The sequence below is a fragment of the Molossus molossus genome, unplaced genomic scaffold (assembly GCF_014108415.1).
Source record: "Molossus molossus isolate mMolMol1 unplaced genomic scaffold, mMolMol1.p scaffold_m16_p_21, whole genome shotgun sequence".
In the NCBI taxonomy this organism is placed as follows: domain Eukaryota; kingdom Metazoa; phylum Chordata; class Mammalia; order Chiroptera; family Molossidae; genus Molossus; species Molossus molossus.
Genome location: NW_023425357.1, coordinates 10,558,348 through 10,837,303, shown reverse-complemented (window position 1 = coordinate 10,837,303; position 278,956 = coordinate 10,558,348). Strand labels below are relative to the sequence as shown.

Here is a 278,956-nt window from a genome sequence, read left to right as displayed (position 1 = left end):
GCAGGTCCCAGATCCAGGGACGTGCCAGGAAAGATAGGCGCCCAAGACAGTGGGGGAGGAACGGAGTCAGAGAGAAGGTGGGGAGGCGAGGGACAGTGAAAAACGGAGCCCCAGGCAGACAGAGCAGAGGCGAAGGTGCAAGTTTGTACTGTTCATTAGTACCCCAGATTGTCTGGAGCGCCTGGTATACGGTGCTCGAGGGGCTCCCATTCTGTGGCACACACAACAGACAGCACTTAAGTCAGAAGCACGAGGACAAAAGCAAGCAAGCGGGGTGCTAGGGCGCACAGGGGGTGGGTGGGGTGAGACGGGGCGGTCGGGCAGGCCTTGCTGAGGTTTGAGCAGAGACCTGAAGGAGTGAGCCTTAAGGACCTGGGGCAAGAGTGTTCCAGACAGGGAACAGCCCGTGCAAAGGCCCTGGGGTGAGAGCCTGTACCCAAGGAAGCTGATGTGAAGGAGGGGTAACAGGTGGCTAGTGTGGCTGAAGCCAAGTGGTGGGGGTGGGAGGTGGTCAGAGGAAAGAGTGGTGATGGTGTGGGGGAGACAGGAGAGCCCCATGAGGCATCGTGAGGATTTTAGCTTTTCAAAACATTTTTTTCTTTATTGATTTTAGACAGAGAGGAAAAGAGAGGGAGAGATAGGAACATCAATGAGAGAGAACATAGATTGACCGCCTCCTGCATGCCCAGCACTGGGGATCGGGCCCACAACCTGGGCATGTGTCCTGACCAGGAATCGAACCAGCGACCTCTTGGTGCATGGGTTGACGCTCAACCACTGAGCCACACCGGCTGGGTGGATTTTAGCTTAAAATTTTTTTTTTAACATATGAGTAAGAGGGAAGCGGGAGAGGCAAGCCCAGGGTCAGGGTGTGCGGGGCTGGACGACAGCAGCGTCTGGAGGAGGGAACGCCAGCAAGGGGACCAGCCGGAAGCGAGCTGGAGACCCAGGAACAGGCGGGCAGTCTGGGGGCAGGGGGAGGGGCAGACTGGCAGGAGAAGCCACCTGCTCCAATCCAGTCACATTCTTTGCTCCACAGTCCCTAACACCTGCTCTGCTTGCGGCCCTGGGCCGGCTGATGTTGGGGCTTTGGTGGTGACCCGAAACCCTTTCCTGACCCCCGCGGCTTCCAGTCCAGGGGCAGCAGCCCCGAGTGGCTGGGGTGGGGGTGGGGAGGTCCAGGGAGCTGTGGGATCTAGGAGGGCTTCCTGAGTGTGAGGAGGAGGAGTGCCCCGGGCCGCGAGGGTAGGGGTGTCTGGGCAGAGGGAACGGCCATGTGGCGCAGGAAGCCCAAGGTCCAAGGGGAGCACGAGGGGGGTGGAGGTGGGGTTTGGTCTGTGAGGGCCACCTTGTGCTTGGGACAATGGGGCCCTGGGGAGGGGCAGCCAGGAGGTCATGGTCACTAAGGAGTGAGGCTGGGTAACCAGGTGGGGGACTCCACACGTACCCGGGGACCCTGGGCAGGAGCCCCCAGGCACCAGAGGACAGACCGTGAAAGTGGCCAGAGAAAGCCAAGTTCCCATGAAAGGGTAACAGGAATCCCAGAGGGGGCCGCTGAGGGCTCCTGGCCCTGTCCACGCCCTCTGCCTGGGGTTCCCCAAGGTCCTGGGCACAGGAGCGCTATGCCACGGGCCCGGGCCCACGACAACCGAAGGCTGAGGTCACCCCACCAGGATGAGGGGCCCCAGCACCAGGCGCAGGATGTGAGGGCAGGACTGTGAGGTGAATGCAGAGCGGGGGACGAGGGGCTTCAGGAAGCAGGCCCGTGACACTGCCCTCGAACTGTTTATCGGGACCGTGGGACACGGAGGAGGGGAAGTCACCCTGCAGCCTCGCGGCCCAGAGCCTTATCTGTGACCTGGGACAACCAGTGCTTGTGGCTTTTAGAAGCCTGTTTGGATTCCCACCAGAGATGTTTTCCAAACTTGAGAAGAAACCGACTCCATATGGAACTGACCATGTTTTGCTACACAGAGCAGTTCCCCAGGGCCCACTGCAGACAGGCTGCAGTCTGCAGGGGTAACACCGACAGTGGGGTGTGCAGACACTGTCCGCAGCTCTGCACGAAACATCCTCCCCCAGCCCCGTGGCCAGGGCTGCCGTACTGCCCATTTGACAGTCGAGGAAACAGGCCCATAGCAACACAGCTGGGACTCGAGAGGCGAGGACAGGTCCCCGTGGTGTCTCGGTGTCTCCCTGGGGAGTCAGGTGGGGTGCCACACGGAGGTGGGGCTCATGGCGGCCAGGCTCAGAGGTGGCCTCCCCTAGGCTTCCACCTCAACAACCAGCTGACCCAGGCCCTTACTTGCCGCTACCGGGACTACCGTCTGCGCGTGGACTTCGAGCACTTTGTGTCCTGTGTGGCCCAGCTAACCTGCATCTTCCGTGAGTGCCACCCCGGTCGGGGGGTGGGGTGGGGGCACAGGGATGTTCCCCAAGGCAGGGGACTGGGTGGTGGGCACTCACCCACCCTCTGCACAGGCCACTGCAGCCAGCATCTGGACGGGGGCGAGGGGGTCATCTGCCTGACCCACAGACAGGTGAGCCGGGGCTGGAGGGAGAGGGTGGCCCAGGGCGGCTGAGGCAGGAGCCCCGCCTCAAACCCACTTCTCTCACTTAGTGGATGGAAGTGGCCACCTTCTCCTAGGACCCGGGCCCTGCCTTTCCTGCAGCCTGGACCAGGGTTTATGCCACAGCCGAGCCAGCCTCCCTGCGACCCCTCCACCCCCCGCCCGGCAGGGGGCGCTGACATTAGGCAGTGGCTCGGCCTCAGGAGCCGGCCTGCCTGGGCTGGATTTCTGGCCCCACCACTCACCCGCGGGTGACACTGGGCCAGTCACTGCCCGCTGTGCTTTGCTGTCTGCGCCCGTCAACAGGAGTGACGCCGCCACCCTTCCCGCTACATGGCTCAGTCGGCAGGGCCCGGCCCTGACAGGGTCCCCAGCGGCATTCTTGACACACACGGGAGGGGCTGTGGCACCCCAGGCCCAGCCCCGCTCGGAGAAGAGGCGCTGTATCACCTCTGCTCCACAGTGGGGAGCGGAAATGGGAGAAAAAGAGAGGATGCAGTACACTCCTTAAAAATATTACATGTTTTATTATCCTGTCCCCAGAAGGGTGGTTTATCCAGAAACCAGAAAAAATAATCAGAATAAAACAAAAGAGAAGGGGAGTGGGGAAATGGAACAGAACCATCAACTAACAGGCAGCCAGGCCAGCAGCCCCCCCTCGGAGGGTCCCGAGACCATGCCCTACAGACAACGGGAAACCAGGAAGGGGCCGGGGAGGGGCAGATCAGCTAGGTCTTCATTCTGAGAGCGAGAGGCGGCAAAGACAGGTTGCTAGGTGAATATATATTTATATAATAAATCCGAAAGTTAATAATAAAGTAAACAGTAATTCTCTGAAAGTTTTAAATTTTTTTATAGCTTTTTTTGTGATTTTTTTTTTTTTTTTTTTTTGGTTTTGGTCCTTAGAAAATCTGAGAGACACAAGTCCAGACAAAGCAAGGTGGGAGCTGGTTGTTGGCAGGGGTACAAGGCCGGGCTGCCCAACCCCACGCTTCTGTTGCAGAAAGGGGGGCACTGAGCTACACCCGGCGTCTCCTGGTAACTGCAGAGGGGAGGGGTGAAGGGAGCAGGGTGGTGCCCTCTGCTGGGCCATCGCAGGTGTGAGCAGTTCCTGGACAAGGCACTGTAGGGCTTTGGCCTGGACACGGAGGCCTGGAAAGGACCTCGGGAGCAGAGGACAGGGCCGGTGGTGGCGGGTATGCCTCGGCGGGGAGGGGGCTGTTTTCTGTGGGGATCTGCCATCCCCTTCACATAGTTAAAAAAAAAATTAATACATCATATATATTTACCAGACCAGAAGAGCTGATCTCAACGTCTCCTGTACCCCTATCCAGGGGGAGGGAGAGAGAACCTTCCGGCCAACTGACAGAGAGAGAGGAGAGAGCCTGCCCCAGCCCCTCCCTGCCCCCACCCCCCAGAAAGGACTGACAGAGTGCTTTGCATAGATAGAGCCAGAGGAACAGGACCAGGGAGGCCCGGCAGCAGGGAGAGGGCTCCCCCAGCCCTCCTGGAGGCCGAGGAGGGGCTCACAGGTCGCTCTCGCCGTACAGGGCCGTAGAGAAGGACTTGTAGTCAAGGGCGCCGGGCACCGCGTCGGAGCCCTGGTAGGGCGCCATGCGAGCAATGCAGTACTCGGCTTGGTCTGGGGGCAGCTCTCTCCGAAGCTCCTCGGCTGTGATGAAGTTCTGGGGACGGCAAGGTGGGACTGTGGGCCACCTGCACCCCACACTGGTCTCCCAGCCCTGGCTGCAAAGGCCCTTCCTGCTGGCCCCGCGTGCTCAAAGGGGTCCTGCTTACCTTGTCCCCAGCCAGGACCTTGAAGGAGGCGATGACCTGGTCGGCTGTGTCTGTGTCGGTGGTTTCCCTGGACATGAAGTCAATGAAGGCTTGGAAGGTCACGAGGCCACTGTGGTTGGGGTCAACCACGCTCATGATGCGGTTGAACTCGGCATCGCCCTGCAGGGTGGGTGGGTGGGGACAGGAGCACGTGAGCTGGCAGGATGGCTGGGCCGGGGCGGCAGAACCCAGTGAGGAGGGCAGGGCCCGACCCCAGCGCACACACCATGTGATCAGTCTGCCTCCGAGGGTCTTGACTCCCCGGGCAACTACCCCACGTGCCCCAGACCCTCTACAGTTTTGGGAAGTGGGGAGTGGGTGTAGATCAGACAGGTCTGCTGCTCCAGCCCTAGGCTCATAAGGTAGCTCTGGAGGTTGGGGAAGAAAGAGAGAAAGGAGAAAGCAAAGGGGGAGAGAGCTGGAGGCCTGACCTCCTCTCTCTGCAGACTTCCAAGAAAGGGGATGGAGGCTCAGGGAGTCATCGGAGGGACCCCAGCCCAGCAGATGCAGCAGGAGCAGGGAGGTGAGGCTGCACTGATCTGGTGGAGGGGTGTCCCCGAGGCCCTGGACACTCTGGATGGGGGGGGCCACAAAAATGAGGAGGAAGGGGGAGGAGGAGCAGGGCAGGGGCAAGAAGAAGGGGAGGCTAAGGAGCAGGGCAGGGGCAGGAGGAGGGGGAGGCTACGGAGGGGGAGGGGAGGAGCAGGAGCAGGAGGAGGTGCAGCAGCAAGGGAGGCAGAGGCCGCATACCAGGCTGTATCCTGTGGAGATAAGCAGAGCCCTGAAGTCATCGGGGTCCATGCTGCCTGTCTGTTTCTGCTCCAGGCCGCAGGGACAGCAGAGGAGGCCAGGCCCACAGTAGGCAAGAGGGGCAGCCCCATGTGCACAGCGGGGAAACAGGACAGTGGCAGGAGCGGGGGAGACAGAGGCGGCCCCGAGAGACCAGGTAAGGGGAGGGGTCCAGAAAGACACGGGAGGAAGGAGGCGGCAAGAGAGCCGGTGAGATGGCACACACACGGAGAGGGCGAGGCGGCGAGGGGGGAGACAGAGGAGGAGAGAAAGAAGAGCAGTTAATGCCATGGTCTGCCGGGGCCCAGGGCGCGTACCTGCCGGTCATTCTCCACGTCGTAGCCCAGGCTGATGAGGCAGGCCTTGAATTCCTCTGGCCCCAGCGCCCCGCCGTGGTCCTGCCGTGTGTCCGCAGGCAGGTGTGCAAGGGGCGGTGTGGAAACCAGGCCGGCACAGAGGTGGGGAGAGGGGCCAGGGTTACATGCAGAGGGCGGGGGGAGGAGAACACATGGAGGGAAACACAGAGTTAGAGGCGATGTGGACAAGGTGATGGCCAGGGACAACGGGGCAGGTGGAGGGGTGCTGGTGGCCTGGAGGGCCGTCAGAGGCCTCCCCCACTTCCTCGGGGGTGCAGATGAAGAACTGAGTCCCAGTTCTGCCTCCAGGGTCTGTCCCCAGCCTGCGGTGCCAGGGCCCGGCCTCACAGCAGGCCCACAGTGGGGGTGGGGACTGGGGCGAACTCTGGCCTCACGCCCTTCCAAAGGCGCTGCCAGACCAAATCTGTGTACGTGTGAGCCAGACTCACAGGCCAGGTCGGTGAGGAAGAGCAGCCTGAAGCAGGGCTCAGGACCCCTCTCCTCCCAAGGGAAACTGCTGAGGACGGGGGTCAAGGTGACACATGTCTGCACCACCTTCCGAGGCGGAGGCCTGAAAGCCGGGAGCAGCGGCTTGTACGGAGTGACGGATGGGAATGAACCGACAGATGCAAAGATAGAGGGGGCAAGACGGGACAGTGACAATGGTGACAGCGGGGAGGGGAGATGCCAGGGCGCAGAGAGCGCTGCCCACCTTGTCGAAGTGGTTGAAGGATGCCCGGAACTCCTGCATCTGCTCCTGGCTGATGCCCTTGGCATCTCGGGTGAGGATCTGGTTCTCCACCTCGTTGATGGTGCGGGCGATGGTGGTGAGCAGCTGCTCCCAGCCCACGCGGATGTGCTGGGGGAGGAGGGCGGGCGTGACTGCAGGCCGGCTGGCGGGGGTGCCAGGACCACCAGAGCCACTGCTGAGGGGTGCTCGGAACCGGGTTCTCCCCACTTGGGGGCAGGGCGGGGAGCATGGAGTGAGGCTCATCCTAACTCTCCCAAACCCCAGTCCAGGCTCACTGCTCCCTTGCGCACCTCATCTGCACACAGGGACAGGCGTGGCACCACCCGCGGCCTCTGCCCACCAGCAGAGTTCATGCCACTCAGCATAATCTGGTAAACAGAGGTGGCAGAGGGCCAGGGCCCAGGACCTGTGCTGGGCCACGTGGAGACTCTGCAGAGCATGCTGGGCAATGCTTAACTGGCTTTCTGGGGAGAACACCCCTCTGTGTCGCATCTCTGGTGTGCACAGTGTAAACACTGTCACTGTGGGTGATTTTAAGCTGCCAATATGATGATGCCCAGCCCTGACTCGTAACGGGCCAGAGCCGGGGGGCATGGGCAGGCATGGCCGGGTCGGTGCCAGCGCCGAGGCCAAGTGGGGCAGGTGCTGCACTCCCAGCTTCTCAAAAGCTTGTCTTGAGATGTGTTGTCATGGTGATGGGAACGGTGTTAAGGAAGCAGTGGCTTTTTAAAGAGTGTAAACATTTTTATCTAATCTTTCCAATCAGAGTAAAAGAGGAGACAGAGGAGGCAGCAGATGCCTTCCGGGCAGGGGCAGCGGTGGCAGGCTGGGCGCCTGGCAGGACGTGGCGCAGCGTACCTCCATGGTGTAGTTGGTGTGCTTGTTGTCGAAGATGAGGGCCTCCTGGATGAGCTGGTGCTGCTGCTCGAGCAGGTCCAGGTTCGGCTTGTAGTCTACAATGCTGCGCTCATACTGCTTCAGGTGGCTCAGCTGGTCCTCCAGGGTCCCGTTCATCTCGATGGAGATGCGTCCGATTTCCTGCACACAACCAGCCACCCAGAGATCTGTTGTTGGTGGCCTCCCTGCCAGGGTCCCTCCTTCTGAAGACCCGTGGCCTGACAATGGTCCCTTCCAGCTCAGCCCAGCCCTCCAGTGTGAAAGCAGCCGCACTTTCAGTGCCAAGTGCCACACACGCCTAACCTCAGCGTCCTCGACTCACTGGGACAGGCGTCTGCAGAGGTGGAAGCTGAGGCCAAAACAGAGCAGCCTCTCACAGTAAGAGACAAAGTCAGGTCCTGGACGGGGCCTGGCTGACTTCAGAGCCTATGGCTCCTGAGCGTGGGCACCCCAATGCCTCGGCTCCCTCGGTGGCCACACTGTGTGGCTGGCACTGAGCCAGGCCGACCAGCCCACATCCCACCCAGGCCACGAGGGTCTGAGCTGGGACCACCCTGACCACAGCTACACCACAGTGCCTGCAGCAGGGCTGGCACCAAGCAGGGCACGGCATTTGCTGAGCAAATGAAGTAACTCTGTTCACCCCATTTTAGAGATGGGAAAACTGAGGAGCAAGGTTAAATTGCACCTGAACTCAGATCGTGAGTCAGGGGCAGTCAAGAGTCGAGCCCACCTACGACTCCTCAGCCAAGCAGCCCTCTGGGTGGCGCTGCCGTTTCCATCCATATCGCTTATCCAGCCTCCAGTCCACCAGGGAGAGCTGGGACCCACGCCCACTGGGCCGCCATGTCCGCTGGCCCTGGAGCACAGATGTCCCACAGGGGCCGGCGGCCTTTCCTGCTCACTGGCCTGCTTACCGGAGGTTCTTCCTCAACTCTGCCCTGGGCTCAGCAGGGCTAGGGCGACAGCCCCTCACCTCCATCTTAGTCTGGATCCAGGGGCCCACGATGTTGGCCTGGCTGGCGAACTGGCGGCGGAGGTGCTCATTGGACTGCTGTTTGCTCTGCTCCTCCAGGAGGGCGTGGTCCCGCTTGGGTACCAGCTGCTGCACCTGGGGAAGGGCATGGAGCAGGAGCGGTCAGGCTGCTGGCCCCTCACCTGGCCAGCCGTGCCCCTGGCCTGGCCCTGCTGATGGGCTCTACCTTCTCCCACTTGGAGTTGATGATCTGGGGGGTGACGGTGGTGTAGGGGTTGCTGCCGGACAGTTTGATGTGGTTGCTCTCAGCAATCCTCTGGGCCTCCTTGTGGATGGCCAGGATGGCCTCCCGTTCCCTGTCGGCATCCGGCAGTGTTGACTTGAACTGGTCATGTGCGGAGATCAGACCCTGGGGGAGAAGAAGGGGTGAGGGGCAGCCTAGCCCGTCCGAGGTCCCGCGAGAAGGGTGGGGAGGGGCGGACCTCAATCTCCTCGATGGTGTGGACGATGAACATGTCCTGCAGGTCCTCCATGGCACTCTCCATCCAGTTGTTGAAGGGGGCCGCCCGCTTGGCGTATTCCAGGTGCAGCTGGTCAATGGTCTCCAGCTGCTTCTCTGTTTTCTGGTGTGTGGGGCGGGGACAGAGGAGGGAGGTCAGTCAGCGAACAGGAGGGGGTGAATGGTAGGAAGGGGTCTGGGAGCCCAAGGGTCAGAGAACATGCCCTCTGGCAGAGTCAGGGGACCCTCGAGGGTCTGGGCACTGACAGCAGTGGAGACACCAGGCTCCAGGGTGACGTCACCCCTCCTCACCTCCAAGGCTTCCCTGCGACTGTGGGTCAGGGAGCCGAGGGCGTCCCACTGGTCGCAAATCTTCTGGCACCGGGTGTTGACGTTGTGGGAGTCGTAGTAATCCAGCTCGCTGCAGGCCGGGCAAAGGGAGGTGAGACCTGGTAGGGGCCCGTAAAGGGTGGGCCCAGACCCGCCAGCCCCCGTGTCCCAGGCCCTGGCACCAGGGGATATCGATGTACAAGGCTGTCTGTGATCCATAATGCTAGCCTATGACCCATGAACCCCAGGGTAGGAGAAATTCAGGGGTGGGATGCGGGGAGGGGGTGAGGAGGGGCTTCCTCTTGTGTGCTCACTGAGTTGCTAAGTTACGGGAAGCTGAGCGGTGGGTGGGTGGGCAGAGGCTGTATGTGGGTTGCTCTCCCAGCCGAGTAGCGCACCCTGGTTCGAGGGCACGGGCTCTGGGGCCCAGGTCCCTAAGTGTGATTGTGGCCCCATGATTTTGTACTTCGTGGCCCTGTGCGAGGGAGCCCCGTTCCCCATTCCCTGCCTGTGAAGCAGGGGTGGGGCCGAGGGGAGAGCGAGCCGCAGTGCGTGTGAAAGGCTGAGAGCAGTCCCTGGCACCCAACAGGAGGAGTAACAACAGCTGTTTCCTAAAGGCTGTGTACTTATTTCAATGGGTATTTAAGAAAAAACATAACTTGCCTGCAATCTCATTCTAAGCAATTGATAATTAAGAAAAAAGTGAGCTGATTAAGGTATAGGTATTATTACTCAAATGACTTGGGTTTGGGGAACCCTGGGCTGATAACTGTTCCTGGTCCCCAGCCCTCTTCATGCTCCCTGCCCCTCCACTTCCCCCATCAGCCCCAGGATTCCCTCTCCTATGGTCCAGATACTTGGATACTCTTAGTAGCGGGGCCCTAGGGAATCGGTGTTCAGGCAAAACCCTGATGGCCTGGTGAGGGGTGGAGGGCAGGGAACAACTCTGGGAAGGAACAGGACACGGGGCCCAGATGGTTGTGTCACCTGCCTGAATACAGGGGCCGGGGGGGGGGGGAGAGCGGAAAAGGCTAGGCGAGGGAGGGGAGCAAGGCTGTGCTCCAGAGGGCCAGGCGGCCTGGGCTCTACTCCTGCCTCGACCACTTCCTAGCTGTGTGACCTTGGGCAAGGCCCTTGGCCTCTCTGTGCCTCAGTTCCCTGCACTGTAACATGGGTGCCAGAAAAAAAAAAATCAACATGTAAGGCTCTCTACCAGTCCCCCATGCTAGGGGATTAGGGAGCTAGCACAGGCAGGGCACCGAGTGCCCTTGGAGTCTCCATTACCGCCCTTACTCAACGCTCAGCCAGGCTGTCCGTCAGGGCTCATTCTGGCTGGCTCCCGGTCCTGACTCACCTCTGGGGAAACCAATAGCACCCTAAACAGCCCTCCCTTTCTCTCCTCCGGGGCTACTGTCCGGAAAGCTGTTTCAGGGACCGACCGCCTCTCCCCTGGCTCAGGGTGATGGGTTTCACATAGCTGTTCCCCAGCACCTTTGGAGTAGGCACCTAGGAGTTATTCCAAGTCTGTTTCTTAGCAGCTTCCGGGAGCTCACCCGTCAACTAAGGAACTTGCTCACGGCTCACCTCCGACAACCCCTGCAGATACCTGCTCTCCTCAGCTTGGGTGTGCCAGGGGCAGGGACTGTATCCTAGAGCCTGCAGGACCCCAAGGGGTGCCCCCAACAGGGACCCTGTGTTCAATACAGGAAAGCCCTATGGTACTTCTGCCTTTGGGTCAGCAAATGGGGAACCCCCAAGCAACTGGGCAATGTGGAGGGAATGGGTCAGAGAGTAGACTGACGCTGCCTGGCATGGGTATCCACGGGGCATCACACTGGGTCCCAGCCACGTAGGAACAAGCAGAACTCCGGGGTTGACTGTGGCAGGGTGGGGGTATCTTTAGAAAGGGAAGTTCTAGCCAAGGATCCTATTTTTGAACAGACAGCTATTTTGGGAGACCTGCCGCCCCTCCAGGGCCTATGGATTTTCCATGAAGCAATGGACTGGGCCTCCCACACGCTGGGTCCTCCTGCTGCACTGGTGGATAAGGCCCCCATTCACTGGCTCTGGAGGTTCAGTGTACTAACTGTGCGCATAAGTTTATCTGACTGGGACAGGGAAGGGAGGGCAAAGGACCCGGCGGCCTGGAAGGCCTTACAATAGTGTGTTCTGAGCAGGAGAGGGACGGGGCCGAGCAGAACAATGAGCTCTCTGTGCACTCGGTGCAGCCGAGTCCCTCGGGGAGGAGCAGAGATGGGGGTGGGGGCTGGGCTGCCCACCCTATCAGAGGCCAGGGATCTCCTCGGTATGGCAGGCAGGGAAGTGGAGCCCAGGGACCCCTAGAGCCTGAAGAATAAGAAGGGGTCAAAGCATTTAGATTCCACTATGTTTCTCATAAAGCAAGAGATGGAAAAGGCATCACCCATAAGGCCCTGGCATCTGAAATGAGGGGTGAGGGTGGAGAGGGCAGAGACCCCGCTCCAGGCGCGGGGCAGCTGACCTCGGCTGCCGCCCGCCACTGCTCTGGGCAGGGGGCCGGAGGGGAAGCCGGCGATGGGCCCAGGAGCCCACTTACTTCAGCTCCTGGGCAATAGCCGCGATCTGCTCCACACGGTCCTGGTGGGCAGCCAGGTCGCTCTCGAAGGCCTCGTGCTTGCGGATGAGAGCTTTGATGTCCGACAGGGTGGCTGTCTCGTAGTCCCGGTGCTTCAGCATGGCTTCCTTCCCTGGGGGCGGGGTGTGAGGCAGGACACTCAGACAAGTGTGTGCCAGGAGTCACCAGAAGCCTATCCAACCAGGAGGAAGGAAATGGGGTAGACCTACATCCTGCCGAGCCGAGAATGGTGCCATGCAGACTAGAAACTTCCAGAACCTTTTCCCTTGACCTTTCCAGGGACCTCTAAGCCCAACTATATCCTAGATGGAGCTGGGAAACACTGTGGTGTTAGTGGGCCTGAGCCAGATATCCCAAGTTAACATGTGTGTCATAGACTTAGTGTCCAGCCCTGGCCGGTTTGGCTCAGCGGTTAGAGCATCTGCCCACGGACCAATGAGTCGTGGGTTTGACTCCAGTCAAGGGCATGTACCTGGGTTGCAATTTGTCCTTGGCCCTGGTCGAGGTCGTGCGGGAGACAACCAGTCAATGTAGCTCTATCACATCGATGTTTCTGTCTCTCTCTCCTTCCCTCCCACTCTATCTGATGATAAATAGGAAAATCTTGAGTGAGGAATTAAAAAAAAAAATTTTTTTTAAACTTAGTGTCCATCAGTGGTTTTGTAAGGTGGAACTGTTTTAGCATCTGTAGAGGGCTGTGTGGAGAAGAGGCTGAGGTGCTGCCCACGCTTCAGCAGGGTGGAGGATGGGACATGTTCCAGTGAGGGTGCCTCCTGGAGCCCACCCCTCTGCCTGCTCCCCGGCACGTGGAAGCCGGCTCCCTTGGGGTGGTGGTCTTATCACACACCTACAGGCTCTGCACGTCCTAAGGACTTTCCATGTGTCATCAGGCCCTTTGAAGGTAGGGAGGAACAGTCATCAGACCTGGAGCCTGGCTAATTATATGCCCCAGGACAGAAGCTCAAGCGAGCCGCGTAAGCACAGTGAGGTGCTGCGGAACTGGTGGGAAATGCCAGCCCGGGAAGGGGCACTGCTTCGGGTAAGCCCCTGCAGGCCCCCAGAGCGGCAGCTGAGATCCCCCAGCTCAGCACCTGACCAGCAGCCGCCCTCCAGGTGCAGCAGCTCCGAGCAGTGGGATGGCAGGCGGGCTCCCGGGCAGTCCCTCATCTGGGAGCCAACACCAGAGCCCCAGTCTTGGTGATGCACAGGGCCAGGGCCACTGCGGTCTCTGCCACCCCAGGACAGGGCCTGGAACTGTCAGGCAGGAGGCACAGCCTGGCAGACTGACTCCACTGGCCCTGCCGCCCCAGCCCTGGGGTAGGACGCCTAACCACAAAGGCAAGCTTGCAATTCCCTTCCCCAAATTGCTTTCTCCCAAGGGTGGGAACCCGAAATAGTAGGTTACCACTTCTCTGCCTCAGCAGTTTCAGCAAGGGCTGCACAGCCACGGCCACCTTGGATGTAGGCAGAGGGGCAGCCACGGAAGGGAATCGAGGCTCATTTTTGTTTCTTTCCCCAGATAACCCAAGACTTTCTGGAAGTATCCACATGGAACTTCACCCCTGTAGGCTGTAAGGGATACTGAGAGGGAAAGGTCAAGGAAAAAGGAACTGGAACACGTCCCCTTCCCCCACCCTGCTGGGCTGTCCTGTTTTGCACATGTGGGTGGTACAGAGGCTTCAGGCCCTAAGTCTTGGGAATGAGTGGGCAGGCCTGCCTGGGGGCTCTGGGCTGACTCACAACACAAGGCCAGATGCCAAAGCACCTGTGCACCTGTCTGTGGGGAGGCAGGGGCGGGGCAGGGGCGTGTGGAAGCCATTGAGTCAGTCTGTCCACCCTGGCACAAGTTTAGGCCAACTTTCCCTAAACACCGTCCCTCGAAGGCCAGCGGCTGCATCCCTCCCAGGGAAGGAATGCTGGTAGGCCATGAAGAGACCATTCTCCCAGGATTTCCTGGAGCCCCAGGTAAGGGACTAACGAGCTGGTAACATGGGCCAAGAAGCCCTAGAAGGGAAATCCAGAAGGATGACGCCCAGAGACTGTGGAATAACATGCAAAACATAGATAATGACAGGCATAAGGCCCTCTGATGCAAGAAATGCCAGAATTTGCTGGCCCATGAATTCCCTGGGCAGGAACCTCACCTACCTGGGAAACTACCGCGCACAGGGAAGAGGCTCCAGAGGTATTTGTGGAATGAAGGAATGAACTAATGAAGTAAATGCCAACATCCCCATCTCCAGATCAGGGACAGAGCCATGGGTGCCATGATTTCAAGGCCTGAGGGAGGTGCCTACACCCCGGGCCCAGGCCTCTTGCCTGCCTCACCTTTCAGCACCACCCCCCGCAGTCTTTCCCGGGCAGAGGAAGGTCAAGGCATTGCTCTGATCTGGCAGCTGCAGCTTCAGAACAGCTGGCCTGAGCTAATGTGAGCAGGGCATTCGCTGGGCTACAGCCAGAGACACTGATGTGGGCCCAGGTTGCAGATCACAGCATTGCGTGCTGGCATGCTGGCGGGGGGGGGGGGGGTAGGTCTTAGCATCTGGCCAGTGCTGCGGCTGCCTGACAAACAGCGGGGAGGGGACGGGAAGAGCTTCCCCAAGGAGTGAGGATCTCATGGCGGACTTTGGAGATGGAAGGGATAAAAAACCAACATGAGCAATGCAAAACTGTGTGAAATCAGCTGGGCCGAGTGGTGGCAGTGGGAAAAGCCCCGAGTCTGGTAGCAGCAGGAGGGCAGACACTTGGGAAGGAGTGGGATGCGGGAGTCCTGTGTATGGCCCTCAGCTTTCCCAGGCACTGGCTGTTTCCTGAGGCTTCTAGGCCCCTGGTCTCTGGAATCCCAACCATGGTGTGGGTCCTGACCAAGGGCCAGAGACGTGATGGAATCCCACATCCCGGGCCAAGGGAACGGGCAGCTGCAGAGCTGCCGAGAAACAGGAGCTGCTGCTGGCTTTGGGAGAAGCCGTCCTGCAGGGGTCCCGGCCCTGGAAGGAGGCCCTGGTGGCTGACAGTCAGCAAGCAATCTCTGTGGGTCAGCAGGTGGCTCTAGGCCTTGCCTTGAGGACCACGCTCGGGAACACAGACTCATCCAGTGTGAGGTCCTGGGCCACAAAGCGTGTGGAGAGGGAAGGCAGACTGCACCCAGGCTGCCAAAGAGAGGCGAGCCCGTCCCCCACCCCTGCCAACCCAAGAGACATGGCAGGTGGACAGGGACAGGGTCACTTCCTTATTGATGGGGCTTGGCTGCATTCCTGGACGACAGGCCTCTGATGACCCAGGAAGGGGCCCTCTTGTAAGTAATCTCTGAGACTGTAACAGATGGGCCACAGGAAGATGAGACTCCAAACTGTTTCTTGCTGCCCAGGGCTGGAGGAACCCAAAGCAGCATTTCTGGCCTGCTTGCCCCCAAGCAGCAGGAAGGGGGTGCGGGGTGGGGGCTGTGTGTATGTGTCTGTCTGAGAGACAGGAATGGTGCCAGGGAGGTGGGACCGTACCATCGGTCCAGGCCTCGTGGATGGAGGCCTTCTGCCGGAACTTCTCTGCGAGGTGGTCGAGCCGCTCCAGCCTGCGGATCTCATTGAGCAGCCACTCCTCGTAGCCCTTCTCGGCCTGCTCCAGGTGCTGCCAGCAGTTGTTGATGTCCTGCAGGGCAGGGGAGGGCAGGGCTATCATCGGGGCTGGGGCACCCGAAGGGCGATGTCTCCCGAGGGGACACTGCAACGGGCTGGGTCACATCTACCTCTTTCTTTGCTGTATCTGTGGACTCGGGCAGGGCCCACCACATAGCAGGTACAGTCAGTTCGTTTGGATTAAACAAATAAATGAGTTCCATGGATGGAGCTATGGAAGCCAGAAGGTGACTGTTCAAGAAATACTGTTCCTCCCTGAGAAGGGGTCTCAAGCACTTGGTGGTGGTCCTGGAGTCATGGCTGAGTGAGGTTCCAAATTTAAACAATTCCACATGAACTGGGGTGTGGTTTGAGGATGGGTGTGAAAGTCTAGGGAGTGATGGGTGGATGGGGGTGGTCGTGGTGATCAAGTGTCAATGAACTCCCACCCCACCTCTGCCCCTGAGGCTGTGCACTCTAGTTAAGACTATACTGGCAAACAATAAGACGGGGGCTTGTCTGGCAAATGTGCACTCCGGGGCCCTGGCTCCCTCTGCCCCCAGAGCCGGGCTCTCACCGAGACCATCCTGCCCTCGGAGGGCATGAAGGCGGGCCGGTTGCTGAGGCGCAGCTTGGTCTGCAGGGTGTTGAAGTTGATCTCCAGCTGGCACTTCTCCTGCACCTTGGGCGGCTTGTGGACGCGCCGGTAATCCCGGAAGTCCTCCAGCTTCTGCTGCATCTCCTGGATGGTCTTTTGGGGCACTCGGTCCTCCAGCCAGGGGATAGTGCGCCGGATCCACTCCAGAAGCTGTGGGCCCACAAGAAGCCATGTGGCCTTTGCAGGCGGCCCTCAGAGCACTGGCAGCGCCACCCCTGGCTCACGAGCCCATGGATCCAGATCTTAAAGGGTCCTGTCTTGAGGATCCTCCCTCAGGTCTCCAGCCTGACTTCTCCATGATACCCACTGGGGATCCCATGGCAGAGAATCCTGGGGATGTGTGCCCCCCTCAGGGCCACTGTGCTGTTCTTGCTGTTTGTGCCCTGGCTCTTGGTTTTCCTGTTCCTCAGATCTAATCAGGGCTTCTCCTTGGTGGTGTCCCCTATCACATCCCACCACGTGGTTCTGCTGCTGCCACCACCACTGAGCTCAGAATTATCTGAAGGTCTCACCGCTGCTCTGTTCACTGTCTGTCAGCACTGCAAGGGCAGGACCCATAGCCTGGCTCCCTCGGGGGCAGCCAGCGCCATGCACAAGGCCTGGGACATAGAATATTAGAATGTAGCCTGGCCAGTGTGGCTCAGTGGTTGAGCATGGACCCAAGGACCAAGAGGTCCCTGGTTTGATTCCCGGTCAGGGCATATGCCCAGGTTGTGGGCCAAATCCCCAGTGAGGGGCATGCAGGAGGCAACCCATCAATGTTCTCTCTCATCGATGTTTCTCTCTCTTCCCCTCTCTCTAAAATCACTAAAGAAAAAAAAAATTAGAATGTAGCCCTGACTGGTCTGGCTCAGCAGTTAGAGCGTCAGTCTGCGGACCAAAGGGTCGTAGGTTCAATTCCTGATCAAGGGCATGCAGGAGGCAACCAATCGGCGTGTCTCTCTTATATCGATGTGTCTCTCTTTCTCTCCCTCCCTCCCTCTCTCCTTATCTAAAATAAAGAAACAATAAAAAAATCAATGAAAAAATATCCTCAGGACAGGATTAACAACACATTAGAATGTAATACTGAAAAGGGTGACATGTATTTTATGAGCCACTCACTCATGTCTTGGATGGAGTAAGGACAGGGCACAAAGAAGCCAACAAACCACACGCTAGCATGATCTCAGGAGAGTAAAGTAGATTATTATGCAGCACAGATATGCTCAGAGATGTGGTTCTCAGTAACAACTAACTTCTGGCAAAATGAGGAAAGCAAGGACAAGAGTGTCCTTTTGTGTTTACGTCCGATGTGTGATGCCCACTGCCTTTTCTTGGGAAGGGCTGGGATTCTACGATACATAACCTTTCATCTTTTCTTGGTGTTAGAAATAATGATGGTAGTGGATGGTAGCCTTTTCTTTAAAAAATATCCCCTTAGCCCTGGACAGTTTAGCTAAGCGGTTAGAACGTCAGCCCGTGGACCGGAGAGTCCCGGGTTCGGTTCCTGCTAAGCCTTAGCAGCTAAGGGCATGAACCTTGGTTGCAGTTTGTCCCCGGCCCTGGTTGGGCTCGTGTGGGTGGCAGCCACTCGATGTGTCCCTCTCACATCTATGTTTCTCTTTCTCTTCCCTCTGTTCTCCCTCCCGCTCTATCTGAAGATAAATGCAAAAATGTCAGGGGAGGATTAAAAATAAATAAAAAAAATAAAATATCCCCTTAACTTGGCAAAATAAAAAGGTGGCCACTATATGTTGGCTGTCAAACACTTTTCCAATTTTCTGGTCCATGAATCTCAGTATCTGGGAACCACTCACTGGTCTAGAAGAGCAGTCCAATTGCCCTTGGGGAGCTTAAATGTTTTAATATTTTTATACGGACATTTTAAAAGTAAAGGGCAGAATCCAGAAGAGATCTGTTGAACACCCCCACTCCCCACTCCCCACTGATGCTCAGGTCAGGCTCCGGAGCAGGGCTGGCTAGTTTGAACCGCAGCTCTCTGCCCTGCCGGCCGTGTGAGAGCAGGTGTGCACCTGGCCCTCAGTCTCCTTCCCTGGGGAGAAGGGGGTGACAGGAGATGGCTTGCCCAGGACCTGCCATGACAGCCGTGGTCCTGGCCAACACTGTGCTCAGCTCTCGGCCTTTCTATCCGACTGAGCTGGTCTCTCCATGGGGAGGGTGTGGGGATGCCAATTCTTAAAAAGCCCCCCAGCCCTGGCCGGTTTGGCTCAGTGGTTGGAGTGTCAGCCCGCGGACCAGAGAGTCCAAGGTTCGGTTCCCGCTAAGGGCACGTGCCTCGGTTGCAGTTTGTCCCTGGCCCCTGGTGGGGTCATGTGGGTGGCTACCAGTCGATGTGTCCCTTTCACGTCGATGTTTCTCTCTCTCTCTCTCTCTCTTCCTTCCCCTCTATCTGAGGATAAATGCAAAGGTGTCCTCTGGTGAGGATAAAAAAAACAAACAAACCCCCAGATGATTCCAAAGCAGTGCAGTGTTCAGAAACTCTGCCCCTGAGCGTCTGTGCTGGCACCCCAAGCTCTAGACCCCAGAGGCCAGCTGGCACGGTGACACACCAGTCTGACGCTCAGCTATGTGAAACCAGCCCAAAAGACCACATCACACACCGGCATGGGCAAACTCCAGTCTGTCACTTTACCACCTTTTCTAGAAAGTCTCACTTCAATACCTGCTGTCCACTCGCAAGTGTCACGTGACTTTTGTCTGAGGATAACAACCGTGACCCAAGCTTTCAGCTCTGGTGGTGTCGCTGGGGGTGGGGTAAGTGGCACTTACGTCGCTGGCCAGCCTCTCGTAATCTTCCATCAGGTGTTCATTCTCCTGATTGACAGCCAGCACCTTGCAGATCCGGTTGGCTGCAGTCTCAGCCTGGGACGGGGGAAGAACATAGTCAGGGCTGCCTGGGGGCTGGTGACCCTCCCTCCTGACAGACATGCCCCTTGAAAGCTGGCTCAATCCATGGTCCACACAGAACTCCCCAGGGAGGGAAGGAGAGGAAATGCAGCTTCAGTTAAGATGGCGCCCTGAGTGCCTGTTTCCTGACAGCCCTCGCTGCTCCCCCCCTCCCCCAAGAGAGCCAGGCCCTGAGGCTTTCTTGGCCTGGATCCTGGGGATGCTGAGAGGGTTTGGGAAGCCCTCCTACAGAGGAGGAAATGGATTAACAGACTCTCTAGAAGCCCACAAAGAGGAGGGCTGGGTGAGGCTGGGGTGGGGTCCTGCCCTAGGCCAAGCCCTGGAGGAAGTCTCCCTCCGGGTAGGAGGGCAGGCTGCAGCACAGCCGAGTGCCAGGGTGTGGGGCGGGCAGAGGGTGGGGATGCTGGTGTCCCCTGGAGAAGTCTGGTGGGCAGTGCACAGGTGGGGCACCCTAGGCCCCTTCCTAATCCTCTCCTTAGAGGCAGGTGTTGATGGCTCATTGGGCCAAAGTCACCATCCACAGGGCAGAGGGAGCCAGGGACTCACAGAGCAGGGAGTGGTAGAGACAGTGACTATTCTCCGCCCAGAACTACCAGACACTGTCCTGCGGAGGGGAGGAGGAGGGTGAGGGGTTCCACACAGAGCGAGGAGAGACCAGGTACCTTTCAGGAAGCACAGAAAGGGTCCAAGAGGAAGAGTTGAAACGGCAACAGAACAGGAACAGAAATAGTGAGGAGGGTCTACAGAGTGGTGGGGAAGGAAAACAGAGGCTTGGGGATGGCTCCAGACCTGGCTAGCCACAGGCACTGCTGCCGGCCTCTCCCATCCACACGCTGCTTCTGGGACAAGCGGGCAGATGAGTGGGGACCAGCCAAGGTTGGTGTGTAAGCACACGCGCGCACACACGCACAGGCGCCCTGCATCATGCTGCAGGACACTTGCCCATGGCTCCAGCGGTACTCCTCAAAGAGGTTCACAAGGGCATGGCCGGGGGCGTGCAAGCAGCACAGCCAAGGCTGCAGTCTTCAGGGCAAGCTATGGGGGTTAGTCCCTGATCCCTCGCTTGGAAGAGACAATGGTTCCCCAAAGTGAAACCCACTCTGCTGTGCAGAGCCAAGAAGGTGGAGCTGCTGGTCCCAGGGTTTTGTTTCACTGCGGAATCCCTGGTCCCCAGCTCAGGGCTCGCTGTGTTTTACGTAGTCAGGTGGACGAGTGAATGAGAGAACAAGGAGCAAATGCTTTAGAGAGGAGAAAGGAACGATCAGGAGAGAATGGGCGTACCTACGCCAGGCCTGAGAGTTGAGCTTGCACTGACAAAACAAGCCCCGGAGAGCGCTCTTTTAGGAGATGGGCTTGGTGAACAGACAATACAAAATATACAGATGATGTAGTATACAATTGTACACCTGAAACCTATGCAATTTTATTAACCAATGTCATCCCAATAAATTAAAAGACAGAGAGAGACAGACAGACAGACACAGAGACGGGCCTGAGTCTGTGGGGCAGCAATACAAAAAGCATTCTATGGCTGGCCTGGAGAGCACACAGGCTGGGGGAAGGGGGACTTGGGCTAGAGAAGCCTGGATTCTACATTGCCCCTGGTGAATGGCAGCTCCCAAGGTCCAGGTCTTTATTTCCTCCTTTACAAGAGGGGCCAGGCTGCCTCAGAAACACCCAAGTGCTCTGACCTGGGCCTTCCTGCCAGTGTCCACTCCCACAAATCCCCCCAGGCCTCCTGTCCGCCACTACACGAAGTTCAGCTCTAAGCACAGGAGGGTAGCTGGGGCAGAAGAGAAAGCACTCTTGCAAGGGCAATGTGGTGGGCAGGGAGGCTGGCATGGGGTCCACTGGGGGCATACGTGCTGTTAGGTGGGGTTTGTGGCAAAAATTCTTCCACTGCTGCCCACCCCCGCCCTCCCTGCCTATACCCTCCAGCAGAACACTCCCAACACAAGCCCCAACCACATGCTGGGTTGGCGGCTATGAACACGGCTCTCTGGCCCAGGGCAGGGAAGACCCACGGAGGGCAGGGCAAGGCTGCTCTGACTGCCCAACCACACACCAGGCACAGTCCTAAGCTCTTCACCTACATGTGCCCATTTCATTCTATGAGACAGGTACTAGTGCAACCCCCATTTCACAGATGGGGGACCTGAGCAAGGTGAGGTGGCCTATCCAAGGTCACACTGCTAAGAGATGGCAGAGCCAGGGCAGGGCAGACGACTACAGGGAGGCACCTGCTGGACCCGGGCTCTGAGAAGGCGGTCCACAGGAGGCAGCAGACAGGCCCTGTCCTATGACTAGGGATGGCTCCCTCCTCCTTAAATTGAGGATAACAGCACCCCTCCCCCCCGACTACATAAGGGGTATGTAAGGGACTGAGAGTCTGTGCATAGCATGTGGCAAGTGCTCGATAAACGAGAGCTAGTTTCTTTTTCTCCTCCAAATGGTGACTTGCCAAATGGTGACTCAAACTCAGGCTGCTGGGAGTACACACTGCTGCCCACGACCAGAGACCAGAAGGCAAGCGAAGGGGACAGAGTGCCCAGGCCTCCATGTGGGACTCTCCTAAGGACAGCTGGGTCCCTCCCATGGAAGCAGAGGCCCCTGAGAGGGGCAGCAGGGCAGCAGGAGGTCAGCTAGGCTCAGGGAGAGCTGCTACTGGGAACCCACGTGTGGCTGCTGGGGCCAGGGGCCAGAGGGCTGGGTCAGCAGGAGCAGGCTCAGAGGACCGTCTGGCCTGCTCGGGCTGAGCCTTTCCTGGGCCATTGGGAGGGGAAAGGGCTGCAGAGGGAGGCTGGTGAAAGGGCACAGCCAGCGCACCGGGCAGGTGGCCCCGTGTGGATCGTGGACAGAGAGGGGCGGGCGGCTGGTCTGGAGCATAGGTCCAAACCGTAGCTCTGCTATGTAATGTGCTACAGGGACTCAGCCGCACTGTCTGAAAAACGGACACCCCTTCCCAGGGACGGGAGGCACTCAGAGCACCTGGTGTACCAGCGCCAGCTCAGGGGTGACACTGAGCCCAAGGTCACAGTACACCTGCCTGACTGGGTCCGTCCTCGTGCCGTGGCGGCCCTCGGCCGGCCAGGACCCCAACCACAGATGGACAGTGAGGACACGAGGACGGCAAGGGCAAGCCTCCAGCCACAGCAGCCAGGTGTGCTCCCATCCCAGCTCACCTTTTGAGCCCCCGAGAAAGCGTGGTAGAAGCAGGACACGTAAGTCATGATGGCTTTCTCATCTGGCCTCAGAGTGCCTACAATATCTGCGCAGAGAGAGAGAGAGGCAGGAGAGAGTGAAAGATGCAGGGAGGGCAGGGCCCAGGCCCTAGGCTCATGCAGGAGGAATAGCGCTTGTCCTGGACTGGAAGCCAAACCCTGGCTCTGGCTGTGCAGCCCGTCTTGCCGAGGTTTTAGTGAGGGGACGAAGGGTCTCCACAAATAGGTGGATTCCTCTCCTAACCAGGCCTGGGTTCGTGACATTAGCCATCGGGGCTGGAGGGACTGAACCCTAACTGATCTTTCTGAAAACCTAAGCTCATTTCGGCCACCTTGGCATAAACCACCTAAGAGTCTCCTGGGGCCCTAGAATAAAACCCAAATTCTTGATCTCAGATTATGCAAGTCCTATATGGCCTGGCTCCGTCACCTTTGACCTCCGTTTCCACTCTCCTCTCCTGGCTTCCTCCTCTCGGCCATTCCTGGAACACGCCGAGCTCGCTTCTGCCCCACAGCCGCTGCACTTGCCCTACCCTCTGCCTGGAGTGCTTCCTTACGATGGATCTTCGCCTGACAGCCCCCCCCCAGCGCTGCAAGGGCCTGTCCGTATCACCCTTCGGCGGCTCCCCAACGGCCTCAGCTGAAGCAGCCCTCGGGCATCTCCACCCACCAGCCTGTCCCATGTTCTCTACCATGCTTGTCATCACAGGAGATGACCTGACCGTGGACCTGCCTGCTGTCTGCCTCACCCACTAGAAAGGAAGCTCCACGGGAGCAGAAACCCTGCCTGACTCAGTCACCCTCTACTCTCAGTGACCAATTCAGAGCCTGGCACAGACTGGGCACTCAGCCGACAGCACGAGCACAGACTAAACGGGCAGTGGCAATGCCAAGGAGCTGGGGTGTGGCTTCCAGTCGGAGAGAGGCCACTGCCGTCTGCAAGAGAAATGAGGTGAGCACGGGAGGCGAGAGGCAGCGGTGGCATTGGGCAGTGGCAGCGAGGTGGGCCTGCCTGGCCCTGCCCGGTACCTTCTGCGCTCCCGAAAAGGCATGGTAGAAGCTGGACACATAGGTCATTATGGCCTTCTCGTCGGGCCGGGCCGTGTTCACGATGTCTGCAAGTGAAGGACAAGGGTTAAACTGCCCAAGTAGGGGCGGGGGAGGGGAGTCACTCACCGGATCCCAAGGCTCCCAAGGCCACAGCCATCCCCAGAGAAGGCCCTTAGCTGATGAAATGACCCCTGATGACTCTGGTAGGCTCAGCCACACCCTCAGCCCCTCCATCCCGCTGTCCCTAGAAAGGCCACGACTGTGGGAACTGGATTAAAATGAGGCTACTTCCTCTCTTTGAGAACAGCCTCAGGGGGCTTCTGGACAGTCAACCCCAAGGCCAGGGATCCTGGCTGGGAGTGGTGCATGGCTGGGAAAAGGCACAAAGCCAGAAATGGAACAAACAAAACACTCCAAACTGGTGGGCTCCGGACTCCGAACCTGCAGCAGGCAGAGTAGGTGTTGGCCTTGCTTTTCCACAGGAGCCAGCCTCCCGGCCACCACGCTCCCTGCCAGCCCCCGGGCGCGACTGGTCAGCAGGGCTCTGGCAGCCCCAAGAGTCGATCCTCCTCAAGCTTCCGGCCCCCACTCCTCACCCTGTTCCACCCCTGAGCGTGTCTGGCCTGCGTAGGCTGCTCCTGCTCTGGGTCCCCTGGTAACATCATCCCAGGTCCACCCAGATTCAGCCAGTCATTCTCAATGGCTCTGCCAATTTTCTACAGTTATAACAACCACAGAACAAGGTGTTGACTGAACAAAAGGATCTACTTACCCTCTGCATCCAACATTTTGGGGATGTCTAGGTATTTCTCTGCCACCTCAAAGGCATTGTTCAGGTTGGTGACCGGGTCGTCCTAGAAGGGGGGACAGGGAGAACTCAGAGAGGGGCGGGATCCAGAAGCAAAAGGGACCCAGGGCTGGCCTGGCAGGAAGGGATCTGGGGAAGGGGTAGGACTGGAAAGGGTCCTTTTAGGTCGTTCTCAGCCACCTGTGCTGCTGCGGGAGAGGAGGACACTTGGGTAAAGTCAATTCTGACCCAAAGGAACCCCTCTGAGAATCTAGGCGGACAAACCAGGGACCCTTTCTCCAGCAATAACATGCTCTTTTTCTTACAATTTTCAACTATCCACAGACCGCAGATTAAGCCCCCTGTCCTGAACCCCTGAAAGTGGGCCAGACCTGAGGCAGCATGGGCTGGGGGACAGGGACACAAACCAAGAGTCTCCGCGTTCCAGCCTCCCTGAACCATCCCTTCACACTGTCTCCCACTGGGTATGGGACAAAAGCCCACCCCACTCGGACGCTCCTTCGCGTGCCTTCACGGCTTCCCAGCTAGAGTCCAACTGCATTACTCATCGTGGCTCGAGTGAGCTCAGTGAGGTCCATGCCTCCTCCACCTGGAATGTCCCCTTTCTGCCTTTAGGCTGCCTCCTCCATAGGCCCTTCCCAATCATGCCAGTCCAGGTGTGCATCCTTCCCCTGCAGTTCTGTCTGTCCCTAGCCTCTCCCCACCCCATTCAACCTGAGCACCTGTGCGTGGCCTCATGTGGCTGACTTGCTCTGGACACACCGTCCTGCCTTCCCCGCGAAGCTGGGAGCTCCTAGGCGGCAGGGCCTGAGGCTTACAGGGTCACAAACTTCGTACAAACAAATTATAACAGTACCCTGCCCGGGCAATGTCTGCCAGCAGCAGTGGTTTGGAATTCCTTACCCCTCTTCCCCACGGACAGAGAGAAAATATTTCCAGAATCCAGGAGTTAAGGAAGGGGAGCTAGAAGGCATGGCTGGTCAGGCCCTAAACCCCTGGCAGTTGCAATGCCCGTGGAAGGAGAAGGGGACAGTCTCTGAGGAAAACAAGGGAGGCGAGAACTGAGCCAGGGGTCTGGTGACAGTTGGCACAAGGCTCTCCCAGCCTGCCCATCTGACCACAGAATCCAGCTCTGGATGGACTTGGGGGACGTGACCCAGAATCGGGGCAGGACTCGGGGTATCTGTAGGCCATTGGGAACACACGATGCATACCTTTCTCAGCTTGTCATATTCGATGAGCTCGGGCCTGTGCCGGTGGATCAGGGCATTGAAGGCAAGACCGTCCTTCCAGCTGGGGGTGGAAAGGCCAAGGTTATGAGGAGGCCCGCACTCTGTAATGGGGATGTGGAATGGCCCTGGGCACCCACAGCAAAGATCAATTCCCACTTATGGAGGCAGTTTAGGGTGTGTGCCAGGCACCGCCGGAAGATGGTATGGCAGGGTGCCTGTGACCTTGACTGCTGGAGCTGAGAGGTCTGGGGTCAAAGCCTGGCTTTTCCACTTACTGTCAGCAAGACCGTGGGCAGGTACTACAACTGCTACCTCAGTTTCCATGTCTGTAACATGGGGATAATAACAATACCTACTTCATGGGGGTTGCCAGGAGGGTTAAATAAGTAAACACGGAAACACTCAGACCACAGCCTGGCACACAAGTGCATGTGCAAGGCTCCAAGGAACTGGACAGGCCCGCCTCAGGGAGACGGCCTACCGCGGGAGGCCGGTGCCTGTGCCGCGTGACCTCTGCACCCTGGCTGGTATGACCCATGGGTTGGCTAAATGCTAGGATGTGGCTGGCATGAGGGTCTCTGTGAGGCAAAATGACAACTGGTCACAAGTTAGACTGGGCCCATTTTTCTCCCTGAGATCCTCTACGGGCTGGTTCTGTCTGGGTTAAGCTCAATGACATCTCCTCAGGAGGGCCACCCTGACCAAGGTATCCTCCTGATCACGTTCTATCGCCTCACTCCAAGCTGTGGTCTTTTTTTTTTAACCTCAACCGAGGACATTTTTTCATTTTTTGTTCAGATAGAGCGGGAGGGAGAGAGAGGAAGAGAGAGAGAGAGAGAAACATCGATGTGAAGGGACACATCGAGTGGCTGCCACCCGCACGACCAACCAGGGCCGGGGACAAACTGCAACCGAGGTACATGCCCTTAGCGGGAACCGAACCCGGGTCTCTCAGGACCGCAGGCCGATGCTCTAACCGCTGAGCCAAACTGGCCAGGGCCAAGCTGTGGTCTTAGTGTAGCACTTCTCACTATCTGAAATTATGCTGTTGGTTTATTTGCACCTTTGTCAACTATTGGTCCCTCTGCTGCAGTGTGACTTTCCAAGGGCAGGGACTCATTCTGGAGCTGTCACACCCCCACTCTTGCCACGTAGTAGGCACTGCATAGACATCACCAACTGAATAAATGAATGAACAAGAAGCAGAGAGGACCAGCCAGTTGGTGGCAGGAAAAGGAAGGAGGCGCACAGAAGAGCTGAAGGGAGGGCCCACGTGCTACTAGTGGCAGAACACAATGGAAAGGCCCCCAACACCCAGCGTGGGAGCCCCAAGAGCCTGGGACACAGAAGAATCTCTGTGGATCCCATGAGGCCCCCTTCTTCCTTCCTATGTGTGTCCCCTCCTTGGTCCATCCACCCTGCGAGGACCCCAGAGGCTCAGAGGGGTGAAGTCACAGGGCCGAGCCAGATCTGACCTCAGGACCACCCCAGGCCACGCCGGCCCTCGAGCAGCACTGACCATGCTCACCGTGTTCTGGCAACGGTGGACATGTCTCCCCTCCCTCTCGTCCAGGGGCTGAGATGTGTTCATCAGAGTGGACAAAGTACATTTTCCCAACACTCAATTCACTAGCCGCTCTAAGGACAGGTCCCTCTTGAGAGTTCAAAACAAAACAAAACAAGAGTCTTGTTGCTTATGAGAAGCGCCATGCTCGGAGAGGAAGAGTCTATCAGGCTGGCCACACACTCGGCCGTTAAAGCCTTCAGCCCAGGCCAGGGAGGCAACTGCCGCCACCGCCGCCACCTCCTCCTCCTCAGAGAGGACAGGGACCTTACAAGGTGCTCACGAGGGGACCAGTGTCAGGGGGAGGGCTGGCAACTCAGAGACCGTGACAAAAGCACAGGAAAAGAAGGCAGGTGGGAGGACAGTGCCTCAGGTGCTGGGAGGAGGTGAGGAAGCGCACTGGGCTCACCTGATGTGGAAGTTCTGCACGTTGACGTTCTTATACGGAGCCGTCTTTCTCTGGCACCAGAGAAGGAGCCCTTCCTTGGCAGAGGTCTCTGCAAAGCACACAAAGACACTGAGCACTGGCTCAGGTGGAACCGTATTTCTGGTTCAAGCAGAACCCGGGGACAGGCCTCCAGACGAACAGCAGTGGTGACAGCGACAACAGCCCCTCCCATTCCAGACATGGGCAGGCCTCTATGGATCCCAGCAGCCGAGCCACACACATGGCCCCAAGAACTAACTCACCCAGGGTCAGCCCAGGAAATGGCAGTAACAATAGAGTAATGTCAAGGTCTGAACCTGTGCCATGTTTCAGACCACAAGGCCTGTGCCTTTTACTGTCAGGACACACCATCAAAGAAGCCTTGATGCTGGCCTCGGCCTCTCCTTGAACAAAGTGACAAGTCAGTGTGCCTGGACTGATCCCAGGTCCATGGGGGCAAAGGTGGGAGGGTGGGGATGTCAAGTGGAAACAGGTAGGCACTGATGCACCTGGGAGCCAGGCCAGGCCTGACTCTCACTGATGTCTCTGGGACTCAGATTCCTCAACTGTAAAATGGGGCTGATCATGCCGTCTTCACCATCGTGATGTGAGGGTCCCCTGAGACAGAGGCTGTGAGAACAAAGCGCTCTGGATGGATAGCAGAGCTGGGTGGCTCCGAGGGGGACCCCGTCACCTGCAACCTGGACCAGAACCTCCACTCACCACTCCTGCACAGGGCCAGGCCCTGTGAGTGACACCGAGAAAGAGGGCGGAGCCTTGAAGCATGAAGACAAAATGCCCCAAACCCTAATCTAACTCTTCCCAACTCAGGTGGAACCAGGGAGGGGAGAGAAAGAGGTTCGTGGGTATCAGCGGGACTCTTGGTTCTTACCTTCCACCGAGATGTCCTGGATGGCGAACCTGAGGATGATGGTCCAGATCATCCCCAGAGTCATCTTTGCGTTGCCATCCACAATCTCTGCATGCAGGGAGGGGCAAGGGTGAGGAGGCTGTTAAACCAGAGGGAGATCCCCCTCCTGTGGGTGGCCTTCCCACCCCGTCTCAAACTGGCTCTGATCCTTCAACAGAGCTGCCCAGGCCTACCTTCCACCACCCTCACTGGGAGATGTCCCCTGAGCATTCTGGGAAGCACTGTCCCAAAAGCCTCTACACATACATGTCCTTGGCCATGCAAGCCTCTTCCCACCCCACCAGCTCCTTCTCTTGACTCAGCTTACAAGACTGCTGCTCATCCCCGAGGCCTGTTCCCAGCCCTGCTGACAGCTCTATCGTGGCTCTGTGGGCACGTCTCCCCACTAGTGGGTGCGTGCTGCATTCCTGTTTGTTCAGAGCCTGTCCTTCCAATCCTGCTGCCACCTTTATCCAAGCCATTATCGAAGCTACTGTTGTGTCCTCCAAAGCTCGACGCACTGCCTCCTACACCAGTCCCTGCAACCCACCTCCACACAGCAGCGAGGGCGGTCCCTTTAGAAGGTGAAGATGTGTCAGATCTGTGTTGCTCACCTTCTTAAAGCCCCACTGTGCCGAAAATGAGCCCCGTGTTCTGGAGTCCAGCTTACAAGGCCTGCCCTGGGTGACCTTGCCCCTTCCTCTCCCCTGCATGCTTTTTTTTTTATCCTCACCCAAGGACATTTTTGCATTTATCTTCAGATAGAGAGAGGGAGAGAGGAGGGAAGAGAGAGAAAGAAACATCGATGTGAGAGACACATCGAGTGGTTGCCACCCACACGGCCCCGGTTGGGGTGGAGGAGAAATAGCAACCGAGGTACGTGCCCTTAGCAGAAACCAAACCTGGGACTCTCTGGTCTGCGGGCTGATGCTCTAACCCTTGAGCCAAACTGGCCAGGACTCCCCAGCGCTCTTTAACTGTGTCATTTTGCAAGCCAGGATCCTTCTTGCTTTAAGGACCCTCACACCTTCTGTCCACCAACTAAATGCACCCTCAAGCCCCCTTCCTTAGATGGCTGGTCCTTCCTATCCTTCAGCCTCAGCTTACACGTCACCTCTCCAAAATGGCTTCCCTGACCACCAGTCTAGAGGTGCTCTGGCACCCACCCCAGGGCCTCTCTCCCCAGCACCCTGCTCTTCCCCTCACACTGACTGCCAACTGGAATCATGTATCTGTTGACTGGCCGGCTGGTTCACTGCCTGCCCTCAAGACCACTGCATCCCCAGTACCTGGACATGCCCTCGAGGAAGATGACGTTGCTGAAGGAAGGGGAGAGTAGGGACACAAGGTCCGAAAACCAACCACTCTCTCAGACTTCTGGGAGTGAGAGGAAGGGTCTGGACCACACCTCCTTTAGCTGCAGCAACTTGGAGAAAAGTCATCTCTGCAGCACTCAGGGCAGGGTGTCTACTGCTGGGGCCAGAAGTACCAGTGGCCTCATCCAGAGGAGTCTGTCAGCCAGACGTGCCTCTGGCAGGCCTCCGTGTCCTTTGCCCCCACACCTCCACACACGACACCAGGAGAAAGGGTGGGGAAAATGGAAGGACCCTTCAAGAGACCTTGCTCACAGACCCTAAGAACAGCAAATTCTAAGGTGGGCTTGATTTGAAAAGGAGGTGTAGTTGTCATCTAGAGGGTGGGAGCCAAACCTCCCCCAAGGACACACTCAAGAGAAAAGTTGGGGGACTCTTAGCAACTGTGGAGGTGCCCCTGAAATGAAGCCATGGGCTAATGGCTGAGGCAGCCTTGGGCTGTAGTCTCAGGATGAGAAAATATGCACAGCTGCTGTCTGACGACCGAGGAAGACGAACAGTGTCTGCGGCCCCTCCCCTGGGCCACGGACCCCAGACTTGGAAACCAGGCGGAGACTTCCAGTGCAGGGCAAAGGCAGCGATTCATCCAGGAAACCTATGCTGGTTCCTCCCAAGTGCCAGGCACCCAGAGGCGGGGGATGGGCAATCTGGAGAGGAGGTCACAGCTCCCACCCAGCTGGTTACACAGGGAAGCCGGTCACAGAGGGCTTAGAGAGTCCCCGTGAGGGAAAGAAGACGCTCCTCTCATCACACATCCACTAGCTGCTTCTCGGACCTGCAGCTGGGCCTCCAATGTGTCCCCTCTCATCACCCCCACAAGGAAGCAATGTTCCTACAACTGCCTCGATTCGGTAGAGGAACAGGGAGACAAGGGCTGGGTGGGGGCTGGGGTGCTCAGGTTCCAAGGCCCTTGGAATGTCTCTAGTAGGCTGCCCTCTAGCTTTGTCCTCAGGCCCGATGGTCACAGGATTGGGAGTGAACCAATCTGGGCATGAACAGAGAACATTTTTAGCCTGAGTTTTTCTCCAAATGAAAACCGATGACTGCCATGGGTCTCTCCTCTAACCCCTTCTGTATTTACAGACTAGCATTTGAGCAAAATAAATGCAGCTGTGAGAAGCAGAAGGCTGGCGTGCAGCCAAGAGGAAAGATCCATGCGAGGACAGAAAATCTCAGGGCCTGATTAAATTTTGGGGCTTTGATTTTTTTTTTTTAAAACAAACACCAACTACCTCAACTGTGGCATTTGAGGCTTGGCACCCCTCTCTGGAGAGGTCCCGGGGCAACAGGGCCGGGGGAGGCTGGAACACTGAACAGGCATTCTGGCCTAGAGTCTTGGCCACTCGCAGAGCACTGTCATTAATGGCAATTAGTTTTCTTTGTTTTTCTAAAAGCTGGGACAACATGGACTTCGGTGTAGGAAAAAGTCCTCTGACTAATGAGCAGAACTGTGAGCCCAGGCTGAAGGAGCGGCTGAACTCCATCAGGCCTCACCTAGTCTCCAAAAGTGCCTGTGACTGCAAGACAAGAACCCAGTGCCGAAGGGACAGCATGTTATTGCTCTGGTGGGAGGGCCTGGGGCAGAGGGTTACAGTCCTGAGTATCCCTACGGGCCACAGAAGGATCCTGGGTATGCAGTCCGAGGCCAAACTCTCCCAGACTGTGCAGCCAGCAAAATCTGGTCACTGACCTTTGGACTTGCACTCCCTGCCCAACAGCCCTGACACGGGGCCTCTAGTGCCCTTCTCCCCTCCTGCCCACAGATACCAGGCAGGGCCTAAGGGCAAATGTGCTCCTGGCACAGAGAGATGCCATGTCACAGGTCTGTTGGTGTCTCTCAGGCCCAGCAGGAGGAGGGCAAACACAGGTGTCCAGGGTCCATGCCATTCCTCCCCCTGCCCTGTGTGATCAGGGTGCTGGATTCCCCAGTCTCGGACTATATTATTCTGTGGGTGAAGGGGAGGGGACACTTGTGGGACCAATATCACATTGAGGCAATCATTATGGTCACTGCTGAGGCTATATCAGGGCTTTAGGCACCCCAATTGCTCTATCACTGATACAACTTCTGCTCAGAAGGCAGAGCGTGGCCTCAGAGCCTGCAGGTCAGAAACGGAGCTGCCCCGTCCAAGCTCACCTTCAGCCCCGATGGAGACCAGCTTGACTCCTTTGCTGGCGATGAAGTCCAGTGCTTTGTTTACGTTGTTGATTTTGTGCACTCTCATCTTGCCCCGTTCTGGCTTAGGTAACCGCTCCCCTGAGAAAGAGAAGAAAGAAAAGCTGAAAGGTCCCCACTGCTCCCCAGAACAGGCCACTATAGCACTCTGAGCCCACCCCAACAGGCCCATGCTCAGCCTACTACTGCAGCCGTATAGGCCTCATTCTCCCAGGCAGCGATGGGACAGATGGGGAGACCTTTGTGGGAGAGGGGCCTCACCTGAGATGACCTCTAGGAGGAGCATGAGCTTGAGCCCATCTCGGAAGTCCTCGTCAATGTTCTCGATCTGTGTGCCGGCCTTCCGCAGGTGGGAGTTGCACCAGGCTGTGAAGGTCTAGGGAAGCAGAGCAGAGAGTGGCCAGGAGGGTTAGCGTGGCTGCTGGGGCTTCTGGTCAAAGGGCTGGGCCAGAGCTCCGACCCCAGAACAACATGGCCACCATGGGGCCAAGCACTGGGCTCCACCACCCCCCTTTTAACTTTTTTAATCCTCACCTGAGGATATTTTTCTATTTATCTTCAGATAGAGTGGGGGGAAGAGAAACATTGACGCGAGAGGGACACATCGACTGGCTGCTTCCCACACAACCCTGACCAGGGCCAGGGATGAACCACAACTGAGGTACGTGCCCCTGACCAGAATCAAACCCGAGACTCATTGGTCTGAGGGCCGATGCTCGAACTGCCTAGCCAAACAGGCCAGGGCTGGGCTCCACCCTTTATATACACTGTTTCTAATCTTTACCACAACCCAGGCAGATCAAGCTAAGGAAACTGAGGCTCAGGGTAGTTAACAGACTCGCTGCACAATCACCTAGGTGAAAAGTGACAGAGCACAGATTGGAATCCAAGTCTGCCCCCCTAGAACAAGTGCCCTCTCCACGGTGCCCTGAGTCCGGCACACGTAGCAGACAGAGGTGACGCAGCATGTGGTCTGCTCATTCAGCCACACACACAGCTGACTGAGCGCCAGGCCTGCAAGAGGAGGGACCCTGCTCCTGTAGAGCTTGTGTTCTCCTGCACGGACACAGCAGCTCTCACTCATGGGCGGACTGACCGGACCACGAGCCCCAGCGCCACTGCTTCCGCCCGCCCACCCCTCAGGCAGAAGCTTGGGTAGCCGCTTCCCTGTCTCTGGCACACAGATGACCTGGGACAGGAAAGCAGCTGGAAAGTAAAGCCTCCTGTAAATCCAAGGTTTCCTCAAATCAAGGTTTTCCTCAGTCTCCCCTGGGGCTTTGGGTGGCACCACAGCAAGCACCTGCCCACACCCTCTGCCCTGCACACATTCCCAGTCTGCTGCCCTGCAGGCCACACAGCCTCCGCTCCCTGCGAGCATTCCACATCCCGCCCTGTCACATCTTAAGATGGATGTGTCTTAGAGAGAGCTGCATGGCAACTGTGAGGCAGCCCCCCTCCCCACTGCCCCAAGTCAGGCTGCCATTTCTGAGGACTCCTGGGCCTGAGGACGCTGGAAGATAAAAGGGAGTTTTCAAGTAGAGAGGGCCATAGACAAGCAGCCCCAATCCCAAACCTGAACACAGAACACCCAAGTACAGGGCACTTGGCACCCAGATGGTGACCGGCCACTCAGCGCCTGCTGTCTGGGGCATGTTATCAGACGTTAGTGCCAGGGAAGGACGTCACATCAGTTAAGGTGGACATGCCCAGACTCCTTCTGGGAAACCGGCCCACTCAGCCTTGCTCAGCAGGGTCTGGGAAAAGCCCCACGCCTGTTTCTCATAGGAGCCCCCACCCCCTCATTCTGCAGGGGTCAGTGTGCACGTGGGCAGACAGCCAGGAACGTGCAAGAGCACACTCCATGCCCAGACACAGAGACCACGTGGGGGTGAGGGGCTTCCAAGGAGCCTCTGGCCAAACACCATGTGTTTTGCTGAGTGTCACCAGTCCTGCTCACTCAGAGACTCAACACAGGGTCTTTCCCACATAAAGAAGCTGCCTAATTAACACACTGTGCCACAGTGGGGACCAAAAGAGGTTTCCTTACAAACCCAAGAGGGACGGGGGGCTGGGCATGGGACAGGATGGAATGGCCTGTCAGTGGCCCAGGGCTCCCCTACCTGCCTAGACAATACGACGAGTCCCTCGGCCGAGGAGACAGAGAGCCCCTTCCCGTGTGAGGCTGTTCCCACTGCCTTGCTCCTGACTCGCCTTAGCCAGCAGGTACCCTTTCCTGAAATCAGCCCAAAAGGCAGTTCCTCTGGGATGCCTGACCTGCTTGCCCTGACCTGCTTCTGACCCGGATGTCCCCTCCTCTGTACAGATCTCATCACAGCACCATCCTTTCTGGTCTCTCAATTATGCATTGTCTCCTGCCTCCCACAACTGTGAGTTCCTTTGAGGTCAAGCCACCAAGCAGGTTCTCAGTCAAGAATGTATACATTTGCCTTCCCTACTTCATTTCCCACGCTCCCCCTTTACAACTCTGAATTCAAACCAGAGCTAGAATGCTGGTTACACTGCTCATGTGGGCAGGTTACCCCATCCTAACACCCGCTTCCTCATCTGTTAATGTGGTGATGGGGATGGCACTGGGGCCTCGGCCAGAATGAGGAGTCAAGGTGACAATGCCGTATGGGCACATGGCACGTGCTCAATAAACAGCGGTTCTCGAGATGTCCCTGTGCCCCCCAGAATCTCCCCCTCTCCTGAAATCCTGCCCACCTCCTCCAGAGTGCCGTGTCCTGCCAGCCCTCGGCATCTCTGACAACCTCTTCCAGTCTTCTGTTTCCAATCAAGTGACTTGACCTGTTACACTTGAGTGTCTTTCTCTATAGGATAAATGTATCAGAATCAGCCTCTTGAAGTTGCCATAAGAATTAAATGGGAGGCTGGGCAGGGGGCCTTAACGCCTCTGACAGTGTCGCATGAAGTGCCACATGAGCTGTGTGCATGTACATGTGCACACACACCCACACTGCTGCCTCCCTCTGGCAGAGGCCCTTACCCGACCCCACAGTTTGGAGTGGAAATGAGACTGCAGAGGTCCTCTCAAGACGGTCCTCTCCAACCTGTGGAGGCTCTGAACAAACCTCGCCTTACTGGGTTCACACCATCCTTCCTCACAAGGTTGCTGTACCACCCACCCTCCAAACACATCCCATCTCTGCCCTTTGCTCATCTTCTCTGGGCAGTAAATAAGAGCTCTGGTTTGGGGCTCACACAGACCTGAGTTCAAGTGTTGCCTTTGCCATGATGGCAACCTGCCAATGGGGTAACTTCGGGCAAGCAATGAGCCTTGGCTTCCTTGTTGATGAAATAAAGACAAAAATCTCTTCACTTAAATGAAAATTAGACAAAGTAATGCAAGTAAACCACTTAGGACTGTACCTGACACAAATTAAGCAAACATATCAGGAAAGATCTACTCTTACTTAAATAAGTGGCAACTCTGCCATGTACTTCTGTCTCCTGAGCTGGAAGCAGGTGGAGTCCCAAGCAGAATACCCAGTGTCCACTCACCTGGCCTAGGAGGTGAGGAGGAAGAACTCCCTCCTGAACCTGACGGACACAGAACGGGAACCCCACCAGCAGGCCTCCCACCTCAATCCCCGCCCTGATGGGCCCTATCTCTCCTGAAGGGGAGGCCAGGTCTGCTCTAGGCAAGGAGAGCGTGACCTCATGAGGCCATCCTCAGGGAACTACAGATGGCCTCTTCTCTGTGCAGTGTGACTGGTGATCAGGAGCTGGAATTCAAATAGGACATTAAAAATTCATAGCTTTTTCTAGTTAGTTACAAAAATAACACTCTGCTTATACACTCCCCTCCCTATCCGGATTAGACTAAGATGTGTGGGGTGGTTAGTGCCGAGGGGTGGTTTCTATAAATGGAGGCCTCATGCGCCCACCGCACCCCCCTCAGCTATGCAAAATTCTCAGTATGACGACAGGTCCCACCTACTCCCAATGTCCCAGGCCACCGTGGGGTTGGTGCACATCCATTCCCTACACAAGCCTTTGCTGAGTGCTATCCCAGGGCCAGGCTCTGGACCGAGTACACCGTGAGCCAAAGCGGACAGAGACCACTCTATGGAGCTCCGTCTGATGAGGGATGGGACCTCATTAATCAAGCAAATACTCAGCCACAGAAGGAATGGCAATAAAAGTAACAATCGTAACAGACACTTCTGTAGAGCTAACTATGTGCTGGGCACTGTTCTGGCACCTTGTCATGTATTCACTTCTCTCATCCTCAGAACTATCTCCTGAGGTCAGGGTTATTATTGGCCCATTTTACAAATGAAGAAACCAAGGGTCCGAGGGGTGATGTGACTTGCCCTCTGGAAAGTCCCAGAGCTGGATTTAAGGCCAGGTACTGAGCTCCAGAGGCCATGCTCTGAGGTATGCTGCGCCTCTCCTCCTCCCTCCCACCCCCGGAAAGGGAGCTGAAGAGAGGGTTCCGTGCACTGGGGTACAACTCCTCACCTAGTGGAAGGGGTAGACACAGGGAAGTCTCCCTAAGGAGGCAACTCTCCAACTCTGCTCTGAGAACATTAATAACATAAAAATAAGGGAGACTTTTCCAGATAATGGAAAAAACGTGTACAAACAGCAGGTTGGAGAGAAGAAAGGAGTGAGGGGAGTAAGATGTGCCAGGAGGTGGGCAGGCCAACCTCCAGGGGCCTTCAAAGGGTCATGGTGGCTGCTGCTGCATGGGGATGGAGCTGAAGGGGGCAAGGGTCAGTGTGAGATAGCCAGGAAAGGGTAGAGAGCTCCGAGGGAAACTTGGCGGGAGGGGGAAGGCAGAGGAGTCATGCTGGAAATGCCAGCTCAAGGCGTCAACTTCATTTGGGAGGACCCACAGGTACTGGCCTCTGTCGGGAGGAAGGAAGGGCAAACGCATTGAGCTCATCTGGGTTTTACTGTCAAGGGTCATCTTCCAGGGGAGCACTGACTGGGCAGTGGCCGTGTCCCCACTGCCTTGCCTAAGAGGCACTCAATGCATTCACCTGGCTGACAAATCCTGACTTGGAACACCTATTTGGTACTTGCCATGGGATGAAGCCAAACAGACACAGAACTGACATGCTCACGGGGGAGAAGGCATTCTAAAGGTAACTATGTAGTAACTGCCAATTGCTAGCTCTTCCTATTTACAAACAGTAACTCTTTTTATTTATTTATTTATCCTCACCCGAGGACATTTTTGCATTCATCTTCAAACAGGGCGGGAGGGAAAGAGAGAGAGAGAAACATCGAGTGGCTGCCACCCACATGACCCAACCAGGGCCAGGGACAAACTGCAACCAAGGTACGTGCCCTTAGCGGGAACTGAACCCAGGACTCTCTGGTCCATGGGCTGATGCTCTAACCACTGATCCAAACTGGCCAGGGCCACACAGTAACTTTTAAAACCTCCAACCCCTGCCCTGGCCAGTTTTGCTCAGTGGTTAGAGCACCAGCCCGCGGGCCAGAGAGACCAGGGTTTGGTTCCCACTAAGGGCACGTACCTCGGTTGCAGTTTGTCTCCGGCCCTGGTTGGGTCATGAGGGTGGCAACCACTTGATGTGTCCCTTTCACATTGATGTTTCTCTCTCTCTCCCTCTCACTCTATCTGAACAAAATATGGAAAAATGTCCTCGGGTGAGGATTAAAAAAAATATATATATATATATAACCCCCAACCTCGAGATCATGTGAGGCAGTATCATCTCCATTTTAAGGTGAGGAAACTGAGACAGGCAGAAGTTAAGTGACTTGTCTAGGGGCCATGTAGCCAATCAGCACAAACTTGGGGCAGTCACTCATTCCACAATGTTTTGAGTGGAATGCCAGGTACCAGATGGGCAAAGCAGAGCCAGCAGAACGAAACCAGCAAGGGCTCCAGCCTCACCTCGGTTCCCGGGCTGGAGATGAGCTCACGGTGCCAGGCAGGCAGGCAGGACTATGCATCCAAGTTGGCCTGCTTCTTAGAGGGTGGTCTGGGCCCAGTGTGAGAGGCAGGCACGATGCCAATGGTGGCCCTGCTGCTCTGAGCCTACCCCTGTCATCCCGTGAAGTGAGCCTGCACCCAGCCTTTGACCTATCTAGGGAGGAAGGATGTGGACTTGTCTGTCTTTGAGAACACACGTGAATGAAACCACAAAGAGCCTCCCAAACTTGCCTCTGCACACTGGCAGCCTGTTAGAGACTTCTCTGGTTGCTGAAATAGCACTGGGTATGAGTGGGGGAGAGGGAGGGGTAAAAGAATAAAGAGGAGCTTGTTGGTTCCATTGGGATCCACTGTCACCACTCCCTGTGCTGAGGCCCCATGGTGCACCCAGGAAAGCAAGCTTCAGAGGGGCCCCAGAGCTGTTTCTGCTTTGTCACTCTGTATGTAGGGTGAGGGAGAGGACGCCTGGCATGGCTGGTCATAAAGTCCTTCCTGTGTCACAGGGACCCCTCCCAGCAGCCAGGATGTGGGGTGGCTGGGTAAATGAATGATGGACATTGTTCGGGAGGTGACCTAAGCAGCCAGGAATGTGGCAGCAGTGGGCTTTAATGAGCCATTCATCGTTGACTCCCTCTCCCAACCCAAAGAGGTAAACCCTCTCTATGCTGGCGGGGTCACTGAGTAAGAAACAAACATTTGAAAGATAATAGCAACCCAGTGGTGTTCCAGTGGGTAGAAGGATGAAATGTGCGAGAAGGATCCTGGTGGGATGCAGCTGACCCAGCTAAGAAGCTTTTCTTCCCAATAACTTAGTGCTACACAACATGCTCTTAGTACTGAAGGGGGTGGTGTCGGGGGAAATGTCTGGTGCAAGCTGGAATTCCACTAAGCCCAGAATAAAGGGAGTCTCTTGCAAAGTCAGCCTGGACTAAAAGAGCCCCGCAGCCGCCAGGCCCTAGGCTGAGGTGAGCGTGATTACCAGGGAAGGAGAGCTCTGGGACCAGAGTCGGAGGCTGCACTGTTCCTGCCCGCCTGGCGGGGCTCACACGTGGATTCCGTCGCCTCCATGCTTGACAAGGAAAGCTTGTTCACCACCCCATGCTGCACACCCCGCCTACCGCACTGTACATCATGAACCTCTTTAGCAGGAGGGCACTGGTCAATTGCTGCCCCAGAATTAGCTGCATGTCTTTCCTCCAGGCCCGAACTGACTAGAACTGGACACAACACACTCCCCCAGGGAACATGAAGGCAAGAGGACTCCTAGGATGCTAGTTTTCAAACCTCATCTCTGCAATACCGTGTAGGGTCTGCCGCTCCGCTGGGGCATCGGCTGCTTTGAGGGGGAGGGCACCGCTGCACCTCCTGAACTCCCACCTTGCCTGCTGTGGCCTCTGACGCTGCCCATAGTTCCTGCTTCCACAGGTCCTCAGGAAGGGTGTCCAGGGCTTGGACACAGGGGCGGGAGAGCTATTTATTCTGAGGGTAGGCATCCACCCTTATCACTCATCTGCCAGGCTCCTGCCAGGCCACAGGCAAAGCCTGGCCCCAGTGGAGCACCTTTTCAGTTCCTGAAAGCCGAGACTGCCCCGGGCCCTGGGCTTCACTGCCGGCTGTGGAAGTGCTCCCAGGGCCCGAAGGCCAAGCCTTCTGGAATCTGGGTTACCAGGGGCCCGGGCACAAGGGTGGCTGCCCTGGCAATATCTACATAGACTGGTCCAAGGTGTCTGTGAAGCCTCTGGAATGGTCTTGAGAAGGTACGTGTGAGCACTTGTTTGAAGACCCATTGCCTTTACCAGACCCAAAGGAGAAAAAACCAGAGATCAGGTTGAGACAGAAAACGAACCAGTTATGGTGACATGGCAACAGGAGACTCAGCCAGCCCTGCCAGCAGGGGTACTATGACGTGGGGACACAACGGGCTGCCCATCCAGGACCCAACTCCATATCTAGCCAGGGCAGAGAGGGCATGCTGCATATGCCTGTCCCATGACAACATAAGCCAATTTGAAAGCAATTACAGGGAATATGGAATGCTGTTTTTGTGCTGGCCTCACGTTGCCTTATTCGGACTTTTCTCAGCCTACATGAAAAATCCCTGACTTCCCAGTTGGAGGAGAGGTATAAATACCGAAGAGTGGAGTAGTGAGCATTCCAAAGGTCCTGCGTGTCCATCCAAAAACCAGCCCTTTCCCCCCTGCCCCTGTCCAGTAGCCAATGTTCCCGCCTCAGCCAATCCTCTGTCCTCGAGGTGCCGGAAAGCATGCAGGTCGTTGCCGTAACGGACTGATTTTGGGGTGCAGCCCCTTCCTCACGAGTAACACTGGTCTAAGGCTTTCTTCTAGCTCCTACAGGGCTGGCTCTTTCTCATCACTCATGACTTCCCTCAGAGGTCATCATACCTGGAGGCTTTCCCTGACCTTACTGTCTCCACCATGCAATCACTTTACTCTGTTTTATCTTATTCACTGTATTTATTAGTATCAGAAATGATGTTCTTTATCCATAACCAGTCTCCCTCCCAAGTGTGACATAGCTCCATGGGAGTGGGATCTTTTTTTTGCTACAGGACCCTACTGACTTGCACACAGTCGGTGCTCAGTAAATCCTAGAAGAAATGGAATGGTATTGGGGCTTCTCATGTTCACTCATTTATGACCTCATGGTTTCTAATCCCATTTTGTACTGGTGAGGGTACCTACTTCGGAATAAAACTGCTTACTTTCAGGAGCAATCCTGGAGCTACAGCTATTCCAAACACAAGCGAGGGAAGACGCTGCTCTTGGCTTGCCACTTCAGTGGAAGAGGAGTCCTCAGGCAGCCGTTTGCTTAGGCTTCTGAAGCCCCTGGACTTGCAGACATCCTGGTTCAAGGGCTAGGCCCAAATGGTGGGTAGCAGTGGGTGGGCTGGAAGAAAGCAGGCTGAGGAGGGAATAACGTGACATAGGGCTCCAGAGCAAGGGCTCTTAGATCTTAGCAAACGTGGGTTCAAATCCTCATTGTGCCACTTATTGTGTGTGGCCTCAGAAAACAAATTTCACCACTCTAAGCTTTAGCTTCCTCCTTTATAAAATGAGGACAATAGACACCATGTGAGCACTAAATAGGATAATGTAGAGAAAGCACTACATTATCACACAGCCTAGCAGAGAGCGAGTCATCAGCAGATATGTATTCATTACTATATTATTCCTGGCCAAGAAGGTGCCTCAATATTAGCATTGCAGTTGGTGAAGCCAGACCCCTCTAGGGGTCGACAAGTTGCTGGTTGCATCCTAGTGGCTGGCATAGGATCTTCCCTCAAACCTTCCCTCCCTCAGCCTGACCACCGGACTACCAAATAAGTAAAGGAATATCTTGATCAGATCTTCTGATAATGGTTCTGCTTCCTTCCAATCCAGATAATCAATATTTTTATAGTTATAAATCATATACCATAAAATTCACCCCTTTATTTATTTATTTTTTAACCCTCACCCAAGGACATTTTTCCATTTTTTGTTCAGATAGAGTGGGAAGGAGAGAGAGGAGAAAGAGAGAGAGAAACATCGATGTGAAAGGGACACATCGAGTAGTTGCCACCCGCACGACCCAACCAGGGCCGGGGACAAACTGCAACCGAGTTACATGCCCTTAGCGGGAACCGAGCCCGGGTCTCTCCGGACCGCAGGCTAACGCTCTAACTGCCGAGCCAAACCGGCCAGGGCAAAATTCACCCCTTTAAAGTAGTATAAAAATCACTGAGTTTTAGTATAATCATAAGGTTGTACAACTATCCCACTTTCTAGTTCCAGACCATTTTTATCACCCCAAAACTGTTAGCAGTACCTCCCCATTTCCCCTTCCCAACCCCTGGCCACCACTAACCTACTTTGTCTCTTATGGATTTGCCTATTCTGGACATTTCATATTAATAAAACCATCCAGTGTGTGGCCTTTGTGACTGTCTTCTTTCATTTAGCACGTACCCAAGGTTCATCCACATTGTAGCACGTGTCGGGACTTCATTCCTTTCTGTCTGAATGATATTCCATTGCATGAGTGCACCACATTCTACCCATTCATAAACTGAGAGACATTTGAATTATTCTACCTTTGCTGTTGAATAATGCTGCTACAAACATCCATGTACAAGTTTCTGTGTAGATATATGTTTCCAGTTCTCTTGGGTCTATGTCTAGGAGTGGGTCATAGGGTTACTCCGTTTTAATTATTTGAGGAACTACCAGAATGCTTGCCAAAGAGGCAATGTATGAGGGGTCTATTTTCTCCCAATCCTCACCAACACTTTTTATTATCTTACTTTTTTATTATAATCATTCCAAGAGTGAAATGGAATCTCACTGTGGTTTTCATTTGTTATTTCCCTAACAACTAATGATGGTGAGCATCTTTTCATAGATTAACCTTTCGTATATCTTCTTTGGAAAATTCTAGTCCTTTGTCCATTTTCTTTCCTGGATTGTTTATCTTTTCATCATTGCACTGCAGGAGTTTTCGATATATTCGGGACACTAGACCATTATCAGCTACATGATTTGCAGTATTTTCTCCAATTCTGAAGGCTGTCTTTTCATTTTCTTTTTTTAATCCTCACCCAAGAATATTTTCTCAAATATCTTCAGATAGAGTGTGTGTGGGGGGACACTGATGATGAGAGGGACACATCAACTGGTTGCCTCCTGCAACTGAGGTACATGCCCTTGGCCAGAATCAAACCCACAATGCTGGTCTGTGGGCCAACATTCTAATCACTGAGCCAAACCGGCCAGGGCTCATTTTCTTAATAGTGTCATTTGAAGCAAAAACGTTTTAAATTCGGTTGCTTATGTTTTAGGTGTCCTACCAAATAAACCGCTGCCTAAGCCCAAGGTTACGAAGATGTACGCCTGTTTTCTCCTACATTTTGTGGTTTTAGCTTTTACATTTAGGTCGTTGGTCCAGCTGAGCTTTCTGTACATGCTGTGAACTAAGGCTCCAACTCCATTCTTTGCATGTGGAATCTGGTTCTCTTAGCACCACTTACTGAAAAGACTACTCTTTCCCCACTGAGTATGTTTTTCATTTTTATTGAAAACCAGCTGACAATAAATGTATGGGACCTGCGGGCTTCTTCAACATGCCTAAACTTCACCCCAGGCTGAATGAATCGAATTTCCTGAAGGTGGGTCCTGAATAATGACATTTTATAAAACTTATCAAGTGAGTCTAACGTGTGGCTGGGTTGAGAGCCACCACCCTAATCTAACCCCCTCACTCTACAACTGAGAGGTCTGGGGCCCAGGTAGAACCAGGGAGCCCTTGCCACTGGATTTGTTAGACTGAACTGGACCCTTGATGCTAAAAGAAACCCCAGAGAAGCAAGGCATAGGGAGTGTAGAGTAGGGAGGTGCCCCAGTCTGAGCTTGTCTCAACCAACCATCCAACCCAAAGCCACTGAGATTACATACCACAGAAATGGGTCCTCCCCAAAGGGGAAGAGCCCCCCGCCCCCCCGCGGCAGAGTCCACAGAGATAAATGTCTGAACTAAAGGCAGGTGGGGCTCACAGGATAGAGGTAAGAGGTAGTGCTCCGCTCTCAAAGGAGAGCTTTTCAGCAGGAAGAGGAGGTGGGTGAGGCCTACTCTGAAATAGCTACCTTTAAAAGAGAAAACTTCCACTCCCCAAAGGCAATTTTTAAATTAGGGCAGCAGCAGAGGCTGGAGACCTGCCCTTCACTTCCTCTGGCCCCATCTGGCATTTTGCTGTGAAATGATCGGGCACAAGGGCCCTTCACCTGTCTGAGCTACAAAAACTCCATTTACTTTCAATGGCTTACAGCTGAGCTCAGGTTTCGGGGTGGGAGGGGAGATTAAAGATCGTCTGGTTTAAACTCTGATCCTTCAAAAAGATACCCAAGTGAGCCAATTCTGACCTTGAGGCTATGTGGCTTGGAATCCTAACAGGTGCCTAAAAGGGTCCAGTCTTTAGAATTAACATTTTAGCCTGGACAAATCGGCTCAAGGACTTCCGCATCCAGGTAACAGGAGTTTGGCATCTGAGGAGAAAACAGTCAGAAGGGGCAGTGATGGGGCGCTCCAGGCAAGCGCTACTTCTGCCCTGAGCTCCTGGGGCCACCCTGGGAACTCCACACAAAACTGCGAGGTGCAAAGAATGCTGCAGGCTAGGGGTGTCTGGAGGCTAGGCAAACACTCCCATTCTCCCTCCGCTCACCCTCTAGCAGACAGCTTTTTTTCCTGCTGGAATTAATAAGATCCATAAACTGGGCCTTGCTGGTGGAAGGGCAATGAGCCAGGCCGAGGAGGGAGCTCTAACAGCGGTGCGGGTTTCACCTGTGACAGGGAAACTCCTCCCTGCTGATCTTTCCCGTTTGGGGATGTTCTGATTCAGTGGTCCACCTGTCCGGTCAGAAGCCTTCTCCTGCTCCACTGAAAGCAAGGAGGGGTGTCTGGAGGGGGGCACCATGGCTAGGGTGAAATGGGTTGGTCTGGAAATCTATGTTCTTGAAACACTGAGGGAAACTGGAGCATGGGCCAGTGCTCACAGACATCCCCTCGGTTCACATCCGCTCTGGCTCACTGGCTTCCCACTCTCAGAGCCTGGTGTAAGACGATCCCTTTGAGGAGCAGGGTGAGTTTGGAGGCCGAGAATATAGGGCATTTATCTGCATGATCGATTCCTCTCATCTCTGAGTGGACCAGCACTGGCAGGGGGCCACAGAGGTGCTGGGTACTTGTCAGCCAGCCTGCCCTTTGCCGAGGCTCAACACGGCTCCTCTGTGCGGCCGGCCGGCAGCAAGCAGGGCTCAGTGAGTACTGGATGAGGGAGTGAACGAACCCGTCAGTCAATCTGGGAGGTGCCTCTGACCAGAAATTCCTGGCTTGGAGTCTGGAGTTTGCCAAGAAGTAACTGGTGGAGTTCAGGGTTATCTACTCTTACCCTCAGCTGCGTGTAAACAGGCACTGGCTCGACTTCCTGGCATGGCACTAGGATGGTGTTGGGGGCAGTTTTTGTGGTTTAAGAAATCATTCTGTATTTGGGATCTCTTTTTTTCTGTCATGTTTACTCCACTTTAGACCCCTTGGACACATGAGATGGACAGTATTAATAGTATCTTGGGCAAGTCTTAAAAACACAAAACAAAATAAGGTTCTATAGCCAAAGGGTAATTATAGGATTGGGAGGAACCAGTAAAAAGAGACTGAAACCTCTGACTCATAATTGCTCCATTAAAAATGGTGAAACCGTTTGCCCTGGCAGAGTGACAAGGCTAGACTCTCACCCTGGCTCGCCCTACCTACAGGCCTTCCTGGGGCTGGTACTAAGGCCGGGCTAAACCATACAGCAGTCATAAGGGGTGGCTGTCTCCGAGAACGGTGTGATGTCAGAGGAGAAAGGGGCCTACCACTTTCAGGGACAGATCTGACTCCTGGCTCTGTAACAACACAGGAGTGCTTGGCTCTGTGTATGGAGGTGGTGGGTGGGGGTGGGCTATAATGGGGTGCCATCATGAAAGTGTGGGTTGTTTTCCAGGGAGGGACTCAATATACCAGCTCAATATGCCCCATTAAAACTACTAAGGGGCTGACTGGGTGGGCGTAAGGTTTGCCCTAAGATAACTGTATAAGTGACCCATTTACAGAGCACTTTCTGTGTCCCAGGATTTGTTCTGAGTGCTCTACAGTCTATAGATAAGGCTCCACATGCTGAAGCATTTGGTAAAGAGCTGGTAGGTGTCAGGGCTGGGACCCATCTACCGTAAGCTCAGCAGGCCTAGTGCTGGGCTGCCGGGTGAGTCACGGGAGAGGGACGACAAGTCAGGTGACCCAGTGAGAATCAGAGCTATGCTGAGGTGTCCTGGTTACCTTGACATTCCTGTGATTCTGCCAAGGTAAGAAGTAACCTGAGGAGTTTGCCTTATATGGGCACAATGACAGATTTCGACACCACCACGTGTTAACTGATCCTGCATCAAATCCGTTCAGGACTGCATAGAAGATAAAGGTGCTCTGAAAGTATAGGAAATAACAATTTATGACAGGCTAATCACCGGTGACTCATAAAACAAAGGTTGCAGCCCAACTGCCATTGTGTGCTTTAGAGAAGAGGTGGGGGAAAGTTCCTGGCTCCCAGGCCAAGTGCCTATATCCCTCTCCTCCCCACACATGGCAGGGGAAGCCTGGCTTAGACATCTCCTTCTGTTCACAGGGTCAGGTTCAAGGCAAGGCCCAAGGAAAATTAATATCAGGCTGGAGCAGAACAGAAAGTCCTGTTGGGGTTCAGAGACTGGGCCTCACAGGATTCTAGAGTCATCCCAGCCTGGGCCCAACATGCTGGCACCAGACACCTCTCCCAGGCAGCCTGCAGTCCCCCCAGAGGGCAAGACTCACTGTTCTGAGCCTTCCCAAACATTATTCATACATTCCAATTTTAAAATGTATTGAGCGTCAGCCCGCAGACCAAAGAGTCTTGGGTTCGATTCTAGTCAAGGGCACGTATCTCAGTTGTGGTTTGATCCCCGACCCCGGTTGGAGTTGTTCGGGAGACAATCAATTGATGTCTCTCTCTCACATGGAGGTTTCCCTCTCTCTCTCTCTCCCTCCCACTCTACCTGAAAAATCAATGGAAAAGTATCCTCAGGTGAGGATTAAAAAAATAAAATGTATTGAGCATCTACCACATGGCACAAACATTCCTGCCCTCATAAAGCTTACGTACTGGTGGAGGAGACAATACACAAGAAAAGAAGGTATCAGACAGTAATGGTGCAGTAAGACAGGGAAATGCAGAAGAGAGTAACTAGAGGAGGGGGACAGCTGGGTAGGGGATCAAGTTTAGCCAGTCAAGGAAGACCTCTCTTTGGAGGTGACACCTGAGCCTGAACCAACAGAAGACGACAACCAAGGAGGAGGACATCATTCCAGGGGGTCTAGAGGAACAGTAGTAGGGGCTGGTGGGGGTGGCACAGAGGGAGGGTCTCACAGAGGGAGTAACATCACCAGATCTACGGTGTGGGAAAAAATCCCTGGAGGCCATGTGGATGGCAGGATTACAGCAGTGAAAATGGAGAGAACTCTGAAGATGGAGCTGCTAGGACTTGCTGTCCTTTGTCAAAGCAACCCCCCCCCCCAACACACACACACAGAGCCAGAAGGCCCCAGCATGAAGACACATCCAATGGGCAGACCCAGGACCCCACCCACCTTCTTCAGAAACACATCTGCCTGAGGGCGAACAATACACTTTTTCACAGGCAACAGCAGGGAACACTTCCTTCAGTGGAGAAGTGGAAGTTATACCAAAGTGATTCTCCAACTGCATTCCAAAAAAAAGCTCTGCCCTGAGGGGTACTGGCAGTGACAGCAGGTGCCCCCTACTCAAATTTAACCCCAGTAGCTCCTTTTTAAAATCTATTTTATTATATGGCAGATCCACATGAGACTCAACTTAAAAAACAGTTGGGCTGGTGAAAAATATCATTGCTTTAAATCGTAAATCCTCCATGCCAAATCAATTCCAAATGGCTGTGGCTCCTTACATGGCAGCCCCAACATCCCACCAGATCAGGGGAGGACAGGGCTCCGCCAGGCCGAGCTATGGAGGAGAAACGGGGAGTTTCTGGTCCCTCTCCTCCTGGCTAAAGCCTCTGATCCTCTCTGCTCTGTGGGTGGCAGACGCTGGAGGAAGGCAGACACTACCTGTGCTGCTCTTCCAGGCGAGGGGGCTGAGGCCCGCTCCCTCTGCAAGGTGGGGCAACAAACAAAGGGAAGATAGGGCCTGCGTCCCATCCCAAAGCTCCCCCAGCGCCTGGCCTCTGCCTACAGCCGGAACCTGTGGGGAGAACCAGAGAAAGGCAACCCGGATTCACAGCAGAGTGGCCCAAAGCAGGAAGCCGTTCTCCCCAGCGGGAGCAAACCCTTGCCATGACTTTCCAATTTCCACAGCATCCTCTCTTCTTGGGGGGCGGGGGCGGGACTAAGACAGAGAGAACAAGAAAGCCTCAGTTTATTTAACTAAACATCTAAGGTGAAGCTGACCTTCGTGTAGCGAGCTTCTCACCACCTCCTGTGGGAGCTGGACTTCATGACAAGTAAAGAGTCACAACCAAGAGTTTGGGGAGGCCCACAGAACCTGCCAGTCCTACCCTGGAGGAGTGCATGGTCCAGCTGCAGAGACACTGGTGAGCCGTGTGATCCGAGGACAGCGGAGGTCAGGTGACACCTGATCTGGGGCCCTGAAAGAGGAGAGCTACTCCCATAGGTGGTGACCTGGGAAGCAGGTCGTTCCATAGAGTGGAAACATCAAGAGCAAAAAAACATAAATATGCAGATGTTTGGGGACCCCCAAAAAGGGAGGTGACAGAAGATGGTGTCAATTGGGGTCAGAAGGTGGAGAGGCTAAAGAACTAAGATTTGTTCTCTGGGTACTGAGGGGACGGGAAGGTTTCTCCGAGTGACCTGGTTAGATATGCGTCTTAGAGAGATAATGTTCATGGAGACACTGAGGTGACTTAGGAAACTGGAGTGAAGCCAGTTAGGAGGCCGCTTTGGGAGACCTGAACACAGAGATGATGATGACGACGATGATGGTGGTGACGACAGTGGTAGTGGTACAAAGGGCACATGAGCACTAACACACTCACATCTCACCACAGCCTCTGGAGGCAGAGGTTATCCCCATAGAGTGGTTGAGTCACTTCCCTGAAGTCACAGCTCAAGGTAGCGAGTGGCAGCACTGTACTTTACACCCAGGCTGTCCGACGTTCGAATCTGTACTTTCTTTTTTTTTTAATCCTCTCCAGAGGATATTTTTCTATTTATCTTTTAGATAGAGTGGGAGGGGGAGAGAGAGAAACATCAATGTGAGAGGGACACATCGACTGGTTGCCTCCCGCATGACCCCGACCAGGGCCAGGGATGAACCGCAACTGAGGCACATGCCCTTGACCAGAATCAAACCCATGACTCTTTGGTCCACGAGCTGATGCTTTAATCGCTGAGCCAAACTGGCCAGGTCTTGAATCTACACTTTTAAGCACACACTATGTGGTCCTGATTTAGGATAACAGTAACAAAAGAAAGGGGAAAGGTTAGGATTCTGAGAGAAAGAAATACGTAAAACTTGATTCCCGTTAGAGACAGGGTGAGGAGAAAAGATGATTCCAAGGTTTCGGACTTGATGACTTATGGATAGGGCAGTGTCACACCTGGGTATGGAGAAGCCTGAAAAAGACTGGAAAGGGAGTTTGGTTGGGGACATGCCGAAAATGAAGTACGTGCTGCACAAGCAGCCAGCATTCAGAAACCGAAGTCTAAAACTCAGCAAGAAGGCCAATTGTTCACGTGCCTTCATTCAGTCCCTCGTGTAAACACTTCCCAAGCTTCTCCTATGGTCAGACGGTGCTGGTGCTGGGGATACAGGGAGAACTAAGACAAGGCTCCTCCATGAAAAGACCTCCCAGTCTCATGGAGGAAAGAAACATGTCAGTGAACAATCGCTCAAGAGCAGTGGTTCTCAACCTTCCTAATGCTGCGACCCTTTGGTACAGTTCCTCATGTTGTGGTGACCCCCAACCATAAAATTATTTTCATTGCTACTTCATAACTAATTTTGCTACTGTTATGTCTTAGGCGACCCCTGAAAAAGGATCGTTCGACCCTCAAAGGGGTCGCGATCCACAGGTTGAGAACCGCTGCTCTAGAGAGTGATAAGTCCATGAGGACTAGGCTCAGGGGAGTTATCCACAGAGGTGTGCGGCTTATGGCCGGGGAGGGTGGGTAAATAAAACCCTCCAGGGAAAGGACATTGTGGAATGTCCACATTTAAGAGTTGGGGAGAGAAAAATTATTCAGAGACTAGGAATAAGAAGAATCAGAGACAGGGAGGTCATGTCACGAAAGGCAAAGGGAGGCACTTTGAGTTTGAATCTGAAGAAAATGGTCAGAAGCATCATGTGTAATTGTGTAATTATATAAAAAATGTGTACATCTCTATTAACGAAACATACTGAAGTACTTATAGGTGAGGTCTGGGGTGTCTTTAAAATACTCTGAGGGGAGGGCGTGTGTTGGGAGAAGCTGAAGAAACAAGTTTGGCAAAATGCTGATAATTGCTGATGCTGGGTGATGGGCACATAAGGATTCTACTTTTGCACATGTGTGTGTGTTTTAAAAGGATCATGCACTGCAGAGGTTGAGAAGAGAGGGCAGGGACCACCGCTGGTATTTCCAGCACATGATACAGCATCTGGCACCTAAGAGATGCCAAATACATCCTGACTAAGGTGGTGCTACGCACACCCTCAGGGATGGCTGTCTCTAAAGATCTTGAGACAGCAGACTCAGGGGAGCTGTGGGGGCTGAGAAATATGTGGGAAGTGAGGAAATGGAATCAGTGAACACCAGGCCAATATCTAAGCACGTTTCTTTTTCCCAAGGTAGAACCCAGCTTGTGAGCCATCCAGCCCCATTCTATCTTCCTACAAGCGACAGATTTGACTGCTCCCACCCCCCTCTCCGGCTTCGGATTCCCACTCAGTTCCCTGTGTTCCCCTCCTTTCATTATCTAGTAAAGGCCGCTGAGGCAAATGGCCCTTTTCAAAGGCATATTGGAGCACACTTTACTATCGTCCAACGAACAAGCCATCTCTTTCTCGCTTTTCTCCTCTCCTGCAGAAGAACAAAGTTGCATTTAAAAGGAGAAACAGTCTCAGGTTTTGTCTCCCAAACAGAGAGAAGGTCCCAGGGGCTGGGACTCAGAACACAGAGTGGCTGATTCCCCAGCATCGCTCATGCCGACAGTGAAGGAGGTGTGGAGGGACATGACAGACAAAGCCCAAGGACAAGCCTGACAGCAGAGACAGGGCGGCCGTGTCGTTCTGGGTCCCATGGCCTGGAGAGCGCTGAGCAGCTATCGAATTCTGCTCAACCACACTGTGTAGCCTCTATCTTTCTCTAGAGTTTCCACGGTACTGACTTCTCTGCCAATGCCCCATAAATAACAATGGCCACCAAAGATAGCTCAGACTGTGCTTCCTTTCCCGGTATTGGCGTCTCCTGGCTCAGCTCAGGACAGGGAGATGAGTGGGCTGCCCCAGAATTCAGTACTACAGTTAAGCTGGGTTTCAGGAAGGTGGCCAGCCAGCCAAACCACAGGGCTCCATTTTTATGCTTTAAGCTATCCCTAGAAACAAAACACTTTATTGTCTCTTACGGTATAAGTTAATTTGACCTATAGGTAGCAATTTCTGTATAAAAAGGAAAAGTTAAAAAGAGAAAAAAAGGGTCTAGCCACATGTATCATTGTGCGGGCAAGGGCCTTCCTCTTGTCTTGATCACCCCTGTGTCCCTGCTGCCTAGACTTGTGCCTGGCACACAACCCATGGACACCTAGCTTGGTAAATATTTGCACAAAATAGGATGAATTCTGTTTTAACAATGACTTTCTCACCTCTCCAAGCAACAGTGATTATCTCCCCTTTTTTCCCCACTCGAAAAGCATCTTGTGTCTCACAACTGGCAGGCATGATACAGAACTCTTCAAGGACAGCTGGCTGCCTCGAAGTGTCCAGGGGAGCACCTCTCATGATCTTCCAGAGCACACAGCATAGCGTAGGGCCAGCTTTCAGATGGGATTCAACTGGCCTGCAGAGGTAGCCTGGGCCTGGAAAGTGACAGTGTCCTCTTTCTCAATGGAGGAACTATGGGTGATCAATCTCTGCTCCTAATACCCAGCAGAAGTACTGTCCATGGGAGATTCTCAAATAAATGATGGACAGATGGGTGGCAGGTTATTCTATCACCCTGAGTGGCTAGCTACTGATCTGCTCATTCAATAAATATTTATTGAACACCTCTATTTGCCAGACATTGTCCTGCATACTACGAACAGAGCAATGGAAGAAATAGATTCAATCTCTGCTCTCATGGCCTTCACAGTCTAATGGGGGAAGAGGTGGGGGATAGAGAGCAAAGGATGGTTAGAGGTAAAAAGAAAAGTGGAGGTAAGAGGCGTGCCACTAAGAGAGGGACAGATCCTAGGCCAGAGGGGTCAGGCCCAACTTCTCTACAAACAGGACTATAAACACAGATCTAAAGTGGGGATTTGGAGCCCTGGCAGGTTTGGCTCAGCGATTAGAGTGTTGGCCCATGAACCAGAGAGTCCTGGGTTCAGTACGCTAAGGGCATGTACCTAGGTTGCAGTTTGTCCCTGGCCCCGGTTGGGGTTTTGTGGGTGGCAACCAGTCGATGTGTCTCTCTCACATTGATGTTTCTCTCTCTTTTCCTTCCTCTCTCCCTCCTGCTCGAAAGAAATAAAGAAAGAAAGAAAGAAAGAAAGAAAGAAAGAAAGAAAGAAAGAAAGAAAGAAAGAAAGAAAGAAAGAAAAAAAGAAAGAAAAGAAAGTTAAAAAAATAAAAAATAAAGTGGGGATTTGGAGAGGAGAGGAGTTCCACAGGTAGGAAAGAGCATGGAGCCGAGGCAGCTGGTGTGCAGTGGTATGATGGAGGGGGGAGAGAACAGATCCTGCAGGGCCCAGTGAACCTCCAGATTCGATCCCGAGGGCAAAAGATCCAAAGCATTACTTCAAGCAGGGCTCCCTGTGGAGAGCAGATTGGAGGGGCCAGGGGTTGTTGCTCAAACTTCAGCATTGGCGCCTGGGCCACAGTGGTTCTCTGCTGGTGCCTCAGAAGCTGGAGCACTGGTTATGCTCCTGCAAACGGACAATAAGGCTGCTTCAAGAGAGTCAGGGGAACCTCAGGGCTTCCTGAGATGAAAAGCTACAGCGTGGGCCTTTCCAGGCCTGTCTGTGGTAAAGAACAGAAGGGCTGCCTGTTTACCTTCCACATCCGGCCCCAGAGGCCCCGCGTAGGTGGAAGGCTTCCCAGAGAGAAGGGCACAGTGGTGTTCCGCAGGACACATAATACCTCCTCTAGCCTCCTCAGAGGCACCATAGGCCCACTGGCCTCCCTCTGCAAAGTCTCCAGCCCACTTGCAGGACACTACTGAACAAGGCATTCAGCCTCTCCTGGCTTACCTTTATTACCCAGCAATGACCAGACTGTGCCCCTAAATCACATAGGCTCCATCCATCACCTTGTGTCTGAGATAATCAGGATGAGTAAGAGATTGCTGCCTCTCTCTAAGAAGCTTGCTTCCTAGACCCCTTAAATGTTTCAGATGTACATAACTAGCCAGTTGAACTTGCTAGAACTCAGGGTCAATATTCAAAGAGCAGCTGGCTGCAAACTTAAACATCATAAGACTCTAAGCTCTAAACATCGTAAGACTCTAAACATCTAAGCTCTAATACTTTAGTTCTTTGACTGCAATTTCCTGGTTGAAGGAAGGTTCCCAATCCTCATTCCCCCAACCAATCACTCCTATTAGGACTCCAGACCCCACAGGATGAGACCTCGTAAGACCTCTTCCCCACCCTCAGTAGACAGAGTAATAATTAAAACAGCCACCATGTACTAATCTCTGCAAAGTGCCAGATGCATCACTTCACTGAGTCCTGGCATAGATATATTTTATTTTATTATTTTTTTTGGTACGTGCCCCTAGCGGAAACCGAACCCAGGACTCTGGTCCACAGGTCGACATTCCAACTACTGAGCCAAACCGGCCAGGGCCTGGCATAGATATATCAATGACCCTGTTTTGTGATGAGGCTTTCTTGCTCAAGGTCTCTCAGGCGGTAGGTACTGGGCTAGGATCAGCACCATGAACCTCCTTGGCTTCATGATCTGTGTTCATGAGAAGCCAAGTCTACAGCCTCCATTGCAGGAGAGCCTGAGAACACATGCGGGTCCAGCTGCAGCCTCTGTGTGTCCAGGCCATGCACCTCGGCGGGTGTCCAGGCCCTTTTCTCTCCCTGCTGAGGCCTCTCTGCTGGGTGATGAAGAGCTGGGTCCATCCATCTGACCTTTCATCAGGAAACCCTCTGGTAGCGGCTGAAACCTCTGCCCAGCACCTCATCAGCCAAAGTGCACATGATAGAAAGATGGACTTGATTGAGCCCTTCTGATAGCTGGAGGCCTCTGCTGTCAGCCACAAAGAATGGGCTTGAGACTTTCACAAAGATCCTCCCTCTTGAGAGAAATTTCTAGGCTTATTAAAAAGCAACGATGTTGAGAAGGCAACACGCAAGCCAGGTTGGCCAAACTCTCACCATATGCTTTTCAGACCTGAATTCACTCCTTGGCTAGTTTCAGACCTTCAATTTCAAAAATATCTAGTTTATGCTTGTCGACAAAGGAATGTAGCTGGGCACCTCCCACCAGCAACACAGAAAACAACTCCCACTGCCATCACCTGTTCTTTGAGATGAAGCCATATATAGGCAGACTGAACCCAGAAGGTTTGGTCGGAGAGCCAAGTCAACACCCCAACTTCACAACACTGCTTAGACAGGTTCCCCCCAGAGGTGTCGCTCAGTGAGAGGAAGGTAAAATACCCATGGGCTGGCATGACTAGGCTGCTAAAGTAGGGATACCACCACCTCTGTCCCCTCCCATCCTACAGGACCCAAATCATAGGCATTAAGATGCTCTCCCATCCCTGAAGTCCAAGGAGCACTGAGAGCCCTGAGTCTTACTACTAGGGGCGGGAAGTGAGAGAGAACCAATAGCTCAGCCTTGACATAGGAGAAATAATCTAAAAGGAGAAGAGTACAGGCTGATTCTTGGTTCTGTCGTTTACTGGCTGAATGAGCTTGGGCAAGTCATATAACCTCTCTGAATCTGTTTACTCACCTGTAAGATGAGGGAGGATAAAAACACAAGGCTGATGTGAGGATAAACTGAAGGAATAGAGGGAAGAGTGCTATCGCTTTATGAGCTGTCACAGGATCTGTCCCAGCATCAGAAAAGGACACACTCCCACTGTGGTTTCACGTGACTGGGAGTGCAGTAAGGGCAAGGCTGGTTCTGTCTGTCCTCTCCACAGCTGTGTATATATACCCAGTGCCTAGAACAGTAACTGGAACAAAATAAATGTTTGTAGAATCCATGCTTTCTTGTTGCATTTAGAATAAAATCCAGTCCTCACTGGAGCTTTGCTCTGGCTGTGCTCACCTTTTTTACCTCATCTCACACCGCCCTCCCCACTCTGCACCAACTTCTAGTTCTGTCTTCCCACGCTCCTCAGGACTCCTGCCTGGGATGCTCCTCTCCCAGACCTGCTCCTGCTTACCCTCCACCAGGTCCCATTTCACTGTCACCATTTCAAAAAGAGCTCCCATAATGGCTCTTACCCAATCTACACCAAGTTCCCCACTTCACCCTCTTAAAGAGCTCTGCTCTTTTCCTTCATAATTTGGAACACTATATACTTGGGATTTTTGTTGTCATTGCTGGTTGATGCCTCTCTTCCCCTCTGGGCTGTAAGCTTCATGAAAATAGGAACACCTATTTTGTTCACATCTCTCTAATTGGTACCTTGTTTATATCACATACTGGATAACTGCTCTATAAATGTTGGATGGATGGATGACCCCATCTTCTCCGTTAATCATGCTGGGATCCCTTATTAAACAATGGTGAGAGAGCTTCTCCTCCTTATCAAACTGTTGCTCTACCTCTCCCTTCCCCTCCATAATTCATTTCCTTCCTCCTCCATTCATTCCAAATCCACCCAAAGGGATGCAGATCAAAACATAGAACCTCATGTAACAAACACCCCTGTGTAGCCCATATGGCTGGCAGTTCCCACTTATAAGAACTCCTGCTGCTCTGGTCTCTACCCTAATGAACCACAGGCTGCCAATCTGTGGAAAGACAGAAACTTTCTCATCCTAATCACTCTGGCAAAGTGCCAGCCCAGCTGGCATAAGGGGACAGGCTAGACTGATGATAGTCTCCACTGCCCAGCTGTTTTTCTGAGTGAAAGCCCTTTCCCTTGCAGAGTTTCCATCCACGAGAGGCAGTGAGCAATGCAAAGCATTACAACCATTTTTCCTCCAGCTATTTCTAGGCATAAATAACATCTAAGGACTCAAGGCCAGCTTGAGAAAACAATTGGGCCAGGAAATACTCAAACCAGTGCAGAGGCAACATAGCCCCCAAAAAGTTAAAGCTGAGGGCGATGCCTTTATGGAGAGTTTCCTAACTTTTCCCAGAGAGACAGCTCCAAATGCAAAGTTTGATAAGCACTCTTTTCTGAGACAATTAATCCCATTAATATGGGGCTCAATTAGAGCTTAGAAAAAATAAATAAATAACATGAATTTTTCAGAGTAAGTGTTGTTATTTTCCCTGAAAACAACTTGAGCCCAACTGGTGTGGCTCAGTGGTTGAGTGTCGACCCATGCACCAGGAGGTCACTGGTTGGATTCCCGGTCAGGGCACATGCCTAGATTGTAGGCTGATCCCTAGTGGGGGCATGTAGGAAGCAGCCGATCGATGTTCTCTTTCATCAATGTTTTTCTTTTTCTCTCTGTCCCGTCCTCTCTCTCTCTCTTTCTCTAAAAATCAATTTAAAAATATATATATATTTTAAAAGTCAGTAACTTTATTGCACACCTAGTATATCCCATTTTTCTGAAACCCATAAACTCTTCCCCTCATAATTAGTGCTATATTCTCACCTATCTACATAGATCTTAAAATTGGTCTCTTTCACAAAACCTGGATTACCAATATCTTCCAGAAGTCAAACTGAAGTGGCCAATCCTAAACGAGTATTTCTGTGCATCTGCCACTTGGGGGCAAATTGTGAACTGGAGTGAATTTTGAAGGCTGGCATTGTTCACTAGGTCACTACTGTGTGTGCAGAATAGCCGCCTTTGTAGAAAGTGTTCTTTGGAGCCTTCTAAAACAAAAACAAAAAAACTTTCCACTATTTTTGTTCACAGGAACATGGAGCCAGATCCTAAAAATATGTATATGTTGAGAGGAATTCTGGGGAGTCAACTCAGTTATGGTAATGCAAAAAGGGGCAAGTCCAGAGATGGAAAACCACAGATAAGGCAACCTCCTTGTCACTGCTACTCACTTCAATGAACTTTTATCAGAGCTGTCACCAAGGAGCAAAAGAATATGGATTTTCTCCTCAGTAAAAGGACAGGCAACAGCAATTCAGCAAAGAAGGAAAGAACTAAAAAGGAGAGGCAGAGACAGGATCAAAACTATATAAATATTCAAGGTCAGAGATCATAAAGGGGTAGTTCTTGGAGCCAAATAGGTTCCCATTTTGTATGGCTTGTAGGTTTTTCTAAAAATTTTTAAATCCTCACCCGAGGACATTTTTGCATTTATCTTCAGATAGAGTGGGAGGGAGAGAGAGTGAAACATCGATGTGAGAGAGACACATCGACTGGCTGCCACCCACACGACCCCAACCAGGCCTGGGGACAAACTGCAACAGAGGTACGTGCCCTCAGTGGGAACCGAACCCAGGTCCCGCTAGTCCGCGGACCAATGCTCTAACAACTGAGTCAAACTGGCCAGGGCATTTTTTTTTTAAGTTGAATTAATTGTCCCATAAAACCCTGGGTTCCAAATTCTAGGAAAAGAAGTCCCAGTCATTCATCCCTACCTGGCCATGATCAACTGAAACGGAATAGTAGTGGCTGCCCTGTCCCCACCCAGGCTACTTCAATGGTTTTTGTTACCTATAATAATCCAGGACAATAGTTCCTCAGAGCTCCAGAAGAAAACCAGGAGAGCTCCCATCCATTCCCCTCACAATGGCCAGGATTACAGGACCACCCATGGAGCTCTATTCCTCATTATTCCTGAAAGAGGAAGGAGGGTGGAGATGCCCCAACTCAGCTTCTGGCCTCTTTTGACTGCATCCCCCGATGCTCCTGTGTTCCCACATGCAGCCTAAAATCCCAGGTGGGTGTGGAAAACGTTATGTGGTCCCCAACTTCCCTGAGTGGAAACACCAAATTTCCTGGGGGACCTAGGAGACACTCTTTCCAGGCACCCTATCCAAAGGTGGGGCTGGGAAGTTGAGACAGGGCAAATGGAGGAGCAAGGCACGGTCAGGAAAACGTGAGAAACGCCAGATATACTGGCTCTGAAGGGCCCTGAAAGAACGACCCCCTTCAGCTGCCAACACTTTCCAATTTGGTGCTAAGAGTGAACAGCTATTTCCACTAAAGATCAGAAAAGCACTCAAGTTTCCACACATTGAAGACTGAGCCTAGAGATTTTTGGCTGGACTGCAACTGCCCCTCCCTCTTTCTCTCAACTCTTGCTTCAAGCTACCTAATAAGCACATGAGCCAGCATTCCAAGAACGATTTCCAAAATGTCCCCAAAAACAAAAACCCAGGACGTGTCAGCCCTGGTACTATTATCAGCCAATCAAAAGTGTTGTTAGCTCTGGCCCGTGTGGTTCAGTGGTTAGAGTGTTGGCCCGCACACCAAAAGGTCACAGGTTTGATTCCCAGTCAAGGGCATGTGAGGGAGGCAACCAATCAATGTGTGTCTCTCTCACATTAATGTATTGATGTTTGTCTTTCTCTCTCCTCCCCTCTCCTCCCTCCTTCTCTCCCTTCCACTCTCTGAAAATAAATGGAAAAATATCCTCGGGTGAGGGTTAAAAAAAAAAAAAAAGTGGTGCTAACTTCAACTTCCTGAGGCCACACAAGGCTCCACTTCCTGGCACTTACCACAAAAACATGGCTCCAAGTGCACAAACAGCTCCTTAATCAAGCAGCAGCTCGAGCAATCCAAGGGCAACCAACCATCTTTCCAGGCAATGGCGGTTCCCGAACCATGATCTCCACTAGCTCCTTCCCAGCAGATAACTACTCAATCTAAGTAAAAAGTAGCATGCTTGCAGCTTCTAGACTATCCTTTACCCATCCACTTGAGACCAGACTGAGCCACCTAAGCTTTTCCCACATGGAAATTCTAGATGCCACTGATGGGGGGTACCTGTAAGGTCTGGTGTCCTGGACCAGAAGATTCATCCTTCTTGCCTAGATCTGTCATTTCTTTCCAGCAACATGTCCCAAGCCAGGACAGTTTTAAGAAAAGCTGATCTCAAGGTGACTCTGCAGCTATGGAGAGCTTATGAAATCACACATCAAGAACCAAACACTCAGGGCTCATCTGCAAGTCGACTTATAAGAGAGACTTCTGAATACCCGAGCTCCTAGACACACAGGTCACGTTGGAAAGATCCTTTCCGAACCCAGGGAAGCAATGTCAACGGCCCTATTTTAGTTAAACTGTAAGCAGTTAACCAAAGACCATATTCACATCTACATGTCACCCTAAATATCTGGTTCACTTCCATCATTCCATCTGCATCTTCACAATGTAACTGCTGAGGACAAGAGCTACATTGGTTTTCTTTCTTACTGTATCTCTAAGACTAAGTGTCCGGGTAAATGTCAGTTGAAGGGATGGGGTGGATGCGGGGGGAATACTAACATCACAGGATGTGCACCACAGGAAACTTACAGAGCTCTCCTATTTAATCCTCACACTTCTAAAGCTATTGGGGTGCTTTTTAAGGAGAGGAGGGTGCAGGAAACACTCTCAACTGTATCCTGATCCTGCATTAGCATTTCATCAAGAAACTGGACTGTGCAAAGCATGAAATGAGACACCGCATTATACCCCATCTGAGTAAATTACCCATGATTTATTTGGAATTCTAATGAACAGGCACCTCAAAAGACATAACTCTCCTTAACCAGGCCTGGATCTTCTTATGACTGCCTTCTGTCATATAAATAGTAAGCCAGTTTGCATATTTTGCATTAATGTCTTCATGCAGGGCTGGTTCGAGTTTATTTTTGTTGCTTTCATTTTAAGACTGTGTTTATGCTTCTCTGTTAGACTTCCAGCCAGATGACAAGATGCAAAGTTTGTCCTTTTTTCAAAGATGCTCCAGACGGTTCCTGGAGGCACATGAAAAGATTAACAACTCAGAGACGCCAATTCACTGGCACTGGTAAGTTTTCCAAATGGTTTTGTGGAAGAAACAGATACATTAAACTAGTCCCGTGCCTTAGTTTCCACTCTTCTTAACGATGGGGCCTCTCATCCTCCAGAGCAGGAGGCGGCTACCTAGTGCCTAACTTAGCACCCTGCCTTGTGGGTCATAAATCCCAGACTGTAACAGCCAGTTACCCAAGAAAGTAAGTGGGAAATGTCTCAGAAAAGGCTGTCTCTGAAAAAGCAGCAGCATTTTGAGGAGCAAAAATAGTAAGAGGGAATTTTTTTAAACTTGGAAAAACAACAAAAGTTGAACCTAGCTAAGAATATTTCCAAGACCCTCAACTTATGATTTCTCTTCTGCCCAGCTTTTCAATTGAGTTGCCTCTTCCAGAGAGGACTAAACACTCGTATTCACGCTTTTTAAAAAAAAATCCCACTAACCCTCTTCCCCCAAGGCCATGCTTGGCAGTGACAGCTTTGAACAATGACATCATCCCAGGTTTGCCTCCTTGGCAGGGTCACCAATATTGTTTGCAGTGAATTTCCTGTAAAGGCTCTTAAGGCAGGAAACTAGTCCTGTGCCGAGTCCTCCGCCTGTTCTGAGCCATCCTGTCAAGTTGAAACAAAGACTTTTTGTGTTTTCCTTTTAAAAATACAAAACTTCCCTGCACTTTTAACAAGCACCTTAATTACAGCTATAGAATTAGATATATTTACGGATGACCTCATGCCTGCTGATAATTAGCAATTTGAAAAACCTGGCCCATCTTTAGATGGTTCCTTCTCCTTCACCCCCTCCCTGAGTGTTCAGGTTAATTACTAAACTCCACCTTCCAAAACAAGCAGGTCTGGCTAGTCAGCATCCCTCCCCCAGGGCTCCCCAGCTGAGAGGGGCTTGTTCCTCCTTCTCCCAAGTAGAGAATGGAGACTCCCCACAGGAGAGGGCTGATGTGCATGGGATAACGATGCAGGCAGGAGATGTGACAGGTTTCAGGGCCCCACTTTAAGTGTTGACACATTTTAATTAGCACCCGGGCTAATTTAGCCCTGTCACAATCAAAGGGAGGAACACCGATCATCTCAGAAGCAGAAAGTGTTTGGATTTGCTGGATCCCAGTTGCAAGGAAGGAAGATCTCGCCAAGCAGATTCCCAGGCGGACTCCTGATGTGTGTGCTGAGTACTCCTGGTCTGCAGAATCCCAACTGGAGGTGCAAGCAGCCTTGGGCTGTTCCTTTCCTTTCCATGCACTTTTCTTTCTGTGCGAGAGGGGTAGCAACCACAACCCCTGTAGCCCTCCCATAGGGTCCTGCCTGCTGCCGACAATGGGCAGCTCCTGAAAATGGATGCCCCCTTCAACCTCAACACCAATCAGTTGTCACTCCCTTGTAACATTTTCCAAATTTGCTTCGGCCTGCCGCATTAGGGGAGAGGCTGGGAGGTGGACATTCTCCTCATTCTTTTGCCTTATTAGGTTGTGGATTTGATTGCTTTTGGGGGGATAGAGACTAAGATGAGGAATGGCATCAGGAAGTGACCCCGGGAAGGGGGGGCGGTCAGGAGGAAGGCGGAAGAGGCTGAAGCAGTAGGCATGAGAAGTACTAGGGAAGGAGGCCTGGCTCCACAAAACCCAGAAGGTCCCCCTTTCCAGGTTAACAGCTAGGCACAGGCTCCTGCACACCTCAAGGCCCCGAATGACAGCATTTTGGAACAGTTATTCTTGGGGTTATCAGTGGGAAGGCCTTCCTGTTTCCACATCATTATCAACCGAGAGAAGGCAGTCTGGCTTGAGGCCATAGGTTGTTTCTAACTTGAATAAGTTTTTTTGTTTGCTTGTTCTTGCTTTGGGGGAAAGGAAAAGAAGGGGAACAGAGGAAGAGCCCCCCAGCTGATCCCAAATTTAATAACAGGCTGAGTTACTCATGAAAGAACTTAGCCAGCACTGCCTATGGCTCATCCAGACACAAAACTGTTCAGGGCTTGCAACTCTGAAACAAGCCACCTCCCAGGTAATGAGGCCCAGATGGATGCAGAGGCTGGGGAGAGGGCAATGTTATGTCACTTGCAGCTCAAGTGCCAGCTGCCACTCGACAAAGGCTGCTTCTTTGAAGCTGCTGGTTGAATTTGGGGTTCAGAGCTCCCTGGGGGAGGACTTCAGGAAAGGAGGATACGGTCTGGCTTTCTAGTGAGCTGCACATTTCAGCGGACCCTTTCAACTCTTCTAAGGAGAAAGCTCAAGCAGCAGATCCCAGGTGGACACGGGTTGGTGAGCTACTGAAAACATTTTGAGAAGCTACATTTATTGAGCACTGACAATGTGCCAGGCACAGTGCAAGTGCTTCACACACATCGTTTATCTCATTTAATCCCAGAATCATCCTGTGAAGTAGGATAATGGCTCTTTTCAAGGGACACTGAGAGTTAAGTCCTGCCGTGTTCCCAGGGCCAGCAGGTGGAGGAGATGAGTAAGGAGCCCAAGTCTGTCTCCCTCTAAAGGCTGTGCTCTGACTCCAGCCCTCTTCCCACAACATGCCTTTCACTACCTTCTGATTCTGTCACCAGAAGCACCCTCCCACAGGAGCTTCAGGACTCTCAACACCCCCTCCCAGGTTGCAGCTGCTTGGGCCAAGAGACAGCCTGAATCCCAGGGATATCTGAGCCGCCTCCTATCGTCTGGTGGGTAGGCTGGGTGCTATCGGCTAACCCACTGGCTGAGCAGGTGTGTCCTCCCAGCACCTTGTTCATGCAAGAAACTTTCTGACCTGAAATATTCTGCAATGTCTCCCTCAGAAACCTCTCTCAAAATGTGGGTAGAGCAATACACCTTCCTAACACCTCTACCTTTCAAAGGGGTGGAAAGAAGCAGTTCAGGATCATCATACAGACCCTGTCTGGAAGACACAACAAATTGCAAAAGGAAACAGAAACGGGCTGTGCTAATATCCTGCAGCTCTCTCCCTAACGCACAGGCAGGGCTCCAATGCCCAAGCTACGGAGACTGGTTCTTTCCAGGAAACACTTGCTATTCTCTCCATCCCCACCAAAACCTTCCAGGGCAAACCTACTGGCCTCGGGCAGCCTAAGAGATGGAGGCCAGGTTCTCCTGGATGATTTCAGCCACTACTTTACCTGCATGAGCTGAGCTATGTCATGGCTCTCAAGCATCACCTATGGGAGGAAAAAAATACCCTGAAACCACACAAAGAAAAAGGCATGAACCAGCACCCCAGCCTTATCTCACAGTAGGGCTTGAATTCAACTCAAGTATGTCAATTTTGGGAAAGTGTATCAAGGGCACTGCAGTATTTGAGTCACAAATTTGGCCAAGAGCATCTATCTGAATGAGTGTTTTTTTTTTTTTTTTTCTTTTCCAAACACACAAGCCAGCTCTAAGGCATTTATTAAGAAAAAGAATAGCACCTGAAAGCTGAACTTGGCAGGCAAGAATAAACTCTCAAGGCAGAACACTTGTAGGCTACCCTCATTCCAAGGACAGCATGTTAACTGTGGCACACCAAACCAGCCAGCCTGTTGGGAGTCAACCCCATTCATTTCTGTGATCTCAGTACAGGTCTACTGGTCTCCGCTTTGGGTGGACTAGGGGGCAGTGGCAGCTTCACACACCAGAAGAGCCATAGGCAAAAAGCTTGGAGAGACCCTTGAGCATAAGAAGGGAGTATCTCTGTTCCTCTTCCTCTGAAGCCTGTGCTTATTTTGAAGGGACCATCAGCGAGCTGAAAGCAAATGCCTTAAAAGTATCTGTCGGCGCAGACTCCCAGCCACCAAGGAAGGTGTCTGACCTTCCCACTATAGCCGTGGAAGTAAGAGGACCTATGAATGGATTTGGAGTCAGAACCTGGGGTCTTACTATTCAGAGGTTCCAAGGCATGGCTAAAAAATACCCAACATAGTGCCCTGGCCAGTTTGGCTCAGTAGTTAGAGCATCAGCCTGTGGACCAGAGAGTCCCGGGTAAGAGCATGTACCTTGGTTGCAGTTTGTCCCGACCCCGGTTGGAGTCGTGAGGGTGGCAACAACTCGATGTGTCTCTCTCACATTGATATTTCTCTCCCCTCCCTCCCTCCCTCACTCCCTTAATGCTCACAAACTTATGCAACAGAAACTGTGTTCGTGCCCATTTTACAGGTGACAGCTGAGGCTCAAAAAGATTAAGTCTCCCTCTGAGATCCCACAGAATCGAGTAAGGATAAACAAACAAACAAACACCCAACATGGTGCCTCAAACATAAAACTCCCGAAAGACAATGCTCATCAGGGGAAGGGACTGGTAGGAATGCCCATAAGAGGCAGTTAAGGAAGCTGTTCAACTGCACATACAGGACCGCCTAACACCTGCCCCCAGAAACCTGCCCGCAGCTGGGGGAAAGGCCCACCCCTCCTGCACACTCACCTCCTTTATGAAAGTTTCCATGACTGACCCCACCTGCCCTTATTCACCCCTTTCCTCTCCCAGGACACAGCTAGAGTGCTGTGGGCTTGTCGGTGTGCAGCTTAGTGTCCTTCTGAGGTCTCATGTGGCTCTGCTCTCTCCCCAACTACACCGTGAGCTCCCTGAGAGCATGGACTGGGTCTCCGGTTTCTCATACCCCCCAAAGGCTCGGTACAGAGCTCTGCTCTGCAGAGGGGCCCAGTGAGGGCTGTCGTCTGGCCCTGGCGGTCATGTTTCTAACTGAGTGCTGGACTCCAAAGCCCATGAAGCCACAACTCATGTTACACAAGATGCTGGTTGGCTATAAAATGCAGACTCATTTCAGTCAGCAGGCCCTAATTCTGCTACCCAAGTGACGACTGTTCAGGTCTTTCAAAAGACCTTCAAGTTTTTATAGTGTGACAGAAAGAGACTGCTTCCCCCAAAGAAAGCCCTTTCTAAGTGCAGGAACAGCTTGGAGCAGGTTCAGCTCAGCATAAATGCAAAAAGCCACCCACCGTGGAAACTTACAGCTGTATCCCAAACGTGGGGTAGGGCTATATAATCAGACACATTTTCCATTCGCCATATACTTTCTTCCCACTCTGAGTCAGTTTTATAAAAGGGAAGTTTTAATTTTTGTATTTAAGGGAATAAGGATACATACACACACACACGCACACATCTCCTCTCCTGTACAGCTACTTAAAAGATTTAACAAGTTCACATGGGTATGCAGCCAGGAGAATGGAAACCTCACCATCTTCTTTCCAGCTGAAGCAGCTGGGCTGGCCATTACAAGACACCTTTATATTCATTCTCTCCTTTATATTGTGTTGACAGGGATGATTTTTTGCTGCCAAATCGCATCAAGAGCAGGGCAGAGAGAATCCCAGCCCATGTTCACAATGGACACTTTATGGTCCATGAACTTAGCTGCTTGCTGAGTGCTGTGTGTATAGTCAGGAGTGTCTAGTGATAGCCCCAAGCTTTCTCTGTTCTTCCCTCTGTCAGTAAAAGCCACATAACTAGTTTGACAAGGTTGTGCATTCAAATGGGGAGCCATGGGCCAAATGAATCTACGCTTCCTAGAATGGCTTTCAGTGGGGTCTGGAAAGCTAACCGCCTCTGAGTGAATCAGCATGCATGTCTGTCTCTCTGAACTAGAACCACCCTGGATACAGCTCCCCCTGACCAAAGAAAACAAGGGGGAAATACTGAGTAAATAGAAGAGGGATTTACAGAGAAAGGGAGGACCTAGAAGAGCCAGTTTAAGGGGGAAAAAAAAAGCAAGCCCAGCCCCTGTGACTCAGTGGATTGAGCGTCGTCCTATGGACTGAGAGGTCCCAGGTTTGATTCTCAGTCAGGGCACATGCTCACATTTCAGGCTCAAGCCACAGTCGGGGGCATGAAGAAGGCAGTCGGTCGATGTTTCTCTCTCTCTCTCAAAAAATCAATATAAACATATTTTTAAAATCAAGCTTCCTGCCCTGGCTGGTTTTGCTCAGTGGTTATAGCTGCGGCATAAGGACTGAAGGGTCTCAGGTTTGACTCTGGTAAAGGGCACATGAGGGAGGCAACCAATCAATGTGTCTCTCACATCGATGTTTTTCTCTCTCTCTCCCTTTCCTCCCTCCCTCCACTCTCTCTAAAAATCAATGGAAAAAATATCCTCCGGTAAGGATTAAAAAAAAAAAAAAAAAAATCAAGCTTCCTGCCTTCCCACTTCAAAGAGGGAAACACAACACTTTACCAGAGATGCTTTGTAAATCAAGCAGCCTCTTGATGGGACAGAAGGGGGCTGGAATTTGTTCATGGGGTAAAAGTTAAGCTCTCTAAGAGACACTACAAAGCCATATGAGTACACAGTGCTGTAAAACTCCAGATTTAAAAGTTACCAAGGCTTTAATCAAACACAGGTGTCTCCTACAGCAATGATCACAGAGATAATTGAAGCTTTTGTTTGGTTTAATGTTCTACAGTCCTGGGGTTCCCACTTTAGAAGTCAGTTCTGGTTTGGCCTGTCCAGGAGGCCTGAAAGGAAAGGGTTGCAGTGACAGAGTTTTGGAAGCATGAGGTTCCTGGCCTACTGGAGTCTAACACGGACTAAATCTGCAGACTCTAGGCCTCAACGTTATTTCCACCAACAGAGCTCTAAGAGATCCGGCCATGCCCATCTTTCTACATGCCCTACCCTCGACCACTATGGCCGCTCTCCGCTCTTCGGTGTCTCCACACTCATTCCCTCTGCTTGGAACCGCCTCCGCCTAGTGCTCGCTTGGCTCCCTCTTCCTCGCCCCTTAGGAAACAGCTAAAATGCTATGCCTTCAGAGGTCCTCCTCTTGATGTCTCGATGACCGCTGCCTCGGCCATTCCCAATCACCTGACTGTGGTGTGGTGTACAAGAGCACAGGCTTGAAAGACAGAACTTTCAGGTTCAAATCCTGACACTGTCACTTGGGCAAGTGGCTTAAACGTCCATGGATTCACTCCCGCACCTGTCTTATGAAGGTAACAACACCTACCTCACAGGATTAAAGTCAGTCCATATAAAGCACCGAGAGTAGTGTCTAGCACAGAGTAATATGCTAGCTATTATTTAATTCCTAGTACATAATCCTATCCAAAAATCCTGTTTTATTTACATGCTTGCTCTCTGTCTCCCCCACCAGCCTGTGAGCAGATCAAGAATATATAGCAATGAGATGGAAGGTGGTTTCATTTGGTCATCTGATTTTCTGGGTAGCCAGTGGGCAATCCCAAAGCAGGGAGCAGGCTCCTCAAAGCCCCTTAACTGCCCACACTCCGACATAACCGAATCCAGAGCCTAAACGGCTACTCAGAGGTCTCATGTTTAAACTATGCTTGGAATGTTCAATAGGAACATGCATTTATTTTTAGGCAAGAAAGTTGTCTCCTAAGCTAACCCTATGGCCCTGGAACAGGCCGTATTTGGCAAGGACTGCTTTGTGGTTGTTTATTAAAGAGGCCCAGAACTTTCTCAAGTCCAAGGTATCTGCTAAGAGAACTCAATGCGCTGTGAGCCATCAATTTTTATGGTCAAAGCTTGTTTCTATGAATCTCTGGGATGTTTCTGTGCAGCAGGTAGGAGCTGCTCCCTGACCTTCCACAGCTTTGGGCCATGATCCATTAACCATTCATCCCTAAAATGGTTCACAGGCCTCAATGGATTAAATTCTCTTCTGTGGTTGTCCCCGAGTTGTGAGTTAATGAAAGTTTTACAAAAGAAAAGGGTAAATTTGTTTCTCAAAATGGTTAAAAAGCCATGCCTCCCTCAACTGGTTTAGTTATTCCCTTTCATCCCATCAGTAGACACAGCACTGGGAGACTACAGGCCTGACATCTCTGAAAAAGACATCTTGATATAGACATTTCTGTTTTACAGAAAGTCAAATCCTACCAGACTTGGCAGCATAGCTCAAAGGATCAAAAAAATAAAAAAATAACTGCCTCACAATACTGGTGATGTTTACCGTCTGGACACCTTCCAGGACTGGTTAGCAGGCAGCCTGTAAGAAGGGTTGATTCATCAGACTGCCCTTGAATCAGCTTGGCAAGCTGGCTGGCTGCTTCCAGACATTTTGAATTCTGAAATTGAGTTTATCTCATAGGCCAAAACTGGAAGATCATACAAACCTAATAAAATTTAACAAAACAAAACAAAAAACCAACAACTGACTCTTCCAAACACAAGTCATGTCAGCAAAAGCCAAAGAAGCACTTGCTGTAAGCATCTGATATTCTCACCAGATACTGAGTCAAATGCAAAGATGCTTATTTCCTTAAAGAAGTGGGGAATCATGGTGGGAGGAGGAGGGGGTATTTACTGTCAGAGTTGGGGCAGAAAGGAAGTGGATTTAAAAAAAAATGTTATCATGGAATGAACTGTGTTTAGGATTTGCTGGAAACTTGAGTTCTTTTTGTCAGTGTCTGTGAAAGCAAGCAAAAGATGCAGGCACATTTGCCCTGCTATTAAGAAGTCACATAGCTGAGATTCCAACTTGAAATGCCTAGAGAAAAAGCACAAGTCCCAGGCACAAAACCAACAGTGGCTTTCACAGTGCCCTCTCCTTTTTCTTCTCTCTCTCTCATGCGCAAACACATACCCTTAGTTGATAAAATGGACTGCACCAGGGAACAAAGGCCCCTCATCCCCCTACCCAGCATGGCTACCATGCATGGGAGTATTTTCCTGAGACCAGTGGGCAGCATCGAATTTCTGTCCAGTGGCCCAATATTCCACCATTAGGGCTGCCTCCCTCTGGTTTGAAGGCACTCCCCAAAACAGTAAGTAAGCAACCCAGTTCCCATGGTACTATCAACTAAACACCTTCATTCACACACCCAGATTCAGATTGATAGATGAGCGCTAATGTGTTGACTGTTAACACACTCGAGGCAGATGACTTCCAGCACTGCCCTTAGTGCTTGGTAAAGGAACGCCCATCATTTCAACAAGGAAAGCTAAAGATGCACAAACCCCCTTTTGCCAGACACCCCCCCCCACCCCCAAGCAACCTCCACAACATGGCTAGTTGTTGAATCACTTTTAAGCTTCCTCCTGTGTTTTTCCTAACCTCTAATTGGCCTTCTAAACCATCAAAATGAAGCATGTATTAAAAAAGAAATGCATCTCTTTTACTTCCTGCCTTGTCCCCATCCTGGATGGGGGCTAATTAAGAAATTCTTAAGAGCTGGAATCAGAATCATTACTCATAGGAGGTAAGATATGAAAACTCTTTACCTTGGGCTTTTTGGAGATGAAAAAAACACACACACACAAATATGTTCCTTTTACACATGGAGAACAAGGAGTAAGGAGTACTGCCTGCCTTCCCATCCACCTACACTGTGGCTTCTCTGAACAGCCGTGGGGGGTGGGGAGGGGAGATGAAAAGAAAAACCCACTAGAAAGCCAGTGGCAGACATCACTCAGCTCCACACCTTTTGGGGGGAGAACTTAAAAAAGCATAAAACAAACCACAATGTCTTCTTTATTCCTACTCGAAGCTGTAGACACAAATGCTATTATAGTGCTAGTGTTCTAGCATCCCCATTCAATCATCTCAACACCATCAACGATATTTCCCAAGATGACTTCACTGTGTTTTGCATAGTAACTGCCACTTCCAACTATTCCTGCCCCGTGTGGATAGTTCCACTGGAAGACAAAGAATCTGTTCTGCTCTGATATTTGGAAGAAAAACATTTAAATGAGCCTTTCTTAACTCTGCAGGAGGGCCCTGCTTTCCTTTCAGAATTTAGAATGCAAATACCCAGGTGGAGTAGCAGTGTAGCTTATTCAGTATAGCTTATCCAAACTTCAAGCATCTATGTGTAAGAAAGCTGGAGTCTTAAATTAAAAAGAAAAGGCTGTGTGAGGAGCAAGGAATGAACCTGCAATTCCTGTATTTACCATGTGGCCCTGTTTCCTAAAAAACAAAAATTTTAAAAATCCTAACATTTGGAAACAAAGATAAATTCATTGTCAGCCAGTCACGAGTGATATGTTCAAGTCTAGTACGGTGGGGCACTGAGCAAGCAAGACAGCTCCTGGGCACGTCACTCTGCCCTGCCAGTCATGGAATGTTTCTCAAGTCAAAGGAGATAAATTTTTTCCAAGTGTGGCATGCACACATGGGAGAGTTTATCCACATCCTACATTAAACCTTGAATCACAATGAGAAGGTTATTCCCTTTGATTCTCTTATAAACCTTCTGATTACTTCAAAGAAAAGGTCTCTGCTTGGTACGGTGGGCCTTTAGCACCTCACCAACACCTGCCAATCTTTTTTTTTTAACAAAGGGTGGCCCCAGAGCCGCAGCAGGAATACCTAACTAGAATTTAGCAACATTGTGGTTTTCAGCCTATTTTTGTCATTTCCTAGTTATGGCCAGAGAAGCTGGGTTTTCCATTTACCACACTCATACAACCTTTCCTTTTAAAACAAGTTTAAAAAGACATATTGACTAAAAGTTATAAAGTATGTAAAAGTAGAAGTGGGTATGGAAAAATCACAAGTGACTGGCTTAGGAAAAATGCATGGGGCAGAGAGGGGGTGGGGTGCACAGGACAACTGCTCTAGCTGAGCAACCACTGTCCCTTCTGAAAACAGGACAGTTCTTCAGTCTTGGGAGTATGGGACTCATCCCAGGAAGGCAGGAACCAGAAACAGGTGGCAAATAGCAAATCCCAAGGAAGCTCAATCCACTCACTTCTAAATAATGCCTCAAATTACATTTAAGAAAAAGGCCACTGGCCTCTCAACGGCTGCTCAGACTAAAGAGAAAGCAACCAAGTTACACAACCAGCTTTTAAAGACTTTCCACGGACATTCCAAGTAAAGGCATCTGTTGTTTATGAGGGAAAGGGGATGGGGGAGGACATAAAAGAACAACACAACCAAAAAAGGCACAACACCAAGGCAAATGTCTCAGGGATTTTTATAATCCCAGGGAGACCGTTATTTGGCTAGAACTTCCCAAGCACTGATGTCAGGACACTCTTGCCAGTTAGCTAAATATATGCAAAGATTTCACTTTCTGGAAGAGAGGGTCTTCTCCTCCCAGCCACTTGGTTAATCATCCCTCCTCCCCCCAAATAAGACCACTCTTTAAATAGAGGCTGGAATTTTAAATGATGTTTCTCTTGATTCACTGAACCTTACACTCCTTGATACCTGGGATACTGACTAAAATGTAACTAATAAACCTTCTCCAAGAAAAGCGAAGTGTTACTTGTGCCACTTTCAGACACTGTATAACAAATTCTGGCGCCTAGACAGCCAATAATGTAAAACTAACTTTCCTTATATGTATGCTTTGATGTTTCAAAGTTTAAACTCATCCTAGAGACTCAAACCACCCATGATAGAAAGACTTCTTTCAAACCTCATGGATGACAGGATTTGTATCTGCCCAACTAGAAACTTCCGCCTACCTTTTAGTAGGTCAGTGTTTCAGTTACCACTGCCATTGAATTACCAACTTGCTATCACTTGCCTCCTATTTCCATGAAAAAGAAAAGGGGGGAAGGAAGACTTAAGGTAACAGGAGTGCTTTTGTTATTTTGTAAAATAAATACATAAATAAAGGCAGCGGAAGGAAACTGAGGGAAGAGAGCTGAAGGTGATGATAACACAGACATCACTAAGTGAAGGAAACAGGGATAAAGGTAGGGGAAACAGGGATCTAGACTATACTAAATCTCAGGGAAGAAATAAACATGTTGACAGTTTAGCTCTTCAGAAAACTTGGAAGTCAGCTATTTGCTAATTATTTTTGCCCCCTCCGCGCCTCCTTCCCAAAATAAAAGAGCAAGGGATTTTTTTTTTTTTTTTTTGTACAGAACAACCCTTAGATCTGGTCAAAGACTTGTACAAGTCCCAGCACACTATAAACCAATACTTTATAGCAAAAGCCTAAAGTGTTCATCTCAACAGTCTCAGAAATTCTTGAGCCTTCCCAAATCAATTCTTTTTTGGCTCCATTCTCTTTGCAGTCATCTGCTAAATAACACTGCCAGATAACTGTACACCACTCATTCAGTTAACTCTGAAAATGGGCACTGTCTGGCCAAAGTCTGCCATGACTGTAGTATATGTTTAAAGGGTAGAAATCCTCACCTCAGAGGCTTGAGATTGGAATCCAGACTTGCCCCTGGTGCCCTGACATCTGATTAAGAGGACATTCTGAGAGTGCAAGCCTACTTTATTTTAAATCCTCACTCGAGGATATTTTTCCATTTATCTTTACACAGATGGGGGGGGGGGGGGGCGGCGGCACAGGGACCAAACTACAACTGAGGTATGTGTCCCTTGACTGGAATCGAACCCACAGGCTGATGCTCTAACTGCTGGGCCAAACTGGCCAGAACTGCAAGCCTACATTTTAACTGACCCTGACTGCATCTCAGGAGTTTAACAGCACCAGCAGCATCTGGATATTAAAACACTACCCTGATTTCCTGGGTTGTTTTCCTCTAAAACTTTCACCAAACTTTCCCCACACAGCAACCCACTGAAGGGCAGGCAACCGGCTGCCATTAAATGAAACCATTTGTACCATTTTCCAACTGGAGAGTGAGTCAGCTCTCTGCTGTAAAAGAGAGACCTTGTTGGTCTCTGAAGCCGGAACCAGGGAGGATGTTTCCAAAGGCAGAGGATAATCCCAGGCCTGCGCCCTGAACCACCTGGGATTAGATGAAGCAGCAGGCACCATTCCATGGCAACGACCGGATTTCAGCTCTCAGCAAAATGAGCATGAGTGGTTACAAGGGGTGCTGTAGTCCCAGGACATCTTTCCACACCTTACCACTTCTGTAGTTGTCAGAAAGCCCTGTTCTAAAACTCATCAGGGAAGAGGGAAAATATATTGTGCTAGCAGCTGAGTAGCTTCCCCTACCCCTCTCCCAAGAGGGCAGAGAATACCTGCCCTCCTCCCCCTAGTCTTATTTCTAGATGACAATTGAGTTTGGTGATGGTGGTGTTTTGCTTTTTTGTAGGTAAGAATGTTATTCAATTTGGAAAACTGCTAAGGACATGTTAGTTTTAGCCAGATCCTAACAGACAAGCAATTAGAGTAATGGAACAAAACAACAGATGGCTACTTTGGGGCCTCCATCATCAGCCTAAAATTTTTTTTAAAAAACTACTTGGAGAAAAACAAAACACCATCAGAACTTTCAAATAATTAACTCACACCTAATACAGCCAGAGCTAAAGGTCAAGGTCTAAACACTGAGCAGTGATGTTTCCACCATCATGAAAGTTTAGCAAAGGAGTCATTTCCTCTTGCTGTGGGTTAAGGTCTGGAGCAGCTGTCACCTGTCCAGGAGAGTAGGTGGTGAAAGGCTACCCAAGCCCCTTTCAGAAACTGGGAGAGGGAACGGTGGCCCAGAACTACAAATGCTTGAGAACTTACTCAAAAACCAGACCAGTCCTTCCCCCATTTCCCAGGAGAACACCTAGGGTCTCCTCGTGTCATAACTGTTACAGAGCCTACTTATCAGGAAATGCCTTGGTTACAGAGGTCCGTACAAGTCAGAGCACAGATAAAAGCTTTAGGTAAAAAAAAAGAACCACAGGAGCCACACACACCCTCTGACTTGGGCCAACCCTTGCTTAATTCCTAGAATAATTCAATTCCACAGGCTTTAAGGGTCTACAGATGTCCTGGACACAGCTTTTTAGAGTGAGCATGCACAAGGCACTTACAAAACTGTCACTCTCCCCATGTCCAGTGGCTCAGCCTTGAAGAGGCAAGAGGGCAATCTAGCATTCACTAAAGCAACACTGCAACATAGAAAAACCCAGCCATCCTGTTTGGCGGTGTGTGTATGGGGAGGATTCCTCCTAGAAGGAAGAAAATGGCACAAACTTGTGTGTGTATTTTTTTTTTTTTGCATTACTCCTTTCCCTTTTCATAAAGGATCCCTACCCCATTATCGGAAAGTACAAAGTAATAAGCAACATATTCCTCCAAAGAACAGCTATGTGTAAATATTTGCTGTAATAGGCATAAAGCAAGACATACTGGAACCTGGCCCTTATTAAGAATCGAAAGCACTGGTATTAGAGTACAGTGTGAGCCACCCCTTCCCTCAACCTTGCCTGGTCACTGAGGACGGGAGGAGGACAAGTGACACACAGCAGCAAGGCCTTGGGGTTCTGGTGAGTCCTGGTCCCCGCCCAGAGCTGGATGGTGCCCCAGCCTCACCCTGTGTGAAGGGAGACTATAACCACGAAGGAGCACACACCCTAACTCCCAGAAGAGTGTGGAACTGAGCTAGCAAAAGGAGTCACAGGGAGTGGTGGAAGACAGGAAGGAAGGGAGAAGGAAGGTCTCCCATTCCTACCACCTGAAGAAAAAGGGTCAGGGGGCTCAAGCACCTGGAGCAGAAGACATTCTCGGAGGAGAAGACATTCTCCAAGACAATCCCATGCAACCCACCCCCCAACCCCATTCCGCTCCCAACTTTCCAGGTCTCTTGGCAACTCTTAACCTTTTCCAAACCACCACTGCCTCAGGTACTAAATTATTGTTCCGACTGCAGACTAGATCTCCCTTTCCCCTCAAAAGGCATTTTTTAGGTCAGATTATCTCAACCTGCCCACCTTGAGGTAGGTGGGGCAAGGGGTAATGACGCTAGCACCAACCCGCCACCCCCACCACCGATGAGGAAATTCAAGCAGAGGTTGGTAATTTACCCAAGGTTATGCCAGGCCCCACCCCAGGGCTGGCTTGGAACAGCTGCTCCTTTCACCCTTTCCCCGCCAGACTGGGATGCCAGCACTGAGCCCCGGAACACCAACTCACACCCTCCAGAAGCTTCTAGTCACTCTCTCCGCTCTCTTTCCTCAGCTCAAATTCCTTGAGTCTGCCCCTCATATTCCTGAAAAAGCTTCACAAGGCCCACGCTCCCAAAGCCCCAACATCACACCTGTTCATCTTTGTAGAACCAGATGAGAGAACTACACTGAGAAAGCAAAGGTCTCACCCAAGACTACAGAATCTATCTGTAACAAATCTGGGGAGAAAATTCAGATCTCCAGAACACACTCAAAGCTTCTAACTCCAAGGACCTCACATCTTCCTCAGGCACAACACATGTAAACAACCCCCTCCCACATGCCTGCTCAACACACACCACCTTCTTTTTTTGGTTATTCTTCACTTGTAGTCCCCTCCCCCATTGATTTTTAGATAGTGGAAGGGGGGGGGGGGAGAGAGAGAAACATACATGGATTGGTTGCCTCCCTCCCGAAGGACCCTGACCACCCTGACCGGGGCTGGGGATTGAACCTGCAATCCAGGCACATGCCTTTGACCAGAAATCAAACCAGAAACCCTATGGTCTGCAGGCCAACACTCTAACCTGAGCCAAAATGGCCAGGTCCACACTTTCTTTAGCACACGCTCAAACGCTCTCTTACATCAGCGCAGAGTTCCCCACTCCTGGACATACGACACCTTCTCTGGGCCTCCCACTTCTTTTGATCTCCCTTTCACTACTATGAGTCCCCCCCCTACATTGCCTCCACACCCCAAAGTGCCACCTAAAAACAGACCCTGCTTTAGGAGCTCTTCATGCCCCCCAGCCAAAAGACACAATTCTTCCTGGATACTCTCACGTCTTCCTCCCACTTTTTCTCCCTTCACAATACAGACACACTTCCAATCCCCGAGCTACGTCCCCAGAAGCCCCCCATCCCCACCCCAAACTCCTTTCTCGGTCTATCCATCACATACTCCCCTCCTAATAAGACTTTCATTTTCCTTAACGAACCTCCCTCCCATCATCTGCCATTGCACTCCAGCTCACGTTCCCTCTCCTACCATTCTCACCCTTTCCAGACTCCAAATACTCTCTAACCCCTGCAGCCTCTCCATTCCTCATTCCTCCCATCTCCCAACCTTCCCCCTTTTCCCTTTAAAAATTCTCATCCCCTTCAAGAACTTCTTATTCACAGGTCCCTGCCGTCTCCCTTCAGACCCCTAACCCAAGACCTCCTTCGCACCCCTACCCATCCTCGCATCCCAAGCCCCATGTCATCTCACACCCATTTCTCTCCTTAGCCCCTCTCCTCTAGTCTTCCCAGTCTTAGTCTCCCCATTACTCTTCAGACTCCACATGCCCTTCCTCACTACCCCTACTCCATTTCAGACTTCCAGAATCTTCAGCCCCTTTAGAACTCCCCCACCCTGAGGCTCCCACAATTCCAATCCTCTTCAGATCTTTCTTTACTCCAAATAACCCCCTCCATCCTTCAGCTCTTCAGACTCCCCAACCCCAATTCTGTCCTGACGCACAAATTCCACACTCCCCCGTTTCTCTTAGCACGCAACCCTTCGCCGCCGCCTCAGACCCCAATTCTATTTTAGATTCTCCAATCATCGCCTCGGTTTCCCCAATTCCCCGCCCAGACCTTCCAATTCCTTCATCGCGCTCCCTGAGTCCTTTTCTTCAGACTTCCACATTCCCTACCGGGCCGCCAATTATTTTTTCAGACTCCCAATTCTTACTCAAGTTCTGCAGTTCTTTTTCAGGACTCCAAACCCCTTCCCAGACCCGCCAATTCCTTCTCGGGACCCCCAATTCCCATCACAGACCCTCCAATTTCCTTTCAGGACCCCGAACCCCCTTCCCAGCTGCCAGCCTCCCGGAGAAGCCCCCCTCCAGCCTGTCCGGCCCGCAGGCCGCGCACCTTGCGCTGCTGCTTCTCCCAGGCCGGGTCCAGCAGCAGGTCCCGGTCCCAGTCGTCCTCCTGGGCCATGTAGTCGCCCATGCTACCCCCGCCGCCGGCGCCATTGCCCCCGCTGCTGGGGCCGTACTGGTACGACTGGTTCGCCGCGTGGTAGTCCACCATTCCGCCGCCTCTCGCTCGCCCAGCAGCCGGTCCGCTCCCGCCTCAGCTCCCGCCCCTCTGCCCGAGCTGCTGCCGCCGACGCCGCCGACGCCGCCGCTGCTCCAGCTCCTTCAGCTGCTTCAGCCCGCCCTCCGCCCGCGCCTGCGCACTACCCGCCGCGCCTGCGCACCGCACCGCCGCCACCGCCCTCGCGCGCGCGCGCGCGCCTCCAAACCTGAAAAGCGCTAGGATACTCGGGCCTCGGGAAGCTCGGCGCCTGCGCAGAGTCCACTACCCCGCCACCCCTGCAGCTCATGTACGAGCCGCGCCCCCTCTCCCGCAGGAGCGCGCGCGTTCTCCGCGTGTGGGCGGGGCCAGTCATGAATGATTCACAAGGCGGGTCTCGCCATCAGGCCTTAACCTGCTCAGGCGTGGAATGTAGTACCACTCTGCGGCACAAATGCAACAAGTATTTATTAAACGCCTACTGTGTGCCAGACCGTGTGTTATGCATTGGCACGAAAAATCCTTGCCTTCGTGGAACTACTTTCTAGTGAAGGGAGGCAACAAACCAATTTTTAAGACGTATCTAGTAATATTCGAAGGTGAAACGTGTTATGGAGAAAGAGCGAGCATGAGCCGAAGCGTAGTCAGGGCAGCTGCGGAGGAGGACGTTTGAACAAAGACCTGAAGGGTTCACGAAATGGACAGGGGAGTTAGGTCAATTGGCATAGACACTGGCTGACTGGGATGGCAGAGGACTTTTTGGACTTTCATTCAACAAACATTCACTGAGCACCTCTGTGGGCGAGCACTGTTCTTGGGCGCCAGTGCTGAGCATGATAAGCGTGGTTAGTTCTCAAGTGGCTAACATGGAGGGTGGAGAGGCAACAATAAATAAATAAATGCATACAGATAAATGACCTTGCCACATTAATAGGCATCTCGAATTTGAATATCTAAGTCTGAGCTTCTAATCTTGCCCCCCAAACCTGATCACCTCACAGTCAGCTCCATCTCGTGAATGAAACTCCCATCCTTCCAGCTGCACAGTCAACAAACCTTGCAATCATCCGTGATTCCTCTTTGTCCTCACACCCCATATCCAGTTCTTCAGGAAATTGTTAGTTCCACCTTCAAAGCAGGTACAGAATCCACCCGCTTTCCCCTGCCCCTGTGGCCCCACCCTGGTCCCATCTACTTTAGCCTTGTCTTTGCTCGGACCTGCAGCCTCTTCACCAGCTCCCTGCTCCCCCTCAGCCCCTCTTTCCCACAAGAAGCCAGAGGGCGCCCGCGAACACCTGAGTCAGATCAAGTCCCTCCCTCTTCTGCCCAGAACCTCCCCCCCTCCCAAAGCACCACACTCAAGAGTACAAGTCAAAGTCAAGAAAAGGAGCCAAGACCCAGAAGTCTCCCCTGCCCTGGCCCAGCCCAGCCCAGCTTTTGAAACGAGTGAGACTCCTGTGGCATTAGCCAGACCCACAAGGTCTTCCACGTCCTGGTGGTCCTGGTTCCCATGTCCTCTCCCAGCTCACCGCCCACTCTGCCCCTTACTCTCAGATCCTGCAGACCTCCTTGCTGTTTCTGGAACACACCAGGCCTGCTCCAGCTTCAGAGCACTTCAACTGGTGATACCTTGTTACCACTACCTGGATAACTTTCCCCAGAAACTAGATTCCCAAAGCTCACAGCCTCCTCTCCTGCAAGTCTGAGTCAGCATCACCTCCTCAGTGAGGTCTTCCCTGACTACATTATTTAAAATAGCACCCCACACCTTTCCTGCTTAATTTTTTCCAGAGCACCTATCATCATTTAACATATTACATGATTGGTTGATTTACTGTATTTATGTTTCCTTCCCAAGAATGTCATCCACGAGGGTGGGCGTTTTTGTTTTGGTCATTGCTGCATCTCTAGTCTCTGAAGCAGCATCTCGCACAAGATAGAAGTTTAATAAGCCCAGCAGACCCATGCACCAAGAGGTCGCCAGTTTGATTCCCGGTGGGGGAACATGCCCAGGTTGTGGGCCCAACCCCCAGTGGGGGGCATGCAGGAGGCGGCCAATAGATGTTCTCTCTCATCAATGTTTTTATCTCTTGCTCTCTCCTTTCCTCTCTAAAAATCAATAAAGAAAAAAAAAATTTTTTTTTTATCCTCACCCGAGGACATCTTCCCTTTTTTTTTTGTTCAGATAGAGTGGGAGGGAGAGAGAGAAACATCGACGTGAAAGGGACACATCAAGTGGCTACCTCCCGCACAACCCCAACCAGGGCCGGGGACAAACTGCAGCCGAGGTATGTACCCTTAGCATGAACCGAACCCGGGTCTCTCTGGACCACAGGCTGATGCTCTAACTGCTGAGCCAAACTGGCCAGGGCTAAAGAAAAAAAATTTTTTTTTAAAGTTTAATAAGCCCTAGGTGAATGAATAGACTTAAAACCACAGTGAGAAATCTGAATTTTTAAAAATTGAGATCTGGCCCTGGTCTGTTTGGTTCAGCGGTCAAGGGCATGGTTTCGGTTTGGTCCCTGGCCTTGGTCGGGGTCATGTGGGAGGCAACCAGTTGATGTGTTTCTCACATCAATGTTTCTCTCCCTCTCTCTTTCCCTCCCATTTTATCTGAAGATAAATGGAAAGATATCCTGAGGTGAAGATTAAAAAAAGAAATTGAGCCCTGGCCGGTTTGGCTCAGCGGTTGGAGCATCGGCCTGCGGTCCAGAGGGACCCAGGTTCGGTTCCCGCTAAGGGCACGTACCTCGGTTGCAGTTTGTCCCCGGCCCTGGTTGGGGTCGTGTGGGTGGCAGCCAGTCAGTGTGTCCCTTTCACATTGATGTTTCTCTCTCTATCTCTCTCCCTCCCTCCCACTCTATCTGCACAAAATATCGAAAAAAATGTTCTCAGGTGAGGATTAAAAAAAAAAAAAAGCAGGAGAAACATCTGTAACAAAAATTAATCAATAAAAATATAAATAAAAAAAATAAAAATAAAAAATAAAAAAAGAAATTGAGCCCTGGCCAGTCTGGCTCAGCGATTAGAGCATTGGCCTGCAGTCCAGATACCTGAGTTCAGTTCCCACTAAAGACACATACCTTGGTTGCAGTTTATCCCCAAACCTGGTTGGGGTCGTGTGGGTGGCAGCCAGTCGATGTTTCTCTCTTCCTCCCTCTCTGTCTGAGGATGAATGCAAAAAAAAGTCCTCGGGTGAGGATAAAAAGAAATTGAGATCTGATGGACAAGTTTTATTCTAATGCAAGTTAAGGGAAGATTTTAAGCAGGGCTGGAATCTGATTCAGGTGTGCAAAGGGTCCTCCTGGCCACACGAGGGGAACGGATGTAGCAGGTGAATTGAGCACTGGAAGCCCAGTGAGGAGGCTGCTACAATGGTCCAGACGAGGGTGGACAGAACCAGGGGCTTGGAGGCAGAGAGAGCTGTGGAGGACGGGCAGTGGGAGGTTTGGGAACAGTTGATAGGACACTGTAATGAATTTGATTGGGGTTGGAGGATAAAAACAAGGAATCAAGACTCCAGACAGCTCCAGGTTTTCTACTGGAGGTAAGGATGAAAAGACATGGCTCCTGCAGGTATGAGAGCGGCAGGGATATTTCCCCACCTATTTCAACAGCACCGGAAGGAATCCAGTGGCAAGCAAAGGAAGAAACAAGGCCTGGGCAGCAGCCCACTTTCCCAGGGGATGACGCCAGGACTTAGCCAAAGACCAGGAGTGTTGGCAGTTTACTAAACTGGGCTGGGCTGGGGCAGGCAGCCTCTTCCTGCCTGACTTGGCAAACAAGCCCAGGACTCTTGTGCTGGGCCTGGTTAGCAGGGAAAGGCCCTCAGGTTAAGGGCCATGTGATCCACCCTGCCTGTTCCTGGTGGACACTGAAAGAGACACAGCCGACGGTCCCAGGCAATGAGGTTTAAATTAAGGGCTCCCTTTGTCAGCCAGCTTACAGGCCACTTCCTGACAGCCATCCAGGGAGTGCAGTAATAATAGCTACCATCGACTGAGGGTCAAGGGGCAGCAGGACAGGGCTCAGAGGGGGCAGGAAGAGACCGGAAGGAGCTGAGTAAAGGGGTATGCCAATGGGTTCACCATTTCTGCACCACTTAGAATTCTCAAGACTGCAGTCAGAACTGATTAAACACTGTGTCCTATTATTAGTGCTACTCGGGCAAACCAAAGGAGAGCACTGTCCTCCCAAGGTGGGAACACAGACACTGGAATGTCTAGAGGTGACCATGGAAGCCACAGCCCTGAGCCCTAAGCGAGCAAGACAGGCTTCAGGGTGCTCTGAACGTCTCACGTGCGTTAACTCCCAGCAACTACTGAAGTGGGCACTTTCACCAGCTGTAAACCTGAGGCACAGACTTAAGCCCAAAGGCCACTAGGCTGGGACTGAACTCGGGCCGTCTTTCCTCAGAGCCAGGCCTCTTAGCTGCTTAGAAGAGGAGGATCCTCCTGGAGCAAGAGCAGGTCGGCAAAGCAGGATAAGACGTGGCTTCCAAAGGAGATGCAGGTTGTGTCCTCTTCCTTACAGTGGGTATGGCCAGTTGTATAGGTTGTACCCTACACAAGGGCACCTGCCAAGTGGGTAAGTAGGAGCTGTGCCTACCACGAGGAAGCGCCCACACAAATGGATGGGCAGCAGCATCCATCTTCCCTCCTGCCACCCGCCCTTACAGTTTGGTCTGGAGTCCTGAGCTTCAGAAGCACCCTTTGTGCCCAGGGTTTGAACACGCCCTAGTTCCTGGCTCCTGCTCTGGTCTGGAAGCCAGGGCAAAGGGTGTTCCACCCTGTTCTGGCTCCCCACATCCATGCCCAGAGGATGGGCGTGAGTGTAGGCGGATCAGGAAGGGTTGGCAGCTCCGGCACTGCCACTCTCTGGAGGCAAAGTCCATTGTCACGGGACAAGGAATAGCTGCCCCAGGCAGCAGGTCCACAGCAATGCATCAATCCTGAGTCTCCTCCCTTTCCCCCAAATGCAGTCACTGTTGTCCCCACCCCTTTCCCACACAAGCAGCGGGGGAGACACTTGTCCTGTTACTCTGCAGTGCCTGGAATACTTCACGTCTAAAGTGGGAAAGATAACCAACTCCGCTAAGGGCTGAGCGATGTGAGCTGGACCTCCTGACCAGCATAGGCTGGGATTTGGGGATGGGGGAGCATGGCCTGGCTGAAAAGCTGAATTACTTGTAGTCTCGCCAAACAGAATGCTGGGGACTACTTTGGCAACAAACCTGAGTCTGAAATCAACAATAACTCCTGTTTTCTAAGCACCAATAACAGGCTAGGACCTGGTCTGAGACCTTTACTGGCAAGAGCTAATGAAGTCCTTCTAACTCTGACAGGGGTGCACCATTTTCCCCCTTTCTGAGGAAACTGAGGAACAGGGGCAGAGTCACTAGAGCAAGGACATACAAAGGGGTTGAGCAGCAGCCAGGACTGGAGACAGCCAGAATTCCAGCCCCAGCCCCCACCTTCTAGCCCCAGCCCGGGCCACTAGTGCCTGCATTTGCCAGGCCGGAGGGCAGAGGTGTGCCTGCCCTCACCAGGCTGCTCAGCTGGTTTCATGACGACAGAAGAACCCAGGCTAGGGCAAGCTGCGGGCCGGGCCCCAGTCCCATCCACACTCCCTGCTGACTCACTGCTGCATGTCACCTTTCCTGGTGATCCGACAGATCAGGAAGATGGGTGGAAGGTCAGTTGCAGGGGTGGGGCAGGCAAGGAAGTAGAAGGGAAGAACAAGATGGAAGGCCTGCCACTGGGGGCGCCCCAGCAGAGGCCTGCTCCTGGGCTCCCTCTGGTGGGCTAGGGGCAGAGGTAGGAAGCCAGCAAGGAGACACCAAGGCTAAGGCAACAAATCTTTATTAGACCCCTGCAACGTTACTGGGAGGAGGCCATGATGCTGGACACACCTGTTGAGAAGAGAAGGTGGGACCAGGGTCAATGAGGGAAGAATGGGAGATGAAGCTCCAGTCACCAACCACAGTACCCACAATGCTTTAGGGGCAACAGATCACAACCCCCTTCTGGGCCCTAGTCACCATCATAAAGGTAGTTTGAGGCAGTAGTTAAAAGCCTGGACTCTGGAGCAAGGAGGCCCAGGTTCAAATCCCTGCTCTGCCAGGTACCAAGTACATCAGTTTCTCCATCTGTAGAAAGCATTTACCCTAACTAGGATAATAGGATGATAAGATTAAGAATTAAACGAGATGCATTAGAACAATGCCTCGTAGTGTTAATTGCTACTATCATAGTAACATGTACTATTTGCAAGATGCTCTGTGCTAGACTTGCAGCTCCTCACCAGACCCTTTGCTCCCCTAAGAGCGGGCACCTGAGTGAGAGCCCATAGTCCCCACATGCCCACTCAATCTAGTTCCTTAATTAGGCACCAAATTAACTGGTTTGCACGGAGAAGCCATGTTGTACCAATACCTATTTTCAATGGTACCCACCCTGTAGGCTGATGTGAGAACCAACTGACTTAAGTGCTAAGAAACGGTGTTTGTCATAATTACTGACGCCGTCTTCCGACATTTTAGAGAAAACGAAGGCACAGAGCAGTAAAATCACTTGCCCAAAGGCACACAGTCACAAAGGACAGAACCAAGATTCCAACCCACTAACCTGACTCTAAGCCTGCACATTCTGGCATCCTGCTGAGGCCCCAGGAGGCCCAAGGATAAAGGAGACAATGGGACAGAGCCCCGGGGACCAGTAAGTGTGTGGGGACACCCCCCGCCAGGCCCCTCCAGGCCCTGGGAAGTCTTACTGAGTGCTGTGGGGCAGGACACAGGTCCTGGAAGTCCCAGGGAAAGACATCCAGTACCCCCATCATTCCTTCCTGGGTGGGAGCCCCGTGACAGAAGAGGTCAGTGGAGTTTGGCAGGTGCAAATTTCCTAGCCCTGAACCAGGACATATCTACCTGGGTCCCAGGGGCCCCAGCTCTGGTCTCCATGGAAAGGCACCCCCTTCTCCCCACAGCCTGAGGCCTCGGGCCACCACTCACTGTCAAAGTCGATCTTCTCCACGATGTTCTTGGGCTTAATGCTCTCTTCCTGGCTACAGATGAAGATCTGGCCCGACTCGTCAGCGCTCCAGCCATACTTGCTCATCCACACCTTTAGCTGGCTGTCTGCAGGTGACACAGGCAGCACAGGGGCTTTGGTTACCCCAACACTGCAGTACCAGGGATTCTGGGAGCCAAAAGCCCGGGCACCTTCCTTGCCTAACTGGACAGTAGCAGCTCTGTACTTCTCTATAGTTCATTCTCCAAACAGCCGCCAGGGGGAGTCTTTTACCTTTCTCATCCTTACCATCACAGGGATTTTGTCTTAGCATCTTTTATTTCCTATTTATCTCTTTTCACTCCCAGGGCAAATGGTGGTTCCTAATAGTGGCAGAGGATTCAGTTATCTGCTTTCTCCCACACCTACATGAAATGGTTTCAAAATCATGATGTCATCATTACCACTAACAATTAGTCTGTGGCATCGGGTTTGAGAATTTCTTTGCAGTTCTTTTTTGCCCTTGGAAAATAAGCCACTAGGGATGTAGGGCCAGAGAGTGTACTGTTACTTGAAAGGATTATTTTCTGTGTAACCATGATCAATTTGATACAGATTCATCTGCTTTTTTTTATATTCATTCTAAAGGTGGTTTCCTCCCCTTCTGATTTAATTTCACTTTTAAATAACTCAAACACCTATCTGATGTAGAACAACACAGTGTCTGACACAAACTGTGCAATAAAAGTTAGCTTCCATTAAAAACTACTGCCTGGCCAGTGTGGCTCAGTGGTTGAGCATCAACCCATGCACCAGGAGGTCGCCGGTTCAATTCTCAGTCAGGGCACATGCTCAGGGTGTGGGCCAAATCCCCCGTGGAGGGCATGCAGGAGGTGGCCAATCGATGTTCTCTCTCACTGATGTTCCCATCTCTCTCTCCCTCTCCCCTCCTCTCTCCCTAAAATTAATAAAGGAAAACAAAACAACAACAACAACAACAACAAAAAAACAACTACTGCCCTGGCCAGTCTGGCTCAGTGATTAGTGTTGGCCCACAGACCAAAGGGTCTCAGGTTCGATTCCCGGTCAAGGACACGTACCTGGGTTACAGGTTTGATCCCCAACCCTGGTCAGGGTTGTGTAGGAGGCAACCAAACTCTCACATCCAAGCCTCCCCCACCCCACTCTATCTAAAAATCAATGGTAAAATATCTTCTGGTGAGGATTAACAAAAAAAGCCCACAACAACTACTACTACAAAACATACACAAACAAACTACTTGGATCAAAAGGCAAAACTGTCTAAGGCACTCAGAGAAATCTCACCCCCAACCCACCCCTCTCCTCTGTTCTCATCCCCCTACTTCTGCCCCATTTTCTGTATCTTTTATTTTCCTTCCTATGTTTCTTTCTGCAAAAATGGGCAAATACACATATGTACTTTTTTTCTTTTTTAAAGGGATCTTTTACAAACATAAATCTGATCACATCGCTCCCTGCTCAGAAGGCTCCATCTCACTCAGAGTGAAGGTCAAAGGCCCTGCTGCATCAGGAGATCTCCCTCCTACCATCACCTCGAGACTCCGCCCCACCCACACACTCACTCTGCTATAGCCACTGAGTGAACGCGACAGGGCGCTCCTGCCTAAGGATCCTCACGTTTGCTCTGCCTTCAGGCTGCCCACCTCTTTCCAATGAGGCAACTCTTCAAATGCTGCCCCTGCCCTGCTCTACAAGCTGTCTTGCATGAATTGCCACTGGACATGTATATCTTTTTTTTTTAATCCTCACCCAAGGACATTTCTGCATTTATCCTCAGATAGAGCAAGAGGAAGAGAGAGCGAGAAAAACATCAATGTAAGAGAGACACATCGAGTGGTTACCAACCATAGGACCCCAACCAGGGACGGGGACAAACCAAAACCGAGGTGCATGGCCTTAGCAGGAACCGAACCCGGGACTCTCTGGTCCGCAGGCTGATGCTCTAACTGCTGAGCCAAACCAGCCAGGGCTGGACATGTACATCTTAATGCACCTATTATGTCACCTCCATGAGAATAAATCTGAGCCATTCTGGTTTGTTCAATGCCATGTCCCCAGGGCCTAGAACAGTGCCTGGCGTAGAGCAGGCTTTCAATTATTTATGCCAAATAAATGAGTATCATAGATCTCTCCCAAAGAAGAGAATGTCTTTTTTTTGTTGTTAATCCTAACCCAAGGATATTCTTCCATTGACTTTTAGATAGAGTAGGAGGGGGGGGAGAAACATCATGTGAGAGACCATCAATTGGTCACCTCCCAAAAAATGCCTCAACCAGGACCGGAGAGTGAACCTGCAACCCAGGTACATGCCCTTGACTGGGAATCAAACCTGTGACTTTTTGGTCCATGGGTGGACGCTCCAACCGCTGAGCCAAACCAGCCAGGGTGGAAGGGAATGTCTTATACGAATTCCTTATTTCCTCCCTGGGCTGGGTGTTCAATAACCATTGGGTGAGGAAGAGATGGGTCCATTGAAGGAGCTGGCAGAGGCCCACTGCCCCAGATTACCCCAAAGCTCCCAGAGTGGCACTAGGGACCCAGAGAGCACCTTACCTGTCAGGTCCCCTAGCATCTCGGCCAGCAGCCAGCGATCGATGTGCTGATAAGTGATACCCACAACATGGCAGATAACTGCGGAGGTTAGGGACAGAGATGGTAAAGAGCCACACCCCACCTCCAAGGACCCTGCTGCTACTCCCTCCTCCCTTCCGCCCCGCCAGGGAGCTCAGTCTCAAAAAGGGACTTACATTTCCGGACAGAATCTTCAAAACCAGTTATCCCTTCCAAAAGGTCCATGTTTTCATCAAGGGCTTGCTGTGAGAGGAACAACAGTGCTGACGATGTTAATACTAATTGACAACAAGAATGCTATATTAACAAGCAAAGCTAACGCTCGAGCAATCACTCCACATGCCAGCCCTCCCTCTATGCACAGCCCTGTGATGTAAAACTGTTTGCATGCCCACTTTAGAGATTAAAAAAACCAAGGCTCAGAACAGTTAAGTGATTTGCCCAAAATTAGACCTGGTGTTTAAACCTGGCAGGCAGTACCCAGTCCCAGAAGAGTGGACAGATTAGCTAAATGCACTCAACCACCTCACCTTGCTCCTATCTCACTCACCCGTGGCCCATGTGGCCCCCAGGATCTGTGCCCTCACCTCCTCCCACTCACCCCCTCACTCCAGCCACAGGGACCCCTCACTGCTCCTCACTCACAGCAGGCAGTCGCCCACCTCAGGGCCTTTGTGATGGCTTTTTAAAAAAATCACATTTATTTTTTGAGCGTGGGAGAGGGAGAAACATGGATTTGTTGGTCCACTTATTTACACATTCATTGGTTGATTCTTCTATGTGCCCTGACTAGGGACTGAACCTACAATGGTGACCAGGTAGCTCTAACCAACGGACAACCTGGCCAGGCTGCGCTGGCTGTTCTTGGGTCTGGAACTCTCCTCCCCCGTGGCTAGCACCCTTGCCTCCTTCAGGTTTCTGCTCAAATGTCACCTTCTCAGCAAGGACAGCGAGGAGTAGCCAGTGAGGCAGGAGGAAAGTCAGGAGAGCAGGTGTCTTAGAAGCAAGTAATGAAAGGATGTGAGGGAGCCGTGGGTGAAGGCCCATCAGAGGGGCTGACAGGACAGGCAAGGTGGGACCTGAGAACTGCCTACTGGGTCGGGCAACAGGGAAGTCACCGCTGACCTCAAGGACAGTTTCCTGGAGTGTGTCTGTGTTGGGCAGCAGGGCCTGAGGGTTGGTCACAAAAGCCTGGAATAAGTTTAAGTGAGCAGGGGGCGCAGGGGAGACTGAGCACAGGCAACCTGTCCCAGCAGCAGGATGACCAACAGTCCCTACCTGCCTGAAACTGAGGGGTTTCCTGAGATGTGACACTTCCAGCTCTAAAACCTGGAAAGACCGGGGTGCACTGGGCAGCCAGCCCCCAGCCCTGAGTGTGGCTGTAAAGGGCGTAGAGAAAGGGGGTAGGAGGCAGCGCTGCTGAGAGTGTGAGGTCAGGGAGAGCTCTCTCTCTCTCTTTTTAAATTGATTTGAGAGAGAGAGAAGGCAGAGGGAGAAACATCGATGAGAGAGAACACTGACTGGCTCCCTCCTGCATGCCCCCACTGGGGATCGGGCCCACAACCTGGGCATGTGCCCTGACCGGGAATCGAGTCAGCGACCTCCTGGTGCATGGGTCCACGCTCAACCCCTCAGCCACACCAGCTGGGTGAGAGCTCTCTTTTTTAAAACTAACTCCAGGGTAGACGTGTTCCGTGGTGACACAAGTAATCCAGGAAAGCCATGTTTGGTGTCACAGGGACGCCACTGAGAGGGTGTGAGGGAAAGGGGACCAGAGGAGGAGTGGCCTGAGACGGGAGGGACAACGCACCCTCTAAAACAGCAGAATGTGCCTGGCCAGTCTGGCTCAGCGGCTGAGCATCGGCCTGCGGACCAGAGAGTCCCAGGTTCGGTTCCCACTAGGGGCACGTACCACACACACACACTAGGGGCACGTACCCCCCCCACACACACACACACAGCTGCAGAGTACTTGGGCAGCTTCGATGATGTCAGGGCCAGGCCAGGGACATATTCTGCATCAACTGCTTCTATTTTCCCACAAAACAGCCAGCCAGAAAGCGGGGGTAGGAGGTGTGGGGGGGTGTCTGGAAGAGCTGCTCAGGAGTGGGAGGGAATAAACGCAGGAGGGAACCGAGGGCCTAGGCCAAGAGGGCAGAAGATTGTGGACCTGGCTTGTCACGTGCTCTGGATGACCTTTTCTCCAGCCTCGCTCATTTCAGAGAGAGGTGTGTGCGTGCGTGCGTGTGTGTGTGTGTGGGGGGGGCATGATTTATACTAAAGGAGAAGTGGAACAGAGAGTGGAGTACTGGTCAGCCCAAGAATGTGGGTTGGAGACCTCACAGCAGGGAGCTGGAAAGCTAGGAGGAAGTGGTCAGAGGGTGGAAATGTTTGACACTCATGGCCGGAGGACGGGCAATTATTGCTGAAGAGTCTAGGGCAGTGGCTCCTACTTGGAAGGCTGAGAAAGTGGAGGATCAGGTCCCAGTTAGAGCAAGAAAGGGAGAGTGTTCAGGCGATGGAGGACTTTTACTGGAAGGATGCGTACGTGTCGGCCCAAGCCCTGTGGCACAGGGGACAACCTGGGAATCCGGGCTCTGTGTGAGGATGACCATCCTATGAGGTCCGGCTAGCAAAGCCCCAAGCACAAGGCGGCCAACCAGCGGGCACGGTCATCACTTTGAGCAGTCCACTCTGTGTGGCCCAGCAACAAAAGTTACCCAGAAGGCCTGGAAGTGGCAGGTCTCTAGCAGGTCTCCGAGGTACAGAATCTGACGGATGGGCCGTTCTTCTTGCTGGAGGAGGAAACGTTAAGGGAAAACGGTCCTGGAGCCTGAGGAGGCTGCTGCTGAGTCGCAGACCAGCCCCACCTCCTGCTGGTCACTGCAGCGTGGGTTGTAATGACAAAAGGTGAGAGACAAGCTAGTGATCCAATGACATCAATGATGGCCTGTCCACAAAGATGGAGCCAACTCATATAGAACGTGACAAGACACTGTGAAATGGAAAAAAGCAAGATGCAGGACAGTGTGCACAGCAGCCTACCATCTTGGGGGGGGGGGCATATGTACTTATGTAGCCACAGGGTATCTGTGGGAGGGTCCCCAAGAACAGCAAACCATTGTTGCGTCCCGGGACGGGAGTGGGGTAGCTGAGGGACAGGGTCCCCTACCCCATCTATACTCTTTCATACTTTTAACAGTATACTGTATGCCTATTTCTTTCAAAACCACCCGAACAGAACCCTGAGGAAGGTGGACAAGCTCTCAGAAGGCAGGCATTCCCACGGACACCCCTGGCAGAAAGGCTTGGTGAGTAGCAGCCACTTCTCAGCTTAGTCACCAATGGGCACGCAGGTGTGACAGCCCTGGGATGGCAGGCGCTGTGAGCACGGGGCCCAGCACGGATGGGGATTCTGCCAAGTTTTTCAAGTAGTTAAAGGGAAGGTGGAGGCTTTACCAGCCAAGTGTTAGATCAGCCACCAAAAAGCAAGTGGGGGGGTAGGAGGATCCAGTTCATTGATTTTTCACTAAGTTTTTCACCAAAGGCCCGCACTGTGCTAGGCAACAAGGATACACAAAATGAAGTTCAGCCGACAGTCCAGCTCTTAAAGGCTTCTGCTTGGTGCCGGGCCCAGCCCCTCCTGCCTCTTGGTCTTCACTTGGCTAGAGCCCTCATGAGAATCTTCCTAAAGCATAAACTTCCCGTCACTCTATAGCTTTATTTAAAGCCTTCTACGGCTCCTGGTGCCCTTTTGAATCCGATGGAATTCCGCTTTGAAAACTGTGGCGCGGCTATGCTGGGCTTCTCCTACAGCCTTTAAAGGAAAGCACTGAGCTCTTTCCCTCCAGGCCTCCCTACATACTGTTCCCTGCCTGCGTCACCTTCCCTACCACTTCACCTAATCCTCATCTTTCAGATGGTCCCTCCTCCCGGGAAGCTCTCCCTAAAATCCAGGCTCCTCTGGCCCCAAGCCCTGACTCCAGGCTGTCACTGACAGGGGACTGTGAGCTCTATGAGGACAGGGGACAGGTCTGTCTTAGCTACCAAGGGGCCAAGCCCAGAGCAGGCACTCAAGTGTCTGTGGCGAAACTCACAGACCATTTTCCCATGAAACGACCCCTCTTGCCCCTTGCCTCCTCCCACACACACACCTGGGCCCGAGAGCTGGAAGGATACATGGGCCTGGTCGATCATGCACTTGCATAGTGTGAAGTCAGTGTGGGGCAGGTTGGTCAGGGCCTTTAGCAGGATCTGAGCGGTGACCGTGGTCTGAAAGAAGGCTGGATTGAACTGGTACCTAAGAAGGGGAACAAGAGACACAGCAACAAGTGGCATCTCCAGGTCTCAGAAGCCTCACCAAGATCGAGGCAGGCTACACACTGCTATGGCCCGGAGCCTGGGCTCCAATCCTCAGCACAGCATTCTCTGGTTGTGTGACCTCCCCAACCCTACTTTCCTGCTCTGTAGATGAGGACAGTTAATCCTCCCAACCACCCAGTAAGGCAGACACTGTTAAGTGACTCACAAAGGAGTACATAGTAGCAGTCTGGAACGGTTCAGGGCTCTGGAGCCAGACTCCCCGGGTTTAAGCTTCCCTGCTGAGTGACCAGAGACTACTCATTTTAAATTCAGTGTGTCAGTTTCCTCCCTTGCAAAAGGGGACAGTTACAAACGTATCTACCTCACAAAGGCAATACAGCACCTAAGTGCGTTACCAGATACCAAGCCTATAGCACAGCAGCAAATCATGGTGCGTACTTCCTAAGTAGCGATCGTCACCAGTAACAACCAAAACAATCCCACAAACACAAGTGTCCTTATCTCCGTTTTACAGATGTCAAAGCTGAGGCTATGCAATCTATAAAAATTACACAGCTGTTAGTGTGCCAATAAAGTCCTGACAGGGAGGAACCCCAACGTCTGTTAACAGGAAAATGGATAATTACAACAAAGTTACACAGTGAAACACTACCCAGCAATGACCATAGCAAACTGCAGCCACACAGAAAATGGCTGGACCTCACAAAGCCAGTGCTGAGTGCAAGTAGCCAGGTGCACAACAGCTCATGCTGTAGGACGATATTTGTATCAAGTTCAGAGCAGGCAATCCTGAGCTAAGGTGATCAGGATGCATGCATGCATGTGTAGTTAACTCACATAAAGTCAGGCCACGAGAACCTTAAGAGTGGTTACCAGGAAGGGTGGTGGGGGGTGGCTGGCACAAAAGATGTAGAGCAAAGAGCTTGGGTTGCTAGCAACACTCAATTTTGCAATATGGATACATTTATAATTCCTTGTTAAACTATATGCAACCTGGCAGTACCCATGGGGGTTGGTTCCAGGACTCCCTAGGCATACCAAAATCCACAGGTGCCCAAGTATCTGTGTAGTACTCACAAATAACCTATGGGTATCCTCTCATTCACTTTAAACCTTGTTTTGATTACTTACAACACCCAATATAATTACATGCTATGTAAATAATAGTTACACTGTATTGTTTAGGGAATAATGACATGAAAAACTTTGTACATGTTTAACACATGTAACCATAGTAGGCCTAACTACACAGTACACATCAGCGATGTCATATTTTTAGGGGAATGTTTTCAATCTTTCCACTGACGTGAAACCTGTGGATACGGAGAACCAACTGTATTTGTTTTATGTACTACCTGTATATGTGTTTTGTAATTAACTTTTTAAAAACCATCCATCCTTCTGCTCTAACTTCCTTGGCTTCCCAGTGTTGCGCAACAAAAGATGCTACAAGCTACCCCCAACTCCTGCCCTAACTGGAGTTGGGAGTGGTACCCTGCTACCCACTGGCATGAGGCTGGGGTTGGAGACAGACACTCACAGCTTCAGGACAGCCAGGTTGGCTTCCAGATCATAGGCATTCTCCTTGGCCTGTGTCTCCACATAGCGCTCCAGGGTGGCCAGATTCTCAGGATTGTACCTACAGAAGAATCAAGATGGATGAGCAAAGAGGAGACAGGAGCTGAGGACAGTCACTTTATTTGAGGATCAAGGTGGGGGGGCACAGTAACCTGTCCTTTTCTTCCCTTTAAATTTGACCCTCAGCTGTGTAAAGTCTAATAATAAAACCTATCCATATCCCAGACCTGAGCATAAGCTCTAAACCCCATCAGAGCCTGAGGTCTAATGCCTAGGATGCCTCCCCACCCTCTCATATCAGTCACTGAAGCCTGTATACCTGGGCTCCTGGACATCTTTGACACACCCCTTCCTCCCCGCCTCAGGTCCCACCCTGGCCTAGCCCCATCCTCTCCTCCCTAGCTTCCCCGATTGCAGTTCTGACCAGTCTGCTTGTGCTTCCTCCATCACAGCTTTGACTGCTCTCAGCTATTACTGTTTATTCTCGGTTTTGTCTGGACTCTGAACTGGGAACTCCAGGAAAGTATGGCCTGTAGCTGTTTTGGTCACCTGTGGTCCCCAACGCTGCTGGACACTTACACTAGATTTTGGTGAACATGAGTTAAATGAATGACATGGGAAAAAAAGATGGGAGATGAAGAGGCACCGAGGGACACAGTGAGAGGATCAGAGAGAGAGGAAAGCTGAGGTGCTGAGAAAGAGGCCGTAAAGCAATTAAAGAGGGGGGACTGAGTAGTAGGCAAGGCTATCTCCTGCCTCTTGGCGCTTGCAATGCTGTTTTCCTTAAACATTTCCTAAAGAAGACTGGGATATCCACCCCAGGGCAAGCCCAGGATCCTGACCATCCCTTGCGGACTCCAGAAACCCTCTCCCCCACCCCGCTTGGCCAGAAGCTCTCCTCGGATCGTGCTCAGACCTGTCGATACCCTTGAGCAACTTGCCCACGTTTGCTCTCATCTGCTCAAACATCGCCATGACTGCTGTCGCTTCCCACACCAGGGAAGGAGCCAAAGCACCGGCGTGTGCGGTGTCCCAGAAGACCGGAAGAGGAAGAAGTGACAGAAGCGGAACTACGTCACTGTTTTCGCTCCAGCCCCGGCGCTGCTGAAGAGGACGGCTCTTGCGGCGGCTGCCACGCTTTCCGGCTAACACGTGACTTCCCAGCTGGAGCAGTTGGCGCGTGCGCATACGCTCCATCCGAACTGGACTGCGTGAGAAAAAGCTTAACGTAGCCCAGTGCGCTGGCGCCGTCTCGGGGCGAGGAGGCGGGGCTGAGCTGTTCCCGGGCGCCGCGCTCCAGTTCCCTGGACGTTCGTGAACACGAAGGGAAGGAGGCGAACATCTGAGGGCGTGCGCGCATGTCGCGTTGTTCGCCGCATTGAACTCATAAAACTGCTGGGATGCACGTAGTAGCCTGCCCTTTGAGCCATGACCCAAGCTCCGAGGGCCTCTCCCCCAGGCAGCATTCTGAGCTCTTCAGTTTCAAGTCCTGAAACTGGTCCCCATGCTCCTCCCTAAACTAACTCCAGGTGGAGGGACTCGCCAAGATGTTGTGACTGTGCCCGGCAGGTGCAGGGGTGAGGGGCTTCTGGGTCCCACAGAGTTGAACCCAGTCTACAGACTACATGTGTACCGTTATAAGTTATGTGGGTGCAGATTCTGCACACTGCAGGCCTGAATGCACAGGCATGTATATACATGTGGAGGTATGGGCTCTGGGTACATCCACATATGTGCACATGCATACACAGGCATATGCATGTCGACTGGTCTGCACATGGCACAGGGGGTTCCGCTCAGTGAACGTCCGTGCCCAGGGTGAGCAGTAAGGTACACTGAATGATCATCTCCGTGCAGACGTGCCATCTCTGGGTTGTGGCCAAACCCTCAGGCACTCAGCAGAGGTTCAACTGTGGTTTTTAGACACCACCCAGAATGGGGGAAGGGGTGCTGAGGTGCCCACCAGATCACACATAAGATAGTTTGCATCTGATTTACATTCAGCCCAGGGCCCTGAAGGTGGAAAGGGGTCCCCTGGGTCCCAAGGCAAACTGCCCCTCACAGACTCTCAGGGCCCAGGGGACAGGGGGTGGAGCCGGCTGTACAGCCCAGCGCTGGGGCAGGAAACGAGAGTGGGGAAGGGGGGAGGCCACAGCCGGCGGAGGCAAGGCGGGTGCAGGGTGTGTGGGGAGGGAGGGAGGTGCCAGCACTCCAGCCCTGAGGCCCTGCTGGCCCCTGGGCGCAGGCCCAGCTCCGACTGCCAGGAATGGACCTCGTGGACCCCGACATCTTTAATAGGGACCCCCGGGACCACTATGACCTGCTGCAGCGGCTGGGTGGCGGCACCTATGGAGAAGTCTTCAAGGTGAGGATCCCCCTTCCTTCTCCATCACCCTCCAACCAACAGCCTTTGGGGTGAAGCCCAAGAAGGGAAGGGGATGAGAAAGGTCCTGGTCCTGACGATGGCTCAGACATACTGAAGAGGAATTCAGGGGAATGGAGCCTGCCTGACTGTCAACTTCCCCTTTATAAGGCTCGAGACAAGGTGACGGGGGACCTGGTGGCATTGAAGATGGTGAAGATGGAGCCTGGTGAGGAGAGGACCCAGGAGCTCCTTACTGACCCCCACCCCCACCTCCTGGGAACCGGGATTGCCCCCATACTCCTTCCCTGCAGTGGACTTTTCTCTCCTGCCCCTCCTCACAGATGATGATGTGTCCACACTTCAGAAGGAAATCCTCATCTTGAAAACTTGCCGGCACTCCAACATTGTGGCCTACCATGGGAGTTATCTCTGGTGATGAGTCTAAGACCTGCCCTGGGACCCAGCCCATTCCCTACCCCATAATCCCCGTTCCTGACCAGGGTACCCCTAACCTGATCTCCAATCCTGGACCCCCATTTTAACCGAGTCACCCCTAACTTGATCCCTAGTCCAAAGTTCCACATTTCTGGCCAGAACACCGCCGATCTAACCTCCAATTTAGAACTCCCATTTCTGACGAGGAGTCCCAATATTGATCTCTTCATAGTAACCAAATCTGAAACTAAGTCCCCTAAGACTAATCTTTCACCATCCTGCCCTTTGGTTCCCTCAGTTTCACTCTGTGCTCTTTTAATGAACCCCTAAGTTACCTGACCTCACAATAATATCCCAGATGCCCCAATAATGACTCTGTCCCCCAGACCTGGCACCCTGGGCCTCTGTGTTCCCTTGGAACTTCCTCAACTTGTGAGATTTCTGTCCTGTCTTCCAGGTTAGCGTAGGACAGCAGAGGGTGCCCTGGGTTAGGAGCCCAAAGACGTAGGTTTGAGTCCAGTTGATCTCGAACATACATTTCCTCTTTGAGCCTCAACTTTCCCACCTATAAAATGGAAGTGAATGATTTCACTCTGTAGGCAAGGGGAGTTAGAAATGACAGATGTTACATTAAAAGGTCAGAGCCCTGGCTGGTGTGGCTCAGTTAGTTGGAGTGTCCTCCCCCCAACCCATCTCAGGTGCACTGAAAAGTCATGGGTGCAATTCTGAGAACACACGCCTGGGTTGTGGGTTTGATCCCTGGTCAGGGGTCAGGGTGTGTGCATTGGTGGGGGCAGCTGATTGATGTTTTTTTTTCCTCTCTATCCCTTCCTCTCTTTCTAAAAGTCAATGAATATGTCCTCAGGTGAGGATAAAAAAGCAACAAAAACATCAGAACAAGACAGTGAGCCAGGGGCTGTCCACTAAATAATAACTTGTCACTGCTATTTATCGTTGTTGTTATTATTATTATTATTAATGTTGAACTGTTGTAGGGTGCAAAAGCTCTGGATCTGCATGGAATTCTGTGGGGCTGGTTCTCTCCAGGACATCTATCAAGGTGAGAGGAAGGACAAGGGATCCAGGGGACCCCCGTCCCTCCAATCCAGTTCTTCTGCAACTGTGTTTGTGTCTCCTAGAACCATTTTCCTGATCCATATTTCACATAGTGAGCTCCTCCTCTGGGCTTGGGCTTGGCCTGGATGATGCTGGGGACACTGTGGTGACCGAGTGGGCCCTTGGCCCTGGGCCTTCTCCTCCAGGACCTGACAGCCCCAATCATTCTGCGTGCAGTGCTCCCCTCTACTTCCCGTTCCCCAGCTTCCTCTCTGTATTTTCTCACCGAGGTCTATTCATGTTTGAGTATTTCTGCATTTCTGGCTCTTACTAGATACCCACATTTTCATCGAATGAGTGAATGCATTTCTGATTTTCTCTCTCAGCCTTGCTTTTCACTTTCTTGGAGAATTTGAGGGTGTGGTGGAGGAGCCTGTGATCTCCTCTTAATTTTTTTTCACCTCTCAAGTTTTGATGCTCACCTCTGTCTTTGACCACCTACCTCCCTCAAGCCCAAACACATCAAGCAGAAAAGAAAGGACTTAATTAAGAAGTCCTTGCGGGGGAAACTGAGGCCCACAGAGAGGAAGTGACTCACACAGCCAGACTGTCAGACCTGGTCTCTGTCCGCCTGTCCTTCCCTTTCCTACCTCTGTGTCTCTTTCTCAGCATGTCAGCCCTCACTTTTTGGTCTCTGACCATCCTTCTTTTTCTGTCTCAATTTGGATCTGTTCCCGCTTCTCTGTTTGTCCGTCTCTGTCTCTCTGCCTTTCCTCATTTTGCCAAGTCCCATCACCCTGGGCTCAGAGCCCTCCTGTAGCTTCCATTTCCCTCCGAAAATCCCGAGCTCCTCACTGTGGCCCAGGAGTCTGACCCCCTCTGCACCCCGAGCTGAAAGACCTCATCTCCCATCTCCCGTCCGCTCCACTCGCTCTGCTGCTTTCCAAACCCACCAGGCACTGCCCACCTCCTGGCCTCTGCACTCGCTTTTGTTCCCTTCCAGGCGGGGCGGCACATCTTCACCCTGTCACCTTCGCAGAGTGGCCTTCGCTGACCAACCTGTGTAAAATGTCACAGACTTCCCACACGTTTCCTGTCGTTCTTTCTTGCTTTTTCTTATTATTTATTAGCCTCTTGCGTGCTGTGTATTTTACTTATGTATCTGGTTTACTGTCGGTCTTCCCCACGGGCATTTCTCTCCACGAGCATAGGGATCTGTCCCCAGTGCGTACCACAGTGCCTGGCACACAGTAGACGCTGTGAACGTCTGTTGAATGACTTCTGTCTCCCTGTAGCTTCTGGCTCCCTGCGGCCTCTGTCGAGGCCCACCCCTCCGCTCCCCTCCCACTTGTCCCATCTGTATCCCTCTCTCCACATGACACCCGCTCAGCCAGTGGGCGGGGACCAGGGGCTCTTGGGGCCAGGTTTCCTGGTTCCCAGCCAACACTGCGCTGGGGTGACCTTTGCAGTGACAGGTCCCTTGTCAGAGCTCCAGATCAGCTACGTGTGCCGGGAAGTGCTCCAGGTGAGGAGAGGCCTGGTAGGCCTGGGGAGCAGGCAGGGCCCTGGTCTAGCCCCCAGGCTCTCACAGCCCCGTGTTTACCCCCCTCCCCAGGGACTGGCCTATCTGCACTCACAGAAGAAGATACACCGGGACATTAAGGTGGTGGAGGGGCAGAAAGGTGGCCTTGGTGGGTGGGGGGCCCAGGAGATGGGAATGGTGTTCGGAGGGCTTAGGGTGGTATTGAGCTGTGGGGAAGGGGTAGGGGGCCGGGGGGTGGAGGCAGTGTTGGGCTGGAGGTGGTGGTCCCTGCCAGCCTCTTATCCCTCCTCTGGTCCCTAGGGAGCCAACATCCTCATCAATGACTCTGGGGAGGTCAGACTGGGTGAGTGTGGCCAGGGGGTTGGGGAGGCAGACTGGCTTGGGGTCCAAGGAGACAGAGGACCCTAGGTCACTGTGTCTCTTCCTCTGCCTCCAGCTGACTTTGGTATCTCAGCCCAGATCGGGGCAACGCTGGCTCGACGCCTGTCTTTCATTGGGACACCCTACTGGTGAGGGACACCTGGCCGGCAGCTGGGGCGGAGTGGGGGGCGGCAGCTTTTCCCACCCTGATCTCTAGGAGGCTTCTTCTGGCTCCTCCTCCCAGCCTCTGCCTAGCTCTGCTGAACATGCTTTCTTTCCTTCAGCTCTTTTTCTCTCTCTCTCTCTTGTTTTCCCTTTAGCTAGTGTTTGTGCTCATTTTTATCCTTTAAAAAAATTTTTTTTCCCTTTATTGAGTTTAGGTGGAGAGGAAGGGAGAGGGAGAGAGAGAGAAACATCAATGAGAGAGAACATCCATTGGCTGCCTCCTGCCTGCCCCTCACTGGGGATTTGGCCCACAACCTGGGCATGTGCCCTGACTGGGAATCGAACTGGCGACCTCTTGGTGCATGGGTCGATGCTCAACCACTGAGCCACACTGGCCGGGCTTCATTTTCATCCTGATCTCTCTGTCCCTACCTGTCGATTTTTCCCCCCCATCTCAGTGTGGCTCTGTCTGTCTCTCTGTTTCTATCTCCGTCACTCTCTGTCTCTCTGTGTCTCCTCGTCTGTCTCTTCCACTCCTTCCTGACGATTCTCGCTGCATCTGGCTCTCTCTGGCCCATTCTCGCCTCTCTCTGTCTCTCTCCTCCCCCCACTCCCACACCAGAGAGTCCCCCCCATGCCGCTTATGCCACCCCTGGCTCTCTGAGGCTCTCTGCCCCCAGGATGGCTCCAGAAGTGGCAGCTGTGGCCCTGAAGGGGGGATACAACGAGCTGTGTGACATCTGGTCCCTGGGCATCACAGCCATTGAACTGGCCGAGCTACAGCCACCGCTCTTTGATGTGCACCCTCTCAGGTAGGCAGGTGTGGCTGGTCCCCTGGGCCCAGAGACCCCACCCAGACCTGACCCTAAATGCCCCCACCAGCCTGCTTCCCCACATCAAGATCCTCCTGCAAGAGACCCTCTTTCTTCCCAATGCAATATGAGGCCCCCAAGGATCTCAGCCCAGAAAGCCTTTCTTCACACCAGGAGCCCCCCACTCAGGGATCCCCATCTCGAGCCTCCCTCTGTGACTTACGTAGCTCTGTAATGGGACACGTGGTGTCCCCTGGAAGTGGCGTCCCAGTGCATGGTCAAGCCTCATCCTCATTCTCATTCCGTCCCCCACTTGCTCTCTGCTGGCTTCAGTGCTTTTGGGGGCCCCTCTGGGAGTCTGAACCCCATGTTCTCTCCTTCCTCTTGCAGAGTTCTCTTCCTCATGACCAAGAGTGGATATCAGCCCCCCAGGCTAAAAGAAAAAGGCAAATGGTAGGAGAAGGTGATGCCAGGGAGGGCAGAGCCAGGGCTGACGGTCTGAGGGGAAAGTCTGTGGTCCCCTCACCCGGAGCTTGGCTTCTTCCTCCCAAGGTCGGCCGCCTTCCACAACTTTGTCAAAGTCTCCCTCACCAAGAACCCCAAGAAACGTCCTGGTGCCACCAAGATGCTCAGTGTAAACCTTCGCTCCTCAAAACCCGCCCAGACTCTCACTCCAGAATTCCCCAGGGCCTCAGGGTGCCCTAGAACACGGATGGCTTAGTTCCACAGAACCCCACGCGTCCCCCGTCCCTCAGAATTCCCCAGGACCCCCCGCCAAGACCCTCCAACTTGAACCCCAGACCCTGTTCCAAGATATCTAGAGTTGTTAAAACTCACAAATTCTCGAAGGCTTCAAGGCCCATTCCTGGGTGTATTCTAGAATGGAATTCTCCAAGCCCCCTACCGGGATCCCTGAATTCTTTTACTATCTCAGACTCGGCAGAATTCCCCGGTCTTCTGCCAGTTCCCCAGTCTCCCGCCTTCTCCCTGTTCCCCTAGAGAGGTTCTCCAGCCCCTATGCCAACCTCTCCCTTCACACCGGCCCTCTGCCTGCTGATACCCTCCTCCCCTCCCCCAGCATCAACTGGTATCCCAGTCCGGACTAAGTCGAAGCCTGATCCTGGATCTTCTTGACAAACTGAGGAACCCAGGGAAGGGGGCCCCCGTTGGTGAGATCGAAGATGAGGAGCCTGAGGTGAGGGTGCTGGCTGACAGCCCTAGAGTCGCCCAGCCTTTGCTCAGGCCGTGCCCCCTGCCTGAGTGCCCTCCTGCTCTTCTCTTCAAAGGGTAAATGGGAGGGAGAAGGGGGGCTTGGCACCAGGCTGGGGCACAGAGGTCATGGGCACAGGGGCTGGGCACCAGGCTGGGGGCACAGAGGTCATGGGCACAGGGGCTGGGCCCACGGGGTGGTGGGGCTGCCAGAGGGCGGGGGCCCTGACCCAGCTGCTGCTCTGCCCAGCCACCCCCTGCCATTCCTCGGCGGATCAAATCCACCCACCGATCCAGCTCGCTGGGGATTCCAGATGCAGACTGCTGTCGTGAGTAGGGGGCCCTCGAACCTGGGGACACTTGACCCGATAATAAACACAAGAGACTCCCTTTACCCCTATGACACGCATCACTGCCACACAGACCCTCAGAGTCCCCATCACCATCTGACCCACAGGAGACCCCCGAGAACCTCTTCACTACCAGACCTACAAGGTGACTGTACAGGCCTCACTTCTCTGACCTGCGAACAGACCCCATCAGACTTCCCATTACCACCCCGACCCCCAAAGAGACCTCAGAAACATGGCAGACCTGATAACCACATGGAACCTGACACCGAATACTCTATCACTCCTTCGAGCCCCACCTCCCTAATCCCAAACCCTGACCCCCCCAAATGAGACCCCTGTAAACCAAGATCCCCCTCTCTTTAAGGGACAGCTCCTACCCTGAGATGCCAACCCCAATTCCCGCCACCCCCCCACCCCCCCCAGTTTTACTCTATTTCTAAATCCATCTCCAACTTCTAGGGCGGCACATGGAATTCAGGAAGCTCAGAGGAGTGGAGTCCAGACCTACAGCCGACTCTGTGAGATGCCCCTCCCCCCCCACCGGCCCCAGACACCCTCCCCCTCCCTAGACCTTCCCTAGGCCGCTGCTGACCCTTTGCTATACCACAGGCTCGCCTACAGCCCCCGGAGGACTTCAGGAGCAGCAGTCCTAGGTCAGGGACCCTCGGGCTGGGGGGCGGGGGCTAGGATGTGTGTGGGGACTGCCTGAGGCTCATGCCTGTCACTTCTCAGGAGGCACCAGTCGGAGTCTGACGATGACTACGATGACGTGGACATGTAAGTGGACATGTAAGAGAGGCTGGGCCTCGGCTCCTCAGGCCTCACCCAGCCCTGCCTTCCGATAACCCCCACCTTGCTTCCACCGGGACCCCAGCTCTAGCCCCTGCTCTCCTTCCACCACTCATCCCTGCCCCCTGGCTGGACCCTTCATGCAGCCCTCCCCGTCCTTCACCTCTAACCTATGACCCCGACCTGACCCCAGCCCCGCCCCAACTCCTGTTCCCCACCCCCTGTTTCCTAACCCCACCCAACCTCAACCCTTCAGCGTCCTTCACCCCGAACCCTTAACCCCCAACCCCACCCCAACTTCAGTCCCCACCTTCCTTTCACCTTTTTATAGGGTCTTTGACCTGACTGGTAACTGCAGTCGCCACCTGCCGTCAACCCCATTTCCTTCCAGAATGTCCTTCTACTCTATCCTGAGCTCTTTCCCCATCTGTCCAGCTCAGCCCGGGACCCCCCGTCACTTCCCAGCCCCAGGCTCCTCCCAGATGTTGCACCAACCCCCAGACCTCAGCTGCAGCCCCAACCCTCCACTGCAGGCCTTCATCTTTCCTCCTTTTCTCATGAAACCTCAGGCTGCACCTTGGCCCCTGAGAATTTTCCCCAGGCCGGACCCCAGCCCCAGCCCCAGCCCCAGCCCCTGTGTCGGCCTCAGGGCCCACATCGTGTCTGCAGTGGGCTCACACGTGGCACCAGGCACCATGTGAGAACTGACCCCAGGAGCCCTGATCTATGCTGCCAGGTGGCCGTGAAGATTTATACTTGCTGCCTTGTCAGCACCTGATCGCCAAGAGTTGCTATTGCTGTTGTCATCATGCTTATTAATTAGTCTTTTAGTCCTCAGCTCCAGCACAGACTGAGTCACCCCTGACCCTCCTGAACTCAGACATCCAGCCCCAAACCACTGTCCTTGTTCCCCACACCCCAACCTGCTTGCCCTGTCTTTGTGTTTCAGCCCCACCCCTGCAGAAGACACACCTCCTCCGCTGCCCCCCAAGGTGAGGTCCTGGGCCAGAGCTGGGGGCGGAGGCCAGGAGGTCAGGGTCCTTAGATGCTGGGATACTGGGCATTCTAGGGCTGGAGTCTGGGACACCAGATCCCTTGAAGTCTGGGAGATGGGACGATGAGCACACTGGGGTATGGAAGAGGCATCCCAGAACCTATGGGTGTAATTAACTATATTTAGCCTGCCCTGGCCAGTTCGGCTCAGCGGTTAGAGCGTCTGCTCATTGACTGAAGAGTTTGGGGTTCAATTCCTGGTCAAGGTTGCGTATCTGGGTTGTGGGTTCGATCCCTGAGTCCCGCTCAGGGCTGTGCAAGAGGCAACCAATTGATGCGCGTCTCTCACATCGATGTCTCGCTTTCTCTCTCCTCCCTCCCTTCCACAATCTAAAAAATCAATGGAAAAATAACCTTGAGTGAGGATTAATAACAACAAATATATATGTAGATATATACATATATGTGTGTGTGTGTGTATTTAGCCTGGTGGACATGAATCAGTAGCTGGTGCACCAGCATTAACCCTTCAGCTGCTGGACTGTGTTGATGGGGGGTGGGGGGCAAGCCGAGTGGTGGTAGGGCATTGTGGGGAGAGGGAGGGCTATGACCAGATTTCAGTTCTAGCCAAGGCAGGGTTGGGATGACAAGGTGCCCTCTCTCTGAGATCATCTCATTTACCCACCCTCCTTCTCTGTCTCAAAAGCCCAAATTCCGCTCTCCATCGGACGAGGGTCCCGGGGGGCCTGGGGAGGAGGGGCAGCTGAGCCCGGGGGTGCTGGTCCGATGTGCCAGTGGGCCTCCCCCACGCACCCCCCATCTTGGGCCTCCCCCAGCCACCCGAAGCCCCCATCTAACTGCCCATTCAGGTAAGGAGGTAGGCCAGGGTGGGAGGTGGGCAGGGTGGAGGGGCTTCGGGGCCTGACTTTCCCCCATCCTGTCTCAGAACCCTCACTCTGGAACCCAACCCTTCAGGAGTCTGACCAGCCTCCACTGTTGCCCCCCAAGAAGGAAAAGATGAAGAGAAAGGTGAAGCCAGCTATGCTGAGGACTCACACCCCTAGATGGGACTGGGGATGCTGGGTGGGGTGGGGGTGGGGAGACCAGTAATGATAGTAAGTGACGTTTGTGGAGCAGTTTCTCTGTGCCAGACACTGGTGTAAACCTTTACAGATAGAGGTAGATATTATTCCATTTCACAAAGGGGGAAACTGAGGCAGAGAGGGATTATGTAGCCTGCCAAGGTCAGAAGTCTTTGGGGGGGCAGAGGCAGAATCTGAGCCCTCACACTCTTGCTCCAGAGCTCTAACCACTGCACTTCCTGCCCATTCCTCCCTTTTGCTGGATCCCTGCTCTGCTCCCCATGCCTGCCTAGGGATGTGCCCTTCTTGTAAAGCTGTTCAACGGCTGCCCCCTCCGGATCCACAGCACGGCTGCCTGGACACACCCCTCCACCAAGGGTGGGCATTCACTAGGGTTACAGAAAGGGTGGGGGTGGGGAGGGACCTTAACAGAAGGTACAAAGGCAGGGACCAGGGAAGGTCTTAATAGGGTGGGGAGAGGCAAAGCTGAGGCACAGACAGAGTCTGGAGCCACAGTGGGGTTTGGGGATCAAAGATGGGTGGCGTAAAGATGAATGTGAAAGTGAAAACTAGGAAAATTAGGGCTTAGGGGCCATCAGTATCAGATATAGCAAAAAGGTCAGAGTTTAGGGTACAAGATGGGGGACAGTTAGACCCCATTAACCTCAGCTGGAGATTAATGATCGGCTAAGATCAGCATTTTGGGGTCAGGAGTTTTAGAGATTAGTTTGTAGCAGAGACAGTTTGGGGATTAAAGATGTGGAGACAAGGTCAATGAGAGGTTCAAGAAGAAGCATAGAGTTTGGGGAGTGTCACGCTGAACAGAAAAAGCCATATTTTGGGGGGTCCTGAGTTTGAGGATCAATGCTGACACAGGATTAACCTTCAGGGGCCAGAACTAGGGAGGGAAAAAGAGGGACCGAACTTGGAGGGCATGCCTCATGTTTGGGTCACCACAGAGGGGCAGGATTTGTGGGTCAGAGTTGGAAGAACCACCAGAATGTGGGATGGTGAGGATGAGACCAGTTAGAGGGACTGGGTCAGGGTTTCAGTTCCGATTTGGGGAGACAGGCTGGGAGTGTTGAGGTGGAGGTGAGAATTAGAGAACCGAGGGTCAGGGCTGGGGGACAGAGTGCCAGTGTTTGGGATCAGACAGGTGGAAGTCTGGGAGGTCCCCCAGGATGAGGCAGGTCCCAGTGTCCTTGTGTCTTTCCCCAAAGACCAGCACCTGATCCTAGGGGCAGAGGAAGGCATTTTCATCTTGAACCGGAATGATCAGGAGGCCACAATGGAGATGGTGAGGGACAGCATCCAGGGTGGGCTGAGGGCGGGGACTGGAGCTGGGGATGGCGCTGGGGATGGCTGGGGTCTTACAGGAGCTCCCCCCCCCCCCATTCTCTGCAGCTCTTTCCTAGCCGGACTAGCTGGGTGTACTCCATCAACAATGTCCTCATGTCTCTCTCAGGTCTGGCTGTTGGATGGGAAGGGTGGGGTTAGAAGTTAAGGGTCAGGGGGTCAGGGGGTTGGGAGGTGGATGGGCACAGCTGATAAAAGCCCAGGCTCCCCCTTCACAGAGTCTGAGGTTCAAGTCCCAGGCAGGAGACATCTGCTCCAAGTCTCAGTTTCTCCATCTGTGAAATGGGGCTTACAGTAGTCTCCACCTCTCAAGTCAGCGTTGAGGGAATTTCTACAGTGAGTTAGTCTTGACCTTTCTTTAATGTTCAGATGGCAATCAGAACTTACCCCGGACTTTTTTTTTTTTTTTTTGCATTTATCTTCAGATAGAGCAGGGGTAGAGAGGAGGGAAGAGAGAAAGAGAAACATGGATGTGAGAGACACATTGACTGGTTGCCACCCACACAACCCAACCGGGGCCAGGGACAAACTGCAACCGAGGTACGCGCTCTTAGCGGGAACTGAACCGGGTCTCTCTGGTCCGCAGGACGACGCTCTAACCGCTGAGCCAAACTGGCCAGGGCATGTTTTTATCGTTTCTTATGTGGCTATAAGCACCAAAGGGCAAGGAACAGATTTCTTTTGCTTACCGCTGTCCACCAGTGCCAAGCACAGTGCCTGGCCTACAGTGGGTGTTTACAACATGTTCAGTGAGAAATAAATGGAAAGTGCTTGTTTGAAGGCTTTTGAGTTTCAGACAAAGCGATGGGGCAGAGTGAAGCTAAGGGAAACTGGGAGTGCCCAGTGTCCTATAACTGCCTGCTTCCCCTACATATACACACACTGCAGGAAAGACCGCCCACCTGTATTCCCATAGCATCCTGGGCCTGCTGGAAAGGAAAGAGACCAGAGCAGGAAGCCCCATCTCTCACATCAGTCCCCATCGGCTACTGGCAAGGTACCAGCCCCCAGTGGCACCACAGACCCCTGTCATACCCTTTTCCCTCCTACCTTCCATTCCCACGTGCCTTCTTCTGCAGGAAGAACATGGTCTCCACCAAGATCCAGGACACCAAAGGCTGCCGGGCTTGCTGTGTAGGTGAGAGCAACCCCCCGGGGGGGGGGGGCAGAAAGGGGGCTGGACTGGGCCAGGGGCAGGGCTTGGGCTGCATCCCTCCTAGGGGTTTGCAGAGTATCCAGAGCCTGGGAAAGATGTGTGACCCTGGGGGGGGGGGGGATTGACCCTAACATATCCTTCCCCACCCCCACCCACAGCGGAGGGCGCGAGCTCGGGGGGCCCATTCCTGTGTGGGGCATTGGAGACCTCTGTGGTCCTGCTTCAGTGGTACCAGCCCATGAACAAGTTTCTGCTGATCCGGGTAGGGGGCCTGTAGAGGCTGTCTTCTGTGGAGACTTCCATGAAACCCCACTTCTACTCCAGGCCTCGTCCCAGTCTCCCCCAAGGTTCTGCCCCCCTGCCATGCGCACTGGAGTCTCCTTCTGATAGCTTCCTAATCCTTAAATTCCGCCCTGCACCCCGTCAGGCCCCCTCTGCCCCTCTGCACCTCCAGTGGCCAAGGAGACCCCCTTCAGTTCCTTAGAGCCGCTGAGACTTGGCCGCCTTTGGTTGGGGCCACGCCCCCGGGAGGCCCTGCCTGTCTGTCACCTGGGCACCACGCCCCCAAACCGAAGCCCGAAGGCTCTGAGGGCACACCTGTCCATTCCTAAGGAGGCACCACCTAAACCCCTTGAGGCTTCATCCCCTGAAGTTTCTAGATTTGGCACCTCCTAAGCCTGAGACCCCGGGTCCTTCGAGGCCCCGCGCCCCCGGGCCCGCCGCGAGCCTCCTCTGAGCCCGTTCCTCCCCGCGCGCCCCGCAGCAGGTGCTGTTCCCGCTGCCCACGCCCTTGCCGGTGTTCGCGCTGCTGACAGGCCCAGGCTCCGAGCTGCCCGCCGTGTGCATCGGCGTGAGCCCCGGGCGGCCGGCCAGGTCGGTGCTCTTCCACACCATGCGCTTCGGCGCGCTCTCCAGCTGGCTGGGCGAGATGAGCACCAGTGAGTGGCAGCGGGTCTCGCGGGGGCGGAGCTGCCGGGAGGGGTGGCCCGGGCGGCTGGGCGGGGCTGACGTCGCCCCGGGCGTCGCGGGGAAGGAGTTGGACCTGCGTGGAGGCGGGGCGGGGAGAGGGGTGTACACAGTTGGCGAGCTGGACGACCGCGGGACCGCGAGGATGCGCGGGCTTTAGCCTGCTTGCTTGGGAGCGGAGAACGTGCCAGGGAGGAGGGCGGAATGCGGCGGAATTGCTCCATGAACCTCCTCCCCTCAAACAGAGCACAAGGGACCAGTACAGGTGACCCAGGTAGAGGACGACAAGGTGATGGTGTTGATGGACGGTAAGGACGCCCCTCTCTCTCTCTCCCTGCCCCCCCGACACCGTTCCCGGCTGTCCAGACCCTGTGCCTCTTGGAAACGCTGAGCCCCTCCAGGTGTCGCCCCCGTTCTGCTTTGCTTCTCACGCTGAACTAACTGTCCAGTTCCTGGGTAACTAACCTCAGCCCCGCTCTTAAAGCCAGCCCTCTCTTTACCCTCTCATAGGCTCTCTGAAGCTGGTGACTCCGGACGGGAACCCAGTCAGAGGGCTTCGAGCTCCGGAGATCCCCATGACCGAAGCTGTGGAGGCGGTGGGTACGTGCAGAGGTGGGAGGGCCCGAGGTCCAGCGTGGAGGCGCAAGGGATACCCTAGGGTAACAGGCACCGTTTTCCTTCCAGCGATGGTCGGGGGTCGGCTCCAGGCCTTCTGGAAGCATGGAGTGCAGGTGTGGGCTCTAGGCTCTGACCAGGTAAGCGCCTCCATCCCAAGACCTACAACCTGCCCCTCCCACGTCAGCTGTCTCACTCATGAGATGGAGGAGAACTGAGTCTGCGTGTGAAGCCCTGGAGGAGAGGCCTCTCCCGGTCTCAGTTCAGGCAGGCCCCCTGCTCTACCCCAGGGTCTCTTGGGTCCAGGGCTCATCCCAGGCCATGTGTGACCTTGTGCAAAGGACTTTGCTTCTCTCTGAGGCTCAGTCTCCCAGCTATAAAATAGGGGTCACTATAGAGATATATGGGTGGTTAAGAACATGGACTAGTCTGCCTGGGTTGGAATCCAGCTGAATCACTGACTTAGGCAAATGACTAAACCTTCCTGCGCTTAGCCTTACTTTCCTCATCTGGAAGATGGGGCAAAAGTGGTACTTAGTTCATAGATGTGTCTCACCCTGCTCCTACATGTTTGTAGTTTATTTAATCTTCATGATCACCTATCAGGTAGGTACTGTGATTTCACAGGTTGGTAATCTGAGGCACAGAGAGGTTAAGTAACTTGCTGGAGGTCACATAGCTGGTGAGTGGTATTAACGAGAAAGCTTCTTTGTGGATTTCAGGCTGGAATTTCAGAGAACTCCCCCCTGTTCTCTTTAAGGGAGAGGGAGGAGGATTCTAGATACTGACACACACATCTTCTCCCCACAGCTGCTTCAGGAGCTGAGAGACCCCACCCTCACCTTCCGTCTGCTTGGCTCCCCCAGGTACGGACTTGGGGAAGGGGATAGAAGATCTGAGAGGGGAGCTTCTAATGTGGAGAGGGTATCCCGGGGTGTTCCCAGCCACCCGAATCTTTGGCCTGGACATTTCTCAGCTGGTCTCCCTGTTTCCATCTCTGACCCTTGTAGTCCATTTCCCACAACCCCTACACCCAGACTCCCAAATGTTAACTTTTTTTTTTTTTTTAATAATCCTCACCTGAGGATATTTTTTCCTTTTATCTTCAGATAGAGTGGGAGGGGGAGAGAGAGAGAGAGAAACATTGATGTGAAAGAGACACATTGACTGGCTGCCCCCCTGCACGGCCCCAACCAGGATCGGGGACTAGACTGCAACCGAAGCAAATGCCGTTGACTGGAATTGAACCCGTGACCCTTTGGTCTGTGGGCTGACGCTCCAAACACTGAGCCAAACCAGCCAGTGCCCTAGATATTAACTTTTTTTTAAATCCTCACCCAAGGAGACTTTTTTTTTTTTTTTTTTTTTGCATTTATCTTCAGATAGAGCAGGAGGGAGAGAGGGAGGAAGAGAGAGAGAGAAACATCAATGTGAGAGAGACACATAGAGTGGCTGCCGCCCACAGGACCCCAACCAGGGCCGGGGACAAACTGCAACCGAGGTATGTGCCCTTAGCAGGAACCGAACTCGAGACTCTCTGGTCCACCAGCCAATGCTCTAACTGCTGAGCCAAACTGGCCAGGGCTAGATATTAACTTTTAAAACCACATTTGCTTTAGCTTTCTCATATATAATTTTTTTCTGACTATGTGGGTATAAATTAGACATGATGCCCATTTACCCCTACATTCTTCAGTGTGTGTTTATAAATCAAGCAAGGACATGCTTTTCCAAACCACAATGCGGCTTTCAGAATAAAGAAAATTAATAAGGAAACGTCACTACCTTCTTATCCACCCACCCATTCAAGTCTCACTAGTTGTACCAATGGTACTCTTTGTAACCAAAAAACAGTACTTTCTTTTTTCTGGCCCAGGATACAATCCAGGATGAGGGGCTGCATTTAGGAGTCATGTTTCTTTAGTCTTTAGCCTGGAACAGTCCTTCAGACTTTCTTTGTTATTCATGACCTTGACACTTTTGAAGAACACAGGGACATTTTTTACAGAAGTCCTCTGTTGGGTTTGAGGTCTCCAGGTTAAGCACTTGGAGCAGGAGTATCACTGAAGTGACGGTGTAAGGAAGCGCATATCAGCTTGTCTTGTTACCGGTGATATTATCTTTGATCATTTGGTTAAGGTGTGCAGTCAGCCACATTTCTCCACTATAAAGTTACTCTTTTTTTAAAAAAAAAAAATTTATTTTCTTTATTGATTTTAGAGAGAGAGGAAGGGAGAGGAGGAGAGAGATGGAAACATTGATGAGAGAGAACATCGATTGGCTGCCACCTGCATGCCCCCCACTGGGGATCGGGCCCACAATCTGGGCATGTGCCCTGACCAGGAGTCAAACCGGTGACCTCTTGGTGCATGGGTCGATGCTCCACCACTGAGCCACACCGGCCAGGCTACTCTTTTTTCTTCTTCTATTAATAAGTACAGAAGTCCCCCCTTATCTGCAGGGGATATGTTCCAAGACCCTCCGTCCTGAAACTGCAGATAGTATCAAGCTCTACATATGTTGTGTTTTTTCCTGTATACACACATCTATGATGAAGTTTAATTTATAAATTAGGCACAGGAAGAGATCAACAATAATTAATAAACTAGAACAAGGATAATAATAGACAATAACAACAGTTACGTGAATGTGGTCTCTCTCAAAGTCTCTTCTACTGTACTCACCCTTTTCCTGGTGAGAATGTGGGATGCCCCAGTGCTACGTGATGGGGTCGTGAGGCGAGTGATGTCAGCATTGTGATGCAGCAGTAGGCTACTAGGCATCCTTGAGCATCAGCAGTGAGATACCACCATGGTCGACCTGATAACAGACCGCTCCTAAGTGACTAACGGGAGGGTAGCGTATGCAGCATGGATATGCTGGACAAAGAATATAATCTATTACTATCATTATTTTGAGTTACAAATACTCCCAGATCTAGCTAGTGAGAGCCCCTTCAAAGATCTCCTGTGACCTTTTGACATGCCGGAGGGGTCTCTCAGATTCAGTCTGAATTTGTCACTCCCTGTTTAAAACCCTCCTGTGGCTTCAAGATAAATACCCAATTCCAGCCACAACCTATAAGACCATGGCTTCTGCAGCCAAGCCCCAGGCTCTCTCTCACCTCAGGGCCTTTGCACGGGCTTTTCTCTGCCCAGGACACTCTTCCCTGTCCTTGAACCAAGTTCCCTCCTGCGCCTTGTTCAAGCCCCACCATCCATTCTTTGGAGGCACCTTGGCTGACCCCCAGGGCTAGGTGTCCCTGCTCTGCGTCCAATGCCTCTTTGCACTTGAGTATTTCACTGATGTGTGTTGGTCTCCTACTCAAGATTGAGCTCCCTAAGGGAGGGACCATGTCTGCTCATTCACTGCTACAGCCAACATTATGCTGGCACAGCCTCTATTAATTCCTTTGCAATGAATGAATGAATGAATGAACGAACGCAGGAACTGATTTCTCTCTTTCTTCCCAGGCCTGTGGTGGTGGAGACACGCCCAGCAGATGATCCTACTGCTCCCAGCAACCTCTACATCCAGGAATGAGTCCCTGGGGGCGGGGGTATTAGGAACCACTCCCCACACTCCCCTTCCCAACAGACACATTAGTGGTCATGACATGCCCTGTATCCCAATAAATATGACTTCAGCCTCTGCTGTCATCTTGTTTTTCTGGTTTGGGGAGAGGGAGGGCAGAATTCTGGATGCCCACATCCCCCAAAGGTCAACGATCACACAATGATGTCAGGGATGTAGCACAGACTTTATTTCTCCAGTACACGGTCATCCTCCCCCAGAAGCCTGTGGGGAGGAGGCGGGGGCCAAGGGGCTTGCTGTGAGAGTAAGGCACTTGCGGTGGGGGCGAAGGGCCAGCTGGGGGTGACTCAGCTAAGCTGGTCCTCATACTGTTTGCGGAAACAATCACCAGCCGGGAAGAAGTCCCAGCATCTCTCCTGGTACATCTTCCACACATAAGACTCCTAGGGTTGGGGTGGGGAAGAGCAGGTTGGTCATATCTTCAAAAGCTTGATATGGATAAGGGCTTTTTACAGCCACCTGCTGATTGACCCTGTGTGAAAAGTTTATGTCCCTGCCCCCTGTCCTCCCATGAACACCCCCTTACCTGGCCCGTGTGCTCTGTCTCGTCCTTGTTTATCAGGTACATCAGGAAAAACCTGGAGACGAGAGCAGTAGACAGGTCAGGACCATCCTTACCTCCCGAAAAGCTGGCTGGGAATCCACCCACGTGGACACCACACCCGCGTCCCTAACTGGCCAAGGCCCGGTATCCCGCCTCCGGCTGTCTGTCGGTGGCCATACTCCCGCCCTCCTGACTGGCTGGCGGCCCCACACTCACATGTAATTGGCCAGGTTGTGCTCCTCGAGCGTGTGGGTCTCGAACCCGTGGGGCGTCGTATCGAAGTAATCGCTGCCAATGCCACAGATGAAGCACTTGGTCTGTGGATGATGACAGACATACAGTTGAGGCTCATTTGACCCTCCAGGGTCCCATAATCCCTCTGGGTCGCCCCCACACATGACCTACCTCCATATCTTCCTTCACTTGTTCCTGTTGGTCTCGGAGCTCACCAAAAGCGTCAATGATCAGACCTGGAAGGCAGGGCCCAAGTCAGTTCTGTCTACTCACCTCCAAGTCACCCACCTCCCGACTCCCTACTCTCACCCTGCTTCCTAAAAATACTGATACGTAGTGTTTACTGAGCGCTTGTTATGAGCCAGACATGTACTGCCTATGAATTGACTCAATCCTCACAACGACCACACGAGGGTCACATCGTTCATGTCTCCATCTCACAGGTGGAGAAATGGACGCCCAGAGAGGTGACGCGTCCGAGACCTTACAGTAGGGCGAGGCAGAGCCAGGATACGGACCCAAGCAGACTGGATCCTGGGCCCGCACTCTTCAAGGAGCTGGCCGGCCTGTAGGCGCTGAGCCCCTCCCACCACCCCCACCGGCACTGACCCTGGATGATGGCCAGCAGGATGACGATGACGAAGAAGAAGAAGGTGATGTCGAAGACCACGCGGTACAGCTCGTACTCGTCGCCTGCAGGGTCCTCAATCTCATCCCCAATGCCTCCGCCAGCTCGGACACCCACGTACATGTGAAACAAATAGCACTGCCGGGAGACAGAGAGAGGCAGACAGTCACCTCTGATCACCTGGCATTTACACGGGGCCCTGGGCTCATGGGGCAGTGGACAGAGCGATGCCTGAGACAGCCCTGGCCCTGCTCCCACAGGGCTTGCAAACGTGACACCAGATAGTGCCAGTCCAGAGATGACGAGGGTGGGATGGGGACGCACAGGAAGAGGGGGGCAGGGATGAGGAGGGACAGTGTGATCAGGGTGGGATGGGGACGCACAGGAAGAGGGGGGGGCAGGGACGAGGAGGGACAGTGTGATCAGGGTGGGATGGGGACCCACAGGAAGAGGGGGGGCAGGAATGAGGAGGGACAGTGTGATCAGGGCGGGATGGGGATGCACAGGAAGGGGGGGCAGGGATGAGGAGGGACAGTGTGATCAGGGTGGGATGGGGACGCACAGGAAGAGGGGGGGCAGGGACGAGGAGAGACAGTGTGATCAGGGTGGGATGGGGATGCACAGGAAGAGAGGGGGCAGGGATGAGGAGGGACAGTGTGATCAGGGTGGGATGGCAGGAATGAGGAGGGACAGTGTGATCAGGGTGGGATGGGGATGCACAGGAAGGGGGGGCAGGGATGAGGAGGGACAGTGTGATCAGGGTGGGATGGGGACGCACAGGAAGGGGGGGCAGGGATGAGGAGGGACAGTGTGATCAGGGTGGGATGGGGACGCACAGGAAGAGAGGGGGCAGGGATGAGGAGGGACAGTGTGATCAGGGTGGGATGGGGATGCACAGGAAGGGGGGGCAGGGATGAGGAGGGACAGTGTGATCAGGGTGGGATGGGGACGCACAGGAAGGGGGGACAGGGATGAGGAGGGACAGTGTGATCAGGGTGGGATGGGGACGCACAGGAAGAGGGGGGCAGGGACGAGGAGGGACAGTGTGATCAGGGTGGGATGGGGACCCACAGGAAGAGGGGGTGCAGGGATGAGGAGGGACAGTGTGATCAGGGTGGGATGGCGGGGATGAGGTCTGCCCACTGTGATGAGGGTGGGATGGGGGTGTGCAGGAAGCTTGGAAACTTGAATGCCTGGGTGAGCAGGAAGAGGTGACATGTCAGTTGGAACACGAAGCAGGTGTTAAGTGGGAGACAGTGTTCCAGGCAGAGAAAACCACACGCGCTACATCACCATAGGGGAGGAAAGAACATATTTTGCTCCTGTGAGGAACTGAAAGGGGTTCAGTGAGGCTAGAAAACAGAGATGCTGTGAGCAAGACCAGAGAGAGAGAGAGGAGGCCCAACCAATCGCCAGGGAGGGCTTCTGATAGGAGGCAGCACTTCAGTGGGAAGAGAAGCTGCTGCCCTGGCCGGGTTGCTCAGGGGTTGGAGCACAGGTCCACACACCCAAGGGTCACTGGTTCAATTCCCCGTCAAGGGCACGTACCTGGGTTGCAGGTTCAATCTCTAGCCCTGGTTGGGTCATGTTTGGGAGGCAACCAATGTGTCTCTCTCTCTCTCTCTCTTTCTCTCTCTCTCTCTCTCTCTCTCACTCCCCCCCCCTCCCTCCTTCCCTTCCACTCTCTCTAAGGGGTGTGCGCACAGGGCCAGAGTGGGAGGCAGAGAGGATGTCAGAAGTTTGGGTTGGGAGGAAACACATGGTCTTAGGGGAAGTGAAAGAATCAGGCAGCTGGAGAGCAAAAAGCAAGAAAGACTGTGGTTAGATTCAGGCAGGGCCAGCTTTTCCCTGCTTTGTAAGCCACGGCGAGGGGATTTCGTTTTATCCACATGGCATTAGGGAGCCACTAGAAGGCTATGTGCAGAGCTGGGGACATTGTCTGTCTGGAGCTTGGGAGAGACTTTATACTTGTTCTTTCTGTGTCCCCAGGAAGTGAGATAACTCAGCTTTCTTGGGTAACAGCTTAGTCCTGTGATGGGAACAAGGCTATGAGTAGGAAGACCAGGTCTGGTGGGGTCTCAAATGCCAGGTTGAGGAGCTGGACTGAGTCCCGAGAGCATGGTGCCAGATTATAGGACATTTTCTCAGACGAAAGCCTGAAATGGTTCTTTCAGCTGTGTCTCATGCCTCAAGTAGGTTAAACTCCATTTAGGTTATGACCGCCATCATTATAATAAAAAAAGAAAATGGGAACATGAGACATGCTGGTACTTTGGTGAAACTTCTAATTATAGATCATGACATTTATGTAACCCTCAACACATGCCAGGCACTGTTGTCAGATATTTAAACCCAAGATGGTCAGGGAGCGTCTCTGAGTCCTAAAAGTAACCCACGTCTGGCCGGTGTGGCTCAGTGGTTGAGCATTGATCCATGTACCAAGAGGTCACCAGTTTGATTCCCAGTCAGGGCACATGCCCAAGTTGTGGGCTGAATCCCCAGTGGGGGGCATGCAGGAGGCAGCCAATCGATGTTCTCTCACTGATGATTCTATCTCTCTCTCCCTCTCACTTCCTCTCTCTAAAATCAAAGAAAAAAAAAAATTAAAAGCAACCCAAGGCTGTAGTAGCACTGGGGACTCTACCCCTAGGTGCTACTGTACATCCAGGTGGCAACCTCAGAGCATGGGGAGGCTGAGTAGCCTAACCAAGAGCACATGGCTGGGACAAAGTCTCAGGGACACTTTGCCTGAGTGCCTTTCCAATAAGAATTGCTTTGGCCCTGGCCAGTTTGGCTCAGCGGATGGAGCGCCGACCTGCGGTCCAGAGAGACCCGGGTTCGGTTCCCGCTAGGGGCATGTACCTCGGTTGCAGTTTGTCCCCGGCCCTGGTTGGTCATGCGGGTGGCAGCCACTCGATGTGTCCCTTTCACATCGATGTTTCTCTCTCTCTTCCTCTCTCTCCCTCCCGCTCTGTCTGAATAAAGAATGGAAAAAAGTCCTCCGGTGAGGATAAAAAGAAAAAAGAATCGCTTTGAAGACTCAGGTAATAGCGCACCAGAGGCTCACATTTACTGAGCACTGTGACCTGTGCTGCTCAAAGGACCTCACAAGCATCAGCTCACTGAACCCTCCCAGTAAGCCCGAGAGCAGGTGATATCTATGATTATCCCCCTTACAGAGGAGAAAACAAAGGGCCAGAGATGGTTAAGTCACTGGCCCAAGAGTGTTGGGGGAGGGGCTTACTGTCATCATGTCATCGCACTTCATGTCAGGCTCATCCTCATCCTCGCTCTTGTTGTAGAACTTTCGGAAGAAGTTGAAGGCCACCACGGTGTACAAGTACACCACCACCGCCAGGAGGCCTACGGTCATCACCAGCTGGGGACAGGCAGGGGCAGGTCAGCTCCGAGCTCGGCTTGCCCCTCCCCCATGCCCAGCCTTCTCTGTCCTTACTTGTGGCCTGCTCCCGGGGTCTCACTACACACACCCACCCTGGCTTAGTGGCCCAGCCTTGCCCCTGGCTCCTCCACCCCTACTCGGACTTCCAGCTGGCCCCTGCCAGGCTCACACGCCGCGGGCAGGTCCTCCCCACACCTGCTTCCCGTTGTGGGTGACGGAGGAGAGGATGGTGCGCAGCGTCTTGACTCCCATGGCAATGTCCAGGAGGTGGGCAGCGAAGAAGAAGTTGTTGTAGTGCCCCAGGAGGGACATGACCATGTACCAGCCCAGGTACAGGAAGGACTGTGGGCACACAGACTTGGGGGTCAGGGAGCATGCAGGGATTTGTGGGGAGCACTCTGGGAAACAGGACACCCAGGGGTTCTGGGAACATCTGAGAGGGCTGGGAGTGCTCTGGGGGTCAGGGTGCCATCTCTGGCTGGGAGGACTTGGAGGATAGGGAGCATTCTGGTTGAGGAGCCATAATGGAGAAAGTTGGGGAACCCTCTGCAGAAAAACTTAGTCTGGAAGTTAAACAGCACCCTGGGTGACCAAGAACCTTGGGGGTGGCAGAGGTTACCCTAGGATCCAAGGTGCACAGGGGCTCGGGAGTCAGTCCCTGGTCAGGGATACCTAGGGTAGAGTCCCCAGTGCTACCAGGGCCATTTTCCTGCAGCTCCCTCCCCCCGACTGACCCCTCCTCACATTGTCTGTGAAGATGACCCCGAACTTCCAGATCTGGTACTTGATGTCGATGGACATGAGCCTGTGCGGGTGGGGAGAAGAGGGATGGCCAGAAGCTCAAGGGTTAGACCCTGGCCAAGGCCCTGCCCGCCCGAGGCCTGCTTGGGGTTGTCTAGGGCTCACCAGGTAAGCAGCCCAGGCGGTGGTTCAGGCTTGCGCTCATTGTGGACTGTGATCTCCAGCGAAGCCAGGTCCATGCCCAGCAGTTCGGCGATCCGCTCCCGCCCATAGATGTCCCCGTGCTTGTCCAGTACCTGCACAGAAGAGTGTGGGCCATGCAGACATGGAGTTGGGGGCCATGCAGACATGGGGTAGGGGGGCCATGCAGACATGGAGTAGGGGGCCATGCAGACATGGAGTGGGGGGGCCATGCAGACATGGGGTAGGGGGCCATGCAGACATGGAGTGGGGGGGCCATGCAGACATGGGGTAGGGGGCCATGCAGACATGGAGTGGGGGGCCATGCAGACATGGGGTAGGGGGCCATGCAGACATGGGGTAGGGGGCCATGCAGACATGGGGTAGGGGGCCATGCAGACATGGGGTAGGGGGGGCCATGCAGACATGGAGTAGGGGGCCATGCAGACATGGGGTAGGGGGCCATGCAGACATGGAGTGGGGGGCCATGCAGACACAGGGTAGGGGGGCCATGCAGACATGGAGTAAGGGGCCATGTAGACATGGGGTAGGGGGCCATGCAGACATGGAGTAAGGGGCCATGTAGACATGGGGTAGGGGGCCATGCAGACATGGAGTAAGGGGCCATGCAGACATGGAGTAAGGGGCCATGTAGACATGGGGTAGGGGGCCATGCAGACATGGAGTAAGGGGCCATGCAGACATGGAGTAAGGGGCCATGCAGACATGGGGTAGGGGGCCATGCAGACATGGAATAAGGGGCCATGTAGACATGGGGTAGGGGGCCATGCAGACATGGAGTAAGGGGCCATGTAGACATGGGGTAGGGGGCCATGCAGACATGGAGTAAGGGGCCATGCAGACATGGAGTAAGGGGCCATGTAGACATGGGGTAGGGGGCCATGCAGACATGGGGTAAGGGGCCATGTAGACATGGAGTAAGGGGCCATGTAGACATGGGGTAGGGGGCCATGTAGACATGGAGTAAGGGGCCATGTAGACATGGAGTAAGGGGCCATGCAGACATGGAGTAAGGGGCCATGTAGACATGGGGTAGGGGGCCATGCAGACATGGAGTAAGGGGCCATGCAGACATGGGGTAGGGGGCCATGCAGACATGGAGTAGGGGAGGCCATGGCCAGCGTAGGGGGTTCTGGGGACACTCAGAACTTTGTATGAGAAATTGGAGGTGCATTTTTCTAGGGAGAAGGGCCAGAGCTTTCTTTGGATCTCAAAAGGAGGGTCCAAGAGTGATAAAGGTCCAGCTGATTCATTAGCCAAATTAATTGGGATAATTTCTTATTATTAAGTAGGTAGGCAAGGAATCATATATAACTGGGCCCCTTGTTTTTTACAAACTTATCTCCTCCACTCACCCCCTCACTCACTCTGCTATACATACCAACCTCCTCACAGTTCCTTAAATACGACAAGCACACTCCTGCCTCAGGGCCTTTGCACTGGCTGTTCCCGCTGCCTAGGATTCTTCCCCCCGATTTCTACCTGGCTCAGCCCTCACTTTCTTATTAATTAGCATGCCCTTTCCTGACCGCCCTACATGAAAGACCACCCTCTCTGGGCCAACACACACCTCTTCACTGCCTTTTTTCCTTCTAGAACATTTATCACCACCTGAGTGCAATAAATGTGTTTATCAGATGTCTTTCCAACTCGAGTATCAGAATTACTGTTGTGTTTACTGCTAAATTCCAGGTCTCTAAAATGGTTCTTGGCATACAGTAGATGCCCCGTGAATGTTTGTTGAGTGAATAAATGATGGTAACCACCAACACTTATCTAGGGTTTTCCTTTCTGCCAGATGCTGCTCACATAGTAGGTAATATCATCTTTACAAAACCCTATGGAGTCAGCCCTCTTTTGTTAAGCAGTCTGAATACGAGGGAAACTGAGGCACAGGCAGGTTGATACTGCCAGGAGCAGAGAAGCAGGCATGCTTAAAAGAGTATGCCTCACTTCCTCCCTCAAAACTAGCATCTATGGAGCACTTACTCTGTGCCGGGCACTACGCCATGCTCACTGCCTGCATCATCTCATCAGAGAGAGGGACGGTGATTATCATGCCCATTTCCAGATGGGCAAACTGAGTGCCCCTTGTCCAAGGTTGCACACAAAGCAAGTCCTTGACAGGGCTGGGATGGCCCAGTGGCAGCAAGGGACACAGCCCCGGAGGCCCTGCCCCTCCCCCCATGCTCTCACCTTCCGCTTGACAAACTTGTCCCAGTAGTTGCTGGGGAAAGACCTGTCGAGAGAGACAGAGAGACCACGAGATATCAGGGCGAGAGGGAATACGAGCCACCAGACAGGCCAGGGTGGTTTGAAACCTCAGTGTTTTTCTTACAGGGGACCCCACACTCTCACTTTGGGTCTGGCTCTAAAGACCCAGGCCTGGTGAAGTTCATCTCAGGCCAACCATTATCCACACTGCTGTCTTTTGCTGGAGCCCAGGGGAGGCAGGGGACTTGGATTCAGAGCCCAGATGGATGAAAAGACCCAGAATGCACTCAGCAGGGAGGACTCCTGGCCAGCAGCCGGGTCCTGCTCCATCTCCAGGGAGCGGTGTCCTCTCTCACCCAGTCTCCCCGAGTACACCCAGTCTCCCCGAGTACACCCTTGCTCCCCGACACAACAGGTAATCCAGGCTCCTCGTGCATGTACCCGGCCCAGCCCTGAAACCTGCCACTTCTTCAAGGATCTTGGTTCCTTTTTGTGGCAAGTGGTATTTAGAAGACAAGGTCTTGGGCAAATACTATTTTATTTTATTTTTTTCTGAAATTGTATTATGCCTTTGTTTTTATTTATTTATTTTTTTATCCTCACCCGAGGACATTTTTCGATATTTTGTTCAGATAGAGTGGAAGAGAGAGAGAGAAACATTGACATGAAAGGGACACATCGAGTGGTCGCCACCCACACGACCCAACCAGGGCCGGGGACAAACTGCAACCGAGGTACATGCCCTTAGCGGGAACCGAACCCGGGTCTCTCTGGACCACAGGCCGACGCTTTAACCGCTGAGCCAAACTGGCCAGGGCTATGCCTTTGTTTTTAAAATCTGTTTATTGCCTGACTCCACTGAGATAAAAGCTCTGTGAAGGGAAGGTCTCTGGCTCGCTGCTCTAGGACCCGGGGAAGCAAGCCATTGCCTGTCAATAGTGTCGCTGAGTGAATGAAAGAGAAAATATGTTAAGTGAAGCCCATGAAAAACATGTCAGCAGCAAATGCCTAACAAGAGGGCCGAAAAATGTGAAGAACCAGCAATGACAATTTGCTAGAAGTGTGCTAATACAAATTCATGCATAATGGGTAATTTTTATAATTTGTGGACAATACGTAATTCATTTTTTTTATCCTCACCCGAGGACATTTAAAAAAAAAACACCTTTTTTTTCTTTATTGGTTTTAGAGAAAGAGGGAGAGAGAGAGAGAAACATCAATGAGAGAGAACATCGATTGGCCGCCTCCTGCACACCCCCCACTGGGGATCGGGCCCACAACCTGGGCATGTGCCCTGACCAGGAATCTAATCGGCCACCTCTTGGTGCATGGGTTGATGCTCAACCCCTGAGCCACAGTGGCCAGGCCCGAGGATATTTTTGCATTTATCTTCAGATAGAGCGGGAGGGAAAGAGGGAGGAAGAGAGAGAGAGAGAAACATCGATGTGGGAGAGACACATCGACTGGCTGCCACCCACACGACCCCAACTGGGGCCAGGGACAAACTGCAACCGAGGTACGTGCCTGTAGTGGGAACTGAACCCGGGTCTCTCTGGTCCACGGGCTGACGCTCTAACCGCTGGGCCAAACCGGCCAGGGCTACGTAATTCATTTTTAAAAAATCCAGACTCAGATGAGCTCATGTACTTGAAAATAATTAGAACAAAATATAAATCTGTCCACACAGCAACTCCCTTTCTCTAGATGTGCTCAATAACTTCTGTGGAGTCTCCGCTAGACGACTGAGCTCCCCCTCCCTCTTTTACGGGCAGACACTATTTTAAACAGATGCATCTCTGCCTTTTTGTTAAGCGCATGTACTTGAATGTGTGTGAGTTAAATGTGCCTTTGTTGGTGACGGTGAGTGTGAAGGATGGGATTGGTGTAGCTTCTCTCCCTCCTCACACCACCCACACTAGGCAGGACCCCGTAATAAAACTACTTCCATCCTCATCTAGAACTCACTGTGCCTCACAAACAATATTAACTCATTTCATCGTTAGGAGATCCTCTGGGGTCGGTGTTGTTATTTATCCCCACTTTACAGATGAAGAAGCTGAGGCCCAGAGAGGCTACGTGACTTGACCAAGAATGATCAGCTAGGGTGTGGCCCACCCCAGGTTCCAATCTGACCTGATGTTCTTATTCTAAAGACATCTCCCCTCGCCCTGGCCGGTTTGGCTCAGCGGTTAGAGCGTCAGCCTGCGGTCCAGAGAGACCCGGGTTCGGTTCCCGCTAAGGGCATGTACCTTGGCTGCAGTTTTTCCCCGGCCCAACCAGGGCTGTGTGGGTGGCGGCCACTCGATGTGTCCCTTTCACATCGATGTTTCTCTCTCTTCCTCTCTCTCCTTCCCGCTCTATCTGAGTAAAAAATGGAAAAATGTCCTCGGGTGAGGATAAAAAATAAAAAAATAAAAATAAATTAAAAAAAAAAAAAAGACATCTCCCCTCTAATGATGTCGCCCTCTCCCCGCATGGACACGTGAAATGGGACTAGATCCGGGGTGAGGGTGGGGGATGGGCTGGAAGTGCACATCGGGGGTCCAGAGGCCCACCACATTGCTCTCACACACCCTCATTCCCTCTCTGGGCTCCATTTAAAAACCAAATGATTTCACGTTTCCCACTCATGGCATCTGGGTGAGAACCCCACCCGGGGGCTGGGTTTAAAATGCAAGTGCCTGGCCTCCACCCCAGACTTCCTAAACCAGAATCTCCAAGGCCAGGGCCCAGGAGTCTCCATATGTCACCAGCACCCCTACTTGAGTGCCCAGGAAATGTGTCTACGCGACAGAGAGGAAGACCCAGGCTTGGGGAGAACGAGGCAGGGCTGGCAGTGACTGAAACCCTGGACTTTTGAGGAGGCTGGGACCGAGGGGAAACCTGCTCCCCTCACCCACCCGGGGCTGGGGGCTGCCCTTACGGCGTGTTAAGCACCAGTCGGTCCCACTGCCCCTTCACATCGTCGTCCTCAGGCTGCTCGGTGATGTAGAGCCCGTCAAACTCCAGCTTCCGGGCCAGCTCCTTCTCCCGCTTAAAGATCACCAGGGGCACCTGGATTGTGCAGGAAGGCAAAGGGGCTGGCGACAGGCACCTCGGGAGACCGCAGCCTCAGCAGGCGCCCGGAGATCTTTTGGAGCCTGTGTGAGCCCCCAGGTCAGAGGAGCCTCCCAGAGTCCTCGGGTAGTGATGGGGAAGCACGGGCAGAGGGGTCAGGGCTGGGATGGGAGAAAACGGGAGAGCCCAGAGGCGGTGCCTGCTGCAGCCTGGGGCTTCCCTAGGGAGGGAGGTCTGAACTCAGAGGTAGGTACAAGGAGGAGTAAGCAGGGCAAAGCATTCAGGCAGAGGGAACAGCATATGCAAAAGTTCTAAGCCAAAAGAACTCTGTTCATCTAATTGTTAAATATCAAGATTGGCTAAAATGGTCAGCTCTTATGGAATCCAAATGGAGACTCTCATAACACTGCTTTAGGGAGTGGCACAAACCTCAGGCAGAGTTGATGTCAGAATCTACATTCCCACTAGCACCCATTTTAGTCTGGCACCCCACAGACCCCCATAGATCTTAATTCACCAGCTGATCAACATGCAGAAAATATTCCATATAACAAAATCTGCCTCTTGATCCAGCAATTAACATCGCCATAGGACCAGGTTCCTCGGTGACAACCCGCATCAGTTCCCAGTTTGAATATTGTTCCTGCTGAAGACTCCAATCCCGTCCCAGTCCCCCAGCCCTTACCCCAACAGCAGGACCCCTCTGTCCCAACCACTGGGTGAGATTCCCCAGCCCCGGCCCCAGGTCTGCTCAGCCAGTGTGCCCCAGCACCCCCTCACCCTCAACACACAACCCCTGCCCGGAAACCTGGTCATGGCCCACCTTGAGGCAGTTGTAGCCAATGATGCAGAGAAAGGCCACCAGCGTATGCAGCAGGCTCAGGCAGCGCAAGGCAGGCTCCATGTAGCCCGTGCTCTCCTCCAGGAAGTAGTACACCATGTTCTCATCCTCGTCCTCCTCTGCCTCTTCACCGACCCCTGAGCCCCAGCCAGAGCCGCCGCCAGACCCTGAGCCTGCCAGGTCCCCAGCTGCTGAGCCCTCCAAGTCATCTTCCCCTGGTGGGGAGTCTGAGACCTGAAGAGGAGCAGCGGTCAGTCATGGGAGAAAAGACGCTGCTGTCCTGGCACCGGGCTGGTCATTACCAGAACCCGCTAACAAAATTAACAGCCTCCAATCCTGAGGTTGGGCTGGGCCATGGTCAGATACAGTCTCAGAAGGACTGTCAATCAAGACCAAGGGGTGGGCTCAGAACCCTAGCTAGCAAATCAAGCTCTGTCCTGGGAATCTCACTACTGACCTGAGTGACAGAGGACTGAACACAGAATCGATCATCTCGGTAGTGGAGCCTTAAAGAGTGGGACCACTAATATTTACACTAATACTAAAATTAGTAGTAGCTGGCATTCATACAGTCGTTTCTGTATGCCAAGTACTGTTCTAAATCAGGCAGCCAGTGAGCGGTAGTGCCAGGATTCGATCTCACAGAAGTCATGCTCTGATCGCTCTGCTAGTCCCTTCTGTCCTGTTATCTAGACCCCTGGCAAGACCCCAAGGATCTGTTTGTCTTTCGGGAGGCCTGGTTCTTAACCCTTTCCTTCCATTCCATGAGCTTCCAATTTCTTGCTCCCCACACATTTCTCTTTAGCTTATGTGAAAGCCGAGAAATTTGACTGAATTGGTGGGTGTTGCAGAGGTGAAGGCTTGTACCCAGGGGCAGACAAGTGGCAGAGCTGAGCATGGAACCCAGAACCGGCTCCCTGTTCTAACTCCCTCAGTCACTCTGTCCAGAGGGACCCACACTCACCCCCCAGTGGGTCCCAAGATTCAGTGTCCAGCCTGAACCCTTCTGCGAACCCTGGGCCCAACACCTTGGCTCTGTGAACTCGTTAGGGGCTGAGCCTCCCACCCCACAGCCCGGATCCTCCTGGCCCCTCATGACCAGCACCTTATAAAACAGCAGGATGAAGTTGATGGCAAATGCCAAGAACAGGGCAAGAAATCGCAGGGTGTAGAAGTTCCGGGAGAGGTAGTTCTATGATGAGGAGAGAAAGAAAGAGAGTTCACAGGCCACCGTCTTCCCATAATCCAAGCACCTGGGTCCTCAATATTTGGTCCTACAACCTCCTACTTGAGTGCTTCCTGTATACCAAGACCTGGGCTAAGGGCTTTATTTGCATGGACTTGATTAATGCTCACCACACTCCTATGAAGTGGGTACTGCTGATATGCCCACTTTACCGATGAGGAAACGAGGCCCAGGGAGATGAGATGCCCTGCTCAAGGTCCCATAGCCAAGAAGTGACAGACTTGGGATTTGCAACCAGGCAGTCAAGCTCCAGAGTCCACGCTCCCAACCATTCTGCTCCGCTAACCTTGCGTGAGGTTCCCCTGTCTCTACCTCAGGCAGAGCACACCCACTGCCATTGCTCCTTTTTTTTCTCTTCACCTTTCTCTCCATCCCTCATTCTTCCCACAAACCCTCCCTGAACCACCTTCTGTCCAACGTGTTTCCCTTAGGCCCTCATGTCAGGCTAACCCTGGGAGAGAAGACAGGACAAGTGGAGCTCTGGAACCTCCCTCCCAAATGTCCTCCCTTCATCCTGCCTGAATGAGATGAATTGTCCCCGCAGTCGGAGTAGCTGGGGCTGGTGTGGCAGCTCCAGCCTGAAGGCTGACAGCCAAAAAGCAGGCCATAGCAGGAGGGACAGAGCCGTGGCCTTAGTGGACTTTGCTCCAGACAAAGGATTTAGCCCAACACGGGGGTAGGATGCCTAAGCTGGTGGCCCCGGATGAGCAGAGGTGTGGAGATTGGAGAAAGGATCGTGAGCAGGGAGAGCCAAGTGGGGACCACCTAAAAATGCTGCCCTGTGTCCAGGTCCTGGCTCTGTCTGGGACCATCTCTGCCCTCTTCCCAGCCCGGCTTTCACTCCAGAGCAGGGTGGGGAGGAGAGGTGGTGTGAAGAGGGTTTCAGCATGCCCGTGCTGGGTCCTCACCAAGAACTTCACCCTCTGCACTTCCAGTTCTCCCCAGAATTCCAGGCCCCCACCTCTGCCTTCTTCCTTCTTTGGATGGGGTGGTGGAGGCTCTGTCTTCTTGGGGGGTTCTGGTGGGGGTTCGGGGACTTCTTGTTTCTCCCCATTCTCAGCACTGCAGGGCAGGACAGAGTGAGGAGGTGCCTGGGCAATTTGTTCATTCATTCATCCATCCATTCATTCAAAGCCATGCATAAGGGGCCACCCCCTTCCTGGCCCAGGTGTAGATGGTACTGGGAACACAGTGATGAGACAACCTCAGGCCCTGTCCTCATGGGCCCCAGTCCAATGGAGTACAGCTCCATCACCAGGCAGTGGCAACCCAGTGCACTCAGGGCTGGCACGAGGGAAGCTCAGGGGGCTGTAGGAGCCCAGAGGAGACACCCGCTGCTACGTAGGGAGGTTGTATCAAGGTAGGCTTGAGCGAAAATGGAGAAGATGAGGAAGACTGAGATGAAGCATGGGGCAAAGTGTTCTGGGCAGAGGCCTGTACCCCCAAAGGCTTAGGGGTAAGAGAGGAGCATTCATTCACTTCTCTCCTCCCTTTCACAGAGGCCCTCCTCTGGGCCTGGGCTGGGTGATGCTGAGGACACAGGGGGACCAGGACAGCCTCCTGGCTCAGACTCTGACCTCAGGAGGCTCAGTGCAGGAGGGAGGCAATGATAGAGAGGCTGGGCCCTTTGGGCCCCAAGGCCACTCACTCAGCTTTCTCGGGCTCGGGCTCAGGTTCTGGCTCTGGTTCTGGAGACAGCTCCTCTTCCTCTCCATCCACCTGGCGGCAGGGCAAGCATCAGAGCTGAGCCCCCATCCCTGAGGGGCTACAGGGCTGACCTACCTGCCTATTTCTGTGTCTCTCTCTGGTCACTTCCTTGGGCCATCTAAGTTTCACAACACCCCCCCACACACACACATGAAGAGGGATTATGACTCTTACTTTACAGAAGGGAAACTGAGGCTCAGAGAGGTGGAGCACCTTGCCCAAGCACTGTGTAGGGTCAGGCTGACTCCAAGTGGGGCTCTTTCCCCCCAGACTCCCCATGCCCTCGACAACCACACCACATGAGGCACTCACTGCACTGAGGGCCTGAGGATGCGGTGCGGTCCTTAGTCACCTGGGCAACTTGTTCCTCACAGTCATTTGTATCTCTGAGGGTCTCTCCCAGTGTCCCTGACCCCACCTCTGCTGTTTTTAGTTTTTGGTCCCATTTTCCCTCAAATTGCGTCTTGCGGTCTTTAGCTCTGCATGGCTCCAGATATCTTTTTCTTTGTCTCTCCCAGAAACACCACCTTTTTCACCGGGAGCCTCTCTCCAAGTCTCCACCTCTGAGTCCATTTCTCTGTCGCTATCTCTGTGCGTCTCTTTCTGGTTTCTCTCTGCTCACCCGTCTCTGCGAGTCTCTCCCCCTCTTGTCCCTCCTAACCCCAATCTCTCCCAAACCCCAAAGCCCTCTTCCACCCCCTGCACTCTCACCCCCAGCTTCCTCTTGAGGATCGGGGAGCCCTCTGGCGTGGGCGGCTCCACTGGCGTCGTGTCACCCATGTCCCCGAGGCCTCCCGGGGCCCCTTCAATCCGGAAGAGGCCCCGGTCAGCTGCGGCTACCGGCCGGTCACCGCCTCCAGCGCCGGCCTCGTCTTCTGCCCCCTCTTCGCCGGCGCCCTCCGTGGCGTCGCCCGCGCCCTCGTCCTCGCTCTGGCCTTCTGCGTCGCCACCGGATCCCGCCGGCTGCTGGTCGTGCACCTCATCGCCCGTGGGGTCGGGCATGCCGGCCAGTAGTTCGGTCACTGTCACCTTCTTGGCCCCCTCCACGAGACCTCCGCCGAACAGCGAGCCCCAGAGCAGGCAGAGCGCGCCCGCCGCCAGCCCCGCGCCCGCGGCCCCCGCCTGCGCCACCGCCGTCCAGAGCAGCGAGCCCGCCGCCGCCGCCGCCTCCCGCGCGGTCAGCCGCCGCAGCCGCCGCACGCGCCGCCGCAGGCCGCGGTAGCTGAGCCCACGCAGGGCCCGGGACAGCGCCGCCGCCACGCGCGCGGCCGCGCCCGCCGCCGCCGGCCCCGCGGCGCCCTCCTCCGCGCCCTCCTCCGCGCCCTCCGCGCCGGCCTCGGCGGCCCCCTCGTCCTCGTCCTCCTCGGGCTCGCCCTCGGGCTCCGAGATCTGCGCGGCGATCTGCATCTCGAAGATCGTGTCCTCGCAGAAGCTTACGAAGAGCTCCATCTTCTCCGACTCGCCGCCCTCGTTCACCACGTCGAAGATGAACTGGCGCTTGGACTCCTTCACCTGCAGGCGGGCGTGGGGCGGGGGGCGGGAACCGGTCAGCAGAGCGGCCTCCGCTCTACCCGCGTTATCGATAGCAATGTTCACTTTATACGCCTTACATTTTAACAACAAAGCAGAGTTCATCATTTTCGTTATTAATAATAAACGTATATGACGCTCGCTGTAGGTTCTCTTGTAGGAACTTCAACAAGGCCAGGCTCTGTACCAAGCATCTTATATATATATTATCTGATTTAATTCTCACAAACAGCCCCTAGGGGCTCTTAACCTCATTTTACAAACGAGGAAATGGAGGCCCTGGAAGTCACGTGCTCCGGTGACGCCCTGAGACGTGGCAGATGTGGGATTGGAATTGCCGACAAGCTGGCTCCAGAATCTATGGTTTTAGCTCCTTTGAGAGACAGCATAGAGGCTGAGGGCAAAGGTTCCGCAGCCAGCCTGCCTGGGTTCAAATCCCAATCCTGCCACCGAGTAGCTGGGTGATTTCCATGTAACTCTCTGGGCCTCAGTTTCCCCCTCCATAAACTGGGGGACAATAGTAGGACCTATGCTATAGGGTTGGTGTGATGGTTAAATGAGTTCATAGCTGCTGAGGGATTAGAACAGCAGCTGGCACCTCAGAAATGCCACATGGTGGTCACCATTACTGTACTGCTGCAGGGGTGCTCCAGGTCTACACCGAGGTATGTGGACTCCTGACCAGCCGGGGAAAGTGGGACAGGAAGGGGTGAGCAGGTGGAAGTGTGTGTTTGGAGGATCACACTAAAGGAATGAGTGTCACGTGGGGAGCGTGACACAGGCAAAGGGAAGGGAGGAGCTCCCAGAGCATGGACAGGAGTATGAAGGGCCAGGGATGAACCTGGACACAGGGATGTGGCAGACATCCAGGTGCAACGATGGTGCAACCACTTTTAGGCCAGATTGGGGGGATGAGTATACAATGGTGCTCCAAGGGACACAGTTGAGTGTACAAATTCTTGAGGGTTCACGTGGACTATGTGAAGGGGCCAATGTACAAGAGCCTTGTGAGAGGGCACCAGGAACTAAGGGAGGACTGGGTGAGGAGGGTGTGGTGGCATGGGAAGACTGGGAAATATACAACCATGTGGGGCTCAGCGTGCACGTGGAGATAAGCATATGCGGCAGGCATGCAAGGGCCGGAAGCCAAAATGGGGGGTGGGGATGGTGCTAGTATTGAAGGAGTCTACAATTCTCAGGGTCAGTGCGTGTCAGGCAGGCACAAGTGTACAAGGGGGCCCTGGGAGTCAGAGTAAGGGCCCAGGACATGAGGACAGGGCTCAGTGTGGGACATGAGCCCAGGTGTGCATGAGCCAGGTGTCCAGTGAGGAGAATGAAGGGCCCGGTTATTGAGGAGGTAATGGGAGTAAAAGCCTCAAGGGCTACAGGTGGGAAGGGGTGTGCAAGAGAGTGTGGAGGAGTATGCAGGTGTCTGGGGGCATCTGAGGAACAAATGGAAATGTGAGTTTAAGGGGCGTGCAAGGGGTATGCAGGCTGGTGTGCATGTGTGTGTGAGCAGGAGGGCCACCAGGGCAGCAAAGGCATGGCTGGGGGCTGAGGGTGTGTGAGGGGCACTGGGAGTGTGAGAGAGTGTGATAGGAACCACATGCAAGCTAAGTGCGTGAGGAGGGCAGGGCTGTGCTCGGGCCACACGAGTGTATTCTTGGGGTAAGTGAATGTGTAAGAGCACGCAAACATTTGGATTGGCATAGGAGGGGCTGAGACAGGGCCAAGAAGTAGGCCTGGCCACCAAGGACATGTGGAGGCTCTTATGGGGGTTTGAAAGGATGGTCCAAGTGTGCATGGGTGATCGTGAGTGTGCCAGGGCTTCAGTGAGGGCATGTGGGAGGTGAATGACTGAAGGATGGACAATCCTATGGTGTACCAGAGCTGCATCCTCTGAGTGTGCAAGAGATGTGCATCCACATGTGGGTCCAGAATAAGTGAGATGTGCGTTGTGTGCTAGGACTCGGGGGCACGTATGGTGGCTGGTGAGGGCTGGGCCAGCATACCTTGGCCCCCAGGTCCCCCAACGTGAGTGTGCAAAAATGTGGGCATGGGTAGGCTAGGGCCAAGAGAGGGTATCCCAGGGTCTGCTGAAAAGGTGAGCAAGGGGTGGGCTTGGTTGCATCAGGACTATCAAGGCTCCCAGGGTGAGTGTGCAAATGGTAGGCATGGTGTTGGAACAACCACATGGATGCTGCTTCACATACAAGGGGTATACATCCATGTGTGTATGCACGTGGCTGCAGAGAAGTGGGCAAGGGGGACCTGAGGGTGTGCAAGGGGACTGCAGGGCTCATAAAATGTGTGCACAAGGGTGGGCATGGGCTTTCATGAGCAGAGCCAAGGCCCACCAGGGTCTTCAGAGCGGGTGTGCAAAGCATGCATAGCCCCGTGTGGGATCCAAGCGTGTGAGGAGCGTGCGCCCGGCCCCGAGGCCCTGGGAGGCCGGCATGCAGGAGCGCAGGTCCCCTGACCTGGGGCATCTCCCACTGGGTGCGGTTGGTCTCTGAGATCTCGAAGTAGATGCGCTCGATGCGGCGCGAGGCGCCCATGATCTCGATGCGGCCCAGGTAGGGCCGGAAGTACTCCAGGATGCTGTCGGCCAGCTCCAGGAAGTTGCGCAGGCGCGGGTCGTGCGGCACGTGCTCCGACAGGTCGGTCAGCAGCACCGCCACGTTGAAGCCGATTTCGCGGGCTGGCTCCTGGAAGCGGTTGGCGAACTCCTCGCAGTTGATCATCTCGTTTTCATCGGCCTCGGAGCACGACAGCAGGAACTGGATCTCCGGGCCGCTGAACTGCTTCTGGCTGTCCATGGCCTGGTGTGGGCAAGGGTGGGGAGGTCAGAGGGTGGGGAGTTGTTTGTCTTCTTCAAACAACTGTGGGCTCTTTGTGAAGACAGGAAAGTCCAGAATCATATCACCAGCACCCAAGGCCGGCACTCAGCATGTTGGCACGGCAAGGCTGTACCAGCCCTGAAAAGACTGAAATCAGCCCTGGCCGGTTTGGCTCAGTGGTTAGAGCGTTGGCCTGCGGTCCAGAGAGTCCTGGGTTCGGTTCCAGCTAAGGGCACGTACCTCGGTCGCAGTTTGTCCCCGGCCCCAGTTGGGGTTGTGTGGGTGGCAACCAGTCGATGTGTCTCTCTCACATGGATGTTTCTCTCTCTCTTTCTTCCTCCCTCTCTCCCTCTCACTCTATCTGAAGATAAATGCAAATCTGTTCTCGGGTGAGGATAAGAAAGAAAAAAAAAAAAAAAGTACTGAAATCATGCTTTTCTGCAAATCTGAGCCACCATTCCCTGTAAGATACATTCCATTTTCAGAGATGGTAAGATGTGAACTGATAAAACTAAGCTCTTGGGTCGTAAGAGATGCTGCCCTACACTGTCTATGTGCCATCTGATGTGCCCCTTCAGTCGCTCTCCACCCTGCCTTCCTCCCCCCTTCCCCTGCCTGATGGCACCACAGTCTGCACCATAGGCTCTCTTGGTCCTCTGGCTGTCGGTGGGGTCCATCCAGTTGGGGTCAGGTAGCAGGAGGAGAACGGAGCTGTGGCCTTTCTCTCCTTGACTTCTTCCCTGTGCTGACTGTGTCCCTTGCTCCAAGGTGAGTCCTACAGCCCTGTCCACACAGCTCCTTCTACCTCCAAGTTAGGGAACTACTCTCCTCCAGGCCAGCCCCTTTGAAGACAGGGCCCTGACCAATATATGCCACAACCTCTGTCCTTTTCCCAAGTCTCCCCTACCCCCCATTTCCAGCAACTAATTGACGCCTGATGCATGGAGGCCTCTAAATTTCACCTGGTAACAGAGTCATATGCCCATCACCCCAGAGTTAACAAATGCTCACGATGAGATATTTTTCAAATTCTACATATTTTAGAACTAAAACGTTACAGGTGTGATTGGAGGGAGCCCTCTCTGATATCCTTCTCTTGCTCCATTCCCCACCCCCAAGGTACCTGCCATCTTGGAGTTGGTGTATCCTTCCAAACACGTGTCAATACTTCTACTCTCTATATCCCATCACTTCTCACAAAATATACATACAGTGTCCTGTGCTTTTTTTAATTTAAAGAACCATGTAATTTGAAAATTGCTTTTTTTTTTCACTCGACGGTGTGTTTTCTAGATCTATCTATGTTGATATCTAGATCAAATTAATTCATTTCACTGAGGTGCAGTATTCCTGTTTTTAAATATAATACTCTTTATTCTCCTGATGATGGACACTGAGCTTGTTTCCAGTGTTTTACTTCGCAGACCACACTTACATCGAACATTCTGTTTTTTGTTTTTTTCTTAATCCTCACCCGAGGACATTTTTCCATTTTTTGTTCAGATAGAGCGGGAGGGAGAGAGAGGAAGAGAGAGAGAGAGAGAAACATCAACGTGAAGGGACACATCGAGTGGCTGCCACCCGCACGACCAACCAAGGCCGAGGACAAACTGCAACCGAAGTACGCGCCCTTAGCGGGAACCGAACCCGGGTCTCTCCGGACCGCAGGCCGACGCTCCAACCGCTGAGCCAAACCGGCCAGGGCACATCGAACATTCTGGTGCTGAACTCCTATGCAAGAGGTTCTCTAGGGAAGTGTTCCAAATGTTTTGACTGCACCCACAGTAAGAATACATTTTACAAAAAAGAAGTTTCATGGCACAGTTCTGACTTTCACTGTGCAACTCTGTAATGTTCTATTTTATTTCTAAAGATGCTGGTCATGACTTCACTAAATTAATTTCATGACCCACAGATAGGTTGCACCATGCAATTTGAGAAATGCTGCTCTGGGGTATGAATAAAAGCGAAATTTTCTGTCTCTAAAAAGTGCTTTGTAGCCAAGAACTTTGCAAAATGCTTTCTAAATGAGTAACATGCTTTGCAAATCATGAAGCACCCTAGAAACCACAGAGCATGGAGACATAATCACACAGGAACTCCTCACCTTCTGCCCTCCTTCCACAAAACTATCTCCTCCCTTTATGATGCAGTGTGACAGTGTCCCTCTCAAAAGCCCCCCCACCATGCCTGGGACTCCATCCCCTCCATTCAGTCCTGGACTCTGCTCTTGTGATTTTCTGCTCTCTCTTTGTCATCCTCCATTTGCCCCTACCCCTTTTTTTGTAAATCCTCACCTGAGGATATTTTTTCCATTGATTTTTAGAGAGTATGGAAAGAAGGGAGGGAAGAAGGGAGGGAGAGAGGGAGAGAGAGGGAGAGAGAGAGAGAGAGAGACATCAATGTGAAAGAGACACATGGTTGCCTCCTGCATGCACCCCGACTGTGCCCTGTGGGATCGAACCTGCAACCCTTGGTATGAGCCCTGGATTGGAAATCAAACCTGAGACCCTTAGGTGCTCGGGCTGATGCTCTATCCACTGAGCAACACTAGCCAGGGCCCCACTCCCTTCTTTTGAAAGACCTTCTTCTCTGACTGTTGTCAGTTTCCTATTCTCAACCTCCAAAGGTTGGAGGGCTCCCAGCCTGGAATGTGCATCCCTGTCTTTAAACATACACGCTCCGTGGAGATATCACTGCGCTCCAAGGATCTGGAAACCATCTCACACCAGTGATGGCCAAGTCTGCCTCCCAGCCCTGACTGCTCTCCAGAATCCAGACACAGCTGCAACCCTACCAGACATCTCTTCGTGGATCTCTACCTCAAGTTGGAAATGGCCAAAACTGAACTCTTGATTTCAAAACCTGTCCTCCCACAGTCTTACCCATCTCAGGAATAGCATCCCCACCCACCCAAGTGCTGAGGCTAAAATCTTTGAGTCATCCTTGATTCCCCTCTTGTATCTCACCACCCACACCTGATCCATCAGCAAACCTGTCAGCTCTGCTTTCAACAGATCTAGGACCCACACACTTTCCCCCCTCAATGGACCGCCCACCCTGGTTTTGCCCCCCATTGTTGCCCATTGGACCATCACAGCAACCTGCTCCCTGGTCTCCTTACTCCCCATCTGTCCCCACAGTCTGTTACCTACGCACAGCTGAAGGGACTCAGGAAACATCTGAGTCAGGTCACATTCCACCCCACCCCGCTTCTGCTCAGAATCCTCCCTTGGCTCCACCTTATTCAAGTTCAAAGTCAAAGTCCTCCCTGCAGCCAACCGGGCCCTGCACGTCTGCCCCCTCACCTCTCAGACTTGATCGCCCTCAGCAGCACTCTCCAGCCTCTCAGCCTCCTTTGCATCCTTCTGCTCCCGCCTTCCAGCGTTGACACTTGCTGTCGCCTTCACCTGGGATGCTACAACCTGCCCCCACCTGCGCCACCTTCACATGGCACCTTTCAGCTCTTAGCTTCGATATCCATCCTATTCTAAAATGACTTCCCGGACCACCCAGTTCACCGCATTTACGCAACCCGTGCTCTCTCGCGTGCCACCCTGCTCATTTCCTTCAGACCACAGATTATAATCTGAAATTATTTATTTACTTTTTTTTTCATCTGCCCTTCCACACTGGGCCATCGGCTCTGAAGGTGGGAACTCTGTTGTGCTCACTGCTACACACAGAGCTCAACACATATTTGTCAAATGAGTTAAGCATCTTGGAAACTGAGAAGAGTTTATAACTATTACTATTTAAAAATTAAAAAGTCCCTTTTGAAAAACCCTGAACTTGCTTTTTAAACCATAAAGAAGCTGAAAAGCTGCCTTGACAAGTGTGGCTCAGTTGGTTTTGAGCATCATCCCGTACACCAAAAGGTTGCCGGTTCGATTCCCGGTCAGGGCACATGCCTGGGTTGTGCGTTCGGTCCCCAGTCAGGGCTCATATCGGAGACAACCAATTGATGTTTCTCTCTTGCATTGATGTTTCTCTCCTCTCTCTCAAATCAATAATAATATAAAAACATATTTTAAAAAAGGAACTGAAAAGCATATTGTAAAAATACAAAGGTCTGCGAAGAGTTTGGAAAACCACACAGTGCCTGGGAAATGGTCAAACATTTAGAAACGAAAAGATGGCCGTACTGCAATCTCTAATGAACTACTGTGTCTGGGCTTGACAGGAGGGCTGCGGACATCACACGAGGAGAGCCCCTGGGACAGGATCCTGATGGACAGCCGCACCACCACAAAGACATGCTGGCAAAGAAACCAGAAGCAAACATTCCGCTCCTGAGCCCGCCGGTGTGGCTCAGTGGATTGAGCTTCGTCCCATGGACTGGGAGGTCCTGGTTCATATCCCCAGTCAGAGCACACGCCCAGGTTGCGGGCTCGATCCCCAGTAGGGGGCGTGCAGGAGGCAGCCAATGTCTCTCTCTCACATTGATGTTTCTCTCTCTCCCTTCCTCTCTTTCTGAAAAATCAATAAAGACATATATATATATTTTTTTAAATTCCACTCGAGTCTGATTGAGCTTCTTGACCTAAGTCCAAGTTTACAAGAAGCACAGGGGACAGAGGACCAACAAGGTTGCAGCAGCCAGATCCTAACTGGGAAACGACAAGGAGAGCAGCACTGCTCAGCGCTAGCCTCGAGCCCGGGGGGGTCCTGAGCATCGGCGTCGTGGCCGGAGCAAACCGAGGTGCGCTCACAGTGAAAAACACATACTGGGTCTTGAAACCTTAGTGTGGAAAGGGAGAATGTCAAATAGTAATTTTCCAACTGATTATATGTCAAAACCATATTTTGGATATACTAGGTAGAAGAAAACATATTGTCAAAAATGATTTCGCGGCCCTGGCCGGTTTGGCTCAACGGTTAGAGCGTCGGCCTGTGGTCCAGAGAGACCCGGGTTTGGTTCCTGCTAAGGGTGCGTACCTCGGTTGCAGTTTGTCCCCGGCCCTGGTTTGTCGTGCGGGTGGCAGCCACTCGATGTGTTCCTTTCACATCGATGTTTCTCTCTCTGTTCCTCTCTCTCCCTCCCACTCTACCTGAACAAAAAATGGAAAAATGTCCTCGGGTGAGGATTAAAAAAAAAAAATTATTTCGCGTGTTTCTTTTGACTTTTTCTAAAGCATGGGTACTAGGAAACTTTCTTTCTTTTCTTTTCTTTTCTTTCTTTCTTTCTTTCTTCCTTTCTTTCTCTCTCTCTCTCTCTCTCTCTCTCTCTCTCTTTTTTGCAATTTTGATTAATTTATTTTTGTTACAGATGTTTCTCCTCCCTCCCCCCCAGACACCCTCCTCCTGATCCCCCCCACCCCAGAAGTTTTAAATTATGTGTGTTGCTCTCATTGTCCTGCTCTCCTGGGCCATTCATCTGGCTCCAGCAGACCAAGTGCCAGAAAGAGCAAAAGTGGTGGAGGGGAAGCAGCAGGCAAAAGGAGGTTTAAAGAACTAGGAACCCATCGCAATGGGTGGGCCCTGTTTGGATCCTGGTTCAAAGAAGTTGCAAAAAATAAATTATATGTGATATTTATGAGTTGCGAATATTTGAATATCAACTAGATAGTTGACGGTTTAAAGACCTGTGAATTTTTTTGTTTTGTTTTATATTGTTTTGGTTTTGGTTAGGGGTGATAATGACATTGCAGCTTGTTTTTTAAAAAAAGGAAAGCCTTTTAAGACCATCTAGTGTACAATTCCGTGTATATGAAGTGTCCAGAATAGGCAAATCTATAGAGACAGAAAGCAGATTAGTGGGTGCCAGAGGCCTGGGTGGGGGAAGTGGGAAGTAACTGTCACAGGGTATGGGGTTTCTTTTTTTAGGCGATTAAAATGTTCTAAAATTATATTGTAGTGATGGTGGCATAATTCTGTGAATATACTAAAAAAAAAAATTATTGAATTTTACATTTTAAATGGGTGAACTTTGTGATATGTGAATTATATCCCAACAAAGATATTTTTATATCTTGTTTTATTAAAAAAATTTTTTTTCTTTATTGATTTTTAGAGAGAGAAGAAGGGAGAGGAAGAGAGAGATGAAAACATCGATGAGAGAGAACATCTATTAGCCGCCTCCTGCATGCCCCCCACTGGGGATCGGGCCCACAACCTGGACATGTGCCCTGACCTGGAATCGAACTAGCCACCTCTTGGTGCATGGGTCGATGCTCAACCACTGAGCCACACTGGCCGGGCCCAACAAAGATATTTTTAAAAAGAAATCTTTTAATTTAGAGATACATCCAAAAATATTTGCAGATTTAAAAAAATTTTTTTGAAACTCAAAACAGTACTGATCAAGAATAAATTAGTAGCTATTAATGTGTTTTCAACCACCCGAAAGGACTTTCCAAACTGAAGAAGAAGTTTGGAATCTTCAGAGTATTTATTAATGGAGATGTGTTTTGCAAACCGTCAAGAACTCTGTCAACCATGAAGCACTTGGGAAACTATAAAACAACACTCTATAGTTTTAATGCAGATTTACATATGAATGTAAATGCAGAAATAAAAAACCCAGAGAGTGGGTAATAGTGGCAGCCTTAGGAGGTATGGGATGAGCACAGGATCAGGGGTCAGGACAAAGGTGACCTCCATCATAGCTGTAAATTCTGCATTTCTTTACAAGAGGAATGTATTTCTGTATTATCTAGTTCATTAAAAATTCATCAACTAGGCCCTGGCTGGTTTGGCTCAGCGGTTAGAGCGTAGGCCTGCAGTCCAGAGAGACCCAGGTTTGGTTCCCGGTAAGGGCACGTACCTCAGTTGCAGTTTGTCCCCAGCCCTGGTTGGGTCATGAGGGTGGCAGCCACTTGATGTGTCCCTTTCACATCGATGTTTCTCTCTCCCTCTCTCTCCCTCCCGCTCTACCTGAACAAAAAAATGGAAAAATGTCCTCAGGTGAGGATTAAAAAAATAATAATAATGAAAATCAATCAAATAGTTTAAATGATTTTCTACATAAAAATAAAATATGCTGTGTGGCCAAAAACCAAAACTAAAACCACCATATCATAAGCGAAGTCAAGAGACAAATGATGAACTTGAAAAAAATAAGTACAACTCCTATCACTAACAATATTATAATCAGTAAATATATAAAGAGCCCCTAGAAATCAAGAATAAAAAGAGAAAAATCAGCCAAGGCCATGGCCATTTCACAGAACAACTCATGTGAAAGAAATAACGTGAGAGGACGATTAACTGCTCCCGACACTGGAGACACGTGAATGAAAACTGCAACGCAGCGCCGTTTCCACCTATCAGATTGGCAAAAATCCAGATATGTGACAATGCGGTCTGGTGGCGAGGCTGTGGGGAAACAGGCACTCTCACATGATGTCAACGAGAGGGAAGATGGATGGCAAAGTCGGTCCAAATGACAACTGCATGTGCCTTTGAGCCAGCAGTCCCACTTTTATTATTATTATTATTTTTTATCCTCACCCGAGGATATTTTTCCATTTTTTGTACAGATAGAGTGGGAGGGAGAGAGAGGAAGGGGGAGAGAGAGAGAAACATCGACGTGAAGGGACACATCGAGTGGCTGCCACCTGCACGACCAACCAGGGCCGGGGACAAACTGCAACCGAAGTACGTGCCCTTAGCGGGAACTGAACCCGGGTCTCTCCAGACCGCAGGCCGACGCTCTAACCGCTGAGCCAAACCGGCCAGGGCAGCAGTCCCACTTTTAGAAGTGTCTTCCTGGGTACAAGGCACATTCAGAAGCACGTGGGCTCAGGGGTCATCGCTGTAGCCTGCGTTGCTAATGGACCATCGGGAGACCCCCTCAGCACGCTTCCATCTCCTAGTCACCCACAATATCTGTGCTATAAACTGCACCCTTGTAAAGGGCACAACTACCCAAGGCAGCCCTGACCACAGAATGTGCTGTCATAGCAAAAGACTGGGCACTAAGCCAGTGTCCGTCAGCAGGGAATAAGGAAATAAACAGTAACACGGGAAGCGGAATACTGGGCACCTGTAAGGAAAAGAATGAGGGCACTCCCTGTCTCTCCAGAAAACAATAGAGACTAGTGCCTGTAGTTCGTGACCGAGTATAAGAGAAAGGAGGGAAATACTACCTGAAAAAGTAATGGAAGGATACACAAGAAATTAATGCTTACTCAGAGCAGCGGGAGTGGGGGAAGGGGAGGTTGAGACGGAGGTGAGACTGAGACTTCTCACTTCCTACCGTGTCATATTTTACATTAAACATTTTTAAAAATTGATCTTAGAGAGGGGGAGGGGGAGGGAGGGAGGGAGGGAGAGAGGGTTTTACTGCTTTTGAATTGTATGAATATTTTGGATATTAATCCTTCAACAGATATGTTGTTTGCAAATATTTTCTCCCATTCCCTAGGTTGCCTTTTCATTTTATCGATGATTTCCTTTGCTGAGCAGAGAATCATTTTTAAATTATGAATGATGGGTACTTCAGCTTCTGCATAGTACTTTTTGGTTCTTTTGCAGCCCCACTGAGACTCTCCCCCTAACCCTGCCAGTCTGGAGAGCAGGCCTCGGACCCCCAGCCAGGGCCGTGCTCCCAGGAGGTGCTCACCGCCTCCTTATGGGACTGGATGGTACTCTGGAGCTGGACCTCCTGAGCTCTCATCCCAGCTTTGCCCCTTATTTGCTGTGTGACCTTAAGAACATTACTTCAGCCCTGGCTGGTTTGGCTCAGTGGGTAGAGCAGTCGGCCTGCAGACCGGAGACACCTGGATTCGGTTCCCGCTAAGGGCACACACCTCAGTTGCAGTTTGTCCCCGGCCCCAGATGGGGTCGTGTGGGTGGCGACCAGTCGGTGTGTCTCTCTCCCTTTCTTCCTCCCTTTCTATCTGGAGATGAATGCAAAAATGTCCTCGGGTGAGGATAAAAAATAAAATAAAAAATAAATAAAGTGGCACAGAACGATGCACACAGCCGGTCCTCTGCATCTGCAGATTCCCAGCTGCAGCTGGTTAAGTCTCTGGATGTGAAACCTGGGGACAGGGAGGGCCGATTGTTTATTTATTGAAAAAACTCCGCATATGAGTGGATCCGCGCAGTTCAAAGCTGTGTTGCGCAAGGGTCAGCTGTAATTCATCTACACACAGGATGCGGCACAGGGTGAGAACACGATAAATAGCTCTTCTTCTTCCCAGAGGGGCAGAGCTCAGGGACAGCGAGGATGTTTAAGAGGCGGGGAGGGACTGGCAGGGAAGGCGGGTCCCAGGAGTGTGGTGCAGACACGCAGGGAAGCGGGCATGGGGGCAGGAAACGGCTGAGTCTGGCAAATGCCGCCACCGTAAGTCAGCGGAGAGATTCAGGGTGGAGAGGTCACTGCGGATCTTGGTCAGGGGAGTGACAGGGACAGAAGACAGCAAGCCCTGAATCAGGGAAGGAGTGGGAGGTGAGAAACGAATCACGAATCACGAGTGTGCAGACAGCTCTTGGGAGGAGTGGCTGAGATGGGGGAGAAATGCAGGGAGGTACTGAGGACAACGGGGAGCTATGAGGCATTTTCTTTTAACTCAGGAAACCCTGAGCATATTTATTTATAAGTTCTAGCAATCTTTTTTTTAAATTTATTTATCCTCACCCGAGAATATTTTTGCATTTATCTTGAGATAGGGAGGGAGGGAGAGAGCGAGGAAGAGAGAGAAACATCAATGTGAGAGAGCTACATCGACTGGTCGCCACCCACATGACCCCAACCAGGGCTGGGGATCAAACCTGCAACCCAGGTATGTGTCCTTGACTGGGAATCAAACCCAACACCCTTTGGTCCGCCGGCTGATGCTCTATCTGCTGAGCCAAACAGGCCAGGGCTAGCAATCTTTGTGGGTTTTTTTTATCCTCACCCGAGGACATTTTTTTGATATTTTGTTCAGATAGAGTGGGAGGGAGAGAGAGAAACATCGACATGAAAGGGACACATCGAGTGGTTGCCACCCACACGACCTGGCCAGAGACAAATTGCAACCGAGGTCCATGCCCTTAGTGTGAACCGAACCTGGGTCTCTCTGGACTGCAGGTCGACGCTCTAACCGCTGAGCCAAACCGGCCAGGGCTTTTTTTTTTCGAGAGGGAGAGAGAGACAGAGAAAGAGAAACATTGATGCGAGAAAGAAACGGATCATTTGCCTCCCAACAGGGGATCAAAACTGCAACATTTGGTGTATGGGTCAGTGCTCCAACCAACTGAGCTGCACTGGGCAGGGCACCCTGGGCTTGTTTTGATGTTGATTAACAGTACTGCTTGCAACCCCTAGAATCAAAGAAGCAATGAGTCTATGCTAATATAGATAGATAGATAGATAGATAGATAGATAGATAGATAGATAGATAGATAAATGGAGAAGGAAACATTCAATCATATTGTAAAATGATAACTAATAAAGATAAAGGGTATGGTGAAACTAGAAAACCACCATATGTTAACTACCATAGTAATAATTGTTTCAGGCAAGAATCATCAATGGGTGCTAACCCTAGAGCAGTGGTTCTCAACCTGTGGGTCGCGACCCCTTTGGGGGTCGAAGGACCCTTTCACAGGGGTCACCTAAGACCATCAGAAAACACCTATTTCCGATGGCGATTCATAACAGTAGAAAAATTACAGTTATGAAGTAGCAACAAAAATAATTTTACGGTTGGGGGTCACCACAACACGAGGAACTGTATTAAAGGGTCGCAGCATCAGGAAGGTTGAGAACCACTGCCCTAGAGGGTGAGCGCAACTGTCACATAGTTTCAGAACTGGTCCTCACATGCCGTTGAAAAGAATGACAGTCTCTTTACAGGGGAGACCCTGGTAAACACCCCCTTAATCAAGAGTCAAACTAACCGACAGCAATGGGAAGAACCAAGAGCATGTGTCTCCTGATACAATGCACTGAGGTCACACCACTTCTATGATAATCCTGCCAAAAATGTGTCACCTGAATTGAACTGTGATGAAAACTCAGAAAAACCCACGCTGAGGGACACTGTATAAAACAACTGGCCTCTGATCTTCAAAAATGTCACAGTCAGGAAAGACAAGGATATACCCAGGAAGGGTTCTGAATGGAAGGAGACGGAAGAGACAGGACACCTGAATGCAACCCCTGATCCTGGATTGGATCCTTGACTGGGAAGAAAAATGAATGAAAACCCAGTAAGCTCCATAGATAGCAGCATTATGTCAGTGTCAACTGCCTGGTTTGCATAATTGTTCTGTGGTTACATAAGAGAATGAACATGTTCTCAGGAGAAACACATTCAAGTATTTAGAGGTGAAGGGGAATCATGATAGCGCAGACGGGTGGAAAGTTAACCTTCGGCGATCTGGGTGAAGAGTATTCAGGAATTCTATGTACTGGTCTCGCAACTTCTCTATAAACTTGAAGTTGTTTCACTTAAAAATGGTGATGGAAATGATCTGGCAGTAATAATAGTACAGGTGCGCCTCATTTTATTTATTTATTTACTTACTTACTTGTGTATTTATTTATTTAATTTTATCCTCGCCCGAGGACATTTTTGCATTTCAGATAGAGTGAGAGTGAGAGAGGAAGAGAGAGAAACATCCATGTGAGAGAGACACATCAACTGGTCACCACCCACAAGACCCCAACCGGGGCCGGGGACAAACTGCAACTGAGGTATGTGCCCTTAGCAGGAACCAAACCCTGGTCTCTCTGGTCTGCGGGCCGATGCTCTAACCGCTGAGCCAAACTGGCCAAGGTGCACCTTACTTTATTGCATTTCACAGATATTGTGTTTTTCACAAATTGAAATAAGACCTTTTACCGGCAAAGAGATTATGACTTGCTGAAAACTCAGATGACAGTTAGCAATTTTTAGCAACAAAGTATTTTTTTTCTTCTTCTTTATTTATTTTAGAGAGAGAGGAAGGGAGATAGAAACATCGATGAGAGAGAACATCAATTGGCCGCCTCCTGCATGCCCCCCACTAGGGATTGGCCTACAACCTGGGCCTGGGCCCTGACTGGGAATCTAACCGACGACCTCTTGGTGCATGGGTCGACGCTCAACCACTGAGCCACACCGGCCGGGCATCAACAAAGTATTTTTTTTTTTCTTTTTTCTTTTTCATCCTCACCCGAGGATATTTTTCCATTTTTTGGACAGATAGAGTGGGAGGGAGAGAGAGGAAGAGAGAGAGAGTGAGAGAAACATCGACGTGAAGGGATATATCGAGTGGCTGCCACCCGCATGACCAACCAGGGCCGGGGACAAACTGCAACCGAAGTACGTGCCCTTAGCGGGAACTGAACCCGGGTCTCTCAGGACCGCAGGCCAACGCTCTAACCGCTGAGCCAAACCGACCAGGGCAACAAAGTATTTTTAAATAAGGTAGGTACACTGCTTTTCGGACATAATGCTATTATACACTCAACAGACTATAGTATAGGGTAAATATAACTTTTATATGCACTGGGAGGTAAAAAAAAGTTGTGAGTCGCTTTATTGCGCTATTTGCTTTATTGCTGTGGTCTGGAGCTGAACCTGCAATATCTCCAAGATCTGCCTGTAAAAAATGGTAGCTAACATCTCTTGAATGTTCCTGCATTCCAGGCACTGTCCACCCCCACCCCCAGCAGTCCTGCCAGACAGTGAATGTGACTCTCCCAGCCCCATTTCACCGAGGAGGAAACTGAGGCTCAGAGCAGACAAGTGACTTAGCTGGGGTTACACAGGGAGAGAGAGGGTAAAGCTGGGGTGGAGGGGTTGACAGAGGCAGATGAGTGGGCACCTGGATAAAGCTGGTCACTGCATTTCCCTCCTAACAGCCCCACTATTTAGACTTGCCATGGTCACTGGTGACTGCCTCTGTCATTGGACTATGAACTTCACGAAGGCAGGCTGTCTGTCTCGGTCACTGCTGTGTCCATGTAGACAGGAGAAACCCAGTAGATGTTTATCAACTAAATAATTGATCCCTTTTTATTATAATAATAGTACTATAACTCTTAATGACGATAATAGAAATAACGGGTTTCATTTGTGTTAATGCATTTCACCTTGAAAAGAAACCCAAGGGCTGTTTTATCCCATTTCACAGATAAGAAAACTGAGGCTCGCAGAGCAGTCCCTTGCCCTAGGCAGGCAGCCAGGAAGGGCATGACTGGCACCCCCACCGAGCTCCCTTCCAGCACTTACCTTCTGGAAATCCTTCTTGGAAATGAGGCCACGGGGGTCAGTGACATAGTCCTGGAAGGCCTCTGAGCCCACGATGTCCTTGAGTTTCAGAAACATGTCAAAGAACTTGAGGATCATCTCCACGTTGGACGAGGATTCCACCAGCATGTCCACCATCTGCCGGGCAATCATGCCGTTCACCACGTTCCCTGTAGGCAGCCCCAGGTCAGTGCGGCCAGGCACAGCCTCCTTTCTGGAGTCCCGTGGCTCGCCTCCCTCTCCAGCTCAAGAGCTACCCATGGCTCCCAGGACCCACTGTGCTGGTGGAAGCTTCCCTGGCCAGCACCCAAGCCTCCCCTCAAAGGGCATGGGTCACCTCCTGATCTGAATCAGCATCATGGGCGAACCTGGCTGACCCTGTCTTTTTCTACCTCCCAGATAGCCGAAGGAGTTATGCATAGAGTTGACGATGGCAAAAGCTAATGGCAGGTGACAGGTGACTTGCCAATTGCTGTGCTGCCACCATCTCATCCTTGGAAAGGAGGGGTGCTACTATCCGTTTTTACAGGTGAGGAAACTGAGATTCAGAAAAGAAATCACACACACCACAGCCAGAAAGGGGGTGAGGAGGGTTTGAACCCAGAGATGCATGACCTCAGAGCTCACACACCTAAGCATTCCACTAGCTCACAGAGGCCAAGCAGGTCCACAGGTGAGTGAGGCCGGCCGAAGGCAATGCAGCAGGGAGAGGTGGAGACTGTGGCAAAGTGGGATTCCACACTTCCCTCTAAAGCAAACTGGCTCTGGCTTCTTTTAGTAGCTTTCAATTTTAATACAATTTCAAATTTATATGAAAGGTGCAGTAGTGCAAGGGAACCCTCATTTACCCCAGATTCAACAATTGTTTACATTTTGCTTCCCCCTCTCTCTTCCCCCTGAACCATTTGAGAGTGAGCTGCAGGTACAAGGACTTTTCCCTCTTAAACATTTCAGTGCATATCTTCTAAAAGACATAGGTAGTCACAATGCAGTCATCAAAATCAGAAGGTTTAACTGATATAATTCAGCTACTTAATTCAGTCCAGCTAAGTTTTGCCATGTGAGAATATGAACCCAGGGTCACTAAATCTTTTGATTTTTCAAGAAAAGCTGGAAATTTTGATGTGTAAAGGAAACCTTCTGATTTTTAAAAGTGAATGCCTAGTGACCAAGAAAATCTGAAACTCTGTAGGAGGATTAATCATTACAACTTGTAGCAAAATATTTTTTAAAACTTGAATGTCCATCAATAGGGGAATGTTAAATAAATCACTGTAATCCACACAATGGAGTACTATGCAGCCATATAAAAGAATGAGGATGCTCTTTATGAACCTCTATAGAAAACAGTCTGTCTACTAGGTAAATTGTTTTATTAATTAATACTAGATTATGGTTGTTTTCTATTTATTTTATTTTATTTTTTTACCCCTCACCCAAGGACATGCTGAGAGAGAGAGAAAGAGAGAGAGAGAGAGAGAGAGAGAGAGAGAGAGAGAGAGAGAAGCACTGATGTATGAGAGAGAGAAACACTGATAGGTTGCCTTCCATACATGGGGATCGAACCTGAAACCCAGATATGTGCCCTGACTGAGAATCAAACTGGCAACCTTTTGGTGCACAGGATGATACTCAACCAACTGAGCCACTCCAGCTGGGCAATTAGAGCTGTTTTTAAGTCACTAAGTTGTGGGATGCTTGTTAGGCAGCAAAAGCTAACTGACACCTTTAGAAAATAAATAAATAACCATTAAGTTCAGACATTTAAAAAAGTGTCCAGCCCACCTACCTTATTAAGATCTTTCTGGATATTCAATAAACTAATATATGTACAGTCAGGTCCTGGTATGTAAAAGTTCTCAATAAGTGTCTGCTGAGTTTGTTAATGTGACTTCTTCATCAACCCACTGATCTTTTTTTTTGTTGTTAATCCTCACCTAAGCATATTTTTTCCATTAATTTTTTTAGGGAGAGTGGAAGGAGGGTGGGAAGTGGGGGGAGAGAGAGAAAGAAAGAGAGAGAGAGAGAGAGAGAGAACAATGGATTGGTTGCCTCCCACGCATGCCCTGACCAGGGTTGGGGATCAAACTCACAACCCAGGTACGTGCCCTTGACTGGGAATTGAACCCACGACCCTGACTGGGGATTGAACCCATGACCCTGCGGTGTGTGGGCTGATGTTCCAAACACTGAGCTTCACTGGTCAGGGCATAACCCATTGATTTTGACATGATATCAGTTAGGGTCTCCTGGGTCTCAGGGGGCCATTCTCGGGCTTGTCTGCACCTCTGTGCCCTCCCCTTACCTCCACCCACTTGGTGTTTACCTTCTAGTAGTGACAGCAACATCACCACCATGTCCTTCTGTAGATCCAGCAGCTCCTTCAACAGCTCGATTTGGCTCGAGTCCTAGAGACCCCACACCACAGCTATGTGAGGACTGGTCTCCGCAGAGACGCCTCCCCCATCTCCAGCTGTGTCTGTTCCTCCTCACCACCCAACAGGGCCTAAAACTTCTTTTTCCTCCCCTCTTACCTCCGAGGGGACCCGAGTCCAGACATGTTCCTCGGAAGCAGGCAAGGGGTAGAGAGACGTAAGTGTGGGGATGGGGTTGGCATTGTGGGGGAAGCAGGCCCAACAGGTGATGTGTAGGGGCGAGGCTAGCAGACAAGGACTGGGAGGAGTATGGGGCTTGGAGAGCATTCACGTGGGGCTGAGACAGACAGAGACAGATGCCGGCAAATACTGGGTCAGAGACACAGATCCGGGAAGGGATGGGAGTTCAGCATTGTGCCTGGCTATGATGAGTGCAAGGCACACGTTTGTTGAATGAACATGTGATGGAAAAAGTGGGACTCTGGGTTCAGGAAGAAGGCTGGAAGGCACAGCCATGTGCTTTCTGGTAAGCCATTTGGGAAAAATGTGGGGACATACTGCCTCCCCTGTCACAGCGCCTCATGTAAGGCCCAGAAAAACTTCCAACATGGTCAAAGTTCTGCCTCATGAATTTGCATTAGGTTGAGCTACATAAAATTGTCAACCATTTTGACCCACAAAGTGGTAATTTCATGTGGTTCTACCTAATAAAATGGAGGCGTGGGAAGGATAGCAGAGAAATGGGATGTAAGGCTCTTTCTACCCCAAAGCTAGTTCTAGCGTTGCCGATTCTAATTCTAACACATTTCCACTATTCCAAAGCTGCATTCTGATTAGAATATTTCAGGATCTGGAGATCCTAAGATGGTGGGCGCCTGTGGTATGTGCCTGCCCAGAATCCAGCCCTTGCTTCTCTTAATTCCACTCTCAGAGCATGTACGTGATGCTAACCTCACCTTCTTGGTTCCAGGGTATATGACCAGGTCTAGCCAATCAAAGCCTTCTTTCTCCTGGCCCCAGTGATTGGTTCAGGATGGGCATGTGACCCAGTAAACCAATCAGAGAGAATTACACGTCTTTTCCTGGAGCTCTCATGAAAATGGGGTTCTCTTTTCCCTGGAGCTGTTAGTAGGGTGCTTGGAAGCCCAGGGACCATTTTTCCACCCCCTGGAGAGAGCCTGCTTGAGAATGAAGCCAGACAGGAGACATTTCTGCTGACATCACTAAGGCCCTGGAACTGTGATGTGAAGTGATAAATTATGTTTTTCTCCCTGTAAGCCACCCCTTTGCACTGGGTGTCTGGCCTTTGCAACCTAACCCTAGACCATGAATTAATTCTGCAGGGTCTATCAACTCTACGCTATGATACCTACTGTCTCTAGATTTTTAAAATCATACCCACATTCAAACTTCAACTGCACTGACACTGAGCAATTGCATTCCTAAATTCAACTCCTTTCAAAAAATCGGATGGCACCAGACAGGGTTTCTGCCAGCCCCAAGTGGCACCTTTGAGTACATTCGAAAAAGGTTTCCCTTCCTCGAGACTCTTCCTGCTGGGAAATTATAATATACCGACTACTTGACTGCCATCTGCTGGAAAACTATTGGAATAAATACACCGGTGTCTGTATGAGTCTAGGATGTGGGTGGTGGCCCTTCGATGTTGAACCCTGGTGAGGTGTTTATGTATGGCAGCTTTGAGTCTGTTTCCCAGACAGAAGCAAAGCAAATGCATGTGGTGTTCGTGAGACACCGACAAGGCCGCAAAGGGGAGGGAGTGGTGGGAAAGGGGAGCACGAAGATTCTAGAGATGGGAGGTGGACCTTACATCCAGGATGCCCACCATGGGCGTCATCTGCCGCAGGCAGAATAAAGCAAAACACTCCTTCAGCCCCAGGCCCTCGTCTAGAAGCCTGCGGGTATCCCATCCCTAAGGCTGTTTGAATCTGATGACCTCATCAGAGAGAAAAGAACACCAGCCAATCATAGAGGAGCTCCAGGCCAGAAGGGGCGGCCCAAACGTCAGACAAATGGAAGTGTGGATGGGAAACCAGCCGATTGGTGGTGGCAAAGGTAGAGGCGGGGTCAGGCAGAGAGAGCCAATCCAGAAGGAAGATGGATTTGGCCACGGGAAGGGAGGGAACGGGTCTGGAACATGCCCGGAGCACTTGGGTGAGAGAGTGAGCGGTGGGGCAGGGCGTGGCAACGGGCCAGTTGGGGGGTGCCCTGATGCACTTGGGTGGAAAACCGAGGGGCCCGAACCTGAGCTAGCTTCATCATCATGTGGGCAAACACGTGCAGGAATCCCACCACGGCGTCCCAGAGGCGGCTGTGCGCCAGGCTCTGCTGGTTCCCTGTGCAGGGGCCCTGGCGGGCAGAGGGCTGCGTGAGCGCCGGGCGGGGCGTGGGTGCCGACGGCCCCGCCCTGTCCCGGCGCGCGGGCCCTACCTGGATGTACTCAGTGAGGCTGTTGAACACTTGTTTAGCCACCGACATGGCCTTGGAGAAGTTCCTCTTGCCCTGCTCCTCAATGACATCCTTGCCGGAGTAGTACCAGTAGAAGTCACTGATAGATTCCTGGGAGGGCAGTGGGGGGGGGGGGGGGTCACAGAGGGTGAGGGGATGCTGGGCCAACGATGGCCTCACAGTCCCCGACCCAGGTCACACCTGGACAGCCTCACATCCTCACCTGCAGCCGCAGGAGGTAATCCACCGTACAGATGATGATGTTAATAGTGGTCGTGTTCCCTGTCTGTGTCCGTAGGTAGTTTTGGAAATCTAAAAAGATGAAAAGTCATTCATTCATTGAGAATCTACCATGTGCTAAGGGAGGTGGACAGTGGTTTATTTATTCACTAATGCAGTGTTTAAAGAGTGCCTATTGTATGCCAGAACTCATATATAATCTTTAATAACTCTTTATGAAGTAACTACTGTGTGTCAGAGAAAGATGGAGGATCATTTATTTATATTTACATTTTTATATTTATTTATTGAGGCCCTACTACATGCAAGATGTGGTAGAGGGTCAGTCTTTTATTCACTGATTACTTTCCAAAATATGTTTCTGGAGCACCTACAGTGTAGCAGGGTACATGAAGATTTAGTTCTCCATTTGTTTCCAAAATGTTTATTGAATGCCTACAATGTGCTGGGAGAGATGGAAGGTTGGTTATTTATGTATTTATTTATCCAACAAATATTTGTGGAGCACCTACCAAAAGCCAGAGATAAGCAGCTGTCATTTCTTTGTTCATTTATTCAGTATATATTTATTGAGCATATACTATATGCTAATGGAAGATGAAGACTGGCCACTTATTCTTTGGCACTACAAATTTATTCAGCATTTACTGAACAGTGTCAGACACTGTTCTAGGCCCCAGGGATACAGCAATAAAATAAAACAAAACCCCTGCCCTTGTTAAGTTTATATTCTCATGTAGTAATTTTCAGTCTTTTCTAACTGCAATGTATGGTAGGACATCCATTTTACATTGAGACCCAGTATGTGTGTTTAACCTGAAATTATATCCACATATACCTGAAAAAGAAGTTCCCCATACCCTTACTATGTGCCATGCATTCTGGGATATATTTGTATTGTTCACTATAAGGAGTGCTGATCTCAACCCACTAAATCTGTAGTTTTAAACCTCTCAACCTTGGCTGTACATTAGAATCACCTGAAGACATTTAAAAAAATCCCAACACTCAGACCCCACTTTAGACCAATTAAATTAAAATGGGGGAGGGGTGAAAACTAGGCTGTAGTATTTTTTATGGCTCCCAGGCATACCAATGTGCAATTACGATAAGAACCTCTATGATAAACTGATTCACGACCCTCTGGTGAGTTGGTTCCCACTATTTGAAAAACATGTTCTTTGGCAGAAAGTTTGTAACTATTAAAGCTGAGTGATGGGTGCTTGGGGGTTTATTAGACCATTCTCTCTACTTCAGTGTGTCATAATAGTAGTAATAATAATAATGATAATAATAATAATAATAATACACTGTTCATTGGTGGCAGGAGTGGTGGTGGGGAATATTGGGCAGAATGATCAGGGTGGTGATGGGGAAAACCCAGAGGGACTGCAGGAGCCCAGACGAGATGCCTGGGTTGACAAGGAAGTCTGGAGGAGACCTCCAGAAGTCTCTAAGCTGAGACCTGAAAGATAAATAGGAGTTGGCTTCGTGAATTCCCAGCTGTGACCTTGGGTAAGTTACTGAACCTCTCTGTGTGGTACAGACTTGCCTGTTTCCCCATATGTAACACACACAGTGGTCACAATAGACTCTATTGAGCTGTTGTGAGGTTTTAATACTTTAGCATACATAAAGGTACATAAGTGCTTGATGAACATTAGCTGTTCTTTTTGTTTATTTTTTAATCCTCACCCGAGGATATATTTTTTTCCATTTTTGTTTAGATAGAGTGGGAGGGAGCAAGAGGGAGAGAGAGAAACATCGACTGACTGCCTCCCACAGGACACCAACTAGGGCCAGGGACAAACAGCAACCAAGGTACATGCTCTTGACTGGAATCGAACCCGCGACTCATCGGTCTGTGGGCCAATGCTCTAACCGCTGAGCCAAACCGTCCAGAGCATGTTAGCTGCTCTTAAAGGGCCTTAAAGGAAGTGCTGAGGTTAAGAGCTGCACTCTGGAGTGGTGATTCTCAAAGTGTGGCCCTAGATCAGCTCATCAGCATCTCCTGGGACCCTGTTAGAAATTCACTCTCCTGGGCTCCACCCCAGACCTAAATCAGAAATTCAGGGGTGAGGCCCAGAAGTCTGTATTTTACCAAAGGCTTCCAGGTGATTCTCAGGCATGCTTAAGTCTGAGAATCACCCATTTGCCAAATGACCAAATCATCAAATTATCAAGGCAATATACAAAGGCTTCAGTGAAGGCCTTTTAATATTGACAGCAATGTCATGTTGCTCAGGATGGCTTTAATAGCCCTTGAGAGCCCCCTCCCCCCAAATCTTACTTTCCCTGTGAATTCCCTATAGCCACTTCACAATGACTGCATCAGGCTAATGTCTATTTTGCCTGGTTTCACATTACAGATAAAGTATACTCAAATAATCAAGATTTTATAAGCAAATATACAGGTTTTCTCATCAACCCTATTTACTGACTTTGTGTTCATTTAAATCAGACTATATGCCTACATGGTTAGATATACAGCTCTCCACACTTGTAAAGAACTCTGTCAACTGAGAACACTGTCATAGACATGAGCAAATAAGAGACAAACTTTTTGTCTGCTTTGGATTTTACTGAGTACTCAAGACATGCAAGTCATCTGAGGTTTGAAAGATATCTCAAATACTTATTTGATTGGGCTGGTTAACGAGTCCAAGAATCTTGGCAGAGGACTGGATCACAAATTTACTGGGAGAGAACTCCCATCCATAATATTCTTATTTCCAAAAAGTCATAGACCCAGAGAATGAAATTTATTTTAAACCAGATTTAAGACTGATTCTACTTTCATTGAAATGAAAGAAAGGAAACCCTAGTTATGTGGCAGAAGGGGAGTGAATAAATGTTGAAGAATAACTAGTTGTGGACATAAGAGCTTTTGAGAATGTAAAGCAATAGTTCATTCTTTATCCTTTGTTGAAAGAGTGAAGATTAAAGATATTTGCAAATCAGTTACCTTAAAGAACGCTAGCCAAGTGGGGTGCTGGTTCTATGGAAGTTAGATTTATAATTATTCCCATTCTTGTCATGAAGGCTAATTTCTGGGCAGTCTGTGGTTTCATAGTCACCTGCTAAGCAATACAACCACAACCCTGAGAGTGAAGTGGCATTGGGGAGAATATTTGTTGGACAGAATTTGGCTGTCCCTTTCATGTTATAAGCTATGCATGCCACAAGCAGTTATTTTTTGTCACCAACTAGGTGTTTAATTAACTTGCTGGTCACCCTTGATCTGGTTAAATTGCCTGAATCAGAACAAATGTGAAAACTCTTGCTTAAGTTAGGAAAGAATCTGTAGTCATGCCCTCCGGCAAAGTATTTTTATAAGCAAAATTCATAAGTGATTCTAATAGATTCATTGAAAAATGCCATGTGATCCCCCCTCCCCCACAGACCCAAAGTATGGAAATCCATCACATTTATTCAACTTCTAAATGCCTGTGGGCAATGGCATGTAGCTAATTGCTTATTTGGGCAAATTGATGTTTGGCCAAATTGGTTTCTGGCAGATTGTTTTTGGGGACTTGGACTGGCCAGAGGAAGTGAGAACGAAGCAAAGTGGCTAGATTCCAGAAATTCGAGAGAGACTTGGGAAGGTGGGTGGACTGGGGTTGACCCTGGCTGAAAGGAAAGGATGGACAATGGGATCAAGGATGGGTAGTGACGATAAGGGGAGGAGGAGCCTGGAGATGAACTCAGGCAACTCTTTCAGACTGTTCCCCACACTCAGCCTCCTCTCCACTCCACCCACCCCTGCTCACCATTATTATGCCCCTCGCAGAGCAATTGCAGGAACCGGAACAGGTCTTGGGTGAATTCATCATCTGCCATGACCTTCTCTCCTGGGTAGAAAAAGGGGGCAGGGCCCAGAAGGGTCAGGTGCGCCAGAACATGGCACACGCAGACACGGCCCATGCACACTGCACACGCATGCACAAAGCATAGGGGTTCAGGGAGGAGCAGCCACCAGTTCAGTGACACTGTGAGGGCCACGGACATCCATGACACCACAGGGTCCAGATCTCAGAATCCCTGACAGCTGATGAGACCTGAGGGGCCCTGAGTCATGAAGCTGGGGCCTTGAGTGTCTTTCTACAACATCAGTGTCCCTCTGATGTCACCACTTATGTGATGTCCGGGAGAGTCTGCCTGATCCAGCAAAGGTTCAAGCAGCTGGCACCTCCCTTCGCACTCCCCCAGGGCCTGGGGTTAATGGATTATAGGAGTTGGGGTCACTTTCATGCAAAGGCTCTGAGCAGGGAGGGATAGGCCAGTTGGCTCAGATGCCTAGAAAGCAGCCAATCCAGGAGAAGCAGAGGGGCGGTGTAATCATGGGCCAATCAGGACCGGTGTCTGAAAGAAGCCCATCTAGGAGGGCTCTAGGGGAGGAAAGAGAGAGGGGAGGCTAGACAGTGAATGGGCCAACCAGAGCAGGCGCAGAGGACACGCAGGCGCGCACACACCAATCAGAGTGGAAGCTGGGGGCAACCAATCCGGTTGGTGGATGGGAACTGCAGACCCCACCAATGCGGGGTCATGGCGCAGAGAGCAGGGTGGGTGGGGATGGGGATCACCCCACCCCGGGACTGTGAATCTGGGTCTGGAAGTCTGAGAACATCCATCTGGAAAGGGACCTTTGCCATCTTCTCTAGCTTCTACTTTACATATGGGGAAACTGAGACCATCGCAAGGTCCATAGTCCCAGGTGTTGTTAGTGCCTAATCTGGGACCCGAACCTGGTCTCTGCACCCTGATCTCAAGACTTTCTGCAGGCAGTGACCCACTAAAGCTCTCCCTCCCTGGATGTCCCAGATCCTCAGCCCCCAGGTGGAGGGGGTGGTGGGGGTTAGAAGGAGGGGTGGCACAGCAAGTGGAGGGGGTGGGGGGAATTACCGTTCTGGCGGTTGATGACTGGGGCAGCCAACAGGATGGGAGGAGGAAGCAGGAGAAAAGAGGGAAAAAGAGACGGAAGGAGACAGAGAAAGTAAAACATATAGTGACACAGGGTCAGGGATGAAGACACAGATATGGAGAAAGAAACAACCCACACAGAAAGACACAGTGATCAGGAGACAGAAGAAAGCCAGGAAGAGAGTAGGAGGTGACAGTAAAGAGAGATGGACAGGTAGAGGTGGAGAGGCAGGAAGGAGGCAAGGATCAGGGCAGAAAGGTTAAACACATCATAACACAGCAAAGAGAAGACTTGATTAACCCGGATTAGGGACATTAATGAGAGAACAGCAACCCGGGCAGGAGACTTGGGGCTTGTGGAAGGTGGGGTCCAGGTGGTGATGGGTGAGAGGACACAGGACAAGGACACCCAGGAGTGGGAACCATGGAGAGGGAGACCCTGGAGGAATGGGGGGTGGGCAGGACTGGGCACCATTGCATGGGGCAGGGTAGGGGCGGGGACCTGGGGGTACTCTTGGAGAGGAGGTGTCCTGGAGGCGGTGTTGAGGGAGGGGCGGATCCTGAAGGAAGAAAAAATCCCAAGGAGAGGGAAGCCCAAGGGAGGGCCTCACCAGTTCCGTCCTCGTTCACCATGCCCAGCCCTTCTGCTTTGTTCTGTCTCTCGAACGCATTGAGATCCAGGACACTGAGGGGAAGAAAGGGAAGACGGGGAGATGTGCTGAGGTCCTCTTCCAGAGCCCTGCAGCCCCCCCCCCCCATGGCGGCAGGTGGAGAGCCAGGGGAAGCCATGAAGAAGCAGAGATCAAGAAGCAGCAGGAACTAAGAGTTGGCAGAGGCTATACAGTGGCAGCTATGAAGTCATGTGGGGCAAGGAGGGCATGTGTACACGTTGAAATCGAAAGGATACAGAAACCATCAATTAGCAAAAGCTTCAGAGGGTCAGAAGCCAGAGAACAAAGGCAGATAGTCATCAAGTCATTAATAGGGGTCATCAGAGAGCCCAGATTCCCTGCTGCTGGGTGCCCCTTGAATTCTCAACAGCCCTTCAGTTCCTGCCGCCTTTTTGCCTTCCTTATTGTTGTACGTGAATTCTTAAAATAAACTCCCTGTCATTTGAGCTGAATGGGTTTCTGTTCCTGGAACCAAGAGTGTAGCAGGAGGATGGGCTCAGCCACACCGAACGGTTGCTCTAACAGATGGACACCAGCGCCCACCTGCACGTCTGCATCAGTGCCTGGATACTCTGGAAGAAGCCGACTTCCTTCTTGTCCTTCAGATAATCCAGCATTTTCTGCAGGGGGGTGGAAGGGCAAGGGGAACCAGCAGTCACCCAGGAACCTCCCACCCCTCTTAGCCCTCCTCCCGAGCCCCCTCGCCTACTACCTGCTGCACATCACTATTGCCCCCATTTAGGATGGAGATGCCCAGCTTCAGGGTGGAGGACACCATGGCTCCTGTCTCTCCTGGAGGGGGCAGGGGACATGAGTGAAGGGGTTGGAGGAGTGTGCAAGTGTGATCGTGACTGAAGGATGAGTGAGAAATCACAAGGCAGGTGGAACATGCAAGGGCTGGGTGTGTGCAAACCACAGGCATGCAGGGCTGGGAGAGTGTGCTGCTGGGTCCACAGGAAATGGGCGGGTTGGGGAGAGTGAAGACAGGATGAGCGTGCACAGGAGAAGGATGCTCCTGGAAGGCACCTTTGCAGGCGCTGATCATCTGCAGCACCATCTCTGCGGCCCCTCGGTTGTGCAGCCGCGCCTGCTGGTACAGGAGCCTCTGCTTCTCCATCTCTTTCTCCTGGGGCAGAGCCGGGCCATGGTGCCACGTGAGTCCAGGCTCGCCAGCCCAGCCTTTCCCCCTCACAGCCCAGTCCCTCACCCCTGTGCTCCCTGCTCCAGCCAGGGACTCACTCCAACTCATGAGCCTCCTCTGTCCCTGGGACTGAAGCCTGTCATTTGTCTCTTGCACCTAGTGCAGGGCTGGGCATGGCACGATTTTAACCTGGGCCCACAGACCTCCAGGGGGGCCAATGGATAAAACCCCAAAAGTCTGTGAACTTGAATGAGGAAAAAAGTTATATTTTTATGTTTACCACCGTCTAACTGAAATGTAGCATTTCTTCCCATAAATCACAGCAATATTAGCAGAACCTGTGGTTGTGTCATCCCTAAGAATCACGGACATCTCCATGTCACATTTTTGTAGCCATCTCAGAATAGTGTTGGTATTCATCACTACTTACCACTTGATAAAGATTGCTGTGTCACAAAATTTTAAAACAGTATTTTGATAACTATCTCAATATGCTTATTTCCTCTGTTATGAGTTCATTTTATACAGTTAAAAACAGAATTCTGAGAAAGGCTTCACCAGATGGCCAAAGGAACCCCGGGGCAGAAAAGGTTAAGCAATCCAGGGGCGTGCTTGCGGATTGCGCTCATGATGAATGGATGGGTCAACTGCATGTGTAACTCGTCCTTTCTCACTGTGTGGCCTTTGCAACCGCTGTTGCCTTACCTGAAACACCTTTCTCCGTTTCAACTGGCGCTCTCCTACTCAGACATCCCTTCCTCTGAGAAGCCCTCCCTGCCACCCTTCAACTCTGGCTGGGTTGGGCACCTTGCCTGGGCTACCACAGTCCCCTAAATTTCCCCCGAGTCCCCTGAGCTGCTCTGGCTTTCCTAGCCCTAAACCCCCCACCCCCATCAGCACTGTGAATTCTCTGTGCTGTTACTGTCTGGGTGATGCATCTGTTTCCCCATTGGACTGACTTGGTCACTGCTGTGTCCCCAGCGTCACCCAGCACAGGGCTTGGCCCAGAGCACTGCTCTGTGAATGCATGCTGAATAAGTGGGGGTGGCTGAAGTCAGGGTCCCCCATCCCTTTCCTCCAGGACCCCTGATCCCACCTACCTCAAATGAGACCTCAATCTCTTCTTCAGCTTCGCCGTTTTCTCCTGCCTCCTCCAAGTGACAGCTCTGGGGATGGGGCATCAGTTAGGGATGATGGGGCACGGAGGAGACACCTCAGTCTACCCCCAGCCCTTTCAGTGGAGAGGCATTGCAGCTGAGGAGAGGGGGACCTGTCCTGCATGGGGACAAGGGCCTCACCTTTGCCATGATATCAGCGTACGCCATGTACAGATAGTCCTCGTCCAGTTTGCTGAGGAAGTGATAGGGGACGAGTTAGCACCCAGTGGAGGGCACCCCATCTTACAGCAGCGTCCAGCTTTGCTTTGGAAAGCCAGCCCGCCCCATGCTCAGGCTGTGTGGTTCACGCAGGGCAAACCGTCCATTGCCAGAGTGGGTCTGTGATGAAGGCTGAGCCAATCAGTACTTGCCATCTGCTCAGCCGCAACAGGTCAGAAAAGGTCTAGTGGAATTCATTTGGGGACTTTTGCTGAAGCTATTGATAAAGTTGCTGCCTTTCCACTGAGGTTGCTAAAATGGTGTGATGAAAGCCTAGAGTTTCTGGGTCCATCTTGCCACCTTGACAACTATGATCAACAACCTTATCCTTGGGTTTCCTCAATAATAACAAAAATAATAATGGCCAAGACCTATTAAATGTTTACCCTATGTTAGTCCCTGATATCTATCTATCTATCTATCTATCTATCTATCTATCTCTCTATCTATCTATTGATTGATATAGATATATTCCTATTAGGTAGGTATATTACTAGCCTCATTTTACCAATGAGGAAACTGAGGCATGAAGATCCTTCTTGGCCAAGGTCACACAGTTTCTACTGGGACTCAAACCTGGATAGTCTAACTCCACAGTCATTGCTTTCCCAGGGCACTCAACTTCCCAGCCTCCCTTGCAGCTAGTGGTGGCCTGATGTCAGAATTCTGGCCACTGAGATATGTGCAGAAGGCCACCCAGGAGGGCTTCTCTTCTTGGATAAAAAGATCTTGGTTTTGCCCGGCTGGTGTGGCTCAGTGGTTGAGTGTTGAACCATGCACTAAGAGGTCGCCAGTTTGATTCCCGGTCAGGGCACATGCCCAGGTTGTGGGCTTGATCCCCAGTGTGGGGCATGCAGGAGGCAGCCAGTCAATGTTCTCTCTCATCGATGTTTCTCTCTCTCCCTCTCCCTTTCTCTCTCTAAAATCAATAAAGGAAAATAAAATTTTTAAAAAATATCTTGGTTTTGCTTAGAGGGGGAAAAAAAGAGCTCCCCCTTCTTTCTGCCTGTCATGTGGTTAAGTCTGGAAATTTAGCATCCACTTTTTGACCACAACACAAAAGCTCAGAATGGCAGTGCGGAAAACCTGAGCAAGCCTGTCAGCCTGAATGACCCTGTGACTGTCATTCTGTCACTGCCCAGCCCCGGACTTTCTACCTCCTGATATCATATTATGTGAGAAAAATAAATCCCTGTGCTGCCATTTTCTTGTCCACAAAAGGAGTTAATAATAGTATCTATCTCATAGTGTGAAGACTGAGAGAATACAGATGCCAGGTGCTTAGCATGGAGCCTGACACATAATAAGCACGTGATAAATGGCACCTGTTAGCAGTAGCAGCAGCAGCATTACTACTGTTATTTATTCCCAAGACTATCATTAGCCCATATGAAGCCTTTGTGTGAATTAGAAAAAGGGCCCCTTTCCACACTTCCTTCTGTTGGAAATTTGTCAAAATTTACTGATTTTTTTCCCTATAATAATATAGTGATTTTTTTTTTTAGGACATTTTTCATTTTTTGGTCAGATAGAGAGGGAGGGAGAGAGGGAGAGAGAGAGAGAGAATCATCTACGTGAAAGGGACACATCGAGTGGCTGCCACCCGCACGACCCAACCAGGGCCGGGGACAAACTGCAACTGAGGTACATGCCCTTAGCGGGAACCGAACCCAGGAATCTCTGGACTGCAGGCCGATGCTCCAACCGCTGAGCCAAACCGGCCGGGGCAATGATGATTTTTTTTTTTTGAGCCAAGAGACTTTCTTCTAGAAAAGTCAAAATCGACATTGCCTGTGATGCAAAACCTTGAGAGATGCCCTTGTGAAGTGCCCTGTCTGCACGATGGTACGTGGTGGCCTGTCCTAGTAAAGTGGCATTGAAAGATCAGCCTCGGGGCTCCCCTAGGACACAGAGGGTCTCTCTTGAGGAACAGGAAGGTTGCTGGGGGCAGGGAGGTGGCAGGTTGTTTTCCCAAGACCTAGGAAGGGCCCTCACCTCTTTTCAGTCAAGGCAGTGCGGCTAAAGTGCAGGACCAGCTGGTGCAGGGGGTCTGGCTTCTTCTCCTCCACTTCTTCCTCTTCCTCCTCCTGCTCCCCAGCTTTCTGAGGTAGGGGGTGGGGCTTGGAGGAGGTGCTTCTAGAGCCCCCGCCTGTCTTCCCCATAGTCCTGATGGACTGTTTTTTTTCTCTCACATGCCCCACATCCTGCACCCTCCCCTGGTTCTGCCCAAGCCAGGGCCACCTTTCTCATACCCCTCATTGTGAAGGGCGACCCCTGGAGGTGTGCAACAGGCAGCCTCAGCCCCAGCCCTAGCCAGCTCTGCTCCCACACTCCCAGGCAGGCCCCAGCTCACTGAAAGGTCATCTATCATGCGGTCCTCAAAACTGTGGTCTTCAGTCAGGATCCATGTGGCCTTGTACCTCTCCAGGAACATGTTACATGCCCGGTGCCTGCAAGGGAAAGGTGTGGGGTGACAGTGGGACCTTCTCCCCTTCGCTTCCTCTGACCTCCCACAACTCTGCCTACACCAACCGTTCCTCAAGAGCCCATCATATTAGCGCTCCGTCCTCCTGCCCTCTCAGCCACCGTTTCTCCGAGGTCCCTTTGGCTCCCCTCCGCCCTGGGTGTCTTACGTGGGCAGGTTGTACAGGGGTGTCATGCGGAAACAGGCGACGACCGCCCTCCGGCGCTGCTTGGACAAGAGCTTGTGCCACACAGCCTTCTTGGACTTGTAAGGGTGCTCCACCTGGGGGCAGGACAATGTCATGTCCCCAGACTCTGCCCCTAGCCTGATTTCCCCTTCCAGCCCGAGTGAAACTGCCCAGGTCCGAATTCAGTCCCGACTAATTCAGAGCCGAAGAAACACCTTGGTTCCACTGTCAGGGTCAAGGTTCTAATCTAGTCTCTGCTTCCAGACCAAAATTTCTCTCCTAGGCCCCGCCCACAGACCCAGGGCCTCTACCTAGGCTCCGCCCCAATTCCAAGACCCACTCAAGGCTCTGCCCATAGAGTCCAGTAATCTCCATCAGGTCCCACTACCATACCCGAAGTTCTGTTCCGGGCCTAAGATTGAGCGCACAGATCCAAGGTTCCATTCTAAGCCTCGATCGAAAACTCAAGGTTCTACGCAGGCTCCACCCACAGACCCAAGGCCCGCCCCTTGCCCCTCGGAAAATGCCCAGGTTCACCCTCAGGCCCCGCCCACAACATTAAGGCCCGCCTCCTGCCCGGCCCGCGACCACAGCTCCCACCACTCAGAGGTAAGACCCCGCTGGCCCCGCCCACCTGCTCCAGGTGGTAAAGCACCGCAGACACTTCTTGGACTCTGCGCACGATCTTTTCGGGGTCATCCGCGTCCTCCTCGCGGCCCGGGAGGCCCCGGTACAGGGCCATCTGCCAGCGCAGAGAAGGAGAGCCTTCCACCTGAGAGGAGGAAGAACAGCCGGCTGGCGTGAGGGCCTCTACCCTGCCCGACGCCCTCCTGCCCAGCGTCTGGCGCGGTGGGGGTGGGGAATGGCCCTGCCCGGGGCGTGGCTGCTCTGGCTGCCCCGCCCCCTTCCAATGCTGTCAGACATAATTCAGTGGGTAGTGACTACAAGCTAAGGTCCTTCTTTCGATGCCTGGTACATAGTAAGTGCTCAAAAGTTGGCTCTTATAGCCCGGCCAGTGTGGCTCACTGGTTGAGTGTGGACCCATGCACCAAGTGGTCGTCCGTTCAGTTCCGGTCAGGGCACATGCCCAGGTTGTGGGCCAGATCCCCAGTGGGGGGCATGCAGGAGGCGGCCAATGATGTTCTCTCTCATCTATGTTTCTATTTCTCCCTCTCCCTTCCTCTCTTTCTAATATCAATAAAGAAAAAAGATTAAAACAAAAAAGTTGGCTCTTGTTATTATCCTGAGGTGCCCAGATGCAGATTAAGGAGGCATACCTTTCCCTGAAGGTGGAGATTGTTGTGCAGAAATTCCCGGACCTCCTCATCCGTGTCTTTCTGGGGAAACATGGCCAGGCTGGGTCACTCCAGAGGGCTCAGCGTCTTCCCTGACCCACAGCCCCTTTCCCTTCTAGGCCTGGCAGCTGGTGGGAGGCTTGTGTGGGGAGAATCTGAGAGGGTCTTAATAATATTTCTGGGTTTCAGTGGGGTCCCAGGTAGGGTTCTTAGGTCCCAGGGCTCTGGTAGTTTCCTGAGTGGGGTTCTTAGCATCCTGGGAAAGGTTTAGGGCACTCTAGGGGAACCAGTGAGTCCTCAGGGTGCTGGGGAAGGATTCAGTAGGGTCCTGAGGGAGGGCTCCCTATGGGATTCTGGGGTCTTGGGGGCTGGGAGGAGGGTGCTGGGGGGGGGGGCTGACAGGTTCCCAGAATGGGGCCCGGCAGGCACCAGGGCATAGCGGGTCTTGGCCAGCGTGATGAGGTCCTGGTCAGTGGGTGCACACATGTTCAGGCCGATGGGCAGCATCTTCTTGAGTGTGGCCACAATCAGTGATGTCTGCACGGAGTACCGGTCCCCCCGGCGCTTCTTCTTGGTGCGTTCCTGGTCTGAGCCACCCGACTATGGGGACATGGGGCTCAGCACCAGCCTGAGTCCCAGCCCAGCCCCATGCCCAGTCCATGACCTCACAGCCATTGTCCACACTCCAGTCCCCAGGCAGCCCCTCCCTGATCTCAGAGCCTGCCTCAGTTTCCACCCCAGACATTGCTGATCTTTCACTTCAGATGCCCAGCCCTGACCCTCCCAGACCCGAGCCCCTATCCCAAATTCCCAACTTTATCCCAAACTCTTACAGATTCCCCCAGATTCCAGGCCTTTCTCAACCTCTGGTAGTCTTCTTTCAGAATCCCTTGAGAACTCTCAGTACAACAGCCCCTCAAACAACATGCACAAACCCACACTTCATATGTCAAGACTGAGTTCCCAAGAATGAAACCAAGAGGAGGATCTCAAGAGACAAGAGAAGTTGGAAGAAAAAGAGAGACTGAGATGGACAAAGAGACGGAAGACAGAAGATGTCAGAGAGATCCAGAAAGAGCTGGGAACAGAAACATGGGGCACAGAGTCCCACAGCCATGTTCTGAAGCCTTGGGTGCAGACCTGTGGTCGGGGCCACCCCAGTCATGCCAATGAGAAGCACCGGTGACAAGCTTTGGCCAGAGCCACATCCACACCGGCTGGCAATATCCATACATGCAGCATCTGAGTCCTCACAGAGCCCTGGGCCAGGGGCCACTGGCTGAATGCCGTCAGAGGCTCAGAAGGATAAGACTGTTGACCAAGGTCACAGAGCCAACTGTCAGAGTCCGGATTCCAACCCAAGTCTGTCTAATTCCAGAGCCCAAGCCTTACACCCACCATGCGCGTGCCTGGCACACCCCCGTTCCCCTTCCTCACGATCTTAGCCCACAATGCTTCGATGCTTTGGGGAAAGCTGAAAGGTGGTCTTTTCTTTCTTTCTTTTTTTTTTTTTTTAAACAAAAGTAAAAAAAAGAAAAAGTAAAATTGCTCAAAGCGGAGGGTTGGGAAGGGAATGGATGGTTGGGAGAGGGAGGGGCTGCAGGGACAGAGGACGGTGGCTGGGAGCCAAGGGTGAGGGGTGGGGAACAGGGGTGGGGGTTTTCTGGAGGGGGTGCAGAGGCAGGGTTTGTGGGGAAGAGGGTATTAGCCAGGAGCCATGCAGAAGGTTCCAGACGAGGGGCTGACCTGTACGTCTCCCGCCTGCTTCATCAGGTGGCAGACAGAGACAAGAAGGGTTACCCCAGTCCCTCAGAGAACCCCAGGCCCAACTCGAAGTTGGCCCGACCCAAGTCCCTCTGCCCCACCCCACATGCATCCCCTAGTGGGGCACTCCCAGACCTTGACTCAGGGAGGGTCAACCTGAAGAGGGCATTTCTGGGAAGTATAAGGGGAGAGGAAAGGGGAACATGGGATCATGGGGACAGGCGGAAGGAAATGCAAGAGGAGAGAGGAATATGACCAGGAGGTGGCAGCCAGCTGGCTGAGGAGGGGGCAGGTAGGAAGCCCTGCAGGGTGTTCCCTCCCTCCCTGTTAAGGCCGCCTCCCAGAGCAAAGCACCCACCTTGGCCATTTTGCTCTTGTTGTCGGCAGTCAGAAATGACATGTTGTTGATCTCGTTCTGGACCACGAAGTTCTGCTCCTCACGCTTAAAGTTCTGGTGGCAGAGGCGGTACGGGGGTGGGGGGTGTCAGACAGGGTGGAGGGAGGGCAGCCTGGGGCAGCAGCTTCTCAGGTATGAAGAGGAGGGCAGAGTGACAGGGACTCACGTGGGACTTGCACCAGTAGATGAAGATTTCGCCCACCATCCTGAACAGCTCCTCCGCGTTGGGATCAGGCTCGGTCAGCCAGTGAGCCCTGGGCATCAGGGAAGGGGCTGGTGAGGGGTGGGACACCCAGGACAGGGAGCCACACGAGAGCTCTCAGGGGGACCGGGAGACTCCAGAGGGAGGGGTGGAGTTTTCTAGGTCATCTGGCCATTTAGATGACTTAAAATCGTGAAAGAACCATTCCTTTACAACTGTTTTATCTTTCGCTAGCTTTTTTGTTATTGACATCTAACATGCATATAACGTGCCAATGAATTATCACAAAGCGAACACACTTATGTAACCGCTACCCAAGTCAAGAAATAGAACATGGCCCGTCCCCAGCACCCTGTGCCTCTCCCATCCACTCCTACTTCCTTCCTCTTGAAAAATGACCCTTATCTTAACTTACAGACCGGGAATTATTTTTGTCTGTTCTTGAAGGTTACAGAAATAGATGATATGATATGTGCTCTACTTTTTTTTTTCCTGGCTTTTTTCATTCAACCTGATGTTTGTGAGATTTATCCCTGTTGTGTGTTGCAACTTTGTTCATTTCCATTCTAGTGTTGTATCCCCCCATGTGACTTGACCACAGTTTACTTGTTGGAACTCCTTGACCCAGCACCCCCACTCCTAGGGGTCTACCCTACAGCACCACCCACTGGTGAGTATCCAGCATGCACACGACCACTTCCCTCTTCTGCTCCCACAAGAGACAGGGCTCTCTCACAAAGCCCTGTGCAGCCTTCAAATCTCTCCCAACCAGCATGGAACTGGAGTTGAAATTTACTTGCTCTCCCTGGATTAGGCTGCAACTAAGAGTTAAAATTCTTGACACAGTTTCTGATTTTAGGGAAACATTAGCAATTGGTTGGTACCTGCACTTGCCCTTTTATTAAAGATCGGTGGCCCTGGCCAGTTTGGCTCAGCAGTTAGAGCATTGGCCCATGGACCAGAGAGTCTCGGGTTCGGTTCCCGCTAGGGGCATGTGCCTCGGTTGCAGTTTGTCCCAACCCTGGTTGGGGTCATGTGGGTGGTAACTAGTCTATGTGTCTCTTTCACATCGATGTTTCTCTCTCTCTCTCCCTCCTGCTCTATCTGAAGATAAATGCAAAAATGTCCTCGGGTGAGGATAAAAAATAAAAGTAAAGATCTGTGTTTCTGGGGGAAAGGAGACTGGCCACATCTGGACTATTTTTCTTTCTTCTCCCAGTGACAGGCAAAGCTTGATGATTGGGCTTCGCTGCACAAATATCAGACACCTCATCTCCCCGAGCCTGGAGGCCCATGCTGGGCGGGAAAGCAGGGCCCCGATTCGGGAGGTGTGGAGGTGCAGCAGGGAGCAAGTGCAGTGAGTTGCGTGTTGTTGAGCCAGAAGCAATGGGGTTGGAGTAGAAGGTTGGGTGACAATTGCAAGACGTTTACAGCATGTCAGAAGGTGAAGGGTTAGATGAGGTTCAGGGAAGCCAGAGGGCAGGCTGGGGTATGGGGGGGACAGCTGGGGCCTGCTGACCTGTTGTTGTCCACGTAGCGGATGAGCAGTGGGTAGAGGGCATACAGGTCCCGGCAGAGCACAGAGAACTCGTCGCGCACCAGGAGCTCACCCTCCTCGGCCTCCGCCTTGGCCTCCAGGCGCAGCTGCTCCTCCTCGGCCACCACCTTCCCCGCGCGCTTGCGCAGCCGCCCGATTGTCGGGATAAAGTGTGAGTGCAGGAGCTCAGGCCGGGCCCGGCTCACAATGGGCTGAGCGAACACTGCAGGAGCAAAGTGGGGTCACTCATGGCTGGCCGGCCTCTAACTCCAGCCTCTGACCTGTGACCTCACCACTGACCCCTGTTCCTATCCCACGACTCCTCTGACCCAGCAGCTATCATTGACCTCAGCATGACCCTGGCCTCTGACCCCAGCATCTGTCTCTAATCCCACTCCTGACCTTGGGCCCTGACCTCTAACATAGCCCCTGAACCCCAATCCCAACCATAACCTCTAACCTGAACCTGCGATCCCAACCTAACACATGTCCCTGACCTCTGACCTCAACTAAATCCTTACCTGATATCTTACCCTAGCCTGTAACCTCTCACCCGAGTCTTTAACCTCTGGCCTGGTCTCTGCCCAGGCTCTTCTTCACTGCATGACTTCTGACCTGTGGCTTCTTACCCCAGCCGTTGGCCTCTGACCCTGGCCTCCAATTCTAGCCCCTATTGCTAGTTTGACCTAATTTTTGACACAGAACTTCTAAACCGGGAATCCCAACCCTTTGTAAAGACTAATTTCTTGCCCTATAACCCCATCCTTATCAGGGACCTCATCCTCTGACCATTTGCATAAGGAAGTCAGGCTTCTGACCCAGCTCCTAAACCCTGACCTAACCCACTCCGAGGCTCCAGAAATTCAGAATCCAGCCTAGAGGGACTACCCGAGCCCGTCCGTCCAACCCAGACTATCTGAGCCGGAGATTCTGACCCCTTGTGATGACCCCTGACCTGTGGTCCTGAGAAAACCCAGACTCTGACTCCTCCCAACTCCCAGGAGACCATGGACTGCGGGATCTCCCTCTCAGACCATTAGAGCAAGGGGGCCCAGCCCCAAGACCCTGGCCCCAGCCCTCGGAAGCTTAGTGCCCCCAGACCCACCAGCGAGCCGCTTCATCCATGAGGCCTCGTCAATGCCCAGGTTGTTGACAATGATTCGAAGGATGTTCCCCAATAGGGAGTTGAGGTGGTCAGAGGTGACGGCTGTGCAGGGTGGGGGGGCCCCAGCAGGAAGGGCAGGTGGGGGCACCTCAGGCCCGCGCTCCCACCAGCGGGGCAGGTAGCTGCACAGCATAGGCAGCGTGATCTCGATGACATGCGGCATCTCTGTGTAGCGGGCCCCCGACTCAGCCAGCCCCCCGATGTCTGCCATGAGCCGCTCCAGCACAGGAATGTCAGGACACATCTCCTCCACGCTGTTGGGGAGCCCCAAGACTGGGGTACAGGGAGGGATCAGGGAATGCCAACTCCTCACCCTCAGACCTCAGTGTCCATACCATATATTAGGCTCCCACAAACCCTGGGATTTCCCAATCTGGAGCACCCCCAAACTTGAGAATCCTGAGCCCCTCAGAGCCCAGATTGGGCCACACTGCCCCCAAGTGGTCTCTGCCCTGGGCTCCGTGCTGGGTGGGATGGAACCCTGACAGCTGCCCCAGCCCCACACAACTTACTGGCCCGCTCCCGGGGAGACTTGGTGGTGTACACTGAGTAGGCATTATACTCGTTCAGCTGAGGCTCCAGGAACGCCACGGGCATGGCCGCTGCCAGGCGGGCCAGGCACTCCCCAAGGGCTGGCCGCAGCCTGGAAGAAGGGGCTCCTTAGCTCCCTCGTCCCTGCCAGGTCCCTGCCTGAACCTGGTCCCAGCCCCAGCCTCCACAGAAGTGACTCTCCCCAGAACACTTTGGAGCAGTTGCCGCTCGCCAGTGGGCACAGATGTGGCCTTTTTCTCAGGCTTCCTGAGCGTCCTCTTATTTCACCTGTGACCCTGGCTCAGGAGAGCTTACATGGGCACTGCCAGGGCCCTCCCCAGTGCCCTCAGTGTGCTATGGCTCCTGTGTGCCACCCTCATTTCTGCGAGCCCCCTGCCAGGGCAAGCTTGTTCTCCAGTGGAGAACAACCTGGCACCTGGGCCAGCCAGCGCCCGGTGCCCACCTGTGCCCTACCCCCCAATCCTCGTCACAGGCAGCCTCCACTTCCTTTGCTGCTGGCCTTCCCCTGAGTGCCCTCTAGTGGCCACCTTGGGGAACTGCAGCTGCCACAACGTGCGTGTCTGATGTTGAAGACATTGAACATCTCCCCTGCTTTTCACTTACCCCCCTCTTCTCTTGCGCCCTCCCCTCCCTGAGCCCCCACAATGCCCACCCCAGCCCCAAACTATGGTTGTTCCTCCTTACTTTTCCACATAAGAATTTCTGGTCGTTCCCAGAGAGTAGATACTGCACAGTGTTCGGTAGCATGAGACCTGGACGTCATCCACTGAGAGAGAACAAGGGTGCAGCATGAGCCCACCATACCCGTACCCCCAACTCCCTCCCTTGCACCCAAAAGGTGGGTAAGAGCAAGGGCTGTGCATCTGCCTGCCACTGACTAGTTTTGTGACTTGAGCAAATACCACTCTCTGGGCCTGTTTTCCTATCTGTAAAATGGGCATAATTATAGTATCTTCCTTATGGAGGTTATTGTGAGGATCAAACAAGTTAGTACTTGCAAAGCAATTAAAACAAGGCACACAGCAGGCCCTCAATAAAGGCTTGTTGTTGTCCTCTCCTTGGAGAGGAGTCATGGTCCTCTTCAATGACAGCGATGGACACTCTCTCCAGAAAAATGCGAACACGCAATCTTGAGTACCTCTCCCGCCAACCCTTCCTGACCTTCCCTGGCTTCCCCATGGTCCAGGCCACATCTTATAAGGTACTTTGAGTACCTGAACACACAATACCGTGACACCCCACTGGGTATTCATCTTGCCTATGTCTCTTTAGCAACAGTATGTACTCTGTTACAAGATCCCAGGTAAGGTGCCAGTTGGTAGAATAAACATGGCAGATACTGCTAATTGACTCCCAGCACCTGTTCTTACCTTCTCTCTGTACTTCTATTCTTCCTAGTAATAGACCTTCCAGATCTATTTAGCTCTACACATGACCTCCCAGAATGAAGGCAACGTTCCCAGCCTCCTTTGCAGCAACATGGGCCACATGCTAATTTCTGGCCAATGGGACACTCAGGCTTCCTGAGCGTCCTCTTATTTCACCTGTGACCCTGGCTCAGGAGAGCTTACATGGGCACTGCCAGGGCCCTCCCCAGTGCCCTGTTCCTTTAAAAGAACTGAGGTGCCCTCTTCTACTTTTTCTCCTCTCCTATTGGCTAGAATAAGGCTGTAGTGATGTGCTGTCTTGGACCACATGGATAAAGGCAATATTTCAGAGACAGCAGAGCAACAAAATGGAAGGAACCCGGGATCCTGACATTATGATCCACTTACAAATAAACTGTTACATGAGACAAAAATATAATTCTCTCTTGCTTCAGCTATGGTGATTTAGCCTCTTTTGATAGAGCTGCTGAACTCATATCCTAATTAACTTGTTCTATTACCTCCTAATTTACCGAACGCAGACTTCGCTTATGGCAATAAATCCACTCAATAAATTCACACTCAAACCCCTGAGGACTCTATCAGGCACACAGGGATGGGTGGTGTGGGCTGAACTGACCCCCCACCCCGACCCCTGCCCTTGGGGTCAGGAGTACTTACAGATGACATCATCTCCGAACTGGTGCTGGGCGATGTGCTGGAACAGGGTGGTGAGGACGGGCAGCAGGGCCACGGTGGTGTAGGTGAGGTTCTGGCCCACACCCTTCACCTGCGTGCGCGCCTGGGACACCTTGCCTAGCCGCAGGTTCTCCACCATCTTCTCAATGTCCTCCGAGGCACTCTCAAAGAAGGAGCGGAGGCCGGCCTTCACGATCTCGGGGCCCGACTTCATCACCGTCCTAAGGGGCAAGTGGGGGCGCTCCAGTTCTAGAATTTGAGAGTTTAGATTCCAGAGAATCTAGGAGTGGGCTCCACGACCTGTAGCCTACCTGGCATCCAGGGAGCGTGCCAGGATGTGAAGACAGTTGACCACAGCTGGGGCATCTGTCCCTGAGGGAAGAAGACGAGCTTGGATGCAGGAAGGGCTACAGGACAGTACCTCCTGCTACATCCACCCCAAACGATCTCTCCCCACTGCCACCCAGACTCCACAGGCTCCTGTTCTTCCCTGTCTAGGCCCTGACCCTCGCCCATCCAGGCCTTGACCCCTCTCCCTAACTCTCCTCGACCCAAACCCTGACTCCTCAGCCCTTCACTCTCTGGTAATGAGTCTGTTTCCCCCAACCTGGCCTGGGAGCTCCATGGGGGTGGTTCCCAGGACTGTCCCAGTCACTGCCCTGTCCCCAAGACCACCTCGTCCATGTGAGGTCCGGGTGAAGAACCCAGTAAAGGCATCCGCTTGGGCCATATTTCTTCAGGGCGGTGTTGGTAATGAGGGGAAGAGAGAAAAGATTACGGGGAAGAGCTCAGGGAGCAGAGCCACTTACCAAAGAGAGAGACTCGGTGACGGACAAGAGCCGCAAGCTTGCAGAAGAGGCTGACCACAGAGAAAGAAACCGAAGGGCAGGGAAGCAGGTGCAAGGACTCCAAGGGGACAAGGGCAGTGATGACACAATTAGAGGAGGCAGGGACAGGGAGAGAGGAACAGAGGACAGAGCCAGGAGGAGGTAGGATGATGGGGAAGGGAAGGAGACAGGAGGGGAGGGGCAGAGAGATGAGTAAGCTTGAAAGTAACGGGCAATAACTGGCATGTCGGGGTGGGGGTGGCGGGGGAGGCTGGCCTGCCTCTCTGACAGGGTGACCAGTTCATCCCAATTTGCCTGCAAGTCCCGTGTCCCAGGAAACCCCTCAGTCTGGGCACTCCAGGGCAGTTGGTCACCCCAGCCCTTTAATTGCCTTTGCAGGTAGAGGTGGTCAGCACCCAGCACCCAGGACAGAGCCCCTGAGGGGCAAGGTAGGAGTATAAAGTTATAAAGTCCAGGATGACAATGCTGTGAGGTCAGGGGACTGGGTCAGAGGTCCCAGGGCAGCCCACCTGGTGATCATTTCCTTCTCCTTATTGGAGGCGTGGCCACCACTGCCCAGCACTTTGGCCGGTGTGGACAAGAAATACAGGCAGTGGTTGGTGAAGTACTGGTTGATCAAAGGGAGCAGGATCTGGGGGGTGGGGCGAAGAGATCAGTGTGACTGAATGAAGGTGGGGGGAGCCCATGAGTCCCCGGGCCCCTTCCCCAGCCCACCTCTCACCTTGGCAAAGAATTTAATCTCCTGTTCATGTGGGGACTTTTCTACTCGTCCACTGCTGACCACAGCCTCTGGGGGGGGGTGCAAAAAAGGGTCATGGTGGGGTCAAGGCTAGGAAACTCAGGGTGTTCTGATGGGGCAGAGTTAGGATATGATGGCAGATAAATTCTTGACATGAAGTCACGTTGTTGGCTCTTAGATAAACCTCTCTCTCCTACCTTTCATCTGCTGCCCTGACTCCTTGGTCAAACCCTTCTTGAGGCTGGGAATGGGGAAGAGGACAAACGGGGATGGGGCAAGGCCATGGAACAGCCCCTCCTGTCCTATCACCTTTTCTTCCTGAACGTCACTATCTGGCACTGAGTAAATTTGAAATAAACAAATGATGCTTGGAATGAAACAAGATGTCAATATTGTTCATTTTAAAATGGAAATCAGCCAGGCTGGTGTGGCTCAGTGGTTGAGCATTGACCCATGCACCAAGAGGTCACTGGTTTGATACCCGGTCAGGGCACATGCCCAGGTTGTGGGCTCAACCCCCAGTGGGGGGCATGCAGGAGGCAGCTAATTAATGTTCTCTCTCATTGATGTTTCTATCTCTCTCTCCTCTCCTTTCCTTTCTCTCTAAAATCAATAAAGAAAAAACAATATTTTTTTAATGGAAATCAGCCCAGCCAGTGTGGCTTAGTGGATTGAGCATGATCCCATGGACTGAGAAGTCCAGGTTCAATTCCTGGTCAAGGCACTTGCCCGGGTTAAAGGCTTGACCCCTAGTTGGGGGCGTGCAGGAGACAGTCGATCAATGTTTCTCTCTCACACTGATGTTTCTCTCTCTCTCCCCCTTCCTCTCTCTCTAAAATATCAATAAAAACATATTTTAAATGGAAATCAATTTCAAACATAATAATACTTAACGGTGTTAAAACAATAATGCCAACTCTAATTATTATACACTTGCTATGTCTTGGTACCGCGAGAGCTGCTCTTTCACCGTCTCCTCCCCCTTTGGAGGTCTGTAGAGAGTAAGTTCTCACTTAACCTCCTCCTTAGGTTCTTGGACACTGCAACGTTAGGCAAAACAATGTATAAGGAAACCACTTTGACCGTAGGCTAATTGATATACACAAGAGTTAAGTTCCTATGGCATATTTCTCATCACCAAAACATTACCAAACTTCTAAATAAAGACCCCAAAATACTTCCAATACTAAACTTGGAAATAAATGTGAGCTCTACATACATGTAAGAAACCACTCCAAGAGCTGCCCCTGTCGCCTCTCTGACCCCATTTCCTCTTGCTCTCTCCCTGTCCCTCTGCGGCAGACACGTGGGCCTAATAATCATAGCAGGGACCTCTTGGAGCCTCCTCTGCTTGGAACACTCTCCCCAGATGGCCACGCGGCCCCTCCCGGCTCCTTCAAGGTCCTTCAAGGTCTTGCCCGAATCCTCCCTTCCCCACACTCCTTAGCTGGCTCTCGTGCAGTCTTTTCCCCATAACACTGACCACCTTCTAACACGCGGGGTAATGTAGTTATTTCTGACATTCATTGTCCGAGTCCAGGACAGGGATCTTTGTGTGTCTTGTTCTCTGCCGATGCTCAACACCCAGAACACTGTCTGGCACAGTAATTAGATGAGGGAGGAGGGACACGGGGGTGACCTGGTCCCAGGGAGGGCAGGCAGCAGGGAGGGACTTCTCCGCACCCAGGTGGGCGATAAACTCCTGGGAAATGTCCATCCAGCGCAGCAACTGCTGCAGGAAGCCAAAGGCGAAGCGTTTCTCAATGGAGGACGTGTCCAGCTCCATGTCCTTAAGGCCTCTGCGTGGACGGGCGGAGGGAAGGCTCAGTCCCATCGCAGAACCCCTGCTTCCCATCCTTCCCTAGCTGCGACTCTGCTCCCCCAGACCCCGCTTCTACCAGCTTCTGCCTCACCCCAGGTCCCTGGAGTTCCCTGCTCCTTCCTCCCAGCGTCCCCCCTTTGGCACCGCCCCTGCTCTCCGGGCCCCGCCCTCCTAGCATCCTCTCCTCTCTGACCCCGCCCCTGCTCTCCAGGCCCCGCCCTCTTAGCATCCTCTCCTCTCTGACCCCGCCCCTGCTCTCCGGGCCCCGCCCTCCTAGCATCCTCTCCTCTCTGGCCCCGCCCCTGCTCTCCAGGCCCCGCCCTCTTAGCATCCTCTCCTCTCTGGCCCCGCCCCTGCTCTCCGGGCCCCGCCCTCTCAGCATCCTCTCCTCTCTGACCCCGCCCCTGCTCTCCGGGCCCCGCCCTCTCAGCCTCCCCCTGCTTTGGCCCTGCCTCCCCTGCACTAGCCTCAGTTCCCCCAGCCGATGCCCTGTGGGGTCTGCCCCTCTTCCCCCGGCTCCGGGCTGGCTCCCAGCCCGTGTACCTGGTGACCGCAAAGCCGTTCATCTGCAGGAACTTCAGCAGCTCCTGGGCCTTCTCTCGATCTCGGGCCTTCTCCTTGGCCGTGAGCGTGTCGTAGGGGACCAGCAGGGGGTGGGTCCCACCACCTGGGGCGGCAGAGAGCAGAACTCAGGCGGCTGGGAGGGACCCAGGCCACGCTTATCGAAGCGGCTCCTGCAGTCGAAGGCTCACATAATTACAGTAATAAAGACAGAGATAGAAATAACCAACCCATTGCTTTCGGGTGCGGTCACATTCTCACCACAACCCCACGGTAGGAAGTGGCAGTAAGTGCTGTTATGTCCACTGCACAAACGCAAAGGTTCAAGGGGGATGAAAGCAACTGTGGAAGCTGAGTCCCAAACTCGAACGCGGGCCCTTATGATTCCAGAGCCTATGACCAGGGGGCCGTGGAGAAGGGGGCACTGCGCGCGGTCCCATGAGCACGCTCACCCTTGGCTTCCAGCTCCTGCTTCTTCTTCCGCCCCCACGTGTTGTGATAATTTTCCGCCAGTTGTTCTGCCATGGCCTGGACGGATGCGGAGAGTCAAGGTCCAGATTCAGAGGGTGCCCTCCCCCACCCCAACAGACACCTCCCCCCTGCAAATGACAGATCAGGGGTCCCACCTGTAGCTCCCGAGACAGGGTAACTCCGCTGAGGTCGGGTGGTTGGGGGTTGTAGCCTTCTCTCGGGTCATAGGTCTGGGAGGATAAGAGAGATGGGGTGCTTGATGGGTTAGCAGGAAGCCGAGGCCCGGACCCAATCAACCCCCCTTACCCTGCTCTGCACCCTCTCCTTAAAGCCCTGCCTCTAAGCCACCCTCTCCTCTCTTCTCTGCCCTCTCCTTTCCTGGGCCTTCTCCTGCACCCCACAGAGGACCTCCCTCCCTCCCCTGACCCCACCCCCTTGTGACCCCGCCCTTCACCCGGTCCCGCCTCCACCTGGGCATTTTGGGAGATCTTCCGCGTTTTTTTCTTCTCCGTCTTCTCCTCCTCACCCTCCCTGGCCTTCTCCACGGTCCATTCCCAGGCAATCATGGCCTTCAAGGACTCCTTGATGGGCCAGCGGTAAATCTCTTTGTCCTGGGTTGACAGGAGAAAGCGGAGTTGGTAGAATGGGGTGAGAGGGAGGTGGAGGTAGGAGACCCTGGCTTCCAGTGTCCCGACAAGGGGAAAGCCCCCAGCAGGTGGCTAGAAAGTGGTCCAGTCAAATTCCAACCTCGGTCTCTCCCTTGCTCTGTCACACAGCTTCCTGAACAAACTCTCGTTGGCCCACCTCACACACGAGACAGAGAAGTTAAGTATGGTCAAGGAATCAAAGCAAACCCAGTCTCTCTGACTCTTCCGGAAGGAACACTAGGAGGCCTGGGTTTAGGGGAGGAACCAAGTTCAAGGAAGGGCGCAGTCCATGGGAGGGGATCCAGCCAGATCCAAAGCCCATGAAGAAGACTCACTCCTCCCTGAACCCCCACATTTGGAAATTTCACTTTGGAGCGTAGACATTGGGCCCCAAGGCTTGGTCACCTTCTCTGAAAAGGTCTTATAGGGCCTCAGCATGGGGTGGGTCTTCAGTTCCTCATCGACGTTCTCCCCATAGGACCAGTTGTTCTGGATCTGGAGGCGACAAGGGGATGAGCGGGGCAGTGTCACTGCAGAGCTGAGGTTGGGGGCAGGATGAGGGGGGAAAGGCAGCTTGAGGGGCACAGAGAGGGCATCCTGGAGGGGCTGAGGGCGTCAGAGGAGGCTCTGGGTCTCAGGAAGAGTTGAGGGTCTCAGGAAAGCTGGGATTTTGAGGCAGGGGTAGGAGTTTCTGGGGAGGTGAGGACCTTGATGCCAACCTTGTCAAAGGCCCACTTCTCATGTGTGTACTCCGCGAACTTGTTAATGAAGGAGTCCAGCTTCTCTGGGATGATCACGCTATTAGGGGGGATAGGGTCAGCAGATGTTGGGGCTGGCCCCTCTGACAGTCACAGTCTACTTCTCTCTGGCCCCAGGCCCCACCCTCTCCTGCCCCGAGGCCTCACTTAAGGGTCTCCACAGGCCGAGGATCAAAGTTGCCTTCAGCATCCACTGTGGCCTTTTTCTCAGCCTTGGACGAGTATGAGGCATCCACGTAGTCGGGGGGCAGGGCCCCTGCGATGGCGCACAGACAAGGCATAGCTATGCGGTACAGCTCTGGGTCATATTTCTGGGGATGCCAGGGACAAGGGGTGTCACTGCAGGCCTGGCTGAGCCTGCAGTTCCTGGAGCCCAAGGACCTCAAACTTAACCCTCCCATCAGCCCCCCTCCTCCTTGAGCCCACAGACATGAATTACGGTCCCTCTTCCTGGAACCCAAAACTCAGTCCCATCTGAACCCTCAAACCACCCTACCCCATCTTCCATGACACCTGAACCAGAGGTCCAACTCACGGATTCTCTTGGATCCAAACTGCCTCCTTCCCTGAACCCCACATTGGGGGAGTTCATTCTGAATCTCAACTTTGGACCCCAACCCCTCCAAACAGGTTCCGTCCAGGGTCCCAGGGCGCCCAGACCTTGTGTGCCAGCGAATCAAAGATGCCCCAGAAGAGTTTCCTTGTGAGGTGCAGCTCTTCCTCCGAGGTGATGCCGAAGTTGGCCCAGCCTGTGGGCAGGCAGTAGTACTTCCAACAGCGCTCATAGTGGTTGGTGAGGAGCTGCGTGGGAGCGAGAGGGGGATGGAATACACAAACGAGGGGGCCAAAGCAGTTGGCAGGCAAATGACAGTCCTGAGAGCCTCAGGGCTGCCAGTGGTTTTTCTTTAAGAAGAAGGTGTGGGTTGTGCAAATAGTGCTAAGGAGGGGATGGTATGCTTCCTGGGGAGTGGTCCTGGACAGGTTAGTATACACATCAAGGTTCTAATTTGGAGTCAGGATGGGCATTAAACTAGAGCTGGATTCATCTGGTGTTGCTTTACGCAAATAAGCATCCTAATATTAATTCATAGTAGGGTCGTGAGTAAATGGACATATGGATGCAGTGAGTGGTTTGCTCTTACGTTACATTATCATGCCGAATGGACGCATTAGCAGCACTCCATACAAATACATGGTAATTGGGAAGAGGGCCTCCACATCCAACATACACATTTGAAATAGGGCCCGATTTAGATGTATTATGCAAAATAGTCAAGATATCTGAGTTGGAGGTACCTCCTTATGCAAACGAGCATGCAAAAAAAATAATAATAGGAGAGACAAGACAGTGTGCAAATATTCAGAAAAGCTGTGATACTGTTTCTTAAAATAAATGCACTCGTTTGAATAGTAGAAGGCTGGTGGTCTGGGCATGAGAATAAGCCTGCTAATTAGGAAAAGTCGTGAGCCTATGCAAATATATGTTAATTTATGTGCGGGCTGGCTCTCTGTTAGGCAAACTAACCGCTAATTAGAGAATGTTAGAGGCGCCAATGATGCAAAGTGAATATTCTGGGAACCCCCGTATGCAAATGAAAAGGCTCAAGAATGGCTTGTATTTACTGAGGGGTGCTGATACAAATGAGCCCCACAGTCCGAAGGAGGAGCCAGCGGGTGGGCGGTGCATGGAAATGAGGGCGCCAAGCCCGGCCTCACCTTGAGCGGCATCTTGGCGAACTCGTTAAGAATGGGCACGTCGAACACCAGGCGCCGCAGCAGGTGCTGCAGCATGGACGGGCGGATGTACCTGCGGGGACGTTCAGCAGCCGGTGGGCTCTCACCTGGAAGCCCCGGTCACCCCGCGGCCCCGCCCCCGCCCCGGGCCCCGCTCCACCTGCAGAGCGCCATGAGGCAGTCCTCGATGACGTCGCGCTGCGCCTTCGTGAGCGAGCGGCCGCGCGACAGGCGGTACACCGTGTGAAGCATGGAGTCCACCATGATGGCGCGGTGCTCGGTCCCCGCAAAGAGTGGGGCGCACTTGGTGATGAGCGGCAGCACTGCCAGGCACAGGTATCTGTTCAGCGCCAGCGCCATCTCCGTGGTGCTGAAAGTGGCCTGGGGCGCAGAGCGGGGACATCAGGTCCTCTGCGGACTCCTGGGGTCGCCTTGGCACTGGCGCTGGACAACTGAGCAAACGGCCCAGGCTTCTGATCTTCCCCCCCAAACCTGCTCCGCCCCCTTATTGCCTGGGACTGTGCAAACTTTCAAACACACACAAAAGTGCAGGAGCAAATTCATGAACCCTCCTTACCCAGATTAGACTGTTCAGCAGTTTCCATCCTGTAGGTTTATTTCCTCAAACCCCACCTTTTTTCCTGTGCTATTTTCATGCAACCCCCAGCCATAGACCATTTTACCCAGAGATACTTAAATATGTATTTCCATTCGGACCAGTACTTCCATTTCACATTCCATGCTGCCATTATCGCGCCTCGGAGAACAATGTCTTAATATTCACAACCAGCTTTCTCCAAGTGTCTCAAAAGTTGCTTTGCATTTAGCTGAGACCGGTTGGGTGGGGACCCCAGGAAGCTCAACACACTATGTTTAGCTGATGGGTCTCTTAGGTCTTTTCATCTGTAACTATCCATCCCCCCCCCCTTTTTTTATCCTCGCAGGAGGACATTTATCTTCAGATAGACCAGGAGGGAGAGAGGGAGGAAGAGAGAGAAAGAAACATCGATGTGAGAGAGACACATCGAGTGGCTGCCACCCACACGACCCCAACCAGGGCCGGGACAAACTGCAACCGAGGTACGTGCCCTTAGCGGAAACCAAACTGGGGACTCTCCAGTCTGCGGGCTGATGCTCTAACCGCTGAGCCAAACCGGCCAGGGCTCCCCACCCTTTTAATGCTATTTATTTGCTGAAGTAACTGGGTCATTGGTCCAGTGGAATTTCCCACAGTTTGGCTTTGGCTGGTGGTGTCAGTTAACTTGTTCCTCTGCCCCGTACTTCTGACAAGCTGATAGTTATAGATTCAAGTTCCTGTGTTCCTTTTCCCAGTCAGTGGCCGACAGTTATTTCTCCCATCTTAAGAAGAGCCTTCCTTTGACCAAGGTCACTCCTCCAGCACATTGCCATTCTTCTGCCTCCTTTGTCACCAACGGTGTCCAACTGTCAACACTCACTGTCCCCCATACCTCCCCTCCCAGGCTCCTTAAACTCTCTCCAGTGGGGCTTTTGCCCCACCCTCTTACTGAGACTGTTTGTCAAGATCACCAGTGACCTCCATCTGGCCAAACCAGTGGTCACTTCTCAGTCCTCACCTTACTTGGCCTTGTCACCTGTCATTAGTATTGTTATTGTGTCTTTGTGTCTCCATGGTGCTGAGCCACCGCTGAAAATGATTATTTCTGTTGACCTGAGGTGTTCCCCTTCCCCAGAACTCAGTTTTTCCTGGTTTTGTCTTTTGTCGTCTGTCTTGCGGGGGGTGGGGGGTGGCGGGGGGGAATCAGGATGTGTATGCAATTTCAGAACACACTTTTCCCACTCTGGAAGGAGATAGGGTGGCCAGGCTGCTCACCGTGTCCAAGGAAGCAGCTGCCCTCATGTCGGGCAAGAATCCCACGTCCAACACATGCAGCAAGAAGTCCTGGTTCTCGATGCCATACACACGGTCCAGGAAGAGCACCATGGACGCCTTGTGGTCCGGCACAAAGGATGCTGACATCTTTGGCTGTACCAGAGCGCCATCTGTGGGCGAGGATGCAGCAGGTCAGGGATGCCCTCAGACCCGCCCTCCTTGGCCTCCTCCCTTGCTGAGTCCCGCCCCCTTGCACCTTTGCCCAGGGTGGGGATCTGCAGGGGGAGGCTGATGATGCCCACGAGGTCATCCAGGGGCACCAGGGAGCGCAGGATGGCACGGATCCGCAGGGCCTCGCCCTTGCCGGCTTGGATTAGCTGGAGGGGAGAGGGGAGCACATCACTGGGAAGCCGGTGACCCTTTTGGTCCTTACCCCAGTCTCTGCCTCCCTGACGCACGGGCAGGTGGGGCAGAACTCACGGGACTAACCCCAGGACACACAGCCCTGAGCCTGCCTGCGCATCTTGGCAGCCTTGACCGCCCCATCTCTCACTGCCTGGTGTCCGCACTGGGCAGGGAGCCCTGGGGAGTGGGGTCTGGGGCTGTCTCGGTCAGTGGTCTGTCCCCAGCATTGCCTAACCCAGGACCAAAGCTGACTGCCGTAATGAAGAGGTTTACGGTTGGCCATGCGCGCCCCGCCCTCGGTCTTTGGCTCTCACATGCATCTCTGGCGCACAGCGTCCAAGCAGATCGATCAAGGCAGCGTAGAAGGACATGATGGCGTGTCCCAGGTGCACCCGGTTCTCCTCGGGGGGCTCCTCCCCAAAGCTGCAGGGGAAGCAGCGGGGTGTTGGGGAGGCAGCCAGGGGCACAGGAGGGCAGGTTGTTCCGTTGAGGAGGGCGCGGGAGACTCACTGCTCCCGCCGGCGGTCCCTGCGGACCCCTGGGCCGTCCCTCGCAGGGTCCTCAGAGATGCGGATGGCCTCTTCGACGGCAGCCAGCAGTCCCGAGCCGCCCTCGCCCCGCAGGGCCGGCCCAAAGCACTCGGGCTTGCGGATGAGCAGCCGCACTACCACGTTGGCGTTCTCCTCCACGCTCTCCCCTGGCGGTCGGGCAGGTCGGGGCCTCTGAGCCAGGGTCCCTCCCGGGCAGCCTCGGACCCAGTCCCTCGGGGGTTCCTGCCCAGACCCTGTCTCCGGCCCAGGCCCGCGGGAGGCTTTGGCCGGCGACCCGGGCCCCCTCCCTCGCCACCACCGCCTCACCGTTGACGAAGACGGCGAAGCGCAGGAAGTCCAGGTAGCGCTCGCCGCCGCAGGGGTTCCAGCCGATGTCGGGATACCCTTTGGCCAGGAGCATGGGGCAACTCTGGAGGCCACAGCCAGCCAGGTAGGACACCACCTGAGGGCAGAGGAGGGCTCAGCCGGAGGCCAGACCCATACCACCTTCCTCCTCCAGGCTCAGGTCCCTGCCATGCCAGGTGCTCCGCACTCGGATTATCTCTGGAACCCTCGGCAAATAATAACAGTCATCGTCCACCCTTATCTCCCACCTGCCACCGCGGGGGCCTCCATCCTGGGCCCCCTGCCCCTCCCCATCCCCAGTCCGTCCCTCACACAGTCAGAGGGACCCTGCAAACACCCAAATCAGGTCATGTCCCTCCCCTGCTCAGAACCTCTGGTAATGCCAACAGTCAGAACCCCCACACAACCTGCCCACTGCCTCCTGCCCTCACCTCCCACCACTCACCCCTCGCTGCCTCCGCTCCACCCACACTGGTCTCTTTGCTGTTCTCCAAACTCATGAGGTTCACTCCTGCCTCATGACCTTGCGCTGGCTGTTCCCCTACCTGAAATGCTCTTCCCCTTGATGTCTACATGGCCCCTCACCTTCAGAGATTTACCTGAAGGTCACTTCCTTAGGGACACTTTCTCTGACCTCTCTGGTCTAAACTTGGACACCCTTCTGACACTTGATATTTTTCTCCCCTGCTTATGTTTTCCTCTTTAACACTCATCATTAGCTAATATACCATATATTTTACTTATTCATCTTGTTTATTATCCATCCTTCCAACTAGAACATCCAACTGGAAGGAGGACAAGGACTTTTAACTGTCTTGATCGCTGGCATACCCCTATGCCCTGCACAGGTCCCGGCACATAGTAAGTGCTCAATAAATATTTGTTAAATAAATAATACTATAATAGTGGGTGACTGTTATTGAGGGCTTAGGTTTTGTAAATGCTTTCACAGATCAACTCTTTTTTTTTTCTTTTCTAAATGTGAAAATATACATTTTATTTTTATTTTATTTATTTTTTTGTGGTACGTGCCCCTAGCAGGAACCGAACCCGGGACTCTCTAGCCTGCAGGCTGACGCTCAACCGCTGAGCCGAACTGGCCAGGGCACAGATCAACTCATTTAATCCTCTGAACAACTCTATAATGTTTAATTATTATATTCATTCTGCAGATGAGACCGAGATCTGGAGAATTGAAGTCATTTGTCCAAGGCCATGCAGCAAGAGAGTGGGGAGTCTAAGTTGCTGAACCCCAGAGCCCACGCCATTCTGCGCTGTACCCCGAAGCAGGGGCACAGGGGGCCAAGAGAGGGGCCATACAGCAGGTCAGGGTGGAGCGTGGATTTGCCCTCAGCCCCATGAATGAGTGGCTGGGTCCTGTTCTTTCCCTGAAAATGATTCCCTTTCTGATTTGGTCCTGGACCATCCAGAACGGCCCCTCAGAGTGGGTTTTGAATCAGCAGGTGCCCGCAGGGCCCGGGCCCCTCCCCGCACACCTTCTCCAGGTCCTGCTCCTGCAACGCCAGCGCCAGCTCGTTGTTGTCGATGACAGAGGCCGCTGCCACGTCCAGGGGCGTGGAGCCCTGCATGCCTGGGGGAACGGGTGGCGAGAATGCTCTTTGGAGGTGTGTAGCCACCTGCCTCGCTCCTGCTTATCTTACCTCTTCTGGGAAGCCCTCCCTGACCACCCCTTCCCAGCCTGGGCCAGGTGCCTCTTCTGGCCTGTGCGTCCCCATCCCAGTCCGAGCACTCTGCTGTCTCTGTCTGGGATGGGTCTGTCTTCCCTGCTGCACTGTGAGCCCGTGAGGGTGTCCCCGGCACTGCCCATGACAGGGCCAGAGCAAGGGCGGGCTGAGGGTGAGTTTGCTGAATGAATGAGTGGGCGAGCGAGCCAGTGGGGAGCGAGGGGGGCCTGGATGGGCTGCCAGGAGTGGGCTCCGGGGGCCAGCGCTGGGCTTGGGGGTTCTCACCCAGGCCGATGCCGCTGTTCTCCAGCAGGTAGCTCAGGTGGTCGAACATGGAGCGCTGGTTCTGCCGGCTGATGCGGCAGAAGTAGCAGAGGAAGCGGCAGCAGCTCGTCACCATCTTAGGGAAGCGGATCTCCTGGGGCGGGCGGGTGGGTCAGTGGTCAGTGCCTGCCCTTCGTGGCCCCTGCCGCTGAGCTCCCCAGCCCACTCAGGACCCTTACCTTGGATTCACCACCCCCGAGGACGTTCACCATGACCTCCATGACTGTCTCGTGCATGCCCAGTGCCCGCATCAGGTTCGGGTGTTGGTAGAAAACCTTGTTGTTCATGATGTTCCTGTGGACAGGTGGAGTGCTTGGGTGGGGCCCCAGTCCAGGGAGAGCCCCCAGACCCTTGGGGGAGCCATCACCAGGTGGGCTCCCCTAGGGAGACCTTTGTCACGTTGCCCATTGTATCTTCAAGTGCCTAGAAAGGGCCTGGCACATAATAGATGTGCAATAAAAGTTTGCTGAGTGAGTGGGTGAGGCAGACACGATGATTATTATTGCCTCTGCTACATGCAAGAGCTCACTAAAGCTGCACCGGGACCCTACGAGGCAGGCATCTTCCCCACTTGATGCTAAATATTTTTTTCCTTTATTGATTTTAGAGAGAGAGGAAGAAAGAGGCAGAGAGAGATAGAAACATCAATGAGGGAGAACATCGATTGGCTGCCTCCTGCATGCCCCCCACTGGGGATCGGGCCCACAACCCGGGCATGTGCCCTGACCGGGGATTGAACTGTTGACCTCTTGGTTTGTGGGTCGATGCTCAACCACTGAGCCACACCAGCTGGACTCTTCCCCGTTTGAGGTCAGGAAACAGAAGTTCAAACAGGCTGAACTTTGTGCCAAGAGTCCCAGGTGAGTAGGAGCTTTTCCCTTGGGGGTGGGTGAAGAGGTAAGGGGAGGGGACATTCTCCAGGGAGGTAGGCTGGATGCCAGAGAAATATATCACCTCGAGGATGGGGCAGATGTGGAGGGAGGAGACATTACTGTACCCAGAGGATTTGACCCAGGGGACAAGCTGGAGCCAGGAAGGTTCCTCTCCCTTCCCCCCGGGGCCTTGCAGAGTCAGGGAGCGGACAGTGCCTCACCCAATGCTCTGGATCATGAGGTTCTCCTCCTGGGGACCCATCTGCACGATGAGTAGCGAGCGGATCTGGCCGAGGCACTCGAGCAGGCTCATGGTGTCCACCATGGAAGATGGTGAGATGGTGTACGCCCGGGGCAGGGCGCGCAGCAGCTCCCCGAGCCCGTCGTACTGCCGGTGCAGGAGGCTGAACATGGCCCGGACCAGCTCGGGGCTCTGCACGAAGTCCTCTTGGGCCCAACGCACCACTGTGTGAGACACCAGCTCCTGCAGTGACTCTGGGAAGGGGAACAAGGGTCAGCACACTCTGCCTGGCCAGGGCTTTGAGCCCAAACGATGCAGAAGGGGCCCCTTTGCCCAGGGCTTTCCAGTTACTAGCCGCCTCCCCCACCTGCCGGGACTTTCCAACTGCCGAAGAGTCTCTCTGCTCTTTCCCCTAATATCCCTTCCATAAGGGCTTCCTACAAATTTCAAGAGGAAAAAACGAGAATCCCTGGAGAACACCAGAGCACTACGATAAGCTCTTTTTTTTTTCTTTCTTTTTATCCTCACCCGAGGACATTCTTCCTTTTTTTTTTTTTAGATAGAGTGGGAGGGAGAGAGAGAGAGAGAAACATCAACGTGAAAGGGACACATCAAGTGGCTGCCACCCTCACGACCAACCAGGGTCGGGGACAAACTACAACCGAGGTATGTGCCCTTAGCGGGAACCGAACCCGGGTCTCTCTGGACCGCAGGCCGATACTCTAACTGCTGAGCCAAACCGGCCAGGGCTATGATAAGCTCTTCACTGTCACCTCTGAAAGCACAAGCGCGGTTCCTTGTGCTCCGTAAAAGTGCTGCCAACTTTCATCACAAGCGTCAACAGAGAAAAACTGTGAGCACTTCAGTACCATTTGAAGATGTCAAACTCTTATTTTCCCTGGCGACTTCCCTGGGCCTTGCCTCTCCTACATCCATTTATCTCTCTGTCTCTTTTTCTTTCCCAACGCTTTTTCTTTCCAGGATTTCTGGGAGAAAAGACAGATGTCTCCCATGTCTCAGGGTTAAAACAAAAACAACAACACTTCAAGGCGTTGGCATTAAATGATGGTGTCAATTCATGACCTGTGATGTGTTCATCTTACCTTCCTTCCACGCTCTGGCCCGTTACTTCTGACCTCACCTCCTGCCCCTCTCCCCCTGCTCACTTCGCTCCAGCCACACTGGCTTCTGAACAGACCAAGCACGTCTCTGTCTCAGGCTCTTTGCACGGCTGTTTCCTCTGTACCAATTATACTTCCCCGGGCCTTTGTATACCTCACTCCCCCAATTCCACCTCTCCATCTTTGTCCCACTCTCTCCTCTCACTCAACTTTATTCTTCTGAACACCCATGGCCACCTGACATTATGGTATGTGTATATTTGTATCTGTTATAATAGTTTAAACTCCTTGAGGGCGGGGACTTTGACTGCTCACCCTACTGTATTCCCCAGCCCTGCCAACAGTGCCTGGCCCAGAATTGGCCCAATAAAAGTTTTCTGAATGTTGTAGGATAACTCCTGTTACATCATCTGGGACTCTGTCTTTGTGAGATGGGGCTAATACATAGTTTGCATAGTGACCTATTGGCCCAGCATTGATCACAACTGCTTTTCTAATCCCTCAGCATGGTAATCATCTCACCAAGAAAGAAAAGAAAAACAAAGAGAAGTCACAGGGACATGGAAGCCACGGTGGTACAGGAGTTGCCTTTATGGATGTAAGTCTCTGCTCTAGAGGGTTGATGCCACCCTGGTCCAACACAGCTACTGTGCAGCCCCACATTTGGGCCGTATGTCCAGCGTGCCTCCTCTCTCACCCCACCCTCCACTCCTCCTCTCTAGTACCCACGTATCCCTCCCTGGCATTACTCCCCATGGCCTGTCTTGGACCCGGAGGCTCCCCAAGCACAGGGATGCCACCTCAGCCCCTCCCCCAATGGCCCAGTCCTCACGGGGTTTGCTCTCCTCGGCAGGCAGCTCCTCCTCCGGTTTCTCCTCCTTCTTCTTCACTAGCCGCACTTTCTCCAACAGGCTCATCAGGCGGCTGCCCAGGGTGACCTCTTCCTCTGGCTCCTCCTCCTTCCCCTCCAGCTGAATTCCTGCAGGTGGTCAAGAAGGGAGGGAGTGTCACTCATCTCTTTGCTATTTGTCGGCTTCATCATTCACTTTTTCATTTCTTCATCTGTTCATTCACACATGCATGCATTCCAGGGCTTTTTCATTTATTTCTTTATATGTCATGTGTTTTTTCATTTATTCATTCTTGGAAGCCTTTGTGTTTTAAATTAGCTACAGTAAATATGTTCAAAGAACTAAAGGAAACCATATCTGAAGTATTAAAGAGAAGTATGATGACAATGACTCATCAAATAAAGAATATTGCCCTGGCCGGTTTGGCTCAGCGGTTAGAGCGTCAGCCTGCGGTCCTGAGAGACCCGGGTTCGGTTCCCGCTAAGGGCATGTACCTCGGTTGCAGTTTGTCCCCGGCCCTGGTCGGTTGTGCGGGTGGCAGCCACTCGATGTGTTCCTTTCGCATCGATATTTCTCTCTCTCTCTCTCTCTGTTCCTCTCTCTCCCTCCCACTCTACCTGAACAAAATAAGACGGAAAAATGTCCTCAGGTGAGGATAAAAATAAATAAATAAATAAAAAAGAATATTAATAATGAGGTAGGTAATATTAAAATATATATATATATATATATATATATATATATATATATATATATATAAATTCTGGACCAGCTGGTGTGGCTCAGTGGTTGAGCATCAACCCATGCACCAAGAAGTCATTGGTTCTATTCCCAGTCAGGGCACATGCCTAGGTTGTGGGCCCGATCCCCAGTGGGAGGGCATGCAGGAAGTGGCCAATCGATGTTCTCTCTCATCAATATTTCTATCTCTCTCTCCTTCTCCCTTCATCTCTCTCTAAAATCAATAAAGAAAAATTATTTAAAAAAAGAAATTCTGGCCCTGGCAGGTTTGGCTCAGCGGTTGAAGCATCGGCCCGTGGACCAAAGAGTTGTGGGTTTGATTCTGGTCAAGGGCACATACCTCAGTTGCAGTTTATCCCCATCCCTGGTCAGGATCATACAGAAGGCAACCAATCAATGTATCTCTCTCACATCGATGTTTCTCTCTCTCCCTCCCTCCCTCCCTCCCACTCTATCTGAAGATAAATGGAAAGATATCCTCAGGTGAGGATTAAAAAAAAATGAAGAAAATTCTGGAGTTGAAAAGTACAATAACACTTTTAAAAATCACTAGAGAGCCCTGGCCGGTTTGGCTCAGCGGTTAGAGCGTTGGCCTGCGGTCCGGAGAGACCTGGGTGCGGTTCCCGCTAAGGGCACGTACCTCGGTTTCAGTTTGTCCCCGGCCCTCGTTGGGTTGTGCGGGTGGCAGCCACTCGATGTGTCCCTTTCACGTCAATGTTTCTCTCTCTCTCTCTCTCTCTCTCTCTTTCCCTCCCAACTCTATCTGAACAAAAAATGGAAAAATGTCCTCTAGTGAGGAAAAAAAAACAAAATCACTAGAGAGCTATGGCCACATATTTGAACTGGCAGGAGAAAGTATCAGTGAATTTGAAGGTAGGACAATAGAGATTATCTAGTCTAAAAAAACAGAAAAATAATGAAGAAAAACTAATAGCCTCACAGATCTGTAGAACACCATACAGTGTACCAATATATGCATAATGGGAGTCCCAGAAGAAAAGAAGAGAAAAGGGCAGAAAAAATATTTGGAGAAATATGACCAAAAGGTCCCAAATTTCATGAAAAATATTAATCTGCACATGCAAGAAATTAAACTTCATGTACAGTAAGTTCAAAGAGTTCTACACCTAGACACATCATATTCTAACTGTTTAAAGGCAAAGGTAAAGAGAAAAATTTGAAAGCCAGCTGGAGGAAAACAACACATTATAAGGAAATCTCAATAAGATTGTCAGCTGACTTCTCATCAGGAACAATGGAGGTCATCCATCTATCCATTCCCCACTCTCATTCCTCTGTCTATAGCCATCCACCCAAATACCCATATAAACATTTCCTTCTACTCATCATCTGTCTGTTCACTAATACATCTATTTATTCATCCATTCATTCATTTATTCAACCAACCAACAATTACATAGCACCACTACCATAGATGTTTAAGATCAGGAAATCTTAGGGAAACTTCAGGAGAGGTCTCAGGAGAAAGTTTGGGAGGAGGGTTCCCTGATCCCCTCTCCTTACCACAGTGTGCCAGCAGGTCTTGATGAAATTGGAGCAAATCCTGTCGAATCTCCTCAGGGAGAGGGCAATCTTCCTCTTCCTGACCATCTTTGAAGTGCACTAGCATGTTGATCTAGGAGAAGGTCAAAGGTTAGAATGAGGGTCAGAGACCCCAGGGCAGGAACACTGTGGTCAAAGATCAAAGATCTCATTGTGAGTTCCTGACTAAGGTCTTAAGCTAAAGTGTGAGTTAATAAAGAATATCTGGGAGACTAAAGGTTTGAAAGGGGTCAGGGTCAGTCTGGATGACTCAGAGGTCAAGTTAATTTAGCATAGGTAGGAGAGTAAGAGGTAGTATATCAGTAGGGTCAGAGATCAAGCACAAGTTTAGAGGTTGAGTACCATTAGTCATCAGAGTAGGGGAGAGATTGAGGTTGGGGTTTAGACAGTAAGGCCAGCCAGGGTCAGGGATCAGAGGACCTGCTCCTGGGGTGGGGAGCGGAACTCGCGAGTACGTCGGGCAGTCTCAGCTGCAGACATGGTGAAGGCTTTCATGAGGAGGCCATAGCGGTCCCGCTGGTTGGCCTGGAGCTTGTCCACATAGTACTCTGCAAAGGCTGCCAGGGACTCCACGCGGTGCTGCAGCTCTTGGTCACAGAAATACTCCAGCAGGTGGCACATCTGTGGGAGAACACCATGCAGTAGGAGGGATGATGGTAAGACCATCAGGACTCCCTTGAAACTTTTCTTTCTTTCTCTCCCCTCTCAATGGCTCTGACCTTGTCCAGCCACCATCATCTCCTGCCTGGATCCTTAAGCCAGATTTCTCCATGGTCTCATTTCATTTCTCACTTGGAAGCCAGAGACATCATTCCAAGCCAGCAGCACTTCATTGCTTTACACGCCTCCCTAGCTCCCCACTGTCTCAGGACAAATCCAGATGCAAGCCTCACCACTGTGTCTCCCACCCCAGGTGAATGGAGGTTGGAAAACAAGAAAAACCAGCCCACCTGTAATTTCACAGACTCTGGCAACTTCATCTGGAGAAGCCCCTCCTCCAAGCCTTCTTTTTCCTCTTCTGCTGTCTCCTCTTCCTCTTTTTCCTCATCTTCCTCCTTCTGTGCCTCTTCCTCCTCATCCTCCTCCTTCTCCTCCTCGTCTTCTTCCTCCTCCCCTTCCTCCTCCTCTTCTTCCTCTTCTTCCTCAGTGAATACTTCAGGCTCGATCATCTTCAATATCTGTTTCACATCCTCATCGCCAAAGATGCCCATCACCTATAGGACAAAGCCTGGGTCCTTCACTGTAGCCTGCAGAGCCTCCATAATCAAGTCCCAGCATCACTTCCCAGACCTGCTTCTCCTGCACATGGCAGATTCATTCCTGCATTGGCTAGATGGTTCCTCCCACAAGCAGGAATGGCATTCCCCTGACCTGACATTCATCCTCCTTAATATTCCCCCAGACCCACATCCTGTGTCCCACCCACGTGGCCCAGACCACATAGCCAAACATGAGCACATCTCCCCTTATAAGTAAGTGTCTATTCTCCCAAGCTTGCGCATATGTGCCTCTGGAGCAGGACACACCCTATATCTAATGGAGGCCCTTATAGCCTTCAGCATATACCAGTTCTCAGTCAACATAATGGAGATGCTAACAGATGAAAGGAGAGTGGGTAGATAAAAGGGAAAGAGAAACATGGATGAATGGGGGAAGAACTGGGTGGCTGCATTAGTAGATGGAATAGTAAGGGTTTGAAGGGGAGAAAGATGGATGGGTGGGTGGGTAAGGAATGGAGAGGTGAAGTTAAAGGTAGAGGAAAAGATGATGGGTGAATGGATGACGAAGGACAAATGATGTATGGATAGGTGGGTAGGTGAATGAATGGTTTGACAGATACATGAGCAAGCAAATGAGTGAATGGGTAGACAGATAAATGAGTAAAGAGTCATGGGATGGGGTGGAATGGATGGATAAATGTGTTTATGAAAAGTTGGATGGATTTGTAGGTAGGTATACATATGAATTATTAGATGGGTATGTGAATGAAAGGGTACATAAAATAAAAGATGGATAGACGGTGGTGAATGGGTGAGTGGATGAATGAGTGTAGGTGGGTTGATGGATTTGTAGGTGGGTAGATGGGTGGAAAATATATATGGATAGAGAGATTATATGTATGGGTGGACAGATTAGTGAAAGATGAAGAATGAATGGATCTGTGGATGGTGCATGGGTGTATACACGGATATATGAATGCATAGGTAGAAATACGATGATAATTGGATGTATGAAAGGAAAGAGATTAATAAGTAAATGGGTAGGTAGATAGACGAGTAAACGGAACAGTGGATGAACTGCTGTGTGAGTGAATGGAAAGCTGAAGGGAAAACTAGACTGAAAGCTGGACAGATTGATACATGGATGGATATGTGGTTGGAGAATGGAAGGATAAATAGATGAATGAATGATGGTCGGTTGGGTGGATGAATGGAAAGAAGAGATTAATAAATATATGAATAGATGACAGATGAATGAGTAGAAGGAAAAGTGAATGGAGGATGAGTGATGATGGAGGGGTACATGGAAAGTGGAGAATGGAGAGATGGAGAGATGAACGGCTGGTTGGATGCTTAGATGGAAGGGCAGTTGATGTTTGTATGGACAGGTTATTTGGACTGTGGGAGAGTGGGACAGAGGAAAGCAGGAGGAAGCCATTACCAGCAGGGTGGACACAAGCTTGAGCACAGGGACAAACTGGAACTCCACAGAGCCCCCGACAGGGTCGCGTGCGTGCTGCCCACCGTCTCGCACCGCCTCCCCCAGCATTCTCAGAGCCTTGTCCCGCAGGGCCTCCAGGGGGATGCTGGGGCTGAGGCGGGCTGGGGCTTCTGCCATCCCAGCAGCTGGCAGGGCAGCCACGAAACAGGGGGGTGAGAAATGGTGCGGAGGCCGCAGCGAGGTGGTGATGCCAACGCCAGGCAGGCCGTGGCGGGGGGCACCGTTATCCGCGCCTTTTCCAGGTGGGAAGAGGGTGATGGCACGAGTCTCCGGCGTGAGGGGCACGATGTACTCGGAGAGCATGGAGCGGCGGCTGCGGCAGGCACTCTCCAGGTGGATGCTAATGAGGAGGTCGTAGTAGCCAGCGCGCAGGGGGCCCGGCAGGTGCGCGTCCTCCAAGGCGTGCAGCAGCTGCGCCTGGTCCACGTGGCTGCACAGAGCATGCGCCACGCGGTTGTTGCCCAGGGCGCACACGGCGCGGTAGAGGCGGAGGGTGTGGGAGTGGAAGCGCTGCAGGTTCAGGCGCTCAGACAGCTCCAGGATGTCCATGCACCTGTGGCGACGATGAGCCACAGACAGGGACAGAGCGGGCAGGGGAGGTGGGAGACAGAGACACAGACCACAGAGAGGCAAAGAGGTGTGTAGGTGAGTTTTGGCGGCCCCAGCAGGGAATCCCAGTGTTCCCCTGGGCCAAGTCACTGTGAGGCCTATGGAGCTGGCTTTAGGCCTTTCTCAATGGTTCTGGAAGTCTCTCGGAGGTCTGGGGGCCCCCCTGTGAATGCCTGACACTCTGGGGTATCTGAGACTCTATGGAGACGATCTAGTGACTCTGACCTGTATCTGGGATCCCAGATTGGGCCTGAACCCCGCTCAGGCAGGTCTGAGTACCCTGTTTGTGTCTGAGCACCACTAGCATGTAAACACCACCAGGCAAGGACATTCCTGCCTGGTTTTTGTTTTTGTTTTTGTTTTTTCTTTTTTTCTATATTCTAAACAGGACTTAGCACATAGTAGGTGTTCAATAAATATTTGTTGACTGAATAAATGGAGGTGTCTGGCCTCTGGGATGCGTGTGAGTCCACTGAGTTATACATGAGCGTGACTTGAATGTCCGTTCACAAGGGCTTGGTGTTTCCAGCCTGGAATGCTGCAGGCATGGAGGAGCTCAAAGCTATTTGCCAAATGAATGAACAAAGGAGAGATGAGGCATGTCGGAAGCCTCTTGGGGAGAGTCTGGGATTCCTGGTCCTGTTCAGAGTCCCTGAGAGCATTCCTGCCATCCACGGGACCACGTGTCCATCCAGGTGTGGCTGGGGAACTGGAGGGGGTTCGGAGAGCTCCATGGGATACATCTGAAGTCCTCCTGGGTGTGCCCGAGAGACCCTGCAGTGCACCAGGCCTCTCCAAGTAATGCCCAGGACCCTCTGCAGTGCCCCTGAGGCCCCTGGGGTGTGTGTGTGGGGGGGGGCTCTTTGATGTGGGTCTGCGCTCCCTGCGATGGTTTTGGAGCCCTGGAAGGTGGGTCTGGGACCCCTTGGGACACTGTCTCTGGTCCCCTGAGCTGGGCCTGTGGTCCACTGAGAAGGGCCTGGGATTTCCTGAGGTGGGTCTGGAGTTTCCTGGAGTGTATCTGGGGATACCTGGGTCCCCTGAGGTGTGTCTGGGGCCCACTGAGATGGATCTAAGGCTCCCTAGGGTGTTATCTGGGGACAATAAGATAGCTCTGGGGCCTTCTGGAATGGTGTCTGGAGTCCCAGGGTAGTTGTGAGGGGCACCGAGTTGGACCCAGACCCTACGGTTTGCTTGCAATACCCCACCCCCCGCCCCACGCAGCCGGGCTGGCCCTGACCGGTTCTCCTCCGGGATGTGCAGCGCCATCATGGTCAGAGGCTCCTGGCACTGCACGGCCCAGCCCAGCCGCTCGCCAGCGCGCTGCGTCTCCACCTGCAGGAAGTGGTTGGGCATGCGGCTCCACGAGATGGGCATCAGCATCTGCACCTCCAGCCGCGGCGGGCACTGCGGGGCTGGGTTCTTGCGCTCGCTCAGAAACATGGCGGCCGACAGCGGCATGATGTTCTGGGGGCATGGTGCATGGTCAGGATTCCCAGCCCTCCATCCTGCCCCCCTGGTTCCAGGGACACCTCCCTGTGGCCCCCTCCCCGTCAGCTGCTCGTCCAGCCTGACCTCCCACACCGCCCACCCCGGCCGGTCCCTCACTGCACTCTTACCTTCTGCTTCCCCAGCTCGAACTGGACGACGTTCTGGTGGGTGGGCAGGACAAAGACAGCAGGAAAGAGCTTCGTGTTGGGTTCCACCTGGCAAGGGAGAACAGGGCAGGGTGAGGAAGAGGGTGGGCAAGAGGGTGAGCTGCAGGTGGTATTGACTCTGGAACCCAAACTCTGGGGCTGATGGTCCATCCTGATCCTGCTGGTATCTGCGGATGCAAACGAAGGCACTGTAGACTCCACGGTGGCCCTGAGGTTGCCCTTGGGCTGCATGGCCTCTGATCCAGCCAGGACAAGCTCCTCCAACTCCAGCGGGGGCAACCAGTCGCCTTCGTCTCTGCACACATCATGTCCCCCACCACGAATACCATTCCCATTTCTCTCCCAAGCATACTCATTCTCCAAAGTCCAGAAAGTGTCCTCTGACTACCCCTTCCCCCAGCCCTTCTGATCTTCCCACTGGAACTCACCCAGCTTCCACCACAACAAACACCACCATCTGGGAAACAGCCTTGCCAAAACCAAACCTCAATCTAATTGCACCTCTGCACCCGTCTCCCAGCTTACAGGAAATACGGGCACAGAGGGATATGTTCAGAGGCTGCCGCAGGGATGCATCAGCCAGATCCTGGCAGCGGGGAGCCAAGCCCACGCGGTCCAGATGGCAGTGCACACAGAGAATCCCCGGGGCTCTGTTAAATGTACATTCTGAGTTGGTGGGCCTGGGGAGAGGCCTGCGGGTCTGCATTTGTCTTTAAATGTTCTTTTCAATTACTGTTGACATACAGTATTATGCTATTTTCAGGTGTATAACCTGGTGACACACCTCACAAAGTGATTACCCTGGTAAGTCTAGTATCCACCTGACACCACACAGTTATCACAATATTACGGACTGTATCCCCTGTGCTCCACTTTGCATCCCTCTGACCATTTTTATAACTGGCAATTTGTACTTAATTCCTCCACCATTTTCATTCATCCTCCACACAACCCCTCCAAAATCTGGCAACCACCAATTTGTTCTGTATCTGTGAGTTTATTTTTGCTTTGTTTGTTCATTTATTTCGGTTTTTAGATTCCGCATATAAGTGAAATCTTATGGTATTTGTCTTTCTCTGCAGCATAATACCCTCTAGGTCGATCCCTGTTGTCACAAATGCATAGATTTCATTCTTTTTTTGACCGAGCAGTACTCCATTGTATATGTGTACCACGTCTTCTATGTCCATTTGTCTATCAGTGGACGCTTAGGTTGCTTCCATAGCTTGGCTATTGTAAATAATGCTGCAATGAACATAGAGGTCCATATGTCTTTTCAAATTAGTGTTTTGTATTTCTTCAGATAAATACCCAGAAGTGGGATTGATGGGTCATACGGCAGTTCTATCTTGGTTTTTGTTTGTTTGAGGAACCTCCATACTGTTTTCCATAGTGGCTACACCAATTTGCAACTCCACTAGTTGTGCACAAGGGTTCCCTTTTCTCCACATCCTCACCAACACTTGTTGGTTTCTCGATAATAGCTATTCTGACTCGTGTGAGGTGATACCTCATTGTGGTTTTAATGTGCATTTCCCTGATGACTGGTAATGCTGAGCATCTTTTTGTAGAGATTCTCCATTTCTAACAAATTCCCAGGGATCTGCTCTCTGCAGGTCAGACAGCCTGGTTTCTTCAACAAATACATTTCAGCCCTGGCCGGTTTGGCTCAGCGGTTAGAGTGTCGGCCTGTGGTCTGGAGAGACCCAGTTTCAGTTCCCACTAAGGGCACGTACCTCGGTTGCAGTTTGTCCCCGGCCCTGATTGGGTTGTACAGGTGGCAACCACTCAATGTGTCCCTTTCATGTCAATGTCTCTCTCTCTCTCTCTCTCTCTCTCTCTCTCTTTCTTCCCCACTCTATCTGAACAAAAAATGGAAAAATGTCCTCGGATGAGGATAAAAAAGAAAAATACATTTCAAGGACAAGAGGGAGAGAGAGTCTACATATAAAAGAATATTCAAGGGACATAGCAACCAATTAAAATATATACCCTTGCCCTGGCCGGTTTGGCTCAGCGGTTAGAGCATCTGCCTGTGGTCCGGAGAGACCCGGGTTCGGTTCCCGCTAAGGGCATGTACCTCGGTTGCAGTTTGTCCCCGGCCCTGGTTGGTTGTGCAGGTGGCGACCACTCGATGTGTCCCTTTCACGTCGATGTTTCTCTCTCTCCCTTCCTCTCTCTCCCTCCCACTCTACCTGAACAAAAAATGGAAAAATGTCCTCCGGTGAGGATGTTAAAAAAATAAAATAAAATATATACCCTTATTTAAATTTCAAACAAATGGTTAAAAGATGTCTTTGAGACAACCAGAGGAATATGAACATGGATTGGATATTTGATGATATTCAGGAAATATTAGGATTTTTAAAAAGGTGATAGTTGTATGGTGCTTATACTTTTTAAAAGAATCCTTACCTTTTGGAGATGTAGCCTAAAAAGAGAGGAAAGCATCGGATGTCTGGGATCTCTTTCAAAGTCACCCAGTGGGCGTGGCAGTGAGGTGGTCATGGGGGTGGGGTGAAGGCAGATTGGCTATACCAGGTAAGAGCTCACTCAGAAACATGGAGGTTTATTATGCTCTTCTATTTTTGTATATTTTGAAAGTTCTCCATTTAAAATTAAGTTTTCTGAAATCCAACCTTGATGGATTAAGGCTAGATAGGTAAATAAGTATATGATGAAGCCACTGTAGTAAAACATGGATGATAGATTCTTGGTAGTGGGTATATGGATGTTCACTGTACAATTCCTTTCCTTTTGCTATATGCTTGAAATTTTTCATATAATAAAACATTGAAAAGGAAAAGCCCACCTTAGGATTCTGGCCCACCTAGGGTGTTCCCTGATTGGTGGGAGGTGGTGACTGGTGGCGCCTGCCTAAGAGGGAGTATGGACCTCTCTGTAAGGACAAAGCTATGCTCTACCTCCTCCTTTCTGGGCCTCAGTTCAACGGGGGGTTCACCTAGGCGGTTTCCCCAGGGCCTCCCAACTCTTGCCAACCTTGAGGACAGACCAGGTGCTGTTTTGTCTTGTCTTTCTAAGATCTGGCCTTCAGAGGTGCCTGGGAAGGTTTCCCCAGGATGCTGGGACATGATGCTATTGCTACGTTGCAGTGGTCTGGGCTCACCTGGAAAAAGGTGTTGCTCTCTTTGCCATTGGCTGTAAAGGTCATGAGGCCAGTGGCCAAGTCCACCAGGCAGCCAATGACAAGGTCTGTGTGGCTGATCCGGCCCTGCTGCCCGGAGCTCACGAAGTCCCCGCCCCACACCATGTAGCAGTTGCTGCACCTGAGGCTGGAGGAGACAGAGGTGGTCAGTGCACGGGTCCGGAGCCAACCTTCCCCCTCCCCCCAGCTCCCAGATACCCTGACCGCAGGGCTCATCCCCAAACCTCCACCGCCTGCATCTCTGAGCACTGAAACCCCCACCCCAGACCCTGAGCCCCTCGGAGTGGGGTGTCTGGAAGGAGGAGAAGGAAGGGAAGTGAGAAGGAGAACAGAGAAAGGAGGTAAGGTAGAAAGAGGAGGCCGAGATGAAAAAGGAGGAGTAAACAGGAAAGAAGAAATAGAAATGGGGGAGAAGGAGGGACAAAGCAGAGCAGGAGGAAAAGAAACAGGAAGAGGAGGAACAGGTGCCCAGCGCTGACCTCCCGCCCCCCCACCCCACAGTCCCCGCCCCTCCCTGGCACCTGCTGTGAACGTTGCCTTGTTCGTCCCCCATGGTCACTGTCACTGCCCGGACCTTGCTGAGGTCGAAGTTCATGTCGTGCTGATGGTAGTCGGGGGTGACCCAGCCCACCCACACGCAGCTGGGCTCCTGGCCAGCAAAGACCCTCACGGAGTAATAGTACTGGAGAGGCAAAGGGGGCACCAGGAGTTAGTCCAGAAGGATGGTGACACCTGCCTTCCCCGGGACTTCAAGTGGCTTTCTCTGGACTCTCGGTGTCTTCTGGGAGTTTAACAAGAAGTCGCTGGATTTGAGACCCCTTGGGTCTATGTCCCTCTGTTTCTGCGTCTAAACTCAGGAATCCTTTGGGACTATTTTGTGATACCCCCAAATTTGGGTCTCTCCTCAGGTTACACCAAAGCTATAAATAAATAAATAATGGCTAATGAACAGCTCCCTAATTAGCTCACAAATTACCTTACAATTACCATCAAGTGGGTACAATGTTTATCCTCATTAGACTGGTGGGAAAACACAGAGCTTCCGTAGACAAGAAGGCACAGAGCAGTGGTATGAATTACCCAAGTGGCACCCAGGTCACCCATGATCCTAATGTAAAGCTATTTGTCTTAGAAAATACTCCAGATTTGGGGAATCCCAAAACTATTGGAATAATTGTAAATTTTGTTTCCCAGGAATACACTAGAATAACTTATATTTGGATATATGGATCCCTGGCCAGTTTGGCTCAGCAGTTAGAGCGTCAGCCCATGGACCAAGGAGTTGCGGGTTTGATTCCAGTCAAGGGCACATGCCTCGGTTACGGTTCAGTCCCTGGCCCTGGTCAGGGTTGTGTGGGAGGCAACCAGTCGATGTGTCTCTCTCACATCGATGTTTTTCTCTCTGTCTCCCCCCCCACACTCCCATTCCTTCTGAAAATCAATGGAAAAATATCCTCAGATGAGGATTAAAACAAACAAACAAACAAAAGAGCCCGGCCAGTGTGGGTCAGTGGTTGAGTGTCAACTCATGCACCAAGAGGTCACCGGTTCGATTCCCAGTCAAGGCACATGCCCAGATTGTGGGCCAAATCCCCAGTAGGAGGCATGCAGGAGGCAGCCAATCAATGCTCTCTCTCATGGATGTTTCTCTCTCTCTCTCCCTCTCCCTTCCTCTCTCTCTAAAATCAATAAAGAAAAAAGAAGAAGAAATAGAAAAAAAAAGGAATATATTGAGTTTATATGGGTGAACACAAATATTGGGGTCCCAAATCTATATTGGTTTGTCTTTTGGATTTTTTTTTTTTTTATCCCTGGGAGTTACATTAGTGAGCTTTATAGCTTCCTAGTGTTCTCGGCAATTTTTAGGCCTGCCCCTAGCTCTATGGGTCTAGGAGCTCAAAGGATCAAATCTGTATGTGCTGTATTTTGAGGTCCCCAGTGTATACTGAGGTATGGGCAGTTACTGGGGATCACAGCCTGACATTCTGAGATATGAGGGGTTCTTGAAGCCGAAGGTGCCCGGTTCACACCGTGGTGGTGTTGAGGATGATCTCAGGGTCGTCGCGGTTATCGGCGGGTACCACCTCTCGAGGGAGTCGGGGCAGAGCGGGAGTGGCAGGTGGCTGGGTCATCATGGCGACCTTCTTGGCCTTGAATAAGAACCTGGTGGTGGAGAGGAGAGGCGGTGTGAGAACCAGCGCTCAAGCCAGGCCTCCAGTCCCTCTGACCACAGCATCCGTGCCTCCCACCTCGGCCTAACTCCATCCAGTCCTCACTCCCAAGGCCTCGCCTTGAGAAGGTGGGACTCCCAGCCGCGCCAGCCTAGCTCACTCTGCAGTTCTGCGCTCTGTGCTTGCGGGTGCTGGCTGACCCCAAATCAGAAGTGCGGCTGGGAACATGGAGACACAGCGGTCCCCCTAAGTCAGCATTCCTCTCACGCAAAGGACAGTTCTTCGTGTGTGGCGCTGGCTCGTACACAGAAAGCAAGAAGAACCCCTAGAGACCCCAGCAGCAGCAGCCCTGAAACCGTGATAACCAAAGTCTCCCATCATTCCCAAATACCCTGGAAGGACACAGAACTATATCCCGCTGGAAACCACTGCCACGGTACGGGAAGAGCAGCTTTCATTTCAAGGCAAGTTTAATGCCTTTTGAAGGGATCCCGTGAAATTGTTTTGGGGGTACATCTGAGACAAAGAAATGACCCTGATTTAGAAGACCAGTGGATGCCCGGCCGCTGTGGCTCAGTGGCTGAGCGTTGACCATGCACCGGGAGCTTGCTGGCTTGATTCCCGGTCAGGGCACATGCCCAGGTTGTGGGTCCAAGCCCCAGCGGGGGGCATGCAGGAGGCAGCCAATCGATGTTCTCTCATCAATGTTTCTATCTCTCTCTCCCTTCCTCTCTCTCTCTCTAACATTAATAAAGAAAAAAAAATTTAGACCACTGGTGTTCACTGGGATAGCTTGGGGTACGGTCAACTCTGCCAGGACACTGAGGTCCTCCTTGTAGTGCCTATGGTTAATGAAGCCCATTGGGTGAAAGGCTTTGAGACCCACCAGGTACCCCAAGGACAGTGGAGTCCTCCATAGATATAGTGGGATACCCCAATTTTACATTCCCTGGGAAATTAGAGTTCCCTAGGAAAATAATAGCATTCACTTGAGACATGATAGGGTCCCTCAGTGTTCTGATCTGCTTAACATATATGGGGACACTTTGGGATACAATGGGGTTTCTCAAGTTATTGAGGTTGCCTAGCTGGGGATCCCAGGACAGACCTCAGGCCCCACCCTGCCCCACCTCGACTCACCCCCTCTTCTTGTTCTTCTCTGTGGTAGCATCCTTCTCGTTTTCTGCCCTGACAGGCTGGGCCTCTGCTCCAGCCTGGAGGGGGCCCCCGGGTGCCCCCTCCTTGGCAGGTCCCTCTTTGCCTCCCTCAGCCTCACCCCAGCGCCCGGCTGAGCGGCGCAAGTTTTCATAGTCGGTGTCAGGCTCTGCCGCCCAGACATCGTCCTCGGGAGGGGCCTGCAGGCCGGGGGATGCCAGCGGGGTGGCCCCCGCGGTGCAGCGGAAGTGCTGGTGGAACTGGACTGGAAGGCTCAGCCGAAGAAAGAGCATCTCCACCAGACTGTTCTGAGAGCCCCAGGTGCGGTGGGTCAGGCGCAGGCAGGGGGGCGTGTCCACAGTGCCATCCACACGGGCCACCTGGGGGGAGGGGGCCGGGAAACACTGAGCCTGGTGGATGGGCTAGGCCATTGGTCCTAAACCTGGTTACCCACCGAGCCACCGTTAGGCTTGAGAGCACCTGTGTGAGAATCAGCCAAAGGTGTCCCCATGGGAGGTGCTCCTCCCATGGAGCACATGGGGTGTGGTCAACCCTCTGCCAACCTTTGTCCGGGCACCTGGTACGGTGGCAGCCCTGGTCAGAAACTGGGATCACTTGGGGAGCTTTCAAAACCTACCTAAGCACAGGCCTTACTCCAGACCAAGTCATCCATCCATCCATTCACCCACCCATCTATCCACCCGTCCACCTGTCCATCTACCTATCTGTCCATCCACCCGTCCATCCCTCCATCCGCCCACAGACATTTGCTGAGTACCTACTGTGTATCGGCCACTGTTCCAGGTGCTGGGAACACAGCCGTGAACAGAGCAAAGGCCTTTCCGTCCTGGTCTCTCGGGGGACAGCAGCCCAGAGTTTCATAAGGGCTCCCCAGAAAAACACAGCACTCAGAAAAGTGCACACATCACAAGTGCAGAGCACACTGAGTTTTCAGAGTGAACACACCTGTGTGCCCAGCACCCAGACGGAGAAACGGAACCGACCCAAGCCTCCGGGAGCCCCCTCGGTGCCTGTTTAGTCTCTACCCTCTCAAGGGCCGTGAGGGGCTCTGACGAGGGAAACGCACCGACCTGGCCTAAATAAGGGAAGGAAGCAGGCAGAGAGACAGCTACCTGTCCAGTGTGCTCCAAGTTCAGACTCTCAAAAGTGTTCTGGTTCAGTTCAAAGGAAAGAAATACCAGTCCTGCAATAAGCACACTCAACCCCAGGCTCTGGTTAGTATAATGTGCTCTCTGGTTCTGAATGCAGTGTGCATTTATGTCAGCGGCTAAAGCCGTGTCCCAGTTAATCATTCGATGGCAGATGTGAGGTTCGCTGCTGTTGCAAATCTCACCAGGTATAATAGGATTGGAAACGAATTCCATTACAGTCCATAAAGGCTGAAAACGAGAAATCAACCCCACGAGTGAAATGTCTGAAGTGATTATACTTATGTCCTTCACAGTAACGCCTTCCTGAAATATCACACCACAGATTAGCTTTGCCTGTTCTCGGACTTTCTGTAAATGGGACCCCACAGTATGTCTGGCTGAGAACCCGAACAGCATCACTGCTGTGGAATATTCCTGCCGAATACACAAAACCTGGACCACGAGGAATCGTCAGACAAATCCAAACTGGCTCTTTCACTCAACATTACGTCTGTGAGGTTTGCCCACGTGCTGTGTATACTAGTTCATTCCTTCTCACTGCCGTCTCGCATTCCGTTCTTTGTGTTGAGAACACTGTTGGCAGTGGCCGGAATTGGGAAGTTCATGGCTACTCCATCTTCTCCTGGCCCAGCCACCTCTCCGGTCTCTGCCTCTGCTCTCACCTCCTACACTCCCCTGTCAATAGGAACCTTTCCAAAGCTCAGATCTACACTGGACATTTCCCTGCTGAAAACCCTGCCATTTTTATCTAGTCTTAAAATGCCTCCCCACAGATGACTCAGTAATTACAAAGAGAACGAGAGTGACTTTCGAGTGGGGTCGTGTGGTAGACGCCACCTTAACCACAGCGTCAAAGTGAACATAACAGTGATAAGATACAGCGACGTCCTCCTGAGAGTGTGCCCCCTGAGAGCCTGGACCGCGTCACTGCTGAGGGACTCCTGCCCAACACACAGAACCCGCACCACGAGGAACCACCGGACAAACCCAGACCGAGGGACATTCTACAAAATCACTGGCCTGTACACTTCAAAACGTCAGTGTCATGACAGACAAAGAAAGGCGCAGAAACATTCTACTTTAAGACTACAAACATAGCAACTAAATGCAACATGTAACCCTGATTGGATCCTAGACCAGAAAAATAAAAAGGGACATTGGTGCTACAATCGATGGATTTTAAATATGGGTTGTGAATTAGGTGATAGTATGTATCAATGTTAAATGTCCAGTGTTTCATAACCGCATGCAGGCAGTTCTGTGAGACCATAGCCCCTTCTGTAGAAATGCATATTGAAATGTTTAGGGGTAAAGGGGTCTGATGTCTCTAACCTACTCCAACGATTCGGTCAAAAGAAAGGGGGATTATGTGAGAGGGAAATCCAAATGACGCTTTGGAAGGGAAAGCTGGGGTCCAGGAAGAGACAGTCATATGTCCAAGGCAAGAGGCCACACAGCAGGTAAGAGGCCAACTCCAGGGCTGTCTGATTCTAAAGCTGAACCTCAGTCACACAGAACTGAATTTCTGCCCAGATTGAGAAGTGGACTAGCACTTTGGTCATTGGGGGGTATTTATGGTAAGAGTCTGACCCTGAGTTCCACCTTGAGAAAGGAAAGACACTGGAGTCTAACAATTAGAATACTAAAAACAAATAAATGAACAAACAAATAACAATTAATAAGGAAGGTGCCAAATGTACTCAAGGATCATATGTCTTTAAACCTTGTTCTACGATCAGATAGTTATAAGGACTGGAAATTTCCACTGGGGTCACTTTATCCAGCCTCCCTTTCCCCATTTTATAGGCAAGGTACTTGGGGCTCAGAAAGGTTGTGGTTTGCCAAGGTTACACCCTACCAGGCAACCCTGGGGGCCGTGACCCTGACACCCCCTTGTACATGGTTTGTTGAAGGAAAGAAGAAACTCAGGGAAGAGAATCGTGGGAAGAATGAGGTCTGGAGGCAGATCAGAGGGTATTGAGTGGGGTCGGTCCTCACCTCATAGTGGGGGTGCTCAAGGGGCACAGCCTGAAACTGGGGAAGGCTTTTGCTGAACCAGGTGGTGACCGGGCGCTGCATGTTGATGGCAAATGGCTCAAAGCCTTCTTGGAGACCACAGATGGCAAAGAACCGCAGGGAGCTCACGTCCTGGCCCAGGTTCAGGTGACCCACCTGGCCAGGTCCCAAGCTGCAGACCGGCAGGAAGCCTGGTGGGAGGGGACAGGTGGGCAGGGGTGAGATAGGTGGGCAGGGCAGGAGCCTGTGGGGAGGGAATAACGTGGAAGGAAGGGACTGACAATCAGGAGGCTGTAGGGGGCAGTGTACAGTCAGATCAGACAGAGGAAAACCAGAAAGGGGCCTTGAGGCCGGCCCTCACCATCGCCGATCTCAATGTCCCGGAAGGCTGTTTCGGAGCCCGAATCAGACATGAGGATCTCGCCATTGAGGGTGAAGATAATGGTGTTCTCTGCGAGGTCGATCATGCAGCCCACAACATCACCCGACTGCCAGGGACGTCCAAATGGTTCACTGCCCAAGTGCCAGCGCTGGCCCTGTGAGGAGGCGAGGGCGAGACGTGGCATAAGAGAGACACCCAAAGAGATGGAGACATAAGAAAACAAGGAGAGACATGTGACGATACATGTGCAAGGCGTCAGGTCCAGGGTACATGAGACAGAACAGTGTCATCCTCAGTGTCCCCTCTCCTCCCCCACATGGCACCCATGACCCCTGAAATGTAAGGGACAGGCTTTTACACTCTTGCTTCCCTTCTGCTTGGGTTCTCTACTGAGTCCATGGCTGGGGCTGGGGTTGTGCGGACCATCAAAGTGGTAGTGGGGGTTTGGGGGCAGCAGCAAGTGGAGGGATGGAAAGATAAAAGGGACCTATCAGCATCCCATTACAGACCCATATACATCTAATATGCCCCCAGAATGGGTAAATGGGTAATAAGATGGATGGGAAGCAGGTGTGTGGCTGGATGGAAGAATGAAATGGAAGTTGAGTCTACATGGGTTGATGCAGGGAAGAAGGAAAGTATAGACAGACAAATAGATAAATGGATGGTTGGATGGACAGGTGGACAAGTAAATAAATAAACTGGTGGATGCACACATTAAATTAGTGAATAGATGAATGGATAGATAAATGCAACTGCAAATTCATTGAATAGGTGGGTGGCCGAACTAACAAATGAATAAAAGTGGATGATTAAGTGATTATCGGGACAGATGAGTAGATGGATGGATAGTTGGATTTGTGGATGGATTAATGGATGATTGGATAGAGAGATGGATGATGGATAGATGTATGTATGGACAGAGAAAGAAGGAAGAAGGATGAACAAATGGATGGGTGGAGGGATATATGTATGTATGTATGTATGTATGTATGTATGCATGCATGTATGGATAGATGAGTGGATAGATGGGTGGATGGATGGATGGATGAGTGAATGGATGGATGGATGGATGGATGGATGGGTGGATGGATGAATGAGTGGATGGATGGATGGATGGATGAGTGGATGGATGGATGGATGGATGGATGGATGGATGGATGGATGGATGGGTGGATGGATGGATGGATGGATGGATGAGTGGGTGGATGGATGGATGATGGATGGATGGATGGATGGATGGATGAGTAGATGGATGGATGGATGGATGGATGGATGGATGGATGGATGGATGGATGGATGGATGGATGGATGGATGAGTAGTAAGGTAGATGCAGGGATGGGTTGGCAGAATAGGACACAGAAAGAAGCAGGGCTGGTGAGCTGTGGGAGGGACCACAGGGCCTGGCAGAGTGGAGCCCAGGGAAGTACCCACACGGTGCCCATTGAAGACATAGGCCAGCTCATCCGCTCCCAGCTCCACGTCAGGCCGCAGCTCGGGCCTCGCCCAGCCCACTCGCATCTCGCCTGTGGTGACTGCCTCAAACTCGAAGTACCAGCGGCCACTCTGAACTGCATAGGATTTCTCTGCCCGGAAGATGCGCACCCGATCCCAGCGGGACTGGCTCTCCACCAGACCTACAAATGGGGCCAGGAAGAATCAAAGAGGCTGAGTGGGGAGTGGATCCAAAGACACTGAGAGCTTGGTAGGAGAGACCAGTGAAGGTAAGGCTGGAGGAAGGACAATTGCTTGGTGTTAGAGGAGAAGAATTGGGGAATCTCAGGCTAGCCAGAGAAAGGTAGAAGGGACCTACTGAGTGAGGCTCCTGCCCTATTGTCTTTAGCAGTCAGAGCTCTCAGAGAAGAGATACTGACAGAGACCTAGAGGGAGAGTCAGTTCAGTCATGGCCATGGTCTGGGGTTAAGGGTCAAGATTAAGGTTGATGTTTAGAAACAAGTGTTGAGAGCTGGATCAAAAAGAGGACGTCAGAGTCAGGGTCAGGGAGGAAATAGAAACTGGGGTTGGAGCCAGGGGTTGAGAAATTGAAGGTTGGGGACCATAGCCAGGGTTAGGGGTCAAGGCTGGTATTAGGAGTCAGTAATGAGTCAGGGGTCAAGGTAGGGGTCTCTGAGACCTTGGTTGGGTGACTCCATGTTGTAGCTATAGTCCAGAGGTTAGGGGTTAGGGGTCATAGTTGGGGGTCAGGGGTTGGAGTCTGGGATCAGGGTCACTGGGCTCCTGGCCTAGTGGCTCAGTGTTATAGCCATAGCCCAGGCAGGGCTTGAGTTAGGTCAAGGTCAGTGGTCAAGATCAGGTTCAGGGTTGGGTCAGAGTAGGGGTCAGAGTAAGGGTCAGCGTTGGGAGGAGAGGGTCAGTATTGCAGATATAGCCCATTCAGAGGCTGAGTTGGCCCAGAGATCAGGGGGCCGGGGCAGGGGCCGGAGGTCAGCACTCACTGGGCTCCTGGTCAGGCGGCTCGATGTTGTAGCCATAGCCCAGCAGGGTGCGCACGGCCTGGCAGAGGCTGTCCCGGTTGCTGCGCTTGGTGGCCTCGTCCAGCAAGCGGTAGGGCACGAGGCGCGGGTTTCGGCGCGCGGGGATGTCCTGCACTGCACTGTAGCTCCAGCCCTGGGAAACACGGTCTCGGGCCCACACGTTGTGCCCATTCTCTGCCAGCCGGTCCACCAGCGTCGTCTGTGCCGGTGTCAGCCGCACGTGGCTCAGGTCCAGCGGCGCTGGCTTGTACCCGTTGCTCATCATATACCTACGGGTGTGGAGGGGCTGGTGAGGGACCCTCACCTCCACTCTGGGTTCTGTGCTATGGGATCCCTGACTCTGAACTGACCCTTGTTCCCAGGATCCCAGGGGCTGTGAGTCTATGAATTTCTGATCTTTGATCTTTGACATGAGGCTTCTAGGACTCCCGGAGTCATTTGGAGATGTTTGACCTTTGACCCCGGGATCCTGTGACCCTAGCAAAGGCTTTGATTTCATTGACCTCTGGCTTCTGTGACTTCTTGATCTTGATTCTGGGAGCCTCGTCTCTGACCCTGGAATGCTCTGACCTCTCACCTCGAGCTTTGAGGTTTCTGACCTCTGAGCCTAAGACCCTACCGCTCCAGACTCCTAGCTTGAGAGTCCTTGACCTCTGAACCCTGGTCTCTATCCCCAGGACCTCTCACCTGTCATTTTAGGATCCCTTACTTACAGCTCCGACAACCTGTCGCCTCTTTCCATGGGTTCCTGGCCCCTAACTCAGAGCCACAACCTCTGCTCTCATCTTCCTGCCTCCACGGCAGGGCTCGACCTGGGCCCCACGCTCCCCCGCGCCCCCTCTGGGACTCAACTCCGCAGTCCTGACACCTCCCGAGGACCACGACTCCGGAGCCCTGACCCCTGAGCCTATGACCTTCACTGTGACACGTGGCCCTTTCTTCTCTGACCCCAGGCTGCCAACAACATCCCTCAACCACCCCAGCCCCACTCTGGTACCCAGCTGGGACCTGGGTCGCCCACACTCACGTCTTGGGGAGTTTTGTCTTCTTCAAGTTGTCCTCCGCCTTCTCGTCTGCCATGCCCACGTGGCAGCCCAGCGCCAGCAGTGTCCTGGGGTAAGGGTGGGGGACAGGGTCACCCCACCCTGCCCCCTGCCCCTGGTCCCTGTCCCACAGCCCCGTCGCCTCTGTCTGTGGGTCTCCAGCTCTCTCCATATCGTTTTCCCAGCTCCCTGGGTCTTTGTTCCCACCTCTCTGTCTTGGTCTCTCACTCTGACTCCTGTCTTTCCCCATTTCTGTCCGTATGTCTGACTGTGTTCATGTTTTTCCGTCTGCCTCCTTCTGTCTGTTTCTGTATCTCCCCTTTCTCTTTCTCTCATTGACCACCTCACTCTCTGCCTGTCTCTTTCTCGCCTTATGTCAGTTTCTGTCTCACAAGCCCTGCCTCCCCTCCTCTCTGTTCCTTTTGCCATTTTCTGCCTCTCTCGCATCCTCTGTCTCTGTCTCACTGCCCTGTCTGTCCTTGCCCTCCTCCCCACCAGCAGCCAGGCTCAGCCCCTGCTCCCCGGCACCCCCCTCACTTGAGTGTCTCCCCCGACATCTGCAGGTTGTAGTTCCTCTCAGGTTCTGGTAGGCTATGGAACTTCACAAGACACGGATGCAGCCTCTTATTGTCATCCCGAACCTGGAGAGACCACAGGGTCAAGTTCCGGGCTCCCCTTCCCTTTCCCCAACACTCCCAGACTGTGACCCCTGACCTCCTGCCCTTAGTTCTGCCACTGGAAACCCAAGGACACCCCCTTGCCCCATGCCCTAAGGCCCTTCCCCCAGCCACCGGCCCCTCCCAATAGTGAGCCAAAGCCCCTCCCCAGAGAGTCTAGCCTGATGCTGCACAGTCAGTCCCTCACCGGGCCGTAGGTCCAGCCCTGCTCGATGCGAGTCAGCGCCCAGAGTTCATGAATGTTCTCGGCCAGCTTCTCCCGAATACGCTCCAGATGGGGAGGCAGGACAATCTGGAGAGGAAGACGTTCGTGAGCACCTGAGCTCCCTCCGGCTTGCACCGTGACCCCTCTTCCACGCTCTGACCTTTTCTGCTATTCAAAGCCCTGCTCCCCATCACTTTGCCCTGACTCCGGGGTTGACAACAGCTAAGTAAAGGCTTAGCATCATCAGAATTAAAGGATGATCTGGCCCTGGCCGATTTGGCTCAGCAGTTAGAGCGTTGGCCTGCGGACCAGCGAGTCCCGGGTTCAATTCCGGCCAGGGGCATGTACCTCAGTTGTGGTTCATCCCCAGCCCCGGCTGGGGTTGTGCGGGTGGCAACCAATCGATGTGTCTCTCTCACATCGATGTTTCTCTCTCTCTCTCCCTCCCACTCTGTCTGAAGATAAATTTTTTTAAAATATCCTTGAGTGAGGATTAAAAAAGATAATCTGGAAATGGGTCTGTCTCCCCCATGTCCCCCATGTCCTGGAAGCCCCATGAGGACAGACCTGGGCTTCCTCAGTCCCTGCCATCTGCCAGGCCTGCCCAGCCCAGAGCCAGGCCCAGAGGAGATGCTCAGGAAATGTTAGCTGAAGGAATGGATAAGTGTCTTTCCTTCTCTGTACAGTGAGGATCTGAACAATACCTAACTCATAATACCTCATACAGATTCAGTGAAATCACTTCCATAAACTATGAAATGTTATATCGTTTATTTAAATGCCCAGCACATGGTAGGTGCCTAATAAATGTTTCTGTCAATGGTGTTCTACAGGCAGGAGATAATGAAGGCTGAGCCAGGGTGGGCCATGGAGAGGGGAGGGTGGAGGGATGTCCAGGAGGCTCAGTGGGCTGACTGGAGGGCTGGGGAAGGAGACCTCAAGGAGGAGGCGCAGGGCTCTGTCCTGGCTACAGGCAGATGACAAGCTCATCCCTGAAATATGACGACTACTACTACTACTGTTACTACTATTACTAACAAGAACCATATTGAGTACTTACTGTTTACTCAGGAAAGTGCTAAGCACTTTGCACAGATTTATTTGTCTAATCTCCACAACAATGCTATTCGGTAGGTTCTATTGTTATCCTCCGTCTCAGATGAGGAAACTGAGGCACACAGAGGTAAAGCTACCTGCCCATAGTGACATATTGAAAATCAAACCCTTGTAGTCAGTCTCTCTCTTTTTTTAAAAAATCCTCACTCAAGGACATGCTTATTGATTTGAGAGAGAGAGAGAGAAACATTAGTCGGTTGCCTCTCGTATGAGCCCCGACTGGGAATTGAACCTGCAACGCAGGTATGTGCCCTGACCAGGGATCAAACCCACAACCTTTCGATATGTGGGACATCGCTCCAACCAACTGAGCCACACTGGCCAGAGTGTGGCCAGTCTCTTGGACATGACGTAACTCCCCTGCTGCAGGGACATGCCGGAGGGGTGGGGGTCAGCTGGGTAAGAGTGGCGGGAGCGGCCCGGAATCGAAGAGGTGCCCAGCAAGTCCTGGTGGCCAAGGCCGCAGACTTCGGAGTCACACCGCCGAGGAGCAGAGCAGCGGTGTGACTTGCACAGGCTGCTTCACTTGCCCGGGCCTTGTTTTCCTTGATGTAAATTGGGGGCAATAATAGTCCTTTCCTTAGGGGTTATAGTGGGGACTCCCTGAATCTCGGGGTCTGCCTTGAGAGAGTCCTTTGCCTCCTCTCTGCTTCGGTGTCTCTCTCTGTTAAACAGCAAGGTTCCGAACCTCCAGCCCGGCTCCCCACCTCCCGGCTCCAAGGGCGTCGGCCTCACCGGGGAAGCCCTGCGGGGCAGGCACTACCTGGACCGTGTCCACAGGGCAGGGCACGAAGTCGGTGTGTGAGAGGCAGCGGCTTGGGCCCACCAAGTGGGGCCCCCGGGGCCCTTCCCGCCGATACTCCTTGATGGGTCCCAGATAGAGTCGCTCCCTTGGGAGCACAGCTTCATGGCATGGGGCGTAGCCAGGCGGGGGGAGGAACTTGAATTCGCCGTGTCGGCCACCAAGAAGGAACCGCACCCTGATGGGAGAGTGGGGTCACTGGTGGGGCAGGTGACGGGGGAGAGTCGGTGCTCAGTAGGGGTGAGGGAGCAATGCTGGGATTGGTGGAAGGTTCTGGGGAGACCTGAGACCACAGGACAGTCATAGGATGAGGAAGCTTATTTAGGAGTCAGAAAGGATATTCTAAGGTCGAAAAGAATGCCTGAGATCAATGGGAATCACCGGAAAGTCAAAGGAGGAAAGTGTGGGGTCATTGGAAGGTCCTTTGGAAGAGCTGGGTCACAAGAGCATTGGGGATATTGGAAGGTTTTGGGGAGACCGTGAAGATCATTTGGGAGTCGCTGAGAATCTGGTGTAACTACGAGCTGAATGGTGACTGGAAAGCCATGCACAGAGCCTGGGGGTGGTGGGAAAAGGCCGACTTGTGGAGAGGGTCTTAGAAATATCTGGGGTGACTGAGGGGTCAGTGGGACATTATGGAGTGACTGAAAGATCACTGAGAGATGCTGGAGTCACTGAGACATTTTCGAGAGCATGGAGTCATTAGGAGAGTCCAAGGTCATTGTGGCACTATGGGGAGGTTTCGGGGTCATTTGAAGATCATTGTCACATTCTGGGGTCATTTGGAGGTCACTGGAATAACATAGTCATTTGGACAGTCTGAGGTAGTTTAAGAGTCTGAAGTTTTTAGAAGGTCATTGTGAAATTGTGGGGACCCTTGGAGGTCACCAGAAGAATCTGGAGAAGGGGAGAAGTTGAGGTCACTGGGAGGACATTGAAAGCATCTGGGGTCATGCAGAGGTCACTGGGACCTTCACTCCGAGGTCTGACCAGTCGGTCCTGAAGGGGGCCGCTGGGTCCTGGCCTCATTAGAGGCTACGGGGTGTTTGGGGAAGCTATTTGGGACAGTCCTAGTTCTGGGGACTGGCAAGGGGACAGGGGCAAGTCCTTACTTGACACCAGCTGAGAAGCTGACGACAGGGAAGAAGAGCCCGTCGAGGTTGAAGGCCTCGAAGACGCCCTGCACGGGGCAGCCGTTGATGCGGAAAGAGATGGACGGAACGCTGAGGTCCAGGCAGCAGCTGACCACGTCCTCCGGGGCCAGGAGGTGCTGCCCCGGGGAAGTCACCGGGCGCGCCACGTGCCCTGCACCGGGGTCACCAGGGAAGGGGCAGAAGTCAGAGGTCCCATGGGGTCAATGATCTCAAGAGACAAGGGGCAGGTATCAGAGGATCTTAGGGAGTTTGGATCCTGGAAACCTAAGGTCATGAGCTCCCACAGAGGGCTCCGGAGCTCTGCAGTGGGCAGAGGTCAAGGCTCCCCTGAGGCTAGGCTCCTGAAAGCTTGGGGTCAGAGGTGAAAGCCTTCCTGGAGTTAGGATTCTGAATCCTGTGGAGTCAGAAGTCAAAGATCAGAGGTCACAATGATCTAGGCAGTTTTCTGGGATCTCTAAGGTCATATATCCTCTGGGGTCAGAGTTCTGGAGAAATGCGTTAGGGACAGGATTCTGGAAGCTCTAGAGCTAGGTTCTTGATAATTGAAGAGTTTGGGATCAAAAGTTGGCCTGTTTTGGGGGGTCAGGATCCCAAGAACCCTGAGGTGTGTGGTGAGAGGCTTGGAGACTCTAAGGTCAATGGTTAGGGTTGGTCATTTCCTAGAGGGGTTCAGGTACCTGTCCAGAGATGCAGCCCATCGAAGCCATAGGAATAGAGGTCGTCGCCAACCCCGTTGCCACCCCAGCCCTCGCCACCCCCGGGGTAGGGGCTGTAGCCCTCAGTCAGGGCCCAGCCCACCCGGAGGTGGGTGGCCTGAGCTGTCAGGAATGGAGTCACTTCGTCCACCATCACCTCAAAGTACCATTTGCCGTACTGTGTGGAGCCCTCTGCTCGGCCCACATAGATGTTGGGGCGGATGCTGCAGGAGAGATGGGACAAGAGACGGGGATGAGGGAGAGGTGGAGAGGACAGCCAGGTGATTGCAGGGATGGAGGGAGAGGGAGAGAAAGAGACAGACAGAGAGAAAGAGGTGTATACACAGGAAAAACAGAGAGCCAGAGTCATGAAGGCAGAGAATAAGAAACAGAGACAAAGGGAGAAAAAGCAGAGACAGAAACAGACACCAAAGACAGATGGAGAAGAGAGAGACGGGAGAGACAGGGAGAAAGATGTGGAGCAGAACCAGAGAGACAGAAACAGAGAGAGAAAAGCACAGACAGAGGCAGAAATGCAGAGGGAGAGTGGACGAGAGTGGGGAACCCAGGGAGCCTGGGGAGCCGGGGCAGGAGCAGGTGGCTGTGAGGACCAGGTGTCACATCCAGGGTGGCAGACAGAGGGAGGGGCAGCCACACGGCACGGAGTCTCTGAGTCAGGGGGAGGTCAGGCTAGGGTCAGGTGTTAGGGGTCAGACCTGGTGACATAGTTGATGAGGTTTGTCTGCAGCAGAAGTTCCCGGCCAGGGAGCAAGTTCTCGGTAATGAGGTCCTGATTGGAGCGCACGGCCACACCATTACACACACACAGGGAACACAGCACGTCCAGCACCTGGAGGTCAAGGTCAGAGGTCAGGGTGTAAGGGCACCAGGGCAGGGGATCCACGGGAGGCCCTGAGTGGGACACCAGAAGTAAAGGATGGTGTGTCAGGACAGGAGGTGGGCGTTTTGACTGAGAGGAGGTAGAGAAAGTGGGAGATCAGGGATCATAGAGAAAGGTCAAGGGTCAAAGAGAAAGATCAGTGAGGGTAGGAGCCAAATGAGTTGGGCTAAAGCATTAGCAATGTAAGAAATGAGAGACTGAAGTAAGAGGTTAGAGGTCAGAGGCCAGGGAAAGAATGAATGGGTCCGATTAGCGAGAGAGCACAGGGGTCAGGATGAGAGTTGAGATCAGTAGGGATGCAAACTCGTGTCTTTGGGGGCCAGGAGGACAATGTAAATCTGTGCAGGGGGGCCTGGTGGGACCTGTGCAAAGGGGAGAGTGTATATGCACCCCACCAAAGACTGTAGAATTGGAAAATCATAGGAAATAAAAAAAAATATTTCAGAGGTCTAAATATGGCCCCGAATCCAATTTAAGAACCAAGAGTTCAAGACCTTGTGTTCAGATGGAAGCACCTGGAAGAGGGGTCCAGGTGAGAGATGAGGTGGGGGAGGGGAGTGAGCGGAGTGGAGAGTTCTGGGGCCCTGGCCTCAGGGTTCAGAGTTGAGGGGACGAGAGTCAGGGGTGACGGGCTGACCTTGTGGTTCCTCCCATGTTTATCCAGGAGGGAGATGATGGACTTGATGTGGTTTTCTTGGATGATGTTCAGGACCTCGGGACTCTCAATCAGGACACAGTACAGCACCTCCAGGATTCCTGCGAGGTTGGCAGAGTGACAGGTGAGGGGGTTGTGGCCCTCTCCTCCCCCAAACCCCGTCTCTTCCCGTGGGCTCTCCTACCAGATGAGGCTTCCAGCCGATCCAGCTTGCTGACCAACCAATCCAAGTTGGTGGAGAAGAGGGCACAGTTGGTACGATTGCCACGGATCAGAGAGGCTGGGGGTGGAGAGAGGGGTTAGACCCGGCAGTCCTGGGGACCTGGGGAGCTCTAGAGGAAGTCAGAACCAGGCCCGTTTACCCAGGAGTTCATAGAGCAGGTTCACAATCTCTTTCCAGGACTCTGCCGCCTCCTCCCCGGCAAATTCAGCGAAGTGAGCAGCCGTGGTGTAGACGTTCAGGCGGTCAATGCAATTCAGGACCAGGGAGAGCATCCCCTGAGGTGGGGAAAGCAAGGGGTCACCACAGGAGTTCTAGGCCCTCCCTTCCTCGCCTTTCTTGGATTTACTAATTTACATTTCTTCAGCAACCACGACGGAGCCCCCAGATCTAAACCAGCACCAGTAGTTCCGTGTCCCCCTTCATTCCCAGCACCCTCCTCTCCTTTGCTCCCCAGATCAGTCTTCTGTGCCTCTGCCCCCAACATGATGCAGCCTTATTAGCATCAGGGCAGAATTGGCGCTTCTCCTCCCCCCCCCCCTATTTTCTTTCTATTGTTTTCCCTTCCAAGTGCCCCGGTCCTGGTCCCAGTTGGCTGAGTTCATTCTCCACACTAACCATCAGAGAGATTTTGTTGTTGTCTTCACATTGTAATCTTTTGTCTTTGTTATTGTAAATTATGACATACAGAAAAGCACATAAAACTTAGGTAGTCAATTGTTACTCGTGATATTTAGGTTCTGTACCGTCCCCATGAACATTGAGTTAGCGAATCCCAAACCACAACTCCCAGGGGAAACAAGGCTGTTCCTCTAAATATCTACTCACAATGATGTCATCAATCAATCGAGACACACTCTTGTTTTACGGGCATTTCTGTTTAAAAACACTGATTTAATAAATATTGTCTATTCATTAACATTAAATTCACAGCCAACGGCACTGTAACTCATACCCGAATGAAGTTTATCTAACACGTATTTTCTCAGTAAGGCACCTCTCAGATTGCTTGTGCTTAGGACCCTAGACAGCAAGCACTTCAACGCTACACCGAGGGGCCATTTTAAACAGCAAAATCAACAAAAATGCAAAAAAATGTGGTACCAAATGTGGTGAAGAAAAGGACATTTGTTTACAATACGAGAGCTGAAACAAGAACACAGAGTGGCCCTGGCCGGTTTGGCTCAGCGGTTAGAGCGTCGGCCTGCGGTCCAGAGAGACCCGGGTTCGGTTCCCGCTAAGGGCATGTACCTCGGTTGCAGTTTGTCCCCGGCCCTGGTTGGGTTGTGTGGGTGGCAGCCACTCGATGTGTCCCTTTCATGTCGATGTTTCTCTCTCTCTCTCTCTTCCTCTCTCTCCCTCCCACTCTACCTGAACAAAAAATGGAAAAATGTCCTCGGATGAGGATAAAAAAAAAAAGAAGAACACAGAGTGTGCGCTGCCCAGTGTGGCTCGGTTGGTTGGAGCATCGTCCTGTGCCCCTAAAGGTTGTGGGGTTGTGGGTTCAATGCACCTACAGGTTGTAGGGTTGTGGTTCAATGCACCTACAGGTTGTGGGGTTGTGGGTTCAATGACAGGTTGTGGGGTTGTGGGTTCAATGCACCTAAAGGTTGTGAGCTTGTGGGTTCAAAGCACCTACAGGTTGTGGGGTTCAATCCCAGGAGGTGGTGCATGAGGAAGGCAACCAATTAATGTTTTTTTTCTCTCTCTCCCTTTCCTTTCCTCTCTCTCTCTCTCAAAATCAATTTTTAAAAAAACATCCTCAGGCGAGGATTTAAAACAGAAAGGGAAACAAAGCAGAGTGTTGCCTTGTTCAGCCACAGCCAGTAACACGTGTGTCAGATGACTTAAGTTGTTTGCCACTCTGCACGGGGCCACAGATATAATCTAGTATTGATTCAGATGTTACAAAAATTCTTAGCAAGTAGGCAAATTGCAAATACAGAATATCTGAATAATAGAGATCAAAGTATATGGTTTAGCAGACCAATATCAAGAGCACTTGTGGAACCATGACCCAGGTCAAGAGAGGGAACATCGCCAGCCCTCCAGAGGTCGCCTGCATGCCCTTCCTGCTTACACACCTTCTCTGCTAGGGATCAACCATCGTCCTGACTTTTATGAAAATCCTTTCCTCAATTTTCTAATTGACTTTTGCCTGTATTTGAGCTTGGGATATACAGCAAGTATTCTTTCGTACATGGATTTTTTTTTTTTAATCCTCACCCGAGAATATTTTTCCATTTATCTTCAGATAGATAGAGTGGGAAGAAAGGGGAGAAAGAGAGAAATATCGATGAGCAAGAGACACATTGAATTGGTGGCCTCCCACGCGTGGGGTCGGGGACAGACCACAACCAAGGTACATGCCCTTGACTGGAATTGAACCCACGACTCCTTGGTCCAAGGGCTGACGCTCTGACCACTGAGTACACCGGCCAGGGCTTACATGGATTCTTTTGCTCAATGTTATAGTTTAAGATTCAAGAATAATGTTGCATCTGGCTATAGTTTGTTCCTGCTCATTGCTAGGTATATCCATATCTGGTTTATGGATACGACACATCTGTGGGTCCATTCTCGTGGTGGTGGGCAGTTGGGCTGTTTCTAGTTTTAGGCTGTTACAAATAGTGCTGCTGTGACAACTGTCCTTCTTCCCAGGACCCATATCACTAGTAAGAGAGGCAGTGCATTGTGGTTCAGAGCATAACCAGGTTGAAGTCACATAGACTGATTCTGCCACTAACTAGTCGCCTCTTTCACCTTCTCCGAGGTGTGCACAGGGCTCCCTCCCTTCGTCCAGGTCACCCTCCTTGAGCATTCTACCTTACATGGCGACACCCCCAGCACTCCCTGCTGCTGCCCTGCTTTATTTTTCTCCTTCGCTCTTATCATTTATACCTTATCATTTTCTTATTTTAATTAATTATTTATTTATTCATAATCCTCACCTGAGGATATGTTTTTATTGATTTTAGAGAGGGAGGGAAGGAGAGAGAGAGAAACATTGATGTGAGAGAGAAACATCACCTCGACCCGGGGATCGAACTCACAACCTTTTGGTGTAGGGGATGATGTTCCTTATTTTACTGATTGATTGATTGATTGATTTGAGAGGAGAGAAAAAAGACATCGATTTGTTGTTCCACTTAGTTATGCATTTATTGCTTGACTCTTGTATGTGCCTCCTGACTGGGGATTGAACCCACAACCTTGGCATATGTCGGAATGATGCTCTAACCGACTGAGCCACCTGGCCAGGGCGTAACTTTCTTATTTTATTAGTCATTTTTCCTCCCCATGTCAATTCCATCAGGACAGGCATTTTTGTCTCTTTTGTTGACAGCCATATCCCCCAGCATATTTGTTGTGCTGCAGCGACTTATCTGTGATATGGGAATTACAGTCCCCCGTGGGGTTATCAGAGAATCTCATGTACATAGCGTTCTTACTACACAGTAAGGGCTAAGTTCAAGTTTTAACAACCACTCACACTATATATAGCATCTGGTGTGTATGTACTCGCACTGTTCTAAGCACTTTGCATATACTAACTCTACTGCATAAGTTTTTTTATTGTTACTATTACTATTATCATTCTGGGTCTGCCTCCCCCATCAGACTGGGAGCCCCTGGAGAGGAGGGAGACCAAGCTGGAAGCCTTTGCATGAACATGCACCCTAATCACCATATATCAGAACCCCGACATTTGTCCAGCCCCCTCCTCCAACTCCTCTCTGCCCTTCCCATTCAGACCCTACATCTCTTCCCCTTGAGCTCTCATAACACGCAAACCCCTAGCCCCGGACCCCAGCTGAGGTCCCTCCCTACACTGCCGTCCCAGTCTCCCAAAGACCCACCTCTGACCCCGCCCCACCTCCACGCCACGCTCTGGGTCTGTCCTCTCACCCCCGCCTCCTGGCCTCAGGCCCCGCCCCCTGCGGCACAGACTCCGCCCCGGCAGCCTCTTGGCCTCAGGCCCCGCCCCTGCGGAGACTCCGCCCCTCGCAGCCGCGCTCACCTCCTCCTGGAAGAGGCTCTGGCGGTTGCGCAGGCTGCGCAGCTTGCTCTGCTTCTCCTCGTGCTGCAGCTCCTCGGAGGGCGGCTCGAAGTAGCCGATGAGGTCTTGCAGGCTCAGGATGACGCCCTCGATGGGCAGCGCTGTGCCCGCCGGCGGGCCCGAGCCCCGCGGCTTCCCGCTGAAGCTGTCCAGGCTCCTGTGGGGAACGCGCACTTGTCAGCCAGGGACAGAGCGCTGACCGTCCCACTCCCTGTCCCCGCAGGACTCCCACAGACACACCTATTTAACAGAGAGGGAGACTGATACGCAGAGAGACAAGGGCATTGGCCTGAGGTCACACATGGCCGAGGGCAGAGCTGGAACTAGGACTCATGCCTGTGTAGGCACAGGGGCAGTGGAAGCAGGGGTCAGCACTGGGGAGGTCCATGGGCAAGAGTCTGGGTGTCAGGGGTGTGAAGGATGGTCACCAGGGATGCGAAGTCAGATTCAGGGCCAAGCATGTAAAGGTCAAGACTTTAGAGGTTAGTGGTCATGTGGATGTTAGCAGGGGTGTGGATGTCAGAGGCAGAGATTAATGGGGTCAGGTGCGTGACTGCCAGGAGCACGAGGGGCAAGGTGTGCCCTGGCCCTGGGGCAGAGCGGGCAGGTCGCTCACTTGATGAACTGGGTGTATAGACCAGCGGTGCTGTAGATCATGCGGGCAGCCTGGGACTCCTCCTGCTGGCAGCGGGTCAGTGACAGCGCGTCATCCATGTGGCCTTCCTGGTGCAGCATGGCCTGGTAGTGGGAGGACAGAGAAGTCAGGAGGGGCCACGCTCCCCAGATTCTAGCCCCTTCCTCCAGTAAATCTCTCTGCCAGTCCCCCCTACTATCCCTCTTCATCTGACTCTTTCATTCTTTTCCCCTTCATCTCTGTCTCTGTCTGTCTCTGTCCCTCTTTGTTTCTGTCTGTCCATCTCTGTCTCTGTCTCTCTCTTCTTATCTGTCTCTCATCTCTATTGCACACCTTTGTCTCATTTTCCCTGTCTCTGCTTCTCTCTCTCTCTTTCTCTGTCTCTCCCTCTTTATCTCTCTCTCTCTTTTTTTTAAGGGAGAGAGAGAGAGAGAGACATCAATGAGGGAGAACATTGATTGGCCACCTCCTGCACGCCCCCACTGGGGATTGGGCCCACAACCTGGGAATGTGCCCTGACCAGGAATCAAACCGGTGACCTCGTGGAGCATGGGTCGACGCTCAACCATTGAGCCACACCAGCCAGGCCTCTATCTCCCTCTTATCTTGTCTGTCTCTAGGCCAGATCCTCTCCACTTATATGTACTAATGACTTAACATTCCCCCATCAGAGCTCTGCAGTAGCACCCCAAATTTAACATGTCCCAGACAGAGTGTCTGACACCCTCTGAGAGTAGTGCCAGCCCTGAGCTGACCTCCCCAGGGCCCCCTCTAGTCTGGAGGCTGTAAATATCACCCTCCGCTCAGGTTTCCAACCACAAGCCTTGTTCTTTTTGCAAACAGGTGCCTTCCTGGTCTTCCCACTCATTCACTCAGCAAGTCTTTATTGCGTAACTCTGTGATAGACACCGGGAGTAAAACTTTAGATCCCTGTCCTCCTGAGCTGTCACTTGACTGTTCCCAACTTGGTTAATGGCACTTCCATTTCGGTTGCTCAGGGTGAGAATCATTCCCAACCCCCATTTTTCTCACCCCGGTATCCAATCTACCAGAAAATCCTGTTGGCTCAACCCTCAAAATACAACCAGAATCCACTGTGTTTCCCCACTCCACAGTCCCCACCTTGGTTCTGTCCTCTGTCATCTACCACCTGTACCCTCCCAGCAATCTCCTCCCTGGTCTTTCTACTCCAGCTCTGCACTTCTGCCACACACTCACACATAATCTGTTCCCCAAAGCAGCTATGGAAGCCCGGTCTGCTCAAAACACTCTGCGGCTCTACCTCATGCCAGGTAAAGGCAAAAGCCAGGACCCTCCCCATGACCCACAAAGCCCTGCATGATCTGCTCCCATCCCCTTTCTGTCCTTATCTCATCCCTCTGCTCTCCCCTCGCTCACTGTGCTCCAGCCAAACTGCATTTTCTTTCTATTATTGCAACAAACCAACCTATTTCCAACCTCAGGGCCTTTGCACATGTTCTTCCCTCTGTCCAAAGTAGCTTTCCCACTCTCCAGTTATAAAACTATGTACTTCATTAAAGGCCACTCATTCACCATTTCCGAGCACGGGGAGGGCAGGGAACAGGTCTGTATAGCTGGCCGATTTTTCCACACATGCATTCAAAGCAGCTTGAGTATTCATCGTTTTGTTGAATGTCATTCTCAGTTTGCTTGTCGCTCTCTGTCTTTTCCATCTCTATCTCTCTGTTTCTGTCTTTCTCTGTTTTTCTGTCTCCATATCTCTTTGTCTCTGCCTTTCCCCGGCTCTATCAATATGTCTGTCTCTTTTTCTCCATATTTATTAACAATAGATATTTCTCTTTCTTTTTTCCTGTCTTTCTCAACCTTGGTTTCTCTCTCAGCCTGCGTCTATCTCAGTCCCATCCTGAAACTCCTGCAGGCTCAAGCGTGAACACCCCCAGCCTCGCTCCTCCCCAGCCGGTGCCCACCTTCTTCTTGAGCACTCCGAGCCGCAGAGCCTTGGGGTCCGGGGCGGCATAGGTGAGCCACAGGCTCGAGGCCACATGCTGCACGAAGCACAGTGACTCCCCGTACTTGATCTCAGGGGGGCCCATGCCTTCCACATCCCGCTTGGGGGCCATATCCAGCTTCTCCTGCAGGGGCAAGGGACAGAGGTCAGCCCCTCTGCTGTGCAGTTGATGGGGGAGCCCACTGAGAGACCTCAGAGGTGGGGGGCTTAGGTGGAATTTGGGGCTTCAGGTGAAGGAGGGCACCCTGACCCCACCGACCTTGGAGATGCGGAAGCAGAAGGAGGTGGCCTTGGTGTGGGCCTTGCTGGCGTCCACCACCACCAGACCCTGGTCGTCAGTGAGCGCCAGGTACCGCCCGGTGGTGACATGGCGGATGCGGAGCGGCTGACCCCAGCGAAGGTGGCTCCCACTCCAGCTGTAAGAGTGAAGGCAAGGGGGTCAGAGGACCCCCAACCCCCCCACGGACACCGTAGTCTTAGTCCAAACCTCCTCAAGTCCCAGGCCCTCTTTCAGGATGCCCCAAACCTTCCTCAGATCTTTCTTAGGACCCCGGTCCTCCTTCAGGACCCTAATCCTCTCTTAAGCCCTCACAGCTCTCCCAGGCTCCCCAGATGTCTCTAGTGCCCCATTTTCCCAGACCCATCATTTTATACCCCTCCACTCCCCACGTGTTCACCCAGGACCCCCACCATCCCCCAAGACCCCCTTTTCCTCCAGGCATCTAGGTAGGTCCCTGGGGACTTCATCACACTCTTGGGCTCCCCAGATTTTCCCTCAAATCGCTCCAGTCTCTTCCTCAGTTCTTCCCTCAAGACCCTCTCTCCCCTTCCAGGCCCCCAGCCCCTCCCCTGCTCATCCCCACCTGATCCGCAGAGGCTCCAGTCTCCAGAGGGAGCGGGCGTGGGTACACACAGCTCCGCCTTCGTAGTGGACAAGTCTGGGGACACGGGAGAGAGTGAGGTCAGGGGTTCAGGTTCCAGTTCCCCAGAATCTGATCCCTAACCCCACCCATAGGGCCCCGGTTCCCCACCTGACCTTTGCACTGCCCCTGCCCCCACCCTGAGACCCCATGCCCTCTTGTCCCCCACCCAGACCTGCGCTGGTCATCACTGTCAGCGGGGGAAATGGTCAGACACTCATCCATGTGCCCGTGAAAGAGGCGGAGGACATGGCCCCCGGTCACATAGCCTGGAGAAGAGCAAGGGAAGATGGTCACTGTGGGGCTGGGACCCCAGACATGCCCGGGAGCCCAAGGGGAGTCCAGGGTCCTGCTTCTCCCCTGAGGGAGGCTGGGGGCTGGGTTGGGGATCTGCAGTTAAAGATCTGAGCTTCAGGGTCTAGTCTGAGATGTAGGCTGAGTTTGAGGCCTGAAATAGGGGTACGAGATCTGCAGTCTGGGGTTGGAGATCTAAGTGTGGGGGTCTGGGTGTGCAGAGCTGAGTTTGGGGGGGGGGTTAGAGGTCTGAGCTTGGATATTGGAGGTTGGGGTTAGAGGTTTGGGGTTCATGTTCCCTGATATGGGGGTCTGAATTCCAGGGCTTGACTTGGGGTTTGGATTTAGAGGTGTAGTTTTTTATTTATTTATTGAATTTTTTTTTTCTTTATTGATTTTGAAAGAGAGAGGAAGGGAGAAGGAGAGAGAGAGAAACATCGATGAGAGAGAACATCAATTGGCTGCCTCCTGTGTGCCCCCCACTGGGGACCGTGCCCACAACCTGGGCATGTGCCCTGACCGGGAATCGAACCAGCAACCTCTTAGTGCAGGGGTCAACACTCAACCACTGAGCCACACCGGCTGGGCTGGGGTCTGAACTTTTAGTGTGATTTTGAAGGTCTGAGGCTAGGAGCTGAAGTTGGGGTCTGAGATTAGTCTATGGTTTGGGGTAGCTGAGCTCTGGGGTCTGAGTTTGGAGAGATCTGAGCTTTGCGATTGGAAGTTGGTGGGTCTGAGGTTGAGGCCTCAGTTCTGGGATCTGTCCTTTGAGTTTCAGTGTGGGTCTGGCTTAGGGCTCTGAGGTTTGGGGTGTGAGAGTTGGAGTCAAAGTTTGGGGGCCATGCTTTGGGGTCTTAGCATGGGGACTGAATCGGGGAGATGATTTTGGAGATATGAGGATACAGGTGGAGGTCTGAGATTGGTAAGCTGAGGTTTGGAGTCTGAATTAGGGGATTTGGTTTGGGGATCAGGGTTTGAATTTTGGGGTGTGGATTTGGGGGCTGAGGTTGCTGTCTGTGCTTGCCATCCGAGGCTTAGGGTTAAGAATAAGCTCCAAGAGAGACCTGGATTCGGTTCCCGCTAAGGACACATACCTCAGTTGCAGTTTGTCCCCGGCCCGAGTTGGGGCTGTGTGGGTGGCAGCCACTCGATGGAACATCAATGTTTCTCTCTCTCTCTTCCTCCCTCTCCTCCTCCCACTCTATCTGAAGATAAATGCAAAATGTCCTCGGGTGAGGATAAAAATAAAAAAGTCCTGGTTGGTTTGGCTCAGCAGTTGGAGCGTCGGCCTGCGGTCCAGAGAGACCCGGATTCGGTTCTCGCTAAGGGCATGTACCTTGGTTACAGTTTGTCCCCGGCCCTGGTTGGATTGTGCGGGTAGCAACCACTCGATGTGTCCCTTTCACGTCGATGTTTCTCTCTCTCTCCCTCCCGCTCTATCTGAACAAAAAATGGAAAAATGTCCTCGGGTGAGGATTAAAAAATAATAATAATTAAAAGAGAGCCACATTCAAAAAAAAAAAAAGCCCTGGCCGGTTGGCTCAGCGGTTAGAGCGTCGTCCTGCGGACGAGAAGAATAAATTCCAAATTTGATGTTCTAAGCTTGGATCTGAGTTTAGGGGTCTGGCCTTCAGGGCCTCAGTTTGACATGTCAGCTTTGGGGACCCTATTTTGCATCCGAGTTTAGGAATCTGATACTGAGTTCTGGATTTGGAGTCAGTTGGAGGTCTAAGTGTGAGGGTCATAGTTTGGGGTCTGAGCTAACAAGGCAGGCTCTGTTTGGGCATGTCTGAGGGGCAAAGTGGGAAGTCTATGTTGGGGTCTCAGTGTAGGGGCTGGAATTATGGGGGCCCTCACCCTCTTCACAGCCGGAGGAGATGGGGTTCATGTTCCACAGTGTCTGCATGAAGGAAGCATCAACTTGGAGCTCGCCACTGGCCGTTGACAGGTGCTGAGGGCAACCAGGAGGCGAGGTCAGAGACAGTGGGGGGTGGGGTGGGCAGTAGTCCCCGAGGCCGAAGCCAAACACCAGAGGTGGACGCCGGGAAACCGGCAGGTGCGAGACAGAACATTAGAGGTCACAGGTCAGAAAATCGGGATGGAGTCAAGAGATGGGGTGTCAGAAACCAGGAATTGGATGTCAAAGGCCAGACAACCGCAAATTGGGAGTCAGGATGTTGGGGTCAGAGACCAGGCCAACCAGTGACGGAGATGGGGCGGACCCCGTGTGCCTCCAGCCCGGGGACAGTAGTAGCCATGACGCGGTGGGATTGCTCACCAGGTAGCGCTCGGAGGAGACACTGACGAGGATCAGGTCATCCCCAACGCGGACCTTCTCCCCTTCGGACCTCTGCTTGGAAGCTGGGTGCATCGTCCACCAACAGGCCTCTCCTGCGAGGGCAGGGCTCTCAGGACGATGGCTGCCCGGAATGCTCTTCCCAAGGTCTTCCCATCCTGAGCCTCCCCGTCCTGCTACCCCAGATTCTCCTGCTGCTGCCACCAACTCTCTGCTCACGGTGCCCATTCCTGCTCCCAGACCCTCTGCCTGTGGCTCCCCCAGCTTCCCAGGTCTCCCCATCCAAATGTGTCCGTTTGCATCCCCAGACTCTGCCCCAAAGCCCATGGCTACCCGCAGAGCGTTCCCGTGCCCGCCCCAGTAGTTCTGTAGACCTGCACCCCTACTGCTGCCTGCCCGGTCCGGCGCAGGCCCCCCAGCTGCTCCACCTGTGGCGTCCTCCTGCAGTCCCACGTCGAAGGCCAGCTTGTCCGTCATGGAGCGGGAGGTAGTGAGGCAGCTCAGGTACTAGGGTGGTAGAGGGGGGTCAGCCTCCTCCGGGCGGGCACTGCGCTCCCTGCCCCCACCCCCTGCCCTTGCCCCCCGTCCATGCACTCACCATGCTGCTGTGTGCATGCCGGAGCAGGATGGCATGACCATACAGGAGTGTCCTGTGTCCCCCGCCCTGGGACGACTACAGCGGGGGAGGGAGGGTACAGAGTGAGAACAGACCCCCAGTACATCTGGCCTATCCCAAGTGGGACTGTGATCCCCATAAAATACCATGCTCAGGCCTGGATGCAAAGAAGCCTCAGCTCAGACCCTCAAGGGATTCTCTACCTCAGTTTCCCCACCCACGGAAGCAGAGGCTCTGTGTCCGAGAAGCCTGTGGATGGCATGCTTTGTATTCCCCAAAGCCCACCGTGTCCTCCCTGCCTCCTTCACCTCGTTAACTAGACCCCAGAGTCACTCAGGGAGGCTAGACCCTTCCTCTAGGGACCGAGGACCCCAGGAAGCCCCAGTGTCCCCTGTTCTGTGGACCTCAGCTCCTACTCGAACCTGTCACATTGCGGTTGAGCTGCAGCTGGTGTGGCGGGTACAGTCCTACCGGTGGTTAAAGATTTGAACATCACCCGTAGAGACCTGCCCTGTGCTGCCACACCCCCCGGGAACAAGGAGACGCTGCCCCTCTTGGGGGTGATGCCCAGTCACTGGATGGCATCAGGCCTTCCCAGCTCTCACATGCCCACGCTCTGAGGGGACCATGTGACGGGGCCACGTGATCACATGGCGGACCCACTCCGGGACCGGAGGGGACCCACACTTGGAAGAAGGGAGGTGAGTGGAGAGGTCCCATGCGGAGAAGAGCTGGGGTCAGGGTCGGGGAAAGGATGGGAAAGAGGAGGAAGTAGCAGGCAGTGGGGATGGGGCTCTGAGCCCCATCCTCTTCCTTCCTTCTTTCCTTCCTTCCTTCCTTCCTGGCCTGTTCTGGGCTCCACAGCCCTGACAACTGGGGTGGGGGAGACCCCCCAGCCTCATAGGCAGGATGTGAGCCCAAGAGTCAGGCCTGGGGTCAGAAGAGGTGGGAAGGACAGGGACACCCAAGGCCAGACCTACCCACTTATCCAAATTGAGGGCCTGTGGGGCGGGGCAGAGAGAGGAAGAAGAGCAGATGGTAAATGATGCCCAGGTGCCCCCACCTGACCTGCCACCCTGCACCCGGGGCGGGGCCTCACCTCCACGCCGGCCTCCACAGTGTTGGCCAGCATCTCCTGCAGGGCCCGCACGGACAGCGACTGCTCCAGGACAAAGCAACAGATGGCCAGGTCGGGGGGTACATTCTGTGGGGAGCGGTGAGATGTGAGCGAAGAGCCTGCAGGCCCCAAGACCTGGCACACCCTCTGCCCCGCCCCTTGGAGCCCTAGACGTGACCCCAACCCTCCAAGGAGTCCCGCCCTCTGCTGCCCGCTTCAGACGCCCCGAATCCTCGCCAATACCCTCCCCTGCGCCTTCCTCCTCCACCTGAACCCCGCGGGAACCTCACAGGAGCTTCCACACTACCCTCCTGCTCAGGCACCCCACACCCCACCTAATCTCGGAGGGTGCCTCAGCCCACGCCTGCACCCCAGCCCCGCGGCCCCGCCCAGCTCCCGGAGGCTCCTCCCTCCCCCTGCAGGCCGCTCAAGCGTCCGACCCCAGCGGGAGCCGCTCCTCCTGCCCACTCCAGGGCGGCCCATTCCTGCCTCCTGCCCGGGCGCTGTGAACTCTGCTGGCAAGTCTCAGGGGAGCAGCCTTGGCCACCCTCCTCGGTCTCCCACCTGTCACCTCTGATGCCTAGACACCCAGCCCCTTGGACCCAAGGCTCTCTGCCCCCTGCACACCCTGACCCTTCCCCCCATCGGATGCCTCGTGCCCTCCCTTTCCCAGCCCCCCCCCCCCAGGTTACCTCCTCTCTCAGACCCTGAGCCCACCTCACCCTCAGACCCCAGGCTCCCTCCACCTCTGGGTCTCCACCCTTCCCCACTCAGTCCCCTGCTAGCATCCTCCTGACCTGACCTCCAGGCCCTGTCCCCTCTGCCTCCTCAGACACCTGCCTCCAAAGACCTCCAGTCCCTCCCTCCTCGGACCCCGGCCCCCTTTTCCTCTCTCCTATCAGTGCCTGCTCCTGTTTTCTCTATCAGCGCCCCCTCTTCACCTCTTCAGACTTGCAGACCTCTCTTTTTGGGGCCCGATTCTGTGCGCCTTTAGAGCCCTCCCCCCGCCCCTCCTGCTCCGCGCTAACCTGGGCGTTGCTGGTGGGCTCCAGGAAGCAGAGGCGGTTGCCAAAGCCCTCGGCGGCCAGGCACAGCTTGAGCTGCTCCTTGAGCACGGTGGCGCTGCACTGCAGGACCACCTCGTCGTCCTGGGGGCGGGCAGAGGGTCAGGGCCCTCCTCCCACAGACCCCGCACACCATGCCTCCCCCACCCTGGTCCCCAGGAGGGAGACACCCACCCTTGCAATTTATCAAGTAGGTGCCCGTGCTGAACACTCCACGCACTTCTAATGTCCCCATGAAATAGGAGCCGGTGTCATCCTCTTTTTAAAATGAGGAGACTGGGGCTCAAAGAGAGGACATGGCTTGTCCAAGGCCACATCGCTAAGAGGAGGAGCCTGGATGTGAACCCTAGTCTAGCTGGCTCTAGAGGCCTCCAAGGTGGGGTCCTCAAGGTGAGCCACTGGAGGGTGGAAGGTCTGAGCACCTCAAGTTCAATGGCTTTTAAACTCAGCCTTCTCTAATTTCTTCTGTATATTGTCTTCTTTTTGGTTAATCTTCATCTAAGGATATTTTTCCATTGATTTTTAGTTTGAGCAGAAGATGGGGGGAGAGAGAGAAACATCGATTGAGAGAGACACATAGATTGGTTGCCTCCCCCATGATCCTGACCAAGGCCGGGGATTGAACCTGCAACCCAGACACGTGCCTTGACCAGGAATCAAACCCACGACCTTTCAGTGTGTTGACCGATGCTCTAACCACTGGGCAACATCAGCCAGGGCTAGACCACCTCTTTTCTCTTTTTTTAAAAAAATGTTTTATTGATTTTTTTTAGAGAGGGATAGAAACATCGACGAGAGAGAAACATCAATCGCCGCCTCCTGCACGCCCCCCACTGGGGATTGAGCCCACAACCCAGGCATGTGCCCTGACAGTAAATCAAACCAGTGACCTCTCAGTCCATGGGACAACGCTCAATCCACTGAGCCACACTGCCTGGGCTAGACCACCTCTTAATACATGAAGACAGTAGCCCAAATCTACCATCATAACTACTATGAATGTACGTGGGGAGCGCTCAGTGTTTTTTCTACTGATAGAGGTCTCCATCAAAAACGGTGGAGACCACACCTCCTATCTGCCGAGGAAGGCAGTGGTTACTGCACCTGAAGCTAAAGAAACAGATGCAAGGAGCCTGGGTGTCCTGCCTGAGGCCGCACAGCCTCCAGCCTTCCAGTACATCACACAAACAGGCCCTGGTGCCGGGCTTCGACCCACACAGGCAGCCCCCAGTCTGTCTGGCCAGCGTGGGAGGAGGGAGGAGGGCGGACCTGTTGGCAGAAGCCCCAAAACTTTTCTGTCCTGTAATCCACAACCACAACATCCTGGCACCTGTGTGTCCATAGGAATCAACTGGCTTGCGTGTATTAAGTCTGCTAGGCCTTGTGCTCAGGGCTTTGCGTTCATTGGACAGATAACTACCGAGCATCTACTCTTGCCAGGCACTGGTCTAGAAGCTGGATATGGAGCAGCAAATAAAGCAGACGGAACCCTGTCCTCACGGAGTGACATCCTGTGGGGGAGACCCAATAAACAGGTGAACAGGCCCCTAAATTTAAATGTCAGTCATAAGAGTAATGGAAAAAATTCTGCAGGGTGATGTGAGAGTGTCTTGTGGGGTAGGGATGACATCAGTCAGGGGATGAAGTGACAGCCTCTCCAAGGAGGTGACATCTGAGCTGAGCCTAACACTTTAACCCAAACCGTAAACTTCATCCCGATAACAAGAAGGAATCAGGCCTGATGGTCCCTGGGGGGAGAAGGGGCAGCCTGTTCGCAGGCCTGTGGCTGGAGGGGCCGAGGGTTTGGAGAAGAGCAAGGGGGACAATTGCGGCAGGAACGAGGGAACAGTGGGGAGAGACGAGTTTAGAGAGACATCTGCACGCACCCCTTGAATCCTCATGGCACATAGTTTTTGTCCCCATTGTTAATTTTAGTATATTTACTGCCAAAGCGAGCCCTGTCCCCATTTTTCTGATTAGAAAATTAAAACTCGGAAGGAAAAAGAAAAAGCACTTGCCCAAAGTTTGGAAGCAGGCAAATGGCAAAGCCAGGACGTGAACCTGAGTGTGTGTGTGTGTGGGGGGGTGATCTCTACAGCAGAGATTCTCTAACTTTCTCCTGCATCCGAATGAAGGGAGGTGACCTGGTTAAAACGCCACTTCCTGGCTGCACCAGTCCCCGCCCCGCCCCCCCCCCCCCAACACCAAGAGCCCGATTCATTGGCTCTGCCTGAGCAGGGAATCTGGACCTTTAACCAGCCCCAGGCGGTTCTGACAGGGCCCTGCCTTGAGAAACCCCAGCCAGGACCGGGCTAGATAGAGCCTGCCACCCATCAAAGGAAAACGAAATGGGTTTGGAGGTCCATGGCCACTATGCACGAAAAGGGGGAAATAAGTAGAGCAAGAACAGAAAACACCAACATGCCTGTCATGTTCTAAGGGCTACCTAACAGTTTATGAACTTGTTTCAGTTAAACATAGGGGTGTGTGTGTGTGTGTGAATGCACCTAATTTGTCACAACGTAAGTTGGAGGCAGCCTGATGTCCGTCAGCAGGTGACCTGATAAACAGCGTGTGCCATATTCACACAAGGGAATACTACTCAGACCGAAAAGAAATGAACTTTTGATGAATGTCAAAAATATTACACTCTCTGGGTGGTGGGCACACAGTGCACTGTACAGATCTCGTAACATAGAAATCCACACCTGAAACCTGTACGACCTTATTAACCAATGTCACCCCAATACATTTAATTTAAAAAATATTACACTGAGCCAAAGAAGCAAGACGAGGGGGCTGTTTGGCTGGAGCATCAAGAGAAGACTACAGGTTTGATTGTAGGAAAAGAAAATCAGAAGCAATGTTTCGAAGACCTGTATTACAGGTGCTTCATAAATTTGTAGGACATGCGTCTGAAATAGTAAGCAGCCGGGGTCTTGAAAGATCTCTGAATCGTGTGCAGTTACATAGACGAGTGGGTCAGGACCCTGTCATGAGACAAGTGGAAGGAAAAAGCCCCATCACAATATTTTCTCCAACGACAAATGAGATGTGGAAATCAGGAGACAATGACACGTACCAAATGGGTGATGTTAGTCAAAAGACAACATGGCAGCCCTGGCCCGTGTGGCTCAGTGATTAGAGCATTGACCCCTCACACCAAAGGGTCTTGGGTTCAATTCCTGGTCAAGGGCACACAGTAAAAACATGGCATAGCATTTCAGTATTCTGACCAGGTCTCAGAGAGGTGGCATATCAGTCTGTAAAGAGGGGTCTCAAATATATGTGATAGGGAAAGTAGACTACGGTGAATACGTCAGAAATAATGTGAAGTGACAAGAAGCAGCAAGCATGTCATAATAGCTGATGACATTATATTGCTGAGTGACCAGACAAAAGAGAAGCTGTAGAGTGGACCATTCTCCACTGGCCAGTGTTCAGTACAGTCTCATTTCCAAATCATGTATAGTTTGGTAGTGTCTAAGGACAATCATTAAATTATTCTTTTATATAAAAAAAAATAAAAGCAAGACAAACGAACATATATTATATATGAAACACTAGAATGACCAATGGAATCTATAGTGCATAAAGCAGAGGGACAGGGTGTTACTGCGAAGAGCAAGAAGGAACTTTCTGGGGTAAAGGAAACATTCTGTCTTAATTATCATGGTGGTTACATAACTGTGTGCAGTTTGTCAAAACTCATTGGAACTGTAATACCTAAAACGGGTGCAATTATTGCATGTCAGTTATACCTCAACGAAGCTGGTTTTTATTATTTTTTTAAATATGTTTTTATTGATCTTTTAGAGAGAATGGAAGGGAGAGAGATGGAAACATTGATGTGAGAAACATGGATCGACTGCCTCCTGCACGCCCCCTACTGGGGATCCAGCCCGCACCCTGGGCATGTGCCCTGACCGGGAATCAAACGGGGACCTCTCAGTCCCTGGGACGATGCTCAATCCACTGAGCCACACTGGCTGCGCCAAAGTTGGTTTTTAAATAACGTATGTGTGTATGTTCATGTACCGGGTTACAATATAAAATATATTTCTTACTGGTGAGGTCTAAAAGGTTAGGGAAAACCACCACACAACCTCAGTAAAGTTCAGAAAAACACACCAAGTCTGGGACCAAGGTTGCCAGGACCAGGCGTCTGGAAACCCAACACTGGCTACCTTGAACGTCTGAGCCTAGTTTTCCTCTTATGAAAGCAGGAGGGCTGGGCCCCAGGGGCATCTAGAGATGACACTTCCCGGCCTTGACCTTGGGGAAGTGGTTCCGCGAGAACCTCAGTTTCTCTCAACTCTCTCAGAGAGATAAAGATAGGGCCCTACCTCAGAAGACAGGGCAGTGAGGATATAATTAGATGCCTCTGAAGGCCAAGGCCCTGGGCACAGGCCTGACGTCGGAGAGTGGCTCAAGAGTTGATGGCCTTGGCCATGGTCTTATTAGGGCCCAAGAGGAGAGGAGAGCCCAACCCACGGTGTCTGCTAAAAGGCTGGAGCTGGGGCAAGAGTCTAGGGTGAAGCTAGGCCTCCTCCCATGGCCGAATGTTCAGCTGTCCCTATCCTTCACTACCAGCCCCAGCTGTTTGTTCCTCCCTCCCAGGAAACTGAACCATGTAACCAGGGTCCTATTCTGGGGCCGGAATGCTGTGTCAGCATTTCCCAGGGCCCAGAGGGGGAGGGGAGGGGCTAGTGCAGGGTCAGCAGACCTGGCCCAAAAGAGAGAACATCTCCTTCCATACTCACACCCCACATCAAGCTGAGCACTGGGAGGGAAAAGTGGGAAGGACTCCCCCCATCCTCTCCCTGTCCCCTGCCCAGCCCTAGAAGAACGGGCTATTCTGGGAGGGACACCTGTTGTTCCAATTCCCATCCCTGCCCCCAGTGGGGGATCAGAGATGTAGGGACAGAACTAGAGAGGCCAGCGAAACACAGAGGGCTTGATGCCAAAAACCAAAGACAAAGACAGAGACAGGGAGACAGAGACACCGAGACAACCCAAGGAGGGAAATGCACCACCCAGAGATTATCAACAGCCATATTTGACCCTCCTCCCCAAAACCAAGGTAGGAAAGAAAGAAGACCCAGAACCTGAGGGAACCTGGGAGACCCTCAAGGGCTGGGAGTTCAGAGGACTTGGGTCTTCCAGCCCACTCCGAACCCTATTCCCAATCATTTAAATAGGTCAGAGTCTGGAGCAAGAAGATAGTTAAGGCTAGGTTGGTGGGGGAGGGGGTACGGCTAAATTAAACTCAGGAATTAGAACCACTTTCCCCAAGTGCCTGCTTCCAGGATGGTGAGAGGGGGTGCTCCCTCAGCGGCCTCCCTTCTCCGGGACAAACCTCTGATGTCAGAAGAGAGGGCGGAGGAAAATACCCTACCCCATCTGCAGTGCCAAAGTCCGCTCATTCTCGGTGGTGAAAAAGGTGAGGGAGGGCGACAAAGAGAGACCACAACTGAGAAAGACAGAGTGACAGTCACCCAGAGGGACAGAGACCCCCGAGTCTCAGAGACCTCCCAGCACTCAGGACAGAGAACTTAGAGGAACCCAAGAAATAGCCCCAGAGACCCCCTAACAGAGATACGCACCGTCCGCAGAAACTGAACCTCATCCTCGCCCTCTCCTCCGTCACCCATGATGCGGAGGGCCGAGGCTCTAAGGTCGGAGAATGGGAGGAAGGGGACTCAGGCTGCGCGGGCAGGCTGGGGGCGGGCTGGGGTCGGAGACCTCGGGGACGCGGGAGGTGTCCGCGAGGCAGGTGGAACTGAGAGGAGGACCCGCGCACCGCCCTGAGCTGGAAGGAGATCCCCGCCCCCGGGTTTCCATTGGGCCAGGACTGCGCGGGACACGCCCCTTCGCTGGAGTCCCGCCCACAGACCCCAAACCTTGGCCGAAGGCTAAGCGATGGGTCGGGAGGGGGGAGGGGCGTAGAGGGCGTGTCTAGAAGGCAGCTGCTCTCTCTCCATATCCACGGCGAGGAAGGGGACGTCATTCTCCCATTTCACAGGGAAAAACGGAGACCCGGCACGTGAAGCCCCTGCTTGATGTCATACAGCAGAGCCGGGGTGTGCACCAGGTTTCCGGACTTGAGAAAGCAACATACATAGTGACTAAAAGCAAGGACTCTGAGCCAGACAGTCTGGATCCCAGGTTCAGCCTTGCCATTCCCTTGTGTGACCTTGGACAAGTCACTTCGCCTCTCCGTGCCTCAGATTCCCCAACCAGTAAGAAGGATATTAATAGTACTTATCTCACAGGGATGGTGCAAGGATTAAATGAGATCATTTATTTATGGCACTTAAAACTGAATCAATGCATAGTTAAGTATTATGCAAGTGTTGTTATTATTATTATTATTATTATTAAAACGGATGAGGCAGGAATAATAGCCATAGCTGAGGTCTTCTGTGTGCATATTGCATTGAGGCTCTGAGCTAAGACCTTTTTACTGCATCTCACTTAGTTTTCACAACAATCCTGCTATTGTTCACATGGTTTAGAGGAGGAAATAAAAATGTGTGGTCCTTACCAGGTATAGTTTTAAGGACACGATCAGAATAAATGATGTAGTTATCACAACAATACTGTGAAGCCAGTCCTCTTACAGTACCCATTTTACAGATGAGGAAAGCCGAGCACAGAGAGGTGGAGTGACTTGTCCCAGGTCACACAGAGCCTGGGATTTGAACCCAAAACCAGGGTTCTTAACCATTCCACTTTACTGTCTCAATATTTGCATAAAATCTTCCAATTATAACAAAAACCCACTTCCCCAGGGCCCGGCCTCACCCCCAGAGTTCTAACCCTCCCTCTCCCCAGGGGCCATCGGAGCCACTGAGGGCCACTAGCTGGGCCACTGCTTTATGTCGATGAGTACCCTGCGCTTTGAAAACAGGGGAGCCCTGACGGGTAACCAGCTTCTTCCTGGAGGCTTGCATTGAGGGCCACTACAGTTCCCTAGAACAGGCAGGGGTGAGGCCTGGTAGCCAACACAGAAAGCCACTCACACCTGGGCCTCCTGCCAGACAGGCAACTTCATGCCTCTGGGCCTCAGTTTCCTCATCTGGCAACTGGGCTAATTTGGAATAGTTCCCACCTAATGGGGTCGTGGGGAAGATTCCATGAGGAAACCAGCTGGAGCCCATCACATGGTAACTGATTGATACAGGGATCTATTAAAATTATTATTATTACATGTAATGGTTTATATTAAGTTATACAAAACAATATTTTACAATTCAACAAAATGTTAAATGTATAATAGATTGCTAGGTGTACACATAGTTAAATATTGATATAGTGATACAATTGTAATATATAGCATATAAGTTTGTACCATATTGTTAAATTACATAATGCATACTTAAGCATAAGTAATTATATAATACAATGCAGTTACATATTTATGTATTATACATTATATAATATGCGTGTATATTAAATATTATTTTTCTTAGAGTTTTATATGTAATATAAAATTATTCTGTCATTGTATATTATATCACAAGATATTAATAATGTTTCCTTTTGCCCAGCTGGTATGGTTCAGCGGTTGAGCGTTGACCCATGCACCAAGAGGTCACCAGTTCGATTCCCGGTCAGGACACATGCCCAGGTTGTGGGCCTGATCCCCAGTGGGGGGCGTGCAGGAGAAGGCCAATCGATGTTCTCTCTCATCAATGTTTCTACTCTCCCTCTCCCCTCCTCTCTCTCTAATATCAGTAAAGTAAAATAAATAAATAAATAAATATGTTTCTTTTTTTTCAGTCATCATTATGTGTTTTAAGACCCACCCATGATAGCCCTGGCCGGGTAGCTCAGTTAGCTCGAGTGTCATCTCAATACACCTAGGTTTAGGATTTCATCCCTGATCAGGGCACACATAAGAATCAACCAATGAATGCAGAAATAAGCGGAGTGACGATGTTTTTCTCTCTCTCTCTCTCTAAAAAAAAAAAGACCCACACATTCCCTGGCCAGTTTGGCTCAGCGGTTAGAGCATCGGCCCACGGACTGGAGAGGCCCTGGTTCAGTTCCCGCTAAGGGCACGTACCTTGGTTGCAGTTTGTCTCCGGCCCTAGTTGGGGTCGTGTGAGTGCAACCAGTCAATGTGTCTCTCTCACATCAACGTTTCTCTCTCTCTCCTCCCCCCTCTCTCCCTCCCGCTCTGTAATGCAAAAAAAAGTCACCGAGTAAGGATTAAAAAAAAAAAGAAGACCCACCCCTGATGCTCTGTGGACCCCTTGTCTGTGGTTGTAGGGACTTTGCTGGACTCCCTGGTGACTATCCCCTTCTGTTTACCTACCTACTCCCCTGGGGGTGGACACCCAGGCTGCTCCCAGCTCCCCCAAACAAAATAACGTTGCGGTGAACATCCTCATGTATGTCCCCTTATGGGACTGAGCTGTGGGAGAATGTCCCGGTATGCACAGCAGAGCTCACTGACAGGTGACAGCTCCGTGCCACACTTAATTTGACCAAATAGTGTCCAGCGGCCCCTGGGGATGGATGCCCACTCTAGGTGTAAGGGCTCCCAGGTCCCCACATCACCAACCTCCATTTGGCAGCTTCCAGCCTCTAGTTTTTGCCAGACCAATTGGTTGACTGACTCACTGTTGTTTTAATTTGCTCTCCCTGATCAGTTACCCATAATTTCTAGCATCTTCTCAGGTTCCTGTCAGAGATTTGTGTTCCCTTGTCACCTGCTCATATTCTTTCCCTGTTTTTCTATCAGAGATGCTCTTTTATCTTGCTGAGCTGCAGCTGTTCTATTTACATTCCTTTTATTTTAATCCTCACCTGAGGATATTTTCCCATTTATTTTCAGACAGAGTGGGAGGGAGGTAGAGAGAGAGAGAGAAAGAGAAAGAGAAAGAAGCATGGATGTGAGAGAGACACATCGACTGGTTGCCTCAGGCATGACCCCGGCCAGGGTAGGGGACAGAACTGTAACCGAGGTACGAGGTACGTGCCCTCGGCCGGAATCGAACCTGAGAATCCTTGGTCCACGGGCACTCTAATCGCCGAGCCAAACTGGCCAGGTCACCTTTACAGTCTTGATATTAATAGTGTCTCATTGATCTTAGATGTTGAAAATAGCTTTCCCCCACTCAAGCATCTGACATTTGTCCCTTGGTGTCCTCTTTCAAAGAACTCCTTATTTGGACGTTATCAAATGCACCCTTTTTCTGCCCTAGGAGTTTTGGTTGCTCTTTCTGTTTGTAGGTGTTATTGTTGCTGTTAACTGTCCCCTTGCTGGAGGTGCAAATGCACCTTTTCCTCCTCCCGCCCTCCCTGAGGCTGTGCTGAGCTTCGGGGCCTGGGGACACTCTCACAGGACAAGCTTGGTGCAGCCAGGAGCACCCCATCACCTGCGGGTGCTGAGGAGCAGGGCTGAGAGACTTACAGACAGTACATCAGGACAGCACAGCTCGGACCGGTGCAGAGAGAAGAAAAGAAGCAGGAAGAGGAAGAGATGCAGAGAGAGAGTCTGAAACTATGTGTGTTACATCATGGAGACGAATGGCTCTGTGCTTGTCTAAATGTCCTGGTGTCAAAAACAAACCCCCCCCAAAAAAAACAAAAAACCCATAGTGACTTCATTTAGTGAAAAAAGAAAGGAACAAAAATATACTTCTAAGAGAGCTTTGGTTAAATGGACTAACACACAAGGGTTGGCACAATCATATTGATTACTGTGACCCATTTATTCCACTCGTTGGTATGGACCCTACAGAACTGTACATTTTAACATTCATCAAAAAACAGGTGCTAAATGTTTACAACAGCTATAGTCTCAACAGCCCTAAACTGGAACAACTCACATGCCCATCACAGGTGAATCAATTACCAATTCATAGAATAGTCACACAATGAAAGATTATATAGCTAAAAAAAAGGAATAAACTACACTACAACCAAATAGAATAACATGGAATAATCACAAAAACATGATGTTAAATGAAAGAAGCCAAACATAGCCCGGCCGGTGTGGCTCAGTGGTTGAGTGTTGACCTATGCACTAAGAGGTCGCTGGTTCGATTCCAGGTCAGGGCACATGCCCAGGTTGTGGGCCAAATCCCCAGTGGGGGGCATGCAGGAGGTGGCCAATCAATGTTCTCTCTCATCAGTGTTTCTATCTCTCTCCTCCTCTCTGTTCCCCTGTCTCTCTAAAAATCAATAAAGAAAAAAAAAATTTTTTTTTTTAAAGAAGACAGAAAGAAGCCAAACACAATAAATTATTTCATTTATATATAGCTCAAACTGGGCAAAATGACTCTGCTACAAATCAGGCTGTGGTTAAGTGTTGGGAGGTGGTCCTGGGAAGGGGCTTCAGCAGATTGTTAGGGGATGTTCTGTTTTTTGATTTGTGGTATTGTCTCATGGATATGCTTTGTCATAATTCAACCTGAACACTTAGGATGTATGGTCTTTTTTGGTATGTCAATTAGAAAATATGTCAAGCGTGACACACTTAGGTTAAAAAACAACAACAACAAACAAACACCCCCCCACACAAACTCAAAAGAAAAGTCTGCGTTTCTATGAGCACATATTCATGTACCCAAATGAACACATAGCCAACAGAGCAGATGAACCCCAATGACACCCCTGCCTAAGAGGGACAGTGGGATGGGGAGGGAGATCCCAGAGGGTTTATCTCCATTTCTTATGCTTTCATAATAAAGTAGTCTTTAAGATTGTGTAAGAATTAAAATAGTTAATATTTTAAAAGCCCTTAGAATAGTGTGTGGTATACAGTAGGTACTACATAAGAGTTTGTTACAATAAAGGTAACAAAGTGAGAATGTTTTCTGCGGTACAAATGGCGTTATTAAGATTAAACTGCCCTGGCTGGTTTTGCTCAGCGGTTAGAGCGTCAGCCTGCGGTCCAGAGAGACCCGGGTTCAGTTCCCGCTAAGGGCACGTACCTCGGTTGCAGTTTGTCCCCGGCCCTGGTTGGGTCGTGTGGGTGGCAACCACTCAATGTGTCCCTTTCACATCGATGTTTCTCTCTCTCTCCCTCCCTTCCACTCTGTCTGAACAAAAAATAGAAAAATGTCCTCAGGTGAGGATAAAAAAAAAAGATTAGCCCTGGCCGGTTTGGCTCAGCGGTTAGAGCGTCGGCCTGCGGTCCCCAGAGACCCTGGTTCGGTTCCCGCTAAGGGCACGTACCTCAGTTGCAGTTTGTCCCCGGCCCTGGTTGGGTTGTGCGGGTGGCAACTACTTGATGTGTCCCTTTCACGTCGATGTTTCTCTCTCTCTCTCTCCCTCCCACTCTATCTGAACAAAATATCAAAAAATGTCCTCGGGTGAGGATAAAAAAAAAAAAAAAAAAAAAGATTAAACTAGGAGTAAAAGAAACTTAAGAAGAAATATAGCCCTGGCTGGTTTGGCTCAGTGGTTAGAGCGTCAGCCTGCACACCAATGAGTCACGGGTTCGATTCCGGGCAAGGGCATGTACCTCGGTTGCAGTCCGGCCCTGGTCAGGTTCCAGTGGGAGGCAGCCAGTGGATGTGTCCCTCTCACATCGATGTTTCTCTCCACCCCTCTCCTTCCCACTCTATCCGATGATAAACAGAAAAATGTCCTCTGGTGAGGACTAAAAAAAAAAAAAAAAACACACCAAAAACAAAAAAAAAAAGAAGAAATATATAAAATATTATGTCTGTAACTTTCCATTCAAAGCTTTGTGCATTGTATACATGAATATGTCTTTATCGAAATACAGACTTTTCTTTTGAGTGTGTTTCTACATAAATGTGTCATGTTAGGCATACTTTTTTTTTTTTTTTTTAAAAACTGCTTTTATTGAAGTATGAAAATGACAGGACAGAGAATCACGGGTCTAGAGACAGAAAGATGAGGGAGATAGACTGCTGAGCTACTGGGGGTGGTGGCCAGCAGCACCGGAAACCTCAGCCTGAAGGGATCCCCATGTGGGGGAGGGGGACCTTTGGTCTCTCCCCAGCCTCTTCCTTCCCCCTGGCCTAGGGCTGGGTGGGGAGGGGCAGTTCCTCTTTCCTTCCCAAGCAGTGAGGAGGCTCCAGCTCCCAAGGGGCTAAGAAACTGGAGCATTGGTGAAGGGGGAGGAGCTGAGCCACACTCTAGCAAGACCCCCTCCATGCCTCACCCCCGGGAAGCATGAACAGGAAAGACAGCAAGAGGTGAGAGGACCCTGGAGGAGACCAGGAGCTCCCAAAGGCCTGGGCCTCCTGCTGCAAGGCGAGCTTGGGAGGCCCTGGCAAGCTGGAAGGGTGTAGGGCTCCTCTGGGGGCAGGGAGGGGCAGGGGCAGGGGCGCCAGGTGGAAAGGTGCTTCAGGGAGTGCACAGCCAACCAGGGCTGGGGCTCTTTGTATGTGCGTCTGTCTCTGAAGCTGGAGCTACTGTGAATCCCCTTGTCCCCACCCCCTGGCCTCACCCTAGCTCCCCAGGTGGGGTGCTCTGTCCTCCCTGAGGTGTTCCTGGTTCCCCATCACTGTGGCTTGCTGCCCCTGAACAGGAAATTCCAGGCTCCTGCAGGGCCCTGCCCCCAGGGCGGGGAGCCTGACACCCGGCAAGGCGACTCCCTTGCCTCTTCAACCACTCCTGGCTGCTTGGGACCCTGCACAGACAGTCTGCAGGAAGGGGCCTGGCAGCTGACTGCCGCAGCAAGGTCCGGACCGGCCTCTGTCACCTGGGCCAGCTGGCCCTCCTGTCCTCACAGGGCGATGCTAGTTGGGTTCCCGGCCTGGGCGCTTCCTCCAGCCTCCTCCAGCATGTCTCTGATCTACGGAGGGGCCCCCTCCCCTAATACCCAGCAGTTTAGTGGTTGAGACCTAGTTGCCTCATTTTCTGGCTGCATGACCTTAGGTAAGCCACTTACCTGCTCTGTGCCTCAGTTTCTCCTTCTGTCAATTGAATGATCACAGTCCCTTTCCAGAGGGTTGCCTAAGTCCTCAGTGAGACGCATCAGAACCAACTGGAGGGATTGTAAACCACGGGTTGCTGGGTTCACCTCCAACGTTTCTGATTCTTTAGGCCTGGGGTGTGGCCTGAGGACTTGAACTGATACCAAAGTCTTGGTATAGGTTGGAGACCATACTTTGAGAGCCATTGATCTAGATAACCCACGCCCAGGACAAATTTGGTATTCAATAATGGTCAGCCCTTACTCAATGCCTTGGGTGTGCCAGGGACAGGGCAGTGCCCTGTCCTGAGGATCTCCCGATTTCTGCCTCCATACCCCAGGCCTGACTTGAGTCTGCTCCATCACATAGCAGATTCCTGGGGGAGGTCCAGGGACGACTCCCATTTTTGTTTGTTTGTTTATTTGTTTGTTTGTGTGTTTTTGGTACGTGCCCCTAGCGGGACCAAACCCGGGACTCTGGTCCGCAGACCGATGCTCCAACTGCTGAGCCAAACCGGCCAGGGCTGACTCCCATTTTTCAAATGAGGAAACTGAGGCTCAGAGAAATTAGTAACTAACATCCCACATGGCCAGCATACATTTCTCCAACCTCATTTTGCCTGACTTGTGGAGCCTGCCTGGATTCTGCTCCCCACTCCCTCCACCATCCCAGTCTCTCCATTACCCTCTTTCCCCAACGGGAGAACCAGCCTCCAGCCTTGAGGAGGCACTGGGCAGAGTGCAGGTTATTTTTAAAATTTCCTGGCAACTGCCTCAGCCCCAGGGACCCTGCCCAGCTCTGAAGAGCACCCATACTTTCTCTCTAGGCTCCAACTCTAAGGTCTCAAGTGGGCGGCTAAACTGAAGTCCTGCAGAGGGGCAGCTTGATGGAGGGTTGGGGGGAGAGGGAGACCGGAGGAGGGGGGGACAGAATATCGGGGTGGCTGCTCTCCTGAGGGCTGGAGAAAGAAGGCATGGCCTTGGAGAACAAAGGGGAATTCTGAGGTGCCTCCCTGAAGGCAGAATCTCCTGTGATTCCCTGGGAGGACCGGATTCTGGTGGTCTTTGCCTAGAATTCCCTTTAAGATCAGGAGTAATCCCAGGGGTTTGCCAACAGGAAGTATCTCCCATGATGCCTTGGGACTGTAGAGTCAAGGGGAATTTGGGGGCAATGCCTGGAGGAGAAATTTCTTATGATTCCCTAGAGCAGCGGTTCTCAACCTGTGGGTCGCGACCCCTTTGGGGGTCCAACGACCCTTTCACAGGGGTCGCCTAAGACCATCGGAAAACACATATTTCCAGTGGTCTTAGGAACGAGACACCGCTCCTCTATCCGTCTCCAGGCGGGTCCACCCACCTGCAGACACGCCCACATACATGAGGAGCTGTATCAAAGGGTCCTGGGGTTAGGAAGGTTGAGAACTACTGCCCTAGAGGGTCATCTCCCATGATTCTCTTGGGAGGGGTGGTTTGGGGTAGCCCCGAGGGTCTTTTCCTGATTCCCTGATGGGGACAGGAGTAACCCTAGGAGTTTACCTGTAGAAGTTTCCCGTGATCTGACATACTCTGGGGGTTTTCTCCCATGAGTCCGTGAGAGGTCAGGAATAACCCTGGGGTTTTGCTTTGGGCCACTGAGGTCAAGGATTCTGGGGGCCTGCCTGTAGGAAGGGGCTCCCATAATTCCCTGGGGGTGCCCACAGGAAGTCTCACCAGGAATGCCCAGCAAAGACAGGAGGGCGGGGCCCGCCCCGACAGGCCCGCCGCCACAAGACATGCCCCAGTGCCCGGGAAATCAGCAAGGTCATGGCTTCCATGGCTCTGGACATGCTGAAAGAGGGCGGCTGCAGCGAGGACGAGCTGCTGGAGAAGTGCATTCAGTCCTTCGGTGAGCGTCCCCTCCCTGGCCAGCCTCCTCCGTCCTAAGGTGGGCCAAGCACTCTTCTCTCTCTAAGCCTCGGTTTTGGGGGGTATCCACAGGGGGTGGGGAATGGATCTCAATCACTACATTAGAGACGAGAGAGACAACTGCAGTTCTCTTTCCTGAGATGTGGAGAGGGAGGAAGTCTGATGGTATTTCCATCTTCAACATGGCTTGCCAGACACTCTGCTGGTTCGTGCATAGTACAGACCAGGAAACTGAGGCACAAGGAGGGCAAGTTGCTTGCCCAAGTTCATGCAAGGATTCACAAGTAGAGCTGGGGTTTGCACCAGGTGGTCCAACTGGCTTTGGAGACTGTAGTCCATTGTCCGGGGCCATTCTGACCTAGAGTCCCCTTCTTCCACCCCCAGACTCAGCTGGCAGCCTGCGCCGCGGGGACCACATTCTCAACATGGTACTAGCCATGCACAGCTGGGTGCTGCCTTCTACCCAGCTTGCTGACCGTCTGCTGACCTTATATCCTCTCAGGGCCATGAGCAGAGGGTGGAGGGCAGAGGGCAGAGATGTGAGCGTCTGAGAGATGGGAACAAGGTGAGCCGGCAGGCTTGAGATTCCGGATATCAGAGCCTTAACCAGAACTCAAGTACCAGGAGGCCACAGGGAACACACAGGAGCTGAGGCGGCTACAGATCTGTCACCTGGTCAGGTAGGGCTGGGCCAAGACCTCCATACCCATGACCCAAGACCCTCACCCTGCCACCCCCTTAAAACACCTCCCCAGCTCAGCTCCCCACAGACCCACCCAGCCCCGCTCCCTCAAATCCCACTTTCAGACACTCTGGTTTGGTTGCTAAGATCCTCCCTGTTCTGCTCCTTAGAATCCTCACCTCTTAGAGACCCCTAACCAGGTCCTATAGACCCTCTCGCAGCTAGTGCCCAGACATCTCTAGCTCTGATCCCCAAACCTCCCTTCCCACATACTCCAGCCTCGCTTCTAAGACCACTCTGTGAGACCCCCTCACTATCCTGCTACCTAGCCCCTCAGTCTATATCCCATTGATCCACCAGCCTGCTAAGAGGCCCTCAAACTTGATCCCAGAGATGGCACTAGCCTCTCTGAATGCTGACCTAGAGATCCCCACTCCAGCACCTAGGGATTCCTCAAACCAAGAGACCCCTTTTACAGAACGTCCCTACCCTCACCCCCACCCCCAGACTCATCCCACCATCTCTAAACCACCCTCAGGTACTGGCTGACCCAACACCCTGAGACTGTGCACCAGGAGCCCCAGTTAGAAGAGGCTCTAGGTCGCTTCTGGGCCACTGTGGAGCAGGAAGGCAACTCAGCCCAGAGGAGTCTGAGAGACTCCAACCTGTGAGTCAGCCCCTCCCCCTTCATTCCCCACCCCTACTCTGCCATCTTCCTCCATACCCCACATCCTCCACCCTGAGCCCCTCCAACACCCTGCCCCTCTTTACCTCCAGCCTGAGTCCTGGTGGCCCTGGCCCCCCGCACTCCATGAGCAGCCCAGGACTGGGCAAAAAGTGCAAAGTGTCCTTGCTTTTCGACCACCTGGAGGCAAGGGAGCTGGCTCAGCATCTCACTTACCTGGAGTTTCGGTCCTTTCAAGCTATCACGGTGAGAACCCTCCTCCCTCAGGCTAGGGAGGGCTTTGGGGGATGGGACCTGGCTGGAACCTGGTGGGACTGAGAAGACCCCAGCCTGGACTTTGGGCAGGGATTTCAAGCTCTCAAACTTGGTGCTAGAAGGTCCAGAAAAATAAGTTAAACTGGCTGAGCACAGAGCCCCTGGGTTCAAATGCATCAGCCCCTTCTTACCTATGTAAATTTGAACTAGCGCCCTCTGTCTGGGAGTCCGTTTTTTTTAAATGAAGGTCATAATACTTCATTGATGGTTGAGAGAATTAAATTAACATGTCCATTTGAAAATGCTTGTCACAATGCCTGGCACATAGAAAGTGCTAAAACCAGGACCAGTGCCTGGTCCAGAGTAAATACCATAATCTTTTACCCACCCAAATGGCAATTTCACATGTTTCAACCTAGTAAGTGTTCATTATTGCCACCGTCATCTCAAGAGAAGGTGGGGATCTGTTCTTTTTGTTTTGTTAAATTTATTTTTCAATTACAGTTGACATACAGCAGTGTATGTTTCAGGCATGCAATATAGTGATTAGACATTTATATACCTTACAAAGTGATCACCCTGATGAGGTCTGGCTTCTTAATGTGAACATGTCCTGATTGTGTACAGACACACACCCATACACATGCAGCACAGTGCACGTGGGTATGAAATGTTGACCCCTCGAGCAGAACAAATAGAAATTGTTTTCTTGTCCTCTTCACCATCCTTCCCTTTGCTGACTGGATACCAGACAGGTAAACAGTTATGAGCAACAGTCTGGGTTCCCACCCTGACTCAAGCATGTGTGATCCTGAGCACATTACTTATGCTCTCTGTGCCTCGTTGGCCTCATCTCTAAAAGGGGAATACTTTTAGTAGTCACTTCATAGAGTTGATGTGAGGATGACATTAGTTAATATGAACTAGTTAAAAGTAGTTCAGAAGAGTGCCTGGCTTTATTTAAACATTTCTCCTGCTGTGGTCGGTGTGGCTCAGTTGGGACGTCGTTTTGTACACTGAAAGGTTTCGGGTTCGATTCCCAGCCAGGGCACATATCTAGGTTTCGGTTGGGTCCTTGGTCCAGACGCATATGGGAGACTGGTTTTCTCACATCGATGTTTCTCCCTCTCTCTAAAATCGGTAAACATATCCTCAGGTGAGGATTTTTAAAAAATGAAATAAATAAACGTTTCTCAGATGGGAAAGGGCCATGGTGACATCTGGGACAGAACAGCCAGGCTAGGACATAGGAGGGCCTGACTGCTAGCGGGCTGGGCGTGGGAGGGGCAGGGCCTGAGCTCCACGGCCCACCCTGATGCCCACCTCATCCCCAGCCCCAGGACCTGCGAAACTACGTTTTACAGGGCTCCGTGCGGGGCTGCTCGGCCCTGGAGGGATCGGTAGGTCTCAGCAACAGCGTGTCCCGCTGGGTGCAGGTCATGGTGCTGAGCCGTCCCGGGCCCACACAGCGAGCACAGGTGCTGGACAAGTTCATCCAGGTGGCACAGGTGAGGCCCTCCCCGCCGCTCTGCTCGCTTTGTGGGCGCTCTCACCCCTTCGGTTCCAGCTGTGCATCCCGGGCGGTGACGTCACCAGGTCCCGGCCCCGCCCACCCCCAGGCCTCAGCCCCGCGGCTCTTACCGGACTGCGGCGCACCTCCTCGAACCCGCCCTGGCCCTTCCCCGTGGTCCTGAACTTGGCGGGTGAAGACGTCCCTCCTGGCCCGGTCTTCCAAGCCCTATACCCGAATATTCTGTCCCCAGGGCAATGAAAGCGTCTCTTTCATCCCCTCCACCTCTGTGTCATCCTCCGCCCTAGGCCCCAGCCGCCCCTTCGGGATAGTGACTGCACCCCTTCCCCTCAGGTCAGGCCCCTCCCTGGCCCCGTCCCACGTGTCGCGCCCTGCCCTGCAGACAGAAAAGGGAAGCCCTCCCCCCCAGCGCGGCCACGCCCCCAGCGTACTTCCTCGCAGCCACGCCCTTCCTCCGGCTTCTCGCTCCCCTTGCCCCGCCCCTTAGACCTGCGGTTGGGGTCTCTGCCTGGGGGGTCTCCTCCTGGGTTCCACTTTCTGCCCGCAGCGACCTGCGCCCTTCAAACTTGGAAAAGGGGAGGGAGAAGCAATTCCCTCCCCCCACCATGGCCAGCTGACCCCACACCTGTTTCAAGGCTATTCGACCCCATTCACCTCTGCCGGTTCCTAACACCTGCCCAAAGCCCGACCTTCTTGACTCCCCCCATCTGTCTGACTCTCAGAGCAGCCGGACCTCCAGGTGCCTGACACCTGACATCTGTCTGAATCCCCCACACCTGTCTGACACACACCTGTCTAGTCCAACGCCTCGTACTTGACTGAGTCCCTCCACTTTTTCCTGACCTCACATTAGTCTATCACCTGCCGGACCTCTATCTAATGCCTACATACCTGCTTGTGGCCCACTCCTGCCTGACACCTCTCACCTGGCTGATGCCCATGCTGGCCTGCACCCACACGTGCCTAAGACCCCAATCTCAACTGGGATACTCTCAGTGGGGATGCTGTCATCTGAAGCCCCAGCTTGCCTGTGCTACATGTGACCCCCATCACCTCTGCTCTTTCTAGAGTCTCCACCAGCTGCAGAATTTCAACACACTGATGGCAGTCACTGGGGGCCTGTGTCACAGTGCCATCTCCAGGCTCAAGGACTCCCACACCCACTTGAGCCCTGACAGCACCAAGGTGAGGCCCCACTACCTTCCCAAGAGTTTTAGTGGTCTTGAATCCCCACTGTTCTCCAACCCCCTCCATCCCTGCCCTGGGCCCTGGAACCACCTGGAGACCTTGATTGTCCAAATCCAACAGACCCCTGGCTCTGTTCTCCACCATTCTTCCTCTTCACCCATCCCCCCGTCATGCCGACCCTCTTACTCTCTGTGTGTCCAGTCCTGAGCAGGTGATGAGGGAAGATGCCATCGAAGAATTTGAAGTCCAGGTGGGGGATAAAATGACGCCCCCAAGAGTGCCCACATTTGGGCCACCCATGGAAGGAGCATAGGATGGGATGTCCTGGGAATGTTGGGGGAGAGTGAGTCATTCATGAGCCTGGTGTGTAGCTGAGGTCAGGAGGTGGCAGGGGGAGATCAACTAAGGTGTCTGGGCTTTATCTAGAGGGCACTGGGGAGCTAGGGAACCTTTGGGAATGATGGCAGCATCCATGATTAGATTGGAGTTTTGGAAAAATCACTCTAGCCTGGAGACCCAAGAGGAAAAGCAGTTTGAGAAGATGCTGAGGCCAATGTGGGACATGGAGGGGCTCGAGGAGGTGTCCAGAATGTCTTTGGGCCCCTAGGGGTCAGGAGCCCACACAGGGGGCTGCTAGGATACACCCCTCCAGGGGCCTAAGGGAGCAGAACCTGCTTTCCCGATAACATACTGTCCCCCACCCCCACCCCAACATGGCCTCCCACACAGGCCCTGCTGGAGCTGACGGAGCTGCTCGCTGCCCACAACAACTACTCCTGTTATCGCCGCGCCTGGGCTGGCTGCACAGGCTTCCGGCTGCCTGTGCTGGGTGTGCACCTTAAGGACTTGGTGTCCCTGCATGAAGCACAGCCCTACAGGCTGCCTGATGGCTGCCTGCACCTTCCCAAACTCAACAGCCTCTACCTGCGGCTGCAGGAGCTGGCAGCCCTCCAGAAGCAGCACCCCCCCTGCAGTGCCAACGAGGACCTGCTGCACCTGCTCACGGTGAGCTGCCCTGCCCAGGCTGGGCTCCCGGAGGCTGAGCCGGGCGTATTGAGAGTTAGGGTCCTGGGTGGGTGATGAGCTGCACTGTCAGGAGAGAATAGCGTTGGGATGTTTATTTAGGCTTTGAAACCAGTGCTTCTAGGTTTGTGTCCTAGCTGTGTGGCCTCGGGCAAGTCACTTGACCCCTTGGCTTCGGCTTTCTTGTCTGCCAAGTGGGAATAATAGGACCCACTTCAGAGAATGGTTGAAAAGAATCAATCAAGAAGATAATTCACATAAAGTGCTTAAATTAGTATCTGGAACACAGTCAGCTCTACATGGATGATGCATTTCCCTCCCATTTCCCCAGCAACTAAGTATCCATTGATCTGAGCTCCAGAATTGCTTTGGGCTTTCACACTTTTTTCTCATCCTCACCTGAGGATATTTTTGGGCTTTCACACTTTTGAACTCCAAGGTTCTGAGCTTATGCTACTAGTCCAAAACTCCAAGCTTTCACATGTCGAGGAATCAAAGCAAAAAGCTAGTGATAATTAGCCCTGGCCGGTTTGGCTCAGCGGTTGGAGCGTCAGCCTGTGGACCAGAGAGTCCTGGGTTCGGTTTCTGCTAGCTAGGGGCACGTACCCCCCCCCCAAAAAGCTAGTGATTATTGATCACTTACTCTGGGCCAGGCACCATGTAAAACACTCTCCAGAGCACTTCATTCCATCTGCTCAGCTCCAATGTGGGGACCCTTATCGTGCCCATGCTACAGACCAGGAAACTGAGGGCCACAGAGGTGAGGTCCCTTGCCCACTCTCCCACAGCAGTAAAACCTGGATCTGAACCCAGGCAGGCCCGCTTCAGAAGCGTGGGATTCTGGAGACATATATAGAGGGGTGGGCAAAAGTAGGCTTACAATTGTATGTGAAAGTCTGTTTTTGTACTATTCTGTAGTAATTATTGTATTATTTGTACTGCAACTGTAAACCTACTTTTGCTGACCATGTATATATGCTAATATTCTAAGGCTATAAATTGAGAGACTAGGATTCTACGGGCCATGTTTAAGTCCCCACGTCTAAGGCTGAAAAGTTGATTTTCAGACCCTAAGACAAGAGCAGCGACATAATTTGCAGTGTCCAAATGTGGGAGTTCCTTCTTCCAAATTCTGAAGATTTCAAGGCCTGGATGGCAGGGCATCAACGTGGAGGCCCGTCAAAGTGTGAGGCCTGCCCGTGAGGCTGGCCCTGCCCCAGTATGAGTGGTGCCAGAGGCCCTATGCTTTGCTGACTCTGAAAGGCCATCAGCCCAATAGTTACTGAGCAGCCACTGTGCGCCAGCCTCTTAGGGTCACAGTGGTGAGCGAGTCAGAAAAGAAATGGCTGTTCTTGTGGGGCTGACATCCTAGTGGGGGAGACAGCCCATAAAACAAAGCAAATACATAAACCATATGGTCTTTCAGAGGGTAAGTGAGATAGAGAAAATTAAGGCAGAAAAAGGCATAGAAAGGGGCAGGGGGTTATGCTTTTGAATAGAACAAAATATGCCCAGCCGGTGTGGCTCAGTGACTGAGCATCGACCCATGCACCAAGGGGTCGCTGGTTCAATTCCTGGGCAGGACATATGCCCAGGTTGTGGGCCTGATCCCCAGTGGGGGGCATGCAGGAGGAGGTCAATTGATGTTCTCTTTCATCGGTGTTTCTGTCTCTCTCTCTCCCTCTCCCTTCCTCTCCAAAATCAATAAAGAAAAAAAAATTAATAAGACGAAATAGACCTGCCCGGTTTGGTTCAGCGGTAGAGCGTTGGCCCGTGGATCAATGAGTCGTGGATTCAATTTCGGTCAAGGGCACGTACCTCAGTTGTGGTTTGTCCCAGCCATGGTCAGGGTTGTGCGGGAGGCAACCAGTTGATGTGTCCCTCTCAAGTCAATGTTTCTCTCTCTCCCTCTCTCCCTCTATCTCCCTCCCACTCTATCTGCAGATAAATAGAAAAATATCCTCTGGTGAGAATTAAAAGAAAAAAAAAATAGGTCGAAATAGAGCCTCGGTGAGAAAATGACGTATCTGTACGAGGGGACAGGTGCACTGAAGAGTGACTAGGTCTCAGAAGACTGTAGGGGTCCCCAGAGAAGATGGGGCTTTTGGGAAGAGGACAGTGGAGGTCCAGGCAGTAGGCAGGATGGAGACAGAGGCTCTGTAACACCCTGCCCACCTCCAGCTTTCCCTGGATCTCTTCTACACCGAGGACGAGATCTACGAGCTTTCTTATGCCCGGGAGCCTCGCTGTCCCAAGAGTCTGGTGAGACATGACCCCTGATCTCTGACTTCCAGCCCAAGCCCATGCACTGACTAACTGTACCCCTCTGCCCCTGCCCCAGCCACCCTCCCCCTTCAAAGCACCCCTGGTGGTGGAATGGGCCCCTGGTGTGACGTCCAAGCCTGACAGGGCCACCCTAGGTCGGCATGTGGAGCAGCTGGTGGAGGTAAGGAGGGGACTGGGCCTGGCTGCTGGGGGCCAGGAAGGAAGCTGTCTGTATAGCCTTGACCTGGAAGAGGGGATCTAAGACTGAAGGGATCGTGACTTGATCTTACTCTCCCCTTCCCATGCTCCTCCGAAGTCCGTGTTCAAGAATTATGACCCTGAGGGCCGAGGGACCATCTCTTTTGAGGACTTTGAGCGACTCTCAGGAAACTTCCCCTTTGCCTGCCATGGGCTTCACCCACCCCCCCGCCAGGGGTAAGTGTCCTGACTCCTAGGCACCCCGCAGATGAGAATCCTGGGGTTGTCAGGACTCCGGGTCTGGGGGAGAGGGGCCAGCCATGCTGAAGCAAGGCCTCTGCCCCCAGGAGTGGCTCCTTCAGCCGTGAGGAGCTGACGGCGTACCTGCTGCGGGCCAGCGCCATCTGCTCCAAGCTGGGCCTGGCCTTCTTGCACACCTTCCACGAGGTCACCTTCCGCAAGCCCACCTTCTGTGACAGCTGCAATGGTTTCGTGAGCACTCACCCCGCCATCACCCCTGGGGCCCATCTTCCGAGTGGCCTCGCTGCTCAGTCTGGGCCCAGAAGCCAGCCCTTCCCTGGGATACTCAGTTCCAAAGCCCCAGATCCCCGAATTCAGAAAACCCTTCCGCCTCAGATAACCCCCACATTTCATATATACCCTGAACATGGCTATTCTCTACATCCAATGACTCCAAAATTTAGCTAACACCCAAATCCCAGATGACCTCCATCCTGGAAAACTGCCAAGACACGGACAACACCTAAAACCCAATTTAATCTGCAAACCTGGGCAGATCATCTCCAAGCAGTCAATCTCCAAGTCTCCTGACTCTAAATAATTCAAACCCTGGTTATTTCCAAATGTCCCCTTAGACTCTGGATAACGGACAAATCTCTCAATCTCCAAACCAAGGCTCATTTACAAACCTCGGCCTTCTCAAATTTGCTTTTCATTCACTAAATATTTATCGAGCCCCTCCTGTCTGCCAGCACAGTTCTAGGCTCAGGGTGTGTGTGGGGGGGGGGGGGGCACAGCAGGAAATGCAACAGACACAATGTGGCCACAGAATTCCAAATCTGACCCAATTCTAACAGCCTCGACTCTCCAAGCTTGAGATCAAATTCCTTTACTCCTCGGATCCCACGCGCCTCTGGCCGCCTTGATTAATTTCTAAACCCTGGATGGTTCCCTGTCAAACAGCCCCCACCCCATCCCCGGCTCTCCCTCCCCTAGCCATGGTGACCTATTCTGCTTTCTCTTCCCAGCTCTGGGGTGTCACCAAGCAAGGCTACCGCTGTCGGGGTGAGTGGGCCCTCAGTGAGGGGGGAGGGAATTCAAGACTTGCAGCCTGGAGGAATGGGGGCAGGGACTGGGCCTTTGGCCACTAACCGCCGCCTTCCCCCAGACTGTGGGCTGTGTTGCCACAAACACTGCAGAGACCGAGTGAAGGAAGAGTGTAAGAGACCAGGGGCCAAGGGCGATGTGAGCCCCCCCGAAACCCCCATCCCACCTACACCAATACCCCACACCAGCTGTGGTAAGACCCAGGGTGCAGCGGTCCTGCAAGGGGGGCCTGGTGGATGGGGACTCATCCCAAGGTCATGAAACCCTTCCCAACACACCCACATTCTTCCCACCCATACCCCACAAACAGGCTCTGAGGACAATCTCTCCTACACACACTCCCTGGAACCTGAGACGGGGTGCCACCTTCACCATGCCTGGACCCAGACAGAGCCCCCACACCCTTCCTGGGAACTAGAGACGGTGAGGAGGAACTGCCCCCTAACCCCAACTGGATATAGAGGAGACCAACTCACTTGCCTGGGAAACCCAAACAGATTTGGGGAAGCACAGGAAAGTAAAAATGTGTACAAGTCCTCAATTACTTGGGTAGGAGAGTATGGACTCTGGTTAATTTTTAATGTTGTTAGAAAAATAGAAATTTCAGTCTATTGAGGGGAAGAAGGGGTAGCCAGGAGTAGAACAGAAAGAATTTTAGGGAGAAAAAAAGAAAAAAAACAGTAAGACAGCAAGAATAAGGCCAAACAGATCAGGAGCTACAATAAATGTCCACGGAGTCAAGTCCACTATCCAAAGGCAGAGTCTCGCAGATTGGGTTGAAAAAAGTTCCCCAGTCCTGGCCGGTTTTGCTCAGTGGTTAGAGCGTCGGCCTGCAGTCCCGAGAGACCCGGGTTTGGTTCCCGCTAAGGGCACGTACCTCGGTTGCAGTTTGTCCCCAGCCCTGGTTGGGGTCATGTGGGTGGCAGCCACTCGATGTGTCCCTTTCACATCGATGTTTCTCTCTCTCTCTCCCTCCCACTCTACCTGAACAAAAAAATTGAAAAATGTCCTCAGGTGAGGATTATAAAAAAGAAAAAGGAAAAGAAAAAAGTTCCCCAGCAGATATTCATTCACCCAGCAAGTATGGTGGGTACTGCTCCTGGCAGTGAAATACCTCCTGGACATCGTACCGCCCTGCATCATCCAATGTCTTCCTCCTTCCAGGTTCCCCTCCCAGTGATGGCCTCGCCACCCATCCAGTCCTCCAAGCCAAATTCCTAGACATCACCTTGGTCTCCTCTCCACCACCACAGAGCCAGTCCCAAGTCATGTTCTTCCGCCTCCAGCAGAACTCCCCAGGGACCATCCCTTTGCATCCATGCTGCCTTCGTTAAAGCATCCCTCATCTCTTACCCCTGAAAGTCATCTTCTTCTCTTGCATCAGAGTAGCTATTTATCGTACTCCCTCTCCCTGCACTTAAAGTGTGCAGCTCCGCGTTGGATGCATTTAAACTTTAGCATTATCTCACCAACTCCTTAAATCTCCATTTTACAGATGAAGAAACTGAGGCTCAGTGAAGTTAAGCTGCTCGCCCAAGGGGGCAGGGCTTCTAAGTGTTGAAGGCAGGACTCAAACCTAAGTCTTCTGTCTGACCAACGTGCTACACTGACAGCGTGGGTCAGGGGTAGGAGGGGATAGGGTGGTCAGTTTCAAACTCTGGGGTTCCAGAAACAGGGGAGAAGGCTAGAGGAGTGGAAAGGGGAGCCTATGAACAGACCACGAGGCCCCATTTCACGCAGGATGAAAGCCAGAGTCCTCACTGTGGCCCCCTCGACACAATCTGCCCCTATTACTTCCCACCCCCTGCCCCCTCACTCATCCTGCTTTAGCTACACTGGCCTCAATGGTCCCTGAACATGCCCAAAATACTACCTCAGGGCCTTTGCACTGGCTGTTCCCTCTGCCTGGAACACTCTTCCCGAGGCCCACATGACTCCCTCTTTGGGGCTTAGCTCAAGCGTCACCTTGGTGAGGCCACCCCTCACCATTATTCAAAGTTGCAATCTCCCCAGGGTCCCAATCATACCTTCCAGCTTTATTTTCCTCCAAAATCCTTTTCTAAACTGGCAACTATACATTTGACCTATTTCTCTTGTTGGGTATCTGCCCTTCCTTACCAGAAACGTGAACTCCAGGAAAACGGGGGTTTTCATTTCTCTGCACCTTTCACAGCTTTATCCTCAGGGCCCAGAACAGGGCTGGCACACAGTGGATACCCGGTGTTTGTCCAATGCCTGCACATCGCCTTCCCCATGTCCACAGGAAGGGAAAGATATGTTGCTGAACAGCAAAGAACTTTGAGAGTCAGAGCACCAAGGGCCTATTTAGACCCCCAAGGACAGAGATCCCCCCTACTCCTCCTCAAACCCGTGTACCCCTGACCTTGCCCCACCAGAGACAGGTCCTACAGCTGTCATAAATTAAATTTATTTTGCAGAGAACATGGTCGTTGGTGTTAAATGGTGGGTGGGGGAGAACACTGGGGCCTCAGGAACAGGAGATGTGGGCTGGATGCCAGGTACCAAGAAAGACCCTCAAATCGGCTCCCCAGAGATTGTCAATGGCGTCAGCATCTCATAGAGGACCCTACCCCAACCACCAGTCCCCCTTTATTTCTTCTTCTTCTTCCGGCCCCAGCCCTGGCGGCCGGCCTTCCTCCAGCCTCCAGCCTCTCTTCTGCTCTGCCAGCTGGGCATGGGAGCCTCCAAGTCATTTGGGTGGCCCCCTCGGTTTGGCACGTTGCCCATAAGCACCTGAGGGTTGATCAGACTTTAGTTTCAGAGAAGAAAAGTATCTTGGACAAGGGGGCCAGAGAGCCAAGAGAACAACGCAAGGTTAAAAAAGGAAGGGCAGAGATGTTGACTATTTGGGTACAATGGGTGGGAGGGTCTAGGGGACTGGATTGGTGGAAGACTGGAGCTTTCAAACTGGGTTACAGGGGCCTCAGCGAGAGGGAAATAAAAGTGAGAGCGATGGCAGAGGTCCAAGTCCCCACCAAAAGTAAGGAGGACACCTCAACTTCTGTCTATTTCACAGCTGGGGCTTTGTGTAACATTTCCAGCAAACCAGTGTTTTTCTAAATACCCATCACTGTGCATCACCTATAATATCCTTTACTTACTATACTTCTTAAAGCAAATAACTTTTTTCTAAATTTTACTTCACTCTTTGCTGTGCTAATTCATTCCCTAATATTCATTCACAGAAGGATAAGACTATTTAAACTGAGAGTTTAAGGCCAAATACTTAATCATTTAAACAGAGGGCATCTCTGCTTTAAAAATGACTCAAAACCAATAACAATAGACAGGGTGAGGTGTTGGGGGAGGAGTTTAAGCCAAAGCTGGAGAGGTGGGCATGGGGCTCAGCTGGACTTTGTTGTGAAGGCACTGGGGAACCACAGGAGGGTTTTGAACCTGGGGGGTGGCAGGGGGATGTGGCCAGATTTCCGAGTTAGAAATATGCCTCCAACTGCCATGTAGAGAGGGTGGGTTAGAGGTGACGAGTCCAGAGGCCAGGAACCAGGAAGGAGAGGACAAGGCTGGGCCAGGGCAGAGGCTGAAAGGCCAGTCTGAAGACCAAAGATGCTGGGGCTCTTCCCCACCCCAAGGTGCCCACCTTGTTGATGGCACAGCAGGTCCCTCGGCGGGCATCCTTGCTTGTGGCAGGGACAAGACGAGACAGATCAGCTCGGGCAGCCAGGATGTGTGCAATGGAGACATCTGATTCTGGGGTCAGAGTCTTTCGAACTGGGATCAGCACTGCCTTCATGGCCTCCCCTAGGGCCTGGAGGTGGTGAGGGGACATGGAAAAGGTGCCCAAGAGCCAATCAAGGGGCATCTATCATTTTGTTTTTGTTTGTTTAATCCTCACCTGAGGAAAAAAAATCAGTATTTTTCCTTTTTTTTTTTTTTTTTCAGATAGAGTGGGAGGGAGAGAGTGAGAAACATTGATGTGAAAGAGACACATGAATTGGTTGCCTCCTGCACAACCCTGACTGGGGCGGGGGATCGAACCCCCAACCAAGGGAATTGAACCTGTGAGTCTTGGATCCGCAGGTCCACACTCTAACTCCTGAGCCAAACCAGTCAGGGCAAAGGATCTCTCATTTTGGAAGCATTTCTTCCTCGCTCAGGGTCTCACTTCCTATATCTCTAAACAAGGGGTATAGCTCTAAAGACACTCCCAATTCAGAGCTGGAAATTCTAGAATGCTCTGGAGGCCCTGGGATCTAGAATGCCCTGTAGGCCCTGAGATTCTAGAGCCCCAACCTCACAAGATTCTACATTGTCCTGGGCCTCAGAATGTGCAAGAGGATGATATTCCTGGCCCTCATTCCTATACCCTGCAGGGGTAGCTCCCACCACTGGGTCTCCCTGCTCCTGCCAGGTCCTATGCCCACACCTCTGCCCGATCACTCCAGTAAAATGCAGATGTTGTCAGGTCCAGACGCTTGAGAAGGAGGCAGCGGCGGCAGCAATACTGACCTCGAAGGCTTTGGCCCAGGGACTCCAACGCTTCCTGGGGAGAAATGTCTTGGTCATGCCAGGGCCCACTCCCCACTCCCGTCTCTGAATGAGGACATTATTTGCATACAGCCATACACAGTCTTACCCATCTGGGTGCATCCAGCGGGTAGCTTAGGAGGGGCTGCAGGGATCCTGGGGGCAGGGAAGGCAGCAGCTCTGAGATCTGATGGGATGAGTTTGAAGCTAACTGAACTGTAAGAAACTGTAAGAACTCTCCGTAGACCCCAGTTTCCCACAGCCCTGAGGACCCGGACACGACTTAAGAATAGCAGTCACAGCTCTAGTAAACAGCAGTGGTTAGGGCATACTCCACCCAGAACCTCTTTTGGAAAAAGGGCTCTCCCCCTGCAAGGAAGGTGGGGTGGCTCAGGTGTGCAGAGGACTCTGGCTTTCTACCTTGGCATGCAACTCTTGCAGCAGCCTGCTGGCGAGGGTTCCCTGCGTAGGTCTGGGCAGCCCCAGCGCTTGGAGGATAAGGACCAGTTCCTGAACCATGCCAGTTCCCTCCTCTGCCCCTTCCCCACCAGGCGGCGGCGTTGCCCGGGTGGAACCCGGCTGGGGTTGCAGGTTAAGGAGGCGGGCAGCCTGGAGCTCTGTGCAGAGAAATCCTACAAGTAGGGAAAGAGAGTGGTGCAGTCTAGGAGTGTTGCTAGCCACCCCCCAGGGTCAAAAAGCTTCAGCAGCTTCAAAACCTCTCGCTTTCTAGTTTCGCTCACCTAGGACCCTGGCTCTAGCCCCAGAATAATCTCCACCCATTTCAAGACCCAGTTTCCTCCACGGACTTCGAACCTGGCCCACCTGAGAACCAAGTGCCAGGCTCCATCTAACCCAACCCACTTGAGCTTCAAGACCCTCCCATCAAAATTCTAATTCCGCCCACCTTCGGAGGCCTAAGCCCGCCCCAAGGTCCTGACTTCACCTACCTCGGCCCCTCTCGCAGGCCTCTAAATTATGACCACGCCCCTTCGGGGAAACCCTGGCTCCTCCCCCAGGTGCTGAGCCCAGCAGCCCTAGTGGCCGAGGCCTCGCCCACTTCCGCACCCCGGGCCCGCCCCGGGCTCACGCAGAAGGCGCAGGCTCGAGCCCCGCTCCCGCAGCGCGGTCCGACAGTCTGCGCCGCAGAGCGCGCGGTCCGGGCAATGCAGCTCCTGCAGCAGGCCGGAGAGTTGTCGCAGGAATTCCTCCTCAGCGCTGGGGCCTGCGGGAGGCGGCAGGCGGGAGGCTTCAGGGCGCGGCAGCGGCACCCGGGCTCCACCCCCGTGGGCCAGCTGCGCCACACGTACCGTCGCCGACACTCAGCGCCTCTGCGCCCTCCTCTCGCTCCCGCTCCAAGGCGCCCAGAGTCGCCAGCTCTGCCGCCAGCCGCGCGCACAGCGCCCTGAAGTCTGGGCACGAGGGGCCCAGCGCCGCCGCCTCCAGGAAGTTTTCATACCTGCGGCGGCGCCCAGGCAGCGAGAGGGGGCGGGGGAGGTCATAAGAATTGCTGAGGGCAAACCTGCCCCTTCCAGCACGCCGCCAGCCGCACCCTGCGCCCCTTACCCTAGGGCCTGCAAGTCCCGGGCCACCGCCGCCACTTCCGGTGCCTCGGCCCCCTCCATAGAAACGTTGCCGGTATGCCAGGCGTGCGCCCCCGCAGGTCGGCAGGAGGCTCCGCCCCGGAACGGCGTGCGCACCCGGCGCTGCAGCGTAACCGACCAATAGCATCTTCCCGCGAAGGGCCTTTGGCGTTCCGATTGTTGCAGAGGGAGGCAGAACCCGCCCCCAAGTCCGCCCCCGACTCCGCCCCCGCCGAAACTTAGAACGCGGCTCCCGGGATAGACGAACAGAGCCCCGAAACCGTCCGGGCTGTGAAAACCGAGCGTGCGTTCAGGATCCCGGCTGTCCCGACAGCCCAGCGGGTGTCGCTACTGCTGCAATGTAGAAGCACCTTCGGTTTTCTTTCCTCAACCTCCCGCAGATACTCTCAGCTTTTAAGCACCCTAGACCAAGTGTTGTTCTTCCAACTCCGCTCCAAATCCAGAAACTTATTCCCTCCTTCCCTGTTTAGGGTTGGAGTTACGTCAGGATCCCAGAAAGCCCGCCTTACAATTCACTCACACGCGCGCGCGCACACACACACACGCCCCCAGCAGAGGACCTCCTCCTGGATCGCCATGCGCCTGTGGGACTACCCCCCTTTGCCTCCCAGGGCTCGGAAAGCGAGCAGGTGCAACATTCCACCGTGACTGAGATTGCACCCTAGGAGTCAGGCCAGCATGAAATTGGTCGCCGCCAAATCCCTTTCAAACCTATAATGGGGATAAATAATATTTACCTCTTAGAGTTGTGAGGGTTAGAGTCCTGTGTGTAAGTGCTTAGTGGACACACAGGTGGTACTCAATAATAACAGCATAGACTGAGCATTTCCTGTGTGTCGCTGGGCCAAGAATTTACCCCCATGTGACTGAGGTTCAGAGAGGGTAAGTCGCACCCAATGTGTGGTGATGCCAGGGCTCCAATTCAGCTCTCATTCCAAAGTCCATGCTTTTAACCCCTTAACCTGTTACAACTGTCTTGACTGCTACTGCTTTGTTGCTGTTGTTTAAATTGTTCCAGATTTCATCTCTTACTGACTCTTATTCTGGTCTCCAGGACTTCCTAAATTATTCTGTTGGGAGCAGGGGTGGGCCAGGTGTTGGGCCTCAGGGAAGAACAAAGGCCAAAATTTTCTCCTTAGGGGTAGAGCCTGCCCTTCCCCTACTTCCACTTTAGTGCTGTCTACCTCAAGACCGGGTATTCCATTGCCTTTAGTAAAACATTATAAATTGCTCAAGCCAAAATCCTGGAGTCATAACCTTGACTTCTCTCTTTATATCAACCCCCATATCTAAATGTGTGGACTCTACTTTCAAAACACTTCTCCCCACCTCCACTGCTCTGGCCCTGGTCCAGTATGCCATTGTCACCTCCAGGACCATCAGAGCAGCCTCCTTCCTATCTCCCTCCCCAGGAGCCTGTTCCCCACAGGCAGCCAGAGGGAACCTGTGAACACCTAAGTCTGGTCACATCTCTCCTGTAGCTCCATCTCACTCAGGGTGAACACCAAAGTCCTGCTTGGCTTGCAAGGCCCCACAGATCTGCCCTCATCTCTCAAGTACCTTCCTCCTTGCTTTCTCCTCTCCAGATACTCAGCTCCCTTGAAGTCCCTCAGACTTACCGGACATGCTCCTCCCTCAGGGTCTTTCACCAACTTCCCTTTACTTGCAAAGCTCTTCTTCCCACAGAACTCCCTCGGGGCTTTATTCAGATGCTCGTCACTGAGGCCCAGGCTAAAACTGACTTCATCCCTCATCTCCACATCTTCTAGAGTACATTATCATTTCTAACATGTCATTTATTTGCATTCTTCACTATAAAGTTCATAAGCAACGTGTGGGAAAATTTTGTGTTCTGTTCACTGCTTTATCTCCAGAGTCTCAAACAGGGCTTGGCAAATAATGGGTGTCCAATAAATGTACTTGATGAATGTATAAATTCAACTGGAGGGTCTGCTTGGGACTAACGGATGTGAAGGAGAAGAGAATTGGGTAGGAGACTGGTTTGGCAGTTCAGGAAGGTGAGGGGATGGGGCACGTCAATGCAAATAAAGAACACAGCCTGAGACTTTGTCTAAGACATTTCTTGGAGCAAATATCTCATGCCCCCTCCCCCGATGACAAGGCTGGGTCTTTGGCTCCCCCACCACTTCAGCCGGCACTGACAATAACAATATTGAGGTCACAGACTGGCTTGGAATCAAGATCAGGAAGATAAATGTCAGGGTGCCTCCCCCAAGTCTGGGGGCCAAGCATCCAATCTGAGGGGCAAGCAGCTGGGAAATTGGGCCTGGGGACTCCAGGGTGTGAGGTCTTCCTGGCTCCCAGGTTCAGCCCTCCATGCACCCCTGATATTGGGGTGATGAAGAGAATTCATGGATCAGAGGTGGGTATCATCAGGGAGTAGGACTGGGAGACCTGGGAGAGGCAGTGCTGGGGGTACCTTTCCCCAGCCCCCCTGCTTCATCCGCAGATCCCACAGCACCTTACAGCACTCTGGTCCCCTGTCCCACCCCTCCCCGAAACGAGGTAGGTTAAGAATGGAGCTTCCCCCTGCCCACCACGGAAGGGAGAAGACCGAGGCACAGAGAGGGGGATGGGGACCCAGGGTGCCCCAGCCTCCAGTCCCTCTGCCCTCAGCTCTGGTGGGTCTGACAGTGATGAGAGCTGGGCAGAGTGGGGATGAGAGGGACACCCCTCTTTTTCTCACCCATCCCGGGGTCTGGTTGGGAGAGCTGAATCTCACAGGTTCCAGATGTAATAAATTGTTAATCATTTAAAGGAAGTGACAGAAGGTTCTATCCCTCTGGCCCCCTTGACCTATCCCTTGAACCCCCACAAGGCCACCCAAGTCTGATTATTGAAGAAAGGTAAGTGCACGTTTCCAGATGCTTGGGACCAGATGCAGGTTCCAAGCCCATACAACATTGTGATGGTCTTGCTCCAAGGCTTGACCGCCACCCCACCCCCCTATCCAGACCACCAGATCTGAGGGACCCTGGAAGTCCCATTCCAGTCAGGGAAAGAGACTGTGGCATCCCCTTTCCCCTGAAGAGGGGTCTCAGAAGGCCATGAAAAGGCTTTCAGACTTTCTAAAGCAACCCTCAACTCTGAGATGCAAGAGAAGGGGTTAATGGAAGGCAAAACATAAAAAGCTTGGACTAGGGCTAGGACTCAAGGATGGTTTTGGGAAGGAGTCTGCAAGGCTAGGGAGAAGGAGGGAGGGAGGGAGGGAAGGGGAGAGAGAGGGAGGGAGGGGGAGAGAGAGAGGGAGGGGGAGAGAGAGAGAGAAATATTAGCAGAGCCATAGCTAGCCCAAAAGGTGCCTTTGTGCAGCTTACAAATAGGCACACCTTCCTCTGAGGGCACAGTGCGGCCAGCAGAGTGTGGTGTGAATCCCAGCCTACTCACCACCTTAACCATGTGTCTTTGGTTAGTGAACAACCTGCACAATCATCTATGGCAATGTTGGGTCCTAGAGGTGGGAGTGGGAGAACTCAGTGGTCCTGGAATCCAAGAACATGAGCTCAAAATGGTGGTGGTGGTGGGGTTTCCCCCAGGGTAAAGGGATAGTTCTGTGGGATGCTGGGGACATGGGCAGGGCCCCTTAGAACTAGAATTCCAGAGTCTGGGGTCTTGGGGTCTCAGAGGCCTGTAGACAGAAGAATTCAAGGGGCAGAGGTTGCAAGGAATATCAGGCTAAAGAGGTTTGAGTCCAAAGAAATTAAATCCAAGGGTGCTAGGGTCCTGGGGCACCTCAGATCTGGTATGGAGGGACCAAGGTCTTGGTCAGGGATAATCCCAATGCTGTGTAGGCTTGAGACCTGAATTTGAAAGGTCATTGGCACCTTGGGATCTTGGATCTCGTGCTCCTAAAGCACCTTGGGGTCACTCAGGGACTGGGGACCAAGGGGACAGAGGTCAGGGTTGTCATGAACATCCCATCCTCTGGGAGCTGGGCTTCTAGCCTTTAGGGGATTGGGGATTTGTGGGTACAAAGAAGCCAAAGATTCCAGGACATTCCAAGACTTGAAATCCAAGTCCAAGAGGGCTATCTGAGGATTTGGGACTAGTGTTTTGGGCCTGGAGGTTGGTGGCCTTCAATCTGAAAGTACTAGGCACCTCAGTGTCCTATATACGAGATTCAAAGCTCCTGGGAACACTGGCTGGGGGTTGGGGGGTCTACAGCAGTCTTTGATCCCTGGCTCCCAGAGCATCTTGGAGCCTGACATCTCCATGGGGGGAGGAGAGGGACTCTGAGATGGGTGTCTCAGGCCATTTTGGTCAGAGAACATCTGTTTGAGCATATCTAGAACTCGGGGCATTTTAAGAGGGCCCAGGGTCTCAGGGGTCCCCTACAAGAACTCCTCAGATATGGGTTCCCCAGGTTTTAGGTAAGCATTCAGGAATCACTTGGGGTGATTCTGGGTCTTGAGATCTCAAGATCTGAAAATAATTGTATACAGGCAGGGTCAGGCATTCCCAACTCCCGACTAATTCTGGGGCTGGAATCTGAGGGTTCGGTCAGGGGTCAGGGCCCTGCGTCTGTCAGGATCTGTGTGCTCCCAGTGCAGAGACTGGGGATGACTGGAGTCTCCTCAGCCTAGGCCATGGGGGAGGGGACAGCGGGGTGAAGATGACAGCTCAGGATGCCTGAGACCTCTTGGGTAGACAGCCCAGTGAAGCTGGGCCTGGGATCCCTCAATCCCAGATTTAGGGTCCGGGTTCCAGGTCAGGGGTCTCTCATTCCAAACTTGAGCTCCAAGTTCCGGCTGTGCCTAGGTTTGGGTTTGGGGTCCGAACGGAGGCCGGGGTCCTGGACCCACAATTTCGGGTCCTCGTTCTGGGGGCCGCATCCACCAGGCTATCCTCACCGTGCAGCCTCCTCGTGGCGACCCCCGCAGCCGGCGCAGCCGCATCGCGCTGCAACCCAGTGGCAGGCGCGCAGGGGCGCGTAGCAGCAGAGGCAGGGCACCGCCAGCGACAGGGCGGCCAGCGCGGCCCAGCGCGCGGCGGGCCGTGGGTGGCCCGGCTCGCAGGCACACGGGTCCGAGAAGTCGCCCTCGGCGTCCGACAGGCAGTGGTAGAGCAAGCTCTCTGCACACCACAGGCAGCTGAGACGGCGCACCAGCAAGCGGCCCGGGTCTGGGGCCTCGGCGCAGCGGCCTCCGCGCCCGTCTGCTCGGCGGCGGAAGAGCGCGCGGCAGTGCACACAACGCGCCGCCGCCTCGGCCTCGGGGGAGGCCTTGGCTGGCGCCGGGGGCCCAGCCTCTGGGAGAGGGGCAGGTAGGGCGGCTGGGGGTCCCATGGCTGCACCCCTCAACGCGCCAGCCTTGGCAAAGCGAACGACGCAGGTGGACAGGGTGAGGGGCGCGGGCAGCCCGGTGCGCCGGTAATCCTCATAGCCACGGCCGCCCCAGCCCAGGCCCCCTGCCCCGGCCGAGGGCTCTGCGGGCTCCGGAAATCCCGTGAACGGTAGGAGCGGAGGGTAGCTCTGTGGGATGAAGGGACAGGAGAACCCATTAGTGGGATTTGTGATCCCTGACATTCTGCCACAACCCCCGTCCATCCCAGTCTCAGAAAGCCTGAGACTCCAAAGACCCCACCAAGACTTCGTTGGTCCGAGGATCCTACGGCCTGAGTCCGGCAGTCAGACTCCCACACCCCTAGCCCACCCCTCCCCCAGGGGCGGAAGAAATCCAGGGACGTACAGAAGAATCCAGGCACCAACCCCACCCCGTAAGGACCCAGTCCTGTCCTCTCTCAAAATCCAGGAGCAACCCGCTAATATACCAGAAGAATTAATCGCCCAAGTCATCCCCCAAGCCCCTCTGGAATTCAGAACTATTCAAAATTTCCAGGAGAGCAGGAGACGCTGGAAGCCCTTGCCTAACCCTCCCAGGATCCCCAGGCTTACCAGCTACCCTCCCACCCCACCTGTTAACTCCATTCAGCCATCCCTTAGGATGCTTGCGGTTTCTCCCCGCTCTGCAGCCTCATTCCTGCCCGCTTCGGGCCGTGGCACCCCATGGGGAACCTCTGACTACTGCTAGGGGTCGGAGGGCTCACCTGAGCAGGGGAGCGTCGGAGCTGGGGCGGCGTGGCCGGCCCGAAGCCAGAAGCTGACTCCACAGTGACCACGGGGGCCTCCGCAGCAGTGGTGGGAGGCGTCTCCTGGCGGCTGTGACTGGAGGAGGAGTCGCTGTCGACGTGGGACTGGGGGAGATTGGCGGCCTCAGAGCCGGACCGGCACAGCCCAGCCAATGCCCTCACACAGACCCCCTCCCATTTCGAGCGAGGGCTCTGCGTCCAGACAGGCCTGGGTTCAAACCCCGGCTCTGCCTCTGGCTGGTTGTGTGACCTCCAGCAAGTGAGCTCATCTCTCTGAGCCTCAGCTTCCTCCTCTGTAAAATGGGGATCATAATAGTATCTATTCATAAGGCTGTGATTAGGCCCCACTGTAAAGGGCGCAACACAAGCCTGAAGTTCAGGAAGAGCTGGTCATTGTTATTGTTATTAATTGACGCCCTCTTTTTATCTGTTCAGCTCACCAACTTACAGAACATCAAACCATCCTCCTCCCTTCTCAGAAGCCCTCTCGTTTAGCCAGTCAGCTGCTCCCCAGTCTCATGCCCACCACCACACCTTTATTGGGGCAGTTTCACCCACCTGGAATTTGTTCTTTCCCATCCAGACCAAGCTCTGTCCTTTACAAGCTGAAACGGCACTTCTCAGACCCTGGATTTCCTTTCTGTAACTTGGGAATCATTCCTACCTCATCTGTTTCCTATCTTCAAAAGCCATTCATTGAACACCAACGACATGCCAGGCTCACAGAGGCTGTTGTGAGGATGTGAGATGGAGCATGGGAGGTACAGCAGTTTTCCCGAGTGTCAATCATCGAGAACTGTCTATGTGATTTTTATAGACCCACCTGCATCTCCCATGACCCTGGGAATCCCCCTGGTCTGCCCAGGGGACCGGTTTTGTCCCTCAGTGTTCTCAAGCAACTCCCACTGTTCCCGGCAAGTGCCAGATCGCATTGGACATCCTGTGCATCTATCGATTCAATAAATTTATTCAACACATCTTTACTGAACACTTACTGCATACCTACCAGGCCCTGTTTTAAGCCTTGGAGATGCAGCAAGAAAGCAACAAAAGATCCTTGCCCTCCAGGAGCTGACATTCTAGCATGGGAGAATGACAGTACTAAAAGATAAAATTCTCTATTGAGAAAGAAAAGAAGGAAAATATCTTAGAAGCTGGGGGGAAATTAGAACAGGATAAGGAGCATTAGGAGATTGCAATTTTAAACAGGGTCCCCAGGGAGGGCTGCACTGACAGGGCGACATGTGTAAAGCCCCAAAGAATATAAGGGTATGAGCCATGTGGAAAGTTAGGGAAAGGTGTTTCAAGACAGAAGGCCCAGCCAGTGCAAAGGAGCTGAGACAGGAATGTGCCTGTCCTTTTGGAGTAACAGTGAGGAGGTCAGTATGGCTGAAGCAGAGGAAGGAAGAGGAAGAAAAAAAGGGGGCCAGATGGTGTGGGGTTTTATATACCACTGTAAGGACTTTGTTCTTTACCCTGAGTGAGATGGAGCCCTGGGAGGGTTCTGAGTGGAGGTTGGCCATAATCTGACTTCGATGTCAATAGGGTCCCTCTGGCTGTGTGCACGAAGAGGTATTAGGGGATGGGGTAGGGGGTGACAATGAGAAGCTGGTGGGATGGTCTAGTTGGGAGGTGAGGTTGGACTGTTACCAGGTTGCAGGCAGTCTGATCATTTTGAAAGTGAAGCCAATACTTGCTGACAGATTAGATGAGGGGCATAAAAAGAGAGGAGTCAAGGATGACTTCAAGGCTTGTACCCTGAGAAACTGAAAGGGTGGACCTGTCATTAACTTGTTCATCCATTTATTATTAATATTGATTCATTTTTATAGTTTATCTTTAAAAATTTTTTTGTTCTGCCTTTCCACACTAGAAGAGAAACTCCATAAGGAAAGGGACTTTGTTTTGTTCACTGATGTATCCCCAGTGCCTAAAACACTGCTGATTGATGGAAGGTGTTCAATAAATACCCTTGAATGAATGTGTGAGTATGTTCTATCATGATAGAACAGAAACTAGAATAACTGGGATTGAGTTGACCTGAGAGTTTGGGCCCAAATTTCTGTCCCCGGCTTGTGTCATGATGCCTGATACACAGTAGGTGCTCAAGGATGTTTGCAGAATAGAAATAAACCCCTGCCCTTCCAGCAGAGCTGGTCCTGGAGACTCACCGTCAGGGGGCAGGGAGTCTCTGCCGTGTCCTGGGAAGGGGAGGAGGAAGAGGAGGAGGAGGGGGTAAGCGAGCCTGCGGCAGGGAGAGAAGCAGAGAATAAGTTCTGTGGCCCCAGCTTCTCCCACCCCTCCACCAGCGCCCAGGTCCCGCTGCCTGTACCACTCACCTCGACCCAGGGCAGCCAGTGCTGCCAGCAGGCTCTTCTGAAATTCATCAGCTTCTGCAGGACTCTGAAACGTCAGCCCAAACTTGCAGTCACCCAGGCTCCAGTGATGGAAGATGGGGTTCACCTTGTTGTAAACCAAGCCTGGCCTCAGGGTACATTCCAAGGTGGTCTGAGGGCAGGAGGGAGCCAGGTCAGATACCTCCATCCAGCCATGCCTAGGACTTCTCCTCCACCCCCAGCACCCCATAAACCTCATTTCTCAATCCTAGGTGTACCCCTGAACCTTGACTAATACCACTCCCCAATTTTATTGAGCACATGTCTGATACTCCACTAGTTCCCCCAAACCCATTGATCCCTACATTTTCCAGTTCCCCCCTCTGATATCCCAATAGGAATCCCAAATCATATTGAATGCCTCAAAAAATTAATTAGTCCCCATTTGATAACCCAGTATCCCTCCTTCTGACTCAATAGTACTCCCCAACTTAATTAAACACCTCAAAAATATTACTGTTAATCCCCTCTCAATGCCCCAGTAATCTCCCAAAATGATACCCCCCAAATTCTTATCAAACTGCCACAGATTCCCTGCATATGCTGGTCAACACCCTAGATGTTCCCTCATATCCTTGCCTAACATCACTATATTCCTTCACACTATTTCAAACTCCATGAATTTTTCCTTCCAACCCCGTTCTGAACTGCAACCCTTCCCCCAAGCCTCTGCAAAGCATCCAGATCTTTCTACTACACCCTTAGCTGAAACTTTAACACTGTCCTTCCAAATCGTGCCAGACAGCCCAGAATATTCCTGCTGAACCCAAATATAGAATTGTAAACCCTATCTGACATTTCCAGATGGTCCCACCAAATGCCTTCGTATATTTAGGGCAGACAGGGGCCAAGAGTGTAGGGTGCTGTGGTGAGGATCTCTGAAGGGGAGGGAGCCATCAGAGGTTCTAAGCAGAGGAGGGATATGATCTGAGTCAGGTGTTAGCAGAACCCCTGTGGAGCACACTGGGGGGGGGGCAAGGAGAGCAGTAAGGAGGCTGATATGATAGTCCATCAGGAATGGCAGTGGATAGGACCTGCTTAATACCCCAAATGTTCCCAAAACTCCCAACTCTTAGCCATAGGACAGATACTCACTTCCAAACTCCATCCCACACCCAGGTTTGGAGATGACCTGACCTCTCCTCTACAGGCCCATCTCTCTATTTCCCCAGACCCCCACCCTGCTCCCATGCCCGACAGTGGCTCACTTTCTGGTCCCGGAGTCGCTCCCCGTGGATGACGTAGTGCCCCTGGCGGGCCCCCCCCTCGGGCCTGGCCCCTCGGACCCGACATACGCTCACCTGGCTGAGGCCCCCGCCCCCCACAGGCAGCCAGCCCCCACTGGAGTCATCTCGGGCCATCACCACAGCTCGGACCCGAACCATGTACCTGAAGGTGGAGGGACAGGGACAACATGGTCAGTGAACTCCAATCCTGTTCTCTCATTTAATGTCCCCCCAACCCTTATTCCCCCTCTTCTTTTCTCTCATCATGATCCACTGCAACCTTCATCACTGATACTCAGCTTACCTTCCATTCCCACCTTCTTCTGCATACCCACCTCTCCCCATGCCCTTCTTCCAGCATGGCTTCCTTCGTCCTCACGCCATCTCTCTTCCCTCATGCCTGTCTTCTCCACATCTCCCCTTTCCCTCCATCCCCCTTTCCTCCCTTTTCCCATCCACACCCCCACAGCCTGGGTTTTCCACTTCCCTTCCCCCTCCTGCTCATCCCCCATCAACCTTGTCTCCTCCCTTCTCTCCTCTCCTTCTCATACCCACAGCCCCACCCATCCTTCCCCCTCACAGCTGGGTGCCCGAGTATATATGTATTTTCTTAGAGTCCATCAACTCAGCTCCAGTCCCCCCCTCACTGCCTCTGCACTCTGCCCCCCCAGGCCACTGGCTGGGTGAGAAACCCAGGCTCTCTTCCCCCACTCCTTCCCGGATTTATGAATGAGACCGGATGCAAAGCTCACTGAGTCACCCAGCAACGGGAGACGGTCAGGGAGAGAACCAGAAATGGCCAGAGAGAGGCCGAAAGGGAGATGGAGGCAGTGGAAGCTAGAAACTGGCGACCGAGACACATCTAGAGAGCATTTCATTCACAAAAAACCAAGCTTGTTCCCTCGGGCCCCAGCCTAGGGAAGGCTAAGGGGAGAGATTGGCTGGGGGCGGGGTGGGGGTTGATCCCTCCTCCTCCCCGCCCCAGCATCCTTCAAAACCATCTTACCCCGCCCCCCAGCTCGGGAGACGTAGCCCTCCACCCAGTAATCGGGATCGGCATTTAGCCCCTCACTACCACTTGGCGCAGGGACCCTGGCACCCCAGACTTAGGGACCCATGCGATGAGCTCTAGCCCTTTCCCCCACTTGCAGGCTACCGGGTTTCTCCGGCCCCTCAACGGGGGAAAACGCGGCCGCAGCGCCGCCAGCGCCCCCAGCCCCCTTTTCTCAATGGGATGGGATTTTGTGAATGAGCAGTCACGTGATGCTGCTTCCTTTGTCCGCCCGCCTCCCCCGACAACAGGTGAAGCAGAGAAAAAGGGCAGAGGGTCCCCCGCAGGGCCTAGCTGGGATGGGACGCCGGGGTTTCTGGGTGCTCTATGCTCCCCACCCATCTGTTTCCCGGTGAGGGGAAGTGGTCCCCACACTTCCTCAATGGTGGGGGTCCTGTACGGAATTTTATGAATGGAGCATCCTCGGAAGAAGTCCAGACCCCCCAAATGGAGACTGGTACCCCAAATGGCTGCCGCGCAGTTTATGGGCCCCCACCCCCTTGTCCTTCCAGCCGGGATCTGGGGGCGCCCTGGTGGGCAGGAGACGCAGCGCGGTCCAGACCACCCCCACACCAGGACAGGCGTCTGTCAGCCCCCGCCCCCTCGCCCTCCTCAGCACCTGCCTAGGAGGCTCCGGCCGGGCTCCGAGCGGCGGCGACGTGGCCTCCACCTCCTCCTGTTCGCTCCGGCTCCCTCTTTGGCTCCGGCGGCGCTAGAGACGGGCTCCGGGAGCCGGGGCGAGAGGGGAAGGAGGGGGAGCTTGAAAGATGGGTGGGGGGAAGGGGGCGGCTTGGGGGAGGTGTAAACGCAAGGCGGGCGTACTTGCCCGCTGGGTCCTAGAGCCCGGCACCAGCTTCTGTGAACGGCCCCCCAGCCCCCATTTTCTCAGGATCCATAGAGGATCCCTACTTTGCCAGCCATCCGCGCCATTGGCCCCTGAGGGTGTGGGGAAGGGGTCCGGGACTTGGCCCGGTCTCGGGGTTCTAAAGAGGCTAGGGTCTACGCTTTGGGCACTAAATGGGAGGGGCTAAGTGCCTGGCAGGGTTCGAAAAGGGGTGGGGCGAGAAGGGAGCATTCACAAGGGGGCGGGGTCGGAGGGCCCGGGAAAGGAGAGACCGAGGACGCCAAAAGCTCAAACCAGTGAGTGCGTCATGGAAGGGGCCGATTCACCGCGGTTAGGCCTCCAGGGCGGGCGAAGGAGGGAGAGGGTCTTGGGAGTTTAGGAGAAAATTGTCTCAGGGGCGGGGCGCAGGAGATCCGAGATTGAAAAGCTACGTAGCTTGGTTCCTAATGGGCGGGGCTTAGGGAGAGAGACTAACGGGAGGGGCGGGGCATTGCAAAGGGGAGGAGCTAAGGAGAACGTTCTGAAGGAGTGAGGCCTAGAACTCCGCGGCCTGGGTGCGGGGAATAAGACATCTGAGAATTTCAAAGAAAAATCCAGGTTGGTAAAGGGACGGCTGGCCTCCAGCTGTTTGACAGGAGGGCGTGGCCACGAGCCCGGAGGCGGGGCCTAGATCTCGGGGTCCGCCCTCGCTGTCTCGCCCACTTGCCTTCACCCGCACCCCCGTTCTTTTCGGTTATTTTCTGCTACGGCCGTTCCCCGCCCTGCCCTGGGCCCAGGGGACCGCGGTCTGAACTTTGGTGGGCAGGAGAAATCGGTGAGTGGGCACCTCTGGTCGGAAGAGCCAAGGGCGGGGCTTGGGGAAAGGGGTGGGGCCTGAGTGTAGAGGCCTGCCGGTAGACCCGCACCGGGAAGAGATTATGAGTGAGGCCTGAAGATCTGCTGATGCTTGGGAGAAAGACAGGTCCCAAATGAGAGAGACAGAGACAGACAGAGGGAGAGAGAGAGGGAGATCAGAGGGTCAGAGGGGAGGACAGGGTTTAGCATGACAGAAACACCTGGAATTGTTAGGCGGGGGCGGGGCCAGACCTGCCTAGGTGTTGAGGAAGCCCTATTCCTAGACAATCGGGGGCGGGACCAGAGAGTGAGGGGGGTGCTACAGGGCAGGGAGAGAAGCTTGAACGTCTTGTAGGCTACGTAGGCTACTGAGCACAACCATCATGAGTGATGAGGCCTGAATGACAGGAAAGCGGGCAAGACCTGTGTCTTGGAGCCTGGAGACCTGGGTCGTGGCCAAAGTGTAGGGATGTAATCTGAGGGACCAGCCAGGGGGTCAGGGACAGAACCTTAGTAAACTAAGAGGATGGAGCCTGTTTCTGAACAGCAGCTGTATGGGGCCATGGGGAAGGCGTGAGCATTGAGAGGGAACACGAATGCGGCTAGAGATTGGTGCTTGAGTAGATCTTGGAGGACAGGGGTGGATCGGTAGCACCAAGTATAGCTGGCCTCGTCGGGTCCCCACAGACCTGGCCGACTGAATGGTGGAAGTTTTTCTGACCACAGTCCCCGTCCTCCGTCAGAAATGGGGAACGTGCAGTCGGAGCCGTCCGCAGGCGGGGGCTCCCGAAAAGAGCAGGTCTCCGACCGCTCCTCCGACGCCCGCCGGACGTCCTTGGCGGAGCCCGAGGTGACCCCCTCCTCCCCTGCCACACGCCTGGCTCGTGGGCTGGGCGTCTGGTTCCCCAGCAGCTCGACGGCCCCGGGACCCCTGGTACCCCCGGAGCCCCAGGCCTCACCCTCGCCCCTGACCTTAGAAATGCCCTCGCCAGTGACGCCCCCTTCAGAGGAGGTCGCTGCGGCCGCGGTCTCCACACCACCCTTGCCCCCCGTGGGGACCCTGTTGCCCGCGCCGTCTAAGTGGCGAAAAACCGCGGGCACTTCGGTGCCGCGGATCCGCGGTCTGCTGGAGGCAAGCCATCGCGGCCAGGGCGACCCTCCGAGCCTCCATCCGCTGCCGCCGCCGCCGCCGCCGCCGCCCCTGCCACGAACCGAAGAGGACCCCAACCCTGTCCCAAGGGCCCTATCCCTCACTCCGCCACCCTTGGAGCCGAGAAAGCCGCCACCACCGCCGCCTTCCGACCGGCAGATCCCGGACCTCAGAATCAGTCCTGCTTTGGCCACACCTGCCAAAACCCCTACAGAAAGCCAGGTCCCGCGCAGCAGCGAGCGCCAGACGCCTGGCGGGGCCCGTGGAGGAACGCCTTCCCAAGCAGGCGACGGCGAAATGGCCAGGCCTGGGGCCTCCGAGGCCGGCCTGAGTCTGCTGTGTAAAGTCACCTTCAAGTCGGGGCCCCCTTTGCCCCCTGCGGCAGCTTCGAGTTCCTTAGTTGCCAAAGTCTCTCTCGGGGGCGGCGGAGGCAGGGGACTCTTCTCCACCGCCTCCGGCGCCATCACTTATGCCGAGGTCCTGAAGCAGGGGCCCCTGGCTCCGGGGGCCCCTCGCTGCCCGGGAGAAGTCCCTCGGGGGACCCAGGAAGCAGAGGGCGGTAATGGAGACGGCGAGGGGTGTTCTGGACACCCCTTGGTGCCTGCGTCCCATGCCCGGGCCCTTCCGCCACCACCCTACACCACCTTCCCAGGCTCGAAGCCCAAATTTGACTGGGTGAGTCCTCCCGATGGCCCTGAACGCCACTTCCGCTTCAACGGGGCTAGTGGAGGCATCGGGGCCCCCAGACGGCGTGCAGCCGCGCTCTCGGGTCCCTGGGGCTCCCCGCCGCCTCCGCCAGGGCAGATGCACCCAGCTCCGGGCCCCCGGAGGCCCGTACCCGCCCTGCTGGCGCCACCTATGTTCATCTTCCCGGCGCCCACCAATGGAGAGCCTGTGTGCCCCAGGCCTCCTGGCCCACAGGAGTTGCCGCCGCCTCCGCCTCTGCCACCGCCCACGCCACCACCTACGCCGCCTCCCGCGCCACCGCCCATACCGCAGCCGCCAGTTCTCCAGCCAACGCCGCTGCTCACGGTGCTCCCGCCTACCCCAGGCTCGGGCCACTTGGAGCCCGCCCTGCCCCCCGCCCAGGCTCCCGCCCTGCCCCCCGCCTTGGCTACAGACCAGGCCCCAGCTCCAGCTCCAGCTCCAGCCCCAGCCCCAGCCCCAGCCCCAGCCCCAGCCCCAGCCCCAGCTCCCACTAAGGCCGAGCCACCGCCGCCTGCGCCCACGCCCATTAAAGCCCGCACGCGCAGAAACAAGGGCCCCCGTGCAGCCCGGTGCGCGGCCCGTGAGGATGGCACTCCTGGAGAGGGTCCTCGTGAACGGACTGCAGCTACCGTGACTGACACCGGCAGTGGAGGAGGTGGTGGTGTCGGGGCTCCTCCAGCGGGGACGGCTAACACTAGTGCCCGGCGCCACTGGCCACCCTTCCAGGTGCTTAACTCTTGTCCCTCCAAGTGTTACTGCCGCCACCAGCCACGCCATCGCCGCCTGCCACGCAACGTGTCTGCCTGGTGAGGGGTGTTAGAGGGATAGGGAGGGGAAGTGGGAGGGGGGTCAGGGAGGGTAGGGCATACCACTTTTAAGTCTTAAACCCAACTTCCGTGGATAGAGCCCTATTCATGACCCCAGCTGACCCTTGACCTTTTCCTTGGCTGCATTTTAAACCCACCTGAGCTCCAATAAGGAACCAGCCCTTTGGTATCCATACCTCCAAGCTGACTCCTGACCCTCTTGTTGCTTTGGTTACTTTCTGGAGCTATCAAGGGTGGAAACTGGTCCCAGCTGATCCACTGTCTTCACAGCCTTGACCCTGTCCCTGAGAGTGGCAACAGAGACCATGTCCCAAGCTCTTCAGGGATGGGAGGGGAGATGACTGTCTTCTGGAACCAAACAAATATAAATGCAGGGCTCCAAAGGAAGCCCCAGTTCTAGCCCCAGACTGCTACCCTCAGCCTCTGGCAATTTCTGATTCTGGGACCCAAGGTTTTGACTGCCAGAGGGCACTGATGTCCCAGCCCTTGTGCTAGAGACTACTCCCAAGTCTTCAGATCTAGGGGAGACGCTCTGCATCATCCAATTACCCCACACACTGAATTTCAGGATTGGATACCAGGGTCTGTCTGACCCCAGCTCCTGAGAATCCTAAATCACTAGGAGACCCTCTGCTCTGGACCCCTTGGAGCTCAGCTGGGAGGTGGGAGGGATGTCACACTATCACCAACCCGTAGCACCTTTTCCTACCTGGTTTAAATGGCCACAGCCCTGCCCTAGACTGCCTATGAGATACCCAGACATGGTCCCTCATGCAGATGGAGTGAAGCCTAGAAGGGGTAAGGGCCTGACCACATAGCCATACCCTGCTTACTCTACTTCATCCTAGGCTGAGCACACCCACCAACCACCTGAGTGAGCCATCCTGGGTTGCCACCATCAAGCTGGCCGGCTCCCTGGTGGCCGGTCTGGAGCACTTCGACTTGCAGGCCACCCATTCCAACTGAATACAGTCTGATCGATGGCTTCTACCTCCCCCTCCTTGACAATAAAATAACCAACCATCCAGATGCCTAAATGCCTGTCAAGTCACCTGCTAAGGGTTGAAAGAGTGGGGTGGGGCAGGGCAGAATTCTCCACAGGCACCACATCCTAAACAGGTTGGACTCAGGGCAACAGTAACGGAAGTTCCATTCATCCAGCATCCAGAATGATGGGCCCCAGGGTGAGATGGTCTCATTCCCCATAATACCATCAGCCCCATTTCTGAGCTGATCTGGTGCCAAGCTGAAGGGTTCAGCACAAATCCCTCTAGAAAGCAGGAGTGATCATTTCCATTTTACAGCTGGAGAAACTGACTCTGGAAGACATGAAAAATTCTACAAATGGCCTAGCCAGATTTGGACTCTGCCTTAAACACCTCAAGAATGTCAAGGCAGGAAACATAAGCTGGGGATGTGGAATGTCGTAAGTCACAGCACTGGCTCAGGAAGGGAAGGAACCAAGGCAAACTCATGCCAGGGCCCATGCCTTTTGTTCCAAGAGGTCTCAAATTGGTAGCCCATATAAGTAGTCCATTTTGAATGTCATTGAAAAAATTGGTTTAATGCATTGCAAACATTTTTTAAAAATGGGACATTTCATACCCTTCACTAAGGAACTGGTGCCTTAGCCTGGCCCTCCTGTGTCCACAGCTGGGTGCAACAGTCCCTCTACCCAGAGCTGTGCTCCCCCAAGCCACAGTGCCACCAGAACCCTGCAGTGGGCATTTGACACCTTAAGCAAAGGCCACTGGACAAAAGCTGACCCCTGAGGGGCATCAAACTTCCAAGTTCTTCAGAGATAAGGACTTGTCTCCCCACCATTCCACCCAGGGAGGTAAGGGCCTGGGAGACAGAATGTCCATTCAGCTTTATTGGAGGAAACCTTGCACTACAGCTGCTTTCAGTAATGCAAGCCCTGCCCCACCCCAGTGCCTGCTGGGCTCAGACGATCATTTCCAGCTGCCGGGCATACTCGATGACCTGTTTGGCCAGCTCCGTGGAGGGGATGGTGGTATCTTCTGGTTTCTGCTGCTGGCTGGCAAAGCTGTAGTAGTTGTTGAGGCCCAGGACCCACCCTCGCTGCAGAAAGGGAGAGAGGAAAGATGGGAGGGGTGATCACAGAGGCTCCCTCCCCACCCTGCAGAACCAGCTCTTACCCATGTAAGCCCTGGCTTGCTTTCCTCACCAACCCTCATCTACCCGCACAATTCTAGGCAAGCATCTGTACCTCTCTGTGCCTCAGTTTCTCTGTTTGACACTGGATAAGTCTGCTATGAGAATTCAATCAACACTTGTAAAGTGCTGAGAACAGTATTTGGCCCAGAGTAAACAATCACTAAATATCAGCTGTCACCATCGCTCAAGTCCAGTTTCACCTCTTCCAGCCTGTCCTTAACCCTCCTGATACCAGGGTCACTGCACCCCTTGCACCAGCATCTCCACGGACACTGCTCCTACATAAATACCCCAGACCAGTGTAGCACAGTCATATGGGGAAAAGCTGCAACCTCCAAGGAATTCTGACAAGGACAACAGCCAACATGTGTCGAGTAGCCAACTCTGCCTTGTGCCAGATGCTGTGCTAAGCGCGCCCCACATGTTAAATTCTAGCCTCATCCTATAGACAGGGAAACTGAAGCTCAGAGAAGTCCAGCAATTTGCCTGAGGTTACACAGCTGGATTTTTAAACCTGGGCAGTCATGCTCCAGTGTCCCTCCAGACCACCCTCACTGCTCTTAGTGAGTGCACCCCTTGGCCCCATGACCCTTTGCACCCCAGCCACCTTTTTGGCGTAGTCCGTCATCTTTTTGGGTGTGTTGAAGAAGAGGATCCGGGTGGCCTCAGTAAAGAGGATTTTCTCATAGGCCTTCTCGATGCATCCGGCAATCTCATCTCTGGGGGAAGATGAGGTTCTCACTATTGAACACACGCAGCACTCCAGGCCCTGTCCTCCCTGGTCTGACATGGGCGAGCTCTGGCCCTTCAGCTCAGCACTGACTACTGGAATATGTTTGTTACCTGTCCTGTTTAACTAACGGAGGCTCAGGCAGAGAGGGAGGAGCATGACCAGAATTGCAAAACCAGGGTCACACCCAGGTCTCTCTGGCTTCCAGGCCCAAACTCTGAATCCCACTCCCAGCCATGATTTCAGGCTATCTGAAAGCCAGTCCTGGGTTCCCATGAAGGGGGGTCTCTTTACATAACACCACCCTCCCACAAGGGTGCTGCACTCCATTTCTAAATCCAATCTTGAGGGGGTTCTTTGCACCCTTGCCAAGAGGTATGATGATCAACACTGAATGGAAAAACAGCAAAGCATCAAGTCACTGAAACGGAAGAAGGGATTAGCTCGGAGGAGAAAAACTGATGGGAAGGGTGCATCTATTCTTAAGTATGTTATCTCTTAGGTCAAGTAATATGTGGGCACATTTTTTCACTCCCTGTTGATTTTGGAAAGTCAAAACATTCATGAGCCCTGGCCAGTCTGGCTCAGCGGTTAGAGTGTTGGCCCAAGGACCAATGAGTCACGGGTCTGATTCCGGTCAAGGGCACATACCTCGGTTGCGGTTTGTCCCCGGCCCTGGTCAGGGTTGTGTGGGAGGCAACCAGTCAATGTGTCTCTCTCACATCAATGCTTCTCTCTATCTCCCTCTCTTTCTCTCCCTCCCTCCCACTGTATTTGAACAAAAATGAAAAAACATCCTCAAGTGAGGATTAAAAAAAAAAAATTCATAATTAAAAATAACCTAGCCCTGGCTGGTTTGGCTCAGCAGTTAGAGCATGGGCCTGCAGAACAAAAAATCATGGGTTCAATTCCCGGTCAAGGGCGTGTACCTTGGTTTCGGGTTCTATCCCTGGCCCCTGACGGGGTCATTCGGGGGATGGCCAATCGATGTGTCTCTCTCGTATCTCTCCCCGTCTCTCTCTCTCTCCCTTCCTCCCTCCTACTCCCAGTCTATCTGAAGAGCAACGGAAAAATATCCTCGGGTGAAGATGAAAAAAAAAAAAAGAAACCTAAACCTGCGAAAACTACCCTCCTCACTCCCACCACCTCTGCGGGCTTGGCTTTGCCACCCAAGGAATGGAAACCCATCTCAATCTGGCACTCTGCCACCACCTGGACACCCCTTTACTCCTCGAAGGACTTGTAAACGTCATGCCCACTTTCCTCTGTGATGTCACTTGTGCACAGAACACCCCCTGACGGGCTAAAGGTGAAACTAGGAGCGCCACAGTTTAGGTGACGTGAGGTGAGGTCACGTGACCCATGACGACTTCTGAGAGAGGCAGCGTGGTCCCTGTTTGCTGAGCAGGTCCCTGTTGCTGAGCACTGTCTGGGTGCCAAATCCACGCTCTGGGTCTGAAATATATGGGCACATTCGTAAAAAGCCCAGAGCGAGATAGGGCTCTGGTCCACAATCTCATGGCCATGACCAGTTCCAGTTCATAGAAAAGGAAAACTGATGAGCCCGGTCTCCCCAGATCACGAGTGGCCAGAACAGGATTCAACTAAAGGCTACCTGACTCCGGATGCCAAGCTCTTTCCGAACCCCACAGGGCCCTGGCCCCCCACACACCTGATAGTGTCAAGCAGGATGTCGATGAAGAAGGTGTAGCTCTCGGCCGGGATGTTGCCTTTGGCCAGGAACACCTTGTTGTAGCTGCCCTCCATTAGGTACTGAAAAGAGCGAGGGGGGAAGATGAGAAGATGACTTAGAGGCTGCACACTGGCCTACCCAGTGAGGCGCCACCATTCTCCCAGTGCCTCCATAACTCCCCGAACAGAATGGGCACCTGCTCTACCAGGAAGGCCCCCCTGGTTTACTTAGATACACACACACACACACACACACAACATACACAAACCATACTCCCAGCCTGCCCTGGGCCGGTATGTAATCATCTCATCTACTCTTCAGTCACAGGAGGGAGACAGAGCTGGATGCACCACAAGCCCATTCCTCCTTCGCCCGAGCTGTGCTGCCCGCCTTAACTGCCCTCTCTCCCAACCTCTCTCCACAGCCAAATCCTCCTGAGACCGCAGCTCTGGAAACGACTTCCTAACCTTGGTTACTAAGGCTCTTCCCTGACCCTGCTGACCTTGTTCTAGAAACACTGTTGTCTTTGCTACCCCTTCATCACACCAGGCATGTTTCTGCCTTGGGACCTCAGTCTGGCTGCTGCCTCTACCCGGACCACTGTTCCCCTAGACGTCCACGTGGTTGGGTTCTTCATCTCTCTCAAGTCTTTTTCAAATTTCACATTTTCAGCAAGGCCTTCCCGACTACCCTTATTAAAAATCCACCCTTGCCCCCAGGTCTCCACCCTCCTTCCTGCTTTATTTTCCTCCATAGCACGTGACATCTGACAGACTATACAGGCTACTTAATCTTTTTGGTTTTTTGTCTCTTCCTCATCTGAATGTCATGCTCCCAAGACCAGGGAATGTATCTGTTTTGTTCACTGTACAGTCTGAAAACCAACCACAGTGTCTGGCGCTTGGCTGGTGCTCAGTATTTGTTGGACAAATAAACAAATGAGTCCATGGGCTAAAAGATGGGTGAACCTTACTCATTCCTCCAGGAAACCCTCCCTAAGGTCTGTCCCTGCACCACTCCCTTTAGCCAGGCCCTCCCCTTCCCTTCCTTTCTCCAGACTCACTTGCTCAAGGGACACAGGATGCTTGATGTATACATTGGTCTGAATATCCTTGGCAGGCAGTCGCTCCAACTCCGTGTGGAACTCAGCCACCCGATTCTGAGACAGCAGGAAGAGGAGGTTAAGGCCCAAGAGCTGGTGCATGTATGCTGACTCGGGGAGCTGTTCCCTGTGAACCAAGGGGAGGGAACCAAGGTGAGAAAAACTGAGGTACCCAGGTTCTGGGGATTCCGGTGACTATCACATGCAGACTCCATGGAGAGGTATTGAGTCCTGGATTTTCAGATGAAACTGATGTCCAGAGAGATATGAAGAAGTCACAGTCAGATGGGCCTAAGTATGTGACTTCACTTCAGTAAAGTGACTCAGCCTCAGTTTCCCCAACTGTAAAATGGGTATCATCACAGTACCCATATCACAAGAGGGGGTTTAATGAATAAGGGTTAAGTGAATTAAATGACTTAAACTAGATAAAGTGATTAGAACAGTACCTGGCCCAAATACTGTGTGTTAGCTATGATTATGGTGTTAAAAATTATCACCCTTATTTTAAGGGGGATAGTGAGGCTTAGGGAGGTAAGGCCATTTGCCCAAGACCACATAATCGGGAACTGGCAAAATCAGTTTCAAACTCAGGTTCATCTGACTTTTAATGTCAAATTCTTAATCATTAATCCATGCAGGCACCACTGAGTTATAAGACCATTCAGTTTTATATTCAACATATATCCACTGAATCCATTCCCTGGGCCTGGGCCCCATGCTAGGCAAAGTTGGTACACATCCTCTGCCTTTAGGAGGCTCAGTCCAGCAGGAGAGACAGTTCTGGGATGGGAGAAGCACAGGCAGAGGGGTCAGGGCTGGGATGGGGGTAGCTAGGAAGAGGGCTGGTACAGCACTGGAGGCCACAGGAAAGAACTTGGCCTGGAACCTGAAGACTATGGAGAGCCATAACAGGTTCTAAGCAGGGGATCAACATCGCTGAATTTTAGTGTCACAGAGATCCTACTGGCTACTATGGGGTGGGGGTGAGGGGAAGGGGGAAGGACTAATCCAAGAGGTCAAGGCTGGGGCCAGGGAAGATGAAAGGTGATGGTGGTTACACTTATGAGTGGAAATGTAGCATGGGAATGTTGAGGGAGAAACAGAAGGGAGGCCAACAGAGACTCAGGACCCTGCAGCCTCTGCGGATAGAGCTAGGCAAAGGGGAAGGTCCCAGGCTAGAGCACCAGGGATCAAAGAGCCGCCATGGAACCCCCTCCAACCCCAATCAGGGGCAGAGTCCAACCTCACTTGTAATCGAAGTAGTAGCATTTGAGCTGGGCCATGTAGCGCTCGAAGGAAGGAATGTCCTTGCGTAGGATACTCCACTGGGCCCCAATCTCCAGTATGTCACCTGTGGGTGACAGGGAAGATTCTCAGGAGGTGACTGGGTCCCTCTCCTGACCACCACTGCACCATTCCTGCCACGACCCCCAATGCATCACCATCCACCAACTCCAGTGACACTCACGGGCCAGAATGAGCTGCTGTTTGGTCAGTTTGGTCCCTGTGGTTGGCAGGAAGTTGAGCTCCAGCAGAACCAGCTGACTCACAGAATGAAAAGAAAAAAAGAAGGAAGATGGGACTTAAGTAATGGTTACTTACCTTTTCTAGGCCTTGGTTTTCCAATCTAGAAAATGTAGGTCATCAGCATCCCTTCCTCATAAGGTTGTTGTGAGCATTAAAGGAGCCAGCCCTCATAAAGCACTGTGAGTGCTCATTCAGGATTGCCTCACATTACAATGATTAATAGCGCCACTGGGAACAGGAGACAAAATCCAAGCCTGGCTCAATGGAATCAAGGGGGTGACCGGACACTAGCACCTTCACACCTTGGCAGACCTTTCCCACACTCCACTGGGTTGAGCCCTGCTTACTCCCTCCAACCCAAATCCAACAAGGGAGGGAGGAGGGAGAGATGCCAACCTCCAGGTATAGTCCAGCCCATGACTCACTCCGCATCTGACACCCCCATCTCTCAGCATTTTGGTCCAGCCCACAGTATTTGTATTTTCCCAAACACACTTGGTCGGAAGCACCATGAACCCCAGTCTAGTCCTCTACTGTAAGACTTCTTTTGTGTGGCTTTAGTCCAGCCTTCACAACTTGACTGGCCTCCCACTCCCCACAGATGCATCCCTAACCCCAAATCTCTCAGACCCAAACTTGGTCTGGTCTAGACCATACACCCCATTATCTCAGCCTCCTTTCATCGCCCTATCCAGTCCTCATTCCCCACTTGGCCTTATCCAGAACCCACCACCAGGAAAACTCCGACACCCGCGTCCTGCCACTCCAGCCAGTTAGGCCTCCAAGCACCAACACTCTGACCTCTCACTCGGTTGTGCCCAAACCAGTCTTTCCATCGCCCCCATCCGTGGGGCTGCATTTGCTCAGTTCCAGGCCCTTCTCACTTCTCCAAGTCCGCACACTGGCTGTTCTGAATCCTTCACCATGTTGGATACCCGACTGTATCCGGTCGGCACAGCGGTTTCGCCCGCGGAGAGGAACTCGGCTCGGTCTGGACCCCCTGGGAGCGCCCACGGCCACCCCTACCTTGAGACGGCCCAGCTCTTCTCCGCACTTGCTAAGGTTGGGGCTTTTGCGGTTCCATTCGCCCTTGAGCTGCTCGTACATGCCGGCCGCGGTCTGCAGGACGGCGCCCGAGGCCGCCGAATTCCCCGAGTTCGGGGAGCACACCGCCCCGTTCAGCGATGAGGTCGCCATCTTCCGTGATGAGGCAAACCGCCGGCCCGAGTTACTGCAGCGACGCCTACCGACGCTCGCCCGGCGGAAGTGGGGCCGAGGGGTGGAGCCCAAACTTGGGGGCGGGACTACAACTGCCTACCTCCGCCCGCCGTGCTCAGCGCTCTGCGGAAGCCCCGCCCTTAATGAACACGTCAGTCAGAGCTCCGCCTACTGTCTCTCGAGGTGCTGGCCGGAAGTCGCCTCCTGCCCTAGCTGAAAAGTGGCTGCGGTCGCGTCGCTTCCTTACTTCCCATAATCAATGTGGCTGTCCTGGCTTCAGCCTGGGCTTTCCGGATGCTACGTTTCCATCTCCGAGTTTGCAACTTCTCGGCAGCTTCTCAAAGCCAAGAGGTGGCAATGGCGGAGGAATTTGGAAGGCTGTGTTATTCTTTACATTTTATAAACAAGCTTTAAGAGCCTGGGTAACCTTCCAAGAGACTGACAGCTGAGATTTGAACCGAGGTCTTTCTAGTCTCACAGTGCATCCTTCCACATTTCCTCCAAGTTTATGCAAATATGCACGAACTTGACAAAAATCATACAGTTTTATGACTTTAAATACCTCAAAAATGGGTATGATTCTCAAATTTTTTCCCTACTGATTCCTCGCATATAACACACCTGAATATTCAACATCTCTTTTTATCTTTAAAAAATGTATTTATTTAATATTTTTAGAGAGAGAGGACAGGAGATGGAAATATGGATAAGACAAACATCAATCAGTTGCCTCGTGCACGCCCCCTACTGGGGATTGAGCCCAAAACCCTGGCATGTGCCTTGACAGGAATCAAATTGGTGATCTCTTGGTGCAGGGGTCCACACCCAACCTCCAAACCCCTCTCTTGTCACCATCATTAATAATGTTAAGTCCATGAGAAAAGGGGTATTTATCGATTTTCTTTACTGCTGTATTCCCAGCATGTAGTAGACAGTCAATAAATATTTGTTAAAGGAGTGAATGAATGGATGCGTAAAATAAGTGGTGTCTTTTTAAAAAGTTTTTAAACAAAAACTGGATCATATGATACATATTTTCTAAAAACAACATGCTTTTTAGCAATATATTAAAGCCATCTTTAAAGACCAATGGACATATATCTGACACCTTTAAAAAATTGGCTGCATAATATTTCATAGTACGAATATACCAAATTCATGTAATGTTTCCATGTTGATAATTTGGGTTCTTTATTTTTTTTATCCTCACCCGAGGACATTTTTGCATTTATTCTCAGACAGAGCGGGAGAGATGGGGGGGGGGGGAGAGAAACATCAATGTGAGAGAGACACATCGACTAGTCACCACCCACATGACCCCAACTGGGACTGGGGACAAACTGCAGCAGAGGTACGTGCCCTTAGTGGGAACTGAACCTGGAACTCTCTGGTCCGCG

At 52.7% G+C, this 278,956-nt stretch overlaps 9 protein-coding genes and 1 pseudogene across 23 annotated transcripts in view; 4 read left to right on the top strand and 6 right to left on the bottom strand.

Moving 5' to 3' along the window:
- The window catches only part of CAPN12 (calpain 12), an 11,890-nt gene extending 8,863 nt beyond the window's left edge, over positions 1 to 3,027 (top strand). Inside the window, exons 19-21 of the mRNA XM_036274339.1 lie at positions 2,269 to 2,385; positions 2,482 to 2,540; positions 2,621 to 3,027. Coding sequence (XP_036130232.1) covers positions 2,269 to 2,385; positions 2,482 to 2,540; positions 2,621 to 2,647 — 203 coding nt within the window. The 3' untranslated portion in view covers positions 2,648 to 3,027. The remainder of the gene's footprint in view (positions 1 to 2,268; positions 2,386 to 2,481; positions 2,541 to 2,620) is intronic.
- A 50-nt stretch (positions 3,028 to 3,077) lies between these two features.
- ACTN4 (actinin alpha 4) lies at positions 3,078 to 76,316 on the bottom strand. Of its 9 annotated transcripts, none has more exons than XM_036274337.1 (22): positions 76,043 to 76,316; positions 31,820 to 31,934; positions 31,520 to 31,639; positions 27,992 to 28,078; positions 27,082 to 27,169; positions 25,091 to 25,169; positions 23,841 to 23,922; positions 23,048 to 23,133; positions 18,660 to 18,752; positions 15,807 to 16,037; positions 15,116 to 15,263; positions 11,580 to 11,730; positions 8,987 to 9,095; positions 8,658 to 8,798; positions 8,402 to 8,584; positions 8,176 to 8,310; positions 7,161 to 7,340; positions 6,264 to 6,410; positions 5,513 to 5,593; positions 5,157 to 5,222; positions 4,368 to 4,526; positions 3,078 to 4,255 (listed from the first exon to the last, which is right to left on the bottom strand). In XM_036274337.1, the coding sequence occupies exons 1-22, from the start codon at positions 76,202 to 76,204 to the stop codon at positions 4,097 to 4,099; spliced, it is 2,802 nt and encodes a 933-aa protein (XP_036130230.1). In that variant the 5' UTR covers positions 76,205 to 76,316; the 3' UTR covers positions 3,078 to 4,096. The 9 variants fall into 9 exon arrangements, with proteins under 9 accessions (XP_036130230.1, XP_036130228.1, XP_036130222.1 ...); XM_036274335.1 differs by lacking the exons at positions 5,157 to 5,222; positions 76,043 to 76,316 and adding exons at positions 54,244 to 54,469; positions 59,832 to 59,955; XM_036274329.1 differs by lacking the exon at positions 5,157 to 5,222.
- A 5,718-nt stretch (positions 76,317 to 82,034) lies between these two features.
- On the bottom strand, positions 82,035 to 92,758 carry EIF3K (eukaryotic translation initiation factor 3 subunit K). 2 transcript variants are annotated; one of them, XM_036274955.1, is made up of 8 exons: positions 92,627 to 92,758; positions 91,673 to 91,771; positions 89,989 to 90,109; positions 88,530 to 88,604; positions 85,986 to 86,052; positions 85,792 to 85,869; positions 83,199 to 83,324; positions 82,035 to 82,100 (listed from the first exon to the last, which is right to left on the bottom strand). In XM_036274955.1, exons 1-8 carry the CDS (start codon positions 92,683 to 92,685, stop codon positions 82,069 to 82,071), a joined length of 657 nt encoding a protein of 218 aa, XP_036130848.1. In that variant the 5' UTR covers positions 92,686 to 92,758; the 3' UTR covers positions 82,035 to 82,068. The 2 variants fall into 2 exon arrangements, with proteins under 2 accessions (XP_036130848.1, XP_036130849.1); XM_036274956.1 differs by lacking the exon at positions 88,530 to 88,604 and having other exon boundaries at positions 85,986 to 86,087; positions 89,964 to 90,109.
- Positions 92,759 to 93,907: 1,149 nt separating this feature from the next.
- On the top strand, positions 93,908 to 110,617 carry MAP4K1 (mitogen-activated protein kinase kinase kinase kinase 1). The gene is made up of 31 exons (XM_036275861.1): positions 93,908 to 94,075; positions 94,244 to 94,301; positions 94,417 to 94,507; positions 95,506 to 95,570; positions 97,036 to 97,091; positions 97,182 to 97,229; positions 97,410 to 97,452; positions 97,546 to 97,618; positions 98,315 to 98,446; positions 98,837 to 98,899; positions 98,999 to 99,080; positions 99,525 to 99,641; positions 99,906 to 99,984; positions 100,468 to 100,526; positions 100,618 to 100,661; positions 100,741 to 100,785; positions 101,747 to 101,789; positions 102,497 to 102,659; positions 102,737 to 102,819; positions 103,166 to 103,250; positions 104,093 to 104,169; positions 104,277 to 104,337; positions 105,117 to 105,225; positions 105,308 to 105,366; positions 105,543 to 105,646; positions 106,148 to 106,322; positions 106,596 to 106,658; positions 106,861 to 106,950; positions 107,035 to 107,105; positions 107,776 to 107,831; positions 110,439 to 110,617. The coding sequence occupies exons 1-31, from the start codon at positions 93,977 to 93,979 to the stop codon at positions 110,506 to 110,508; spliced, it is 2,463 nt and encodes an 820-aa protein (XP_036131754.1). The 5' UTR covers positions 93,908 to 93,976; the 3' UTR covers positions 110,509 to 110,617.
- An 89-nt stretch (positions 110,618 to 110,706) lies between these two features.
- RYR1 (ryanodine receptor 1) lies at positions 110,707 to 229,656 on the bottom strand. Of its 5 annotated transcripts, XM_036276089.1 has the most exons (107): positions 229,478 to 229,605; positions 223,836 to 223,955; positions 222,790 to 222,894; positions 222,671 to 222,691; positions 221,673 to 221,747; positions 221,503 to 221,581; positions 221,057 to 221,169; positions 220,636 to 220,729; positions 218,660 to 218,753; positions 218,428 to 218,502; positions 217,824 to 217,980; positions 217,524 to 217,688; positions 215,557 to 215,678; positions 214,902 to 215,097; positions 211,023 to 211,158; positions 210,845 to 210,940; positions 210,643 to 210,761; positions 209,821 to 209,954; positions 209,087 to 209,328; positions 208,368 to 208,560; positions 207,217 to 207,433; positions 205,320 to 205,424; positions 204,993 to 205,096; positions 204,440 to 204,523; positions 203,374 to 203,681; positions 202,352 to 202,554; positions 200,896 to 201,070; positions 200,517 to 200,725; positions 197,332 to 197,726; positions 196,051 to 196,183; positions 194,542 to 194,702; positions 193,982 to 194,147; positions 190,816 to 190,902; positions 190,437 to 190,663; positions 188,528 to 189,140; positions 186,817 to 187,080; positions 186,287 to 186,487; positions 185,828 to 185,939; positions 183,544 to 183,690; positions 181,571 to 181,844; positions 180,657 to 180,771; positions 180,439 to 180,571; positions 179,965 to 180,059; positions 178,430 to 178,565; positions 178,083 to 178,269; positions 177,887 to 177,995; positions 177,424 to 177,544; positions 177,168 to 177,337; positions 175,476 to 175,696; positions 175,298 to 175,388; positions 174,242 to 174,382; positions 173,729 to 173,892; positions 173,543 to 173,621; positions 173,229 to 173,318; positions 172,647 to 172,787; positions 172,332 to 172,406; positions 172,158 to 172,233; positions 171,688 to 171,811; positions 171,006 to 171,121; positions 169,305 to 169,372; positions 169,093 to 169,214; positions 168,545 to 168,594; positions 168,047 to 168,107; positions 167,718 to 167,956; positions 166,354 to 166,435; positions 165,630 to 165,760; positions 165,058 to 165,390; positions 163,935 to 164,175; positions 162,380 to 162,467; positions 162,175 to 162,267; positions 161,799 to 161,813; positions 160,482 to 160,652; positions 160,035 to 160,094; positions 159,392 to 159,529; positions 158,740 to 158,852; positions 158,460 to 158,556; positions 158,102 to 158,208; positions 156,029 to 156,080; positions 155,831 to 155,896; positions 154,616 to 154,715; positions 154,302 to 154,381; positions 154,133 to 154,209; positions 153,530 to 153,603; positions 152,901 to 152,918; positions 151,769 to 151,849; positions 147,982 to 148,070; positions 147,741 to 147,869; positions 147,555 to 147,659; positions 145,241 to 145,322; positions 142,897 to 143,084; positions 129,383 to 129,724; positions 126,084 to 126,884; positions 125,314 to 125,384; positions 124,574 to 124,727; positions 123,525 to 123,611; positions 122,402 to 122,653; positions 121,445 to 121,575; positions 118,504 to 118,546; positions 116,272 to 116,402; positions 116,110 to 116,170; positions 115,561 to 115,707; positions 115,210 to 115,344; positions 111,947 to 112,103; positions 111,509 to 111,573; positions 111,320 to 111,420; positions 111,086 to 111,137; positions 110,707 to 110,942 (listed from the first exon to the last, which is right to left on the bottom strand). In XM_036276089.1, exons 1-107 carry the CDS (start codon positions 229,523 to 229,525, stop codon positions 110,847 to 110,849), a joined length of 15,129 nt encoding a protein of 5,042 aa, XP_036131982.1. In that variant the 5' UTR covers positions 229,526 to 229,605; the 3' UTR covers positions 110,707 to 110,846. The 5 variants fall into 5 exon arrangements, with proteins under 5 accessions (XP_036131982.1, XP_036131984.1, XP_036131983.1 ...); XM_036276091.1 differs by lacking the exon at positions 222,671 to 222,691 and having other exon boundaries at positions 229,478 to 229,656; XM_036276090.1 differs by lacking the exon at positions 161,799 to 161,813.
- On the top strand, positions 226,735 to 227,284 carry LOC118638741 (annotated as a pseudogene).
- A 6,268-nt stretch (positions 229,657 to 235,924) lies between the features above and the next one.
- RASGRP4 (RAS guanyl releasing protein 4) lies at positions 235,925 to 250,182 on the top strand. Of its 2 annotated transcripts, none has more exons than XM_036275651.1 (17): positions 235,925 to 236,056; positions 238,479 to 238,663; positions 239,068 to 239,173; positions 239,301 to 239,363; positions 239,904 to 240,032; positions 240,143 to 240,296; positions 241,670 to 241,813; positions 242,905 to 243,021; positions 243,754 to 244,029; positions 246,229 to 246,309; positions 246,389 to 246,493; positions 246,629 to 246,747; positions 246,858 to 247,002; positions 247,779 to 247,815; positions 247,919 to 248,050; positions 248,168 to 248,280; positions 249,022 to 250,182. In XM_036275651.1, exons 1-17 carry the CDS (start codon positions 236,034 to 236,036, stop codon positions 249,076 to 249,078), a joined length of 1,986 nt encoding a protein of 661 aa, XP_036131544.1. In that variant the 5' UTR covers positions 235,925 to 236,033; the 3' UTR covers positions 249,079 to 250,182. The 2 variants fall into 2 exon arrangements, with proteins under 2 accessions (XP_036131544.1, XP_036131543.1); XM_036275650.1 differs by having other exon boundaries at positions 241,640 to 241,813.
- Positions 250,183 to 250,276: 94 nt separating this feature from the next.
- FAM98C (family with sequence similarity 98 member C) lies at positions 250,277 to 254,006 on the bottom strand. The gene is made up of 8 exons (XM_036275279.1): positions 253,927 to 254,006; positions 253,671 to 253,819; positions 253,451 to 253,585; positions 252,784 to 252,995; positions 252,473 to 252,550; positions 252,263 to 252,379; positions 251,477 to 251,644; positions 250,277 to 250,611 (listed from the first exon to the last, which is right to left on the bottom strand). Exons 1-8 carry the CDS (start codon positions 253,983 to 253,985, stop codon positions 250,468 to 250,470), a joined length of 1,062 nt encoding a protein of 353 aa, XP_036131172.1. The 5' UTR covers positions 253,986 to 254,006; the 3' UTR covers positions 250,277 to 250,467.
- A 4,825-nt stretch (positions 254,007 to 258,831) lies between these two features.
- SPRED3 (sprouty related EVH1 domain containing 3) lies at positions 258,832 to 268,037 on the bottom strand. The gene is given in 9 exon segments (XM_036275845.1): positions 258,832 to 259,455; positions 260,031 to 260,177; positions 262,244 to 262,317; positions 262,412 to 262,580; positions 263,677 to 263,857; positions 265,365 to 265,597; positions 265,599 to 265,648; positions 265,651 to 265,708; positions 267,924 to 268,037. Coding segments are annotated over 9 exon segments (1,650 nt in total).
- Positions 268,038 to 270,958: 2,921 nt separating this feature from the next.
- PSMD8 (proteasome 26S subunit, non-ATPase 8) lies at positions 270,959 to 277,762 on the bottom strand. The gene is made up of 7 exons (XM_036274494.1): positions 277,368 to 277,762; positions 276,283 to 276,355; positions 276,063 to 276,165; positions 274,773 to 274,938; positions 273,689 to 273,789; positions 271,894 to 272,005; positions 270,959 to 271,190 (listed from the first exon to the last, which is right to left on the bottom strand). Exons 1-7 carry the CDS (start codon positions 277,536 to 277,538, stop codon positions 271,053 to 271,055), a joined length of 864 nt encoding a protein of 287 aa, XP_036130387.1. The 5' UTR covers positions 277,539 to 277,762; the 3' UTR covers positions 270,959 to 271,052.
- Positions 277,763 to 278,956: the final 1,194 nt, after the last annotated feature.

Bases quoted from the DNA above. Each gene is read 5' to 3' on its own strand.
- ACTN4 (XM_036274337.1), bottom strand. From the start codon at position 76,204: ATGGTGGACTACCACGCGGCGAACCAGTCGTACCAGTACGGCCCCAGC. The intron at 27,170-27,991 runs GTAAGAACCAAG...TGTGCTTTGCAG, and splicing joins CCAGGACATCTCGGTGGAAG to AGACCTCTGCCAAGGAAGGG. The intron at 15,264-15,806 runs GTGAGAGCCCGG...CCTGCCCTGCAG, and splicing joins CCGAGGGCAGGATGGTCTCG to GACATCAACAACTGCTGGCA.
- EIF3K (XM_036274955.1), bottom strand. From the start codon at position 92,685: ATGGCGATGTTTGAGCAGATGAGAGCAAACGTGGGCAAGTTGCTCAAG. The intron at 85,870-85,985 runs GTAAGTCCCTTT...TAACCTCCGCAG, and splicing joins TGAAGATTCTGTCCGGAAAT to TTATCTGCCATGTTGTGGGT. The intron at 82,101-83,198 runs GTGAGTGGTGGC...TCTTCTCAACAG, and splicing joins GGAGAAGATCGACTTTGACA to GTGTGTCCAGCATCATGGCC.
- MAP4K1 (XM_036275861.1), top strand. From the start codon at position 93,977: ATGGACCTCGTGGACCCCGACATCTTTAATAGGGACCCCCGGGACCAC. The intron at 97,619-98,314 runs GTGAGGGACACC...CTCTGCCCCCAG, and splicing joins TTCATTGGGACACCCTACTG to GATGGCTCCAGAAGTGGCAG. The intron at 103,251-104,092 runs GTGGGCATTCAC...CTTTCCCCAAAG, and splicing joins GACACACCCCTCCACCAAGG to ACCAGCACCTGATCCTAGGG.
- RYR1 (XM_036276089.1), bottom strand. From the start codon at position 229,525: ATGGGTGACGGAGGAGAGGGCGAGGATGAGGTTCAGTTTCTGCGGACG. The intron at 177,996-178,082 runs GTGAGTCTCCCG...CTTCCCCTGCAG, and splicing joins AGGGACCGCCGGCGGGAGCA to CTTTGGGGAGGAGCCCCCCG. The intron at 148,071-151,768 runs GTGAGCAGGGGT...TCATCTTTTTAG, and splicing joins CTGCGAGGGGCATAATAATG to ATTTCCAAAACTACCTACGG.
- RASGRP4 (XM_036275650.1), top strand. From the start codon at position 236,034: ATGAACAGGAAAGACAGCAAGAG. The intron at 240,033-240,142 runs GTGAGTCAGCCC...CTTTACCTCCAG, and splicing joins AGTCTGAGAGACTCCAACCT to CCTGAGTCCTGGTGGCCCTG. The intron at 246,748-246,857 runs GTAAGTGTCCTG...CTCTGCCCCCAG, and splicing joins CACCCACCCCCCCGCCAGGG to GAGTGGCTCCTTCAGCCGTG.
- FAM98C (XM_036275279.1), bottom strand. From the start codon at position 253,985: ATGGAGGGGGCCGAGGCACCGGAAGTGGCGGCGGTGGCCCGGGACTTG. The intron at 252,996-253,450 runs GTGAGCCCGGGG...CCCTACTTGTAG, and splicing joins CTCGAGCCTGCGCCTTCTGC to GATTTCTCTGCACAGAGCTC. The intron at 251,645-252,262 runs GTGTGGGCATAG...CACCACCTCCAG, and splicing joins ACTGGAGTGATCGGGCAGAG to GCCCTAGGGGAGGCCATGAA.
- PSMD8 (XM_036274494.1), bottom strand. From the start codon at position 277,538: ATGGCGACCTCATCGCTGAACGGGGCGGTGTGCTCCCCGAACTCGGGG. The intron at 274,939-276,062 runs GTGAGGTTGGAC...CTTGGTTCACAG, and splicing joins TGCTACTACTTCGATTACAA to GGAACAGCTCCCCGAGTCAG. The intron at 273,790-274,772 runs GTGAGTCTGGAG...CGCTCTTTTCAG, and splicing joins ATCCTGTGTCCCTTGAGCAA to TACCTAATGGAGGGCAGCTA.